Source organism: Dromaius novaehollandiae, chromosome 29, assembly GCF_036370855.1.
Source record: "Dromaius novaehollandiae isolate bDroNov1 chromosome 29, bDroNov1.hap1, whole genome shotgun sequence".
NCBI lineage: Eukaryota > Metazoa > Chordata > Aves > Casuariiformes > Dromaiidae > Dromaius > Dromaius novaehollandiae.
In genome coordinates this window covers 3299471-3575513 of record NC_088126.1, presented here as the reverse complement: position 1 = coordinate 3575513, position 276043 = coordinate 3299471, and the positions used below count along the sequence as shown (strand labels likewise).

Genomic DNA, 276043 nt, shown 5'->3' with positions numbered 1-276043 from the left:
CACGCAGCACTTGCACTTAAGAAGGACCAACAGCCAGGTAAGGCCATGGCATTCACTGTCATAAAACTCTCCCAAAGCAAAGACTGCTAGTTTGTGCAATGCACAGAAACAAAGCTTTCAGTCAGGATGAGGTGAAGTTGAATGGTAGAGAGGGAAGAGCTGGGAACTCCTCCCACTTCACAGTAGAGAACAGTAGCGTGTTCTCCACTCAAGCATCCAGTTTCTGAAGGCTGTCAGCATCATCTTTGCTGTTTCCAAGGAGAAAAGGAGCTTTCGCCGCTAGCAAAACATAGCTCGCACAAATCCAGACACTTGGGAGAGCTTTGTAGAGAGTGAGGGCTTTGGAAATGGCATTCAGTGTATGCCCCTCAGGTGAAGAAATGCAAGGCCCTGGGTTTCAGCTCTCAGTTAGAAGCTGTCTTAGTGCAAGAGAAGGTTGCAGACTCTGTGGGAAAGTTAACAAGCCTCTCTTGCCTTCTCATGGTACCACTCCTCTCTTAGAAAACGACTGCATGCACAGTGATGAGGAGTCACCTTCTGGTCCTGAAGATGAGCCGTTTCATCCCAGGCCTGGCCAGCAAAAGCAAACCTTCCTTAACTGGAACAGGTAACTGTCCGTGTCCTTTGATTGCAATTCTGATTGCTGGGGCTTTCCAAACTGTCTTGGCGGTTGCAAGTGGGAGGGGTGTTAGATGAGGGAGGAAGGAAGAGTTAGTCCAGGGTGTTTGGGCATCAAAAACTGCAAGAAGGAAGCACGGCGATATAAACAGGTGATACAGTTGTAAGAAAGCAAGTAGCTCCAGCCAATCATACTGAAGGAGCCAGCCTCCTTTTCCTCCACCTGAGACATCCACAGACAATCAGGGCACACGGATTTCATGCATGCTATTCTTTAAGGATTCCAGACCAAAGAAATGCATTGTCTCTCCTTTTAGCTAAAAAAAATGCAATGTGGGTTTGTGGAGCCATCTAGCTTCCCAGCTTGGGAAGGCAGTAGGGACTCGCATCATAGGAAGAAAACTGAGGAATGGCCTGCTAAAAGAGCTTAATAAAAACCCTGCAAAGAATGTCTTCATTTGCTATCTTTAAGCCACTGTGCTTACATTTGTATTTTGCCATTGCATTGTGAAAGTAATTCAATCCCACAGTGGAGATATTAGCTTATGAGGTCCCAGCTGGGTCAATAATTATTGTCAGTTTCTCTTACTGTGCTGCTCAGGAAAGCTTCTGACCCACAGAACTTGGTTCAGTCTCTAGGCTCCTTGACCTGAGCCAGAAAAGGTCCTGCAGTACTGGGATGGCAAAAAAAAAAAAAGGTGCTATTCACAGATGTATTCCATGATAACAGTGAAAAAATCACAAGAAAGTTGTATTTGCAATCTAGGAGACAGCACACAAGGAAAGATGAAACCTTTTGAATGAAGGAATCAAATAAATATCCTCCAGTTCCGTGGACTCACAGGAATGTTTTGCACTTCCTTAGATACAGCTAAGGCCTTTCAGAGCCCACGGCATTTGTTTTCTCAGAAGGGTTGTTCTGCTCCTTCCTGACCACCTTCTGCATTTCCAGTTGACCACCTGCACCTAAACCTGACCAATGCAGAGACCTCAAGGCTGCTCAGTCAGGACATGCTGAACATAAGTGCCTCATGTTGGGGGGCGGGGGGGGAAGAGAGCCTGACTGGTGTGTGCTGGACAAAGAAAGACACCTTTAACATCTGTGTCCTGATTGTTTTCTTTGTAAACTTCTTGTTTTGCAGTTATGCTCCTAGCAGTGCTTGTTGCCAGCCAACATGTCACAGGCCCAGGTTCTTAATCGCTGGAGAGCCTGGATACGGGCAAAGTTCTCACTTGGCACCTGCGCTAATACACGCGCTGGAGAGGTTTGCAGTTCATGTGCTGGACCTGCCGGTTCTCTTTGCTAGCAGCACCTCACCCGAAGAGAGATGTGCACAGGTACCTCTTCTCTCTGCAATCTCACAGGATGAAGAGACTCAGGGGACGTAGGCAGACTTCACGGGGTTAATGGCCATGGCCTGGCTTTCCTCTGCTTTCTGTGGTGTTTATTTCACACCAAAAGAACACTTTTCTTGTACACTGAACAATGGAGAAGAAGGATGTTGTGCACGAGCATCTTTTCCATTCCAAGTTAAACAGTAAGGATGTTGCTAGCAGCTCAGGGAGCTCCAAGATGCTCTTGATAAACCCCTCTGCATGGCAAGAGCTGCTGCTGCTGACAGTGGGCTCTCCAGAGCTGTTTCCTTTGCCTCTTCAGACTCTGTTGCTCCCAGGAGGCACCTGTGCATCAGCCTGACTGCATGTCATGCCCTTTCTCTAGCCTCCTTCTTTAGAATACTGAAATGCAACCCAGGTTTGGGGGGAAAGAAAAGCCATTCTTTTCTCTCGTCATACCACAGGGAAGAGGCAAGAATACACTTGCTGATAACTATGAGCATTCTTCGTAGCTGGGCAATTACTGACAGTACAGAGCAAGTAATCTGCTCTGAAGGATCCTCTGGAAATGAGATGGTCAGCTGTGAGCGAGAGAGCCTTTCAGACTGGCTGCAGGTTGTTCACCTCTTACGCACTGAACCTTGACATTTGGAATGATAGGAAGGCTTCTTTCTGGGGCTCTGCTCTCACCCTTTCACCTAGGCCTGTGTTTGTTCAGCCTCTGCTCCACACTCACTTGCATACAAGCCCTCCCTCAGCTGGAAACTGAGTGGTGTAGCAGTGGCCCCAGGCTCATGTGGGACCCTGCTGAAGGGCTGGGCCTGCTTTTCAAGCACACTGCTACTTGCACCCAGGGGCGAAGCTCTGGGGGAGTTAGCTGACATCTAAGCAATTTGGAAATCGGGCAGAGGTTCAGGTCTGCCTCTCGCCGTGTAGCTATGTCCAAGGAGCTGGGTCCAAGCAGAAATGTTACCTTATTCTTGGTGGCTTGTTTGGACACTTGGTCTTTGTGCCATGTGGTTTTGGAGGCAACTTTGATTGATACATTGTTGCTCATGAGCAGCTTCTGCTCCCCGGTTCAAGAGTCTTCTCCCAACTTCCTTTTTACCAGTTGATCCGAGAAGCCCAGAGGACAGCACCGAGCATCATTTATATTCCACGTATCCATGTCTGGTGGGAGGCTGCTGGAGTCACCTTGAGAGCTACGCTCACAACATTACTCGAGCGCATTCCAGCATATGCTCCAGTGCTGTTGCTCGCTACCTCGGATGTTTGCCATGCAGATCTCCCGCAAGAGGTATTTCTCTCACTGCTTTTCTGGCCTTTTCCAGTCTCCTCTTAATTCATCACTCCATTCAACACCAGTATCACTAGGGCACCCTGCTGGCATCTCTTCCCTCTGCAGTTGCCACAAGGCTTCAAACTGAAGGGCAGCAAGGCAAGTAAATCCAAAACAGGCAGCCTCGGAGATGGCCAGTGTCCTCCCTGGGAGCACTGGAACCTAGGGTCGCTTCACAGAGCTTCAATCCTAGAGGGGTTCCTTAAAGAAGATGCCCTAGATTGCTGGGCTGACCCACTATAATCTCGCCTTTAAGGCCAGGAAGCAAACTTGTTCTAGTCTCTCCCTTGTTCAAAGCATTCCTCAGCTTCATGGAAAAAGGTATTCATCTTTTTGGAGTAGAAGACCAATTTGGGGGGGGCGGGGGGGGCCTTAGGGCTGCACTGTCTTTTCTCCTCCCACCCCAGGTACAAGTGTTGTTTTCTGAGCTTTATGGAGAAGTTTTCAACGTCCAGTCACCTGGCAAGGAGGAAGGGAGAAAGTTTTTTGAGGACTTGCTTGTTCCCCAAGCTGCTAAACCTGCTGCACCACAAAAAAATGCAGGTGAGGCTATTCTACAAACACAGCTTTGCTATCTGTAGCTTAGCAGCCATTCGGCATTTGCTTTGGTAATAGATTTCCTGGCATGAATGTTTACTCTGCTGGTATCTGAGTACCATCACTTGGCTAACCTTTTCTGGTTGACTGAAGCTTGTCAGGCACTGGAGGTCCTGCCTGTGGCATCACCACCCGAGCCTCGACTGCTGACAGAGGAGGAAGAGAGGCAGCTTGAGGAGCAAGGGGATGAGACATGGCCAGCGGTGCCTGGAGCTTCCAGTACACCCCTCTCTAGTGGCAAGTTCCTTTTCTTTTCTTCTCTTTTCTTCTCTTTTCTTCTCTTTTCTTCTCTTTTCTTCTCTTTTCTTTTCTTTTCTTTTCTTTTCTTTTCTTTTCTTTTCTTTTCTTTTCTTTTCTTTTCTTTTCTTTTCTTCTTTCTCCTCAAAAACTTGAGGAGGATTCTTTTGTGCTTGATATCACCTAACCAGTTCTTGTGCTTTTCAATTCTAATAACAAACTGACCCCCTTCACTTGCTGCCCTCTCTCCCTCAACACATGTATGTAGTGAGCCAGCACAGTGGTACTCCAGTCCCTCTCACAATGCTAGATTTTGCAGACAGACCTGCTTAGGTAATGCTTTGGCTTGCTTTTTCTCCTGCCTCTGTGCAGCTGTCTGCAGACGAAAGCGAAGGAGGAACACATCGCCCTCAGAGAGCCTAGCAGAGAAGAGGAGGAAATGTTCACCCCGTGCTGAGAAGGAAGCCAGCATGTGTCTCAGGGTGGGTTGGAGCTCACTGATCTACCTTTGCTTCCTGCTCTGCTGTCGACTCTTGAGCTATCCGTTCTGCCAGCGGAGCTGCAGGCATGGGCAATGTCCAGCTAACGGGGAGACAGAAGCACCTGAGGAGGCTCCCATTACCAGCTGGCAGCCCTCTTTCTAGAGGCTGTGTGGCCTCTCTTCAAAAGGTGCATTTCACAGAGCCCTGCACTGCAGCCACAGAAACTCATCCAAGGCAAGAGGGGCTTTGCTGTGGCAGCCGCTGTCCTTTACTACAAAATGGGCCATGGCAGTTCCCGCTATCCTCAGAGAAGTTCACCTGCAGTTAGGATCATGGAGGTGATGGCCTGAGAAGCAACACAGTGCTAGCTGAAACTGGAGCCTTGCTTTTTCTTGCAAGTAGGACAAAGGAGCTCATTTCCTCCATGGAAATCTGCTGCGATATTTGGTCTGTTCTTGGACGGTTCACTCCTTTTTTATTTGGTGATAGAAGAAAGGAGGATGCGAGTTGTGTTGGACTGTTTTCTTTTGTGTCTGAACACATCGAGAGCCTATTCAAAAGATCTCATGCCATTGTAAACTTGTACTGTCTCCCTTTTTTCTTCAGCAACTGCTGAATGTCGTTGGTGAGGCAATGAAGGACTGCAACATCCACCACCTCAAAAAACTACATCTGGTGCTCAACCAGTGTGTTTACCGCCATCGGCAAGATGATGACAAAACACAGTTAATAGAGGTACTTTGTTGACACAGCACTTCCTGTCACTGCTCTGCACGTCTTCCATGTGCACTGCAGTTATTCTGCTTAGTCACTCTCCATCCCTTTCCTGCTTAGTGGTCTGTGTTACATACGAGTTGCTGACTTCCATCTGGAAGGCATTGGGCCAGACTGCAAAGCCCTCGTTCAGTTTGCAATGACTCCTGGCACTTTCAGGGGGGCAAACGGGAGCTTGACAATGACAAGACAAGACAATGGTGCCACCGACACAGCCCTTTCAAAGCTGTGAACCTTCGAGTCTGTGAATAGCTTTCCTTGGGAACCTCTTTTGCAACAGCAGGGGCATGCCAAAGAAGGGGGCTGGTTTCAGTGTTTCCCCTTTCCCTTCCCCTTCTCCCCCCACAGGCACTCCAGCATGGGAAGGCTTAGTGGTCCTGCCCTTTTGGAACACTTCTAAAGGAAGGGCACAGCCTAACAGGAGCGGAAGAGGTCTCTCTAGTGCCACCACAGTCTCTTGTAGACAAGCATGCTTGAGCAGCTTCAGTTTCACGTGGAGGGAGATTTCTGCCTCGGCAGGCTTTCCCCTGATTCTTCAGAGTCTCGGATGCCTTCTTGTCCAAGAGGATGTATGAGCTACTAGAATTCAGCAGACATCTTGCAGAGGCCACCATGGCCCAAGTCAGGCATGCCCAGCCTTGAGGCAGCTGAGATAGGCCACACATTCAGTCTTGAGATTCAAGAGCCACAAACCCATTTCTCTTTGAGATGCTTGTGCATGGGAGGAGGCAAACTTCTCTGTCCCTCTGTGGTTTGCCTTCAGAAGAGGAGGTCTCTTCTCTCGAGCCTGGCTCGTCTTGATCTCTTCTTCCACACTGCAAAAAGAACGAGAACAGGTGCTCTGTTCTGACTGTGCGTTCTGTGTCCTACTCTGTTTAGCACACCTGAGGATAACTTTAAAGCTGGAGCTGATCAAAGACCTTGCAATGGATGGAGCACATGTACTTTCTAAATAGCGCCAGCCAACACTTGTATGCACTTTTGTTTTATATAAAGCAGCTGACTACAGGATGTTTATGTTTCTATTCCAGCTTCTATCAAGTTTGCCTTTGTTTAGTTGGTGATTATTCTTTGTTATCTTTTTTAGGAAATGAAGGAAGAAATTGAAAACTTCTCCCATGCTCAGTAACAGGGAACGTGCTTCTACTCCCCCATTCTTTTTCTTTCTTTGCTGTCTTGTCATCAGTGCATAATTCAGTAAAGAGAGCTTGTAGATAGAATATAAATAGAGCTGTGCGTATATGCATACATATATATCTAGAATAGATTCATAATTCTCATATAAATCCTTTTAAGCTTTCTTACTGGCTATCTGTTGTTGTTGTTGTTCCATACATATTGTGCATACATACATGATCTGTTGAGATCAGTGTGTTCGGCCTTCCCTTCCCATGTGCATTGCCTGAAAGTCTCGTGCCTGGCATTTTTAGGAGACCAGTGGTTGTCAGTGCCTTTGGACCTACACACATCTGGACGTCTTCCAAGTAATCCCAGTGCCTCTCTCAAAAGAAAATAATGGAAAACTTGACCATCTTTGGCCAAATGGTGACAGGCGGTTTTTCTGGCGTCCCCTGTGCTACTGCCTATTCCATGGTCTATTAGGCAACAGAGGTTGTTATTCTTCGGCTCTGCTTGTGCCTCTAGGGATTCTCAGAGAATGAAAACAAACCTCCAGGAAGTGTTGGGGAGGAAAAGTGTTTCCCCAGACAGCGGCATTTTTGCTGTGCTCGGGGCGCCCTGCGCCCGGGAACATCTCAGCCCGCAGTGCTGCCCGCCGCCCGCCGCCCCCAGCAGCTCTCTTCGGCCCACTCGACGGCAGCTGGTGCTCACGCTCTCTTGGCCCCTCGCCTTGGCCCTGGCCCCCCTTCTTGGCCCAGCAGCGCCACGAGCAGCCCCTCCGCCGCTGGCCACGGCTCTCCTGGCACAGCTTTCCTCCCAGGCGGCCGAGCCAAGCCGAGCTGCGCCAGCCCTGGCTCCCCCGGCGCTCGCTCCTGCCCGCCCGCCCGCCCACAGCACCCACCCGGTCCTGACCCTCCCCAACCTGCTCCGACACAACCTGCACTGCCGCCAGCAGCCACGCTCTGCACCGGGAGCCGCCCTCGTGGTGGGAAGCGCCCCCAAGCCCCGTCGAGCCCCTGTGGTCTAGGTGCCTCTGAGTGCCTTTTGGAGCGATGTAGGGTCCTCCAAGGGCCTTTTGGAGCGATGTAGGGTCCTCCAAGGGCCTTTTGGAACTGGCCAGGGGCCTCCAAGTGCATTTTTGAATGGTGTAGGGGCCTCCGAGTGCCTTTTGGAGTGGGCTGGTGGCCTCCAAGTGCCTTTTGGAGCAGTACAGGTACCTCTGAGTGCCTTTTGGAGTGGTCTAGGTGCCTCTGAGTGCTTTTTGGTGGTCTAGGTGCCTCCGAGTGTCTTTTGGAGTGGCGTTGAGGCCTCCGAGTGCCTTTGGGAGTGGTGCAGGGGCAGCTGAGGGCCTTTTTGAGGGTTCCAGGTGCCTCCGAGTGCCTTCTGGAGTGGTGCAGGGGCCTCCAAGTGCCTTTTGGAGCAGTGTAGGGGCCCCCAAGTGCCTTTTGGAGTGGGCCGGTGGCCTCTGAGTGCCTTTTGGTGCAGTCTAAGTGCCTCCGAATGTTGTTTGGAGCAGTGTAGGAGCCTCTGAGTGCCTTTTGGTGTGGCAAAGGTGCCTCCAAGTGCCTTCTGGAGTGGTATAGGTGCCTCCGAGTGATTTTTGGTATGGTCTAGGTTAGTGTGAGGGTGAGGGTTAGGGTTTAGGGTTAGGGATTAAGGTTAGGGGTTAGGGTTAGGGTTAGGGTTAGAGTTGGGAATGGTGTTGGGGTTGGGGTTACAGTTGGGGTTAGGGTTAGGATTCGTGGGTTAGGGTTAGGGGTTAGGGTTAGGGATTAAGGTTAGGGGTTAGGGTTAGGGTTAGAGTTGGGAATGCTGTTGGGGTTGCTGTTACGGTTGGGGTTAGGGTTACGATTGAGGGTTAGGGTTAGTGGGTTAGGGTTAGGGGATAGGGTTAGGGATTAGGGGTTGGGGGTTAGGGTTCGGGTTCGGGTTCGGGTTAGGTTTAGGGTTAGGGTCAGAGTTAGGTTTAGGGTTACGGTCAGGGTCAGGGTTAGGTTTAGGGTTCAGAGAGAGACAGAGTGCATAGCTGCGGCTGGACTGCCTCTGAAAAGGGGCCTCAAGGGAAGGAAAACCCTGCCACAACAATTGTCCCAGGACAACCTTTTCCACGGCACCACTTAGGGGCATCCTCAACTTGGCTGAGTGCCAACGAGGGTTAGGGTTAGGGTTAGGTTTAGGGGTAGGGTCAAGAGAGAGACAGAGCGTAGAGCTGTGGCTGGACTGCCCCTGAAAAGGGGCCTGAAAGGGAAGGAAAACACTGCCAGAGCAATGGTCCTTGGACTGCCTTTGCCAGGGCACCACTTAGGTGCATCCTCAAATTGGCTGAGTGCCAACAAGGGTTAGGGTTAGGCTTAGGGTTAGGGTTGAGAGAGAGACAGAGCATAGAGCCGTGGTTGGACTGCCCCTGAAAAGGGGCCTGAGAGGCAAAGAAAACCCGCCCACAACCATTGTACTGGGACAGCCATTCTCAAGGGACCATGTATGCCTGTCCTCATATTGACTGAGCATGAGCTAGGGTTGGGGTTCAAAGAGAGACAGAGCGTAGAGCTGTGGCTGGAGTGCCTCCGAAAAGGAGCCTCCAATGCAAGGAAAACCCTGCCAGAACACTTGTCCTGGGACCACCTTTTCTAAGGGACCACTCATGGCTGTCCTTGACTTGCCTCCACCCATACGACAGTTAGAGTTAGGATTAGGGTTATGATTAAGGTTAGGGTTAGGGTTAGGGTTAGGTTTGAGAGAGAGACAGAGTGTAGAGCTGTGTCTGGACTGCCCCTGAAAAGGGGCCTCCAAGGGAAGGAAAACCCTGCCAGAATAATTGTCCTGAGACAACCTTTTCCAAGGGACCACGTATGACTACACTCAACTTCTCTCAGCGTACACGAGAGTTAGGGTTAGGGTTCGGCTTAGGGGTAGGGTCAAGAGAGAGACAGAGCATAGAGCTGTGGCTGGACTGCCCCTGAAAAGGGGCCTCCAAGGGAAGGAAAACCCTGCCACAACAATTGTCCTGGGACCGCCTTTTCCAAGGGACCACGTATGACCGTCCTCGACTTGGCTGAGTGCCAACAACGGTTAGGGTTAGGGTTGAGATAGAGACAGAGGGTAGAGCTGTGGCTGGAGTGCCAAAGAAAAGGAGTCTGAAAGGGAAGGAAAACCCTGCCAGAATAATTGCTCCCAGGCGATGGCCCTCATGGCTCAGCACAGCACTTCGGGCTCTGCGCAGAGCTTTCTGCTGCCACTGTGTCACGGGGCAGCGAGAGGAACGGTGTGCAGGTGCAAGTGCCGGGCAGGTCCCCTGAGATCGGGGCTGGCGCAGAGCAGAGAGGAAGAGCAACGGAGACGCTGTCCTGGGTGCTACAGAAATGCTTCTTGTCTCCTAGCACTCGTGCCCGCACAGACCCTAGTCGGTGACAGCCATTTCCTGCTTTGAATAAAACCCTGGGAAGCTTTTCCGCCTGTGTTACTTGGTGTCAGGTAAATCTGCAGAGAAAGGCTAGTGCAGGCAATGCCAGTGAAGCCAGTCAGGTCTGGAGAGAAACCTGTTCAACCAGTCCCAGAGCAGCTGGGGTGGGAAGGGGCTTCTGGAGGTCTCTGCTCCAAGCTCCTGCCGCAAGGGGTGGCAGCCAGAGGGGGTTTCGCAGGGCCTGGCAGAGCTCGGACTCTCTCTGTTGGAGCCCCCTTAGGCTTCAAAGGCTTTTGGCACTCTCACATGGGAATTTTCCCTGCTGCCCCTTGTGTCCTTGCCCCTCGTCCTGGCCCCAGGAACCTCGCGAAGGCTCTGGCTCCATCCTCTCCTCACCCTGCCCTTAGCAGCTGCAGGCAGCAGCCAGATCCCCCTGCACCTTCTCTTCTCCCAGCTCAACACACCCAGCGGCCTTGGCGTCGCCTCATAGGTCCCATGCTCCAGCTCCCCACCAGCTCAGGGTCCTCTGCTGGGCTCGCACCAGTGCGTCTACATCTGTCTGGGACTGGGGAGCCCAAACCGGACCCTGTGCCCAGACACGGTCTCGCCCATGCCGAGCCGCGGGGAAGCAATGCCTTCCCTCACCCTGCTGCCTGCACTCCGCTAACACAGCCAGGTGCAGGGCTGGCCTTGCTGCCCGGGCACACTGCTCCGCTTGTCCCCAGGACCTCCAGGACTTTTTCTGCAGAGGTGCTCTCTAGTGACTTGGCCCCCGCTCTGCCTGTCGTGGGGCTTATGCCACCCAAGACCAGGATATTTCATGGCCTTGCTTTTCCCAGCAGCATATTTCTCTGTCCTGTCAAGGTCGCTCTGAAGAACAGCCCTGGGTACCTGTGGTGTGGATGAGTGCAGTAATGCACTTCACTCGTAGCAGAGAAGCAGCACTATGTTTTATTGTAGTAAGACAGTGACTTAACAAAGTGTAATCGTAGATAAGAGAGTGATTTAATGAGGTTTGATGGCAAGTTGCACTCTGTTATTTACTGTGCGGAGGACAGAGTCAGCTGAAAGTGTCAGGGAGACCCTCCTGTTGAGTCACAAGGTTCAGAAAGGACCCCCTTGTTTTCCAAACTCCTCTTCAGAGGAGCCTGGGTGCGGCTGGATCCAATCCTAGTCCCAGACTTGGTCAACTGGTCTGCTGGAAGGGCAGCTGCTGCAGTTCTCTGTTCGCTGGTCCTGTCAGCAGTGAGGCAGGGCATGTACTTCCAAGAGGCATACACACACACACTCTGTATGGACATGGTCGACCACCAAAAAGATCAACTCAGACATAGTACCTTTACAGGCACCACAGAGATGTGTGCAATGCTCATAAACATGAACAACACAAATGGCCTGGTCCTGTTCTTGCTCACCAGTTAATCAGACTCAAAGTTTGTAGGACCTTACATGCACCCTCGCACAGGTATGTCTGGTAGCTGGTTGCCTGGACATCTGCAAGCCTTCCACACATGCACTCATGCAGAACAGAGAGCACACTCACACAGAAATAGCTAGGAATAGGATTTAATATAATGGCAGGCTACACTGCAGAGACCAGGTACATAGCTTGGCCAGACAAGTGTACTTGCCAGCAGCTTGTTTACACGTGACTGGCCCCTTTTATTCCCTCTGCCTCCATTTTCCCATGCTGCTTCTGACATGATCCAGCTTGATCCCTCCCTTTTTCCAGCTTCATTCCCTTTGAAATAAACAGCCCATCTCTAAGTATTCTTTTCTTCATTGACCCCAGTTCTACTGCCTATGAACTCAAGTTTAATATTTCTGATACTGTTAGCTAGGTAACCTCTGGCTCATATGGTGCTTCTGGTATTGTCACCTCGGTACTGCTGGTGCTGCAAGAGTCTGCTCCCCAAAGGACCCCAATACGCCAGTTATGTGGGAAGCTTGTCCTTTTCTCATATAACTCTCCCTTAACCATCACTGAAATCCAGCCATCCCTCACAGTGCTGTCTGTAACTTGGCAGGGTCTCCTTCTGTTCCCTGCAGCGTCCAATCACTTCTCATACCCACTAGTTTCTCACGCCCTGGTCAGTTAGCTCAACTCTGAGCCAGAGACTAGTTGTCTGCCTGCATACCCTAACCCCATGTTTCTGGTGGAGCTGTGGGCCCAGAGGGGAAGACCCAGGGCCACCACATCCTTCGCTGGTTCCGAAGGACCCAGCCCAGAGCAAGATGGGCACTCTTGGGCAGCTCGGTCAAGTGCGCTGCTGGGCTGAGCTTTGGTCACCCAACGTGCCATAGCTTCCCTGGGGACCCATGTGAGGAGACGGGCTGCAGAGAAGAACTGCACCTGGTTCTCCTGAAAAGAGTTCGCCCTTGTAGAATTCCCTTTGGAAAGGGGATGCTCACACACAACATTTAAAAAAGCTGTTAACAGTAATGCTGCCCTTCAGAGGCCCTAACAAAATGAAATGCTGATTCGAAACAGCTGCAAAGGAGTAAAACAATGGCAATGCTTTCCCTTCCTCTGTGCTTTTTTTCCCCACCTGTGGAATGCAAAAAAAAAAAAAAAAAAAAAAAAAAAAAGGACGAAAAGGGATCTCCATGTGTTGATTATTTCTCTAAAATGTGTTTCCCTTTATCAATACTACATGCTTCTGCCCATCACTTTGCCATGTAAAGATATGGATGGAGAAAAATAAAATTTCATTGATGGACAAGAAGAAAAAAGTGTGATAGAAGCATACATGGTTTATTTGAAATAATTCTCAATCATGAAAAACTCCTTCAGCGAAGAAAAAGAAGGTAGAAAATGCCTAATTATCCAAGAAGAGAGACGATTTTTTTTTCCTTCAGAAAAATGCATCCTAGAGTCATCAGTGGAGCTAAAGCAGAGCTTTTAGCAGTGAACATGCTGACAGTATGTTATAAAAATATGAATTTTTAAGAAATCTCCCTCCAGAGTGAATAAATAAAGCTATTGTCTTCATGCTCTCACTAGCAAATCAGTGAGGCTGTCTTCATCACACTAATGAATCTGAGACGTGTTTTATGGATTTGAATCCAATGAATTTGAACCCATTGTAATGTCTGAGCTTAATTTTCGTGCTTAACATCTTCTGTTATTCAGGGAGAGAAGGTGTTTTGAGCTTTTCTCAACAGCCCTTGGACATTGTGCCCAGAGTTTTCAGCTAAATTTCCTGAGATGACTTATGAAACTTCCTTGTGTCAGCATGCACTGGCAGTCTATGTCCCAGTCCTAAGAAGTGTGTGTGTTCAACATTTTATTAATATTCTTTAGATTTTGTTTATAACAACCCCCTCTAACCAAGACTCACAATTCACATTCCTTCCTTTCAACACTACAGTCCAACGAGAACATAAATCCCCTGAGGCACCTGGATTTAGTAGCTACATATATATGTGTGTGATATAATATACGGTACATAGTTAGAATTGCTGTCCCGAGAAGCACCATAGCTGGGGAAAAAGCCAAACCTTCGCACGGCCAAGGACTTCCTTCAGGGCCAGTTTCACAGGCTTGTTTCTGAGACTGTAGATGAAGGGGTTTAAGAATGGGTACAGGACAGTGTTCAGCAAAGCTACAACTCTGTTGGTCTCCAAGGAAACATCTTCTGAGGGCCGTGCATAGAGAACAATGCAGCTTCCATATACAATGGCTAAGCTGGTGAGATGGGAAGAACACGTAGCAAAAGCTTTCTTCCTCCCAGACACTGCTGGCATGTGCAGAATACAGCGGAAGATGCTCATGTAGGACACCGTGATTAGACATAAGGAACCCAGCACTACAAACAATATCAAAATAGAGTCTGCTTTCCAAAGCAGGCTGGTGTCAGAGCAGGACAGCTTGAATAAGGGGGAGTTGTCACAAAAAAAGTGGTGGATCTTGTTGGGACTACAGAAAGTCAGCTTTGAGAGCAGGACCAGGTGGTAACTCGCGAGTGTGAAGCCTACGACCCATGCAGCAACAACCAGGTGGGTGCAGAGCTGCTGCTTCATGATGGCAGCATAATGCAAAGGCTGGCAGATGGCAACGTAGCGGTCAAAGGACATGACAACAAGCAGAGCAAACTCTGTACAACCCAGGGCAAAATAGAAATAGGATTGGGCAAAGCAGCTGCTTAAGGAGATTGTTCTCCTACCAGAGCTCAAAATCGCCAGCAATGTGATGGTTGTGGAGGATGTAAACCAGATTTCCAGGAATGCCAGACTGCTGATGAAAAAGTACATAGGGGTTTGCAGGTGCTGATCCACATGCACGAGGAAAATGATTGTTGTGTTCCCCATCATTGTTGTCAGGTATATGAGTAGAAGGAGCAGGGAGAGAAACAGCTGTAGTCTTTGATCAAGCCCTGAGAAACCCTCTAGAATGAACTCAGCAACTGCAGTTTCATTTCCTGCTCCCTTGCCCAATTTCAGTACATCCTGCTGAGGCTGGAGCATGAAGAAGCGAGTGTGAGAATTACACAGTCTGGGCGGGAGGGTATGTCCTTCCTTCTTGGCTCCCTTCCTTGCTTCCTATGTTAACACAGACAGAAATATCCCTCTCAACCATTCAGGGCACCTTGATTTCTGTTTCGCACTTCAGCTAGAGTCCTCAGAGATTTTTCTCTCTCCTTTCTACCTTTTCCAATCACTCACAAAGGATTCTTTCTCAAGAGCACAGTATTTTAAAGTGATTGCGAACTATTTCATGCCATGCCTGGGAAATTCCCAGTTCACTTTGGCCTAATTCAAACATCCATCACATCTGTGTTTCAAAAGCCAAACTAATCTTCCAGCAAAAATACTTACTATTATCTACAGATGCCAGGTCATCCACCTAGATAAGTATTTTGAAAGTTATTCCTTCTGCTTTTCAGTACTTGCCTTTTTTGACTTGGAACATCTGTAAGGCTGTTGATTTCAAACAAGTTAATATCGAGTCTCTCTCTTGTAATCCCCTGCTTTCTTCCACATCTTCTTCCTCTCTCTTTCTCCAGAAACACTGAGGAAGCATTGTTATTAAATGTCCTGACCTAAATGCCTTGCTTTCCCTTTAGGGGAAGGGGAAAAATCTCAGCATCTTAAAGAACTTCTCTCCTTTTGATTATTTGCAATAGGAAGCATCTGGAATGACAACAACAACAAATAATACCAAGTAGGCTTATATTTTAGATGCCTTAAAGTTTGGCACTTCAGTTTGAGCAAGTTAGCTTACTTTCATCTTGTCAGGGCAGCGAGAGAGAAGAGTGTCTGGAAGAGACTGGTAACACGTCTTTCAGCTGCCGACTCTACTCCGGGAGGACCCAGCCTCTAGAGCTCTCCCTCTGTCTCTGTGGACTACATAGGGAGCCAAGGGAAAACGAGTACAGACACCAGCTGCTCACAGACATTTCTAATGACATCGATGAAACTCACTATGTCAGTCTCAAACCTCTTAATTTATTTAGGAGCTAATTTCTTTTCCAAACCAAAGAACATGTCTGTTAAAGGAGGTCTCTGACCCTAGGTTTCCCGAGGCAGAGTCTCAGACACGAAGTGTCACAAACTCATTTACTCTAAGTGGTACAGCAGCAAATGACAGCTTGAGCTGGGTGCCTCCACAGAGGGACCCTGAACAAAGAAATCCCTGGGCAGTTGTAACTTTACAGTCTAAGTTCTCCACCCCTCACATGGTACTTCAGCCCAATAGTAATAGTCAGGTCTGGGGTCTTCCCGTTCCTTAATGCATCCCGTCATTGTCTTTCAAGGTCCGGAGGAGGTAATTCCAGACCACAGCAATTAACGCTGCCCCAGCAGTGAGAGGAGGCTTTGTTTCTCAAGGTCCCAAGTGTACTTGGGAATCGAGGGGCCGGTATGAGGCAATCAAACGCTAAGAAGGAGACCAGGCAATTCCCAGTCAGTCCACAATGATGGGAGACAGGAGACTCAGAAAATACTGTGGAAATTGGGGTAAATTTATGGGATATAAATTTGGATTTGAGGGGCAGGTAATGGCAAATATAGAAGGCTTAGAAGTTCTCTTTCTAGTGGATACTGGAGCCACCAAATTTTGAGCCTAAAGGATGCAAGTCATCAGATAAAATAGTGATGCGAGGAGTAATGGGAAAAGGCGAACGAATGTTATCTAAGCCTTTATTGCTCACTATTGGGGGTAAAACAGTGTGGAGATGTTTTATAATTTCCACAGACGCGCCCATGTGCCTTTTGGGGAGAGATCTCCTGCAAGCCTTGGATACTCACATCTGCTTACAGCCGGAAGGGATAAAACTAATAATTATGGGCTCATGTGTTCTGGCTAAGACACCAGAACCAGAGTTGACTAATCTGCAAATTCCAGCAGGTTTAGAATCAGTTTCTAAAAAATTATGAAGCTCTTTAGGAATGGATGTGGGACTACCGAAATCAGCTAGTCCAGTCCCAATAAAAACAAAGGGGGGATTGCCTCCCGCAGTTAAACAATACCCTATCCCAAAGGAAGCAGAGAAGAGCATCCGAATATAAATCAATCATTATTTGAAACTGGGTATCCTTAGAGTCTGTGAATCCCTGTACAACACTCCGATTCTGCCGGTTAAAAAGAACAGGCAAGATTCTGATGGTGATCCAGAGTATCAGTTTGTACAAGACTTAAGGGCTATAAACCAACATGTAACTGCTCCACACCCAGTAGTTCCCGACCCATCAACTATATTATTACAGATACCTCATTGGGCAACTTATTTTACCATGATTGATCCAACAGCAGCTTTTTTTTAGTATACTGATAGCTGAGGACAGCCAAGATCTCTCTGCTTTCACTTGGAAGGGACAGCAATTAACTTGGACGAGGCTGCCACAGGGATTTACTGGGTCTCTGTCTCTTTTTTCATGTATACTCAAAAATGATCTCTCAGATATCAAACTTCCAGGACATTCAGTGTCAATACAATATGTGGATGATTCGTTATTAGCAGGTAAAGATTATGAGACATGTTTAAAAGACACTATTTCTCTATGTAATGCTCTTGCAGAAAAAGGGCATCGAGCATCTCTGTCTAAACTTCAGCTGTGTCAATGAGAGGTAAGTGGTCGCCAGCTCAAGCAAGCCCCAGGAGGATCTTAAAGACGAACCTTTGGGAAACCCAGACTTAGTTCTGTTTACAGATGGATCATCCTATTATTTGGACAGAAGACGTCACTCCGGCTATGCTGTCACTAACGTCTTTGAGGTACTTGAGACCAATCCTTTGTCTCTGTCTGCAAGTGCCCAAGGAGCAGAATTAATAGCATTGACCCAAGCAGCAAAAATCGGTAAGAACCTGCGGGTAAATATCTATACCGATTCTAAATATGCATTTGGAGTATGTCATGCAACAGGGATGTTATGGAAAGAACGAGGATTTTTTTTATGTCATCAGGAAAGAAAATAGCTAAGGGAGAAGAAATACGTAATTTGCTGCAAGCAGTCCAACTGCCCAAAAGAAATTCCTGTAATACACTGCCCAGCCCATACTAAACACACTACAGAAATTAGTAAAGGAAATGCTTTAGCTGACACCGCTGCGAAGGCTGCAGCTCAACAACCTCTGAGAGAATGTATGGGGGCAGTTCCAAGGAAGAACCAAAGTGAGTGACCAAATTTAATAGACCCCAAAACCATGTATGAAAAGGACTGCTCAGTGGAAAAGAAAAAACAATGGGAGCAGTGGGAAGCAAAACAAGATGAGGATGGAATATGGACAAATTGGAAGAAAACCAATGCTACCAAAGAAAAAATATTTAATTACTATAGCTAGGTGGTTTCATGATAAAGCTCATGGGGGAGCCGAGGCAATAGCTAACCAGGTACAGAAAGTATGGGCCGCTCCAGGAATTTATGGGGCTGAGAAAAGAATAACAAATAGCTGCCGACCTGCCAGAAGTTTTCAAGTAGCAAACCAAGCTCAGAGTTAGGGGGATGACCATGGGCCCACTTCCCTTTCCAAAAGCTACAAATAGATTATACCGATATGCCATCTGCCAATGGGTACAAACACTTGTTAGTGAGAGTAGATCAGTTATCAGGCTGGGTAGAAGCTTTCCCAACAAGAAAGGCCGACACGGGGCGGGTAGTAAAAGCCTTACTGAAAGAAATCATACCCAGGTATGGGGTCCCAGAAGCCATTGATTCAGACAGGGGTGCCCATTTTGCGGCAAGCATAATCACTCAATTATATAAATCATTAGAAATAAAAAGAAACCTATGTACCACTTATCACCCACAATCTTCAGGACAAGTAGGAAGAATGAATAGAACATTAAAAGAAAAAATAGCAAGAATAGGCACACCTGCTAGCCTAAAATGGCCAGAAGCATTAAACTTACCTCTATGGGATGTCTGAAATGCCCCACAGCAACCCGTAGGACTAACACCAGCAGAAATTCTCTTCGGGAGACATTTAGCTATACTAAGCACTTGTTAATCCAGCTAAGTCCAGCCTGTTAGACGGAGATGAACAACTAGCCCAGTATGTTCTAAGTATGCCAAAAAAGGTTTGAAAATCTTTGAAAAAAAAAAATATATATATATATATATGCTCAATGATATCAATCCACACTACCTGAAATACAGGTGCCTGATATGCAGCCTGGGGATGAAGTTTTAGTTAAAGTATTTTCACAAAAATCCAAGTTAAAACCTAAATGGAGCAGGCCATATACTGTCATACTATGTTCTTATTTTGCTGTTAAAGTTGAACCGTACTTGTATATGTTAAAAAAGGATGTGTATGTGTAAGAACACTTTGTAATCTTACATTCATAGATGGCATTGTTGTAGATACAAGTAATCGCTCAAATATTTGTATTTGTAACTTTACCAGAATCATGGGATGTGATTTTAATTATTCAGCTCCTATTACGTCTTATCAATTGTTACAATCTAATTACACAATTCAAAATTTACTACCTGCCCCCATTGGAATGAATCTCACACTGGTGAAGAAACTGCTACAACATGATGACCTGCGTCGACTGCTAGAACGCATCCAAAGCAGTGGACAGAAAACTCTAATCACTGTTCATCATGATGCGGAAGAGATACACCACGTCTTGGAAAGGATAAAAAGGGACGGAGAACATCACGGCTGGGAAACTCTCCTCGGATGGTCACCTGGTCACCAACTGCAACAGGGATTTATAATCACGTGTTGCACGGAGTAGTAACTGTGTTAAGTTTAACTGTGTTATGCCTATTACTTACAATCATATTATACATAAGATTATGGAAAGTGATAGTACGCCTCGAAAGGCTTTGAGAACTCCGTTTAAAGTATTAGCAGGGATGCTTAATAAAAAAAAGGGGGGACTGTTAAAGAATATTGAGCTGGAACTGTCCAGAGGTAGCTGCTTAGCACAACTTATATAAAACTTGCTTAGCATGAGTAGCTAAATTTGCTGAAGCCTTAGGCCGCACTTTTACCTAGTTCAGTAAGAAAAGGGCCTGAGAGCTGATTCAAACTGGAGTGATAAGGGAGTTACCAGCAGTTTGCATTCCTGTGCTTCGCACTCTGAAAGGCAGGATGTCAAGGCTTTGAAATAGGCCCACTTGGGCGCCAGGACCCCGGGAAACAAAGCCTCCTCTCCTTGCTGAAACAGTGTTAATTAGGGGGTCTGGACTATCTCGGGGTCTGGATTATATCCCCTTCGTCAGGACCTTGGGAGATAACACCTACTGTCACTGCTTGGGCAGTGCTAGTTGCTGGAACAACACCTCTTTGTCAGGGCCTTGAGAGACAAGGGCAGGACCCGAGGAATGAAGACACATCCACCAGCAGAAACCGCAACAGTCAAGATAAACAGCCTGCCTAGGGACAGCGATGAGACCCAATAAGGAGCAGGAGACCCCAGACCTAAATATTACTATTGGTCCAAACTACCGCGTGAGGGGTGGAGAGCTTAGATTGGAAAGTGTAATTGCCCCGGGATTTCTTTGTTTGGGGTCCCTCTTCGGAGGCACCCAGCTCGAGCTGTAATTACTGCACGCATGTCATTAAAATGTAATTATTTAATTTGCTTTGATTTGGCTCTGAACTTTTCCGCGGGAACCTAGGGTCGGGCCCTGTTATGGTGGCCAACGAGCCTAATTTCCATAACAGGATTGTTGGGTGTGTACCCACTTCCCTGAACATTCCAACAAGGGCTTCCCGCTGCCTGGAGTGCCTCTTAATTTTTCCTTTATGGAATTTATGGAACAGATAAGAAATGATAGTGCTCAAACGAAATATGATGAAACAACCGAACAGGAATGGGAAGTCCAGAGTGTGACAGGAGATTATTATCAATGTATCCAAAGATGCCATAAGAGTAATAAATGGTGGGAGAAAACTATACTTTATGGAAAACAGCCGATCAACTGTACTGGAGCCATTAAGGTAGGAAGTTATGAAGATTGCTCTCGGGTACCCGAAATAGGTTATAAGTGGCCAAGTCAGGAGCTCAATGGGTGGCGTGTTCCGAAAGGTAGTGGATGGTATTGGTTGTGTGGGAACAAGGCACGAGAAGTGCTACCTCCTAATTGGTCAGGGACAGGTACTTTAGGGGCAAGCATCCCTAATATTACTATAACAAAACAATTGAGCAATAAAGATCAAAAATCCTGGTTAAGAACATTCATGAGGAGACAAAAGAGGGTCAATGTTCCTTCAATAGATCGACCTACTTGGTTTCATTCATTCGCAAGGTGGCTGTTTCCACAAGTGGGAGTGAGTGAACTTGAAAAAGCAAAGGTAAATCTTTCAGCAGTTATTGAGCAAACAGGGAATAGAACCTCTGATGCCATTGCAGCTTTACGAGAGGAGGTTTCAGAAATTGCCAAAATAACCACCCAAGACAGAATGGCCCTTGATATGTTCTTGGCATCTCAGGGAGGAGTATGTACAGTAATAAATACTAGTTGCTGTGGTATATGTGGATCAAAGCGGGAGAATTTCTACCGATCTCAATGAAATCTGGAAGCAGACTGAAATCTTACAGGGGGTTCAGAAATATGATACCTCTTTCGGATTTGAAGAAATATGGAAATGGTTGACTTCCTGGTTCCCTGACGTAAGCTCATGGGTTAAAAAGTGTTTAACAATTTGGGGAATGGTGTTATTAGTTTTTGTATGTGTTTATGTAGTGATTCAATGCATTTCTAGATGTTGTACAAAGTCAATAAGGGAAAAAATTTAAAAGAGGGAGACTAATAGGAAAATGATCACATAAGTCTCAAAGGGGGGAACTGTTACAAGACAACGCTGAGAAGCTCAGAAAGAATGTTCATCCTGTTTAAAGTAGGCAGATTAGGATAACTTCTCTCTCTAGTTTCTGAAAAGAAGCACTCTTGAATCAAGGGCATCCTAGAACTGCTCAAGCCCTAAAAGAAACATTACATCAAAATGGTTTCTTTCGAGGGATGTATTGCCAATTTGGCAACAGAACTGGAGGTCCAGGTATCCCTAACTGAACTGTCCTCGTTATAATACAAGCAATCAATCACGCCCATAGGTCAAAAAGACCCGTGCCCAGGCGAAGACCCCTCCCCTGAGCATGCGTCGTAGTAAAATGGTGTGTCCACTTTTCGGACAACAACCCCACACATCCAGCAGCTCCCAGGGTGGGTGCTGCTGGCCCTGGGGTCACCCCTGCCTCCCTCCATGGAGCGGGGGCCTGCCCCGGCCCCCAACGGTCACTGTGCCCGTCCACAGGCTCAGCCCCCTCTGCAAGGATTAGGCCTTGCCTGCAGCGGCCCTTCTCCCCACCCCCCGTCACAGCCTGCTGCCCTGCTCCTGCCTCCGGCCCGCCGCTCTGCCGCAGCTTCCTCCTGTGCTCCAGGGCCTCGCCGTGCTGCCCCGCGGGGACACACATCCCCGGCCCGGCCCTAGCCCTGGCCCCAGGGACGGCAGCCACCCAGCGCCGCACGCGCAGGCGAGGGCAGCCCCGAAGGCCCGCGCCAGCCCCCGTCCCCTTGCTGTGCCGCTGGGCCCTGCGGCCTTGACAGGGACCCACGCGTACGGCCTCGGGTCCGGGCGGCAGGAAATGGGGAACGGAGGGGCCCTGAGGCACGCAGAAAAGCAAACCGAGGCCTTGCTTGGCCGTGAACCAGAAGGCGATCGGCGGCCTCCTGAGGCAGGCAGAGGGCCAACGGAGAGCTCTGGGGTGTCCCGGCAAGCAGGCCGAGGGAACCAGCTGGCAACGTTGGGCAGAGAGGAGGGAGGAAGAGAAGGTGCGCAGGATGCAGGTGTTGCCTTGAGGACGATGCTCGCCAGGCGTCAAACCCTCATCTGAAAGGGGTAAAATCTCTGCACAAATAATGCATCCTCACGATGAAGGGGCACCCTCAAGCATCTTCCTGCTCTTCCTTCTGGCTTTTGAAGTCACGGCGTGTGAAGAGCTCCATCTGCAGAGGGCCAGTCGCCTCTAGGGCCTGTGCAGAGCTCTGGGCTCTGAGGCACTGGTGCCAGGATGGGCAAAGCCTGCGGTGCCTGGGCACGGGGACTCACAGCCCTCAGCGTGCAGAGGGGAGCTCGCAGCACAGCAGCTGACTTTGCTGCTGAGGCCAGAGTGGGTGAGCCTGATGCCTTCCGAGCCGGAGTTTCCCACCGCTTTGTTTGCACAAAGGAAAGACACTGACACCTGCTGAAGAGACAGGGCTGCTTGTTGGGGAAAAGCTCAGCAGAGGGTGGACTGGCAGCACAAGGCTGGGCCGGGCTGGGCCTGAGGGCTGGAGCCGTCCTGGGGCCAGGCAGGCAGGCCAGGAACAGCCCCAGGTGGCCGCTGTGTGCAGAGCAGCCCGGCATCAGGACGCGGGCGAGCTCCAGCAGCAAACACAGCCAGCTCCCCGAGGACGGTGCCACCTCTCCCACGCTCTCCTCAGGCGGTAGCACAGGCCTCGGTGGGTGCCTTCAGATGAAGGCTTCCTCCCTGGGGCTCTCAGCAGCAGGATGGTCTGAGTGGCCAGGGAAGAGATCGACAGGCTGACGTCCTCCTCCAAACCTTGCAGGGCTGAGAGAGAAAGGACCAGAGCAGAGATCAAGCCTGGGGACCTGCACAGACCTCAGGCATCCCCTCCTGACAGGGACAGTCCCACCCAGCTCGTCCCATGGCCAAGAGGGAGTGGAAACAGGATGGCGGGAAGTGGGGGGGGGGGGGCAAATGCACCATCTGGCAGTTGCTGGCCAGCAACGTCCCCAAAGCCCCTGACATCTTCTCGCCACTCTACCCACACCACGCCTGCTCTGCACGGGCAGCAGAGCCCTCCTCCCCTGGGGCAGGGATCGGAGCTCGCTGCCCAGGGTCGCTCTTCCTCCCCGCCAGCGCCAGCTGGCACCCCGCTGCCCTCACTCACCCTTGCAGATGTCCTCCACTGTCTCCTTGCTCTGGTCCCTCAGGTGCTGCCCAACGAGCCCTAGGCACACACACAGCCCCTCACAAATCTGGCTCCCCAGCCCACCCCCAGCAGGAAAAACCTGCCCCGTGCCTTCCAGCCTGGCTGGGTGCCCTCCTCCCCTCGGGCAGGGCTCATCCCCCGGGGGCTCTCCCCCGTGCGACACCCCAGCAACCGGGGAAGCTGGGCGGCACTGAACAAGGCTCCCACCAGCCCCACAGGCCTGGGCAGAGATGGGAGAGGGGGACGCGGAGCCCCCAAGCCCTGCGTCAGGCACTGGGGGCTCCAGCAGCCACAGCAGCGCCGCTTCTTGCTGCCAGCGCGGCAGCCAGGCCTGGGCTCAAGCTGCCCCAGGACGCAGAGGGACCCCAGGGGTTGCCACTCACCAGTGAACCTCACAGCCGCCTCCCGCAAGGGCTCCTGTGGGCTCTGCAAGCACCCCAGGCTCTGGCACAGGTATTCTTCCACCCTTCTGCTGTCCCTCGCCAGCTGGGCAGAGCACAAGGGCACGGGCTCAGCACGCACCCTCCTCACCCAGCCAGCCGCTCCCTCCGCCCGGCACTGGCCCCCCCAGCCTTCCCCCGCCAGGACGCTCACCGCTCCCACACACAAGCTAGGCACTGCCCAGGCTCGGAGGCAGCAGGGGCCCGGCTGCTCCCCAGGGATGCTGCAGTGCTCTCCTGCTGCCAAGGCCTGGCTGGGCCAGCGGCTGCTTTAGCATCCCAGGGGCCAGGGAGGGGAGAGGAGCCTGCGGAAGAGCCCGCCGGGGCAGGGTGCTTGGAGAAGGGCAGCAGCAGTGCAGCTCCAGGCTGGCAGCCCCGCGCTGCAGCTGTGGCGAGGGGCACAGCTGCCTGCCTCACACACTGGGCAGGGAGGGGGACAGCCCTTGTCCGGGCTGCATCTGGGGGCTTTGGGCATGGCCTTACCAGGCACTCGCCGATCCTCCACGTCTGCGCTGTCTCGGTCAGCTCTCCCAGCCGCTCCCACTTGAGGAACTGGGCAGCACCAAGGAGGGCTTCCTGCGAGGCCTGCACAGCAGCAGAGACTGAGAGATGCCACCGCAGCCCAGGGGACAAGACCCTGCACCCTCCTCCTCCTGGCAAGCCTCGCGGCCTTTCCCTGCCCAGCTGGGCACCCTCCCGGTGTGCGCCAGGGGCACTGCGGGCACAGGGGGAACTTAGTGAGCAGGGGGGGCTCTTCCCGCGGTGGGCGTGCCTGAGGGAGCCGGCGCACGCCCCGGCCCAGACACCTCCAGGGCCCCTGGGCACAGCACGGCAGCAACAGGCAGCGGGGGGCAAAGCCCGGCCTCGCACACCTGCAGCCACAGCTGCGAAGCCCCCAGGGGCTACAGTGCTTAGGCCCTTGCAGCCACGGGCTGCTGTGGCACCAGGGAGAGCAAGTCTGGGAAATGCCATGCCCAGCTCCTTGGGCCCTGCTTAGAAACTTCTAAGCCCCTGCTTAGAAATCCATACCTGGGCCACGCTCGGGATCTCGTCATGCAGATGGAAGACCAGGGGCAGCAGGCTCCTGTGCACTTGCTTCTCCATCTGCTTCTCTCCCCTGCCTGCTACAGCCTCCATCACGTCTTTGAAGAGGTGGATGGAGAGCTCTCGCACGCGCCTAGGCTCCTGGTGGGAAGGAAGAAGCAAGGGGCACCTCAACACCGGCTGCTCCAAGACCACCATCAGCACAGGGATCGGCATGGCAGATGTGGGCGCAAATACTTCGGGCCCTCACTCCGCACCGAGGAGCTGTGGGCCAGGTCTGCAGCCACGCGGCATGGCCTCTCCCTCCCACCCAGGCCCGCTCCTTGGCACGGCAGGGGCCAACCACAACACGGAGCAGCCACGGGCGGAGAGGGCGCTGCCTCAACCTAGTCCCGCACACCAGGACACCATGGGCAGCACAGGGCAATGACCCCACATCCACAGGGCAAACAGTTTCCTGACAGCGCCCCGGGCCTGTGGTGGAAATCGCAAATTCACACGCCGGGGCCACGCGCACGGGGGAAAACACCACAGCCGTGACCCCACACACGGGCTCACAGACGTGCCAACGGGGCCCCCAGCTCTCCCCCCAGCCTTACGTCATCAAAGAGCGGCAGGAGCTTCTCCAACAGCTGCACAGCGATGTGAGCCACCCTCTCTCCGGCCATGACATGCACCGCATGGCTGAGCACCACCAAGGCCTTGGTGACAATGTCCCTGTCCACATCCTGCAGCTGCTCCAGGAGCAGTGGCAGCAGGAAATGCATTCTTCGTACCTGCGTGAAACACAACCGCGATTTCTGAAGAAAGACACACGGCCCTGGCAACCACGCTTGCCTTATTGGGCGCCATCTTCCCCTCCGGCTTTCCAGAAGCAGGCACAGCAATTACTGCAGCAACCTGCTGCCACGCAGGGCTCACCGGCACGGCCGCGGGGGTGTGGCGACTGGGGGCATAGGCAGGGAGGAGACACCAGCACGGGCTCCTCTCCACCTGGCCAGTAGCCCTCTTCTGCGCCACACTGGAATGGGCAGGGGCGATAGTGACCAACACTGCCTGCAAAGCTGCCCGGGCCACGAGCAGTCTCAACCCTAGCAGGTTTCTTTCCCCTTGGGGCTCAGTGCCCCATTGCCAAGGGCCTGCAGGCACCCACCACTTGTGCACAGGGGCTGCGGCACTGGCCCAAAAGACTCCGGGGAGATGCACAGGGCAGTGGCAGAGCTGCAAAGTCCAGCAAAGTCCAAGCTCCTGTGTTACCCAGACCCCCCACCCAGCCCCGCGCTGCCGGCACAGGTTCACCCCGCTGACCCCCGCTCACCGTCTCCTCCCTCTCGCACAGCAGGACGAGGCCTCTGAGCACCAGCCCGCGCATCAGCCCGCAGGGACTCTGCAGATACCTCCCAAGGAGAGCCAGCACATCCTCATCCTCTCCACAGAGGTCACCGCAGGCCAGCAGCTGAAACACACAGCACAAGGAGACTGGCACTGTCAGCAGCACTCCCTGCCACGTGCACTGCTGCATCCCACCAACAGCTCCGGGCAAGGCCACCGGGCCCACACGAAGCCCACCACAAAGGCACCCCTGAGTGCGCACAGCCCCTGGGGCCCCACTCTCTGCCCGGGGCCTCACGGCACGCCGCACAGATTGCTCGCCTGCTCCTCTGCTCCTCCACCCCATCTGCAGCCTCTTCTCCTCATGCCTTTGAGCAGACGGGCAAGAGAGAGCTGCCACAAGGCAGGCAGGAAATGCAGGTGGGCACAAGAGTTACCCCGCCACGGAGGGGCCAAGCCCCGCGTAGTAAGCACGGTGCACCCGCTCCCCAGCTCCACTCACTGCCGTCCACCCCGCAGCGGGGGCACAGCACACCGGAGGGCTCAGAGGCACCCCAGGCGCACCGCCTGCCAGCACGCTCACCTCCACCAGGAAAGCCATGGCAGGGATCTCGTGCACGGGCTCCTCCCTGCCGAGCAGCTCTGCCAGCTGCTGCAGCAGGAAAGCACACAGGTCACTTGAGGTCTTCCCCAGCTCTCTGGCAGAGGGAAAAAGGCACCATTGCTCTTGAGCAGCCAGGAAAACCTCTTCTGGCATCACCCTGCCCCATCCCTCTCCTCCGTCCCCCATGGCCTAGCACAGGCAGGGCACGACCAACTTTCTGCTCAGCTCCGGCAGCCGAGCGCATTTGCTCGTGGACACGTGCGCTTTCCCCACCACACCTCACCATGAGGAAGCCACTGCCCAGCAGCATTCGGCTCCTTTTGGTGCCAGAGACTGGAAAAACACCCTTCCAGGCCTGAAGTCAGCCCTGACAACGCCACCCATTTCCTGCCCACTTTGCATTCATGCCCCCCGGGGGCTCTTCCACTCCTCCTCTGGGCATCCCCACCCTTCCCTGCTCAGCTGCCCTTGCGGGGGCTGCCTGCACACAGTGCCTGCGGCTCGCTCCCAAGGGCACGAGCCCAGACCCCGCGCCAGGGCACTCCAGGCCTTTGGGAGGTGAGTGCTCCTGGCCCCCACACTCTCTTGCAACTGCTGACACCCGCTCTCCCTCAGCAGCTTGCAAAGGCCGGCAGCGACGGAGCGGCAGCTCCCGTGGCCGCTCTACTCGGCCGTGCCTCACTCACAAGTGCTGAAGCTGCAGCCCCCTTCCTCGAGGGCTGGGCACCCCCACGGGCTTGGTGGCCTGCCCCGTCTGCAGGGCACAAAGCCTGGGGCACAGCGGGGACGAGGGGGCTCTCACCCGGCCAGCAAACCCACTCCCCTGTGGTGGGTCTCCGTGCTGAGCAGCAGCTCCCAGCCACGCTTCCTCTCCACGAGCAGCACCTGCGCCTCATAGCCAGCACAGCACAGCAGCGCTTTCATCGTCTGCACCGCGAACCTGTGTGCAGAGCAAAGCCCAGCTCACACCCGCACCCCCGGCCCTGCCCCCAGGGCCACAGTAGACATGGCGGGGCTGCCAGGCAGCACCTCCCGGCGCTGCTGGGAGCAGGCTCTTCTCCTTGGCATTCCCTCCAGATCTCGGCCTCCTCTGGCGACAGCTTTGTGGTGAAGGAAATCTGGAAGAGCAGCGCCAGGAAGGTCTGCTGGAAAAAGGCATCCACCTGCTGCAGGTAGCTGGGCTGCTGGAGGATCTCGTGAAGCGCTCGCGTTGCCTGCCAAAAACACCCAGAGACAGCTCTCGTGGCGGAGACGTCCCTGTCGCACGACCCCGGCACCACCGGGCAGGAGGCTCAGACCCCGCCCGGGGCCACGGGACGTGCAGGAGGAGTGCGCGGTCTGGCTGTCCGGCCGGACAAAAGCCGTGGCAGCTCTGTGGGCTCAGCTCCTGTTCCTGACGTGGACACAACGACCCTTCCTGGGGCGGCGGGAGTGTTGCCCTGGGGGCCCTCGACGCACAGCCCTGCCCGGCATGTGCCTTGCTCCTGCCAGGCCCCTAACCATGCCCCGCACACTAAGCTGGACCCTAACCCAGGTTTCCAGCCCACTAAGCAAGGTGCAGGGGCAGAGGAGGGGGGAAGGCCACCCACACAGGGCTCCGGGGTTGGGCGCAGAGGGCCTCACGCAGCACGCCGCGGCCCGGGGCGCTGCCGCAGCGCAGGCCTCCCCCGTGGAGCTGGGCAGGGCCCTGCCAGCCGGAGCCCTGACGGGCTGTGCCTGTGCGCCCCGGGGAAGGGCACGGCCTGGGGGTGCATGGGCAAGGGGAAGGCTCCCCGCCTCTCGCCCGCAGAGCTGAGCCCAGCCCTGGGGGCGAGCCAGGCCTCGGCCTCGGCCGGAAACTCACGGCCAGGGAAAAGACGTCCGTGTCGTCCCCGTCCGAGGTGAAGATCTCGTGCAGCGGCCAGTCCTCCAGCACGCTGAGCAGCTCCTGCAGCACCCTCTCCGCAGTGCCGCGCTTCAACACCAGCACCCTCCACACGGCCGCGGCAGCCCTGCAGGCCCAAAGCACCCTGGCAGCAGCTGCCGCAGCCCCAGCACCGTGGCCTCGGCAGCCCCAGAGGGCCTGCGCTGGCCACCAGCCCCGCCTCGGACCGCTGCCCTCTGCCCGCTTGCCGGCCGCGCCCAGCCGGCCCTGCCCCACCACCCAGCACACAGCCAAGCTCCAGCACACAGCTCATGGGGCAAGCAGGGAGCTCTCTTGAAAAGCTCCAGCCATCTGGCAGACCACACGGGATGAGCCCAAAAGGCTGCAAGGCCCCGAGCACTAGAGGAACCAGGGCCCCTACCTGTCGCATGATGGGCAACACCGCAACAGGGTCATCACCACGTCTTCGGGGTACGTGCAGGTCAGCTTCAGAAGGGCCCTGTTCAGGCTGAGCCGGGCAGACACCTCTGTGATGGAGAGCACGCTTCTCCAGACGCACCTCACTATCTCGGGCACCTGGAGGGCACACGGCGCCGAGTGGGGCTGCTGCCGGAGCGCAGCCATTTGCCCAGCTCCCACCGAGGACGGCGTCCCTTGCCACCGCTCTGTGCTGGCCTCAGGGGGTGCCGCCTGCCTGGCAGACCTGGAGTCGGGGGGAAAACATCCCCCCAGGGCTCCAGCCCCGGCCACACCACCCAACGCCTACTCACACGCTCCATAAGGCAGGCATCCTCTGTCACAAGGACATCCAGCATGTGAGCAGCTGCCTGCGTGTCATAGGCGCTGCAGGCTCTCATGGCCCTGATGGCCATGACGATGACGTCTGTGCTCTCAGAGGGCTGCAGGTATTTCCCAACTACCTACAGGAGGAAGGGCAGCAAGCAAGGCGCACACGTCACACCCCGTGTCCCGACTGCGCTGCCTGCCTCAGCAGCGAGTGGCCCTGGAGACAGACACGGGGCAGGGCTGGCACAGCCACCCCCGGCGAGCCAGGAGCTGGGGCCCTGCTGGGCTGGGGGACGGCACTGGGCAGCAGGCGGATGGTTGGGCTCCGGGGCCCCGCGCACTGCTCCTGTGCGCGACCAGAGCTCGCCGGCGGCAAGAGGGAAGCGTTTGCCTAGTCCCGGCCCACGGACTGTGCGAGCCCTCTCCCCAGGCACCGCAAGGCCCCGGCAGCCCCGCCGCTGAGCAATCCCTCTGCTCGTCCAAGCCGCGTGCTGACCCCCGGGCTGGCAGTCCCAGCCGGGGAGGTGCTCCTTACCGTCAGGAGTTGCCTGGCATCGCTGGACTGTGAAAGACAGAAGGCGTTGATTGCTTCCCAGTCCTTCTGGAGCTGCAGGTACTCTGGGCTAGCCGGCCACTGCTCCCTGCCTGGACAGGAGGGGAAACGCAGGGCCCTCAGCGGGAAGGCTGCGCGGGTGCCCGCGGCCCACTGCGGGCGTCAGGGAGGACTCTCCCCTGGCAGCCCAAGAGGGCACGCCAGAAATGTCTGGGCAGCAGGGTCCCCTGGGAGGGTCTGGGCCTACGGCAAGGCGGGGGAAGGAGCAATTGCTTTCAGGAATACAGCGAGGCAGAACGACTTGGACCAGACTTTCTGCTCTGAAGCAAGACAGGAGGCCTCAGCGCAGCAGGTGCTGCCAAAGGGTTTCCAGGTCACTGCTAAGCAGCACAGGCACGAGGCTCTGGCGGCTGGGTGGCCGCGTCTGGAAGGACCCAGCCCAGCGCAGCTACTCACTCTCTTCCCGCAGGATGAATCTGCAGAGGTGCCGAAGAGCAACCGCAGCCCTGTTACTAGTCCCCTGCTCCTCGTAGGCACAGCAGAGCGTGAGACACCCCACCAGCTGCCCCAGGATTGGGAAATGCTTCTGTCTCCCATGGCCACAGCTGCCGCTGGTTTCTTCAAAGTGGTGCTGGGCCTGGGGGCACAGGAAGCGCTGGCAGCAGGGCTGAGGGGCACCGGTCAGGACCAAAGGCCCAAACCCACGGTCCATCGAGGGCTGGAGCCCACGTGAGCCAGAGCTTTGGGGGGCCCTGCTGGCCCTGGCTCCCAAAGCAGCCGTGCGGCAGCCGCGAGCGGGGAGGGCTGCCACACCTGCTGGGCCCACGACCTGTGCCCAGGGCAGGCCGGCCCTGCGCGGGGCTGGCGGCACAGGCGGCTCCTGAGGGAGCAGGGACCACAGCGGGAAACCCACAGAGGCAGGGCCAAGATCTTAGCCTCCAGGCAGGGTCTTGCTGAGGGCCCTAACCTCTGCCCAGGCCTCCCTCGGAGGCAGCCCGGACCTGCAGGGCACGCCGGGGCCCTGGCAAGGGGTGGTGGCATGGCTGGAGCATGCCTGCACCACAGGCTCCTCACCTGCAGCAAGGAAGAGCTCACCAGCAGATCACTCAGCCTGGCAATCCGCCCCATGGCCCTCGCACGCACAGCCGCTTGCTTGCACTCCGTGAAGGGCAGCAGGACCTGCGAGGAGAAAAGCTGCTGGTCTGCTCTGCCCTGCGCCCTGACTGCTGCTCCGAGGCAGGCAGCTCTGCTTAACGCCTGGCCAGCTTTACGCTTGGGCTCCTCGGAGCGGGAGCAAAGCCTGCAAGAGGGTTTGGGGCCAGCACCGCCCTGCTGCTGGGCACTCGGGGCGCTGGCCCAGGACGAAGCCCCAGGGCCAAAGCTTCCAGCCTGACATGGGCAGCTCCCAGGGGGCCGCTGCCCTGCTCGGCCCTGGGGAGGACAGCACAAGGCATGGGGGGCCGAGGGGCAGCAGTGGCAGCTGCCCACTGTGTGGGGCCGAGGGAGGAGGCTGCAACTCCTCGCCCTGCTTTGGGGCCGGGGAAGCTTTGGGACAGTATCGGCCTGGAGGCGCAGTGGGCAGCGCTTTCCCCGGACACTGCAGGAACGAGGGGAGGGGAAGGGGTGCTGCCTGCCGCCAGCAGACACCGGGCTCACGGAAGAGCGCCGTGGAGAGCCCCGCTCCCGCGACACCCCGCAGCGTGCTCCCTGCAGCTGGTGCTGGGCGGGGAGGGGGCGGGGGTCCACCTGAGGGCCTAAATTCCCTTTGCGGTGAGGGGACCGGCCCTGTGAACCCCGCTCTTGGCAAGTAGCAGACCTTCAGGATGTTCTGCGTCTCCAGCAGCTGGGAGGCAGGGCAGCTGAGCACCAACACCAGCAGCATGCTGTCCATGATGTCCAGGTTCTGCAAGGAGGACAGAGGGTTGAGGCGCTTCTTCCCCAGTGCCCCTCACCTGCCGCAGAGGGGCTCGAACCCCTCCCGCTTGAGGGGGACACCCATGGCCCTGCGGAGCCTGGGGAGAGGCCCCGGCGCAGGGGTGCTGCTGCACAGGGCCCAGCCTGGCAGCACTGCCTGGGGCAAGGGGAAGAAGGGAGGTGGCTGGGAAAGCCAGGCTGGGATCCTGCCCCGGCTTGGAGCTTACACTTGTCTCTCAGCACAGGCGAGCCAGGGACCACCCCGGAGAGCCTGGCGGGCTCTGTAGCCCAGCCAGCGCATACCTTGGAGTAGAGGGAAGCATTCAGGCTCTGTGTGTCCTCCCTTGGAGGCAGGGAGAAGACGCTGCAGAAGCAGGCATGCAGCAGGCTCGCTCTTTTGCTCTCCGGAACCAGATGCGCTTTGCTGCAAGCAGAGAGAGGTGCCTTTCAGTGCCTGTGGCTGGCAGCAGTCCCTTTATGCCCTGAGAAGGTTTTTGCGGACCTTGGGGCGGGAGCCCGGGGAGGATACACGCAGCTGGTGGGGGAGCCACCTCCTGCCCCCAGCATGCTGGCCAGGCACAGGCGACAGTCCTGGCAGGTGGGGCCCGATGCCCTCTCCATCTCCTGCCTCACCCTTTGGGGAAAGCCCAGGAGCCCCAGGGGAGCCCCAGGGCCCTCTCTGCCCTCCCGTCTCCACCACTCTCGGGCCCAGCCCAGCAGAGAGCAGAGGCCCAGCACACGGCACTGGCACATCGCCCCAGCACGGGGGGTGCCTCCCTGCTAGGACTGGGGCCATCGGGGCCATATGGTGGGGAGGCCCAGGCCAAGCCAGCAGCTGGGGCAGCTACCTCATGGCGCTGATGGCGAGCATGACTTGCTGCTGCACCGCACTGTCCACGCGGTCGCTGGGCTCCTCTTGCAGCAGCACCTGGAGAGCACAGCCGCGATGGGCCACGGGAGCTGCCAGTGCCCAGCGAGCAGCCGGCAGGCCCGGCAGAGCCCGGCTGCCCCCATCCCAGCACTGACCCCCGGGGCGGCCCCCTCGTTGCCCAGCGCCCAGCTCGCAGGGCTCCTCGGGGGCTCCTGCAGCCCCGCAGTGGGAAGAAGGGCTGTGCCCACGAGCCATGACCACACACCTCCCTGTGCTCGCACACCCCCGTCCTGCCCTCGTCGCTGTGCCAGTGCCCCCTCCACCAGCCCGACCGGGCGGCCCCTCACCTCCAGCGTCTCGGCCACTTCCAATCTGCACAGCCAAAGCTGCTCCCATAACCAGGCGTCGGAGCTGGCCACTATGCACAGGGTGCTGACGGAGGCCAGAAACCGCAGCTTCTCGGCCTCTTCCTGGTACCGGGAGCAGAGGGACAAACAGAGAGCGTGAGAGGCGCAGAGCCACGGCCAGCAGCACCACAGCATTGCAGCGCCTGCAGCCGAGCGTGGGGCGCCTGGAAGGGAGCAGCCCTCCCCAGCCAGCAGCCCCCAGAAGGGAGGGGGCTGGGGTGGGGGTGGGGGGCTTCTGAGCATGGCACCCCCGGAGGGAGGCACCCACCAGGAGACGCAGGCACAGCCCAGAGGGAAAGGGCGACAGGTACCTTTCCTCGGTGGCTCAGAAAGGCATGCAGATGCTCCAGGGCTTCCACCTCCTCTCTGGGCAGAGCCAGGCTGGGAGCTGATGGAGAAAGAGAGCAGGCAGAGCTGGAAGGGCTGGCAGAGAGAGGAGAGGGGAACGCCGAGCCCTCCGCGCAACCGCACACAGCGAGCCCTGGGCCAGGCACGTGCAACGGGGCACGGAGACCCCATCTCCCCCGGGCTCGTCAGGGCTGGGAGGTGCCCAGGGGACGGGATGGGACGGGACGGGATGGGACAGCACGGGGCGCAGCGCTGGAGCACAGGTCAGCGCCTCCAGGTCGGGAACTCGCTCGCAGGCGGGCAGGAAAGGTCCCGGCCCCGGCGCATGGCTGCCTGGCGCCGCCCCAGCTGCCCCTCCCTGCCCGGCCCAGGGAGCGGGAGCCGGGTCCCCTCTGCTGCCCTGCCCCCGGGGATGCTGTGCCGCGGTGGGCTGCCAAGCCCCAGCAGGCCCCGGCGTTCGGGGCCCCCGCGGCAGCCTGACGGGAGGCCGTGGCCGAGCGGGGTCCTGCGGCGGTGCCCCCTCACTCACCCCTCGGCAGCGCCTGGGGCGCACAGCCCTCGTGGGGCTGCGGCTGGCTGCTGCTCTCCGCGAGGGCCCCGGCCTCCTCCTCCTGCTCCTGCCAGGCCACCCTGGGGCGGCTGGGGGGTCTCTCCGCCATCCTGGAGGACACGGGAGAGGCTCCGCGGGGCTGCCCGGGGGCGGCAGGGAAAGACGTGGGTGCGCTCGGGGGCTCCTCCGCCAGCCCTGCGCGCTCCCGCCCTGTCCCGGCGCCGTCCTCACGGACACTGCGGAGCCGAGGCCGCTCCCGCACCCACGGGGTGTCACGGGAGCGCTGTCACAAAGGGCCCCACTGTCACCCTCGTGCGTGCGGCCTGTCACCGGCCCGGGGAGGGGCAGGGCGTGTCCCCTCAGGGGCGCAGGGCCGTCTCGCCCCCCACCCTCGGCACCTCTCCTTGCCCTCGGCGTGCCCTGGTCCCCGCAGAGCCGCTCTGATGCTCCTGCGGTGCCGCTTGAGCGGTGCACCCAGCCCCTGCCCGCAGCCCCCCGACGCGCGCCCCACGGGGACAGAGCTGGGACGAGGTGCGAAGGCGATGAGCCCCGAAGGAAACCTCTCCTCCGGCGGGGCACCCTGTGGGGGTCATCGCCACCACCAGCCACCCGCTGGGGAGCACGGCCAAAGCCAGAGGTCCGCACCGTGGGCCTGGCGTCCCCGGCACCCCACAGGGCTCCCGGAGGGATCCGGAGGGCTTGCTGGGAGATCAGCAGCCCTGGGTGTCTCTCTGAAGTGCCCGTACACTCACGCCTGCAGCAAGGGCAAGAAACGGGAGGGATTCGAGATCTGTGTGCGGCTGCAGGGCTGTGGTCTCGCTGGGATCCCGGGGACGTGGCGGGAGAGCCCGCACGCATGGAGTGGGGCAGTGGATGGATGGATGGCTACAGGCTTTTTAGGGAGGCCCGGCGGGGCAGGCGAGGAGGGGCAGCTGCCCTGCGTGAGAGGCAGCAGCAGGAACGCCTGGAGCTCTGCCTGGGGGTGGGCGGTGATCGACTGGGAGCTGATGGGTAAGGACGCAGGGGCACAGCAGCGTGGGGGACATTGTTGTGGGAGTTTGCTGTAGGCCCCGGCCAAGCAGGTGAGGTAGAAGAGGTCATCTACAGACAGCTACAAGTAGCCTCACGTTCGCAGTGCCCCTGGTCCTCTTGGGGCCCACTCCTCTTGAAGCAGCCTGGTATCTGCTGGAGGGACAACGCAGCAGGGCCCAAGCAATCCAGGAGGTTCCTGGAGAGCGTTGAGGACAAGTTCCTGCGAGTGGTGATGGAGGAGAGGGGCTCTGCTGGGCCTTCTGCTTGCAAAGAAGCAAGGGCTGGTCGGGGATGGGCAGGTCACGGGCAGCCTTGGCTGCAGTGAGCAGGAGGAGATGGTGGCGTGCAGGATCCTGAGAGGAAGGAGCAGGGCAAAAAGCAGCATCACAAGCCTGGCCTGCAGGAGAGCAGACTTTGGCCTCTTCAGGGATCTGCTTGGAAGACTCCTAAGGGGGCAGGGACTGGGGGGCAGGGGTGTCCAAGAAAGCTTGTGGACATTCGAGAGTCACCTCCTCCAAGCTCAGCAATGGTGTCTCCCGAGGAGCGAGAAGTCATGCAAATGTGGCAGGACACGTGCGTGGCTGAACAAGGAGCTCTTGGCAAAACTCACACTTTAGAAGGAAGTGTACAGAGGGTGGCAGTTAACCTGTGAGGAATATAGGGACATTGCCTGAGGGTCCCTGCACTCCTCCTGCCAGCCATCACTGCCTGCCCTGAGGCTGCAGAGGGTGGCCTCGCTCCACCACCCTCCTTGGGGCTTTGAAAGACAGGGTTTCTTCTCTGCTCTGGACATACTCCGCTTCCCAAAATGAAGGAGTAGAAAATACCCAAAGGCTGGAAGTGTCTGGAGGGGGACAGCAGCAGCATTGCCAAGGGCAGGGGAAAGCGTCCACTGAGGTAGGGAAGCAATAACTGCTCTGTTTGGCTTCATCCCTCCCAAAACTGACACCAGACCTACTCACACCTTACTACTAGGAGTGCCAGCCTGCTAAAACGCCTCTCCGACAAACCACGTCTAACAGCAAGAGCTCTGGGCAAGCCAAGCTTGCCTCCACATGATGGGCTCCGACCCCAGGGGTCCGCAGGGACCCCGCTCCCCGAGGCAGGCAGCGTGGCCGGCGCACTGCTCCCTGCTAGACTGGGCCGAACCGGGCACCTGGGCCAGACTCGAAGTGAGAAAGCGGTTGTGCCACGTTGGGAGCAACGGCTCCCCGCCCTTCTCATTCGGGTCTGCCCTTCTTTCCCCTCCCTTCTCTGTGCTTGCATGGTCAGCGAGGCGAGCCCGTCTCTCTCTCTCTCTCTGCCATCCCTTGCTCAGCGGCCGGCGTCAGCATGCGGAGGGAGGCGGAGCAGAGGGGGCCCTCAGGGGCTGCAAATGCTGCCCGGTCCCCCCCACACGTGGCGGGGACCGAAACCGAGACAGCTCTTAGCAGTGGATCATTCGGCTCGTGCATCGATGAAGAACTCAGCTAGCTGCGAGAATTCATGTGAATTGCAGGACACATTGATCAGCGATGCTTCAAATGCACTTGCGGCCCCCAGGCCGGAAGCCATGGGCCTGCCACTGGCTATGAGGCATGGAGGCAGAAGAGACCTCATAAGCACAGCCCTTTAGGCTGGCCCTTTAGGCACGGAGGCAGAAGTGACCTCACAAGACACAGCCAGCTTCTCATGGGACTTCTCCCTCAGTGCCTTATATGCCAGTGGCAGTCCCATGCCTTCTGTCTCTGCTTCCAAGGTCACTTCTACCTCAGGGCCTCACAGGCCATTGGCGGGCATATTACACTGGCTATTCCTGCGAGGTCACTTCTGCCTCAGAGTCTGATAGGCCAGTTGCAGGGCCACGGCTGCTGGCTGTGCTTGTGAGGACACTTGTGTGTCCATGCAAAAAAGGGCAGTTCCAGGCTCATGGTCAAGTATAGTGATGTCGCTTCTGCCTCCATGATCAATTGGCCAGTGCCACACCCATGGCTGCTGGTCTTCTTGTGAGGTCACTCATACTTCAGTGCCTCACAGGCAGTGTCAGGCCATGGCTGCTGCCTGGACAGGTGGGGTCACTTCTGCCTCAGTGCCTGATAGGCCAGTTGCAGGGCCATGGCTGCTGCCTGTGCTTGTGAGGACACTTCTGCTTCCATACCTCATAGGCCATTGACAGGGCCGTGGCTTCTGCCTGTGCTTGTGAGGTCACTTCTGCCTCAGTGTTCACAGGCCATCACAGGCCAGTGTTCGGCCAGTGGCTACTGGCTGTGCTAGTGAGGTCACTTCTGCTGCTGGGCCTAAAGGCCCACTGCCAGGCCATGGCTACTGCCTGGGCTCGTGGGATCAATTCTGCCTTATAGGCTGGTTTCAGACCCATGGCTGCTGCCTGTGCTTGTGAGGTCACTTCGACCTCCATGCCTAAAGGGCCAGTGCCACACCCATGGCTGCTGGCTATGCTTGTGACATCATTTCGGCCTCAGTGCCTCACAGACCTGTGGCAGGCCCATGGCTGCTGGCTGTGCTTGTGAGGTCACTTCTGCCTCAGTTCCTCACAGGCAGTGTCAGGCCATGGATGATGCCTGGGCTGGTGGGGTCACTTCTGCCTCAGTGTCTGATAGGCCAGTGGCAGGGCCATGGCTGCTGTCTATGCTTGTGAGGACGCTTGTGTCTCCATGCCAAATAGGTCAGTAGCAGGCCCATGGCTCCTGATTGTGTCTTGTGGTGACACTTCTGCCTCCATGCCTAAAGGGCCACTCACTACCAGGCCATGGATGCTGCCTGGGCTGGAGGAGCCACTTCTGCCTAACAGCCTGGTAGGGCAGTGGCAGGCCCATGGCTGCTGGCTGAGGTAGTGAGGTCACTTTTGCCTCAGTGTCTGATAGACCACTTGAAGGGCCATGGCTGCTGGTTGGGGTAGTGAGGTCACTTCTGCCTCCATGCCTAAAAGGCCTGTGCCAGGCCCATGGCTACCACTGTGCTTCTGATATTCCTCTGACCTCCATGCCTAATTGGCCAGTGCCACAGCCATGGCTGTTGGCTGAGCTTGTGAGGTCACTTCTACCTCGGTGCCTCACAGGCCAGTGTCAGGCCATGGATGCTGCCTGGGCTGGTGGGGTCACTTCTGCCTCAGTGCCTGAGAGGCCACTGCCAGGCCGCAGCTCCTGCTGTGCTTGTGAGATCACTTCTCCCTCTGGGTATTGACAGACCCACAGCTGCTGGCTGAGGTAGTGAGGTCGCGTCTCCCTCAGTGCCTCATAGGCCAGTAGCAGTCCCATGGCTGCGGAATGGGCTTGTGAGGCCACTTCTGCCACTTTGCCTAATAGGCGACTGCCAGGGCAAAGGCTACTGCCTGTGTTTGTGATCTTCCTTCAACCTCCATGCCTAATTGGCCAGCGCCACACCCGTGGCTGCTGGTCTCCTTATGAGATCGCTTCTCCCTCAGTGTCTGATAGGCCATTGACAGGGCCATGGTTGCTGACTGAGGTAGTGAGGTCACTTCTGCCTCTAACCATAACACCCTAACACTAACCCCTAATCCTAACCCCAACCCCTAGCTCTAACGCTAACCCTCTAACCCTGACCCTAATTCTAACTCTCACTGTCACCCTCATCCTAACCCTGACCCCTAACCCTAACCCTAACCCCTATGTCTAACCCTGTTCTGGCTCTACAGGCTTGTTTGGGCCTTTGTCAGGCTCAACAGGCTCTTATGGATTTGTTTGGGGCTCTTTGGGCTCCTACAGGCCTTTGCCTGGCTCTTTGGCTCATATGGGCCTCTGCCACACTCTACGAGCTGGTAAGGGCCTTTTTCAGGGCCTACAGGTTCCTAGAGGCTCATGCCAAGCTCTACGGGCTTGTACAGGCTCATGTCTGACTCTACGAGCTCTTATGGGCCTGTGCTGGTGTCATATGGGCCTGTGCTGGTCTCTGCAGGCTCGTAGAGGCTCCTCTGGGCTCTATGGGCTCATATGGGCCTCTGCCAGGCTCTGCAGCCTAGTACAGGCTCATGACAGGCACTATGGGTTCAGACGGGCTTGTGCTGGGCTCTGCCAGCTCGCACTGGGCTCTATGGGCTCATATGGGCTCTACAGCCTCCTACAGGTCTGTGGTGAGTGCTACCAGCTAATACAGGCTCCTGCAGAGCTCCACAGGTTCATACAGGCCTATGCAGGCTTGTATGGGCTTTTGCTGGGCTCTACAGGCTTGTACAGGCCTGTACCAGCCTCTAAGTGCTCCTAGAGACTCGTGCCAGGCTCTACATAGTCATACAGGCCTGTGCCAGGCTCTACAGGCTCTTGCCAGTCTCCACAGGCTTGTACGGGCTTGTGCTGGGCTGCACTGGCTTGTACAGGCATGTGCTGGGATCCTAAGGGCTTGTGCTGAGCCTGTGCCAGGCTCTACAGGCTTGTATGGGCCTATGCCAGGCTCTAGAGGCTTGTTTTGTACTCTACAGCCTTGTACAAATCTGTGCTGGGGTCTACAGGCTTGTACGGTCTCATGCCGGGCTCTAGGGGCTTGTATGGGCCTGTGCCAGGCTCTTCAGGCTCATGCTGGTCTTGTGCAGGGCTCTACGGACTTGTGCAGGCCCATGCCAAGGTCTATGAGTTCACACGTGCTCATGCCAGCTTGTACCATACCAGGCTCAAAAGTCTTGTACCAGTCTGTGCTGGGCTCTATAGGCTCATTCAGGCCTTTGCCAAGCTCAGTGGGCTCATACGGACCATACAGGACTCTACGGGCTCATACAGGTCTGTGCTGGGCTCCATGCACTCCTACGAGCTCGTGCTGGGGTCTGTGGGCTCCTACAGACTCATGCCAATCTCTACGGGCTTGTATGGGCTCGTGCTGGGCTGTACGGGCTCATGAAGTCCTGTGCCAGTATCACACAGGCTTGTGCTGGGCTCTACAGGCTTCTATGGGCTTGTACCAGGCTCTATGGGCTTCTACAGGCTTGTGCAGGGATCTGCAGGCTCATATGGGCCTGTGCTGGACTCTATAGCTTCCTACAGGCCTGTGCCAGGCTCTACAGGCTCATATGGGCTCGTACAGGCCTGTGCGCACTCATATGGGATCATGCCAGCCTCTACGGGTTCATAGGCCTGTGCTGGCATCTACAGGCTCGTACAGGCCTGTGCTGACCTCTACAGGCTTGTACAGGCTTGTGCCAGGCTCTACAGGCTCATACAGGCCTGTGCTGGCCTCTACAGGCTTGTATGGGCTCGTGCCAGGCTCTACAGGTTCATATGGCCTTCTGCAGGGCTCTACAAGCTCATATGGACCTGTGTGGGCTCTATGGGCTCATTCAGGTCTGTGCCCGTATCATACAGGCCTTTGCTGGGCTCTGCAGGCTCATAGAGGCTCGAGCTGGGCTCTGCGGGCTTATACAGGCCTGTGCTGGAGTCTGCAGGCTCATACGGGCTCGTGCCAGGCTCTATAGGCTCATATGGGCCCATGCTGGGCTCTGCAGGCTCAGGCAGAGCTCTATGGGTTCGTGCCAGTCTTGTGCTGGGTTCTGTGGGCTTGTACAGGCCTATGCGACCCTGTAAGGGCTCCTAGAGGCTCATGCCAGGCTCTATGGGCTCATACAGGCCTGTGCCAGGCTCTACGGACTCTTGCCAGGCTCTACAGGCCTGTACGGCCCCATGCCAGGCTCATGCTGGGCTTATGTCAGGCTGTACAGTCCTGTACATGCATGCGCAGGGCTCCTATGGGCTTGTGCCAGCTCATGCTCAGCTCTCCAGGTTTGTATTGGCCTGTGCCAGGCTCTACAGGCTTGTATGGGCTCCTGCCAGGCTCTACGGGCTCATACGGTCTCCCGTGGGGCCCTACAAGCTTGTATGGGCCTGTGCTGGGCTCTAGGGGCTTATATGGGCTCATGTCGGGCTCTGTAGGCTCGTACAGGCCTGTGTTGGTCTCTCCAGGATCATACAGACTATTGCTGGGCTGTATGGGCTTGTACGGGCCTGTGACAGCCTCTATGGTCTCTTTCGGGAGTGTGCATGGCTCTGCGGGCTCATACGTGCTCCTGCCAGGCTATACGGGCTCGTACAGGTTTGTGCCAGCCTCTACAGCTTTGTACAGGCCTGTGTAGGGCTTGTACAGGCTTGTCCCAGGCTCTGTAGGCTCTTACGGGCTTGTACCAGGCTCTGCAGTCTCATACGGTCTCATGCCAAGCTAATATGGGCCCGTGCTGGGCTCTGTGGGCTCGTATGGGCCCATGCTGGGCTCTACAGGCCCGTACCGGGCTCTAAAGGCTTGTACCAGCTTGTGCTGGGCTCTATAGGCTCATCTGAGCCTTTGCCGGGCTCAGTGGGCTCATATACAGGCTCATGTACAGGACTCTATGGGCTCGTACAGGCCTGTGCTGGGCTCCGTGCGCTCCTACAAGCTCATGCTGGAGTCTATGGGCTCATATGGCAGGCTCTACAGGCTCATATGGGCGCTGTGCCGGTCCCTACAGGCTTGTGCCAGGCTCTAAGGGCTTGTATGGTCTCATGCCTGGATCTACGGGTTTGTATGGTCTTGTGCCGGGCTCTACGGGCTCATACAGGCTTGTGCCGGGTTGTACAGGCTCATATAGGCCTGTGCTGGGCTCTATGGGCTCGTATGGGTCCATGCCAGGCTCATACAATCTCCTGCCAGGATCTACGGGCTCATACAGGACTGTGCCACGCTCTTCAGGCTTGCAGAGGCTGGTGTCGGACTCTACGGGATGTTATGGGCCTGTGCCAGGCTCTTCAGGCTCGTATGGGCTCACGTTGGGCTCATATGGGCTCATATGGGCTCTACGTTCTTGTACAGGCCTGTGCTGGGCTCTACGGGCTTGTATGGGCCCTGTGCTGGGCTCTATGAGCTCGTGCCGGTCTCTGCAGGTCCATGCCAGGCTCTACAGGCTCCTACTGGCTGGTACAGGCTCTACAGGCTCATACGGGCCTGTGCCAGGCTCTACGTGCTCGTGTGGGAACACACGCATGCAAACACAGACATGGGAATATATGTGTGCAAATACACACGTGCAAACACAACAGCACGTGCACACAAGCAAATTCGTATCCAAACGCAGAGATACGTGCGTGTGCAGGTGTGCACACACATGCATGCACACACATGCGAACACGCGTATGGCGTGCACATACGCCTGCACAAACACCTGCAAAAATGCACGGGTGGAAAAACACACGGGCAGATACACATGGACATGTGAACATGTGTGCAAATGCAAACACGCGTGCAAATGGAGACACACAGATCTGCAAGGACCCCACACACACACACGTATGTGCAGCACGGTGAGGCCAGGACTCACCCCAGCACTCTGCTGTTTTGGGTGCTGGGTGGGGACCCGTGGCCTTTCCTGCACTGGTGGCTGTGTGCACGTGCGTGTGCGTATATGTGTGTGTGCACGCGTGCACGTGTCTGTGCACGTGTGTGTAACCAGCTGTGTGCATGCATGTCTGTGTGTGCACGTGCATACGTGTGCATGGGTGTGCACGCATGCTTGTGCCTGCCTAGGTGTGCACATATGTGTGTGCGCGTGTGTGTGCATGTTTGCACGTGTAGCTGTGCCTGTGCACGCACGTTTGTGCCTGCACATGCGTACAGGCAACCACGGTTGTCTGCACAGGCGCGTGTGCATAGATATGGGAGTGTGTGTGCATGGTTGTGTGTGCGCATAGCTACACCCACGTGTGAGTGTGAGTGCACGTGTGTCTGTGTGTTTGTGTCCAGAGGCCATGTCTCACTGGGCACTGGGAGCTACTGGGACAACAGGGACCACTGGGGCTGGGAGACCAGTGGGAAAGGGTGGCCCTGGGGACATCCCAGGGGTCCTTGGGGAGGGACATGGTGACCCAGGGGACAACCTGAGGCCCTAGGGGACGGGGGTGACCCTGGGGGATAAGGAGGTCTAGGAGGGGGCCCTCAGGGGACCCTGGGGACATCCCGGCGGGGCTGGGGGACAGGGTGACACTGGGAGGTCCTGGGGGATAAGGGGGCTCTGGAAGGGCCCTGGGGGGGGGACCCTGGGGACATCCTGGTGGTCCTGGGGATGTTAACTCTGGGGGATCCTGGGGGACACGATGGCCCTAGGGACATGCCAGGGGCCCCGGGAGATCCTGGAGGTCCTTGGAGACAGGGGAACCCTGGGGACATCCTGGGGGCCCTGGGGGACATGGTGACCCTAGTGACATCCTCAAGGTCCTGGGGGTTGGGGTGACCCTGGGGGCTCCTTGGGGACAGGAGCTCCATGGGGGGGGTCCTTGGCAACATCCTGGGAGGCTGGGGGGGTCCAGGGGTCCCTGGGGTGCAGGCACAGGGTGACGCCTGGTGGCACAGCATGGAGTGGTGGGGGCAGGACGCCTGGGTCCCCTGGGGTGTCATTTGGGGACAACTGTGTCCCGGGGGGGGGGGCATGACAACGTCATTGGGGGTAACCAAGTCCCCAGGGGAATACCACGTCCCTGGCAGGGTGACTGTGTCCCTGGGGGGGTGACCATGTCCCCAAGCCTGCAACCATGTCAGTGGGGGTGACCATGTCCCCAGAGGGGTGATCATGTCCCCGGGGGGGTGACAGCAACCCCAAAGGAATAACCATGTCCCCAAGGGAATGACCATGTCTCTAAAGGGTGACCACATCCCCAGGGCTGTGACATCCCCAGGCCTGACATCTCCCTGGGAGAGGGCGACCTTATCCCCAGGGGTGACCACATCTCCAGTGGGGTGCTGGTGTCCCCAGGGCTGCAACCATGGCCCCAGGGGGATAACTGTGTCCCCAAGGGGATGACTGTGTCCCCAGGGGGGCCGGCAGAGCAGGCAGAGCCAGGTGACAGTGCTCCATTTTATTTACAGGCTCCTGGGCAGGGGGGGCAGGCAAAGGGGGTGACCGATCCCGTCCCCATCCCCAGAAGGCCCCAAACTCACTGGGGTCCAGGTGCTGGCACGGAGGAGGGGGGGCTCCCCCCCAAAAAACCCCCAAGAACAAAAATATACCAATAAATAGGATCAGAGGGAAAATGTCGGCTGGTAAATCTGGCCCTGCATGGCCTTGCCCCAGCACCTCCCAGTGCCCTCCAGTACCTCCCAGTGCCCCCAGCCACCCGGCTGCTAACCCAGGCATCTGGAGCTGGGTGCCAGGGGAGTGTCCCTGACCGTCAGGGCGTCCCCAGGGTGCCGTGTCACAGCGTGAAGATCTCGTCCTCGGCATCGTGCAGGGCGGCCGCCCGTGGCGTCCTGGTGAGGGGCCGGGGGCCGAGCAGGGCGCGCCGGGCACCCTGGGGTGCTGGATGGGCCCCGGTGTCAGGTGCCCGAGTGCCTTCAGCCTCGGCGACGCTGCTGCGGGGGGAGACAGCGGGGTGACAACATGGGGTGGCCATGCCCACAGGCACCCACTGCAATCACCCATCCCCGAGTTGAACGTGCCCTCCAAAACCTCCGGGTTTTGCCCCAAAATCCTGGGCAAGGGATGTGGGGACGGCGCTCACCCCGTGCTGCCCTCGCGAAGCCGGCGGGTTGCCGCAGCCTTGGAGAGGCGGATCTCGGCATCGATCTGCCGGAGGAAATCGGTGGCCGAGAGGTCATGACGGGATGTGGCGGGGCAGGCCAGGCCTGCGGCTCCCTCCTCCTCCTCCTCTTCCTCCTCCTCGGGGCCAAGTTGCCCAGGGATAAGGAGCGTCGGTTTGAGGAAGATGGTGTCAGAGGTGTAGAGGCGGTTGGCACGCTTGATCTGCTCCATCTGCGGGGACCAGGGGATGGGATGGCATGGGGATGGGATGGGGACAGGGACGGGGACAGGGATAGGACAGGGACAGAGATAGGGATGGGATGGGGACAGCGACAGGGATGGGGATGGAACAGGGATGGGGATGGGATGGGACAGGGATGGGATGGGATCAGGACAGAGACAGAGATGAGGACAGTATAGGATGGGGACGGGAATAGGATGCGATGGGATGAGGATGGGACAGCGACAGGGAGAGCAATGGGGATGAGGACAGTATTGGATGGGAATAAGGAAGGGATGGAGATGGGACAGGATGGGGACAGATACGGTGATGGGATGGGATATGGACGGGATAGAATGGGACAGGGATGAAGGATGGGACAAGATCGGATGGGACAGGATGGGGAAGGGGACAGAGATGAGATGGGATGGGACAGGTATAGGGACAGGGATAGTGATGGGGGCAGGATGGGGATGGGACAGGGATGGGGACAGGGATGGGACAGAAAGAGAGATGAGGACAGCATGGAGACAGGGTGGATAGGGATGGGGACAGGGATAGGGTGGGGAAGGGGATGGGTCCCCCACACCCCCTGGCCAGCCCCATCCTCCAACCCTAGTATCCCATCCCTGTGCCCCCACCCCCCACCCCCAGGACATCCTGCCCCCCCTGCCCCATGGCATCTCCCCTGTCCCAGGCCTCCCTGCCCCACAGCAGCCCCCAGACCTCATAGTCTGGATGTCCTGCCCCCTGACAGCCCTCTGCCCCATGGCAGCCCCCCAGCAAACCCCCAGCAGCCCCCTTGCCCCATGGCAGCCCCCAGTCCCTCAGCAGCCCCCCTGCCCCATGGCAGCCCCCAGCCCCCCAGCAAACCCCCAGCAGCCCCCTTGCCCCATGGCAGCCCCCAGTCCCTCAGCAGCCCCCCTGCCCCATGGCAGCCCCCAGCCCTGCTCACCGTGACGCCGTAGCGCAGCGCCAGGCCCGCCAGCGTGTCCCCCGGCTCCAGGCGATGCTCGTGGCCCGGCAGCCCCCCCTGCCCCGGCCCCCCGCCGCCCCCCGCCCGCCCCCGCCTGAGGGGCGCCGCCATGGCAGGGTGGCCCCGCTCAGCCCCGGCCCCCGCCGTCGCCCCGGCCCGCGCTGGGGGGTCTCATGCTAAGACCCCCCACACCCACCCCACCCCTGGGGCCATGCCGCACCCTGACACTCCCCTGCTGGGGATCGGGGGGAGGGGGGACGGGACCCCCGCTTCCCGAGGGGCCCAGGCGTCCTGGCCCGCCGCCCGCGGGGGTGACGCTAAGGGCAGGCGGGCCTTTGGCCACGTCTCCCGGCCCCCCCGGCCACCGGCCCCCCCCTCAGCACCGCCGCCCGCCCGCCAAGCTCCCCCCAACAGCACCCTCCCCGCCCCCAGTAATCCCAGTCTGGCTGCGGACTGGGCAGGGAGACGCCAGGCCCGGCCGGCTCTCGCAAAGGCCTCTGGGAGATGTAGTCCCCGGCAGCGGGGGGCACCCGGGGTGTTGGCTCCCGTCGCCTCCCGCCACGGCCCGCAGCCTGGCAGCCCCGGCCTCAGCGTGTGCCCCTGCACGGGACCCCCCCGCCATGGAGCTGCCCCCACCCAGGGGCTTCCTGGCCCCTCCCCATCCCTCCCTGCCTCTTCAAGGTCCTTGCCCCCCCCCCAGGGCTCCTTGACCCCCTCTCATGGGTCATCCCTGACCCCCGCCAAGGTCTTTACCCCCCCACCCCGGGTCCCTTCCTGTCCCCCCCCCCGGGTCCCTGTTGCCCTGCTGAGTCCTGCCCCTCCCCAGGGTGCTCCCTGCCCCCCCCCCCCAGGACTCTCCCCCAAGGGTCCTCCCTGCCCCCCAGGGTACCTGCCCCCCTCTAGGACCCTCATTCCCCCCCATCCCTCTGTGACCCCCCCAAGGTCCCTGAGCCCCCCAAGAGTCCCTGCCCCCCAACCAGGGTCCTCCCTGCCCCGCAGGGTCCTGTCCCCCCCCCCGACGGGTCCCTGCCTCCCCCCCAGGGGCACTTTCTGGGCCCTTCTTGCCCTCCTCCCGGCCCCTGATCCCCCAAAATGCCCCTGCCCCTGAGGATCCTTCCTTGTCCCCCTTTGGAGCTGCCTCTCCATGGACCCCCTGTCCCCCGTGGGGGGGTTCCCTGCCCCGTCCCGGGTCTCCCCCCTCCAACTCCCCCACCCCGGCAGCCCAGCTTGAGGGTAGCGAACTACAGCTCCCAGCATGCCGCGCGCCCCGGCTGCCGCAAGGCACGGTGGGCCTGCTGGCCCCGCCCCCTCCGCTCTCTATTGGTCGTCGCGCCGGCACGCGGCCCGCCGGGAAAGGGGGCCCGGAAGCGGGCAGGGGGCGGCGGTTCCCATGGTAACCGCGGACGGCGCCGGCGGCCGCCATGTCCTTCAAGCGGGAGGGAGACGACCCCGGCCAGCTCGGCGTGCTGCAGGTGGGACCTCCGGCACCCCGGGACCCCCAGCCGCCCGGGTCCCGCACCGCCGCAATCCCGGGCCCAGCATCCCTGAGACCACCGAGAGCCCAGGGCCCCAAATATCCCCAGCCCCACGCCTTCCCCCAAATTCCCCCCCCCCCAGACCTGCCCCCGTCCTCCCTGCCCTCAAATGTCCCCCCAGACCTGCCCGCCATCCTAAATACCTAATACCTGTTCCTAAATGTCCCTCTGTTCCCCCTAAATAACCCCAGACCTCTGTTGCCATCTCCCTACTCCCAAATTCTCCCCACCTGAACTCTCCCCGCCTTCTTCCTGCCCCCCCTTAACGCCCCCTGACCATAGACCTGCCCCCCGTCATCCTCTGTCCTGACTTAACCCCTTCGACATGCCCCTGCTTCCAGACTCCCCCCCCGATGCCCCCCTGACCTGCCCCCAACTGCCTCCCAGCCCTCAAATCCCCCTGCCCACAAATACCCCCCTGCCCCCAGACCAGCCCTCCAAATACCCCCTGCCCCGACCTCCCCTTACTCAGCCTTGCCGAATATGCGCCTGTCTGTACCCTCTGCCCCCAGGCCTGTCTCTGGAAATCCCCTCCTGTCCCCCAAATATTCCTCTCCCCTACTCTGATTCCCAAATACCCCCTTGCCCCAGACCTGACCCCCAAAATACCCCCTTCCCTCACCTCAGCCTGTGCTGTTCTCCGGTCTCCTCCTCAAGTCCCCCCCTAGCAGCCTGCTTTGTCCCCCACCTTGACCCCCCGGTTTCCCCCAGCTGCCCCCCCTTCCCAGCTGCCTCTGTCGTCGCTGCTGCCTTTGGAGGCCCCCGGGGTGCCCAGGTCTCCTGGGCGAGGGGTGGATGGGTCCATGGTGTGGCCGGGCTGAGGACGAGGGTTGGTCCCCTGGTCTGTCCCACCTGGGCTGGTGAGACCGCAGGGTGAGCTGGGGGCAGAAACCCCCTCCGGCAGCAGCTAACGTGGCCTCGTTCGTCCCCCTCAGAAACGACGCGTTGCAGATCTGCTCGCCAACTACATCCCTGAGGACGAGGCGCTGCTGCTGAGGAGCGGGAGGTGAGTGGGACCCCCGCAGGTGGGCAAACCCCAAGCTCCCATGGGTCTGGGCAGCAGGAGCAACTCAGTCAGGGGGCTGCTCTGCCGATCTCCGAGCGCGGCACTGGACAAGCCTGACGGTGCCTCCTCCCTGGCACAGGTACACCTGCACCGTGTGCGCCCACCGCCCCATCTTCGACACGCTGGACGTGCTGGCGGTCCACAGGACCGGCAAGAAACACATCGCCAGTAAGCGCACGGGCTCGGCGGGGGGAGGTTGCCGTCCCGCTGGGCCAGCCGACGACCCTCTCGCTCTCTTCCAGGCCTGCAGAGCTTCTACGGCAGGAAGCGCTCGCTTGAGAATGAGGTGCAGAAGCGACAGCACGAGGAATTCGTGCGGGCGGAGGAGGCGGGCACGCAGGTGGGTGTGGACACCCCTTCCGCTCCCCGCTGGACCCTTGGCCGGCCGGCTTGAGCTCTGCCCCTTCCCCCCAGGGCTCCCCGGCCCCTTTGCTGGTGCGAACGAAGAAGATAGCCCAGAGCGCTCTGCTGAAAGCTGCTCCCTACAGCAGCCGCCACCGGAGGATGGGGTAAGACCTTGGGGGTTCCTGCCCTCTCGGGGGTGAACGAAGGGGGTGGCAGCACCTTTCCACCTTGTGCAGCTTTGTCATGGTCCCTGTCATCAACTCGCGCTCTGTGAGACGCCCCTTCCTCGGTTGCCATCCCCCGGCTGATAACGGGCGCTCGTGGGGTGGCATTTAGGGGTGACGGCTGGAGCTGGGCCTGACGCCTGTCCCACTCTAGGGCGGACAGAAACAGCTCGAGAGTGGGTACGACCCGGATAGAGCCAAGCGCTGCCCCTGCGTGCGTCGCTGCGATGGTGCCTCTGGAGCCCGGGGTCTCCTCGCAGAGGGACAGGGAGGCTGTGGACACCACCTCGGCGGCCCTGCTGCCAGGCCACTGCAGCAGGCAAGCAGGTGACAGTGGGACAGCAGCTCTGGGGCCGCGCTGGTGCCAGTGAGACAGGCCTCCGGGTTCTCAGCGTGTAACATCCCTGGCCCTGCCTTGGTTTCTCTTTTCTGCGTCTTGCCAGCTCACACTCCTCTCCGTTCTCCCAGACACACCAAAGGCAGCTGCTGCCCAGACCCAGCGAGGTGGCAAAGGAAAAGCCTCGCCGTCGCCTGCCAGCCAGCCTGAAGCCCTCAGCCCCAAGAGGTGCCAGGCCCTGCAGCGGTACCTGCAGCTCCGGAGGTGAGTTGGGCCCCGCTGGTGCAGGGAGCCCTGTGACGAGCCACGTCTCACCACCTCTCCATCCGTCGCAGCGCCGGCTGGATCCAGGACCGCTCCGGCAAGTGGGTGAAGGACGAGAACGCCGAGTTCGACTCCGACGAGGATGAGCCGCCGGTGCTGCTGCCGGCCTGAGGCTCCTGTGTGTCCTGCCTGTCCCCACGGGGATGGCACCGCGGGGACACCCCCAAGCTCCACATTAATAGAGGCAGCTGGAGGTGAAGGACGTGTCCGAGCTGTTGGGGTCTCTTGGTGGGGAAGTCCCAGGGTGCACTGGCGTGAGCAGTGTGGGGAGGATCGGGTGGTGTTGGGGACACTCAGTGCTGTATGTTTTTTGGGGTGTCCTCAGCATGGCCAGAGCGCGGAGAGCAGCTGGGGGTGCCGTCGACCTCGGCTCTAGCTTTGGCTCATCTCCGCCTTGTTCCCTCCTGTCCCTGACCCAAGTCACACTTGCTTTTTTGCCTGCTGGCAGGTGCCCCCAGGTCGTGCCCTTTTGGGGTGACAGCACCGAGCTCCCTCCTCCTCCTCCCCGGCAGCTGTCCTAGTCCTTCAGAAAGTACCTGACCCTGTCACCCTCCACTCCCCCCCCTTCACTTCCCCCCCCACCTTCTTTGCCTGCCAGCGCTCAGGTCCTGCGGGTGCCCCCACATCGGGGTGGCACCCGTGGGGCTGTTGTTTAAGAGCCCATCCCCTCCCAGCACCCCGAGCTGGCACCCGCACCCCCGGAGAAGCACCTGCCGAAGGGTCCCGCGTGGGGCCAGACCCTGACCCCGCGGAGGGCTGCAGGCTCCCTGGCAGCACCGCCTGGGGTGACGTTACACCTGGGCGCTGGGAACTACCCTCCTCTATAAGCCGATGATGGGCCGGGTGCCAGGGTGCTGTGGGGAGCCAGGCCCAGCCCAGTGCAGGCCTGGGGGCTGTTCCCGGATCCCTGTGTCCCCCCACCCACCTCGTCGGCCCCTGCGAAGCCGGGTGAGTGGCTCCATGCCAGGGGGCACCTGGCTTCTTGCAGTGGGGGTGCCCTGCTCAGCCCAGCCTGTAACTCAATCCCCTGGGTATAAATACACCGGCCACGGGGCCTGCCAGCTCCCGAACCGCGGCACCCTGCGTCACAGGGACCCATGTGTCCAGCTCGGCCCCTTTCCCCACCCTAATTAGCACTGGATTAACAGCTTGAGGCTAGTGGGGACCCCAAAAACCAGGGTGCCCCAGACCCCGCATCTCTCTAGCACTCTCACCCTCACTCAGCTAATCTGTGGGGTTCCCTGCACCCCCAAATCACACCCCAGTGTCCGACCCCATCCCCGTGGCCGCAAGCAGAGCCCCGAGCCCCTATTTCTCCGTGCTGTTTATTTACAGAGGATCCAACCCCCGAGGGGCAGAAACCTGAGCTTGTTTCCGCGTTGGGGTCGGCAGCTGAGCGCGCGCCCGTGGCTCCGGGCGGCTGCCTCGAGGCATGGTGCCCGGGGCACCGCGGCAGCCACGGGGACGTGGAGCCGCGGCGGATTATATTTTCTTCTGCTTGCGACCTGCGGGGCAGAGGGAGAAACGGGTCAACGATGGGACCCCCCTTCCCTAATTTCTACCCCCGAGCTGTGGGCGATCGACTTTAGGCCGCTCCACGCCGGAGTGGGCGCAGCTGGGGCACTCACGGAGCTCGTTGTTCTTGGTGATGGCGCTGGCGGCGCGGGCCCGCGGGCCCTGCTGTGTGAAGTGGTAGCCAAAGCGCATGACGGAGGGACGCTGCTCCAGCATCGTGGCCATCTCCATCTCCACCGTGTCGCCCAGCCGCTGGCACTGCGGAGCATGGGCCCAACTGGGTAAACTGAGACAAGTACACACCCCTCCGCCCCGCACCAGTGGGGTATCAGATCCTCGTGATCACCCTGGGCCACCCACGGGTGCCCGTCCCTACCTGGTTGTCCACCTTGAGCTCGCTCAGGGTGCTGTTCTGATACATGGCCTTGATGATGCTCATCATGCCGGCGCTGGTGATGAAGTTGGACTCAATGTTGAGGCTCTGCAGTGTCTTGTTCTCCGTCAGCATCTCAGCCACAGCCTGTAAGAGCTGCGTGTCACCTCAGGGTGTCACCAGGAGCCAGCATTTCTCCCACTGGCATGTCCTGGGCAGCCAACACCCCCGTGGTGCTGGGGAGCTGTGGAAAAGCCACTGCTGGGTGGTCTTTGCAGCTCCATGCCTCCAGTATGGAGCTAGGGGAAGGGGACCACATCCCCTCTGTGTCTGGGGACACAGTGGAGGGACCCAGGACTCACGGTGGCCACGGGATCGTTGCTGCGGGTTGCTACCAGGCTGAGCTTCTTGACGTGGGTGTTGGTTTTCATGGCCTCGCAGATGGCCTTCAGCGTGGAGATGGGAATGTCCTGTGACAAGGGGACAGGGGTGTCACCAAGGGGGTGGGGGCATTCCCAAGGGGATGCAGGATGTCCCAAGGGGATGTAAGTGTCACTGAGGGCATGTGGGATGTCACCAAGGGGACAGAGGCATCACTGAGGGAATATGAGTGTCACCAAGGGCTGGGGGGTATCACCAAGGACTGGGGACGTGGGGGGGGGGAGGTGACATGGATGTGTGGATGGAGGGACAGACAAGCAGGTGGCAGAAACCAGTTGCCCCCAGGAAAGCACTGCCCTGCCCCTGGCTGGCTGCTCCTCCCGGACACCTTGTGGCCCCTGGGACAGGGACCAGCACCTTGAGGACCCTCTAGGGACACCCTAAGATGGGAACCAGCATCCTGGGCACATGCCATAGACACCCCTGGATGGGGACCAGCACCCCAGGGACACCCAGAAGGGGGAAATGTGCCTCAGGGATGCTCCAGGACAGGGACCAGCATCTTTTGATGCCATTCAGACAGTGGGACAGGGACCTGCTCCATGGGGATGCACCAGGATGGAGACCAGCTCTGGGAATGCGCTGGGGATGCGCCAAGATGGGGACCAGCACACCAGGGACACTCCAGGGCAGTACTGGCACCCTGGGGACACCCCAGGCACACTGCAAGACAGGGATCAGCCCCCTGGAGATGCCCCCAGACAGGATCAGCACCCCGGGGATGCCCCAGGGACACCCCTGGATCGCAACCAGCACCCTGGGGACACCCCGGGGACACACACCAGGCCCCTCACCTTGATGTTGTTGAGGTTGACGTCCTCCAGGGTCCCATCGTTGGCCTGGATCTGCCGCAGTGTCTCCTCCACGTTGGTGGGATTTGGGGGCTCGTCTGGCACCGGCTTGTATTTGTCTGGCTTCACCACGCCTGGGCGGGATGTGTGTGTGCACGGGCCCGGGCGCACCAGGGTCCCCCGTGTCCAGACACGGACATGTGCCCGTGAGGCCACAGAGCCAAGCACAGACGTGTGTGTGGGACCATGCATGGTCAGAGGTGGACCCAGAGGCATGGCCACATGTGCATTCCCGTGTGGACACATGTACACAAGCGTGTGCGTGCACACGCACGCAGGACACACAGACACGTGTGCGCACACATGCACACGGCTACCCCACCGCATCTCAGGAGGCATCCCTGGTCCTGACCCCCAGTTCCCAGATCTGATTCCCTTCCCCGGCCCGGCCCCGTGTCCGTGCCCATGTGTCCCATGTTCCTGCGTGCGGACACTCACTGTTGATGCCCTCCGTGTTGGAGATGGTCCCGCTGCAGAGCGCGTCGTAGTACTGCTTGTTGCTCATCAGCGTGTACATGCCCAGGATGGCTGCGGGGCCACGGTCAGCCGGGACCCCAGGTTGTCCCAGATTAGCCCCAATTGCCCCCAGGACCACCCAGCGCCACCCCAATTGCCCCTAGGACCACCCAGAGTGGCCTCAATTGCCCCCAGGACCCCCCAGAACTGCCCCAATTGCCCCCAGGGCCCCCCCCCCAGCCACCCAAATTGCTCCCAGGACTCCCCAGAGCTGCTGCAATTGCTCCCAGGGTGGCCCCAATTGCCCCCAGGACCTCCTGCCCATGGGGACGCCGGGGCCTGGAGCAGCACAGGGTGGCAGGGGGCCAGCGCTGAAAGCCAAGCGAGGGGTCAGGTGCTGCTTTTAGCCAGGCCCTGGCTTGGGCCCAGCGTGGAGGCGGGGGGGGGCTGCAGCGCACATCTGGAGGCTTGCACACACGTGTGCAACGCCAGGGATTGCCCCCACAGAGCCGGGGACATATGCGTCACCCTTGTGTGACATGGCAGTGCATGCACACACACCCCCCCCCCGTGTCCCATGTCACCCCACATGCCACCCCAGGGCAGCGCCAAGCCCACCTGCGATGTCGCACATCTCCGCATCGGTGGCGTTGGCCAGTGCCTCCTCCAGCTCCGGCTCCAGCGTGATCTGCTCCTCGCGCGGGATCTCCCTCGTGGGGTTCTTGGGCACGAAGGGCTTCCCTGGGCATGGGGGACACAGGGTCACTGCCTCGCGCGGTGTTGCACCACTTCGTATTGCGCTGCACTGCTCTGGACCAGCTCCTACCGCCTCCTCCTGCATTGCACCCCTTCATACCACGTCGCACTGCCGGGTACCACGTTGCACCACTTCATGCTGGCTCATACAGCGTTGCACCGCCTCGTCCTGCCTCGTGCCACATCGCACAGCCTTGCACCACCGCACATGGCATTGCACCGCCTCGTCCCGCATTGCACCTCCTCGCACCGCTTTGCACCGCCTCGTCCCGCATTGCACCTCCTCGCACCACCTCGTCCCGCATTGCACCTCCTCGCACCGCCTCGTCCTGCATTGCACCATCGCGTGCCACCTTGTGCCACCTCACCCTGCCCTGTGCTCCGTCGCAGCGCCTTGTGTCCCCTCGCGCCACGTTGCCCTGCCTCGTGCCACGTTGCGCCGTCTCACGTGGCCTCGCACCACCTCGTGCTGCCTCGCAAGGGCCCAGCGACGCCGGTGACACCAGCTCTGGGCCCAGGAACCTCGTGCCCCTGTGCTGGGGGGGCCAGGGCAGTGCCTGGATGGGTGACATCGCTATGGGGTGGCAGTGCTGGGGGTGAGATTGCCGGGAAGAGGGAGGGTGTGACACTGCGGGGGGGGGCATGCATGTGTGTGACATTGTCGGGGGAGGTAGCCATGCCCGGGGCTGGCGGGGACCCAGCTCACCCAGGACATCTGAGCCGAGCTAAATAAGCTAAATATACTCGGCGCCGTGGGGCCCCGGCCCCCCGTGTCCCCCGTGTCACCGCACCTCGCTTTTCGCCGGTGAAGGGCACCAGGTCGTCGCGCTCGCCGGCCTCCAGCGCCTGCTTCTCCAGGTGCTGCAGCAGGGCCGCCCGGTCCAGCGGCCCCGTGGGGCTCTTCTGCGTCTGGTCCCGCTGCCGCAGCCCCGCCGGCAGCAGCATGTTCTGCGGAGGGTCCCGTGACACCCATGGGTGCTGACGTCCGGCTGCCCCAGGCTGTCACCCTCTCTAAGGGACACCCCCCTCCCCGCACCTGGGCTGAACCTGGGCCTCCCGGGATGCTCCTGCTCTACGACTCGGGTCTCCCTCCCCACCCAGCCCCGGGGACAGGACTCGGGCATCCGGGTGCCCCCCACCTTGGGGTGCCCACCTCGGGGTCCATCTCCAGCAGCTCCAGGTCGAGCTGCGCCAGCTCCTCGGCCGAGAGCTCCCGCAGGATCTTGTCCTCATCGATATCCCGGTACTTCTCCAGCTCCTGTCGGTAGGACGTCATGGTGGGGGGCCGGGGGGGCGGCCTGCGGGGGGGACAGGGCAGGGCTGAGTGGCCAGTGGGACGGTCCCCATGGCAGGGGGACACCCCCATGCCAGGGTGAAGCCTCCCCAGGCTGAGGGCACCATGGGGCACCCCAAGGTGGGGGCTCCAGGTGGTTGTGTGGGTGCAGGGAGAATCCCCCCCCCCCAAGCAGCCACCTGTGGTCGCTCCTGGGGAAACCCGGGCTCCAGGGTGCCCTGCAGGGCTGGGACTTAGGCATCCTGCCCCCCACCCCAGCAGCGTTCCCCACTGGTCCCAGTTTGGCAGCCCCAGTAGCAGGGGGAAGCACCCAGAGCCGCTTGTGCCCCCTCCCATCTGTGCCCAACACCCCTCTGTCCCCGCACACCTGCCCCCCCCTTCCTTGGGGGGAAACATTGACACTCGGGACGTGACGCCCCGGACACTCAGGCCTGGTCCTCCTCGAGAAAAGGAGCATGAGTAAGGATTTGCCCCCGGACGCCTGGGTCCCAAGAGCTGGGGCACCCCGGGAGGGACAGACACTCACGGGGGAGGGCTGGGGGATCACCCAGGCCCCCTCCCCTGGCAGCGGACACTGAGCCGGTGTCCCCAGGGGAGGCCCTGCCCCCCCGCCCCAGGTCCCCCCCGGCCCAGGGCCCTACCTCGCCGCTGGCTTGGGGCCGCTGAGCCTGCCTGGGTGCAAGCCCCGGTGCTAAGCCAAGGGCTCCAGCCGCGCAGGGCATGAGATCAGCATTTTATTCTGCGAGCCGGCGGCGGGGAGGGGCGAGATCACATATCCCCGAGCGTTATCGAGCCCTGCCAGCGCCCCGCGTCAGCTCCACCCCAGCGCCCGGGGCCTTTGGGGGCCCCTCGCGCCCGCACCGGTGGCTCCGAGCACTCCCCGGGGCGCTGGGGGATCAGCAAGGGGCTCACTGCTATTTGTGTCCGCCCCGGCCAGGGGAGAAAAGGGAAGTTTGGGGCTGGTGGAGGCTTTCCCGGGGCTGGGGTCTCTGGGGATGAGGCTCAGGCCTGTTCCTGGCACTGCAGGGACATGGCGAGGCTGAGCTGCATCTCCTGGGGCCCCACAGATCCCCCCAACATCCCCCTTCTCCCCCGCAGGGACGTCATCCCCCTCTTTGCTCCAAGATTGCCCGAGGTGACTCCGCTTCCCCCTCCCCCAATCCGCCAGGATCAAAGCCAGGAGACGGAGACCAGAACGGTCAGGGAACAGGCACTCCTGGGGCAATGCCACGCTGGGGAGACTGGGAACAGCTACTGCTTGTTTATTGTAGGGTCTCCTGGAAAACAAGAGGCTGTACGCACCGTTTGTTTACTGTAGGCCCTCGTGGAATTGCAGGCGCTACTTGTTTACTGGTGGAAACGACAGTCGGCAGATATCAGCTTTATTACACAGCTGCTACTAGGATTTATTTCTTTTATATAAAAACAGTATAAAGTAGATAAATAGAACAACAAACCATCGTCCAGAGGGGCTGGAACACAGAGAGGACGAGAAACCTCAACTCGAAGCCACCCAAACACGGCCACGAGCCCCCCCAGACCCCCAGCGGCGCTCAGGTTGCTGGGACGCTCTGCTTGATGATGATCTTCTGGCGGGTGGCGCGGATGTTGGGGTCAGGGCCGGGGGGGCCGGCCCCCAGGGTGGCAGAGGCGGCCGCACTGGGCAGCCCGTGCGCGGTGATGTATTTCTTGTAGGCCTCGCGAATGATTTTGAAGGCGCGGATGTTGGAGTAGGGGATGTCGGTGATGGGGTCGCGGTAGACGGCCGGCTTGTGGGTGACAGGGCAGATCTCCCGCACGGGCAGCCGGGGCTGCTTCACCTTGGGGAAGAAGCGCTCAAACGTCTCGTCATCGCTGAAGGTGATGAAGGTACGGGAACACTTCCCGATGGAGGTCGGAGCCACGGCCGGCGCTGCTTCTGCCTGTTGCGGGTCTTGATCCAACCTGGAAAGGCTGCAATTAGCTCTGATGGGACACACAGGGCTTGGGAAAACCCCGAGGCAACTCCCAAATGAGCCAAAGCCACCAAATCCTCTGCTTCATCCCCCCCGCGGGTCTAGAGCGCAGGGTTAGGGGGCTGAACGCACCGCTTGCAACCCGCTTCCCCCTCAGCACGACGGGATGGAGAGCAGGGAGGGATTTTGGGGTAGGCAGGCACCGGAGGGGCCTGGCTGCATGCTGCAAGACCACCTACCCCTCCACGTCCACGTTCTCCTCCTTGCTCAGCTCCGTGATGAGGGGCATGGTGACGGAGCAGTAGCGGATGATAGGCCCCACGCACTTCCGTTTCTTCTGAACCTGCTTCTTCTTGTCGGCCTCCAGGCGCTCGTAATTCTCTGCAGAGGTGGGGACAAACGGGGTCTCAGCACCCCACCGACGCCCTCATTCGCCTGCCCATGCCGCCTCGGGGCGGCCCCGCTTACCCAGGGAGCGGAGGTTGATCTCCTCCGTGATCTTGGCCTCTTCCAGCAGCTCCTCCTGCGTCAGCGGGCGGTCGTAGTTGGGGCCGCCCTTCTTGCGCTTGGACTGCACCTGCCGCTCCTGGATGCGGAGGAAGGTCTGGCGCGTGTGCTCCGTCGTCGACTGCCGCATGTGCTTCCGGCCTGCCGCCAGCGGGCGGGAGTCAACCGGGGGCACCCGCAGGGCCTGGGCCACCCCGCGCAGCCTGAGCCGGACCCCAGCGCCCGGCCCAGCTTTGAAAGCGGCCTCAGAGGGACCCGCTCCCAGCCCGCCCAGGTGGATGCATCCCAGCCCACGTACATTCGCTGTCTCCCACTTCATCCTGGAGCTCCAAGGGGGTGGATTTCACCTCTCGGGCCTTCTGGGAGCTGCTGCTGGGAGTGTCCAGCTTCTTGGGTCGCAGGCTCTTGATGGGCTCCTACAGGAATCGGATGCGAGGCAACATGAGAAAGGAGAAAAATTCCCTCACCACTTTCAGCCTCGTTTAAACGAGAACCTGTTCGGGGACCAGACAGAGGTCCTCGCTGAAGCACCAACAGCCCCAGAGAGGAACATCTCCCCCTCAGTGACAAACGACATTGTTAATCACAGCAGCACTGTTAGCTTGTCTTAATTATACCACTTTTCCGGGGATGCCTGTATCTTTTCCCAGGATTTTGGAGGTAGCAGAGGTCCTCACAACACTTCTGTCCTTCTCCAAGGACAGAGCAGGGAAGTCCTGGGATGTGTTTGTGCCTCCCAGGACTGGGATGGGGGCCCAGGAGTCCTGAGCCCGATCCTGTCCCGCCGCTCCTCACCCTGTAGGCCTTGGTGACCACACGGCGCCGCTGCTTGGGCTCGCTCTCATCCTGGTCGCTGGTTGGCTCCTCGCCCTCATCGATGTCAAAGTCCGAGTCCACCTCGTCATCGCTGTCTGACTGGTCGCCCTTGTACTCATCGTCACCCGACTCCTGTGGGGACAGAAGGGCTGCGTCACCCCCACAGAGTTTTGCTCCCCGGCCCACGTGGCCAGGGGTCTCAAGCCCCAGTGGCCTCCTGCCCCATGGGGCAGGGAACCTCGTCTCTGTGGGGGCAGCTTCTCTCAGTGTCCCCCAGGCAAGAGACCCTACTGCTTCCCCCGCCTCCCTGCTGACCCCCATCCCCTTCCCCAGACACCCCCAGGCTTCCTACTATCCCCAGGGTCCCCCTGCAACCCCCAGCAGCCCCCCATGGTCCCAGTACCCCTCGTAGCACTGCGACCCCCAAACCTCCCCATGTGCCCCCAACCGCCATGTGCCCTCCCCCAAGGACGCTCAATACCCAGTCAGAGCCCCCCCAATGTCCAGCACCCCCCCAGCCCCCTCCCCACAACTCGAGGGCTCCCCAACCCTCCCAGGGTCCCCTAAAAGTCTCTAATACCCACCCAGGACCCCTTCAGACTCTCCCAAATATGCTCCCAGAATCTCCCACACCACCCAGTGCCCCCATAAAGGCCCCCCAACAATTTCAGGGACCTACCAGGCCCCCCCCAAATACCCTCTCTTGGCCCTCCGGCCTTACCAGGTCCCCACAAAGACTCCCAGTACTCTCCTAGGGCCCCCCAGTGCCCTCGGGACCTCCTCAGACGCCCTCCAAACACCCTCCCAAGGTCCTCTGTTCCCTCAGTGCCCCTCTAAAGGTCCCCAACACCCTCTCAAGGCCCCCCCAAACCCTCCAACACCCTCAGGGCCCCCTTAGACACCCCCAAATACCCTCCTAGAGTCCCTACAGCCCCCCAGAACGCTCGGGACCCCCTCGAGCCCCCCATATATCCTGCCAGGACCCCCAAGAACGCCCCAAACACCCTCACAAGGACCCCTCAGAGCCCCCCAAATACCCTCAGAGCCCTCTCGGACCCCCCCAGTCCCCTCCCCGCGGCCCCGCGCCTCCCAAGGCCCCCTCCCCCAGGCCTCAGGGCCCCCTCGCCCCTCCTCAGGCCTCCCCGCCGGCCCCGCACCTCTGTGAAGCCGCCGTACGTGGTCTGGTAGAACTCATCCTCCTCCTCGGCCTCCAGCAGCCCCGAGAGGCGGTTGCCGGCCGTGCGCCGCGGGGCCCTGCCCTCCGCCAGGCTCATCCCGCCGCCGCCGCCGCCGCGCTCGGCGCGCCGCTGCCCGCCCTGCCCCGCCCGCGCGCCGCAGGCAGGCCGGGCCGAGCGAGCGCCGAGCGGTCGATGGCGGCGGCGCGCCCTCTAGGGGCTGGTGGAGGGCACTGCAGGGTGCGGGGCCGGGGGGGCTCCGCTGTGGGCTGTAAGGCCTGCGGTGACTCCTCCGTAGTGCATGGCCCCCGGGGGGATCCCCTATAGGCTATAGGGCCCAGGGAGGCTCCTCTATAGAGTATGGGGCCTGGGGTAGGCTCCCCTATGGGGCCTAGGGTAGCACCGCTATAGGGTACAGCCCTAGGGAGGCTGCCCTGTGGGCTATAGGCTGCTGTATAGGTAGGTATAGGCCCTGGGGGGGGCTCCCCTATGGCGTCTGAGGTGTGACGTCACCGCCGCGCCCTGGCGTGACGTCACCCGCGGCATGTGCCCCTCTCCTCCCCCCTCCCCGCGGCATTGTTTTGGCTCGCCCCGTCACGTGACCCATGGCTGCCTCCACGCTTGCTTCACCCGCTCCCTTTGCGCGCATGCGCCCCACGCAGTCCCCGCCAGCTCCACCGGGCATTAAAACAGGCGGGGCCGCCGCCGCCGCCGCCGCTGTGGGGTTGTTTTTCGCTTCCCGCTCTGTGCTGAGTGGTTGCGTCCGGGGGCGGGGGCGCGTCCAAGCTGGGGGGGAGAGGGAGGGGCGCAGCCGCGCGGGTTCTGCGTGCGGGCGCCGCGCTCCCCCCCCGCCCGCGGCTGGGTGGTGCGGTCCTGAGCGGCAGGGCGGGGCGGCGCGGGCGGTACCAAGTCGGGAGGGGCGGCGCGGGCCGGACCCAGCCTGGGGGGCGGGAGCGGGGGGGAGCGCACGAGCCGGCGGCCGCCACAGGAGGAGGGAGCGCACCAAGATGGCGTCTGCCGGGCCCGAGTCGGGGGGCAGCAGCGGGAGCAGCGGCGGCCTGGCGGGTACGGGGCTTGGGCCGGCGCGGGCGAGAGGGCCGTGGGGGATGTGGGGCCGAGCTGGGCTCCGAGGGGGCTGTGGGTGTGTGGGGCTGGGCTCAGTTCGGCTCGGCCTTCGGGGCGTGTGTGCGGCGTGGGGTGTGTGGGGCTGGAGTGGGCTCGGGGGGGGAGAGGCCAGTGGGGTGTGTGGGGCTGGAGTGGGCTCTGGGGGGGGAGAGGCCAGTGGGGTGTGTGGGGCTGGAGTGGGCTCTGGGGGGGGAGAGGCCAGTGGGGTGTGTGGGGCTGGAGTGGGCTCTGGGGGGGGAGAGGCCAGTGGGGTGTGTGGGGCTGGAGTGGGCTCTGGGGGGGAGAGGCCAGTGGGGTGTGGGGGGCTGGAGTGGGCTCTGGGGGGGGAGAGGCCAGTGGGGTGTGTGGGGCTGGAGTGGGCTCTGGGGGGGAGAGGCCAGTGGGGTGTGGGGGGCTGGAGTGGGCTCTGGGGGGGGAGAGGCCAGTGGGGTGTGGGGGGCTGGAGTGGGCTCGGGGGGCGGGGAGAGGCCAGTGGGGTGTGTGGGGCTGGAGTGGGCTCGGGGGGGGAGAGGCCAGTGGGGTGTGTGGGGCTGGAGTGGGCTCTGGGGGGGGGGGGGGTGATACCTGTGGGGTTTGCGTGGCTGAGGTGAGCTTTGGGGGAGAGGGTTGTGGGGTGTGTGGGGCCGAGGTAGGCTGGGGGGGGGGGTGAGGGCCGTGGGAGGTGTGGGGAGAGGTCCATAGAGTGTGTGGGGCTGGAGTGGGCTCTGAGAGGGAAGGAGGGTCATGGAAGGTGTGGGGCTGAGGTGAGCTTGGGGGGGGAGAGTGAGGGATGTGTGGGGCTGAGAGAACATGAGGGGGATAGGCCTGCGTGGGCCTGTGGGGACTCCTAGGGGAGTGAGGGCCGTGGGGTGTGTGGGCTTGGGAGGAGCTCGGGGAGGGGGGACACCGTGGGGGCTGTGGGGCTGGGTGTGCGCAGGAAGGTGCTTGGGCCCTGGGCTCAGCCTGGTGTGAGGTGGGAGAGCGAAGCCCTTGGGCCGGGGCACGGCTCTGGGGGTGCTGCCTGGGGCTGAGGGTGGGAGGCAGCACTCCGGGGCAGCGGGGTCCCCAGTGCTGTGGGGCGAAGCGGGAGGGCGCTGAGGAGAAGCTCTGCAGGGCGTGGGGCAGTGAGAGCGGGAGGGTTATGGGGCAATTCTGAGTGGGCTGAGCTCTGCAGAGCCCAGCCAGCTCTGTGGGGTGAGCTGGGGTGGGAGGTACCATGGGTGCCAGCAGCAAGATCTCTCTATAAGACTGACCCTTTACCGGCAAGGCGCTCCTGGGTGCGTGGTGAGGGCCCTCTGGGCACGAACGGTGGCGGGTCGGGGGGCTCGAAGTCCTCCCACAAATAGACAGTGGGGTGTTCACAGAGGATCTTGGGGAGGTGGGATTGAGTTACCTTTAAGGGGTGCCCTGATGGCTTGGGGGGGTGGCTGAGCCTGCTACAGCAGGGACCCAAGAGGTCATTGCGAGGGGAAACTTGACCCTTTTCCCTTGTATTGCTAGAGCCCGACCCCCGAGTCAGGTTGCTTTCCCTTGGGGGAGCAGTGGGTGCTGGCTTCACTTATTCCGCTGCTGGAGGGCGGTGGGGGTAGCTGAAATAACTTCCTTCAGGCAGGGCTGTGTTTTGCGGTGCTGGGGAAGGGGGAGGATGGCATCTCCCTGGTGGAGGCACCCTCTTCCCTGCTGCGTCTGATGTTGGGTAATGTGAAGGTAGCTCATCAAAGCTGTTCGGTGCCTGTGGGAGGCAAGAAGATCTGGGAATGTAAACATCTTCTGGTTAGACTGATTTTAATGACTAAAACCAGATCTGATAGAAGTCAAGGGAAAGGTCCTGAAGACTTCCAAAGCCTGAAGGTTTCTCTTGCTCCGCTGATTTAAATTGCATTGAATCGGCAGTCGGAGGGTACCTGCTAATCCTAGCTGAACGAGAAATATGCTGAATTCAAACTGGGCGCAGTTCTCATCCTTGAAGAATCCCGTAATGATAAAGTGGGGGTGTGTGGCCCTGGGATAAAATAAGGTACTTCTTGGTTCTTAAACCAACTCCGCCTCCTCCAGTGTTTTGCAGGTAGTGTTCTTGCAGCTTTCTTGGGGAAGCTGAGAGCCTTATTCCCCCTTTAATACGGTCCCCAAACCAGCTTTCTCATGCTAGTTTGTGGCTCGAAACAGAAATGGCTTTCTAAAAGCCTTTTAATTTGCATTTGGTAAGATGCATCCATCCTTCCTGAGTTGCTCTGGTGGAGAGTGAGGAGGATGTTTGTTTATTATAATGCAATATGCTGGAACTTCCCGGTCAGCAAGAAATCTCTTGTCACTTGAATTGCAGCAAGAAAACAAAACGTAAGGGAAGACTTCCAGCTGAACCTGAGCCTCGTGTGGTGCCCTCAGTGTGTCGGTGCTTTGTACCTTAAGCCGCACTGTCTGCTACCCTGAGTCTCTCGTAGAAGCATTTAGGGACAGATCCCAATGAGGACCATGCCTAGGCCTCCCCTTTGTAGTTAGCGGGCTAGGTGTGTAAATCCCTGGATCCTGAACACCACTGTGAAAGGAATTATTTTCATAACTGCAGCGAAGTCAATGGGGCGGCGTTGTCTGGGTGTCACCTGGGAGGGCTGCGTGTTGGTGTTAGGCTTCCTGGGTTCTTGGATGTGACCACTGGGTGGTTTTGCAAGTGGATCTCTAACGTGTTCGCTTCGTATTTGTTCACCTTGTGACTCGGCATGGGCGAAGTAGTACCTGTTGGTCCGATAGAGCCAGTTTTGTGAGGAAGAGATTGCTTCGGTCTTTTTTGGCTACGGCAGGCATACTGTCTCAGCACAAAGGGCTGAGCGTTTGGGGGCTGGACCCTTGGGATCTTTTCCTTGCCCTGCTTTGGGGCTTCCTTTGAGATCTTGATCTTTTCCCATGCTTCCCTGTTTCCTAATATGGAAAGGAGGAGCCTGCTTCAGAAGGCTCTTAGGGCTTGAAGGGTTTCAAAAGCTTTGCTTAAGAGGAAAACATGCAAGCACACAAGTAAATCTCTTCTGTCTTCCTGTTGAAATAATTGCCATTGTTTGCTTCTCAGGGTAGCTAGGTGTTGGCCAACACACATTTCCCACAGAATTTGAATCCCAATTATTGCAGAACCTCAACCATGTGACATATGTGATATGTGATGTATGATCACCTTGACTGATCGCTGCCGGCACAGGCTTTATATCTCTGCCTTCTGTTGTCGGTCCAATCTCCGGGAGACTCAGGCCCTCTCTCCACATGGCAGCACAGAGGAATATCTTGTGCACGCTGATCATCGCCTCCCTGTCCAGGGCTGGGACTGCTCTAGGCAGGATTTGGGCTTTGGGTAGGATGTGGTCTGCAGCTTCCCGAGAGAACAGGTAGAACTGGAGACGGTGAGAGCTGTGAGCCGCTGTCCTTGCGTGGCTAAGAGAGGGATCCTGAAATGGGCATCTGGCTGCCAGTGTTGGTAACGTGGCTGTAAAAGAGCTGTCTCTACAGGGATCCCGCTGTGCCTGTCCCCCTCCTAAAATGTCTCGTGCAGAGAGACCTGGCCTGCAGTGCCTGTGTTTATCACTACCTTGCAGTCCTGCCAAGCAGAGACATTTGACTGTCTTGCCAAGCGCATTTTCCCGTTCTTGCATTGGAATACCAAGGCCATGAGCAAACAGCAGGTTAGAACAGTAACTAGTGCTTTTGTTTTCACCCTGGGCAGAAGCTGGTAGGGCACCAAAATCGGTCTTGGGCCAGAACATGGCCTTAAAATGCCAGCGGAGCAGCTCCACAGAAGACGCAGGACAGCCAGCAGGTAGGAGGAGGCCAGTAGTTGGTGGTGGAAGCCTGTTATTTTGGACACGAGGTTTTACATTTTCTCCGTGGTAAACCTTAAACCATCTCCAGCCCTGCCATGGCCTGTTGGGGCAGTGCCCACCCTCAGTGCACGCGTTGCGGTTCACCCTGGGGCTGATTACTCAGTTAACTGATGTCTTTCAGCTCAAATAAAGGGGATGTGAATGATGCTGAAACTCCCACCCTTTCCTCCTCCCAAGCCAAGTAGGCAGCCTTTCCCTCTCTCCTCGACTGCGCTAGAGCCCTGCCTCGGCGTGTGTTTAACTTGCCGGGGAAGCACCCGGGAGGTTTTCTCATTTTGTTGCTTTCGCTTTGAAGCAGCATGTGCCAAAAATGCTAATGTGGGATTTCAGTTGTTTGGTTCTTTGTGCCTCTGGCGCAGTGACCGCTTTATAATTAGGGATCTGAGCGAGCTGAGAGTTCATTGTCACCCTGGCTTCGGGCCCCTCCCCGAAGTCCACAGACAAAAGAATTGCTCTCAAAATGGCTCAGTCACTTCTGGGAGCAGGAGAATTACTCTGAGGCATCTGAAGTGAGCTGAGAGCAGGCCCCTGAACTGCTCAGTCCTAAATAGAGGTATAAAACCTCTAGAAAGTCTCATCTACCCCACCATCAAATTCTGCAGGAGGGGCACTGCTTTCTTGATCCAGCCTAGTGCAGGAGGAAAGATCAGGTTATTATGCAAACATCTGAATGGCTCATCATCTTTAAGCTTAAAATCAGACATCAAATGACTTCCCAAGACCTGTCGCTGAGTTATAAAAGTCTCTCTTGCAGGCTTCCCAAATATCAATTGTGAAATCTAAAACTGTCTCTTTGGGTGTTGTGGACTGGTTTCGCAAGCCAGGTCCTGGTGTCTAAACTGTCACCATCTCTTTTGGCAGTATGATGATGCTGTGGGAATTCTGCTTATTTGTGATAATCATCCTGGCACTGGGCAGAGCTCCCTTTTCTTTAAGATGGTGATGAAGACTGTAGTTGAAAGAACAAAGATATGAGCTAGCTTGTCTAAATAAATGACAAATACATCTGTCAGAGGGAAGCTTGTCTAGAAAAGTAGTAGCTAGAAAGCAAGTGAAAATCATGTGGTTTTGGGGGAGCACTGATGACCCATAGTAGTTTCCTGAATTATAACTGAATTTCCCTTTGGAAAGTAAAAGCTGCTCCTCCCTCTCTCCGGCTTCGCCATGTACTGCTACAAGGCTCGCTCACTGCTTTTCCCCTCCCTGCCACCCCAGTTAGTCCCATGGGAAATGCAGGCTTGAAAAGCCTTTTTCGGCAACTGCCTCGACTCCATCCTACAGGGTAGGAGCTGTTGTCTCTGCGTGGTCTGTGTGCTGCTCTCCTCCCAGACCCTTTTTTGGGATGGTTATCTTAGGAAACTGCTGCCTCTGAGGACTGTTTGAGCTGGGGGCTCAGGGCTGAATTCTTTCCCTGCTCTGGGCCGTGGGTCTCCAACTGGAGGCAGAGGCATGTTAACGCTGCTGCGTGTGCTGCTTCTCTTAGCTCGTACAAAGCTTCATTCTCCAGGACTGGCGCTTCGTTTTTCCCCCAACTAGAAAGTATGATGACAGGCGTAAGTTGTTCTTGTTCTTTCTTGATTACTATGTAATAGTGGTGATTAAATATATGATCTTGCCACATCCCTATGGACTCTGCCTTGTTTAAAAAGCAGAGCGCTCCCAGGGCAGAAAGATACCTTACATCTGACCTAAATATTATTCTTCTGGAAAATGATTGTTTATCTTCCCCAAAATTAAGAACGCGGTGCAGCAGACTGAATCCTGATTCTGCAGACTGAATGCTAAATTCTGGTTTCTCTGTCACCAGCTCCCTCTGGGGTTGATTTTAGCAAGTCCCTTAACCTCTCAGCTTCGGCTCTTCTGTGGAATACAGGCTGTTTACATATTCTCTTCCTAGGGCTGCCACGAGGGCTCCTTAATATTTGTAGAGCAAGCTGAAAAAGGAATCCTTTAAGTGTTTATTGTAACGATTTGTATCCCTTAAGTAGCTCTGGTAGCCATAAACCTGCCTTTCAAATTCGTCAGCACCATGGAAAAAGTAGCAATTTTGTATTTCTTGAATAGCTATTGCTGTTGGGGGGCAGGGATCAGTTTAAATTTTGAATAGGTGAGATGTTTTTGTGGAAAGCTATAGTAATGCAGAGCTATAAAATCTATGGTCTTAGGCCAACTGCAGGATTAATTTTCAAATGGCAAAATCTTGTGTAAAGCAATTGTGCCAGAAGAGCCTGCTGTAAGCGAATAAGGGTCTCTCCAGCTTTTCTGCAGGTTACAGAGGAAGAATTTTCTATAAAATGTTCTAGAGAGTGTTCTCATCTGAGGACTCATTGATTCAGAGGTGCTAAATGCTTTCAACAAATATTGCAGTCTGCCACTGTCTTCTACTGGGAAACTTGAGATAACCTCCCCCCCCGGAGATGTTTTTGCTCTGAAGCATAAGGAAAAGCAATAAAATGAATACAGTGCAGGTCGGCATTTCGCTCGATTTTGTTAGCAGTGCTTAGCCATCGTTCTTCCACCCTTTTTTTCCCAGACTTTGCACTGAAGTATAAAGTAATTTTGCTTTATTTGTTCGTTGATGTTTTTATTATTATTATTTTGAATTGTGATTTTTGCAGTTCCAGGGTGTTCTTTGACTCCCAAGCAGTTCGATCATGAGGATCAAAGAGTTTGCACGCCCAGTCTGTCTCGAAGCCGGTATTTTGAACTGGGGGAGGAGAAAGGCATGGCTCAGGCCAAAGCGTTGGTATTATGAGAGGGATGGTGGGGGAAGAAATATGGAAGAGAGTCAGGAACAGATGCTAGATATTTCTAGCTCACTGTCCTTTTCTCAGGCCTCGTGCCCACTTCTGTCGTCTTCAGTTTCCACTGTTCAGCCCTACAGTCTGCCTACTCCACGTCTGTGGGCTGTTTCCATCCTTCTCTGCTGCTGAAACCATCACAGATACAAGTCTCATTTATTTGGCTAGCTGTGCGATAGGGGGATCTTGGAATTATATTGCTCTCCTTTCTTTCAAAGCTGTCTCGAGAACAGATGGAGATGTCGAGTTTGAGTTGCCACCTTCCTTGGGGTACCTACAAGAGGTTAATTGTCAAATCTAATTATTCACAAAGCTTTGATTACTGAGGTCATCTTTCAACTGAGTAACTGGTTTTGGTCAAGGACTTTGCTGTGCTGATCAGAAATGAAGTAAAATGGGTTTCTTCCCAGCCCTAGTCACTTATGTTGGTTTGTTTTGGATAAGAGCTCCCAAATAACTAGTTGCCATGAAGCATGGCTCTTCCTGGAATTGCTGAGATAACTGTTCCAGCCCCAAAACAAGGAGTCCAGGACTCCAGTGAGTTTACAGTGCTCATCTGCTAACATTAGCATTTAATCACGTTCCCAGACCTCTAGGTGATGAAGATGAAAACTCAAACCCATCTTTTTTGTACACTTTCTTCTCTTCTGCTCACCTTTGGTTGTATAGAGGCAGAGGGGCTGCCCATGCTTTCATCAGTCTCTAGATGTTGTCACACCTGGCCTCAGCTCTGTTTTGGGTACTCACAAAGTGCTGGTAACCTGGTGTAGTAGGGCAGTGTGATGAAGGGGGAGTGTGCTAGACTGAATGTTTTGGAAACGAGCTGGCCTGTTGGATAAAAAAGTTGCTTTATTTCTCTGTGGCTAGGTATGCTGACATCCTCAAAAAGCCTTTGGCAATTTGCTGGTGAAGAGAGCTTGAGGGAGGATTTACTATTTCTGCAAAGCAGCAAGAGGTGTCTAAATAAAATTACAAAGATTGTGCCTTACACATCTTTCTCTGGGCCTCTTCCCAATAAGTCACCGGCTTGCTGTTGTGGACACATTAGCAATACCCAGTAACTTTCGGAAATGTCTTGCCACATGCCTTCATCAACAAGCTCATAAAACAAGCGTATGAGAGAGGGAGAAGGATGCGCTAATCCAAAGCAGTAAAATCAGTCGTGCATACATCAACTGTGGCTGCTGACAGTTATCAAATGGTGGCAGGAAAAATAACTCTGGAAAGGAATCCGCAAAACGTAAGAATTCTTTATCTAGAAACTGAATCCACAACTCTCTCAGAGCAACTTTGATGCATTTGGTTTAACGTTCTTAACATAATTTATTGGGACAAATCCATTGATGCAGAGAGCTTCAGAATATTACTCACTACTTGGCCTTCTGGCCAAGATTAAGTGTCTGTAAGTGTTTTATCTTCCTCTGGAGGTCTGTGTTCTGCGTTGGCAGGGGCGGACTGAATGATCTAATGGGTTTTCTTCCATCTCCAGCTGCTATGATTAAGAGTGTTGGCTTAGACTTTTAGTTTAGGCTAGACTTGCACAGTTTTCCATAAGAGCTTCCTTGGAGAAGCAAATGAAACCCTTAGGCTCTTATCTCCTAGAGCTGTGGAAGAGGTTTTCATTGTGCGTGACCTCTGTTGCGCAAAGGTGGTGTGTTCAGAAGCGAAGCATTGTGGAAATAGGATTTCTTTTTATGTTTGTGTAACTTTCTGGACAAAAATATCTCCTGTTTCTTAGAGTAGCTGAAGTACCGATTCACTTGCAACAACTGCATAACCTTTTTGTTTTTTCCTTGTATAGATTTCAGCTTTTTGTGCTGCTCAGTGGTATCATTTCGAAGAGGTAGATGTATTGCATATATATGCTTGAAAAGCATGGTTTCTTCCTCTCCAGTAACCAGCAGTAAAATGCCACATAATATAACTGTCTTGGCTTTTGAGGACTGACAAAACTTGGTGTCCTTTTCTAAATAAGCTTAGTGTAAGGCTGCTGCTGCTCTCAACGAAAGCTGCTGTTTTATTGAAGTGTGTTGTGTAAGCGCTCTCCTGACATCTAAACAGCTTTGTGTATCTCTGTGTGCACCAGCAGGATTGTTCCAGCGGGGCTTTTTGCTTTCATTTCTGCCTGATTTGCACTTTGACAAAAAGAAGCATCTCTGCTATTTCCATTTGCAGCGACGGCCTTGGATTTGGGGGACTGATCCCAACAGGCTGTTTGGGGGATTCGCAGGCAGAAAAACGTGTGGGAGTATTTGTGTGCGGACAGCAAGTTGGACGTTTCTGGGAAGCCTCCAGCTTACTACGGTCTGCCAGTTAGTGTTCAGCAGACCTAATGTTTTGGACTCGCAGCAGACTTCTGTACATGTGCAGAAGCGTTCTTCAATGGCGCTGTGAAATGCAGGGAGAGTCCAAGAGAGAGAATCTTCCAAGTTTTGAGCATTAAGAGAGGACCTGTATGGGGAAAACCCAGCTGCCTCGTATCCGCAGAGGGTGCAGCCTCTCTTGTGCTGGCCATTTGTTTGGGCAAGATGAAATCCCAAAGTCAGGAGGAAGATTGAGGGAGAAGGGGAGGTGCATGGCAGTGTGATACGTTCTGGCGCTCGGCTTGTCGTGCTCGGCCCCTGGAGAGTTGAGCTGATGATGTGTTTGGGTGTGCTAACGTTTTCACTTTTTATTTTTGTCTAAAACATGAGGCGCAGCTAAAATCTGTCAGAGCAGCTCTGTTTAAAAATAGAGTGAAGCGGGTATTTGTCCTGGCTAAATCAAATTAGTGTGTGTGTTTGATAGAAAAAACGAGTTAAGTGAGGATCTGACCTGAATGTCTCGTTACATGCTCTTTTCAACAAAATGTTTGCCCAAACCATTTGACTAGGTGCCATCACCACAGCTTCTGTTTAGCTTTTATTGTAGTATTTATTTCATGGATGGTAAGAATATACTATCTGTGCTGGCTGAAAATAATCCAGGACAGCTAAGGCCAAAGGAAGGCAGACGGCTATTTACTTAGCTGTTTACTGGAAGCTGAATCAAGCTCGGAGGAATGCTCTGAAATTGTCCTTAGGGATTGGTCCCAGAATCATGAAAGAAAGAAAAAGGAAACTTTTGGGGACATAATGAATTCATTTTTGGACGTAATGAGTTTCTAACCCCGGTCTGTTCCCTTTGTCCTAAAGAGACCTGCCAGAATTAACTGTTTGGATCTCTTAACAGTGGCCAGTCTGGGTCAGAATGTTTTAATTTTATCTTAAAGATACATATAAACAGATCTAGAAGTATCAGGTTAAGCTTTTTTGAAATGATTTTGTTTTGTTGCTTTTATGCCATGGAATTTAACACCTTCACTTCTCCAAGCAGTGTGGAAAAAAATGTGTATTATTGGCCTTCAGTATTATTTCAGACTTATTATTTGCCTTCAATAATACAAAGAGGAAAAAGGGTGGAGATGCTAACTGACAGCTTTTCATATGGAAACCTCTGAGTTTTGTTCTGACCTCAGCTAGTGACACTTTCAATAACCAAGAAAGCTTGTGTTTGCAGGCAGTTCCAGCGCTTGCAGAGAGACGGGTAATACACCGGTCTGTAGCCGCAGTCGGGTCTTGGAGCTGCCCATCAGCTGCATATTCGTTCCTGCACTTGGAGTGTGAATAAGCGCTTTTGTCGTGGGCAAACAGGAATTGCCTCTTTCCCAATCAGCAGCAAACTCATCTGGAAAGCGGTGGGAGGGAGGGGTGCTTCCTGCCTCGGAAACGGGGTGTGTTGGGACCGGGACCGAGGCTTGTGACCGCATGCAGCGACTTTCCTTTGTTGACTAACTTTTTCTCATCGTCGGCCTCTGATTTAGAGGCGCTTTGGAGTTGCTTCCCAAATAATTATGTGAAAGAAGAGCTTTCTGCAGAATGAAAGTGATCTTTCTAGCAGGGAGGGAAGGAAAAAGAGGGGTAGGTGAAGTGGAGGCTCTCAGCGCTGCACTGATATGCTGTATGCTTTTGTTCAAATACTGCTCGAATCCTCTGTGCCCCTGGGATGCTAATTCTTTCAGCTGAGGCTTGTTTTATATTCTTTTAATATTTGTTGCGTGTGATTAAGGCAGTATGGCAGACTTGCTGCTGGGTCCGCTGATGAGAGCGCTGTAGTCAAATCCTCATGGAATACAAGTTTGTATGGAAGATGAAATATTAACACAGCTAATCTCCAAGGTGACGAGGCTGGTGGTGCTGCTTCAGGATTGCTTGAATCTTGGGGCTTTTGGAGGTCCTGATTTATGCAATCGCTTACTTGAAAAGGAAATGGGGTTTAATTGCTATTGAGCAGGTGTTGTGCTGTAATGCCTGGGACGTGTCCTCCCTCCCTGTGTCCCGATGGATCATGGCAAGTTCAAAAGCCTTGTGGCAAAGCAGTGTCCTGTGCTGGAAGGCGATGGAATCAGGCTTTATTGGTGTCTTATTAACACACTAAAACAGGGTGCTGACTTCTCCGAGCGGTAATAAACTGTGCAGAAGCTTCCTTCTGCTGGGAGATGCTCGCTGCTCCCAAATCTGTTCTGGTCTGTAACGAGGGGAAGGAAAGTAAGTGATTTATTGGGGCTCTTGTCTGGTGGGTAGCCTTGTTTGGGGCTTCCTGGCATGAGGATGGTAGGTCCGATGCTAGTGATACTCATGGCTTTGAGCTACTGTCTGCAGCGGACTTCGAGCAGGCCTGAGGTCTTGTCAAGATCCCCATCCAGACCAGAGTTCACCACTGAAGTAACAATGAAATCCCCCCAAATTTGAGCCCATAGAAATTCTGGGAGCATCAGATGTCCAACTGAGCAGTGGCAAAAGGTTGCAAGAGCTTGTGAGAGCCTGGCAAGGCCTTGGCAGCGCAGGCAGCTCCAACCAAGCGTGGAATTGCCCATCTGTTGCCCCGCCGGCCTGCGTAGCCACGAGCCGTTGCAAGCACGTGGAGCTGTGGCATCGGCGCCCGCTCTTTCTGCGGAGCACAGACTGTGTTTGCAAGGATGGGGACGGAGAGCCCGACGTGAGAAACTTCAAACCTAGAAATCAGAGCTTGTCAGGACAAACTTGCTTGTCTTTAAAGGGAGATCGGGAGGTGGTGAAAGATGGTTAAAGCCACACTTGCTTTGTTTAGCAAAAAAGCGTTTGTCACAGATTTTTCTTTCTTGTTTGCTTGTTTAATATGTATTGAAATGAGAACTTTGATCATTTGATAAGGGGATCAGAGGACTGCTGGATTTTGCTGTTAAGTACCTCTGTTCCTTTTGCTGAAATGCGATTTTTGTAGAGCTGTGGTGCTTGATGAAATCACAGTGTGAGTCTTTACACTGCCCGTAATACTCAAATCAAAGGGGCTTACTTCTCTGCTAAAGGAGTAGTGGATGGGTTCAGAGCTGCTGTAATGAAGTAATGGAGCAACGCTAAAAATCTGGTAAAACAATTACTGCATCTGTGGGAAAGAAACTCTCTGCTTACCCCTTGGTACGATGCGGGTGTCACCATTGGAGGGGAGGGAGCGGTTTTATAAGACTGTGGTCGTGGCTGCCGCATAAAGAATCTGCTGTTGTGTCTGAGACGGAAAAAATAAAGAGCCTGTCTGCCTTTTTTTGGACTGAGGGCAAAAAGCAAATGACTGTTTTATGCATCCTCCTGGTGAGGGCAGTGTCTCTGTCCTGCAAGTTCTTGGCCTTGCCAGTGCTGGTCTCCATCTGTCTGGTGGTTTTGCGGTATAGACAAACTTCGCAAAGGGTCAGCATCATGTAATTGCTTTTTTTTCCCTCCCATATCCAAAAGAAACCAAGACTGGAATCCAAGCTTAAAAGATACAAGCTAGTACATCATCTCAGTGTCATTTAACACCACTGTTGTCTGAAAGTTTCTGGGCTTGGTTTCAAGTGGAAGGCTTGATCTGGGCCTTTTACTAAAAGGTCCTGGAGATGAGTTCAGTATAAAGTGTGGTCACCTCTCCTGTAACACTGCAGAGCTTGACTGAAGAGTATTTGGCCCTCGCTGGATGCAGCAGTTCTAATTAATAGATGGCAGTAATTCTGCAAAGCTGTGTAACTCCATGGAAGTTGGGAAAGTTACTTCAGCTGATACCACCTCTGAATTTGGTCCTGCGTGTTCGTGCACAGCCCAAGAATTCCTGGAATCCAGCTGACCTGGGGAAAGCAGACGATAGCCAAAGGTTGTACTGTGGTATCGACACAAAACTGAGTTTGGATGGGCGAGTGGTAAGCGGAATAGCATTTCCTTGTGGCTTGACAAAAATTCTTGCTGCTGTAAGAGGAGAAGCTAGGGAGAAATCAAACGTGAGTCAGTGCTTTTTAGATGGTTTAAAACATTCAAACCAAAGCAGAATGTCAAGCTTTTTGGTGATGCGTAATAATGCATAATTTTTTTTCTAAGTGTGGCTTTATTGTTTTGACAGGATCATCTACTTTCAAGAAGTCACTCACCTCAGAGGTAAGTTCCTGATTGACAAGCTGGTGTATGTTCCCTAGCTAAGAGAATGCCCTCTAAGGTATGGCTCAAAATGCCTCCTTTCAGGCTTAAATATGAACGGAGCACAAGTAGCAGACCAGGCATTGGTAAGGTTGCAGTAAGGTGGAGAAGTTCGTTTGGGAAATGAGAGGATCTCTCCTTACAAGGAGAACCACCACTTAAAAATCCAGCTTATCCTGAAACTGAACACTACTTGTACCACCAAAACACTGAATAGGTACTCTGCCAAAAGCAAGAATTTCAGTTCATTTGGACCAAGAAACACCAGTGTGTTAAGCAGAAGGCAATGAGTCAGGCATGAATTGTCACGGGGCGCAAACTGAGGTGAAGGAAAGTATGGCAAGCAGTTGTGGTTGGTCTGAACTCAGAGACAGTCCATTTATGATGCTGGTGATGAGGAAAAAATAAAACAAAACCCCAGACTCCTTCCTTGTATAAGAGCAAACCCAGATGGTCTTACATGAAGATATTTCTCCACTTAGTTTCCAGGCCTGAATCATATAGGAGAAGCCAGTCAGTTCTTTGAAAGCCTTTTAATGCCATTGTATTTCTGAAGATGAGCCTATATGGTATCCTCCTCCTTTCACATGCATGTAGGGACCTGGGGCTTCAGTAGCATGCACTTCACAGTTTCCATCTTTGAGAATAGCAAAGTTATGCCATGTGGTTCTGGGCAGACATAGGCCTCTAAGACACTGTTTTTCTTTAAATTCTTAGTTCTTACTATCTTTCTCTGCCATCCTAGATGCCAGGTTCTTCTGGACAGCCGGGCTCACAGACAATAAAGAAGGGGCATAGAGGAGTGGATTCCACAGGGGAGACTACCTATAAAAAGGTGGGTTGCCTCTTGCACAACTCATCTAAACGTCCTTCTCCTGTTTGCAACACAAATGCTGCCCAGAACACCAGCGTGTCTGGCGAGGTTCAGCATTAGGTGGTGGGTAACGCCTGTGAGTTGCTGAAGATGATCTCAAAGGGAGCACAGCCTTCCAAGCGTGAAAAATCAAAGGACTGAGTGTGTACTTCGCAGACAGCTTCTCTGCTGTAGCCTTCTAAAGAGGGAATTATTTTTAAACTTTGCCCATTAGCAACACTTCTTAGGCCTCTTCTGATTTACTGGGTGCTTTCTGGGCACAATAGCTTCTACAGATCTTGTGGCATTACTGGAATTTGCTTGACAAAGGGGAGTTTGTCTGTGTGGGTTTTTTTTTTTTTTTAACAAGCCTGTAAATGTGGGTATTTTGTGGATGCTCCTTCCAGGTTGTTGGACTTCATCGGGATGTGCCAACTTTCTCTGAAATGAGATTAGTTTTAGGGTACGTTTTAAATGGATAGTGATTTGGCACAGGCATTTCATTGCTTTACGTAAGTGCAGCTTCTGGTCTGAAATCTCTAATCCAGATGTACTTACGTACCTATCTGTTAAGGGATTGGAGTGAATGGGAGGAATTCAACTGGTGTTTCTACAGAAGCTGGCTTTTGTTATAGCGCCTTTTGAAATTGCTCGTGTCTTTAAGTTTGGAATCTGGCTTCCAGTTTCCCAGCAAGTTCAGAGGTAGAAAGTTGACAGCAGCATTAGTAGAGAGAAGATAAAAGCCAATATAAATGCCTGAAATGCTTGCTTGCAAGGATCTCAGAAACCTGGTGGGACACTACATGGGGTTTATCTGGCAACGAAACTAATGGACAGTCTGTCCTTTTTCACCCTCTGCTTTTCCAGAGGTCGTAAGTTGTTTTTATAATTCTTTGCTGTGTAAAAGCAATTGTAAACAGGCAGCCAGCTGCTCTGCTGATCTTGCTGGCTAATAGAAGAGAAAAATACTTGTTCCTTGGCAACCTGACCCTGTGGGCCTGTGTTCACAAAAAAGGGAGCAATGCTGTGCTGTGTTCATAACTTAGGTTTCTCAACAGTAGGACTGTCCTTGGGGCTTAAGTACGACTAGGTGGGCTGAGCATGCTGAACTCAGATCTCAGTTTGCAAGTGACTTCAGCCTGAAGAGAGTTAAGGAAGGAAAGCGTAATCAAACTCTGCTTCCTTCCCCAGCAAATACTGAAGTAAAACAGATAGCTGAAGTAAAAAAGGATGTTGTCTGATGACAAGGTGGGGTTGCAGCAAGTTTTCATTGCTCTCTTCAGGTAACCATAAGCAGATCTTATAGCTATGATAGGAAAGAAACAGTTAAGTGTCCATTTCACAAGGTTTCATGGAGAATGCGTGTCTGGGAAAAAGCGTGAAATATTTATCCCTCAAATCTGGTCTCAGATGCTGAGATATCCCTCTGTTGCCAAATGCTTTGATCTACAGTGATTTCTTGCATGTGGTAGGGGGCTGAGCTTTGTTTAGCTTGAGGAAAGACACAAGCTATTTGGATCATGAGCCCTGGATCTTGTTCTGGACTCAGTTGCTTTATGTATAAGCCAAGTGAAATATCCACAAGCTGCAGCGCACAAATCCAACTTGCACCTGCTCTGCAGCCTCAACATTTCCAGCAGGCTTTGCAGCAGAGTTCATGTCTCCATGCTCAGGGAATTAATATTAGAGGTGTTGAGCAGGTCTTAGCTGGCTGTGCAGGGAAGGACAGCCCATAGCATGAGCTGGATCAAGGCATGTCTCTGGTCTGAGAAGAGATCCTGTGCTTTATAGACAGAAGAGGACTTCTTGATGTAAGTAGCTGTTACAAGAACCCAGCCCTATGTTGTTCTTGGACAGTCCATGCAGAGGATGCAGGAGCGGGATTCGTGTCTTTGCTTCTCCTTATTTTAAAATGACAGTGAGCCGTTTAGTGTTAAAGAACCACAGTCTAGCAAAAGAGTCAAACAGAGGGATGACATAATGCTGGAGCAGAAGTGTGTTGTGTGCTGGCCATGTGGCCCTGTTGAAGACCTGAGTCTGTGCCCAAGCTGAAGAATGTCAAACTTTGAACCATGTCATCCCAAGACCTGGCAGACCAAGGTGACAGGAAGCCTGTTTTATTTTCAGAGGAGGCACAAGATAACCTGTCCCTGGATATCTTCTCCCTCTGACTGTAGGATGTTGAGATGAGCACGGTGGGAGGAGGAAATCCAGTCTTTGGAGGACCAGCTGCATGGTGATTCCAGTCAACTCTGCCACCCAGAGCAGAAGAATCAAGTAGGATGTGGTCAGGGATGTAGACAGGTTCCTGGGTGAATAGGATATTCCCTAGTTTGGCAGCACCTTCAACATCTTGTCGTCACAGCTTACTTATGTCTAGTCATTTGTGCACGCTTTTCAAACTGCTATGGGACAAGGCAGCCAAAGTGATGTTAGTCAATGAGAAAAAATAAAAGAAGCCGGTGCCAGTAGGTGTAAAATACCCTAGCTGACTTAAACTTGTGGCTCTTTTTCCTTCTCTCGAAACTCTGCTCATACCTGTTGGCAATATGCTGCTCCACGTCATGTCTAACTCATTTGTTTCCTGCCCCACCAGACAACCTCATCTGCCTTGAAAGGTGCCATTCAGCTGGGCATTACACACACAGTTGGAAGCTTGAGCACCAAACCTGAAAGAGATGTTCTCATGCAAGATTTCTACGTAGTAGAAAGTATTTTCTTCCCAAGGTCAGTGCTTGTGTTCTCCTCTCTGCTGTACTTGGTGGTGAGCAGCAGCACTAGTTCCTAACCCTACTTGCGTGTTAGGAAGCAGCACCAAACTCGAACAGTTGACCCAGGTGTGAGCACAGCTTTCCTGAGCAGAGCTGCTGAACGTACTGCTTACAGATCAGCTCTGGTTCCTGTCTGCTGTCTTCTGTTTCTGAAGAACCCCAGCTCTTCCCTGTACATGACAGACCATTGGTTGTGTGAACAAATGCCAGTTTGCTTTTGTGTGTGCCTAGATGTGTCCCTTTTGGGTGGGTGCTTTCTAGCCTTTGGGTATGTTAAAGCCAGCCAGTGGGTGATCACTTCTGGGGCAGTCTCTTAAGAAGCCTTTCAGATACCAATACTTGTGTGTGTGCTTCTCCCTTTGATCAGTGAAGGGAGTAACCTGACCCCAGCTCATCACTACAATGACTTCCGGTTCAAAACCTATGCTCCAGTGGCATTTCGCTATTTCCGGGAGCTGTTTGGGATCCGACCGGATGACTATCTGGTATGTTGTTGGTTGGGCTAGGTTCCATTTCGTTGCATGTTCTGTGACTGGTGGCTTGTCCTCTTCTGCCCTGTCAGTGCCATGGAGTGCTGTGTGGCCCCATGGCAAGCATGGCGGTGGATGCTGCCTATGTCCCTAGGGTTTGCCTCTGTTAATGTTTAAAAGGAAGAGCCTGTGCACTCAGGTTTCCTGTTGATCTTTCACCTCTGCTTTTCTCATCCTGTCTTCCTCAGTACTCGCTGTGCAATGATCCACTCATTGAACTTTCAAACTCTGGGGCCAGTGGATCCCTCTTCTACGTATCCAGCGATGATGAGTTTATCATCAAAACCGTTCAGCACAAAGAGGCAGAGTTCTTGCAGAAGCTGCTACCTGGCTACTACATGGTAAGTCACTTGGGTGAGGCTTCCTCCGCAAGCTAGGAGAGGGGTCCCCGAAGGCACGAACAGGACAGATGTTGCTGCGTATTGCCTGGTAGATGCGTGTGGAGGTTTGATCTGTGCCTCAGCTGATCGAGAGTAGCTGTGCAAAGCTGGGTGCCAGTCCTTCTTCCGTCTCAACTGCCCAGTGACAACGGTGACAAAGACGGTTGCTGAGTAACACAGGCTACCTGGGTATCACAAGTCTTGCGCGCTGCGCAGAAGTCTTGCACTACACCTTGCAACTTGGACTCTTTTGGAGGCTTGCGGGCTGCTTTGTGACCAACCGTGAACTGCTTATTGCTGCCTCGAGGTAGTTGCCGCACAGAGTCACGCCCGTGGTACTTTGTCTTGCAAAGCTGCACTTCTGTTTCCCTTCCCCTTCTCGGGCCTATACTTGGGTCTGTCTGCAAAGATGAAGTATCCTGTTGATGAACTCTGATTTTAAGTTTCTATATATAGAGGCAGCAGCTTTGGGAATAAAGGCATGTTAATTTTATAAATGTGGTTACAGCAAAAAAAGGCCTTCTCAGTCCTGGAGCAAAATCAGATCCCACCCTGAAATGTAATATGTGTGTGATTTGACTGTTCTGTTTTCGTGTCCAGCCAGGCCCTTATAAGCCACCTCTGTGAATGGGAATCTAGCCAGGAGATATCCTTAATTTACAGAAGTGCCTTGGAATTTTTAATGCTGTCGGGGTTGCTAGCTGAATTCCCTAAACTGCTTCTGGACCCACAAGTATTTTTGCTTTGATTGTATCCCAGAACCACATTGTTTTTCTTCAAAATTCTGTCTAGTGTCTTCTGCACCCATCAGTTTTAGATCAATCCCTATCCTAATATACTTAGCTTGACCTAAGTGCCAAATTTAAAAAAGCTAAGCACAAAACCATCCTCTACCCTGAAGATTCCCTGGCTTAGCCTCTGGCAGGTGATTGTGTGAGTGAGCAACAAATTCCTTTTGCATTTATGAGCTTTATCTGAACCATTCAGCTTTGCAAAGAAGTTGTTAATAACTGTAGGCATCACCCATCTGTTCCCTGTGTTCACCTTGCCTCTTGGCTTCTTTGGCAATTGCTTGAACTCCTTGCCAGCTGTGTTTCAATGTAGAGGCACAAGAAGGAGCAAATAACTCCTCAAACTGGCACGTGAATCACCAGAATGGCTTTGAAAACGTTTCTGTCTCTTTGGCATTTCAGAACTTGAACCAGAACCCAAGGACGCTGCTGCCAAAGTTCTACGGCTTGTACTGTGTCCAGGCTGGGGGCAAGAACATCCGCATTGTCGTGATGAACAACCTGCTGCCACGCTCTGTGAAAATGCACCTCAAGTATGACCTGAAGGGCTCCACTTACAAACGCCGAGCATCCCAGAAGGAGCGGGAGAAGGTCTTCCCAACCTACAAGGACCTGGATTTTATGCAGGATATCCCTGATGGCCTGTTTTTAGACTCTGACATGTATAATGCTTTGTGCAAAACATTACAGAGAGACTGTTTGGTAAGTGAGGGGCAGTGTGGAGAGTTCTTTCCCTTTCCTGAGCCTTTCCCAAGAAAAGTGGGCAGCAGCCACCATCCTTGCAGCCTCTGCCTGGGGTGTTAACTAGAGAACTCTCTCTTTTATTTTTATTTATTTATTTATTTTGTGTGGGTGGTGGTGGCAGTGGCATGGACAAAAAACAGGACCTGGAGCACAGTTTGCTTCCATGTTTCCAATCTGAATTAAGCTCAGCGCAGCCTCTAGAGGGAGAGGAAGCAGTCTCTTCCCTCCCTCTGCCAAGATTGTGCTCTGGAGTAGGGCAAGATTCTGGGAGAGGGGCAGGATTGCTGGACTGAGTCCAGTTTCAAGTTCTGAACTGCCTTTGGGTAGCTGTGCAGAAGTCAGTGTCTTCTAGCTTGGATCCCCGTCTGCACAAGAAGAGTAACAGTGGCTTTCCTGTAACCCTTTTTGGCACCTATAGATGAGCTGGGTGTGCACAAGCTGCGGATTAAAAGCCATCCCCTCAGTATACTCTGGGCTCTCAGCAAAAATGCTGACTACGCTTGTGAAACCATCTGCTCCGACAGTTTCCCTGGGTTTGCAATACTGAATAAGCCTTTGTTGACTTCCTGCCCAGGTCCTGCAGAGTTTTAAAATCATGGATTACAGTTTGCTTGTGGCAATACATAACATTGATCAGGCACAGAGAGAGCACGCGATGGCAGATGGGACATCCCAGACTGATACACGACGACCAGCTGCCCAGAAGGCCCTCTATTCCACAGCCATGGAGTCTATCCAAGGAGAGGCCCGGCGAGGTGGCACCATAGAAACTGATGACCAGTAAGTCTGTGTTGGTGTTGCTGCTCCATTATTGTGAGGAGTGAGGGGTAAAATCTAAGCTTGGCTAATGAAGACCAAATTTAGATGCAGAGTGGGCTGTATATGATTGCTGTCGCACTGGGCAGAGGTCTTGATGTCATTACTTTTCATACGAAGCATTTGGCTTCAATTCCTCTTCCGTAATATACAGAATGCTTTCTGGATTTCCAGGTGGCTTTTGAGTTGTCTCTGCCCAATGGTTATTTGCAGCTTTGAACAATTATTTCCATCCCTCTCTGAGGCATAGTAATTGCCTTGCTGGACTAACGGCCCATAAAGTCCAGCTGCCATCTTCAGTGTGGACAGTAGTAGATGCACTTACTGCTTCTTCATCTCTTCTCATGGGCGAGTTGGGATTAATCAATCCTCATCTACAATAAAATCGGCATACAGAGGGAAAAGGGGATCAGTTCTTAAGAGGTTTAGCTAACTTACCAAAATAGCATTTTGCTTTGACTTGTCTTCCCCAATTTGTTAGCTCAACAGTAGGTGCCTCCTGCACGTTGACACCTGTTAAATAGCTAAATAACACAGTACTCGGCCCATGCCAGGCCGCATGAGAGAGGCAGCGGGGTGTGAAAATACTGTTTCATGTTTTTTGCCCTGCCCTTTTCTAGGATGGGAGGCATTCCAGCCCGCAACGCAAAGGGGGAGAGACTGCTTCTGTACATTGGCATCATTGATGTGTTGCAGTCCTACAGGTAAGAAACCTTTAATGACAGCTGTGTATTACCAAAGGGTGAAGTTCCACTTTACAGCATCGTTTGCCCTTGCTTTGGGCATCAAGATTGGCTTTCAAGAAATAGTTCAGACACAAATAAACTTTTTTTTTATTGACCACCTTAATTTCTTTTTTTGTTTGATGTTGGCATTTTGGGATCACTTTGTGGGTCTTATTTACTGTGTTTACTTCAGGTTCCCAGAATAGATTTATTCTCATTAAGTTTTTTTCTGTGCTGTGGTTATTGTATACAGGGAGTGTGCAGGAAGTGGCAAGGAAAAAAATAGGTGGTGGCCTAAAACGGCTATAACCACTCCTCTGTGTGAAACAAAAAATAGCTGCAAGACTTTATTTCTATTAAAATGCAAAATGTGCAAGGTTACATACGTAAAGTCCCTGTCAAAGTCACTGCAAGTTAACTGCCCATGTTAACTCTGCCTGTGAAACTCTCCCCTTGGGTATCTTGCCCTGAAACACTGAAGCTGTGGTTTCATGAGATGTGAAGGGCTGATCTTATGGCCATAAGGGGCAGGACTTGTTCTGCTCCAACTCTCCTTCTCTCTCAGCTTGTGCTGACTCCGTTGCTTTTTGGACCTGCCTTCAGTGTCACTTGATTCACTCACCCAGCGAAGATGGGACAGTTTTCTACTGAATTAATGAGCTCTCAGAAGGGTGCGGTGAGGAAAGCTGGTATAAGGGAAGTGTGGGACTGAATGGCAGGGTAAGGAGAGCAAAACCACCCACCTTGTGAGAGTGTGCAGGTATGGCCAGAGATCAGTCCAGGTGTCTGTGGAACAGTCTTGGAGAAATGGGGTAATTAAGAGAATCTAAAGCCAAAATAATTAGTAGTTTGGGATGTGTCTGCGACTGTGGTCAGAAGCCAGGCTTGGCACTGAGTGAGCATGATACAATGCAGATTATGGAGACCTGGGGTTAAAATTGTTCTTAATCCTCTCCTTTGTCAGATTTATCAAGAAGTTGGAGCACTCTTGGAAAGCCCTTGTACATGACGGAGTAAGTAACAAAAATACGCCTTCTAACTTTCAGCAGTAATACCAATGTCTCTTTAAACTGTCTCCTGTTCTTGGTCCTTCTGGGCGTAGGATCCTGCGTTTTAAAGGCATGTCTGTGGTTGCCCCTTTACATAAAAGGAATACTTTCTAGGTACCCTCAAAAACGTGGGTGTTAGTAGTATTGTTCATCTACATCAACAAGTTGAACACCTGTTAATTCAGATTTGCACATTAATGTTTGTCCCTTGGACTTTCTTAGGACACTGTATCTGTGCACAGACCCAGCTTCTATGCGGAAAGGTTCCAAAGGTTCATGTGCAACACAGCGTTCAAGAAAATACCATGTAAGTACCTCTGTGCAGAGGCACCCCCACAATTGCTTCTGGTTCAATTCTGCTTCTCCCTGCTCGGCAGCTGTGGTTTGGGAAGATGAATGACAACATGTAAGAGCTTTTGGAAGTCCTTGTGCTGCGTCACCTCTTGCTTCCTCCTAGTTTGTTCTTGCCACACAGATGTGACCTTACAGGAGCTGTTTCATCATTTAGCATGTTCCTTCAGAGCACAGCACTTATGTCAGACTCTGTCACTGAAAAGTTGCTGTGTTGGGTCTTTTACTCCTTCCTGAGAAGAATGCATTAGTAAAGTGCTGTCTTGGCTTTTGTCTTTAAGTAAAGCCTTCTCCTTCTAAGAAGAGCCGGTCTGGCACAACAGTTCCTCGGAGGAGCTGTCAAGGAGGAGCGCCTTCCCTGTCACACATGTCATACGAGACAAAAGCACAAGTAACAACAGAGGTGGATGTGGAACAAGGTTGGTGCCTGGACTTAAACAAACAAAAACAACAAAAAGCTCTTTTTAAGCTTGTATTTGTCATCAAAGCTTGCTGCCTCCTGCACTGGGCAAGACACCTCCCTGTTGTTTTGTAGACTTGCTAGGCGACCTGTTTTCTGGGATTGTGGGTGTGTGAAACCAGATGGGGGCCATACCTGTAATACACCAAGGTGCATTTTGAGGGCACTAAGGAGGTCCAGAGGGGCAGTGAGCCCTTCATTTGTGCCCCTCACAGTCCATTGATGCATTTTTGGGAGGATCCTTCTAACCTGATTTCCTTGATGTGAGGAGAACAAACTGTAGGGAGATGGTTTTTTCATTTGGCATAATTATCTTGTCGAACTAATTGCCTCAGGAAGCTGCTGAGGCAAAGAAACTGGCAAGATTAAAAAAGGAGGAGGAGCAGCTTGGCTGTTTCCAAGTGTTCTGTTGCATCAAATGCGGGACAGGATGAGGAACCTCATGTTTCAGTAAAAGCCAGTCTTTGCTCACAACCAGGATGAGACCAGGTACTACTTCATCTGTCTTCGTAGGATCTTTCAGCTTCCTCCAAGCATCCAGTGGCCCCCACTCACATGGGAAACTGGTTGAGGCTGTGTGGCAGTCCCTGTGTGTATGGTCTGTTCCCAACAGCTCAGGCCCTTGGGGGTTTGAGTCAGTGGAGAAGCTGAACTAGATAGTGCTGTGGAGACTTAGATTCAGAGCAGAGAACTGAATGCAGGGCTGGTTCTTCTGTCCTCGAGTGTTTTAGATGTCTCTGATGGGATCCAGCGCAGATCTCGACCCGTGGCTAGTGTGGGAACTCATGCCCCATGGTCCTACTTGTTGCACCGATGATGGAACAGTCTGTGCTTTAACCCAGGTTCCCACCTTGGTCGTCCAGATCTCCTGCCCAGGACGCTGCCGGTAGACGAAGCTAACAGCGACTCTGTCGCAACGACCCTGTCCACCTCTTCCTTGGGCAGCGGAGGCCTCAACTCGCCTGCAAATAGGTAAGACTGCTGCTGTTCCAGCACATGGTAGGCCAATGGCTCCTGCAGGTTGGGTTCATGAGCTGTGGGAGGGCTCTGTGTTGCTTTACGGGATGTTTGGGTTTTTGGCATGCTTGCAGAAATATCTGTTTGAGTGGTCCTTTTGTGTTGAGCAAGTTCGGTTCTGTCAGTTCGAGCATGTGCAAGGGGGAGCATTGTGTCACGATTCCTGTGTGCAGTCCTTTACAGATGACGTGATCTTGCATCTTCTGCTTGGGCTGTGTGGGGGTTGCAGTGGCTTTTGGTTCCTTGTTCTGTATTTAATGGCTTTGTTCTGGACTTGAAGGATTTGTGTTAATTAAAACGAGTTAGTGAAAGTGTCCCTGTGAAAATGTATGTGAAGAGCATTGATGTGCTGTTGGATGATCCTGAAAGTGACCTGCTTGCTGCTCCTCCCAGAGCTGGGCTCTCTTGCATCTTATTGATTTGATAAGTGTCGAGCTCCTACAACTCCTTGGGAAAGGAGGCTGCGGGGATGTGTGCAGGTGCAGTTCAAAATATCTCAGAAACAAGAGCATGGAGAGCTGTGAGGGAGCTTATGGCTGCCTTTGAATGTTTGATTTGTTGTCAGAGGGGTAAGACTAGCAGATATGAGGAGGAGCTGTGGTCAGAGGACAATCCCTTTCACAGAAGTTGTTCTGCAGTGTTAACTTTTCTTCCTGGAAGTGACTGGAAACAACTTTCCTCGCTCCTGACCCATTGCCTGCAGAACGGCACTGACTGAAGTGTCTGCTCTGCCTGAGCTAGAGGAAAACAAGATACAATTATAATTAACACCTCTTTTTCCGCCTCTAAAACCTGGAAACGTCTTGGTAGGGATCCTAAACCAGAGCTGCTCCTTTCCAGTATGTTGGCATGCCTGAGGCTTGCTTTCTTTCTATTTACTTAACTGCAGGTCTCTCTCCTTCAATCTCTACGTAGGTCAGTGGGCGTACAAGTACATAAAGCTGACAGCTCAGCAAAGGATTTGCCTAGAACAGCTCCTGGCCTCTTCTTGTCTAGGTGAGGGGAGGAACCAGACTTTGCCTGAAAACTTCTCCTGTCTAGAGGGTGTTATTCAGTGAGACTTGTCCTGCGACTTGGCCTCGTGCTTGTTGCTGGCTGGTGGTTGCAGAGTTCTTGAACAGTCAGTTCGCCCCTAAAAGGCAGCACTTGAACACAGTGGGCCCTGTGCCAAGACTCAGCAATCCTTAGCATGTTTGCTTGTTGTATGGTAAAATGGCTGAATGATAAAACCTTTCAAGATGAGGTGTCCCCCTTATAGGACATGGTGCTGAGCATCCTTTTCTGCTCAGGTATGTAAGACTAAACCTGCCTGCTCCACTGAGTTGACTCTTGAGGGTGGTTGCCCAGATGCAAAGCCTGCTGCGTTTGCCTCCAGAGGGGAGGACAACGCTTACCGTGCCCTGCAGGCACACGAGTGTGCGGTTACTCTTTGCCGACATCCCATAAAAACAAGTGCCGGCAGGCTGTGGCACTGAAATCGAGGACACTGAACAGGCCAGTGCTTTCTCACATGGGGTCTTTAGGGCCTTTGAACTCTGAGCTGCTAAAAGCAAGCCTGTTGTCAGCAGCTTAAATCCACTTTTGCGGCCCTGGAAGATATGTAGAGCTCTGCAAACCCAGCAAAGAATGAAAGCAGTTTGTAGAGTGCTGGTTTCTAACATCATAACTTGTTGAATGGCTTTAAACGGGGATTTTTTTCTTCTCTACAGAATTAGCCTGTCTAGTGGGGTGTTTACCACCCTTTGGGAAGGAAAACCTCTTAAATCTCTGCAGCCCTGTACAAAGAAGAGTGATCTCACTTGAAATCTCTCCAGTTAGAGCAGCTTTCAACTTCTGCTTTTGCAGGGGTGGGTGTGGGGGCTGGACAGGATCTGGCCTGCTGCAGGCCTGCCTTTGAAACATGAGCTCAGCCTTTTCTTTTTTGTGCTACGACAACCTCAGCCTGTGCTTTGCAGCCCGTGTCCTCAGAAACGTTGCTGCATGCCTGTTTGCTGCGTGCTGAGAATGTACTCTTAATGGTGGCGTAAGCAATGCCATGCAGGCGTGGGTGCCCTCGCAAAGTGGACAGCCAAGCCCTGCTGCTTAGCGCTGACAGCTGGTTCCCCCTGTCCTGCCACCTGGGTAGGGAATTACTCAGCCCAATTTAGTGACTGATCCAGCATGGCAAATCTCAGAGGTCTGATTACTTCTTGTTGGCAGTAGAGCCCAAGGCTGTAGAGGTGAGTGTGATGCTGAACAAGTGAGGAAGATTTCCCTCCATATGCAAGGCTCCGATAATAGCCTGTTCGCATCGTGGGAAGGGCAGAACAGCTGGGACTCTGCTGGTTTGCAGCCCAGCTCTGTCATTAACCTCACTGGCAGAAGTGTGCTGGTGTTTGAGACACTTAGACATCACCGTGTGTCACTGAGAAGGTAAGTTTCTAGCCCCATGTGCTGTCCAGCATCCTGTGGCAAGGAGTTCCAGAGGCTGATCTGTTTTAGAGGGGCATTTCTTTTTCTCTTAAGCCCTATACTTGATTGCCTGACCCTGCATTAGGACACTGCTGCTTACACAAGCTTTGAGAGGAATTCTTGCACTGTAACTAGCACTGAGCATCCTTGCCTTTAATTTCTGCATAGGTCAGAATCGGGGAGTTACCAGTCAGAAAGCTCAACAGAAGATGTAGCCAGAGCAGCTGAGAGTAACCATGCAAGTAGGTGAAGCTTAATCTAGGCAGAGAGATGGAGTTTTGTGCTCCTTGAGGACACTCATGTCTCCATTTGGGTTAAAGAGATGCTGTTGATCCGAGGTTGATCTGTGCTGTTGATGTGTGTGGGGTGCTGTGTAACCTGATGACTGAACAGCTTGATGCCTTCTGCACGCTGGCAGCAGGAGATGGAGCACTACCAACTAATCCACTTCCAGCAGGCTGTGACAAGCCCTGGGTGTTAGCTGCGGGCAGGCTGAGCACTCTCAGCGAAGAGGGGCATGCCATTTGTAGGCAGTCATAAAACCACCTCCACTTAGTCATCAGTGTAACAGAGAGATGTTGGATACTTTGTGCCTGCACTGTTTTCACCCGGGACCATTTTCATGTTGATGTGCTTGAAGACTTCTGTAAAGAGGTGTTGCTGCTTAGCTGGACCAAAGGTGCTTATTCCTAATGTTTGAAGTAACGTTTGCTGGGGGAATGGTTTTCTAGGTATTGTTTTAGATGCCTGGGCCAGAAGGGATAACGCTGCCTGTGACCCTGTAATAAATCTGCCTAACAAAAGCCTTTGTGCAGTGTTTGGATGTTCCAGTTTGCTGGGTACAGCAGGGTAGCCAAGAAATGTGACTTATTGATGGCTCATTTTAAAAACTGCTTTACAGGTCTCTCCCTTCTGTTTTCCCAGCGGTTCCCCAGGGCCTTCCATACCAGAGCGCTCCTCAGAACTGAGAGAACAGTTTGAAGACCTGCAAGAGACAGAGATAAGCTTTGTGAGTACTTCCCTTTTAGGGAGGAAAAGAGTGGCTCTGTAGGTGGACAGACAATTACAGGGGTTACTTTGTCTTCTTTGCTTGTTCTTGTGCTGGAAGCACCAGCATTGCCAGTTGTGTGTGAATCAACCAGAGCAGGAAGCAGATGTTACTCATTCCCCTCTGGTACATGTAGGCTCAGGCTGCCTTGTGCTAGACATTGTTCATGCTCTTGGTGAGATCTGCTGCCCCCAAAAGCCTTAAATTAGATAAGTAGAGAGGCAAAGCAGAGGCAGCTCACTTTCCTGAGGTCCCAGAGTGGGTCTGATGGCAGAGATGAAACCAGTTGAATCTGACCAGACTTATCTTCCTGTTCCAGTGGAGAATGATGAAATATTCACAGACCCGCCTGTTTCAATGTAAAGGGATGGTTCAGATAGGAGTACAAAAGCCTGAACACAACTAAATTCAACAGCTCCCATCACTTTGCCTCTCCCAGGGTGGGGAAGGCAAAGGAGACCTTGTGCTGCCCTTCCTCAGAGGAAGGCAGGCTCCTCTCCAGCATCTCCCCTCTTTTCTCTTCACAGTGAAGCAACACCAAGACAGTTGCGATGGAAGAAGATTGTTCTGTGCTCTGCGTGGTCTGTGGAGTCTGACAAACATTCAGCCCCTGTTGCTGATTTATTTTATTTTATTAGAAATCTTACCTGGACAGAAACCTAGAAGCTGGAAGGCTGGGCTACACTTAGCGGGATAGTATTAACAAAGACCGAGTCAGCCCAGCTGAGCCTCAGATGCCTGGAAGTCTCCTTACAGCGGAGCCCTCAAGGTGTGACTGTGTATCTGTGCTGTCCTCCTTTCTCCGAAGCCTGTTGGGAGCAAAGCAGGCTGTTGAGAGGAGGAGGAAATCCTCTGCATGGGCTCAAGTTCCCTGGAAAAGGGATTGATCTGACTTTCAGGGAGTTAGCAGCTTATGATGCCAGCATCACAAATCTGGCCAGAATGGGCAACTCTTCAGAGTCCTGGGGGGAAATGGGCATTAAAGCCTTGTCGGGGCGGTTTGCGACAGAGCAATGTGGTTTTATTTTGTATTTTAAAATGAGTTTTTAATTTAAGTGTTCCTTTGAATTCAGTCATATCAACTTCTTTTTAGTCCTGCAATATAGTCACTTTTTTTTAATAAATAGGCTTCTCAGTGTTCCACCAAAAAGTATCTCATTTGAGAGAGGCAGAAGGGGGGAGTGGAAGCTATATTGACCACAGATGAGCTTTTTCTTCCCTCCGCCAGCCATTCTTGGTTTCAGGATTCTCAACCTTGCATTGTCCTGAGACAGCGACGTGGAGAGCTAGGTGCTTCATCGTGGCGTGTTCCTCAGAGGACTTTGAATGTGCGAAGCTTTTAATATGTCAGGGAGGTTTTGGATTGCTTTGTCCCCTGTTTTTTAGACTAATCTTTTGTCCCTTCCCCACAAAGGAGAGATCTTTGTAAGGGGCACACTTCTTTTAAGCCTTCAGTATTTCTTAAGCAAATGGACCAAACCTAGCCTGCTCGGTTCCCTTCCCCCTGCCCTCCACTCTGCTGTTACATCCTTTTGTGGACACTACTTGCAAAAAACCTCGCAGTTTTTATAGCTCGGCTCCCTTTTGATAACTCCACTTGTATCTTAGCCAGCATTGTGGAGCCGTGTTTGACACCAGTGCTCTCGATGGCTTGAAATTGAGATTCCTACATAACTGGCTGCCTGTTCCATGCGTTGCGGCAGATTTTTGCCTCTGCAAAAGCATGGTGCACCTCGAGCTCGAGGACGCTGAGGGCTCGTGTCTGATTTAAAAAAAACAAAAACCTGAAAGGAGGCATCGTTCTATTGTTGCCATTTCCGTTGTGTGTGCACAAGGCTGGGGTGATGCCTCGCAGACACTGGCTGCAGACACTTATCTAGAGATCTCAGAGCAAATGTTGGCCTGATCTTTATTTTCACTAAATGCTTTTTTAAGAAATGAAGTGACTTCCCCATATTCCCAGTGGGTTAGAATCCTCCATCCTCTTTTTTTGTATATAAAAAAAAAAATAATTAAAAAATGTTTGCCCTTGCAATAGTGCAAGGGATTTCTATACTAATTAGCAATGATTGCTAAGGAAACAAAGAATGTAGTGGTGTAGAAGGGGATTTTTTTAGTTGATGTTTCAGAGCCAAGTCTCTTCCCACCTTCCACTTCAAGCTTTTAAAGTGGATGTGACAAGCTGATATTTTTTAAGAAAAAAATTTTTTTTGAAGACCAAGTGGAACGGCCTTACTCCGGTTGTCCGGATCCAAAGGGGTTTGGTGGAGTGTGAGAACAGTCTCTGTTCAGTGACTGGCTGTCTGGTTCTCAAGGGCTCTCAAACCTTTAAACACCAATTAATGTCACCACAAGACCTGTGATTGGAAGGAAGATCAGCTTGGGGACAACTGGAAACATCTCTGGTGGATCTTCCCTTCTCCCTCCCCTTTACCTCTGACTCTATCCAGCAGGTTACACTTTATAGCTGAAGTAACTGTCTATATTAGACACTTTCTTATCTTCCCTCCTAACTCATATTTTGTTTTTTGTTTTTTTTTACCAGGAGGAAAGAAAACCAAGTCTCAATTTTTTTCATGATTTACTATTTATGAAGTTGTATTTAAGTGTTTTATTCTGGGGATAGTTATTCAGTGAGTAGGGAAACGGGGGTGGGGGGTGGCATTTATATATCAGAGCTATTGACCTCTGCTTTGTAATGGTTTTTCAGAACAACTGCTTTATTTTTTATTTTTTGGCGCGTTTAAAAGTGGCAGGCAACTAGTTTTAATGTCTTTTTAAAAAACTCAAGTGGCTTTTCTCCATCGCGGGGGCTTCAGTTCTCTTGCCGACGGCTTGCTGAGTCGGGTAGGAATAAGGAGCAGCTGAAACGTCGCGCCCGGCTCCTGGGTGCAATGATCTCCCGCTACGGTCCCCAGCACCCCCGGACAGAAACGCTGGGTGAAGGGATGGAGAGCTGAGGGAGGCCAGACCTTTTTGTTGTTTTTGTTTCCTGCTCCGTGTTGACGACACTTTGATTCCACGCAGCAGGATCTGTTGCTTCTTTCTCAGTTCAGCAGGGAGGGATCTGCCCTGTCCAGCGCATCCACGTGGAACAACTCGTGTCGTGAATATTGTCATTTTAACTGTGTAATGTTTTTTGCCACCATCCGCTGTTAAAATGGATATTGAAAAACAAAGCTGTCTCTTCTCAGCCCGTCTTGCACAGAGATGCAATATACAGTATGCTACTAAACCCACAAAAGTGTCCGGGCTTGTTTTTTCTGGGGAGGGCGAAGTGGGGAGAAGGGGGACTTATCCGCTTTGCCTCCCGTGTAGCTCAGTAGTTGACAGAGTATGATGGATGGGGGGTGAAGGCTGAAGTAGAGAAGGATGTGGATGTCTCAGCTCCTCTGTGCCATGGGGGGTTAATTCCCCACTGTAATTAGAGGTGGTAGAAATGTCCCATTTTCCAAACTGCTGGTGGGGTGGAAGGCTGGGTCGGGGCCGGGAGGGTCTCTATGTCCTGGATGGGGCTTCCAGCCCCGGGTAAGTAGCGGGATGGTCCCAGAGGGTCTCCGAGCCCCTGAGGGTCTTGGTGCCTGGGGCAGGGCTCCGAGTCCTGGCTGGGCAGAAGGATGGTCCTGGGGGTCTCCGAGCCCCTGAGGATCTCCATGCCTGGGATGGGGGTCCAGGCCCTGGACAAGCTGCCAAATGGTCTCAGAGGGTCTCCAAGGCCTGTGTTCAGTGTCCCTTGGGGCCGTTCTCATCCCCGGGGACGTTCCCCCTCCCCAGCTGCCCTGGGTTGGGGTTAGGGGGGTAGGTTGGGGGTGCGGGTAGGACCCCCGCAGCTCCTCCCTGCCCCCGTGGCCTTCGCTAAACCGGCCGGGACTACAACTCCCGGCGCGCCCCGCGGCCGCTCCTCGCCTCTGAAGATGGGTGGCGGGGATTGGCCGGAAGCCTGGAGCCAATCAGTAAACGCCTTGTTGGGCGGGCCCGGGCCCGTCTGAGAGAAGGAGGCAAGATGGTTCTGGAGAGCACCATGGTGTGGTGAGCGGGCCGGGCCGGGCCGGGATGGCCTCCCCTTCCTCCCCTGCCCTCGCCTGCCGTCCGCCCCTGCCCCGCGCCGCGGCGGCGCTCCCTGCCCGTGTGTGAGGCCGGGGCCGCGGCCGGGTTTCCCTGAGTCATGCCGGGCGGGGGCAGGGCCGGGCCCGGGGGAAGGTCTGGGGCAGGGGCAGGTGGGGGGCGGGGGGTGAGAGAGCCAAGGTCTGGGGTAGGGGGAGGTGTGTGTGGGGGAGAGGTCTGGGCACCAGGGAGGGGTTTGGGGGAGGTGACATACAGGGGAAGGTCTGTGGGGTTTGGGGTGAGGGGGACATAGAGGGACGTGTGTGGGTGGAGAAGTCAGTGCCTGGAGGGGAGAGTTTTGGGGTGGGGGGAGGTTTGGAGTAGGGGATATGTAGGGGAAAGTGGTGGGGGGGTGAGAAAGGTAAGACCTGTGTAGAGGCAGAAAGGTTTGGGGCAGAGGATATGTAGGGGAAGATGTGTAGGGTGAGCAAGGCAGGGCCTGGGCAGGGGATACACAGGAGGAGGTGTGTGGAGTGAGAAAGGCAAGGCCTGTGAGGAGGAGGAGGAGAGGTGTGAAGTAACAGGGGAAGGTGTGCGAGGTGGAGAAGGCAGTGCCTGGATGGGGAGAGATTTGGGGCAGTGGGAGTTTGGCCTGGGGGATATCCAGGGGGAGGTGTGTGGAGTGGGCAAGGCAGGGCCCAAGCAGAAGTTTGAGGCAGAGGATATACCAGAGGAGGAGTGTGGGGAGGGGAGAGGAGAGAAGGTCAGGGAGCTGGGAGGGGGGATTGGGGTAGTGGGAGGTGTTTGGGTTGGGGAGAGGATGGCTGCTGGGTTGGGGGTAGGGTTGAGGTGGTGGGGCAGATTTTGGGTGGTGGCTGCTTGTAAGAGGCTGGGTGAGATGGGGAGTAGATTAGGTTGGAGGCTGTCTGGGAAAGTAAGGTGGGGAGGGAGGATTATTGCTGGGGAATGAAGGGCTTAGTGCTTGGGTGATGCTGCATCTAACACAGCCGTAATCTGGCTTTTGCTGTTTTACTGTTGCCCAGCATCAGTTTCAAGGTAAAAGGGCCCTGTGTGCTGAACACAACCTGGGAGCAGCGCTGGAAGCAGGAAACTGATTTCAGATTATGTGCTAAACCTGCTGTTCTGATGTGTCGGTGCTGTCACAACAGCTACAGACTCTCAGACATAATACCTCTTGTTTTTCATGGTTAAGGAGGCCACAGTAGAGCAAATCCTTGAAATGTACCCAGGCTCTGTTGTTTCTTTAGCTCTCTGCGTATTCCTGTAATTGTTTGGATAAAAATATTACCATAGTCTGATTTGGTGACTGTATAATAAGTCCTTGATGTTTTCTGTAAGTCACTCTCCGCTTACTCGTGTTTAAGGGTGTTAAAACGTGTCACTGCTCCTTGTGTTGTCCTGGAGAGTGGGAGGTTGTGCTCAGCCTCGTGAACAGTAAACTGAAGTTCAGGCAGCTTTGGGCATACGTCGCTTTGTTTCTTTGTGCATTTGTCCGTGTTATAAGATGAAGTTTGTGCTGCTGCCTTCTTGCTGCTCTCCAGCCACGAAGGCCAGCGCACAGGTTGTGCTGGGATATTCGGGACGGGACAGGAGGAGAAACAGCCCAGCGCCAGCAGCACTTGCCGGTCCTGACAGGGAACCCAGGGGCTGCAGCGTCAGGAAACCAGTCATAACAAGGAAGCGGCTGTTTCAAAAAGAACCGTTCTCACTGGTGTCAAAACTACAAGTGTGGAAATACTGCTTAGGGAAGTCTTAATTTGGGGCAGAGATTTAATTACGGCATTGTTTTGTTGTGGCTACTGTAGTTAGACGCAGGGGGGCAGCGTTGGCTGTGTGCTGCGCGGGAATAAACCTGGGCAGTCGTGCGTGCGTGGGGCCTTCTGGTGTCCAGGCCCTGCCACCCATCGTGCGCTGTAAGTTAGCGCGAGGAAGCTGGACTGTGTGCCTGGGCAGGCGTTGACTCATTGCAGCATTGCCCTTTCACCTTGAGGCGCTCCACCGCTGTCCCGTGGAGCGGAGAAGCCGATTTTCTTGGAAGCAGGGTTTGCAGAGAGCTCCGCAGTGCGTTCCCCGTGCCCCGCGAGCCCTGCGGTCTCCCATGCGTGTATTTGCACGCGAGTGCAAAGCTGATTTTTGTCACGAGGAAAGCTTCTCCGTTCTGTACGTTAAGGTGGAGTGGTGGTTCCTGGAAGGGTTTTCTTGTGGCTCTGTGGAGATGGCACAAGGCACGTGAACATTTTGGGGAGTGTGGCCTTGAGTTTGTGTGACTGCAGCGTACCACGCAACCTCTCCTGCTCTTCAGCAAGAGCGGGAGCTTCCAGCTTGGCTCAGGCTCCTCGGCCGCTGTGGGGCTGCACGTGTTTGTCCTGCAACCCAAAGGCCCCTGTGCCGTGTCCCTCCTCCCCGAAGGACGGGTCTGATCTGAATGCTTGGGGAAACGTAGAGGTGACTCACTGTGTCCTTGGTAGCCTGTACTCAGGTCCCTTTGCCCCTGGGAAGTGTTCGTGTCCTGCTGTGCGTCCCCAGCTGCGTGACCTCAGGCGTGCCATCCCGAAAAGCACATTTTGGGGATGAGCCTCACCTGCTTTGCTTCCGAGCTGATACCTTCTTTGTGTTTCAGTGTGGACAACAGCGAGTACATGAGAAATGGGGATTTCTTACCCACTCGCCTGCAAGCCCAGCAAGATGCTGTCAACATCGTGTGCCACTCGAAAACCCGCAGCAACCCTGAAAACAACGTGGGGCTCATTACCTTAGCCAAGTACGACTGCCGGGGGGGCTCCAGCCTCAGGGGGCCGGTGCAGGATCTTGTAACAAGCGGGTGCCAATGCTGAGGGGGGCTGGGGGATGTGTGGGAGAACGTGGGGGCGAGGACTACAGGGATTATTGCAAAATGGGGCAGGAGTAGTCCAGTCTAAAACCAAACTAGTTCTTCCGAGGGGACTGGTACAAGAAAGCCTGGTTTCTGGCAGGTGTCTGGTTTGTTGGGCTCCTGCATCACGATGCTGAAGTATTTCAGAGGCTTTTCTCTCTAGTCTGGAACTCTCTTCCAGACCTGTCTCTTGAGGCCTCGTGTCCTAAAAGGTGGCTAATAAGGACTGAGCTGTCACTGCAGCTTGTGGATAGCCTTGAGAGAGCATTTATTCTGTTTTCCTGAAGCTTGTAGGAACTGGGTGCCTTTGAGAGCTCTCTCTTAGCCAGAATCGGTTAAAATTGGCCAGTGGGCTCAAGGATGCCGGGGCAGACGCTTGCAAGCCTTCACACAGACAGATTACGTGCTTTGTTTTTTTAGGAAGCCAGACTAAAAGTCTTGCTCCCTGTACGCACTGACCCATCCGGGTGAACGCTGGCAGACTCGGAGTACACACGAGCTACAGGCTTGCTGCAGGGAGGATTCTCTTACTCCCACGGGAAATGAAGGGTTTTGCAAAGAAGATCTCAAATAAAAGGTCACCGATTTAAATGTATTTTTGTTGTAGTAACTGTGAAGTGCTGACCACGCTCACCCCAGACACAGGCCGGATCCTTTCAAAGCTACACACGGTGCAACCCAAAGGGAAAATTACCTTTTGTACAGGGATCAGAGTTGCTCACGTAAGTGGTCGTGTTGGTTTCTCACAAGTGAGTCTCTGCATTTTTCTGTAACTCCTTTTCCCTTACTGAGTCCTGCTAAACTATTTGTCCTTCTGACGGCTGGGATATCGTTCTGTTTCTGCCTCTATGGCTAAGCAGTGCGGAGCAAATCATTTTGTTTTTGCCAAATGCAAAATGCAGGTGAAGCTTTTAGAAAATCCTGCATAACAGCTTGGTAGTTTAATAGTCTGGTCCTAGAGTTTGCTTCAGAGGTGGATCAATCTTGGCAGCTGCTTTGTAGAAATCCAGCCATGCTGCACAGCAGCTTAAGACATTGAATCAGTATCTGGACGTGTAAAGTGAATTTAGGCAGGTGGCTTGAAACTACCCGTGTTGGACTTTGGCCAGGATGCTGCATTTAATGTAATCCCACTCAGCTGCCACCTGGTACTCTGGGAAATAACTGTACTGGAGCTCAGGTTGGGGAAAACCCATGACTATCTCATGAGAGGGAAAAAGAGGGAAAATGCATTAGAGGGCAAACTTTTGATTTGTAGCTAGACTCTGACTATGGCACGTCTTGAGCTGAGTGAGCCGATGTGCCGAGTCCAGCCCTTCCCACCGAGGAGAGCAGGCTCCTTAACTGAGGACTCTCCCCCAGGGCACAGTCACCCTTTTGTCCTATTTTTTTGCTCTGTCCTGGAATATGTTTCTCGTTGTGGCTCCTCTGCCCTTGCAGTGAGGGAGAAGACGTGATATCAGGCCTCTTGAGCTTGTTCCAAGCTTTGATCTGGAGCTCCTCTGATCTCAAGACACTGAAAGCTTTGTTATGAATCAGTCTAGTTAGTGCACTTTAAGGCAGTAGCATTCCTCAGTGGGAAAAGAAGTTTTAAGTGAGCTTACTTGACTGAGTAGCAACAAACTGTGTGCTCCCAGCTGAGCCATAGCTTCCAGCAAAGGGGAGGTCCTTAAAGCATGCTTGCTTGTGGACTTATAGTCACATAAACATACCTTTCACTTCTGCCGCAGGCCTAAGATGAGTGCAAAACTGAGTCTGCCACGGTCCCTACTGGGAACAGCCGACAGTGTCATCCTTAGTGGCTCTTCTACCTGAAACGCTCTGTCTGAGCAGCGGCTGCGCTGAAAAACAGCGTAACGCTGTGACCTGAATGACTAATACAGAACTGACTTGACTGCAGGTTTGGGGAGGAAGAGGAGAAATTGGGAGTTGCCCTCAGCCCAGTTGGTTCTTTGCTGCTCTGTTGGTGTGGATTTAACTTCCTTCAGGGCTTCCGCTGTTCAGCTGTCTCTCAGTTTGATGAAAATTGCTATTGAAAAGTCTCCCTGGGTGTTTAGCCTAAATTTTCCGGTGTGTATGCACCTGAAAGCAAGAGAAGTGACTAATGGCCATCTCTTCTTTCCTGAGAATTGCTCACTAAATACCGTGTGACTCTTGTTTTGTAGCTGGCTTTGAAACATCGTCAAGGCAAGAATCACAAGATGCGAATCATTGCCTTCGTCGGGAGCCCTGTAGAAGATAATGAGAAAGATGTGAGTAATGACAAGTCAAGTGAAAATATGTTGGCTCTGTTTCTCGCCCTGCCTTGAATGCCTTGAACTGTAAATCGGCTTCTTTAGTTCCCTGCTCTGTATTGAAAATAAGGCTTTATCCGCCAGCAAGGAGGCTGCCTGACAGACGCACTTGCCAGCAGAGCGGTGCTGAGTGGGGAGGAAGAGAGAGGGTGAGGAAGGGCTGTTGTAGGCACTGCCGGGGTTCCTGTCTCCTGGGGGAATGGATACAGAGAGAGGCTGGGGCCTGAAGTGTGAGAGCTTGAGCCAGGCAGGTGTGAAGGGTATTTCTGGGGGGGGAACCTAATGCAGACAGGAGCAGCCCAACCCATGCAGTTCTCCAGGCATTTCTGCAAAGGATGGAAGAAGGCTGATGCAATGGAACAGCTGGCTTTTTCCGAAGAACTTGGTGCATTAGTGCTGGCTCCTTTCCCAGCGAAACGTGATACACTTGCACTCAAAAGAGAAGCTTGTTTATCGTTTGACGTAGGGCTCGGGGTCGGCTGAGCGTTTAGCCTCTGAGGCAGGCCCCGAGCTGTCAGGCAAAATGGGCACAGCCAGGCCTGAGCCAAGGACAGAGATCCAGATCTCTCGCTGTTTTGTGTAGGATCGCTTCCTTCCCCCAGTTCAGGCTGCTCTGTCTATTGAGGGAGCCTCGTTGTGTCCTGCGCCTCCTGACTTCTCGTTGTCACCTAGGCCGCTGTGGGCTTTTAGTCTGAGGAGCTAAGGGAAGATATCTGGATCCCTTAGCAGAAATAAAGCTTTGAACTTTAGGAAGGTGCTGTTCTCCTTGTGCTTGAAATAAGGCAAACAAAGTTAATCCAGACATTCTGGGTCTCTCTGAAAAAACAAGTCCAAAACATGTCTGTTTTCAGGGGGGAGATGATGTTCCCTGCTCCAAGCTCTCGCTTGCATCTTTGCAGAAGTGATGGGGACAGTTAATTCCTCTGGCAGCAAGAGCTTCCTCAGTTGTGCCACCCTGAAGTGACTTGGGCACTGTTTGGCGGTGCCTGTCCCACATACGGACTGTCTCAAATGCTTTACTCCTGGGAGATAGCTCTGGAGCTTGTGAGGGCTAGAGTCTGGGAGGCTCAGATTTTGGGCTCTGCATCTCTAGGAGGGAATCCCGAGTGCTCTTGTCTGGTTTCTGATGAGCTGAATATATCTAAGAACTCAAATCAAAGCCATGGAAAGCTAATGCTGCAGTTTCTCCTTGTTGCAGCTGGTGAAACTGGCAAAGCGTCTCAAGAAAGAGAAAGTCAACGTTGACATCATCAATTTTGGAGAAGAGGTGAGACTTCTCCACTGTTCCTTGTAATTCAGATCCAAGCCATGGTTTTGTATCCTTTCCAGCCTGAAGATTTTACTCAGACACGTGAGTGAAGAGAACAAACAGTTCTCTGAGCCTCAGTCTCTTTAGCAGCTGTCTCAATAAAAACGCTGATGTCAGGAGTAAGAGACCTCTCCCGTTTCCCTGAAAGCATCGTTGAATGCTTCTCTTAAAGGAAATGCCAGAGCCGCTCATGTGCCTCTGCGTGGCGTTTCTGACCCCTCGCTCCTTGTCTTGGATCCGCATCACGTGTTGCTCTGCTCTGATCTGGGCGCTGTTGGGGGTTTTTGTTCGCGGGGAGAAAAGTAGCTTGTGAGAGGATAATACAGCCGAGGCATGGCCTTCCCGCCGGGAGGGCTGTACAGCCGCCCGCTGCTGGGCCTCTGCAACAGATGGCAACCCGCAGGAGCGGTGTGGCGTAACCCCGAGCCGCTTGTACAGCTCCCGGTTTCCCTGTACCGTGAGAGCTGTGGAGAGTGAGCCGAGGCCTGGGAGGATGTTGGGGTGCGCAGAGCAACCTGCTGCCTGTCCCTCACAGAGCCGAGGAGGGCGTCAAATCGGTCTCTAATCCCAGCTTTTCTCTTTGACCGTAGGAAGCCAACACAGACAAGCTCACTGCCTTCATTAACACCTTAAACGGCAAGGATGGGACCGGCTCCCACCTGGTGACGGTGCCTCCGGGGCCGAGCCTGGCCGATGCTCTCATCAGCTCCCCGATTCTGGCTGGGGAGGGCGGTGCCATGCTGGGCCTCGGGGCCAGTGACTTCGAGTTCGGTGTGGATCCAAGCGCGGACCCAGAACTGGCTCTGGTAAGCGATGAAGAGACAGAGGGTGACGGCAAGTGCCGAGCTGGGTCTGTCGGAGCTCTGCCCAGCTCATCTCTGTGCTGTCGCTGTCTCCGCAGGCCCTGCGGGTCTCCATGGAGGAGCAGAGGCAGCGGCAAGAGGAGGAGGCCCGGAGAGCTGCGGCTGCCTCTGCGGCTGAGGCTGGCATCGCAGCCACTGGAGGCGACGGTAATGAACTAGGCAGGGAATGAGCCTGCCCTTAGCAGGTAGGATGAGGCAGCAAGTTCCCCAGGCAGCGCATCTGTATCCAGCCCGTGGGAGGGGTGTCTGGGCTCCTGTGGCTGCGCTCAGAGGTGTGAGGCTGCCCCAACACCGTGGCATATGGGCTCAGTTCGTGGCAGGGCTCTTCTGCACAACTTTGCAGTTCCCAGATCCACCGTGATGAAATGCGAGGGGCTTTCTGGCCTGAATCATTGGACTTGTCTCCAATCAGGCCGTTTAGCCCCAGCGTTTGGGGCAGATGCAGGCTCGGGAACTACATCCTACTTCTTTTGAAACTCCCCTCGGTTGCCAGAGGAGACAGATCCTGCAGCATTTACAAGACATGGGGGAGTTGCTCTGCTCTAGCCCCCTTCCCCAGCATGGCTGCATTTACAACAGCAGAAGGGGGTCTTGTGCTGCAGGTCGTGCCACGGCAGTGGTCTTGTCACCTGGCAATGCAGAGCAGCTCTCCTGGCCGCTTCCCGAGTGCAGGGTTTTGTCCGTGCAGATTCAGATGATGCTTTGCTGAAGATGACGATAACTCAGCAGGAGTTTGGCCGAGCTGGGCTGCCCGACCTCAGCAGCATGACGGAGGAGGAACAAATCGCCTACGCCATGCAGATGTCGCTGCAGGGAGCGGGTGAGTGTCTGGGTGCCGGCGCTCAGCTCGTTCTCAGCTGACTTTTCCCAGAACGAGGGTGAAGGGGCAGGTCCTCCATATCCATCTAGAACTGCTGTCCCCTACACACCCGCATGCCCTGAACTGGGGAATTGTCACCTGGGCAGGGCCTGAATCTCCCTGAATGCCTGCGGGGTATGTACCTGGCGCTCTCGGCTATGACCTGTGTCCTCCACCATGTCCGGACTGGGGCTGCGGGTGTGTGAATCCTCCATCCTGAGCTGTTTCTCTCTTCTTGACAGAGTTTGCCCAGGCGGAGGCAGCGGAAGTGGACAGCAGCACAGCCATGGACACGTCCGAACCCACTAAGGTGACGCTTTACCATCCTGCTCTGTCTGGAGAGGCCTGTCCCAGCCTCCCTGACACCTTCCCAGTGTCCGAGAGTCCCTCTGTTTGTGCTCAGCCCCAGGGTCAGACTCCTTGCTCTGGGCTGCCCCCGTCCCTTCATGCTACAGACCTGCCATGAGCTTCAGCTTCCCAGGTCACTAGGACCCACCCTTTCCCTGGCAGAGCCTGTCCCGCAGAGAGGTGAGGCACCTCCAGAACCACTTCCCAGCCCGTTCCCGACTCCTCTCCGTCTCCCTGCAGGAGGAAGATGACTACGACGTGATGCAGGACCCCGAGTTCCTGCAGAGCGTGCTGGAGAACCTGCCCGGCGTGGACCCCAACAACGAGGCCATCCGCAACGCCATGGGCTCCCTGGCCTCGCAGGCCTCCAAGGAGAGCAAGGACAAAAAGGAGGAGGAGAAAAAATGACAGCGCTGGGGCTGGGGCTTGCTGACGGGCGGGTGGTGAGTTGGTCACGCGTGTTCTGGCCAGGTAACCTCGTAGCTTCAGCATAGCCGTCGCCCTTGGGGCGAGCGCGGAGGAGCCCGCTGCAGGGGGATGGGGTAGGGCTGGGTTTTCTGGATGTAACAGGTTAATAAAAGCATTTAAAGTTGTTCTTGCTCCCTTTTGGGCCGCCTGGGCAGGGGTTTCCCCCCTGCAGGCTCCAAGGAGGGAGCTGAGGGCTCCCCCATGTCCCCTAGTGCTGGGGGGGACTGGGGGGGGGGGGCAGTGCCTCCCCTCCCCTGTAAAGCAGGTGCACATGGGCCTGGGGGCGGGGCCTGGGGTCCCAAGGCCCACCCACTGCACCACCTCCCAGCATGCCATGCTCCCGGCCCTGCCGGTGCTGGGGCACTGTTTACACTGAGCCCTAGGGGTGGCCTGAGCCGTTGATGGGCAGGGGAGTCAGCCAATCAGCAGCGTGGGCAGGTGGCCATGGGACTCTGGGTGTGGCCAGTGGAGGGGAGCGGGGGAGGGTGGGATGAGGTGGACTTTTTCATTGAGTGGCAGCCATGCAGCTTCATGGGAGGCATGGCTCTGTCGTGAACGACAGGCGGAACAGCCAATTGGAAAGCTGAGAGGGAGGGGTGTGTGTGCGTGACAGGGCTCTCTGCCAATGGGGCTAGGCCCTGTGGTTCCCGCGCCAGCGGGTGGGTGGGGTGGGCCGGTCAGCCCCCTTCCCTGAGTGACAGCATCCCTGGCAAATAGGAGGTGGGGGTCAGCCCTCCTCAGAGAGCTTTCAACCAATTGGACAGGGAGAAGGGCGGGCCTTCATGTTGATCGATGAGACTCTTGGTCAATAGGGATGCAACAGCAGGGAGGCGCCTAGATGGACACTGCTCGTGACCAATAGCTGCGAGAATCGCTGCTTGAAGGACAGCTTTCTTTAGCCAATGGGGAGCAGCAGCGGGCGGGCTGGTGTGAAGAGCCCTGCAGCCAGCCAATAAACAGCGAGGCTGCCCCGTGGGTGTGGCAGCGCCAGCGACCAATGGGGAACGCGACAGCGGGGCAGGCGGAGACCAGCCTTTGAATGGCACCCCCGCCCCCCAATGAGCACACCCCGCGGGAGGCGGGCCCTGGCCGCGGAGTGGTCGCCAGGTCTCCCAATGGCGAGTGCGAGAAGCCGCGGCCGCCTCAGAGCGACGGTCACAACGGCCAATGGGAAGGCGCGCGGCGGCGAGTGACAGGCGGCCCCGCCAACGGCGCGGCGCCTGGGGGGAGGGCGCGTGGGGCGCGAGCGGCCGCCGGCGGAGGGAGGGGGGCGCGAGCGAAGCAGGAAGTGGCTGAGGCGAAGCAGCCGCCGCGGAGGGGCCTGGGGCGGCAGCGGGCGGCCCCTCCCCGCCTGGAGCAGTAGGTACCGCCGCCGCCGGGCCCGGTCTGGGAGGCCCCCCCGGCCCCGGGGGGGCGGGGGGTGGCGAGGAGGGGCCGAGGGGGGAGGGGCGCGGGACGGGCCGCTCCGGTTCGAGCGGGGCTGGGCGGGGGCCCCCCCTCAGCCCGGGGTGTGGGGGGCCGTTACCTCCTCCGGCATCTTGGGGGGGGGCGGTGGGCATCTACCCCTCCCCCGGGTTGGAGGGTTCACCCCCTCCCGGGGGGGGGTTGGATTTAGCCATCCCCGCCCCCCGGGATTGGCTGTAATGCCCTCCCCCTCCCCCCCTCCCACCCCCCTCATTTGGGGGTAACGGCCCTCCCCTCCCCACTCGGGGTTTGGGGGGGGTAACGGTCGCCCCCCCCCCCAAGATTTGGGGGTAACGGCCACCCCCCCCCCGGGGTTTAGGGGCTAATGATCCTCATTCCTCCCAGGATTTGGGGGTAATGCGCCCCCCCCCCCGGCCAGGATTATGGGAGGGTGGTGCTCATTCCCCACCCCCTCTTTTTTTTGGGGGTGGGGGGCATAAATGATCATAGCCCCGTGCATGTTCTGGAGGGGGGGGCTGGTCATAGCCCTTCCCCCAGCCCTGGGGCTTTCGGGGGGGGGGGGGCTGGTTTTGGCTCCCTTCTCTCTGTCTCTTGAGAGCCTGACCATGCCCCCCCAGCCCTCGCGATGGGGGTGCTCGACCATGCCCCCTTGCAGCTCTCAGGGAGGCCTTGGGAATGGGCAGGGCTGGCCAGGCTCCCACAGCTCCCGGGGGGACACGGTCCTGCCTCCCCCTCCCAGCGCTGGGACCTGGGACCCTGCCAGAGCTCTGGGGACCTGCTGGTCTTGGCCTTCTTGCCTCCTGCCATGGGGGCTGAGTGGGGGCAGCCTTCGCCTGCCAGCATACGGCTCAGTGAGGGGCTGGCTGTGGGCCCTCTGGTTCCTTGAGTGTAATACTGGCCCCACATCTCTTTTGGGAGGAGCACGTGCCCAAAAGAGGGGTGGCATTTTGCTCTCCTGCTCCTGGCTGCTTATGGATGGGATCCTTCCTCTCCAGCCCTTGGAAGAGCTTTCACCTCCCCACCTTGCGTGTGCCGGACAGTTAAAGCAAGCACCCCCTCCATGGGCAGGGAAGCATCTCTTTGTGCCCTCCCAGAAGGACGTGGTGGATAAGGGGATGGGTCCTGGCCTTGGCCAGTCCATGTGGCAGAAAGGACCTTCCAAATAAGGTGGCGTCTTGGTTTGGAGCCCCAATTCCTGGAGGGGGTTTCTTGCTCTTCCAGTTTTTGAGGAGCAGCCATGTGAATAAGAGGCTGGTTTGGCTTTGAACCATGCAGAGCCGCTCTGGTTTCTCTAGCTACCCATGTCCAAAGGTGGCAGTTGAGAATTAGGTGCGTGGGTCCCTTATCACACTCCCAGTGTCCTGGAAGGATGGTGCTGTGGCTCCCTTTTATTGCTTAGGTTTTGGGGAGGAAGGATCTCCCTCTTGTCCTGGTTTTAGTTTTGGAGAGAATAAAGATTTGGGGAGGATCTTGATTCAGCCTTCAGGATGGCAACACTTGTGTCTTAGGAAGAAGGAGGGTGGCCTGTGCTAGCTGTTTCCCTGCCTTGGGATGGTCGGGAGGATTTGGGCTCATGGGCTTGGTGTGGATACAGACGCAAGAAAATGAAGGGAGGGCAGCGGGCTGGGAGAAGACTTGCGTAGAGGTGGGCGATGTCCTGATTCAGTGTCTCGGTCCACCCTGACTTCCAGCAAAGGACAACTGGGAGCAGTGAAAACCCACAGGAGGTTCTCTCTGCCGCTTCCCACGGACTTTTGAGGTGCTCCGTGAAGTTTTGGGGAGGCTAGGCAGGTTTGGGGGCTGCTTTGAGGCTGCTGGCAGCGAGGTGACCCTGCGCCGGGAGCTTCTTTCTGAAGGCCTGGAAGGAGGAGGAGAAGGCAGAGGAGCCCTGGGCCAGGTGGATGGACCTCGGGCAGGGAAGTCAAGCATTTCGGCGTGGCGGTTTCTTGTGGGTCTTGGCCACTTCCTTAAGGGCCTCTTGTTTTTTGTTTGTGAGCGCGAGGCTGGTTAGGTAAAGTGTGTTGTTTTCTTTCAAGCCCAGTTTCTCTCTTTTCCTCCCTCCTCCCCTCTCTTGATCTCTGCCCCAAAAAGTCCCTTAATTCCTTGCTGCGGGTCTGTCCGCATGTAATCGTGTAACAGGCAGTCCTTGGGTGCTGTGGTTATCTTCCCACAGTGAGTTTTATTCAAAGTAAGAGACTTTCTCTAAAAGGTGAGCAGAGAAAAAGTCCAGTAGCCTAGACATTGAGGTTTGTTTGATTTTAAGTGGTGCATTTAGGAATTGAGACTTCTCGGGGCCCTGATTTCCCTGCAGAGACCAATTTAAATCCATGGGACCTTACAGAAACATGAGGGTCAGGTTGTTGGAGAGGTGGTGTGAGCGTGGAGGTATCTCAGAAACTCCTCTGATGACCGGGAAGATCTTTCTAGTGTTGAGAGCGGTAGCACTAACAGCGCCTGAGGTGCTCAGCGTCTTGCAGGAATCGAGTCTGTCTATAATTTTCTGGGTTTATTCTCCTCTGATTAAGTTCTTCTAGGTCATCTATTCTAATCCATGCTTCTGTTAATGTGGGATTGTCCCCTACAACACGTTTTGTAGAGCTTTAATTTATTTGTGCCATAAAGCACCTAAGCACACATCTGGGTGCTATAAAAATAATAATGTACTAATAGCGAGCAAACACAGCGATGGCGTGGGGCCGTTGTAGTGTGTGGCGAGAGCGAGGGAACTGTGCTCCCTTCCCTTTGGCATCCTGCGTGGCCGATTTCCTATTTATACTGCTAGAATAAATGCGGTGTCCTGGCTGAGTTTGGAAACTTCATCTTGTAAAGCTCGGCGTGATGAAATAGCGTGAATCACCTCAGGATGGAGATAACTCTGTTTTGGTTTTCTGAAAATCTCGGAGCACTCATGACATGCGGATGGCTTAGCTGGAAATTAATAACAGTGTGCACTGCCTGTGAGATTTCTGAGTACTTCCACCAAGCAGGTGGCTCTTTTCCACGGCTTAGCATCGGAGGAAGGATGAGCCCAGCAGGCCATGTCAGAAGCAAGACGAGGATGCTCCTGCTGCTGGCCGATGCTGCCGGAGATCATCATAGCGGTCCTTACCTCCTCTAGGTCCTGTATCCTTACGGCCTTGGGAAAAGCATCAGGTTAGGCTGGTTTGGGGACAACACGGATATCTTGGATGAATTGCTGTTCCCTTTCGTGTCTCCGTTCCCACCTGTGACCCTTTGGGGGCTGTCTCTTCCCTTCCCTATGTTTTAGAAAATGGCAGTGTTCATTTGAGGAAGCTTGTGGTGCTCGCGTTGTTCGTCGCTGCTCTCGGTGTTGTCAGGGCAGGGTATTTGTGCCACAAGCGCGAGGAGGCTGAGCTGCGCTTCCTTTTCCCATCAGGAGTTTGCCCCTTCTCCACCCTGAGTGTTTACACCGTCGCTCTCAGCCTTCTCCGACTGTGCTGGGCTAAATTGCAACAGGTTTTTGTGTGATTTGCCACTGGGGTAAACTGTCCGAGTGCGTTATAACCGAGCAGCCTGTCTGGAGGGGGAGTCTGGCGCTTTGCAGCCGCATAGATGTCTGCTCTAGGAACATCTGCGCTCACCTTCGGACGGGACCTTGCCCTGCCTCAGCTTGGGGAAAGTTGTTCCTACCCTCCAGCCTGGAGCTTCGAACTGTGACGTGGAAATGAGCCTAGGCGAGGTGGACGTCGTTCGGCCGGACGCTTGGGGAGAGCTTGGCGATTCTCCCGTGAAACGCCCGTGCTGAACCAAAGGAGCCCTTGTCTACTGCGGATCCCGTTTGTAGTGCTTAATTTGGGAACAAAAAATGCGTTACGCAGTAATGTACAGTAACGTACAGCCCTGGAGGGGTTTCTGGCACCTCACGCTAGATGTTAGCGCAGAGCCTGGGGCTCGTCCCCCCTGTGCCACCTCCCCATGTTGCCATCGAGGCTACTTTCTGCTGATCGCTGCTCCAGAAATGCCTGCCAGTGTTTAAAAACTTAATTTTTCAGGCTGGCCAAATTGTTGGGCTTGCTGGATCTCATCCACTGCTTGTTTGTTTTGATATCTCCAGAAGTTAGCAGATGGTAGAGACTTAATTCTGTTAAACGTATGGGAATTTAATCCCCAAGCAGCCTCCCGTCAGGATGTGTGTCATCGCTGTACATGGCAGCTGGGATCTGTTTGGGGACCGCGCCGTGTCCCTGGCGCTGGCCTGCTGGGCTCCTGTTCGTGGTGGTTTGGGTGGATTTGCACCGAATTGCAGGGGGAAGAATCGGATTTCCTGCTCGCTTCCCCAAATAAGCATGTTTTGAACTCGGTGAAAGTTGTGAGCTAGCTATTAATATCCACGCGGGGGGGGATCGGCGTTTGCTGTGTGTTGGTGAGAGACTGCGTCCTTCCCCCCCACACTTCACCATGCAGTTTCGTTTTGCCTCTTGCTTTTAAAACTTACACAGTCACTTTAAAGAGTCACTTGCTGTCACCAAACCCACTAAAAGTTTAAAAATGAGCTCAGCTTGCTCCAGCGTCGATACGTGCCCCGGTGTCTCCCTGCCGGCGCTGGGTCTGACACCAGCGCTTCCTTTTTATTTCTACCTAAACGCTGCTCTCTCCTTTTTTATTCCCTCCCCACCCCCCTGGTACCTAAGGGGAGATCTGAGGTGGGTTTGCTCTTGCCCTGTGTGATTCAAACAAGGGGCAAATAACCCTCAGAAGCAAGGTTAAATGTGTAGAAAAAGGGGAACAAACTATGCTTCAGTTAGAGCAATCATAAAATCTGTCCTATAGCAGAAGGTTCAGATTTTTCGGTCTTTTAGGTATAAACATCCCCTGCCCTCTCCTGGGTCGGAGTCGCTAAGCCGGCTTACGTATTACTATCATTTGAGGAGGACCGGGGCTGCTCTCGGCTTTCGGAAACCCTGCGGTCACGCTGCGGAGCTTTTCGGCGAGCAGCTTTTTGGTCGTGAAAGGAGCGGCGGGGGCCGGCGGCGGTTCCCCGGCGAGGCCGTGGGGCTCGCTGAGGTCGGGGAGGTGTAACCACAGCCCCGCAAGCCTGGGCCGGGGGGCAAACGGGACCTGTCTTTCCTGCCTCCAGCAAGGCTCCTCCCTCCAGGTCATCCTTGGAGGGCAGCTTATTTTTGGGGGGGTATCAGGCGCGGCTGACTTAACCTCCTTGCAGGTCAAAGCGAGTGGTTGGCAGGGTTGCTTTAGGGAGGTCCTGTCCATTTGAGAGGGTTCACAGCAGGAGGATTATCCTATTTTCTTCCCCGTGTGTCAACCAGGGCTGTCTCGCTTCCCTCTGCAGGGCATGGCGAGACCTAACTTCTACCCGAAGCGTTTTGAGACGCCTGAAATGATGGGATAGTCTGAACTTGACAGATACCCCTTCCCTGTCTGGGAGGGTTGATGCACTGCTGTGAATAATGTGCAGGAACCAGGAGCCCGTGCCTGAAAATGGTAACAGAGCAGGACTAAAAATAAGAGCAGCTTCAGCCCGTCCTCCCTCAAATCGCTCGGTTTCCGTAGCCAGAGCCTCCTTGAAATCTGAGGCAGCGGGGAGACCTTGCAGCCGAGGATGCTACACAGTTGCAAATCTTTTCTTTTAGCTGTTTTTTGGCATTTCCAAGGAGTTTTCCTGGCTAATAGGCTTTAGCCTATATGATTATATGATTTAGCCAAATATGATGTGGACTGGCCACTCCGAGTGCCCTGTTGCCTCTTGTAGTGAATCTCCCAGTAGGGACGGGGCTCACCGGGCTTTGAAATGGCTGATTGTTTGATGGGAAGAAAAGATAGTTTCTTCCTTATTAAATTTTAAAGCCCTTAAAGCAGGGAGAACAGGGGGATGCGTGAGACGGGAGGCAAGTGTTTGAAAAGGAGGGGAAAATACCTCTGCTCTGCGCAGGTGGTTTGTCCTCTGAAGTGTTGGTGCTCTGTGAGCGCAGGCACCTTGTTCATGGGGACAGAGCTCTAGGTGGCAAGCCCTTTTGCACAGATGCAGCTTATATATCTATATAAATAAATGATATATATTTGGCCTGACTGGAGTAAGACATGCTAATGCAAAAACCCATTTTTTCCCAGCTGCCGGAGGTTTTTGCTGGCCTCGTCGGTCGATCCGAGTACAATTTTCCTGCTCCTTGCTCCCTTTCCCATGGTTTTCGTCCCCACACAGAGCCAGTTCTGCCAGCAGGACTCCTCGGTGTGTCCAGGCTGGGTCTGGTCACCAGGACGGCCTCCGCGCCAGGTCCAGAGGCTGGGATTTGCCACGGCGTTTGCATCATCGGAGCTGTTTCTGTTAGGGGGATGATTTCTCCTTGTTGATACAGGTGGAGGCAGGCAGCAGAGCAGGGCATACACATACTGCCGTGATGGCGTTTAGGCTGTAGCGCTTTATCGCACCTGCTTACAGACTCGGTGCGGCTGCTGGGCTAAGGCCAGGCCTTGCGCCAGGCCTAGCTCTCCAACGGCTTGCTCTCCTGACGGAAATGGAGCCAGGAAGGGGTTTGCAAACAACGCTCCTCCTCCTCGAGCTGAACGTAAACAGTGCTAGCTGGCTTGTGCAGACATGCTGTTCGCCACCTGGATCCGCAGCGGCATTCGCAGTCCTCGGTTTGGGGCTTTTCCACCGGGGGAAATCGGGAATGGCTGCAGAGGGATAAGCCGCAGAGGCAGCGAGCCCCGCGCGGACGTGCTTATTCCAAATTAGCACCCGTGTATGAAGGATGCCTGCTTGCCTTCTCCCTGCGGGAAGCGATCCTGCTGTCCCCACGCTCCCGGCCAGCGACGATGCCTTTGTCACGCCGGCCTGGCCACCGCACACAACAGCTTTAGCAGCTCCTACCAGCCGATCGGATTGGCATGGCCATTAAAAAAAAAAAAATCATCCCTGCCAGCTCCCATCTTTCTGCTCCGCTCCTGGCTGGCAGATGGAAACGTCCTGCTCGCTCTGCTCGGCTGCTTCGCTGTAAAATTTGGTTTATGCCGCCGAGGGAAGCGGGTCGGGGGAGGAAGGGGCACAGGCAGCTCTGGTGGGAACTGCACGGTGGGGAGAGGTGCCGGGGCTTTTCTCCGCGCCCCCAGACCTCATGCGCCCGGTTGAATAGCGGGGACCTGTTTAGATGTTAATGCGGAGGGATGGCTGAGCGGAGCACAATGGGAGCACAAAACATGCACATAATGGCCGAAGTTTTAATCCCCTACTGCTGCCTGGAGCAGGGAAAACAATGTCGAGGGTTTCAAATGGCCCATCGAGTGCCGGGGCAGAGTATTATTTTCTACCTGGTCCCCCCAGAGAGCCTTTTCATGTGCTACGAGCGGAAAAAGGGGGAAGGAAGGAGCCTTTTCCAAGGCGGGCGAGCAGCGGGGGCCAGGTTGCACTTTGGGCAAGGCAGCGTGCCTCCCCGAGAGGCAGTGGATTTCATTGGGATAAATTAATAATTAAACTCTCGGAGCGCCTTAAAGTGACCGTTCTTTTCCTGTCTGTGATAATAGTGAGCTAATAGCCCGGCTTGGCAAGAGCTGCCAAGCATCCTACCATGCCGCAGTGAAACACCTTCTCCTTCCGCGTTAGCCGGGCTTTGCTGGAAAATGTGGAATGAACCAGATCTGTTTGGGCTTCTGGCTGCGCCTTTCGCGGCGAGCGTGCTGGTTATCCGCCAGCTGTTGCGGAAGAGCCGGTTTGGCAGCTGAAATCTTGATGAAAGAGAGAGGGGACCTGCTACAGCCGAGGAGGGAGTGACCCCATGGAAACCAGCTAAGCCGAACAGCCCGGACCTCGAAAGGCCACGATCGCGGAGGGACAAAGCAGCTAAGCCTTGAGAGGTACCGCACAGGTTTTTTCATTCATTTTTGTTTTTTTAAAAAAGCCCCAAGCGCGGTGAAAATGGAGAAGCAGGCTATGAGGGAGAAGAGCATTTTATTCCAGCAGGAGCTGAATTGTGTGGCTGGATGTGTTGGAGAGAGCAGAAAGGGCAGGAAGGTGGAAATGAAATCGGTAAGTGTCACACCAGACCTGATTTCTAGCTAGCTCTGGTAGCCAGGAGGTCAGCGGTGGGCTTTGGTTGCCCAAGATGAACGTGCACCCAGTGTCTTGGCAAGCTCCCGCTGCCCGTACTCGTGTTTGGAGGCCTCGATACCTGCGTGGCTTCTTCCATCAAAACTAACATTGCAACGTTTTCTACCTTGATTTGATAAAACCTATCGGGGATGTATCCGGCCGAGGTGAGCCGCAGCGGGTGCCGGGATCGATTGAAATCAAACCTGTCTCGCAAAGGCTGCGAGCGTGGTGGTGTTTCTGCCCCGTTGACGGGGCGGCACACCGCACGGCAAGGTGCAGCCGCAGGTTGTTCTGCACAGACCGGCCATTGTGCGACGGGTTATCAGCTCGCCGCCCCGTCAGGAGCTGTTTCGGCGGCAGCGCTTGTCGTTATTGAAGGTACCCACGTGCATTCGCCTTCAACAGATGACAAAAAAGCCACAAGCGTTGGAGCAACCTCTGCCAGGATTGTCTCGGTGCCGTGGCTCTTTTTTCCCCTTTAAATCCTGCAGCCGTGGTTGCTTTTGAGTCCAGCCCTTTGCAGTGCTGCTTGGGAAATGCTGAGACGAGGTGAGCCACCAAAGCCCACACGTCTCAGGGACACGTACGCTTCTCGAGCACTTGGAAGCAAATTAACTTTGACCATCTGACATGGCCAAGTGTTATTTGCTGCTTAACGTCAGGCTAAACCCTGGGAAGGGGACGGCTGTCGTGCACCGAGCGCGAGAGCGTTTCTTGGGGGAGACTTTGTCCGTGGAGGTGCTGAGCTCCTGGTTTCTGCAGGCCGGATTTTGCGCTTTGCCCTGCTGAGGCCTTGCTTGCTTGCCAGCTCCTCCGGCCCTGTTTCCCCTTCGCCCCCGCGCTGAGCCAGTTCTGAAAGCATTGCTTTTGGGGGTGATCCTTTTTCCTTGGGCTGACCGAGGGAGGTGCAAGCTCTTTTTTGGAAAGCCCAAAGCAAATGTCACTCCCCCGCGCCTTCGGTAAATCAAGCAGAGCCGGGCATTTGCTCTGGGGAGAAAAATGATACCATTGGCGAGTGATAACCCTGCAAAACAGCTGAACAAAGAAGTGGACATGGCAGGTGGAGGCCCTGCCGGGCAGGAGAGTGGCCCAGATTGCTGGGTGAAAAGCGAGATGGAAGTTTGCTCCTGAGCAGCCGATGGGCGTCCCACCTCTGGAGCTGCCGGTGCCTCTGTGCCGCGGGTGGTTGCGTGAAGAAAATGATGGAAATGACGCCTGGGTTTCACTCCTGCTTTGCTGCTTGCGGTGTTGGGTGCTTTTGGTTAAGTCTAGGCTCTGCCTTGTGAGCTGGAGACAACTTTAGACCTTATGTTGTTGCTCTCTTCGAGTGCTGTGAGTTTTCATCCAGAAGGGGACTAAGGGTTGGAGGGTTTCTCCGTAGTTCTGGATGGACTTGGGCTGCCAACAGCAGCTTCCTGCCAAAAAAAGGGAAACTGTAGGTTAACTCCCAAAGTCAGGACCTCCAATCTTTTGTGTGGTTTTTCCCCCTGAGCGGGAAGAGCTTGGGGGATTTGGCGTAGAGATAATGGCTTATGAAAGTGCTCAGACGCTCGCTGAATTGCTTTGTCATAAGCTTACCTTCACAATGCCGGCTTTTAACGGAGCCGTTGAAGCTTCAACACTCCCATTAAGGTGAAGGAAGGGGGGGGGACTGATGAAGTCGGGCCTTTGGGTGCATCTGGGGTTTGGTTTGGAGTTTTTCCTCCTTTCTGGGATCTCTAAAAATCCTAAAACTAGACATCTCCTTTTCCCCTACATGGTGAATCTGAGCCTGGCTCAGATTAGGAGACTGCAGATGCTGCTGCTTCAGCAGATGCAAACCCATCTCATCCCAAAAGCTCCCCAGAAATGGCCGCGACACTCGCCCAGCTGGCTTGGCATGTGAAATAGAGACGATTCTCCTCAGAAATCCTTGAGGATTTGGGTTTTAAGTGGAGGAGAGGAGGCAAATGCTGTCAAGGGAGGTGGAAAAACCCGGTCTGATGTAAGCAGAGCCCTGACATCCCGGTAGTTACCGTGCGTTATCGCTGCCCCCGTTTTTTCCCTGCCTGCAGTGCCCCATGCGTGTGGATCCCGGCCACGGGCTGCCGGCTTGGGCACAGCGCGTTGCTGGATCCCGGCACTGGCAGATGGAGGAGTTGGGTGCTGGGTTATTTTATTTATTTCTCTCTCTCTCTCTTTTTTTTTTTTTTTTCTTTCCCGAGCCTCCCCTCCCACTGCAGCCGTCCCTGCTGAGCCCTGACCTCATGATGTCATGCTGGGAGTAGGACGTGTTGCTGGTTCTTGTTTAACCAGCCTGCCTTTCTATCATTCCCCCCCGCTTCCCTGTGCACCCTCTCCTACATGTGAAACCTGAGACCACTCTCCGTCCCTTCCTCCCCCCACCGCCCTTTTTCGCTTTTCCTCCCTCTCCGCTCCATCGCAAAGCTCCTTTCCGTAAGGTTAGTAACGGGCTGGGTCCCTGGCACGGAGCGGTTGCCTCTCCGGAAACGCGATGGGACCTGCGTTTGCAAACTGGGCTGCTAAAAGCTTGCTAGATAAGCAGATTTGCAGGGCATCAGGGAGGCAGGAGAGAGAAACCTCTCGCGTGGGAAAAGAGGCTGGGCGATGCGATTCGGCAATAGGCTGTGTGGGTTTGGACCGCGTTTACGGAGCAAGTGGATGCTGGTGGGAGCAGGGGTGTGTCGCCCGGGGAATGGCCAAGGGACTCGGCGGCTCGCCGGAGGTGTAAATGCCGCATGGGGAGCGGTGGGAAAGCATTTGGGGTTTGCTGAGGAACATGGGACAAGCAGGAGGGGACATCTGGGGCAGGGTGTGGGGCAGGGGCTACCAGTTTCAGAGATCCTCTGAGCTCCTCGTGGGCCGGGGACGCGGGGATGCCGTGCTCTCTGCAGTCTGTGCCCCAAATCGCTTTGCTACCCTTGATACTTTTCCTCTTTGCTTGCTTCCTCCATCATTAAGAGGGGGAAGTTACATTTCCTTCCCTCTGGGGAAGAGAAAAGGTGGTGTGGGAGGTTTAATTCCACGGCCACGGATCTGCAAATCAAAGGCTCTTTTCATGCGTGAGAGGCATTTTTTAACGTTAACCTCTGTTTCTTTTCTGACCTGTGTTATCTCTTCCAAAGCTTGCCTGAATCCCTCCTGGCTTTTCTATTAGCAAAACTAATTATAGTTCTGGAAAGTAGTGAGGGCAGCTAACGAACGTTGAAGTTGGAGGATCTGCCCGGCGCTGCGCTAGATGCTCGAGCGTGGTCGCCGGGGCCTGCACAGAAGCCGAGAAAGCTACTGTTGGCCGAGAGGGGAAGCATGTAACTCCCGCAGGTACGAGGTTTTGGTGGGGTGGCTCCCTCGGTGCTCAAAGGAGCCCGAAATGATCAGAGATGCTGCCGCTGGTCCAGCTCTGTCGTTGTGGTGGTCAGATGGGCTAATTGCTCCGCGAGAGGCTGGACGGGTGCAGCGGGAACTTGTCACTAGTCGGATAACCTGGGTTTGAAAGCGTAACCCCGGGAAAAGTGCGTTGGTGGCTCCTAAAAATCCAGCACGGAGCTTTGCACGTGGGTCAGCTGTCCCTGTACTTCTGGGACTTGCTCCCTGTTGCCGGTGCTTTACTGCTCGATCGCTCTGTGCCTCAGTTTCCCCATGTGCGATAGGGTGAAGGGGCTAAAATCCCAACTTCATGGAGAGCGTGAGCTCCTAAGGATGTCTTCTGTATGCCAGGTCTTCTCTGAGAGGGAGATGCTGTTTGGAGATAGATAAACAAAGTCCTGGGAGTAGCTCCAGGAGGTTAAGCGTACAGTTTTCTGCTTGGTTGACAGCAGCGCAACCTATGTTTTTCCGAGCAAGCGATCCTTCTGAGTGATTTTTATTTATTTATTTATTTTTTAAAATAGCTTGCTGTCAGACTAATAATATCGCTTAAAATCCTCCCCTCTCATAAATCTCGTTTACTTTTTGGCCTTTGCTCAACTTGGGCAGTAAAATTGTGCTCTTCTGCATCACTTGAGAAAAAAAACATTAAGTTGGTTTCAGCTTCTGGGGTTTTGTGTGCTAATTAAAGGCAAAGTGTTGGGGGAAAGATCTCTATCTGGGTATCTTCTGGGAATTTTTCTGTTTGGGAGATTCCCCTGCTGAGGAGCATCTCAGTCTCGCTTGGGAGAGGGAGAGGTTGAATGGTTAGAGCAGGGAGCTGTGCACGTTGCAGGTTGCAGCTTAAATTAAAACACCTGAATAAAACCTTGAAAATAAACATTGTAAAGTGGCTTTACGCTGCAAAGCCACAGGACTTGGGCGCTGCTTGCGAAAACTAAGGTTTTCGCTCCGAAATAAATCTGCAGCTTTCCTTTATCTTGCACGATTTCTCTCGCCCGCGAAACCCCGGGGTTAGCGGCTCTGCAGAGCCCTCGACGCCGTCCTTGGCCCTGCCGGGTGCGGGGAAGCGATGCCGCTGCGCCGTGGCGTTATTCCCCGCGCCTTGGCAGGGCCGAGCCGGGCCTGTGCCGCGGATGCCGCCTTCCCCTCCGCGGTGCTTCCCGGCACCGGCTGGGAATCGCGTCGCCCATCACTGCGGCCGTTTCGCAGGAGCGCGGCGGCGGGAGGAGCTGCTCCAGGAGAGAAGGGAACGAGAGCAGACGAGCGCTGGCTGCCGCGGGGTTTGCTTTCCTCCGCTCCACCAGTTGCCGGGAACGCGGGGCTCGAGCAGGATTTAGGGAGGGAATGAAATGTGGAAAAGCTGCGCCAGGTGCTTCAAGTCGATTGCTGGGGGAATTTGCCCCCCCTGGTCCTGCCGAAGCCTGGCGAAAGCACCGAGCTCTCCGCTGGGGAGGGAGGTTATATAACCCCCAGCGCTCGTTTGGCTCATTAAAACCAGTTGTTCTCGCTGGCGGCGGCTCCTCTGCACAAAGGCTGGCGATTCGTAGCAGGGGAGCGGTTTCAGACTCGCTCCTTGGGAAACACGGAGGGAGCAATTTGCTCCTGTCCCCCAGCCTGCTGGCCAGGTGAAACCATCTTTTTTCCCCCATTTTTTCCCCAAACCGCAAATAACCACCGCAGCGAATTGTTGTCGGTTTTTTTTTTCCTCCTTCTTCTCCAGGCCTCTCTCCACCCGGAGGGCGGCTGCCGGCTCCAGGCCCCCGGGAGCAGCGGCGCGGGGACGGGCTTTGTCAGAGGTTTCCTCCGCGCCTCGGAAGCTAATCCGCCGTCACGTGACGCCGGGAACGCCGCCGCTCCAGCTGGCCTCGGCGGCCGGCAGGGCCACCCCGCGAGCGGGTACGCGAGCCAGGCACCGCGACCGGCTGCGGCCGAAAACCGCTCCTCGGAGGGCGAGCGGCGGGGTTGCTCTTGCCGTTCGTGCGCAAACTTGGCTCTCGGGGAAACAAGTCCCCCTGCCAGGGTCAGGAAGGGAAACAGGAAAAGCGGCTTTTAAAAATAGCAAGCCCTTGAAATAGTCCCCGCGTCGGGTCTCTTTTGGCTGAAGCGTGCGCGCCGTTGTGGCCGCCCCGGGGTGGCATCTCCCTGCCGGCCCCGCCGGCCGGAGGGGACGGCAGCACCCGGCGTTTCCCCTGGTACAAAATGCCCCAAAGAGGTTTCTGCCCGTCCTGGAGGGACAGCCTGGATCTAAAACCCCTTTGGGTGATGGGAGCGGGAGGGCTGACGTGGTAAGGGCAGGTCCCTTTGCATGCGTTTGAACAGGACCCGGTCCGGGACCGACGCGGGAGTGCAGCGGAGGATGTGGGGTGGCCGTAGGTGAGTGGCGAAATGAGCTGCTGTCACCGCGTGAGCCGGGGCTTGCGCTGCTTTTTGGAGGTCGAAGCAGCGGGAGTCTGGGGGAGAGCGGTGTCATCTCCGTGCCGTGGCCATCTTTGGGGTCAGCGTCCTTCTGAAAAGCAGCGAGCAGCACAGCTGGCCTCCTGATGAGTAAATCCACTCACTCTTTTAAGGCAGGCTTGATTCAGGCCTGAAGAGGAGAATGTTTTTTATATTATTTTATCTTTTTGTGCTAGCCTAAATAAGCAGATGAGAGCCATAAACATGACAGTTGACTTTCAGCAATTACAGGGCTGATGTAAGTTATGGGCCAGCTTTTCCGAATCAGTAAATATGAGCTCGGGGTTGGTTTGTTGGGGCCTCATCAATGACGGCCTTTCTGTGCTGGGAGTAATGTGGTGATGGCAGACTGATCCATATTTACCTGCTTTCGTTCTTTGACTCTGAGTTGCAGTGGGAGCTGCAGGTAGGTTGGCAACGTGGCTCTTACCCACGAGTCTCAAAGGGCAGATTTGCTCTCCGAAACTCGCTCCAGGCGCTGCCCCGTGAGGACAGGCGTTTGCAGCTGCGTCTGGTGGGGATTTGAGGCCCTGAATGCGTGCACGCGAGGCCCCAAGGCCCTGCAGAGCCCAGAAGCAGGCCTGAAGCATCTCCTTCCCCACCACCGCGCATCTCTGTGCTCTCTAGCTGATGTTTTTAAGCTTCATTCAGGCTGCGAGAGGCTGGCAGGACCAAATGAGGGAAGGCAGATCCTTCTACCCGCCTGGACATGCTGTTTCTGGCCCCTTTGGAGAGGGTGCAAATGGCTTTTGGGCTGTCCAAGACTAGCTGATCTGTCCTTGACTCCTGTGTTATTTGGATATGGCGGATAAATGCTGGGGTTGCTCCACACTTGGAGCTGAAGATCAGTGGACTTGGATCTGGAGAGAGGAATCATCCTTCTTTACGGGTGCTCTTTCGAAGCTCATGGATTTCTACCGTCTTTTCTCTGTGCTTGTGGGGGGCAGCGCCCAAAACCCTGCTTCTCGCCCAGCCGTTTCTGCCATGGGTATGCAGGGGGCTGTTCCAGACATGTTTCCTAAAAGGCAGAAACTTGACTCTTGCAGCAGAACATTATCAAAATTGCTTGCTTTTCCTGAAAGAGACCAGCTCAGATGTGTCCCCGCTGCACGCCAGCTGCACGCTGTTATATTCCAGGTATCTGTGCTGCCGTGAGCCTGCGCTGCCTTTAATGAGCATGTTGGGCTGTTTATTGCAGTTAGAGCAACCTCGGTGTCCAGTCGATGTCCCCCGGAGGACTGAACAGCGGTTACACAACCGATCCAAAGCAAGAACAACCTCGTGTGAGCCGTGTCTCTGCTGGGCATCCAGACCCCAGGCTGGCGGGGGGTGGTTTTGTGAATAGCAGGTTAACCAGAAACCATATCCTTCTGCCCGAAACTGAAAGCCTGATGATTATTGGTGTGACTTGCTTCTGCTCGGGTTTTTGTGTGCACACATTCATGCAAATAGCTGGCTGCAGCTGCCCTGCTTTTCAGCTTGAGGCCGGTCTTTCCAGCCTCACGCCTTTGCTGGCAAAAGGGCTCGTTTCGGCACGGCATTGATGATTTCGGCTTGAAACCCTGCATAACCTTGGGGGGGCTTGGGGAGAAGCGATGTGGGGCCTTCCTGACCTTGGGAGGCACGAGATGGCTGGGGAGGCAGAGAGTATTTGGGGGGAAAGGGGATACAGGGGGCTCAGTGGTGGCAGGCTCAGAAGCCCGTTGGGACTTTGTTCCTCAGCTGGGATTTGGGTTATCCAGCGGCTCCAATGCCAACCCTCGCTGGCCGTGTGACGTGGGGTGACCCATAGAGGCCACTCATAAATGACGTGTAGCTCAGCAGTGTGTGATTTCTACCTGTGGGGTAGCTGGCAGCCCCTGGGAAGAGGTGCAGAAGTGGATGGCGCTCGGTTGTGTTTTGCATCGGGGAAACCATCTCCGTGGGATGATTTTTTTAGGGAATGCCAGGATCGGTAGTCTCTGGTGATCCTGTGACCTACATCCTTTGATGTGTTTTTGGTAGCAGACAGGGTAATAGAGCGGGGGGACTTTAGATGTGGAGTCTGCTGTCTAATTTAAAACTGGGGCTGTGATGTTCGGGGCGGGCTGGCAAACAAGTTTGGCAGCCTTCAGTCTGCAGCTTGTCCTCTTTGAATCCGGAGAGGGTTTCTGGATTTTTTCCAAGAAAGGGTTTGGATCTTTGACTCTTTCTCTCCGCTGTGCCTCAGTTTCCCACGCTATACGGCAAGGGGGGACCGGTGACCACCGTGGGGCCACCAGAGCGGCTCTGTGAGCCACAGGACCACGAGCAGGTCCTGCCCATCCCGGCTGCGTTTGGAGGGGCCGTACGGGGTGGGATGCCCTGGGTGTCTCTGTGTAAAGCAGATTCACATTGTAAACTCTCCTTTTTCTGTAATGCACCGCAGTTAACGCCACTTAAGCTGGTAAGGTTAAAAATATGCTTCCCTTCCCCCCCCCCCCCCGTCCTGCTCCCATTGGCTTTGTTTCACCTAAGAAAAATAATTCTTTTGCCTAAGAAAATCATTGTGTTTTGAGCTACCAAAATAACATCAGCCTGGTGGAGACTGAGGCGACGCTGGGCTCTTCCCGTCTTCGTTTTTTCCTCTTTCCTGGGAGTTACTGAGTCAAGAGCACGACTCTCCTCTGTCCTCGGAGAGGGCTGAACAGGGGATCTTAGGCTCAGGTTTTCTAGGAACAGCAACAAAACAAGCCCTCTGAGCTGGAGACCTTCCCTTTAACACCAGATGGGGAGGAAATACCCTTGTAATTTGTCCTGTGCAGAGACTCCTGCAAAGGGGAGCCTCCCTTTTCGATGGGAAGCGATGAGTTAAAGAGCATCTCTGAAGGCCTGGAAGCTATGAATGGCTCGTAAATGAGTTTATTCCTGTCTTGAAGCTGTGAGCTTTTAAAAAGAAAAGGAAAAAGAAAGAGAGAGGTGTTGCTTGTAAAAGCAGAGATGTTTAAAGGTTGACCAAGATAGAGGCAGGGTGCAAGAAACTTCTTAGTGAGGGACGGGGAAGGAAACACAAAACAAATGTGACCAGCGCAATGTATTTAAAGCCAGTGTGTGAGCATGGATTTGTCTCCTCCACTGGAGACCCTGATAAAACTGCTTGAGGGTCTGCAGCAGAGCAGGCGCTGAGCGACTTGTCTGCACAAAATAAGTGGCAAACCCGGCCAAGCGCTGGGCAGGCCCTTTGTGGCATTAGCACGCGAGAGCGCTCTGTTTCCCTTAATCAGAGGCGAAAGGAGCCAGAGCTGACGCAAACCAGCGCTGCGGAGACCGGAGCGACCTCTTCATGCCCAGACCGGGCGGCCCTGCCGGCACGGCTGGGCTCTGCTCAACCCACGCGTCCCAGCTGCCGTTAACTCCACGCGTGCGGGTACATGAGGTTCATCCAGTTGTGTATCCTCCTGTGCAAGGTGAGCAGCTCTTCACAGCTGGGTGCTTTTGGTCTCTTTTTGCTGGAGAAGGCATGGAGGAGAGTATCGCCTGGCGAGAGGTGCAGGGATGGCCTTCCTCCTCCAGAGCTCTAGCCAGCCATCCCCTGATCCTGGAAGAAGCAACATTGAGGCTGAAGATGGATTTGTTGTCATCGCAGACCCGAGGTCACTTTGAGGATGGAGCTCCACACAGTGTTCTCCCGTTGACGATCCAGGTGGCTTCTCAGACATGGATTTTCCTTGCTTTGCCGGCCTCTCTCTCTTCTTCTGGGGAACCTTCTCCGGCACAACAACCTGCTCCTCTCCGCTTTACTGTAAATATTTGTGTCCTGCTAAACAGTGATTAGAAAAGTCATTTGAAAAACAAATGTCCTCATGGTTGTTGTGCCATTCTCAGCAGAGATCCTGTGCTGAGGAACCAGATGGCAGCACTGGAACAGGATTGCAGTGTTTGGTATCTGCCTCCCCCGCCTAGTATTTTAAAGCCTGGTGCTTTTCCTTCTGGCCCTTTACACTGGTGGCATCTCTCTTCTGAGATTGCTGCTGAAGTCCTGCATCAGCTGGAGGAGAAAGCTGGTTTCCTCACTCTGGAGCTGCATGGAATTTTTTTATAAGGTGGTGCAAATTTCTCGAAGTCTTGCAGAAATGAGTCGGCTTCACCGAATCCGTTGCTGGAGCAAGATGTTAAGAGGAGCTGGCTGGAGGAGTGATGCCAGTAGAAATGCCACTTAGCATTTTAAATATGAGTGTCTCTGTGGAGTGGCAGATTGCTTGGTGGCCCACAGACCCCATGCTGCAGCCAGCGGAGATCCCCTTGGAGTGACCTACAGTGAGAGTTAAAAATAAAGCTAGACTAAGCCTCCTTACTAAGCTGTCTGTCGGGGAAACCACCATAGTCCTTACAGCCTTGCTTAAGCCCAAGAATAGCTGACTTGGAGGTATGAGGGAGCTTGGCAGATGCAAAAAAAGACCAACCAAACTGTGTGTGTGAATAGTCCCAAGACTGTTTCTTAATCCAGTTTGGCCTCCAAACTGCTTTGTTGCCAGCTACTGTTGTTAGAGTGTGGATGAAAGCTGATTTGGAGACTTACAATTAATTGCACGGGTTTTAATACGGAAAGAGATGTTATGTGAAGGTGATCTGAACCAGTGGACACCCTCAACGTCTAAAATCTTTTAACATCCAGCGTTTGAAGATATGCTGATACAGCTATGGCTGAAGTTGCCTGTGTGGCCTGGTAGGACGCTGTGTTTTGGTGTGTTTTGAGAGGCTGGTGTCCCCCTGGTTTTGTTGTGCTACAAGGTAGTTCCTGCTTCAGATGCGAGTGAAGGTGAGGTGCGAACCCACCTGAAACCCAGGCTCAGCGGGAGCTGTTGTTCCTCGGAGGCCAGATGCTGCCGGGAAGAGGATTTGCACTGTCTGGCTCCCCTGCAAGCTGGGGTGGCATCTCCCAGCTCCGCTCGCTTCCTCTGCTGCCTGCTGAGATCCACCTCCAGTTTGGGGAGGGAAAATGCTGGCGGATGAAGCTCTTGGAAATGAGAGAGCATCCAGCCCACAACATACGTTACGGGGGTCTCCACGATGGAGATGGCCTTGGAGGCTAAGAGGAGCTCTCGCAAGAACGGGACCCTCTTCCTTCTCCCGAGCTGCACAGGCATGGGAATGTGAGGAATACTTTCCTGGACCTCACTACCATGCTTTCTCCTGGGGATGTTGTGCACATGGACTGCAGCCGTCAGCACAAGCCGTTCTGTAGCCAGCAGGACGTTGGAGCATCACCTTCTGTTCAGCCTTGCAGTCGAGCCAAGATAAAGGGGCGAGATGGTGAATGAACTGCACTGGTTTGCGTAGGGGCAAAGGCGAACGTGTTGCGGCCTCAAAGATACAAGGCTCTTGCGGGTAACGTGGACGTGGGTGTTTGGAGAGAGATGCTGTTGCTGCAAGGGGAAAGCTGCAGTCAACATTCATCCCTCATTAGACACGAGAGATCATCAGGAAACAAGCTTCGTTAGTGCTGCTGCCCATTTGGCAGACATCACGATGCTGTGCGTGCATCCATCCGTCCATCCCACCTCTCACAAATGGTGGGAGGGATTAGCCGATTATTAAATCTGTATCGAATGAATATATAACATAGCAGCAGCTTCCTGGGTGGCAGCAGTGTGTTTCTGGTGCAGTAGCCAGCCGCAGGGTCTGGCAGCGGGGACTCACAACTCCTCCTTCCACAGCCACCACTAGTACGAGGTGACAGATGATACGATCCAAAGATCTGACAGCTGAAGGTGCCTCTCATGTGCCATCAGCCCATTAGGACACTTTGGTTGATCTACCAAGACAAAAGCTGCAGGTTTTTTGCCTGTCGGTGGTTTGGCAGGTTTCAGTGACTTGTTTTTGGCATCAATCGTGGCAAAGTCGAGGGTTTCCAGAACTGTGCAGGGCTGTAAGTCCCAGGTGCTGGACACACAGGCTGAACTTCTCCATCAAAGTTGGTGGATTTGGATTTGACTGAATTGGACTCCCCAGGAAAGAATCCCTCCCTTTTGCAAAAAAGCTGATTTATCCGTATAAGGCACTATGCGTCTTCCTCATCCATCCCACGTGGTCTGTTCTGCTGTATCCCCTAGGGCCGTGACTGCCATGTGAACGGCTGAAAACTTTCCTGCCTGCCCTGAGGGCAACATACCCCCAACACCATCCCCAAGAGGCTGTTGGGGTCTGCTCCCCCCTTGACCGATAAGCATCCAACTGGTCTCCAGCATGCAGGACATCCCCTGTCCTCCTGGCCAGCTGGATCCATTGCCTGGTTATCCTTAGAAATTAAGAGTCTTTCCTGCTGTCTAACCCACATTCCCTGGCTGCAGTATAATCAGGGGATTTCTTATCCAGCCTGCAGTGACAGGAGGAACATTACTCCCTTCCTCTCTGCCACATCCATTGACTTATTTTGAAGCTTGTTGCCACGTCTCCCCTCAACCTTGCCTGGCATATCAGACCCTGTTTCTTCATCCTTTCCTCTCAGGCCACGTTATTTGAGTCTCCATGTTACCGTCTGGACTCTTCCCTTGTGAGTGGTGTCCTCCTTCCAGGGCCAGCCCAGCACTGGACAGACCGGTTGGCCTTGGGAAGGCCTCGCTGGTGCGGAGGGGAAGGGCAATGCCTGCGTGGTGGATGTCCCCGACCACGCGTTCCCCTGATGAGACGTCTGCTCTTTCTGCAGCTGTCTGAGAGTCAGTGATTCACTGCAACCCACTGATCCTTTGCTGCGGAGCTGTTTCCCGGTCGGCCCTTTCCCACCTTGTATTTACGTAGCCAGTTGCTCTGGCCTCAGGGTAGTGCCGTCCTTGCCGAGCTGCATCCCTTGGTTCCAGACTGCTCTCCCAGGGTGCTGGGATCCTTTTGAACTTTCTGCTGCCCTGGCTGGGGATCAAATGATGATATGCAAACAAATAAAGTGAAAAAGGCAGAGGAGGACTGCGATTTGCCCCAGGGGATCAGGGCTGGAGTTCAAAGGAAGGAGGCATGGGGATTTTGAGGCTAGCATGGAGCTTGGAAGGACCAGGTTCCCATCCTTGCCTCTGCCACGAGTTTGTGAGTTCAGCTGTGTCCTAGCTGAGTCAGTTCCCCCTGGACAGGGGCAGAGGGCTGTAGTAAGGTTGTGGCACTTGAGAGAGTGGGTAAGTGGGTTTACGACACGTGGGTGCTGTGACAGCTTCATCTGATCCCCAAGGTCTCGGTGCTAATGTTTCTCTCTGCTGTGTTGCAGACTCTTCCGTGTTCCCCACCATGGGTGACATGAAAACTCCAGATTTTGATGACCTCCTGGCAGCTTTCGATATTCCTGACATCGACACGAACGAGGCCATTCATTCCAGCCACGAGGAAGCTGACGCTCACATCAAGCAGGTCCCCGGGGAGCCAGGAGCTCCTGACCACGTCCTCCCCCACACGGACATCACTGCTGTCAGCGTGATCGTGAAGAACACCGTCTGCCCCGAGCAGCTCGATGCCTTGGATGGACGCAGTAAAGATGGGCACGTTATTGGGCCCCGCTTGCTGCAGAATGGCTTTGGGGCCACCGAGATGCCCAGGTCCCCCACCTCCAGGTCCGTAGAAGCTGTGGCATCCTCCAATGGGGAGTGTTGGGTGAAAGAAAAAGGCCCCAAGCCCCTGGATATCTTCTCCCATTTTAGCCCCGATCCCAATGAAGACAACACTGCCAACCTGATTGACAGACCCCGGGAGTGTAAGCCAAAAGACAAATCCCTCTCGGTGCCCTCCCTCTCCCCATCTCCCACCCCGTCGCTGGACTGCAAAGAGCCCATGGGAGACAGCGCAGAGAGCCTGCCCCCGGCTTTCCCGCAGCCCTTTGAAACCAGCCAGCCAGGGGGTGCAAACAACTCCCCTACTACCATTCCCTGCATCAAAAAAGAGGAGTCCGACTCGGAAGAGGTGGGCCGTGAAGCCAGCCCAAAGGGTCTGGCTGCAGCCTTGGGCGGCAGTCCCTTGGACCACCTGAAATCGGTCACCGTACGTTACTCTGCGGACGATTCTCCCATCGCGTCCTGGCCTGACCCAAGCCTTGACAGCAGCACCAGCAACCTTCCTGAAGTGAAACACTCGCCCACCAGCCCCCGGGAGCCGTTCTTCAAGCCGTCCTCGCCAGGCGTGCAAAGCCCCAGGCTCCCTACTTCTCCAAAGCAGCTGGACAACATCGCCCTCAAAGAAGAGCAAGAAGCTCTGGAGAAGTCGATGGGAAGTCCACAGAGTATGTCCAGTGCTGAGGAAGAGGAGGAGGAGGAGGAGGATGACAATAATGATTCCCCTTCTTCCAATTCCTCGCGGCCCCTGAAAGTGCGGATTAAAACCATCAAGACGTCTTGCGGCAGCATCACCAGGACGGTGACCAGGGTCTCCTCAGATTCAGAGCCGGGCTCCACCAAGGGGCTGACTGAGCAGAGCTCTCAAGAGACCTCCCTTGAGGGTGCTGGCTATCCGGCTGCAGCAGAGAAAGAAGATGGAATTGGGCTGGATATGCCCAAGGAGAAATTGGAGCTCTCCAGCCCCTTGAAAACCATTGAGGGGCCAAAAATCGTCAGTGTTCAGCTTGGCAATGGCACGAAGATCAAAGGCACCGTCCTGCCGGTCTCCACCATCCAGAACGCTAGCAGTGCCATGCTGATCGCTGCCAGCGTGGCTCAGCAAAAATCTGTGGTGCTGCCGGCCAAGACGGGCAAAGCTGTGGCCAAGAACATCATCAACCTGGTGCCGCAGACCCTGCCCAAAGCCGACACCAGGACCAACATCAGCACGGTGACGCAGACCACCACCATCACCACCACGGCGAACCAAAAAGTCAACGGCACCACAGTGGTGATGGTGCAGCCGCAGAAGCCTTCCCCAACCATTGCGGGCACGGTCATTTCCAGGAGCCAGTCCAGCCTCGTGGAAGCGTTCAACAAGATTCTCAACAGTAAAAACCTCTTGCCGACGTACAAACCCAACCTGAATCCTCCGGCCGACGCGAGCCTCACCCTGCCTCCGTTCGGTTACCGCTGCCTGGAGTGTGGAGATTCCTTTGCCCTGGAGAAGAGCTTGGCTCGCCACTACGACCGGCGAAGCATGCGCATCGAGGTGACCTGCAACCACTGCACCAAACGCCTCGTCTTCTTCAACAAATGCAGTTTGCTGCTGCACGCCCGGGAGCACAAGGACAAAGGCCTGGTGATGCAGTGCTCCCATCTGGTCATGAGGCCTATTGCTCTGGATCAAATGATTGGACAGCCAGACATCACCCCCCTGGTCTCGGTGACCTCCTTCCCCGCTAGCAAGGTGGCCGGCGTGGCTCAGGATGCCTTGGCTGCGGCCAACGGGGCTCAGGACCTCCCCATCCTGCCTCTGAGCAGCAGCTCGGAGCAAACCAACTACAGCTGCTTCCGGTGCCTGGAGTGCAAAGAGCAATGCAAAGACAAAGCCGGCCTGGCCGCGCACTTCCAGCAGGCAGTGACCACGGGAACAACCAGCAGCACGGTACGTAGGTGGCCTGGGCCGGGCTCCTCTCTCAGCGTGTTGACGTGTAGCTCTGCGGTAGGTAGCGTGACCCGGTGGTGAGGGAGATGGGGTTGGTACCGGGAGAATATGCTCCTGGCTGTCATGGGGCTTCGCTGGGCAACCCTCGGGGTGAATCCCTTCCCCTTTTGGGTGTTTTTTGGCCTGTGTTGTAGGAAACCTGCTTGGCAAAGCTGGCTTTGGCCTGGAAACGGCAGTGAAGAGTGGCAGCCCATGGCCTGTTTGCAGCAGAGGCTACCTGCGCTTTGTGGGAGGGCAGTGGGAAGTTACAGCATTAAATCCGGGACACACAGTCCCTGGGGACTGTGGGACAGCAGTGGAGGACTCTCCAAACGTGAGCTAGGCAAGGCCTCACTCCCCTCAACGTAAAATCATGCAAGAAGGAAAACACGAGAGTCTGTTTGGTTCAGGCCTAGGAGGCATCGGGATGGAGGCACTTGTCAGTGATGCAAAAGACGCCTTGCAGGCAGAGCGGGGGCAAGGAGGGAGGCAGGAGGCCTGGCAGAGACCTGGCAGAGCCGTGGGCGCTGCTTCCTCTTCTGTGGGCTTGCAGCACGAATGGAGCCCGGAGAAACCCGGCTGTGTTTTTCTCCCTCTTCGAGAGCCAACCTTGAAACCCCGCGTGCTCCCTGCTACTGCCAACACATCCTGGTTTGTTTGGGCAGGCGGCATCCAGCAAATTTACAGGATTAATGCTGGAGAGCGACGACCTTTAAAAGGCAAGGAGAGAAAATCGGGATCCGCAGAGGAGCCCTGTTGTCCCATGTAGGCATGACAGCACCCCATTTGTCTTTCCCAGCAGACAAAAGGAAAGGTAACATTCAGCCCCTGGCTTCCTTTGCATAGCAGGAATTTGCTGTTTCCTGGTAACTCTGTTTACTTTGAAGCGCTGCTATAGCCAGGACGCTGTTCAGATGCAGATATTACGGGCCTGCTGCTACAGAGCAGGGCTGCTTTCTGTTTGAAGGTCACCGAGAGCGCCGAGATTCACATGCTCATATGGATCGTACCCAGCTTTCTGTGCCCCAGGAGATGTGGGACAGCGTTAGCAGATGAAATAGGCAAAAGACATTTCTGTGACACAGCTGAACCCCCACCCCCAAATCCAAATCCCCTGAAAGGAATGCTGTTAAACTAGGATAGTCTCTATGAGACCCAAACCATGGCCAAATCTACTGTCTGGCATGACCTGCAGCCCCCTCAGAGGAACCAGCCTGGAAAAAGTTACGCTGCCAGAACCTTATGTCCTGTCTGCAGGTGGCTGAGATGGTTTAAGGTGTTACCAGCTCACGGGAAGCATCCTTTTAATGCAAGAGTCTCTCTTATGCGCATCCCCTGCCCCAACGCTGGTGTTGGCGGAGGGTTTGAGCTGCAAAGCTGAGGGCTGGCGGGTTCACGGGACGTAGCGAGGTGATCTGCGATGGGGCAGTCGCTCTGATCAGCCTGCCTGGAGCACTGGGCCCGTCCAGGCCTGTGGCAGCAGCACTGAGAGGGACGAAGAGGAGATTGGTGCTGGGGGAAAGACACCCATATTTCCCCTTGTGCACCTGCTGCCTGTGAATACAGGCAGAATAACGCTTCTAGCACCCAGGCAGCCTGGGTGCGGGGAGCGCTTGAGCTTGGAAATTCGACAGCAAAGTTGCTGGCAGGGCAAAATCTATTAACAGCTTTCGCCAGTCACAGTAACATTGTCCCTGTACCCGCGAGACAGACTCCTCCCTAGACCAACACCGCCTACAAACAGCTTTTCTTCCTCCTGTTCTTTAAAAAAAGACCCAGAGACTTTCTTCGGTACAGCGAGGGATGGGGATAGCTGAAGCCGTGAGCTGTAAATACCACTTCCCCTGCGTAAAAAGCCTCGCGCCGAATACCCTGGAGCGGCCGATTGCGGCCACCTTCCTCTGGCATCGGGCTCCGCTCCCTGGCAGTGCCGGGGCTGGGGGGTGTCTAGGCCCATGGCAGAGGTTGCCTGATGCTGTAACACTGCCTTTATCCTCCCTCTCCTTCTCTTCTGCTCCCTCTTCGCCTCTACTGAGATCCGAAAAGCCTCTGTATCCCTGCAGCCGGACCCTTTCTTGACTTGAGCTGCCTTTTGGATGGTCTTCCTTCCCTAAATGTCTCCCTGTCCCTGCTCTGCCTCCTGGGCTGTCTATAACTGGCTTTAGCTGCTGCGTCTTGTCCGATCCCTCACTCCCCGCTGTTCTCCGCTGCCAGAATTGCCCTCGGGCCTCTCTTAGCAGCACTTTGAACCCAAGTTTTGCTAAGACTTGGGGAGGGGGGAGAGATGGCAGGGGCTTGCGTTGGACAGCTTGCCACGTGCAGCAGCTGGCTCTGGGCTGTGTTTATGCCGCCCCTGCTTTGGTTTTGGGTGGTTTCCAAGCACAGGGCAGGGTTTCAGGCAGCTGCGGGCACCGTGAACGATGAACGCAAGTCTCCGAAAGTGGCTCAGCACCTCACAGGCGACTTTTCCCTTCCGGCTCTGGCTCCTCAATAGCTCCCGGGCCATTTTCGCACCTCCCTGTGCTGCAGGATCTGTGCTCAGCCTCCGAAGGCGGCTGCGGGATCTAAGCCCAGCCTTTTCCACGTCCCTCCTCTGGGCCGAGCGCTTGCAGCGCCTGCGTGGGCACCGGCTGGCTGCTCCAGCTGCCTCAGCCTTTGTCCCCCGCTGGAAAAGTCTCACCGTATTTATAGACCTGCTCCCTTCCTTGCTCGCCCCACCTTTGCTCTGGTTATTGCTCAAGTCTGTCAGTGCCGCTCCTGTTCGAGTCCTTATCTTCAACTTCTCCCCTCAACATCTTCATGCCTGTATCCTATCTAATGTGGAGGTGGAAGTAGTTTTGAAAGGTTTTGGGGAGGTTGGTTTGAATAAGCCCCTACTCCCTCCGATAAAACTCCCTTGCAAAGCAGCCAGTCCCTGGATAACCTTAGCAATGCAGCATCTGGGATCCAGCTGTGCTGAAAAGCCTGGAAAAGGCACCTTATCTGTGTGCAAAATGCCCCAACAATCACCCAGCAAGCTGATGCAAGTAGGTATCTCTTAAAACGTGCCCTGCAGTTGAACGGCCCGTGCCCAGTGCTCCCCTGAGCATGGCCTGAGCCTTCCCCATCGCCTCGGAGGCAGTGGATTTGGGCTCTTTGGAGCGTTGTGAGTTAGCCTGCCTGTTCGGTGGCCCAGTCTGCCTTGGAAGAGGCTTAAAAGCCCTCTGTGAGCGTGGGGGCATGCCAGACTAACTCTCGATGCCCTTCTCCCCCCAGGTTTGTACAACGTGTCCCATGATCATGTCCAACCGCTGCAGCTTCAACGCCCATCAGCGGATGCACAAGAACCGGCCTCCCCACGTCTGCCCCGAGTGCGGCGGGAACTTTCTGCTGGCCAACTTCGAGACCCACCTGAAGGAGGCTTGTCTGCACTTCTCCCGGCGAGTGGGCTACAGGTAGGACACCGCAGCCTGGATTTGGGTCCTGCCTGGGGCAGGAGGAACCAGCAGAGATACCCAAGAGAAAAGGGTGGGGGGTCCAAGTCCGATGCGGGTTCCCCGTTGGAGATTGTTGGAAATTGTTGGAGATTTGGCAGACGGGGCAGAAATCCACGCTCCTTCTCCCCGGTGGTGTTGAGTGCAGAGCTGAGGATGAATTTTCCACTTTGCCCTTCTTCTCTGGCTCTCTCCTCTTTAATCCCTGAGGAATTTTCCTACTGCTGGGGCCTCTTGGCCACTGGTTTGAACTCGGCTATAGGTGGCAGCATCAGACCCCCTACAATCTCCTCCTGATGTGCTGCTTCAGCCCCGGCTCCACCAGTGATGGGCAGGACTGGTTGCTCTGGAGTCCCCCAAAGCCCAAAAGTGGTTTGGATCATGTGTCTGTGGGGGCAGAGACTCTTCACAAGTCCTGTGCCCCCTGTCCTGCCCCCCAAGTGTCCCCCAAGAGCTGCCTCCTGCAGACATGGCCCTCATGCTCTGCTGCTCTTTGCTGTTCACACTTGGGCAGTGGCTTGCGCTGCTTGCAGTGACATGAACACTAAAGGCCAGAGCTACGGCTGGGAGAGGGGCAGCAAAAAGCAGCAGACTGGAAGAAGCAGCGCCCGACTTTGTACTTTTGTTTCGTTAGCAAATGTGGGGAATTCCAGCCGGGCATTTACCGGTGACTCAGTAGCTGCTCTGAACTCTGCCAGGGCTGCGCCAGCACATAGCCCAGCAGGGAGGTAATCGCTCACTGAGCCGCTGCTGGAGGGTGAGTTTCCCAGCACTGTTCTGCCCTCCTGGTCTTGCCCCTCTTGCCTCATGCTCTCCTTCCTCTCCAGGTGTCCCAGCTGCGCCGTGGTGTTCGGCGGGGTGAACTCCATCAAGTCCCACATCCAGACCTCCCACTGCGAGGTGTTTCACAAGTGCCCCATCTGCCCCATGGCGTTCAAGTCGGCCCCCAGCGCCCACGCGCACGTCTACACGCAGCACCCCGGCTTCAGCAACCAGCAATCCAAGTAAGTGGTCCGTGTCCCCCGTGAGCTGAGGGTCCCAACGGGGCTCGCAGGTCTAGTTGGAGGCCTGCAGCTAGCGGTGTCCCCCACGGGTCAGTACTGGGTCCAGTCTTGTTCAACTTATTCCTCCGTGACCTGGATGAAGGGACAGAGAGCCCCCTCAGCAAGGTTGCTGATGAGGCAAAACCAGGAGGAGTGGCTGATACCCCAGAGGGCTGTGCTGCCCTTCAGAGGGACCTCGACAGGCCGGAGAGGTGGGCAGAGAGGAACCTCATCAGGTTCAACGAAGGCGAGTGCAGAGTCCTGCACCTAGGGAGGAATAACCCCCTGCACCAGGACAGGCTGGCAGCTGACCTGCTGGAAAGCAGCTCTGCGGAGAAGGACCTGGGGGTCCTGGTGGACAACAAGTTGACCATGAGCCAGCAGTGTGCCCTTGTGGCCAAGAAGGCCAATGGTATCCTGGGGTGCATTAGGCAGAGCATTGCCAGCTGGTAGAGGGAGGTGATCCTCCCCCTCTACTCAGCCCTGGCGAGGCCGCATCTGGAGTAGTGTGTCCAGCTCTGGGCTCCCAAAATACGAGAGAGAGATGGAGCTACTGGAGCGAGTGCAGCAGAGGGCTACTAAGATGATTAAGGGACTGGAGCATCTCTCATGTGAAGAAAGGCTGGGAGAGCTTGGCCTGTTTAGCCTGGAGAAGAGAAGACTGAGGGGGGATCTTATCAATGTGTGCGAGTATCTGAAAGGAGGGTGTAGAGAGGATGGGGCCAGACTCTCTTCAGCGGTGCCCAGCGATAGGACGAGAGGCAACGGGCACAAACTGAAACACGGGAAGTTCCGTCTGAACACGAGGAAAAACTTCTTTACTGTGAGGGTAACAGAGCGCTGGAGCAGGTTGCGCAGAGAGATTGTGGAGTCTCCTTCCTTGGAGATATTCAAAAGCCGCCTGGACACAATCCTGGGCAATGTGCTGTAGGTGACCCTGCTTGAGCAGGGGGGTTGGACTAGATGATCTCCAGAGGTGCCTTCCAACCTCAACCATCTGTGAACGGGGAGCAAACTGGGTGAGTGGGAAGTTGAGGGGAGTGCTCAGCACCAGTGCAAGAGCTGCATCCGTCCCCTTTGTACCTTCCCATTGCTTGGCAGGGGTCAGACTGTGCCTAGGGCTGCTCTTAACCCCCTTGCCAAAGGGGTCCCTCCAAGGGTTTCTTGTTCCAAACCTGAGTTGTGCTGACCGTTGTGGGGTTTTTTAATTCCCTTCTGCAGGATGATTTACAAGTGTGCCATGTGCGACACGGTGTTCACCCACAAGCCCCTTCTCTCCTCCCACTTTGACCAGCATCTGCTCAACCAGCGGGTCAGTGTCTTCAAGTGTCCAGACTGCCCGCTGCTCTTCGCCCAGAAACGCACCATGTTGGAGCACCTCAAGGTAATGCTGCGGCCAGGCTCAGTGCTTTTTTTACACAACCCCCGGATCCTCTGAGTGCCCTGTTTCACCCCTGATGAACATAGTGCTTCGGGCTTTTGGGGAGTCCCTCAACCCCTGGCTGTCAGGGCTGAACGGGCGGGATTGCGCTGTGTTGGCTCTGCCCTGACTGCTGCTGGAGACGGGATCCTGTGGTGCTGGGGGATCCACACTCCCACCTCTGTGACTGAGTGGGGCTTGAGGGACCAAGCTGGAGTCTGTAACATGTCCTGTGGGAGCATCCCTTTACCAGGGATATTTCTGAGTCTGGATTGTGGCTCATCACTGGCACAACAGGGCCCTGAGCTCTACTCAAGGCACTTGGATGCTAAGATCTGATCCCCTTGTCACCTCCACACGTCTATCTCAAAAGCCGAGGGAATGGGAGTCTCTCCGCGTGACTGAGGCCTGGGGATGGGCAGGCCCCGAGCTGGAAAGTCCCAACCCCAATCAACCACCAACGCTCTTGTCTTCGCTTTCCAGAACACTCATCAGCCCCAGAAGCCCAAGGAAGACCTGGCAAAGAAAGCGGCCGTCCTGCTCACTCCGAAGCAGGAGCCTGTCGAAACCCCCGTGTCCAAGATTTCGGAGGAGTCATCGTCCTCCACGGAGGAGGATGAGCCCCCCAGCTCCCCGGAGCTGCGCAAGACGAAGCGAAGCCGCTTCCAGCGCAAGACGGACACCGTCAGCAAGTCGAAGGGCAGCGGGTGGACGTGCGGCGTTTGCCACTCCTGGTTCCCGGAGCGTGATGAATACGTCTCTCACATGAAGAAGGATCATGGCAAGGTGAAGAGAAGGTCGGGGTGATGACTCCAGCTCTGCCAAACTCTCAGGAATGTGGGAAGGGAATATTTATGGCACAGAGCAGCAGGGCAGGACGCCTGTGTGCTGGGGTGGGAGCCTCGGTCTGGACATGACTTCTCCCCAGCTATGAACTTAGGGGCCTGCCAGCGTATTGAGGTTTTGAGCTACAGGGGAACAGGGATGTTACCTGTTTTGGTGAACAGCAAAGGCAGATGCTTGTCAAGGAAAGGAAACCTGAGGCTGTGCTGAATTTCCATATCCTTTTCGGAGCAGCCAGCTTCTCCACTCTAGTGGAAAGCCCTGTTCCCTGGCCTCGTGGCTGCTTGCACAGTACCCACCTGACTCTTTGTTTCTTGCAGTCGGTGAAGAAGTTCCCGTGCCGCCTGTGCGAGCGTTCGTTCTGCTCCGCTCCCAGCCTCCGAAGACACGTGCGAGTGAATCATGAAGGGATCAAGCGTGTCTATCCCTGCCGGTACCCACAGCACCTTCTGGGTTTGGCTGGGAAAAGGGGGTCTTGTTTATGAGGGGTGACTTTGCTTTCCCTCAAGGAGGCTGTTGGGGGGAGGATAAAGCTGTAGATGGTGGAAGCATGCTGGGGAGGGCAGAACACCTGGGTCCTCTCTGGGAAGGGGGATTTAACCAGTGTCTTGGAAGAAGGAGGGCAGGGAGGTATCAGGAGGAAGGGGTTTATATCCTGTGGGGGAGGATGGATGAGCAAACTTTTGGTCAGAACAGGGAATTAGGGGTTAGTTGGCCAGAGCCAACTTTCCTAGGGGAGCCAGGGCTCGATGGCCGTGCCGGCTGGAGCAGGCCTGGGCTTCGTTTTCCGCCTCGCAGACCATCACTTCACCGCCTTGCTGCTCTGGCACTGCAGGTACTGCACAGAAGGCAAACGGACCTTCAGCAGCCGGCTTATCCTGGAGAAACACATCCAGGTGCGACACGGGATCAAGGTGACCGACCAGACAAAGAGCCAGGAAGTCGTTATCGCCCGGATAGGGACCGGCACCACACAGGTACGAGCCTCTCTGGTCCCTCGGGGTGCTCGCAAAGGAGATCTGTGCGGGCTGGAGCCTTGTGGAGGTTTCGGGCAGAGTTGAAGACATCCCTGCGAGCCCTGATCCGGGTTTGCTGCTGCCTCCATGCATCATGCAGTGTCTGGGACTGGCAGCTCCCTCCCGCCGTGAGGCCCGGCACCCAGCATGTTGGGAAACTCCGGAGCAGCTTGGGGTTGTGCCACCGGGGATGCCAGGAGCTGCTCGAATCAAGCACTGCTTAAAGCTTTTCCAAACCTTTTCTGTAGGTGTCCAGCCGGAAGCGGAAGTTGTCCTCCGACGACGGTGACTCGTGCAGCGAAGAGCCCGACAGCACCACCCCTCCCTCCAAAAACCCCAAGGGCGACCGCAAGGCCCCGTTTCGATGCCGCAAGTGCGGCTACCTCGCCAGCAGCTCGGCCGACTTCCAGGAACACATCCCCCAGCACCGGACTGACGAGAGCTCCCACCAGTGCCGGGAGTGCGGGCTCTGCTTCACCTCCCAGGTCTCCCTCAACCGCCACCGCTTCATCACCCACAAGAAGAAGAAGGGAGCAGGCGAGACGGAGGAGCCGGGGCCCCAGAGCCCCCTCGAGGGAGGCGCCCAGCACACGGCTGACGGCAAGCTTTCCTGCAAGGTGTGCGGCCGCTGCTTTGACAGCCAGCTCAACCTCAAAACGCACTTCCGCACCCATGGCATGGCCTTCATCCGCGCCAGGCAGAACGCGAGCCCCGAGAACTAGGGCCCCAGCGGAGGGGGAACAAGACGTGTATATAATCAGCACAGAGCTCTTTGCGACGGAGGCTGCCAGCGCCCACCTGGGCTCCCCCTTCCTCCCTCCCTCATCCTGGGCCATGTTTTGAGATGGGGTCAGATAAAGTAGCCGTGAAGAGAGAGCCTGGCTTATGCCATCTGGTCTGACTCCATGTGCCTGGCTCACTGGATCCGCTTGGCTGGCATCCCTGCTAAACCGGGTGCTCAGCCCACCCTGTTTTGTGAGCGAGAACAGGGCAAACGTGAGATTTTGGCAGACAAAGGGCAGAGTCCAGACTTGCTGCTCTGCCCTCAGGGAGATCGAACGTGGAGGCAAACGGTTTGTCCACTGCTCTTCTGTCACGCGGGGACTCGGCCTGCCCTGCAGTTGCCCACGTCTGCCAGGAGGGAAGGTGACCTCTCACCCAGGGATGAGGACGGGAGAAGGAAACCTCCCAGCCCTGGGCCGGTGTTTGTAACCGCAAGTCACAGGCTCTTCCAATCTCGACTTTTACATCGCCTGGACCTCGGCCTGCTGCTTGGCAGGTCGCTTCCCAAGTCTGCTCTTTCTCTGGGAGCGTCTCCTGTGTCCTGAATCGGCCCCGGCTGCGTTTCGCTATACTGGGAATCCTGCTGAGGCGGCGGCAGCCGCTGGGGTTTGCAGCTCCTTTCCGGGAGCTCTCGAGCTGGGCAGGGCCTGGGGGCCCAGGGAAGAGACCTCTCCATCCCAGGACAGAGACTTCTGTGCTGACAATAGCATCACAGCAAGATCCACCACTTTTTTTTTTCCCCCTTTCTTCTTTCTTTATCTTTTTACTGTCGCTTATTTTGTATTTTGCTGGAGCTGCGGGGAGAAAACTCAACAGTTAGTCCCTGGCTTCGCAGGGAGACGCGCTGCCCTCTCGGCCCCTCCTCGGTTTGGTCCCGGCTCCCGTCGACAGCTGGATGCGCGAGGCTGCTCTCATTGCCACTTGCACTAACCCGAAACAGCACTGGCGTTGGTGGGGGCACCGCTTCGCCCCGGGGGGGCCACGCGCCAGGCCCCGGCCTCCCTGCGGGGAGGAGTAAGAGGCCGATTTTGGTCGGCAGTGGGAAACAGAAGCAATAAGCGGACGGCGGGATCGTTGCGAGCCCTGGCGGCGTGGTCACCCCCAGCGACGCTGCAGCGAGTCCTCGCCGGTGGGTCGGAGCTGCGGAGAGGCGGCCGGTCCCGGGGCCGGTGTCCCTGCGTGGAGGCGAGGAGGGAAGGGCTCTGCCAAATCCTGTTACAGACTGAAACGCTGATACTGACGGCGAGATTTCGGGTGGTTTTTCCAAAGGGGAAACGTCGTCACCTAACGCTGCTTCCCCCCTTCCCTCCCTGATCCTGAGGGTTTAAGGGCTTTGCTCCCCCCGGCCTGCAGAAGGACTCGGCCTTATTTGCTGCTCCTCTTCCTCCGAAATCCCCTCGGTCCGGCAGCGAGCGGCTCCGGGGCAGGAGCCGGGATGGCCAGGACGCCACGGCCTCTCCGTGCGGACGCTCAGCACCTCGTTCCCGCTCGGCCCCCGTCGAAACACGTCCTCCGCGGGCGCGAGAGCACGCGCAGCCCGCGCCGGGCCCCAGCGAGAGCTGGCAGCGGGGCTGTCGCTGTGTCCCCCGCCATCGTGGTGGGGAAGGAGGAAAAAAAAACAGCCAGAAAAGAAACTTTCTACTCATTTTGTTTGTTTAGCGCCTGTGCTTGGGGTAGGGTGTTTGTGTGAGTAATTATTATTTCAGTAACTTAACTTTGGCCTCCTCCTCATTTCCTTGTGAATAACCTCTAACACGCTGTGTAAAGTTGTAACATACACTAAAGGTGACCAAAAAAAAGAAAAAAAAAAAACGAAAAAAAAAACCCTACTGTTGTGATTTGGGTTTTGTTTTGTTTCCCCCCCCCCCCCCCCTTACGGGTGGGGAGATGGTTTGCTGGGTCTTGGGTTTTTTTAAGTGCAAGGGGGGGTAATTTCCCCCTCCCTCGCTGCAAATGGGTTCAGCTGCAAGGCACAAAAGGAGGTGGGGGGGGGCTGTTTTTAAAATAAACGGAGGAAAAAAAAATCAAAGAAATAGCAGGTCCCACAGCTCCTCGCTCAGCTTCACCCCCGCTGGGGGGGGGGGGTCTGTGGGATCCCCCCCTCCTTGGCAGAGCTCTACCCGGGGGGGGGGGGGGGGGCTGAGAACGTGTAAATGATGTTTCATACCAGAGAAGCACCTAAAGTTTCTACGAGTTTTAGAGGAAGGAAACAAAACAAATGGCTTTGTAATCTCTCGGTTTTCAAGCACTTCAGTGCCTTTAGATTGACTTCTGTTAAAGTGGGGGGGGGGTCTGTACATCTGTCGGGGGGGGGGATAAACTGATTATGCTACATTAAAAATACGGGCACTGCAAGAGGCTCTCAGGTATCCTTTATTCTTGTAGTAATAATGCAATTAAACTTTTAGTGGTTTAATCCCTGCTGTGCCCTGTGTTACTTGCCTGGCCCTACGCGTGTCCGGGGGGGGCCCCACTTCCAGCCATGGGGCAGAGGTGCCTATTAACCCCCCCCCCACAAGCCCCTCGGGGTGTAGGGCCTCCCTGGATGGGGCTAAGCCCAGGTTTGGGGGGGAGGTAACTAAATCCCCCCCCCAAATGCCTGTGCCCACCAGGGCAGTGGTTTGGAGTGCTTCTGCCCCCCCCCAAAGAAAAAGCCTTGGGAAGGGGGGGTGGGGGGGGGGCAGCAAGCCCTACCCTGCCTCCAAAGCGCAGCCCAGCTCACGGATACCAGCGGTTTAAAATAATTTTGTTTTTCCTTTAATGCTAAATAATCAACAGGACAAATAATTAGTGCTAAACGAACAGACCGAGGACAGGGGAGGTTACATTGGGGGGGGGGGGGCACAGACACAGCGGGACCCACTCACGCTGGCTCATTGGGGGCGGGGGGGGGGGGGCACCATCTGACCAGCAGGACAGGCTGAGATTTTGTCCATGGTTTTTTTTTTGGGGGGGGGGGAAACAAGGGCCCTTCCTAGAGCCCCGAGGCTGGGCAGCATAACCTGGGGGGGGGATGTTTTTTGGGGGGGGGGGCGGGTAAACGCTTGGGGATGCCGCAGCGCAGCACTGGACTTGCCCCACGGCACTAACTTGCCTTTGCTGCGTGCCAGGAGGCTGCTGAAAAGTGGAAGGTGCCACGCGCTGCCCTGCTCCGCTGCCCCCCCCCCTTTCTGCCCCCCCCCCAAAAAAACCAGGGCCGCGGCGGGGGGGGCAAAGCGAGGCAAGAAATTATTGCAAAAGGAGAAACAAAAAAAACACAAAAAAAACCCCAAAAAAACAACAAAAAAACCCCCAATGCTTCACAGTCCCAGAGTCCTGAACCAGGGTGGAAAGGTGCTCGCCAGGAGAGCAGGGGGCCACCCAAGGGTGCCGCAGCACCCAGCAAGGCCCGGCACCACCGGTTTTGGGGGGGGGGGGGGGCCGGCACCCCGGGGCTGGGTGCAGCAGCTGCTCTCTTGTGCAACAGCAAAGTCAATGTACATTAAAAGGTGATTTCTTTTTTTTTTTGGGGGGGGGGGGGAATAGTGGGCAAGAAGGTGTGAGAAAGGAAAGGGCTGATGGTGGGAGATGAGTAATGCTGAGGCCGCAGTGGTGGAACATGCAGGGAAGGGGCTGATTTTTGGGGGGGGAGGTGTTTTTTTTGGGGGGGGGGCACAGCCATCGCAGGGCAGCAGCCAGACCCCCATTCCCCCCCCCCCCCCCAAAATGGTCTGAAATGGTCGAGAGCCGATGGGAGAGTCCATGGACCAGCATAATACTGACGCGAGGCCGAGGCGGGGGCTGTACCGCTGTCGGAGGCCCTTCGCTGGCTTTCTCCTGGCCTCCACGGTACCGGGGGGGGGGGGGGTACCCAATCACCAGTTACTGCATGATCCTTTTTTTTTTTTGTTTTTTTGCTTCCATTTTTTTTTCACAAGTTTGTTTTTTCTTCCTTGCTTGTATCGCATGTTCCTTTTTTTTGTTGTTTTTTTAGCTTTTTTTTTTTTGGGGGGGGGGGTGGTGTGAGGCCAAGTCTGGCCAAAGCAGCCCTGGCAGATGCTGAACCTCAGCATCCTTGAACCATTGAGCAGCCCCAGCTGGGCCCCAGGGACAAGGCTCAGGCCCCGGGGGGGGGGGGGGCACCACGGAGGGGGGGGCACGGAGCCATTTTCGGAGCAGGAGGGCCGGGGCCATCACATGATGCCGTTGGTGAGGTACTGGAAGCCGTCGTAGAGCTTGGTGGTGATGGAGCGCATGCTGCCGTCCACCATCTGCTCGATGAGCAGCTGCAGCTGCTCCTCCGTCATGTTCATGTGGAAACGCTCCTTCAGGTTGCGGATGGTGCTGGAGCCGTGGAAACACGGCAGCTGGGAACCTGCCGAGGGAGGAAGGGACATGGTGGCAGGGACAAGGTGGCAGGGACAAGGTGGCAGGGCTCCTCGGGGCTCCCAGCCCCACCGGCGGCAAGGTGGGGCCAGCAGAGACGCGCGCGGCCCCGAAGGGCTCCATGGCCTCAAGCAGGGCCATTTCCGTCACCGCCGTCTCTGACTCTGGTTTGTGACACTGGACTTTCCCAGCCGGGATTAGCCACGTTTTTGGTCACAGTCCTGGCCTCGACTTTCTCAAGCCAGCTTGGGCAGACCCGGGCTCAGCGCTGGTGCCCTCTCGGCTGCCAGGAACATGGTGGCCAACAGGTCTCCCCTGGCTTGGGCGCATGGCAAGCGTGTGTGCAACAAGCTCCTGGCGTCCAACACCCCTCGCGCCGGAAAAGGATGTGGGTCCTACTACCAGGGAAGTGGCTGCACGTTCTCCGCACACCTCTCCCTGCTCCAGACCTGGCAAAGGCTCCTACGACTCCTCTTCCCGGAAAAGCAGCAACTCCGTCTCTCTCTTGAGGGCAGGAAAATAAGGCAGGAAGGAAGAGCGGAGCTGCCCCTCTGCTCTCAGCAGCTGCACGCCACACCGTCGTGTCCCTCAGCTCCGCGATGGCCTCCCCCCCCCGCATCTCGAGGACATGCCGGACGCAGGCGGACCGGCTCTCCCCGCTGCCGTGACGCTCACCACACTCCCACCCCAGCGGGGCCAAACCCAGCCAAGGACGACCTGACGCAGCCAGGCAGGACACACGTTCTCCTTCATCTCACGGGACCTGATGGCAGCTTGTGCTCCCCAGCCACCTTCCCTGGCCAGGAGCTCCTTGTGCGGCTCCCAGACCCTAACATGGGCTGCCCGGTGCCTCTCGTGATCCGAGACTTAGCTGCATGCTCTCTAGGCTCTGCTGACCTCCTCCACCTCATCTCTGCCAGCTTGGAGGACAAACTGACCCGCACGCAGCTGCTCGCCAACTCCTGTCCTCTGCACGGGAAGAGCATCAGGGTCAGCAGAGGTTTCCTTAACGGCTTGAAGTGTCAAAAAACTGCTTTTGGGTGATGCTTTCTGCAGACAACGTCTGAGCCCTGCCTGAAGCCAGAGCAACGCCACTCACGCAGCGTCTCCGGGAGAGAGAAAAGCCGGGCGCTGGGCCCGCAGGATCCCCTTACCTTGCTGCATTATCTCCACGATCTGCACGACTTTATCCATGTGCTTCCGGGCAGCGATGAGCCCCTGCAGCATCAGCATCTTGTAGTAGTTGAACATGTCCCCATCCAGCCCGCCCATGACCTGGAAGGTGACGGAGAGGCAGAAGGAAGGTGAAGGACAGCCGACAGAAAAGCCAGAACGACGGCATGCCTCGAGCTGAAGGCTTGTCATCCACAAGGTCACGAGGGGATTATTTAGGGAATTTCACTTCTCTGAGTGCAGCTACACAGCAAACAGAGCCCCACTAGCTTTAATCTCATTAGCTGGGTCCTGAGAACAGCTCAGCAGTGGGGGGGGGGGCCGAAGCCGCAGAGCTGGCCAAGAACTGTCACTGGTGTCACCCCAGCCTTTCTGTCACTACTGCCAAGGTCTGACTGTGCCGGCCAAAACTGTAAGATCACCCTCTACCCCTCGCTGGTGTGTCCCTGGCTCACTTACATCCACAAATTCAGTGGTGAGTTTGAAGGCAGATGTCTCAAAGCCCAGGTTCCTCGGGGAACTGGAGAGGATGAACCCAAAATCAATGTGGATGATGTGTCCGTCTGCATCCAGCAAGATGTTGCCGTTGTGCCTGAGAGAAGGGAAACTCTCTTGAGCATCGCAGACACCTGCCTGACCCCAGAAGCTGAAGCAGGGAGCTCCGAGCTGGCATCTATCTGCTCCCAGGATTTCCGTGTCGTACGCAGGATCCCAGAGGGGACAAAGCGAAGCATCCTGGTAGCAGGCAGGCAGCAATAGTGACCGCTCCCGTGCCGGCGCGCGGGGACTCACCTGTCCTTGACCTGCAGCAGGTAGCACACCAGGCAGTAGCCGGCACAGCTCTGCACAAAGTTCCTCTGTGCAGTCAGGAAAGCTTCGGTAGTGTAATTGCCGTGTTCCTGCAGGAAATAATCCAGCAGCGAAAGCAGGGATTGCTTCTTGACTTGGTGGATGGACACAGCATTCACGACTGGCTCAATCATGCCGCTGTCAGCGGAGATGACGAGGATTTTGTATGGCTTGATCCACAGGGGCACCCGCTCCTGCTCCCAGATGGACTGCGGAGGAGAGAGAGAGAAATCCTTCAGGGTCCAGGGCACGAGGGAGGCTCTCCGGGGCCACAGCCGCCGCGGCCAGCGCCTCTCCCTGCCTCACCTGCAGCTGCTTGAGGACCTGGAAGGCCAGCAGCTCCTGCCGCAGGTCGTCCCCACACTTCACGATGACGGAGAGGAGGCGCCAAGAGGGCAGGTGGCCGTAGGGTGACCCTTCCCTGATCCTCCTGCAGGCAACGGTAAGATTGAGAGCACAAGGGACGGCAGCAGCAAGTCAGCCCGGCTTCCAGTCAGCAATTTGGGGGCTAAGAAAGCCCAGGACTGCAACAACTACACACCCAGCCCCTGACCAAACTATGGATCAGATCTCATCTAAGCCACGAGACGTCTCAGAAGAGCAGAAGGAAATTAATCCCATCCTCTCCTTGAATCCCTCCATGAAAACCCAGACAAGACAACCCCCAAACTGACAGAGCCCGGAAAAGCCTAGGACGCTCTCCGTCTCGCTCAAGGAGAAATTCGGGAGTTGGTCGTACAACTCCAAGGCCAGGAACACAAACGAGTTTACCTTGGGACAGGCCAAACTGCGCTGACGTGAAACAAGGCAGTAAATACACAGCAACTCTAGCCGTAGATTTTCCCACCCGCCCGCTCGCTGCACTCCACTTCCCCGTTCACTGTGTCCTACATCAATATTTCCTCCCTTGGGGGTGATCGGGGCCTAAAGCGAAGGCCACGTTTATTTACTAAGCAAATCTCAGAGGCCCATTCCCGGCATTTCCAGGGTGTGCAAAGTCCTCACAGCGTTGAGACCAACCCAGCGCTCATGTGCCCCGTCCAGCCGTACCTGACTTTCTCCTGCCAAGGCTCCTTCAGGGCGACAGCGGACGGGTCCTCGGGGTCCCTCTTGAAGGACGTGGGGGTGTGCGCGAGCTGCTCCGAGAGCCGCCGTCTGCAAGACAGAGCCGTTAAGCAGCAACCTCAGCCTGCCCGGGGAGAACGTTTCAGCGGGAAAGCACCATCACCACGCACACGCAAGCCTGATTCAAAGCATTTTACAACGTTCGTGGATTCAGTCCTGCCCAGAGCAAAACACAAACCAGGGTCATTTAACAGGGCCACATCCACCGCTTTGCCAGCAGAAAAGACACCAGCGTCTGAGCGAAAACGCAGGGGCTGGATGAGGGCAGCAAAGACCGTGAGCCCGGGAACAGCTATAGCTACGTGTCTCGTTTAGGTGAGATGGCTCCCAGCAGCTCAAGTAACCAGAGGAGGTTGTACCAGCCCGAAGCAGCTCACCTGATATCGCCAGCAGCTATGAACACGGGCTCCCTGCTCTCTTGGCTAGTGATGCTGTCCACAGAGAACTGGGAGATGTTGTCACAGCTATTGGTGTGCATCTCCGGCAGCTGGAAGGGGAGAGGTGTGTGAGAGGAGACACAGCGGCACGTTCACGTAATGAAATGGAGCTCCTACTTGTCCACCATCCCAAAGGGATGCTCCTTCCCAGGGAGGACTGTGCTGCCACCTCCAAGTACCTGTCCATCCTGCGCTGCTGCCGTGCCAGATCCCGGGAGCACCTCCCAGCCCTCCCAAGGGACTGACCCCACAGAGGGGGCTGTGGACCACCGCGTGGTGCAGAGCCAAACCCTATCCGGCATGTCCCCCCACCCCGGCCTCACCTCCACCTGCAGCTCCACGATGTCATCCACGGACCAGGCCTCGTCGTCATTGTCGTAGTTGGGGACGGTGGTGAAGCTGCTGGTCCTCTGCTCGTGCGTGATCCCGCACTCCGGGAGGTTTTCGGCTGACCGCGTGCTCCGGATGCGGTTCTCGGGGATGCGAGCTGGCACATTCGCTGTGTCGAAATTGTCACATTCAAGTACTTCAACGTAGATTAAATAGGGAGCCTGGGGGGAGGAAAACCAAGCATTACTGCGGCACGGGCTCTGCAAAGACTAAGCAGCTACAGGAGGCAGCGTGATGCTCCCAGGCCTTGCGGGGCATCCGTCAGCCGCTTGGCCCCGTGCTCCACCACCTTCTGCTCTGCATGGAACAGGTTGCCCAGGCAGATTGTGGAGTCTCCATCCTTTGAGCTATTCAAAAGCCATCTGGGCAGGGTCCTGGGTAACCTGCTGTGGGTGACCCTGCTTGAGCTGGCGGTTGGACCAGATGATCTCCAGAGGTCCCTTCCAACCTCGACCATTCCGTGATACGCTATCGGGGGCAAGGCTGTGCTTGTCAGCAGATCTGGAAGAGCTGCCAGGCCAGGGCTGAACCTCCCAGACACTTAAACAAGTTTCAGGGGATCTTTACTCTCAAGGCATTTCTCTCCTCCTTTTAGCTACTGTGGATCCCATCGCTCCCAGCTGGAAAGAGCAGGCAACGCCGCCCTGCTCTGCTCTCCGCGCACATGGAAGCAGCCAGGCCGCGACGACGGACCCGGTTCGGATGCAGGGAGCACGTGTGCAACGCGTTTATTTATCCAGGCATCTAGGGAGGCCAAAATCCACCTCTCAATACTCCCGGCCCTTGGCTCTTACCTTGTCCTTGGAGTTGAGCACGACGGCCTGCGTGTGGGGCACTCGCACCACGTGATGGTCGAAGCCGGCCGTCGGCAGCCAGACGCGCGCCGGGAGCTTGTGATTGAGCAGCGACAGCTCTGAGATGAGCCGCTGGGTCTTCTGTTCTTTGGTGGGCAAAGTGGCCAGGCGCTTCCCGATGGCCATCAGCGATTTGATGAACTCTCTCTCCGGAGCAAGTCTGACCGGCTAAAAAGTGTGAAGGAAGGAGGGTGGGGTGGGAAGAGCGTTAAACAGGCAGCAGCTCGGTAAGATACCGCTAGTTTTGTCATCGGGCTCCTCAGTCTAAAACCACCAGGACAAATTCCACTTGGAAAAAGGAGCTGTTTCCCATCCCAAGCCCCTCCTGCACGCAGATGATGCTCCCGTGACCAGAGCCGCAGGCTCATCATCCGGAAGCAGAAGGCTGAGCCCAAGGGCTTTCTCCTTCCCGCTCAGATCCTCCTCCCCATCCCCTCCTCTCCCCATCCCGCCGCTACACCCGAATCCCTTTTCGGCTGCTTTTCGAGCCCTGCTAGAGCCCAGCGCTCCTGCGAGCCCGCAGCCAGCAGAGGGAGCACGGATTGGCCTCTTCCCCAGCCCTGCACCCTTTTTTTTCATTTTTTTATTTTTTTTTACTTAAATGTACTCTCCCCGCTTTCCCCAGGCAAAGCCTGGCTCATTCCTCAAGCCGAGGGTTTTGCAGGGATCAGACTGCAACTGTTGAAGCCCCTCTTAACCCAGAGCCTGCGAGCGCGAGCTCCGTACGCTGTGGGTTAAGCTGGGCTCTCCGCTCTGCTTTTCAGTCGATCTTTTAAATGGGAACAACGAACGATTGCAGGTTGATTTTGCCATTGAAGATGCGGAATTAAACTTGCAAAGTGCTCACTGTACAATCATGCTCGAAACGCGCATGCAAAAAGCAACGGAACGTGCAAAAAAGGAAGCAAAGAAACACGTCGGGGAGCCACGAAAGGCCACGCAGCAAAATAAAAGAATGGTAAAAGAGGAGAAGGATCAGTCTAGCCGTTCCCTTTTGGGATAGGGCAGGTGGGAATTCATTTGGATCTGTAGTCCACATCAAAAATCCTTCCAAACTCAGGGGCGAGCACTGTCCTCTCCCTCCCACGCTAGCGAGTGTGGCAGAGGTGTCCTCAGGACCCGAGAAGGATTTGCACAGCATCTAAGCCAGCGATATCTGTTGCACCTTCCAGGCAGCGGATGAGTATTTAAAACCCTGCACCAGCTGATGCTGCCTCCTCCAACGGCTTGGAGAGCGTCTGGTCCCAGCAGGACCCTGGCTGCAGCCAAGAGCAGACCAGAGATGCCAGGTCCTGCCCTTCAAAGCGGTCTCCCTCCGCTGTCACCCCGTCCACCCCTGCGCCCCGACAACCCACGGCCTCCGCGTCCTCCGGGATCGCTTTGCACCATTGCATTTACCGCAATCTCTGCAAAAAGCAGAAAGATACTCCAAAGGCTGCTCTGCTCTTTCCAACACCTCTTCCTCTCCCACCGCTTTCGGTGGAAACGCCGAAGGGGGCATTGCAGCCGCTCCTCTAAGGGCCTTTTTTCTCCCTGGTAAAAGCCGGTTTGGGATGTATGTCATGAAAATAGCCCCGTGCCACCTCCCTGCACACTGAGTTTTCCATGCGCTCCTTGCCGCAGCGGAATAACTTAATACAAGATAGGGTGTGAATTTGGGATTGGGCCCAATGGGAGAGGCAATAAATGCAAGGGGTCCGTATGCAATCGAAGGCCAAGAGCAAAAAAATCCTCCTTTTGGGGTCAGACCTGTATTGATTTGTATATCACAAGCAGAAATCAATCCTCCTGCCACAGCATGCTTGGCATTTTGATCTCTTCTCCTCCAAAGCTTTATCCGAAGCATCAGCTTCCCTGTTTTACAGCAGAGGAGGGAAGCTGTCCGGGCATCGGCAGCTCCCTGCTCCATCTGCATCCCATTTTGTAACTCTGCAGTCCGTGTCCCGGATGAAAGCTGTCAAATTTCAGCTCCTCCAGCCAGAAACGCGCTGCTGGGAACCAGCCTTCCCATCCCGCGAGGCTCCAAACGCATCCCGCCAAACGCGGCACGGCGACTTTGGAAAACGGCCTCGGCTCAACGCAGGTCACCCCAGAGCAGAGCGACTGCGGGAAGCCTGGTCTCTGGGAGCCGCGGAAAGCCCATCACGGCAAACCCGCGTTTGCACCGGATCATTAATGTTGGAGGGCTGAAGCAGAGAGAGAAACGGAGGATGGAACGTGTTCTTCCCTCATCCGACCACCTGAAGGACCATTTTATTGCTTGGCACCAGTATGAACATTTATTTTCTACCATTTACTTTCTACTACAGCAAAACATTTAACCAGCAGGGCTTGAAAAAAATATATCCCCACTCTTAAAAGCCTCTTAGGTAAGGCTTTTTATTTAAGCTTGGTTAAGACACTCCGAGAAAGCCAGGAATAACCATGAAGGGCTTTCTCCCAGCGCCGATTCCAGAGGTGGGGATCAAACCGCTTCCCAGGACCAGGCAGCACCGCCAAGGTGAAAACTCAGAGCCAGTCCTGGGTTGTGTGCGAGGGGCTGGAGGAGGGAGGTGACCCCGGTTCTGGTCCAGAGCTTCGAGCCACCTGCTCTGCTTTGGTTGACGGCTTCAGAGCCTTTTGCCTGAGCTGGATTTAAGCATTTTGAGAAACAAGGCTCTCAGTTGGGATGCGGTTTTGGGTTTTCTATGCCACCTACTTTTCGTAACGTCCTCCTCTTGTGCCTGGCTGTACCTCATTTTCCCTGCTGCTAAGCAATCCGCCGTGCTTGTTGCCTGTCCTTCAAACGTCATGAGATGGTTGCGAGCCCACCGGAGCTGTGGCTGACCCTGGCACACAGTTTCCCTGCTCAGACTGCGTTGGGTAGGGGAAACAACCACATTTGTCATTTCAGAGCTTCGCTCAGCAAAATTTCGGCCGTACCCACCTTCCGCTGCCTGCGTTCGCTTGCTCCTACCCTGCCAGGGGAGCAGGACCTTCCCGAAGTGCTCGGAGCTGGGAACTCCCCGGGGATCGGAGCAGAGCGGGTGTCCTAGCCCCTTCAGCAGGGTTTTGGCATCAATGTCGATAAGAATTACCAGGCACTTTTATCGACACTGGGCAATTCAGCTCGGTGCAGGTGCCTGCCGCAGATTTATAAATTTGGCATAAATGCTTGCAAAGAGCCCGAGTTGCTGTAATAACGGTCTGCCACACTCAAGCACGAGATAAATAACCAGGGTGAGCAAAGCCTAGGAGAAAAGCTCTCCTGCTACCACCCAGACCTCGGGGTATGGAGACGGGCTGAGGCTGAGCGGGCAGCAAGGTCGAGGTGACACCGGCCCAAACTCATAAAAGTGGAGCAAACGCTGCAACGGCAACAACAACCGCTGCGGGCAGAGCTGCAAGAAGCCTCCTGAGATCGCCTTGGACCAAAGAGCCTGCCCACATTTTGCAGACGCTAAGCCCCAGAAAACCACTGGAGGGAGGGAATCTCGCTGTTTGCCTTTTGATGAGGCTATGCGGAGCAGGGAAAAAATAAAAAATAATAAAAAAACAAGCGACTTACCTAAAGTCAAGGGGCAAATCGGGAATCCAACCCAGGCGTCTAACCTCCCACCCCCTGCTCCAACGGCTAGCGCGCACCGGCTCTTGAGAAGAGCACCTTACCGTCCTTGGCAGCGCTTAAAACCAGTGGAATTGGAGATTAAAAAAAAGTCTACATCAGAGGGGATTTAGGGGAAAAAGCCTCATGTTCTGTGTATATAAATATATATAGGTACACACACATACACATACACACACACATATATATATACACACACACACACATATATATATATGACTACAGAGTCAAAGTTTCTGTCTGCATCTTGCTCTCGCCAAGCCATGTGCAAAAGGTGTTAAAATTTTGGTGTTAAACTGAGGACACGAAAGGACTGCAGAGGGATGAGAGCGTTGGGTATCTATATTAACTACTTCTTTAAAAATGCTGGGGTTCACCGTCAGACAAACCCTTTCGGGGAGGACACGTAAGGGACTGCGTTAAATTCCCAGTGAATGGTTTTGATCATGGACTACATATGCAATATGTGGAAGCCCATAGGAAGTCCAAAACCGAGAACACACATGTGCACACAGAGGTAGGAAAAAACGACACAAATGAGAAAGACGCTATTGATTAAAAGCAGAAAAAAAAGTGCATTTCGAAAGAAAAATTCTCTAATAGGCAAACAGTGGCTTTTTGATTGAAAGCTCGACAGACAGAGAGGGGAAAAAAAAGATTGGTGGAAAAAGCAAATTAAATCCCACCTGGCAGAGAACTCGTAAGTCAAAATTCAAGGAAACAGCATTTCCTCTTTCATCCGCTACCGACACGACCCAAAGTCGGGGAATTCTCAAACAAAATCCAGCAGCAGCAGCCGAGGGACCCCCCGCCTCTGCATTTGGCTTTTCAATACGAGGGTCTCTCTCTCCCTAGCTGCCTTTTATGGACGAGGTCAAACCCTCAGGTCATTTTTGGGGGCTTCGTGGTTTATTTTAGCCACGTCGGCCCAAGGAAAATCCAGTTTCGGGTCAAACCCGGCAGCTCTTTGCAGAGCCGCTGCCTCTGCGCGGGGCAGAGCAAACCAGAGCTCGGAGGATGCAACCGGGGCGCATGCAACGGGTGCAAAACGCTGGCAGGGAGGCTCGCTTTTAGGAAAGCAGGTTCAAGCAATGCAAAAAAACCAAAAAAAAACCCCAAAAACCAAAAAAGAAAAATCCTACATTATGGGGGACGGCTTCATGTCAGAGCTGCTCGTGGGGCATTGCCAGGTGCCGGGAGTTTAGTAGTTGAGGGCACAGAGGAAATGCTGCTGTAACAGGGAAGGCAGGCAGCCCAGGCGCTAGCACGAAAACGGGCCACTTACGGAACAGAACGATTTCTCGAGACTTTCCGTACTCGAGGAGAGCTCCTGGGAAAGGGATGAAAGGGTTTTTGTTGGTGGTTGACTTTTTTTCTTTTTTTTTTTTTTTTTAAAGGAGAGGAAGGGAGCGGGAGGAGGAGGCAGGGATAGTTTAAGGCTCCAGGTTCACGACGACTGCTCGGGATTTTTTCCACAGCGATTTTGCTACTTTCTCCTCTTCGACGGGAAGTAGCACGTCCTGCAATCTCAGCTTACCGCACGGGCGCGGGATGCTGCCGCAAAGCACCCGGCATTTCCCGGATCCGATGGATCTCTCCATCCTGAGACAGCTCCTCGGAGCCACCAACCACCCAGCAGGTTCCCAGGCCCAGAGGGCTCACGGCACATCAGTGTTTGCTATTATTAAATATCCAGAGCACAACGTTTTTTCCTCATTTCCAGCCCTTCAAGCATTTTTCTAGCCCCAGAAGCATAACTAAAGTCACAGTTCATCTCAGCTGACGTTTTAGCCCAAACAAGCTGTTGCTATTTAGCTGCAGAAGTGACGGGAGCTGCTGATGGGGACAAGGATGCTCAGGCTGGGCTCCGCTGTGGCTACAGCACTCTCTCCCTGCCCCAAAACCATGCTCCGAAACACTTATTTTCCTCCTATGGACTCCGATTTAGCCAGTCTTTTCCCTTTATAAAATCCCCCCCCGAAAACAACTTTCCCAAAGACTGAAAAAAACCTGATGATCCAACTATTTCCATAATCAAGGTGATGAGACGGAGTTCGAACCAGCAGATATATATTTTGCAGAAGTGGTTTCGCTCTATGATCCAGCAAACCCTCTTTTTTTCACCAATACGGCACAAGCAGAGACCGTTCGCTGTCGTGATTTCCCGCACGATGCTCAGTGACGGCCGAAGAGCAAACCCAGTCTTTTTGGAATATCGCGCTTAAAACCCCTAAATCCATTGCTTTCATGCAAAAAGAGATAATAATGGACCTTCACACCCTGGAGACCGGTGTGTAATTGGTTTTATAATTCATTTCCCCAAAAAGAAACAAAACAGGGCTGTTTTTAGCATGTTAATTACAGGAATATGCTAATTCCGCCAGGCTTAAGCTTACTATAGGAAATAACAGCATTTAAATTAATAGCTTCTATGTGACCACATAAAAACCCGAACAGTACTGAGACCTAGCCCGGCTCATTGAGAAAGAAATATCTGCTTGCAAACGGAGTGCAAAATAAGCAAACTACATAGGTATGAATATTAATAAGGGATTTTTCTCATATACGCATCGAGGAGCAGCAACCAACCAACCAGCCACGCTGCCAAAGCCAGATTTTCCGTTCCTGACTCAAATGAAGAACTTGCCCCGTTTTATCGGGTGTTTTTCCCAGCCTTGGATCCCCCGGGAGAATTGGAGCTCTGCATTGAGGCTTAAGAGCTATTCTGGCGCCTTAAATTGGAGACGATGGTTTTGCCACGGGATGAATAAGCAGTTGCTCTGGGAAGGAGAAAAACTCATTTTTGGAGAGCCTGATGGGGACACAAGTGGCGTCTGCTTCCATCAACTTGCTCCGCTCGGATCAATCTTATTCTTAGATCAAGAGATTTCACTGAGGTAGTTGCTCCTGTTTTGTTTTAAATGGATTTTTCCTAGACTCAAGCAGCAGATAAAACCTGCAGACTTCGGTCAAACTGGAACTGCTGGTATAATAATTTAACAGATATTCACGTTTAAAGAGAGAGTCCCACCGCAAAGCAAGGAGTATTTCATATAGAAGCTCTTTATATTGAATTTGTCTGGCAACGCATAGCAAAACTACCCTGCCATCCACTGAAAAATGCTTTAATTAACCACCTATAATCAGAAGATGAAGAACTGAATTAGGCTGCAAGACGGCAGAATTCAAGAATTCAAAAATGAAGCAGCAAAGCTTTTAAAAATACCATTTTGCCACATTCACTCTTCAGCAGAAAAGATTCTCCACCTCTGAAAACCACCCACTAGATGTTTCAGCCAAACTGCTGAGTCCTTTCTCAATTCCCACAAAAATAAGCAAGATTTTAGAAGTTCATCGTCTCACAGCATTCTTATTTCCTTTGCTGAAAAGCCAATCTAGCATTATTATCCCGCACTATTATTAAATTATCCATTTGAAAGTCAGCAGCGACCGAACTAAGCAATGCCTGGAATTATACGTTAATGAGATTTTCCTCCGCACTAAGCGGCGAGAACAGGCTGGAGAATAAATCACTGCCTGTTCGGGGACCGGGATGATGAAACACGTTCCTTCCACGTCCCAGGGGTAACTTTTTTTGCGGAGGGTAACACTAGACTCGTCCTAGTTGGGCAATAAGTCGGCTCCAGCGGTGGTGACTCAGGACAGACCTGGAGCCCAGATGAGTCGACAAGAGGCTGGAAATTACCCCTGAGCCGAGTCGCCGTCAACGGGACGCGGTGAATTTTTGGGGAGATGAAAAGCAACGTTTGGCTAGATCCTGATATTAAACAGCAAGGATGGTTTTAATTTTTTTAAACAGATACAAACCAAAGCAAATGCACTAATTACAGGCCCAGGCAGCTGGTTAATTACTGTGGAGTTTTAGGAAGCGCTGGTTAAAAGCCCGAGGCACGACTTGAAAGATCCAGGCTTAAATGCCATGTCCCTTTCCCAACGCCGGCAGCAGCTGGGAGCGTATCCGAACACGTCAAAGTGCCCCGTCCAGAGGCAGGTACGCTCGAAAACAGAGCATACTGCACTAAAGCTATGTTAGTTTGCAATGATTAAGGGCAGAGTTTCCAAATTCCGCCCAGATTTAGAAACCAAGCTCCCAATTTTAATTATGCATTTGAAAGTCGTAAATCCCCCCAACTTTCAAGGTCATGTACGAGCAGGTTCCCATGCTGGCTCAGCACGGGAGCGCGGATGAGAACCAGCCTCCTTCCCTGCATACAATCTTGCTCTTAAGGACTTAGATCCCACCAGAAACCCCTAAAAAAGTGTTTTACAGACCTTTTCTAAGAACACCAGCTCTGCAAATCTCAGCCTTTGAGTACGAGCTGAACGCACCTCTCCACGCAGGAACCGTGCGGCTCAGCAAAATACACCGTTTAACTAAAGCCCTTTGGTAAATTTAAGAGGTGTCACTGTATTAACGCTTTCAAGTTAGGAGGTGAATGAGGTGGTAATGATCCAATCATCAGATTTCCACCAGCTCGTGGACTCCCGTGAGCCGGACCGTGCCTCCAAATTCAGCCTCCCGAGACACAGAAGAGCCCAGCTGGCTGCAACGGTGCCTCCAGGAGTCTGTAGGAAATCTGGCATCGAGGACTTTGAGAAATATAAACCCCACTTTACTTTGTCCAATGTTCAAATCCATCCCAACGAACCAGAGGAGGGCTTCTTTGATGTTGAGCTATATCAGCTTAACATCCTCAATAATCAACTGCTTCTGCTCCCCATGCAGCGTGTCCCATGAAAGAAAGGGTTTATCTCCATTTGTGTGTGGCTGTTGGGTCCCAAACATAGTCCCAAATCGCAAAATACACTGAAAAAACACCTGTTAGGCTAGAACAGAAATGGCTGCACATGGTGCAGCACATGCAACAACCTCCCCAAGGAGAGAAAGTCTGGATCAGACAAGGGAACTCTGGCAATCTCACCAAGAAAAAGGCTTGCCAAGAGCGGTAGGAGAAAGGAAGATTGACCATCTCTAAACCCCGTCTGGTTAGAAATCTGGACCACAGCAGTCATTGAACACACGCTCACAGAGGATCCAACTCACTGGATTTCTTTATGGCCAGCAAGGAAGGTGAATAAGCAGCACGGGTATGGAGGACAACTCCATGCACTGTTCATCTAGGAAAGCAGGTAAGATGACACTCATTTGGAGGAAAGAGCAAAGTCGTGTCCTACACATCAGACAGCCTAATTAGGCCAGCCTGAACTATCATCTTACATGGGCAGGATTCAAGAAAGCAGGGGTTTCTTGCTGTCGTATTTCAACTTTCCAGGCACATCCACATCATGACCATGACCTTTGATTTTTATGAAGACACGTTACAACGTTGGCAGTTTTGAAATCGTATCAGGCAGCTTCCAGCTTACATTAAGTATATGAGCACATAAAACACTAAAAGCTACTTGTACCAATGTTAGGACATAAAACACTAAAAGTACTAGTACCAATATAGACTCTGATCTTCAGAAAGGGAAGTGCCAGCTCTATAAAAGTCTTTGGCCATGCAGATGACAGATCTTACCGGCAGACACTTAAAAGCGTTCCTGAACCCTCTGCATCAAAGACAACGGGAATTCCCACCTCGAGGAGTGTGGAGAGCGTGCGGACAAGATATAGAGGGTATAAACACACACACAAGCAGACTAGCTGCTCAGTTTGACCTGTGTCATGCCAACACCATGGATTTTATGAAAATAACTATCATGGACAGTGGACAGACAACTGGGATAGCAGTAAACCTAATGGGAGAGAGAATTCAGGAGAGGCTTGGAGAAGACGAGGGTCTCCTCGGAGGGCCGAGAGGAGCTCTCCTTCCAGCCCAAGGATCACGGTGACACAGAGACAGAGTCACACACAGGAGAGGCTACGGTGGCACGTTGCCAGCACACAGCAAATGAGTGTGTAGGCGGCAGTCATAAAAGGTGACGCCAGCTGCACCCGGTTTCTCCAGGCAATCACATACCGCTCATCGCACTCCAAAGGTTACCAGCCACCGGCTTTTGCTGGCTTCCTCAGCTGCCATCACAGGCAGACGTTATGCAGAGTTTAACGTTCAAGACCAGGGACGCGACTGCCCGGAGCAGGAAGGCAGCGCGCACTCGCGCTTGCGTTGATGCAACCCACGTTTGCACCATCGTGCAGAAAATGAGTCAGTGCTGACTAAGCGGAGGGATATCTACCCAACAGGGCAAGCCAAGTTCCTCAAAGGCTCAGCTCTTAGGCTGGTATTAACTAAGACACCGACTGAACGCACAAGTAGGGCAAGCAGGTTATTTGAGCTGTAAGAGATACTGGCAACTCTGCTGCCTTTCCAGAACAAGAGGTTAAAAGGCCGAGGTTTCAGCCCAAGCTGACGTGATGGCTGCAAGCCCTGCAGCCTGGAGAAGTTTTGGACACAAGAACGAGGACATGGGGAGGTGGTTATCTCTAGAGATTGGTGGCAGTGGCAGCTGGTGCCATGTGACACGTCTAGTGCAGCAAACGTTATCTAACATGACATGCCACCATCGCGTTTAGCAAGGTGGAAGCAACTGCAGATCGGTGGCCAAAAGGCAAGAGGGGAAAGGCAGCTTGGCCAACGATCTTGGATCGCGTTTGTGGTGTGAGCAACACAAAACCTGCTCAGCCTGAGTCGGGATCTAGTGAACAGGAATAACAAACTGAGAGGGGGAATTAAGTGCATCTTTTTTTGCGAAGTGTTTAACCCTCTGGTACAACCTCAGCAATTCTGGAGATGTTTGGACTGCGTTCCTCCTCACCTGCCCTCACTTTCAGCAGTGTCATTTCATGGACATGGCCAGCTTCGTTCCTTCCACTTCCAAAGGACTGAAAGCTATAGGAGCATGTAAATTTGGGGCAGTTTGGCCTAAACCCTTTGGCCAGCAAAAAATGAGGCCAAACCCAAGTCGGCTGCACCGTCCTCCAAGCGCATTCGATATTCCCCCAGGGTCATCACAACCTGGACACAACAGGGCAGCGCACAGGGACCGACGCTGACCCCAGCCGCCAATCAGGGAGGGATGAACTCAGCCATCCAGCTACATCCCAGCTTGGCAACCCAAAGAAGGACGTGTTTTGGGCTCTTTATTCAATATTTGATGATCTTCCCCAGACTAGAGTGAGGCCAGGCAAAGAGGAGCCAGAAAATTGTAATAGCAAACATGTAATAGCTGTTCTGTGAGAAGCAGCAGCAAGGTTTGGTCTCCTCCAGATGTGTCCTACATCCCCACAACGTTCCTCCTGGAAGAGGAGGAAGGAGGACCTCCATGTCCTCTGTCCACCCCGTGCAGCCCCTTGCAGGCTGCGACAGCGGGTTCTAGGCTGCTTTGGTGCCAGGCACCGCGCCGGCCGGTCAGCCAGCATGGACCAAACAAACCTCCTCTTTCCAAACAGCCGCCAATTTTCCCAAAGCCGGCAGAAACGCGGTGCGTTTCAGGCTCCTTCCTCTCTGCAGCGTTTGGTCGGCACTTCAAAAAGTTCCTGGGGTGGAGGAGACGCGGCTCACACGAGACTCGTGTCCATAGAAAAGCAAGCTAGAAGGAGTGGGAAAGCGAACGCATTCAAAGCGTGCCAAAAATGCAACTCCTCTCCCTCAAACCCGACATACGGAGGAGCCGTTAGCCAGCTGCTGACGAGTTTCCAGATTTGTCACCCAGGCAACGAGAAGCTCTGAACATCTAATACTCTCTCGGCCAAATCTGAAGTGCAAAGTGTGTTTATGGTCACTTGTGGCCTTCGATGGCTCGCTCCTGTTTACCGAACCCTCTGCTCCGTGCTTGGGACAAACCTCCTAAGCAGCTACGCTCTCCGCTTATCTCCTTGAGGATCTGCTTTGGGTCTTTATGGCTAAAATTCTTGGTCATTCTTAAGATTTAAGGCCATTCAGCGCAAGTTTCCACCCGATAAACACATACCATCATATTGATAAAAATAACTTTGTAAAGAGTCTGAAAGCGAGCTCGGCGTGTCTTGCCTCATATCAATACTTCTGCTGCTACAAACGCTTCACAGGACTTTCGCGCCTATTATAAAACCAGCGCAGTATCCAAAAGAGGAGCATTTTTGTATACTATGGATTGCCATATGGATACTATGGATTGCACTTGATATCTCGAAAGCAAAAAACCGAAAACCCACCGCAAAATGAAGGGAGCTCTTCAGATAAGCAACCGCTCTGCGACAGTGTTTGCATTATGGGGGGATTTAAAGGCTTTGGCTAAAAGACATGAGTCCAGGATGCCCAAAAGACTCAGACCGCCAGACTTTGCAGCTCGGGCTGCCAAACTCATGCCTGCTGTCACCGTGCCCACGTGGACCCTGAGGCAGTCGACTGAACGTCCCACCCGAAGCCGAGCAGGCGATGCAGAAAAGACGCTCCAAGCTCTGCCCCATCCGTCGGACCGCGGCACATCCGGCAGCGCTGCCGCGGGACCGACTGCTCTCCGGAAGGCAAATTGCTGGGAAATGCACTGCTCTTATCATTGCTGTAGGGGAAAAAGCACGGAAGCGAGCCTGACCAGAAAAAGCACTTTTGCCAGCAAAAAGTGCAGTTACAGAGGTAAAAGGCTGCACATCCCGACTGGGAAAGGCAGGGCCAGAAAGAGGTTTTAATATGCAAAAGTCCAGGCAGCTCATGCTGGCAGGAGCCAGGGAAAGGCTTTCAACCTCTAAAAAAAGCAGCTTTCACATTCAGAAATCATGTGCAATTACATGCTGATGTACGAATTTGGGCAGAAATGCGGATGTAAACAGATTTGCATACGAACCCTTGCTGCCATTTCTCAAAATATTGCTGACGCGGCTGTAAAAAAAGAAAAAAAAGCAGCGTTCTCACCCCCACACCGTGGGCAGCACTCAAATCGCTTGAGAGCTTTGCTCTTCCTCCGCCAAACGGCTCCAAGCAGTTAACAGCGAGAAGCTGGTGCTTAAGGAGCTGCTGTTTCCAGCGCTCCCTCCCAGCAGCCAGCCTAGATTCCCAGCCCATTATTCAATTAGCAGCTTTCTAATTAAACTTTTTCCCTGGACTAGTTGAACCAGTTTGGCCGAACGTTGCTGTTCGCATGCACATGGCCATGCAAGTCCGGCTCAGGGTGCCGTCCGCCCGGTTCAGACCAGGCCCTTGCAGGCTCAGGGTCCAGGCGAGCGCCTAAAGAAAAACCATTTCCATTTAGCTGAGCTGGTCTGAATGCACTTGTTTTAAACCGTGCGTTGTTTTAAACCCTAAAAAATTAATAAAAACAGATTCATCCGGGCGCAGGATTTTCACAATGAATTTTGGCACACCTCCCCTAATGCTAAAATTATTTAAAGAGGAGGATTTGCAAGGCGAAGGCCCTGCGACGGGCACTACGAGCACCACACCCTGCCATGCTGGCAGGAAGGCTGGGGTCAAACCGTGGGGCCCTGGCACAGCTCACGCGGGCCATAAAGGCTGGAGTATCAGCAAACAGGGCAAACTTCGGGATTGCAAAGCTTGCCAGACAGGAAAAATCAGGATTGGCAGGGCTGGAAGAGCTCGCAACCAGCTTCAGCTTTAACTCCGAGGGGAGTAATCTTTGCAAAGTGTTTCCAAAAAGCATCTCAGCTTTTCTTACAGCAGAATTCATCCCCAAAAATGCAAATTCAGCCAGCCCTCGCCTGGCTCGAGGAGGGCAGATTGCCGGCGCGGGGGGATCCCTCTCTTGCTGCAGCCCTGACATGTCACAAGAGCAGGCTGAGAACAGGGAAGGGGTGAGCGGTTGAGCTGCCGCCGCTGCTCAGAGCCGACCCGGAGGAGGAACCGCTGCCAACGCGTTTGCACGCTGCGGAGGAAGCACGTAGCGTTTGTGCAACAAATGCCCCGGCCGGGCGCCGCGAAGAGCCCTCTGCAACTTCACGGTGAATCCTGCTCGGCACACGGAGATTTGCTGAAACAAAAAGCGACACAGGAAGACTTGGCTTTTGCAAACCCAGTCCGCAGCGAAGGTGATCGGATAACGAGCCGGCTTCCTCTGCTCCAAGCGCAACTCTCCCTCGCTCGCTGCCTGCCGCGCTGCGAGAAAAGAAGGGTTTTACCCAAATTTCAGCAGCTGCCCTGAGGCAGAGGGGTTTCTGCTTCCAGGAGGCGAGGGCTGCCTGCGGCTGGGCCACAGACTGCCCGGAGCAGGACACCGCGGGCCACGCACGGCCGAAGGCTGCCCAGCCAGCCGCTCCTCACCAAAACCTCGCGGTGAAGGCGGCAGGGAAACGGCCTCTAAAAACCTGGAACTTGGCTGCTGCCCGTGGCTTTACACGGCTGAGGACAAGAAAAGGGGTTTGTCAGCCACCAGCAAGCGAAGCAACGCTAAAGAAACCGGCACCTTGCACTACCAGCGATGCCTTTAGCGTCTCAAAAGCATTTGCTCATCCCTGGCACATCCCGCTTTGTGCACGTGCATAAACCGCTAACATGCCCCAAAAGCCAGGACGTAACGACGTTGTTATCGGCAGGACAGAAACCACAAATGGGACCGACTGGCGCCGGGCTGCAGGAGCGGAGCCCGTCCTGGAGGCTCCCGATGCAAACAGCCCGGGCGCGGAAGAGAAGCGACGGGGGACGAAGCAGCTCTTCTCCGCTGGTCTCTACCAGCTCAGCCTCGAGCGTCAGGTTACGGCAAATTATCTCGTATCCAAGTCTCAGGTTTTCAGGTGGAAAATTCAACAGGCAGCAGCCTCAGCCCATTTAAAGACAAAAGGTAGGTTAAATGCAGCAGGGAGGTGGACGCACCTGGACTCCGCAGCAGGGACGGCAATAAAACACTGCCCTAGGAACAACCAACCAAGAGGGGCAGAAATGCTAAACCCATTTCTCAAGGTAGAGGGATGCAAGACAGCACCGGTCAAAAAGCTCCTCTCTTGCTTTGTGTGCCTTTCCGCTAATTGAAAGGTAACGAAAGCAAAATAAATTCACATTAGAACTGCATCATGAAATCATGTTACAGGCACATAACCTGGCGAGGATGCAAAGCCCACGCTGCCACCCGCACTCAAAATAAACCCCCTCCTGCCTGTGATTACTGTGGTTAGGCATCACGAAGTGACAACCGGAACATAAAGAACTCGACAGAAAGAATTATACGTTCGAAACAAAACGCCACGTCCACAGGTAACTGCGGAGAAAAGGACAAATTCGATCCCGGAGCAACTCCTGGCTTTGCAGGACCTGCCGGTGCTCAGGCCGAATGCTGCGGGCCAGAGTCTCTGCTGCACCACCTTGAGTTGGTCCATCAGAAAGTAACACTCTGACTGTATATTTATAGTATATTATATATAGTATATATAGTATACTTTTATATATATACTATATATATAGTATAATACATTACTATATTGCTCGAACACTCTTAACCGCCCACGTTAGCACCGGGGTGTCTCGCAATGGTCCATCCGACCCAGCAACGCCAGCTACAAGGCGGATGGGATGTAAAGGCAGCGAGCGCTATCGAAAAAGCTGGAAAAAGCCTCTGTTTTCCTGGACGATGAGATAACACGGGACAGGAGGGTGCCAGAGAGAGACGTGCGCCCCAGGGAGGAAGGAGAAAACACAGAGCTGGCCACGAGCTCATCGGAGGAGTAGGATGATATGAATGATGAACATACAGATACCGCAGTATTAATTTGGGAGTGGGCAGACAAACAGGAAAAGCTTTAGAGACAGACAGAAACTGAGGTATTATTGCTGCAACAGAAAAACACTCAAAACGCTGAGTTTCCCCACCGTAAAAAGAGGTGGTTGCACTCTTATCCATGATCTCTGCCCGGAGCAGAGCGCGTCCAGGGACGCCCTCCCTCCTCACCCAGCACCTTCGCAGCAAGTGCTGGCCGGCACCGCAAATCCCCCGGCAGCCGCTTGCCCGGCGACTGATCGGACTGTGCTAATATACCGCGCTCTAAAAGGAATGCAGATTTATTTATTTTTTTTGTTAAGTAGCATTAATACCTGCTTTGAGTATGATTCACCTAATCCAGGCACTGAAGGTATCGGAGACCCTTCTGTCTGCATCTTCTCAACAGAGTTTCCTTAGTTTCTATTGCTTTCCAACAGCCTCCAGTCATAGGTCAGAAATATTTGTCTTCTCTGCAAGACCTGGTATTCTTTTCCATCCTAAGATACTTTCCTCTTTCTGGATCGTCACCCCGGTCCTGGCTTATTTGAATTCTGAACTGATCTGCAGCAGAATATGAATTATCTACGTTCATAAAACAGGCCCAGGTTTGCAGTGCCACCAAAATGTTGCATTAGCAATACAGGACAGCTGAAGAAATTTAATGTTTTACCCTTGATCGGGTTGCACGTGGCATTTTTGTACAGATGGGAAAGAAAGAGAGAAGTATAGCCGAATACTCAATGAATTAGGTTGAGGCCAACGCAGTGCAAGGCCAGATATTTCAGACAGCGCTTGACCAGGAGATTCAGGCACTGCAGCCTTAACCCAGACAAATGATCTATCGGTTTTACATTCAAGCTTTGCAGTTTTTACCAAGGCAGAAACGGACGTTTCTCTGGAGATGCAACAAAAACCAAAGTCGGAGGCCGAATGCGAGTAGCGAAGGGGACAGGCTGGGATCCGCCAGCCCTGCTGTCACCTGCATGACCGCTGCTTGGCCGGGTGCTTCTTCTCGGCCAGGATAAAACCTCCTTGAGAAAAGCAGCAAATTATTACCGAAGCCTCGGAGGCCGATTTGTTTCTCTGAACGATCCCTTACGCTGCTTTTCGCTTTGAGAAGCCTCCAAGGCGCATCCTCAGCCTTTCTCATTGGCTCTCGGTATCAAGAAGTTGGTTATTTCGATCGGAGCGTACAGGGCCTTGTCTCGACCCCCAGCCAGATAACTCACGCGCCGGCGACAGAAATACAGCAGCAGAAAGGGAATGAAAACTCCCAGATGAGCAGTGGGGACTTCAGTTATTGCTCCAAACTCTTTAGGCTTAGTGGGGAGTAAGCTAAGGATGGGTCCTAGTACAACGCACGTTGGCTATTGCTTGCTTTCCTGGAAGGAAAAGCAAAATCAGAGCCAAAAACAGCCCTGAGTTTGCTGGAATTGATGCTGAGGGCTGGACAAGTTCTGCGTGGTCCCAAAATAAGCTTTTGGGATGGAAAGGGAGCTCTCATGTAGCTCCAGCGCTACCCAAACACAGATTTACTTGTCCAGCTCCTTTTTCTGCGCATTGAGAGCCAACACGGTGAACAGCTGGCCAGCTCCAGGGAAGGTGTTTTCGCAGAGGGGATTGCTGCTTTCAAATCCTAGGCAATAACATTAAGCACTTAAAATAATAAAAGTCCAGGGAGTTGGTTAAGGGAGATTCAGAGGCCACGAAAGTTCTTGCAGTGCCTCAAGTATCTCCACTGCTGTGCAACATTTAAACAGCTTGCGTGACCACTGGATCAAAATACATCTAAAACCTTGCCAAGAAAAACTACCCTCAGCGCCGCTTTCATCTATAATTTATGTCAAGCTTCATTTTCCATGATTCCAGCAGCTGCAGCCAGCGTGAGCACGGGAGACCTCCGCGCGTCCTGCTTTCTATCCGACGGCTGTTTTCGACCAAAGAGTCGAGGGGCAGCAACGGGAAAGAGAGCAGGGAAAGAGCAGAGCCCAGGGAAAGAGGGAATCTTAGGCAAGGCAGGAAAGCCAAGAAATACTCCACCACTACGAAGACCATCAGGAGATCTTTGATGCCTAGATGGAAGTAGGGAAGCTGGTTTGGGAGGTCTTGTCGACACAGGGCACGGGGACAACCCGGCGAAGGAGTTTCGTGGAACTGGCTTTTGTGGCTGTTGTGCCAGCTGAAATGCTGGCTAAGACCCGCCGGGATGGACCTTTAGGATCACGGTCTAACGAGCCCATTTCCAAGCCTGTGAAACCATCGCTTCCACGAAGGTGAACCACCTCCCTCGGAGAGGATTTCAAGGTTTTCGAGTAAAGGCAGGGAAAGCAGAGCTGATTTTCTCCGGTTTTTGTGCACTTAGCCCCAGCTCACCTCCCCCGTCCTCCTCTCCCACTTGACCCATGCTAAAGACATCAATTCTTCAAAACCAAAGTGGCAAAATACAAAAACCTTCAGCTCCCAGCTCTTTCCCCCCGTGGCCTACATCTCCACCATCAAGGATGCTACTTAACCTTTTATTCCCAAAGTCTACCGGCAAACATGAAATCAATGTATCTGTATTTTCTTTGTAAGAAACCCCCCTCGAGCAAAATGATTCACTATCCAGCAAGTGCATGCATGGTCTCACAGCATGCACTGATATCACAGCTCAGTGGCAAAGCTTCAGCTTTTGAATATTTAAAAATAAATGCTACAAGGCCTACAGGAGCTATTCACGTTTGAGAAACATGTAATGTAGGTACTCCCAAGCTCACCTATTTAATCTCTGTTTATTTTGGTGTTAAACTGCATTAGCACCCAACACTGTAAACTGCAAGTCCCCGCTCCGTGCAGCCAAGCCCCTCCAGCAGGGAAAGTTTGTCTTTGCACCATTTTGGAGCTCCGCAAAAAGTCAAAATTGAAAAGCGGAGGCCGTCACAGTAGACAAGGGCGACAGCCTTGGACAACACTACAGCCGTGGCTCTGGTCTCGATAGCTGGAAGGGCGTTTGCAGCAGAGACTTGTTTGGGACAGGGCAGAGCTGGATGGTTTTACCGGCCCGGAGGGACCTCTCCTCCTTGCTGGTAGCCACGACGGTCGCTTTACCCCTCACCTCTGCATTCGTGCCTCCAGCTATCTTACGTATCAGCCTCGCCAGGCTCTGAACTGCTCTTCAGTTCCTCCTTTGAGACAAACAAGGGGAAAAATGCTGCAGAAACACGATCTTCTCTACATGCTGCACCTCCGTACCCCCTCTGATGACCTTCCTGTGCGGCAAGGAGAGCGTCCAGTGAGGGCGAGACTCCCTGCCCATCTTACCAGAATCATATTTTTATTGCCCAGAATTGCCCATATTGCCCAGAATCATATTTTTATCACATCAGCGTTAGCAATGGCTGCAACATCTCTGCAGTCGTCAGCAGGTACTGGCATCTCCGTGTGTCTGCCCTGGTTTGCAGCGCCTGACCCCGGCAGAGCAAGCCCTGGGCATCAGAAGAGGAACCTGCAACCTGCTCTTGACACTTCACCGCCAAGGGCCTTTTTCGCCTCCTAATCAACCTCCCTGTTGCTAAATTTGAATAAGTTAGGACAAGGAGGAAATGAGATTTTCAACACTGATCAGATGGCTGCAGATTGCAACACCGAGACACCAACTTAGTTGCCCAAATCCTGTGGGAATTCAGCAGCTTCGGAATCGGCTCGTTTCTCCTAATCCAGCTTTCTGCCTTATCTGCGAAGCCATCCAGCACCCTCCCTTCTCCTCGACACCAAGAAAATTCCCCCTCTGGAGCCTCAACTTCCTCAAGTAAAACCAGAGGAATGGCACACCCACGCTCATAAAGCACCTTCAGATAAAAGCCTCAGGCAAGAGCAACGTGTCCTTGAACCCTGCTTTCCGTGGAAATGAGATTTAAGAGCAGCTCAGCTGGCGTGCACCCATCTGTGCATCCCTCCCTGATAAACCCCTCAGAGATATCTCAGAGGGGCAGAGTCGAGGTTTGCAAGCTTCATGGAAGAAGCGGCTGGGGAGGTGAAATGCCCTGGATGTGGGGGCGAAGGGGCTGCAGGGAGCGTCACACAACCGCACAAAACAACGTACAGGTACAAAGCACAGGTAAAACTTCAGCCTGTACCTGGACATCACTAGAGCTGGACCACCAGCTCTCCTTAGCGTGATTATCCTGTGTGGGAATTTTAACACCAGTTTGCTTGGAGACAGAGGAAGCAAAACTTCTACCCTTTGCAGTAACTAGCATAAAAATTCTGCAGCAAAGGAAACGTGAGATGAGAACAAACCACACAAGCATGTCCCTGGGGGCATCCCTTCCCAGGCGGGCTGGTTTTGGAGACCCCCAACATTACCTCTTCCTCGCTCTCGACTTTGGGATTGCTGGCTGTGCGCTTCAGATTGCTGCTCAGGCTGATGGTAACGGTGGCGTCCGACTTGGACCTCTGGTGAGTCCTTTTGGAAGGGGACAGCCCCATGTCAGGTGCTGAGCTCAGAGATGGCAGCTCCCTCTTCTTGTGGGCTGGCTTCAACTCGTCCGAGAGGATGAGTTTCCGCAGCTTGGTCCCGCGGGAGTGTCGCTGAGTGGAAATGTGCATGTCCGAGGAGTAGGCGCCCAGCAGCAGGGCACACTGCAGGGAGAAGTTGATGCTCTGCCGGCAGCGGTGCACAATGTAGGGCTTGATGGCGTCACCCACGTCCTCGTCCATGTGGATGTACATGTTCAGCAGCTGCGGCAGATAGAAGTCCACGTCCTCGTTCCTAAAGCAGAACAACCTATTCCCAATGTAAGCCTGCACCCCAGGCTCCTTTGAATTGTACAAGTATGAAATGGCCATAGAGATATCAAAGAGTTTGGATTCAAAGAGGCGGAGGAGCCAGGACTGCTTAGCAGAGTTGTTCTTCTGCCGCCTCCGGGCAACCTTCACCGTGTTGGCCATGGTCTCGTCCTCCTCCTGGATCCTCGAGGCCGTGTCGGGTGGATCGTCCAAGCACTTGATTTCACAGCCCTCTCCAATGTCCCCGTTGGCCAGATCTGCAGCGGTCTGCAGGGCGCGCTCCGCCTCGGGGCCATCGGCCGATTTTGCTAAGCTGTCCGAGGAAATGCCGTGCATCAACTTGACCTTCTCCAGGACTTCTTCGCAGGCTTTCTTTGCCACCTCGGGGTCGATAACTGCCAGCTCCCCGACCCCTTCCGTGATGACGCTGAGAGATGTCCCGCCATTCCCCTGCGACACTGAGCCGGGTGCCTGATCCAAGCCTGTCCCTAGGGCCAGGTCTGCAGCAGAGTCTCCCATAGCAGTGGCGGGTCTGCACGCTTCAGAGCTGCAAAGCAACACAGAAAGGAGTTAGAGGCACGGTCTGAGAAGGAGAGCGCTTCTAGCCGGCCACCGGAAAAGCAGGAATTCACTGGAATATACCTCAAGAGATACATAGAGCTGAAATGATGTTTGGTGCAAACCTTTTCCAAAGGTCTGGAACCTCTGGACACCTCCCCAAGCTCTAGACAGGGAACGGACCCGTGCAGCCGCATCAACGCGCGCAACGCAAGCTCTGCCAGCCCAACACCGAGGTGACCACGCTGGGCTCTAAAGGTCTTCTCAGCACCTCTTCCACTCAGACCCGAAAGTGAGCTGCAAGCATCTCTCAGCCATTACACAAATTTTCCACTCACCCCCTGTTACCATGACAATAGTTAAAAAAAAAAAAAAAAAAAAGAGCAAGCCAAAAAGAGAATGAGAGGGAGCAAAATAACCAGGTTGTTTTCCCCACGCTACCCCGAAGGATCACCACCAGCTTACGTGGTGGCTAACGGGATTAAAGGTTTGCGGGCCCAGCTGGGGGATCGGGGGGCTCTGCTTCTTGCTCGAGCATACCCCGCGCTCAGCTTTTATGCATTTAACTTCCCTTTGGGACCGACGCCGATATCGATATTTAGCTCTTTGAGGGTGAAATCTCCCGACGGTCCCAGGATGCAGACAAGCGCTGGCCCACGCTCCGGCTGCAGAGCCACGGCACGCTGCTCCAGAGCAAACCCCAAATTTGCTGTGACGATGACCCTTTTTTTGCAAAGTATAGACGCTAACGCCCAGATTATGTAGCCCTCTCTGACAATCAGCGCTTAACGACTTTTTTAAAATAAGTCAGATAAATCGGGGATTGAAAACGCTTCCTGGTTTCCCAGCTCGATAAAAAGCACAGCAGTGCATCTCTACGGATAACCAGCGTGAATAAAGAGGGCCGGCGCCAAGTGAAATTGTCCTCTAAAAATAAAATAAGGCCCTCTATTCAATCCAAGATCATTACTGCAGTCCTGACTGCTTTCCTTTATTGCTCATACGATACAGCGAGGCAGCTCGTGATCAGCAGAAGGGCACAATGCCTTTTGCAAATGTTAAGCACTGCAAGCAGATTGCCAATTCCCTCCTGCTTCTCACGTCCAGCGCGGTGGAAAAAACTATCGTCTCCGGAGAAGAAGTTCACCGAGCAATTTTGTGCCCCTCTGATCCCCGTGCGACCCCGAGTCCACGTTTCAGCCGCAGAACCTGCGCCGGCACGTTGTAAGGCTTGCAGAAAGACACGACTGGGTTAATTTAATTACCTTGTTTTATCTGTTTATGCTTCTGAGTGAATGCTAGGTTCAGCTGCTAGCCTGTAACACAAACCTTTCGAGGCCAAGCATGCGCATGGCTACAGTCACAGCTTTGCAGGCGACGCGTGCTCCCCACCCTGCACCTGCACACACACACGCTTAAGAAAATAGCGCTGGCTGCAAAGTCCGGAGATAATCCCAGAACAAACTCATGAGGGGCACTTTGGAAACAGTTTTCGAATAGCAGATTTACTGTACAATTCCGTCTTACAGGCTAAAAGCTTCTGCACTGTGGGAAAAAAAAACTTTCGATTCTATTTTCTCTGCCTTAATAGCTGGTTATTTACCCAAAGTCGTCGGGGCGATTTTCTCCCTCTGCAGCAGACAAATGCCAGGTTCCCTCCTGCCGACATCACGGGATTGAAGTATTTTGTTATTTTACCTGCAATTACCTCGACGGCCAGAGGCGAGAGCCGCAAACGGGGAGCGGAGGCGTCCGTGCCGCATCCTGCCGCTCCGCGGGACTAACTGGGCCAGGCGGAGTCCCGGGATAACCGGACCGCGCCGCTCCCGCTATCTGGGTCAGCTCAGGTATCAATCACTGCACAGCACTGCCCTGGGCACCGGGGACGTTCCCAAGGTCACGTCGGAGCCAGGAGGGATTTGTCTCTCAGGCACCAGGTTATTATCATTATTCTGGGTTTTTGTCAGCGATAACAGTTCAGTTTGCGCTGTGCTGGCCTAGCTCTGCCTGCCAAAAAGGGAGGACAATTACCGAAGCTTGAGACAGGAGAAAGACAATCCGTGACGTTTCTTTTTAAATACTACAGCTGAGTAAAAACACAGGTAGGTCCAGAAGTGACTGCCAGTTTCTGGAGATTGATTTCCTCCTCTTGTTTTAAAAGCACTTAAGCTCTAACTACTAGGTAAAAAAGCCTGACCAAAGTTCAGCAGTTGGAATTAATATGAATAGCATCGTTCACTCTGTCTGCACAGCAGTAATACACATTTTCCTCTGTGCTTGCCATTCCCTTTGGTACAAATCCCGCATGCTTCAAATATTTGTGGTCATTAGATCCTAAAGATCGTGCAAACGCAAGGAAACTGTTTATCCTCCTTAGTGAGTCCCGCCTTGCCCCACAAAATCCCAAACGCTCCAATTTTTAAATTAATCCCACACCGGCAAAAAAAGGACGTTCTCTGGCATAATTTGGCAAAGAAGGATTTGAAGAGAAACCCACTGTGAAACCAGGTACAAGGAAGGGAGGAGCTGCAAGAGGTCTTTGCTCATCGGAGCAGTTGTGGAAGCCTTAAAGTGTTCACAGGAAGGCAACTGGGATGACAAATGCTGACTAATAAAAAAAAAATCAGCTGTGACAACTGTCAGAGTCACCAGCAGCCACATGCCGGGTGCAAAAGTCCCTTTTATACCCGGCTGCTCAGTCATCCCTTCCTAATATCGCAGCCTAACAGTGCAATCGCGGAGGGCTTTCGATGCCCCAGCCTGTTTTGTCTGATGCACGGAAACGCTTTCGACACCCTTCTCATTACGCTGTAGAGGGAGGGGAGGAAAACGAAAAAAAGAAGCACGGAGGTTCCCATTAAAGTCTCTCTCCCCATAAACACCCATTTGAAATAGCTACCCAACGCGAGGAAGGAAACCCAGTCTCCTAGTTTAGGAAAGCTCACGCTAGTTCCCAGCGCCCACAGCCTTGCTGCAAGGCCTGGAGCAAAATGCTTCAGCTCTTTGAGCTTCTTTCTTCAGCAAGGAATAGAAAGAGGCTAATTGTGCCTCTGTTTCACCAGTTTTGCCCTTTTATTCTTCTTTCTTGTCCAGCACGCCAGTGAGGATGTAAATCTTTTTTTTCTTTTCTTTTCTTCAGTGAAGATCTCTATTCAGCCCAGCCCAGTAACTGGTGTTTTTTCTAGACTAGCTCTGAAACATGTTTATCAGATGCAAAACAGGGAAGGAGCAATAAAACATGTAGCGAAAGGCCCATGAAGGAAGATGACTTCCCAGGCTGTTTCCCCTCCGCTCCCAATAGCACCCACCTCCTTAGGTGGTGCTTGGGCCAAAGAAGTGATGAGAGAGGTGCACAGGTGGCCAAATCCCAAATCCCAGGAGAAAAAAGTATTTAGAGTCTTATTATTTATGCAAACCGTCTCAAACACCCAGGGGAAGCCCCGGTTCTTGTTCACGTCACGAGAAAGCACATGCTCCAGGTCCTGGACAGCTAAACCTCCTTAATATCCATGGGAAAGCCTGGATCCAACCTGTCACCTAAATCAGATTTGCACAAATTATCTAGATTATTTCTAGGCACCCATGCTTCAAAACGTGGTCATGCAACCAGCGATTCCTCACGGACAACCCGAACTCCCGAATGCCTTGGCCACGTTCCTCCGAAAATCAAGGCTTGCTTGGGAGCAACGTGTTGGGAGGCTCCATGCGTGACGCTGCTACCCCTGCACCGAAGGAAGAGGCAGCCAGACCTGCGACCGCTGAGTGGGTTAAACCGGGATTAAGGAACTGCGCAAGATAAATCCACCCACGGGCCTGCAGGGTTACCTCTCCACTGCAGACACGGCTTCAAAATCAGTGTGCTGCATCGCTTGCGCTCTCCAGCCCCCTCAAACGCTCGCAACATCCCAGCAACAGGGCCAGCTCGGAGCCTGCTGGGGAAACATCCCCGCTCCTAGCGCTCCCTAAATTCCCAGCGAGGGAATTTGCTCCCCACCTCCTGCACCTCTCTGCATTTTTCTGTGATTTGCATCATCATTTGTTAAGCGTATTGCAATGTACTATTTACCTCTCTTTGCAGCTTCAAGGCTCCGCATAACTCCCCTGCTCCAAATCGCTGGTCTCACCAGGGATAAAAAACCGATCAGCTACACACAGTGAAGCAATACAGTCTGGAAACCAGGCTGAGCTGAATTCATGTGGTTCATCCTCCACCCACAGCCGTAACGGGCCAAGTTTCTCTCTCTGGTGGAACTGCGCTGCAATTGGTGATTAAATACAAAATCGAGGGAAGCCCCTATTAGCACAGAAACTACCGATGAAGCAGCGATGTGTCAGCAAAGCAACTCAAGTGCACGGCTCTTTCAAGAAGTCACAAAAGCAAAGGGAAATCTACTGGAACAGCTCCGTGGCTTTACAGAAAAAAAAAAGTCTCCCTCCTGCCTGACTGGAATAAGAAATATTAGCCCTGGCAAACCACCAAGAATACAGGATGAAGATCACCAAGACATCTGGTCTCTATTACACTGCATTACTTTTTGTTTTGCTCAGTGCTGATGGCCCACTACATCTTGCTCTGCCTTCGAGAAAGCCACATAAGTTAGGACAAGGCAGGAGAAAATAGATCATAGCAGTGTGGAAGAGCAAAGGAAGACTTATTTGCAGCTCTCCTTCACCGCATTAACGGGAGAGCCACTGCATCGGCGAATGTCCCTCTGCAAACGGAGCGACTTAATGCCCCCAACGGAGTGATACTCATCTTAAAGGGGGGGAAACTGAGGCACAAAGGGACTGGGATTGACCCAGATCACACAGGGCACCTAGCTGGATGCTACGAGCTCCACTGAAACAAGGAAAAGTGAAAGAGGAAGAAGCATCTCCCAGTGAGAATCAAGTCTGAAATCCACTTCCAAGGGAAACTCAACACTGATGCACCCGGACCACCACACGTCTTTCACTCCTGGCTGAACTAGATTCCGCCTATCCATGGCATAGGCATCGTGCTCCGCTTAAAAAACAGGCTCCAGACATGCCCTGGAGACAGACTCTGCCCAGAAACCTGCCCCTGTCGCACAACAAAACTGGTTCTGAACTTTTCTCCCAAAGAAAAGCGCAGCTTCCTTCTCCTCCCGAAGGGCAGATGAGCAGAACAGGGAAAGCAAAAACACGAAGCTGCAAGGAAAAGGGCTAAGGGAAGCCCTACACCAGAGACGGGCAGCGATCACCAGCAAATACAGGCAGCTCACAACATCCATCCCAATCTCCAGCTCTGCCACCCGTTTCGGCAGCTCCGCGACGGGAAGGTGCCGCTCCAGGACGGGAGCGCAGGCGCTTCGGGAAGCAGGCGCAAGTGCCTCGCTCCAGGGCTTGACCTCGCAAACACAGTCTCGCTGGAAGGACTGCACATCCCTCCGTGCTTCCACGAGGCATTGTTTTATTTGATTGGATTCAGCCGACTCTGCACGACCGAAACAGCAACGGCTCTGGGGCTCATGCAAACAGGACAATTTCTTACTCCTAAATTTGGAATAAAATAAAAATGATGCTGCAGAAATGTGGCAAGAACCATGACAAATTACATGACACGCTAAAGGCTGAGTCCTAATAACTCCTCGGCCCATTAGCTCCTTCAGAGAGAGCTTGCCACCAACTCCCTACTCCAAATGTCCATGACAAACTTAAACTTCTGTCTTTGTGGCACCTTTCCTAAAAATTTTTGTTCGGCCTTCCCAACTGCAAAGCAACAGTCTCCACATTGCAGAGGAGACCAAAGCACAGGAGGAAAAGGGAAAGCCACAACCTGCAAGCCCCAAAACGATATCGTGCGCCCTTCCCTCATTCCTTTCTCCTCCGCAAATTGCACAACCCCACGGGGAAAAGTTAAATCCAGTGATTTACTTAGAAATCAGCTCTTCCATTAACACAGGCAACCTTTTGTGCTCGTCCATCACTGTCTCACCTCTCAGCCCCTGAGGAACATTAATCATGATCCACCCAAAAGCACGGAGAACCTGTTCCTGACAGCGAGCAGCACCGAACCCTCCCGCGGCAGAAGCCCTCAAGCGAGCGGTCCTGGCCCAACCACCATGAGAAGTTTCCTCCTCCTCCCAATGATCACAAGGTACTTTGCGCCTGAACGTTCCCACACTCGTTTATGTATGTAAATCCACAATTTTAAGTCAAAGATGCTGTCGCTATCCACAGTAACGCCTGGGCCTTTATCTAAAGGAAAAGCTGAGATGGGCTCCCTAGAGTTAATGGGGAAGCGGAGGAGGAAAGCCGGAGCCCACCTCCCCGGTCCCTGCTCTATCTTCAGCCAGCAGCTCGTCTGATGCCGTTCCAAACGCGGAGACCCCAACTGCATGATTTCAAACCGGCTGGGATTTAAGGAGCCCGGGACGGGAACCATGTTCAGATTTCCAGGCAAGCAGTCGGAGACTATCTCCACCAAGCAGAGCCGGCAGACGAGGTCCCGGTCCCGCGGCTGACTCTGCAGGAGCAGATCCCTTGGTGCACGCGTGCCGAAGACAGCCGGCACCGTGGGACACGGCCTCCGGTTTGCCCAGAGAGCAACAAAGTCACCAAGGAGAGCTCAAAACATCGGAGGCAGTGAAAACCCCTGCTATTCCAGGCACTACTGAGAGAAGGAAGGCAAGAGAGCTGTGCGAAAGAGCTGGAAATCGGCATTTCCACCCACATTTTTACCGAGTTACTTCACCGCGCTGTTTCTCCAAGTTTCACTGCGGGTTAAAAGAAGCAGGGGCGAGTGAATGGACTATAAATATAAGTTACCAATCACCTGGCTGAATTCACGATTAACCTGAAGCAGAAGTTTTAGGAAAAAAAATCACCGACAGATTACTAATCCACCGTAACACCTCCCTATCCCGAAGAATTACCGCTCCATAGCCCACTGACTGAGTATATCGCGCAATATTGCCAGTCTTTAAGTAGGTTTTTAGGCAATTGCAAAGCACCAGGGGCATCAGCTGGCTCAGCGGGGTGGTAAAGCCTGGTCAGAAATGACAATTTAATGGTGTAGAGAAAATGAACTTAAAAAAACTTAAAAAAACTTATGCAAACGGCCTACACCCCAGAACTGCGTGGTTTCACGGCAAAGCTGCACCTTTCCCTACGAGGGGACGCGCTTTTAGGTCAGCACTGAAGCCAGAAAGGGTTGTATCACGCCAAGAGCTGTAGGGAGGACACTGATCTCCGCGGTCCGTCACCGAGAGGTCCGGACGCCCGGGCTGCGGCCCGGCAGAGCCCCGGCTGCCCCGTACCTGGCGTAATGCTACCCGCGGCATCTCGCCGCCCGGATGCGCCCGCAGGAGGCCGAGGGGGCTCTTCATCTTCAGCGACGCGGGCTCGCTCGGGCGCTCGGAGACGATCCGTGTCGGCTGCTCGAAGGGAGAGAGGAGGGGAAAAAATTAAAAAGGTGCTTTCTGTACATAAAAAAGGTGTAAGCTAGATTAAAAAGCCCCTCTGCTTGGCCGCCGCTGACCCGGAGCTGTTCGCAAGATTAACAGCGACGTTTGCAAGTTCGCGTCCCCCCCGAAACCGGAACAGCGAGGAAACCCTCGGCGCGGCGCCGCGGGGAAAGTCAGCGCCGCCCGGCAGCGGCGCGGGGCTCCGGCGGCCCCGGGGCTGCTGCGAGCCGGAGCCCGGGCGCGGGGAGGGCGCGGGGAGGGCGCGAGGGACCCCCGGGCCGGGGGAGCCGCCGCGGCGGGGCCGGGCCGAGGGCGCTGGGGGCGGCCGGGGGGGGTGAGGGGGGGCGGGCCGCGGCGCTGCGCTCACCTGCGCGGTGCCGGTGCCGGTGCCGGTGCCGGTGCCGGTGCCGGTGCCGGTGCCGGGGGGAGCGGGGCCCCCGCGCAGAGCAGCGGCGCGGCAGGCGCAGGCCGCGGCCGCCCGGGCTGCCCGCGGCGCCGCCTGACGGGGCCTGGCGGGGCCGGACCGCCGCCCGCGGGCGCCCTCGCCCGGCCCGGAGGGACACGGCAGCCCCCGGCTCGGCCCGGCCCGGCTAGGCCCGGCTCGGCTCGGCGGCACCGGGGCCGCCGCGAACAGGCTACAACGCGGTTCACGCAGCGCCCAGGGCCCGGGGCTGCGGCAGAGGGGCTCTCGCCGCCTCCGGGCACCCGCCAGCCCCAGCAGGGCCGCTCCTTTCCTCCACCCTTTGGCAGTAACCAGCGTTTTCACTCTAAAATTGCCCTTTTTCGTCAACCCCCCGGGACGTTGGATGCAGGAGGCTCCTTGTCCTGCCCACGAGGAAGTTTAACCTGTGCCCGCCGTGGGGTCGGGCATGCAGAACCCCTCCCGCCCGCTCCCAGCGCTGGGCTCAGGTCCTCACGGCTGGGAAACAAAGCGGGATTTGGCCTCAGGAGCAGGGACAGGGCAGCCCAGGGCCAGGCCGCAGTGGGGAGGGGACAGCGAGGACAAGGGGGACGCGGCCCTGCAATCGCGGGCGTCAAGAAGGGCACGAGGGCTGCGCGGATGGTTTGGCTGCACAGTCGCACTTGGGGCACGTGTGTGCGCAACAGCGGTGACACATGTGGCAACAGGTCCCAACCGAAAAACCCCAGTCTGGGCTGGAAAACTGTCCGAGCAGGCAGCTGTGCCGGGAGCTGCCAGGACAGTGCAACATCTGGGAGCGTAGCACGAGCCTGGACGCACGCAGGGACACGTTCACACGTCCCTGCAGCTCCCCAGTGCCACCACGCTCCCTGCAAACGCTGCGGGAGCAGCCCCGGCCCACGCGTCCCCCGCGGGGCTGCAGCGGGGCCGGGCTGACGCTGCGTGGTTCCCGGGGTCGCCTCGCACGCGGTTCCCAATGCCGCGCTCCCCAGAGCAGCGAGGGAGGCTGCCAGACCTGCCGGGGTCACAGACGGACACACATATGGCGCAGTCAGTTCGGTTTTTAATTCCAGGGCGCGGGAGAGGCAGGTGCAGTGCTTGCAAGCTGGGAAGCGGCAGAGGCGGTTTTACACCACAATTTGTTCCCCTCACCCCGCGAGGCACCGCGTTGGGCTTGCGACTGATTGCAGCGGGAACCGAGGCGTGCACGGACTCCAAGCAGGGGCAGCGGACGGAGGGGCCAGGCTCGCTACGCGCGGGCTCCCCCGGGTTTGGCGGCGGGCTCCGGGCATCCCGGACTGCAGCGGGGCAGCGCTGCCGGGCTCCTAACTGGCGTCACGCGTGCGGAGCTCGGGCAGCCCCCGCGAGCCCACCCCGGGCGCCGGGGCACCCGGGGACGTGTCCGAGCGCTGCGAGCCGGCTGCAGCGTTGCTCCCGGGCAGCGGCGCAGGAAGGGGCAGCGAGAGGGGACTTCTCCTGGCCTCCGTCTGTCTGTCGCTGTGCGAGGGGGTGGGAGAGAGGTCCCTCCCCTCCCGGGCTACGCAGGACCCCACCGCAGACACGGCGTCGTCCAGGGGGGGCCCGGCCTTGCCTGGGCTCGTCTGCGAGTCTTCCTCCAGCTCCTGGGTGCCGGCTCCAGCGTGGGCCTTCAGGCTGGACCTGCCATCCTGGATGACGCTCACCTGGGAAGGCAGGGAGGCTTTCGCCGGGCTGTTCCCGACGTGGCTGGCGGCAGGGCCGTCACCAGGCGCGCTGCTCCTGAACTCGGCGCCTGGAGACGCTCTGTGGCAACGGTCTCCCCTCTCTCCGGACGCGGGGCCGGGCACCCCTCGGCCGCCCGCCGAAACGTCCGAGCCCTGCGTCGCGGTCTGCTCCTGCTCCGCCCTGTCCGCGGAGCCGAGCCGGAGCGCTTCGCTGCCTCCCGCCGCCTCGTCGGCGCCCGGCGGAGGCTCCTCCGGGGACCGGGCGCCTCCCTCGTCCAGCTTCTTCCGCGGGCGCCCGCGCCTCCGCTTCTGCAGCGCGGCGTCACCGGGCGACTCCGGGGGACGCTTGGTGGCCTTGGGGCGCGGCGAGTCCTGCGGGCCGGGGCCCTGGCCCTCTCCCCCCGCGCTCCGGGGGTTGGCAGGGCTCTCGGCCTTGGGGAGGCCCGCGCCAGGCGGCACGTTGGGCAGCAGCATGTTGAGGACGGGCACGGCAGCTTGCTGGCTCACCAGCCCCGCCGCCCCGTTCACCCCCGGAGCCAGGCCCAGGGGCAGCGACGGCGACGTCGTGCCCATCGGCAGCGGCAGGGCGGCCACCTTGACGGTGCCCCCGAGGGGGGTGGCTGTGATTTTGGGGGCCAGGACAGCAGGGGACGAGCGCACAGCCGGAGCCCCAGGTGCCATGAGTCTGTCGCCCGGCTGGATGCGAGGCAGGAGCAGGGGCAGGCGGGCGACCAGGGCGTTCACTTGGGGGCTGCTCGTGGGCTTGGGGGCCTCAGGGGGCTTCTTCTTCTCCGGCCGGGGCAGGACAGAGGGCTTGGAGCCACTCTCCTTCTTGCTCTGTGGGCAAAGAGAGGTGATGGCAGGAGGGATGTCACCTGGGCTCCATCCAGCCCAGCAGAGCCTCACGCTGGGCCAGGCTTCCCCCAAAGCCTTCCCTACTTGTGTTTAAAAATTAAGTGCCCCCATCCTGAGATAGGAACCCAGGAGTCCTAGAGCTCCCAAGCAGAGGAACAACCACCAATGCACCTGGCCAGGGCAACCGAGGGCTCTCTGGGTGGTAGAGCCGTGTCTCACCTGCCCCTGGCTCCTGTCACTGCTCTCCGAGCTTTCCAGGCCATTCTTCTTGGCTGTCAGCGGAGACCGACTGTCGCGGTGGATCTTCTCCGTGCTCTCTGTGAAAGCACAGGAGGTGGCCAAGTGGAGACAACCGCTCCTGAGCCCCTCTGTGCTCAGCCAAAGGGGGGTCAGAGAAACTCAGCCATTCTGTGGGCAGCTGATGGGGGAAATCCCGTCCCCCATGTGTGAACACACTGGAAGGAGCTCTCTGAGCTGCTCCTCACCACGTCCTGTGGGGCCTGCGGCTCCATCCCACCCCGGTGACCCACCTGAGACCACCATGGCCATGACCAGGTCGGCCCGGGCCGAGCGGGAGCTGATGATGTGCTGCTGGATAAGGAACTGGGCCACTTCCACAATGTTGTTGAACGAGCGTTTGAGGATCTTCTCGGCCCAGTCGCAGGTCAGGGCGCAGGCCGCCTCCATCACCTCGCTGTTGTAGGACTGCACCAGATCCGTCAGCTCCGACTGCTGCTGGCAGGACAAGCTGTGAGCCCTCACGGCACCCACCAGGACCCCCTGGATGCAAACAGGGCCTGATCCTGCTGTCCCCAGAAAGTCTCAAGCCTCAGTGATACAAGGCCTGATGGGCAGGCACATCCCCTTTCCACCGTTTTGGAAAGCTAGTGGGACAGAGAACAACCTGCTCCCAGCCTCAGTAGGCCCCAGGAGCACAAATGAAGAGGGTCCCCACCACCACCAACGGCCTCCGTTCGATATAACAAGTAAGACCTCTCCCACAGCAGCAAGGAGGTTTGTTCTCCTGCCTAAACAACAGCACAAGGAGCTGGTGAAACTCAAGCAGCCGAGGCACCAGAGGACTTACGGTCTCCGTCACTTTGAGATCCAGGCTAGGCAGGGGTGGCAAGCTGACCACCGTCTTCCTCCGGATCCCGCTGTAGCAGTATGTTTGGCAGGGTTAAGGTGTTTCAGTGCCACACAAACATGGCCAACGCTTTCCAGCCACAAGAGGCAACAGGTTAAAACTGGAAAGGATGCGGCTGCCGGGCTCGTGCCACCACCCCCTGCTACAGCCAAAGGGTCTGGACTCGTCTTTGAGATGGTGACAGCAGCCAGCCCCAAGCCAACCTGGGCTGTTCCCTGCTCGTTGCACTTCCTGGCATCTATGAGCTAAGCCCAGGCTGCTGCTAAGTCCAGCCACATCCTTTCCATGCACCCCGAAACTCGAAACCTTGCTCAGACAACCGAGCCGAAATTCAGGAGCTGAAAAAAAACAGGAATTGGACCCCCTCCAGAAGCTACAAAACACCATCTCATACACAGACTTATAAATGGGTCACACTGGAGAACAAGCAGCTCTCGCCTGCCCATCCAACTGCCACGGGGAGCGGCTCCCACGGCTTCCCAGGCCAGCAGTGCCTGTGGAAGGATATTTCGATTGTCCTCGGCCTCCCAATCTTCTGGCTTTGATGTTTGGGAAGATCTCACGGATGATCTTCCCAAAATTGGCAGCACTGAGGGGGCGACAGCAGAGGTTATCGCAGTATCGCCTGCCAGAGAGAGAGTTGCAGGTTAAAACCATCAAGCCCTTCTCACTGCCCTCCAGATGCACCCAGTTTTCTGTACTGACATGGCTCATTTTGGGTATCCAACAGTGGGCAAAGCCTTCCCCAAAAAACCCAGACACTCACTGCCCTCTGAACCCACCTCCCCGCAGGGCTCTGCTGCACAAGCGCAGCCCTGGGGGAGAGACACGCCCGCCCCTGCGCTCACTTGTAGGCATCGTAGACGTCCTGCTTGGGCAGGCAGGTGTCGGTGTGCTCTTCCAGGTGGTTCCGGATCCAGTTGCACGCGTGCATGTACTCGGCTGTGCTCAGCGAACTCAGATCCAGGCTACCGCTGCTCCAGAGGGAACCCAGGCAACCCAAGAAAAGACAAACATTTAATTAGCAGAGAGGCAGCATAAGCAGGACAGGAGAAGACAGGGCTGTGGCGGTCTTCACTCCTGGCCTTTTGCAATCCATGTCTCCCACCCATCTTCCTGAGAGCCTCCGCTCTCCTGGCCAAGCTCACAAACACGGCCCTGTTTCACCCCAGCACTCACCTTTTCTCCCCCAGGCTCGGCCCCGATGGCAGCTGGAGGTAGAGGTAGAGCTTGTCGTTGTCGGAGAACTTCTGCACATCTTGCTACGGTCAAAGGGTCCACGGGGAGAGGGAGAACGGACCAGAGACAAAGAAAGGTTAAGGATCCAAAAGAAGAAACAGCTGATGTAAGCAGTGGTCTCATTACCTTCTTAATGGCAGTAAATGATGGAGTATTTAAACCAAAGCAGCTTTCTAAGCACTAACACAGCCTGCACGCAAGGCAACAGCAAAGCAAAATCACACGGAGCAGGGTAGGAACTGCCCCTCAAGGGGACGGGAGGGGCTCATCACTCCTCTGGCCCACACACAGGGCTGGGGAAAAGCAGGTACTGCTGCCTGGGCAGGACAATTAGTGCTTTCTCAGTGCTAATTCTCGCAGCCAGATCCCCACCCGATGGGAAATGGGATCGGGTAAAAACCAGCACCCAGTTTTACTGGAAGAGGGGTGGGAGCACGTCAGGGAAGCGGAGACACATCATTCCCTCACCCTCAGCACGAGACGCTGCAGAGGCACTCACCAGAATAGAGTCGACTTTGTTCTGCACGGATTTGCTGTGTGGGACAGAGACAAAAGCCATTAACACAGAGAAGGACGATGCCACAGCGCCCAGGACGGAGTCACGGGCAATTTCTCAACCCACCTGCTCTAGCCCAGCTCCTCTGCCACGGAACTGCCACTGTGCCAGGTTCCTGAGCAGGACAGGGAACGTGCTCACACACGGCAGCTCTACCCGAGGCCTTTTTGGACACCCATACACACTCCCACGGTCAGCAGCACCCAGGAGGCTACTACCTGTCTGTTGAGCCTCCGAAGCAAGTGCTGAGAGGAGGATAACAGAGTACCAAGAGCTGGAGTCTGCCTGTGCATACGTGTAAGTGCGGCCTGCTGGGTGCTCACACTATTCTCCTGACGCTCTGGGTTTCACCGTGCACCCACAACCACTCTCCAACAGCCTGGCTGTCCGTCTGCAAGGACGGCTGCGAGCTCTACCCCAATCCAGTGAAAGCACAGTGGGCTTAAAACCACATCCTGCCGGGTTGTGGCAGACCTCTCTGTGCTACAGCAAAGCCCGGAGCTGATTCTGCTCCCAAAATGGGCAGTGCAGCATGGGGCTCTGTTCTGCGTTGTACAGCACCTAGCACAGGACGTAACGAGGCATGCCTGAGGTCACGCCGCTCTGCAGTGCCAATGCTAACGCAGGAAGCTGCAGGCACAGGGCCACATGTATCCTGCCGGTCCCCGAGGCTGCAGATTAATCGACCTTCTTACATTAGCCTGCATTTGTTAGTGCTCGGATTAACAAGAAAAGCCGCCCCAAGAAAGGCGAGCGTTGCCCTTACGAGATGGTGCTCTTCAGCTTCTGCAGCAGCATGCTGGACTCGGTTGTGCTGCTCTGGGAGTCGTTGGGCGACGAACTTCCCTTTCTGGTGGCTTGGGCACTCGATTCTTCCTCAGCCATGACATTTGGTTGCTGTTGGGGAATGAAAACCAAAACTCAACAAAAAGGGAAGAGAAACCCTTCGGAATCATAAATGCACCAACAGGCACCCACAGCATCAACCTCGGGCCACCTGCCTTCCCTGCAGAGCCCAGGCCGGGGCTCCGGGAGGAACAAATGCAGCACTCGGGAGCGTGGGTAGAGCAGGGCTGCTGCAGAGCCCAGCTGAGCCCGGAGGTTTGGGTGTCCTCAGCCCCGTCTCTTCTGGTCTGAACACCCACCCGTGTCTGAGTGGGTTGAAATCCCAGAAAGAGCCTGGAGTGTCAGCCAGACAGACGGACGAGGCTGCGGAAAAGGCCCCGGCGGTCCTGGGAAGGGTGTTTCCAGCAGTGAAGACTGAGATCTGCTTTGGGGACTGTGTTCCCAGCCAGAACCCAGAGGGCAGAGGGATGCTGAGGGGCTTGGAGAGCAGGCCCTGGTCCAGTGGGTCCAGGACAGGGGGATGGGGATGCTGGAAGAGGCCAGAAGAAGAGGTTCCCGTGGGTCCTGGGGGGCAGATGTGTCCAGACCTGGAGTACAAGGATGCTGGGAGGGACCAGAGCAGGTCCCAGGGGCCATGGTCATGCAAGGGATGCTGAGGAGGGGACCAGAAGGGCAGGTCCCCACGGACACGGGGACAGCGATGCTGGGGGGCACCAGGACGGCAGGTCCCCACAGAAATGGGGACAGGGATGCTGGGGGGCACTGGGACGGCAGGTCCCCACAGAAATGGGGACAGGGATGCTGGGGGGCACTGGGACGGCAGGTCCCCACGGACACGGGGACAGTGATGCTGGGGGGCACCGGGACGGCAGGTCCCCACAGACACGGGGACAAGGATACTGAGGGGCACCAGGAGAGCAGGTCCCCACAGACACGGGGACAAGGATACTGAGGGGCACCAGGAGAGCAGGTCCCCACAGACATGGGGACAGCGATGCTGGGGGGCACCAGGACGGCAGGTCTCCACGGACACGGGGACAGGGATACTGAGGGGCACCGGGACGGCAGGTCCCCACGGACACGGGGACAGGGATGCTGGGGGGCACCGGGACGGCAGGTCCCCACAGACATGGGGACAGGGATACTGAGGGGCACCAGGAGAGCAGGTCTCCACAGACATGGGGACAGGGATACTGAGGGGCACCGGGAGAGCAGGTCCCCACAGACATGGGGACAGCGATGCTGGGGGGCACCACGACAGCAGGTCCCCACAGACACAGGGACAGCGATGCTGGGGGGCACTGGGACGGCAGGTCCCCACGGACACGGGGACAGCGATGCTGGGGGGCACCGGGACGGCAGGTCCCCACAGACATGGGGACAGCAATGCTGGGGGGCACCACGACAGCAGGTCCCCACAGACACGGGGACAGCGATGCTGGGGGGCACTGGGACGGCGGGTCGCCGCGGGTCCCGGGGCAGAGGCTGGGATGCTGGGGGCCGGGACGGGGGACCCTGACAGGCGGCTCCAGGGCAGGGGACCGGGCGCGGGGGGCACCGAGACAGCCTGGCCCGAGCGGGGCGCAGTCCCCGGCGGGGCTGGGGACGCGCCGGATCCCCCCTCCCCGCCCGGGCCGCCTGCACCAGCCCCGCCCCGCCCGGCCCGGCCCCTCCCGCCCGGCCGGGGGGAACCGAGGCGACCCGCCCCGCACCCACCTGCGGGCGGCTACAGCCGGGGCCCGGCCCGCCGTGCCCTCATGCCAGACTGGGCCGGTTCGGTCCGGTTCGGTCCGGTTCGGTCCGGTCCCCGCCACGTGCCGCTGCCCCACGCGCAACAGGAACCGAAAGTGTTGTGCCCCGCCGGGACGCGCCCGCGGGCCCCGCTCGTCGCTTTTTTCTGATTGGCTGCGGCACCGCCGATCCGCCCGGATACTCCGCTCTTCTTTAATGCGATTGGCGGCTGCTGGCTTTCCTACCCGGATACAAGCGGCACTGGGCTCCTGACTGGCCGGGCGCGGTCTGAACTCTGCCTAGTAACAGGCTCCTGATTGGTGGGGCTGGAAGAAGAAGCGCGACTGTAAACGGGTGTGTGCGCGTGCAGTGTGCGTGGGTGCGCGCGCGCAGCGTGTGGGCATGGAGTGTGTGCAACGCGTGTGCATTGCGTGCGTGTGCGTGGAGTTAGTGTCTGTGCATCTGTGCGCACGGTATCTGCACGCAAGGTATGTGCGTATGCATGCAATGAGTGCACACGGTCTCTGTGCACGTGCATGCAGTGTGTACATCTGCACGTAGGGCATGTGTGCACGGAGTGTGTGCACGAGCTGTGTGCATGCAGTGTGCACACTGTGGGTGTGTGTGTGTGTGCATGTGTGCATGCAGTGTTGTGTGTGTGCAGTGTATGTGTTTGCACATTTGCCGCAGCCTCTCCCTCGCTGGTGCCTCAAAAGCCGGCGACTGCGGTCGGTGGAGCTTCCAATTCCCCATCCCCTCGCTGCCTGCTCTGTGGTCACGGGCCTCTTGCAATGGCCCAAGGGAAGCTGGTGGCCGGAGGAAAGCGTCTCCGCGCCCACCAGCCCTCCTCCTGCCCCTTCCCTCCTGCTCTTCCCCATCCGCCCTGGATTTTTCCTTTAAGGACATTTTAGTGGCCCTGATTTTCCCACGCATTTGCTTCATGGCTCCTGAAAACACAGGACAGCGTGAAATTAGAAATGAGGCCAGCTACGGGTGCAGGGGACAGCTTGGCTGTTTTATTTGAAACCTGAGTTTGCTGCGTGACGCGTACGAAATTTCTCGGGTTCTTGAGACGCGGGACGCTGCCGCTCGGAGGGCGCCGGTGCCCCCCGCCCGCACGGTCCTCAGGGAACTCAAACCCAGATGTCGGAGGTGCAGTCCCCGCCGGGGTAGCGGATTTCGTGAGCGAGGCAGGGCCCCTCCGGCTCCTTCCCAAAATCCACCAGGAAGTTCTCGTTGACGGCCAGGCCACCCCGCTCCGTATCCACGTCGAGCTGCAGCATGACGGAGCCCTCCCTGCGCGGGACGAGAGAGCGGATGCGGCGGGGGGGGGAGGACGGGGGCCGTCGGGGCTGCGCGGCTCCTCTCGGCACGTCTCGGCCCAGATTCGGGATGAGCCGTGCGGAGGGGGTGGCCCAAATGCTGGTGTCTGAACCTAGTTGTCCGCCAGCCCCGGGCAGTCAACGCTTGGGCGTGTTTCTCATGAGCACCCAAATATCGGCTCCCCGCGCCGTCTCCTACCTGATAAGGTCGGGGTAGAACTGCTTGTCCCAGGCGCTGTAGAGGGATGTGGTGACGTACAGCCTCTTCCCGTCCAAGCTGAGCTGGATCATCTGAGGTCCCCCAGGCACCTTCTTGCCCTGGAAGTACACGGAGAACAAGACGTGCTGCTGGCACCTGATTACCCGCCCGCGGGGTCTTCTTGGGGACCTGGCACAGCAGAGGCCCCAGCTGCGTGTCCCGCCCGTGCACTGCCACCACCCGCTGCGCTGGCTCGGAGTCGGCACTCACGGATCTATGGAGTCGGCGTCCTCCGGGTGCCCAGCCGATGTCGGTCCAGGCGGAGCCGGGCCTGAGTGGGGGACATGGATGGCAACGTGCTGTTGGGGGACAACTCAACTCACCTTGATGACGAACGGCTCCGGCTGGCTCTGCAGCTCCTCGTCTCCGTGCACGGTCACCGGCCCGCCTTTGCTGATGCTGCCTCCCACGAAGACCTGGAAGCAGAGCCAAGGTCTGGGCAGCCCGGGGGGCAGCCAGGAGGTCGGAGCGGGGTGATCGCACCCTCCTGCCAGAGCAAAAGCAGCAGGAGACAGCCCGACGCTGGCCTACCTGTCCCACCAGCTTGGGCTCGCGGGTGTTGGAGATGTCATACTGGCGGATGTCCCCGTGCAGCCAGTTGCTGAAATAGAGGAACCTGTCGTCCAGCGAGATGAGGATGTCAGTGATGAAGCCTGTGGGAGGGCACGGCGGAGTCATGAAACGAGCGGCGGCAAATGAAGCCCGCGCCGGTGGGGACCACGGGAGCACAGTGACCTGGCATTTCCGGGAGAAGCCACCCCTCCACCTTCTTGCTGGGGACCTGGATCACCTTCTCCGCCGCCCAGTCTCCTTGCTGCAGAAGGCACGGGACAGAGCTCAGCGCGAGGATGGAGGCCGGGTGAGGGGCAGTGCTCCTCGCCCTGTGGTCAGCACTGCTTGTCACCGGGGCTGCAGCTCAGCTGCTTCGCTGCCTGCAGAAACCCCAATCTCTGCAGAGCCGTCAGGAGCAGAAGCTCCGGGATCCGGCAAAGGGCTTTGGGGGTTGACAACTTAATTTTTCAGCTGGCCTAGATGGTTCGCTGAAAGGTATTCTCTGCTTACACAGTTTGTCATTACACACAACAGACTCTGCCAAGAATATTGGCTCGACACTGCTTAAGCTGTTATAAACCCACTACGAAGGTATAAATAAATCTCCTTTTAAGGAAATCCTTGCAGCATGAATCACTGCCAGCCAGAACAAGTTCCCTGGTGAGATTATCCCAAGCCAGCTAAAGTTTTGGAGGTTGTGTGCATTTACAGCAACCTGCCAACAGGTTGTTGCAAAGGACGGGGAGGCTGCACGCGCGGGAGCCGGGCTGTGGAGGACGTTAACATGGGACACGTGGTGCTCAGCTCACGTCACTGGCAGCCACCACCACACGGACCCGGCTTTTCATCTTTTCAACTTTTTCGACCAACTCGGTTGTCTCCTACGTCCCCCGCCGTGCGGGAGCGCGCACCTCGGTCTTGTAGAAGCGGTGGATGGCGCTGCTGATGGTGCAGCCCACGTAGCCCTCAGCGGCGGCCGGGTTGTGGAGGAAGCGGATCTCCAGGGGCGCTGCGTCCTCCCCGACGTCGATGGCCTGGATGTAGGCGTGGGTGGTCCAGTCCCACACGTTGAGGCGGCGGCCATAGCGCCCTGCGAGGGGGCGGACAGAGCGGGGTCAGAGGGGACCTGCGAGGCGGAGGGTCTCGAGCCCGGGACAGGGACAGGCCATCTGCAGAGCTGTCATCTTGGCACGCGCAGTTAATTTTGGGCTTTGGCAAAAGCCACGTGAAGGTGCCCAGCATCCGGCTGGGCAACCATCTCACCAGGAGGCAGCTGGGAAGGGCAGTGTAACTTTGGGGGTGAGCTGGGCTTTGGTGGGCTCCATCCTTCATCACTGTGGCCAAAATCCAACACTAAGTGCAGCTCGATGGCAGCGTTTATGGACCATCTTGGGTTGAACTTCTACAATTTGCAACGGAAGTATTCACAATAACTGGGCTGGGCTTCTCTTTTTTGAAACTATGTGATCTCTGGGAACTGGTGTGAAATTCGCTTTGCAGACAAACTGTCTTGGACAATTTTATCTACACCCTTTAGTTTTTCAGCTTTCACGAGCAGCAGAAAAGGCAGCAGACTGAAGTCTGGCCTTACTGAAGTCCTGTTCAGCATCTCTCTCGGAGTATTTAAACAAATGTTTTCTCACCTTTCTTCAGATCATTTGGGTCAAATCCATATCCTAGGCATTTTGGGACTCCCCATTCAGTGCTTATCAGGACATTATGGCGTGGCTGGTACCAGAAGTCATAACCCATTGGAGGCGTCTTGTCTCCTTTCTCCCAGTTCCCCTTGATCTCAAAAGTCTCTGCATCCAGCAGAATAAAACCGCCTGATGCAAAAACAAAAGCATGTTTGGTAGTGAGGAAATCAGCCAGATTAGCAGCTTAAGTGCTGTAAAACAAACAGACTGACTCATTTCAGAGCAGTCTGAAAAATGGGCAGAGAGTCCTGGACAAGGTCTCCAGGACAGCTGTTGGGTGTGGGTGTTATTCCCGCCACGGCATCCTCTCCTGGGGGATTATAGGAGGAAGAGCACCTTTTCCGTAGCCTGCTGGGTCCCCCAGTGTGCTGATCATGATCTCCCCGCTGCCCAGGCAGTGGGAGGTGTGCGGGTAACCCAGGTCACACTTCCAGAACACATCCTCGGAGTTGACAACCTGCAGGGAAGTTCACATGCACCATCACAGCTTGGGCTGTCCCCAGGAGTTCGATGAAGAACTCAACCATTAGCACATCAGCGGGAGAGCAACCACCTTCCCCAGCCTTCAGGCACTGCCATTTAGACGTCAGCATTCTGCCAAGCTCTTAGATGTACCCCAAAGCCTCTTCACCAAGCCATCACCCCAGCAGGAAGCCATGATCCCCGTCCTCTAGCCATTAACATGCACTGGTGCCGCCTTTAAGGTACCTTATAAAGCCTGGGAGCTCGCGGGTTGGTTCCTGTGTCCACCACATAAATGCGGGAGGAGATGAGGCTAGGAAGGATCAGGCGGTTGCGCATCTTGGTGGTGTCACCAAAGCAGCTGCTGCAGACGTTCCAGCCCGAGTGGTGCAGCTCGTCGCCCACGTTGGGCATGGGCAGGCGGTGGATCACCTGTGAGGTCCAAGTCCTGGCTGCATGAGGAATGCATGAGGCTTCCCTCTGCAGAGTGCCGGCTCGCAGCTCGGCCAGGGAGCTCAGGGCATCTGCCAAAGCGTCAGGATGCCTCGGGCAAGCCTGACCCTACGGAGGTGAGCGGTGATGTGCAAGGGATCTTTGTGCTGTAAAGGGGATTTTATATAGTTTTCCTAAGCACAGGAAGGCTCAGAGTCTTGGGAAGAGCAAGGCAGGCATCAGCCTTCAGGACTGAGCCAGCAACTTTGGGCAATGTGAGGGACAAGCACTGAAATATTTCTCTTTGTTGGTGTGCTGCCACCTGGCCAGGCCAGTTTAAGAGCGAGAGAAGGGGTTCGGTACCTGGCAATAGTGCGGGGATTTAGGGTTGACATCCACAGTGGCCAGAAAGTCTGGTCTCTTCCTCCCGGTGTTCCTGTAGATGCAGGGCACATACACAATCTCCTCCCGGGGACCTGTCAGCATAGAAACTTTGGCTAAGCATCAGCAGAAAGTACGTCCAGCAGGAAAAAAGCCTCACAGGAGTCACTGGCCAGACCAGATCTCCCTGCGGGCAGCTGGCGTGCTCCCTCGGGCACACGCAGGCAGTTGGATGTGCAGGTCTCCACCATGCCAGAGGTGCTGGGCTGTGCTCCCTTTGGAGGGGGCTGCCCCGTGGGGATTTGGGCTTGGTCGGTTTAGGATGTTCTTGCTCTCGGAAAGGATCTCTGGATCCTGGATCTTCAGATAGCCTCCAAGTCTCTGAGAAGGCCATGGCTTTGGGATTGCCCCATGACCATGAGGACATGCCAGCCCTTCTCCAGTCCTATTGGTCCCGCAAATGAAACCATGTCATGTCTTATTTCCATCACATCTACACAGGTCCAGGAGAAGCTTTACAAATACATGAGAAGGGCTAAGATAAACGCTTGCCAGCACTGAAATCAAAGGCAAAAAATCCCAGTAACTCCAGTGGAGTTGCACTGAGTGGTGCAAATCTACCACGATGCAGCGGTGCAGGAGAGCCCTGCTCGCGAGCCTGCTCGACCACAACCCCTCATCTCCGAACAGCCGCCGCTGCGGTGTTGCACGCACTCCTCCTGTTTGGGTGACGGTATAAGGGGTGATCAGCAGTTTGTATTACGAAATAGCTTTGCTCCGAGTGCTGCCTAGCTGACAAGAAAGGGCATTCGGGCCCCCACGGTTGCCTTGCCATTGGGGAGGTGTTATTCACGCGTGGTTGTACACGGGATGAAGTACCACCAAAGCAAGAACTAGAGACTGGTCTAAGAAATGCTGAGGAGGAGAGAGGTGAACTGGCCCCTTCAGATTTGATCTGAGGCAGATCAAAGCTATTAGCTGGCTTTTCGACATGATGCCTTTACAAGAGCTCACATCCCAGGCCCCTTCCCAAGGCATCCGACAGACACTGAGGAGCTCATCGCCACCGGCTCGGGAAGCCGATCCCACCGCTGGCTGCGTGGGAGAGCTTTGCAGATGCCAGAATTACTCAGAGCCACAACACAACCAGGTAGAGCCTGAACCTCAAAAGTCCTGAGGGAATTTGTCAGAGTAGCAGAGTCAGTGGGATTTGTGCTATTTGCTATTAATTTAAATTGCGGTCCAGCCCTGCCAGCACCCAGGGATGTTTTAAAGACTCAGCTCTTCACTTTCATTTGCCTGCTCCATGGACGTTTCAGGCATGGGAACCATGGACCAGGATGTCTCAGGATGAGCTCAGTAGGCAAGTGCAAAGAGGTGTTGAGGGACCACAACAGTCTTCGCTTGGCAGAGGGCAGCTCAGCCCCAAGGATGTAGTCACAGCTGGGTCCTACCATCTGAACAGAGCAAGGACCTTCCAGAAGGACTGCACTGAGAAGTGAAATATGTAAAAGGGAGCCAGCTGGGAACACAGAGATTGCCAGTAAAGAGCCCTGGGACAGTCTGTCTACCGAGATAGCATCGGTGTAAGGTGTGTCCGTGATTAGCAGGCGGTATTGCTCCCACTGTGGGACCAAACGGAGGTGTCAGGCAGGTTCAGCCCCAGGCAGAAGCTGCCTGACAGGTAGAAAGTCTCTGAGAGCAAGAGTCACCTAATTGGGTCATAAGGTCCCTGGAGAAGAAGGAACCAATCTGGAAGAACATCCTGAAAGAGCTTGGGAAAATGTGGCCACAAAAAGAGTGAGATGCCCATTCTGCAGTGCAGCAGGCAGGCCTTTCCCCAGTGCCCTCGCCCCCGGGGGGACTCTTTAAAGATGCTTCATCGTGCAAGTTTGGGGGTAATTGGAAAGAAGCTCCAGAGCTTTCTAAGGCCAGAGGCAAGTGTTTCATGGGCACGTTTGCTAAACCCCAGAGAAGAGGATTAAGGGATGGGTAGTGGGAGGCAACGCAGTTATGGTAGAGGAGGTATTTTCAGGCAAAATGCACAAATGGTTGAGGGAGCAGCCTGTGAGGCTGGTTTTCATAAAAGGAGGCTCTGTCGTGTTGTGATCCCAGCCATCAGGAGCAGAGTGTACTGCCATGTTCCTGAGGGACTCTGGAGAAATTCGGATGGTCTCCCCTTCCTCCCCAGCCCTGCCTGTTCCCTGGACATCCACATGGGTTTCGCTCCCAGCAGTGGTGTCAAAGGGCTGTTATGGTACCACTGCCTGTGAGAAACTTAAAAATGTGGTTTTGCACAGCAAAGCCACAAGTGTTTGCTGCAAGTTGAGCCATCCCAAGCCATCATGAAACCTAAGAGGCTTTGCTCTGAAACCAAGCTGTCATTACGCAATTGACGTTCAGCCCCAGGACAGGCCAGAAGCAAAACCATTGCTTTCCTAACACTTCCTGGGAGCCCTGGAGAAGGGATTTAATTGATAATGCCCCCTTGAAAGCATTATTTTAATGTTTGCCTAAATTGCAGCTAGCTCAGGGCTCTTCCTTGGGTGCCCTGGATTTCAGACTTACCTTTCATAGCATCCAGAGGGGAGGCGAAGCCTGGCCCACACGCTCCACATTTTTCTGCATGGAGAAAAACAAAACCGAGCAAAAATTAGATGACACCGAGTTATTTTAATGCCCATTTTGCAACGGAAACACCGGCTCTGGGTGCCTTGCTGGAGAAACCGCAGGTCCAGGTGGTAGCCCCGCATCCCGATAGCTGCGGCAAGAGCTACACACACTCCTGCTCTGTGGAAAGGAGCCCCCCCACACCCCCAAAAGGGGAGCACCCCCAAATGGAGAGAGTTCTGGATTAGCTCGGCGAGTGCTCAACCCCCCACTGTCCACCACCACATCCATAACATGACCAGCCCTCTAGAGACCATGGCAAAGCAAGCGATGGTCAGAGAAGGTAGGTCCTTCTTGGACTTCACCAGGACTGATGAACTGAGCTCAGATGTAGATGTCTGACTGCATGCTTTGAGGGCTATGTTGTGAGAGTGTGTGCTAATTTTGATTTGCACACGTTGTGGCAGGGAAACAGCATCCCCTCACTGAGGGGCTTGGAAGGAGAGGACTGGTCCCTGGGCTCTGCTCCACGGCTCCTCCTGACCGTCTTTGGGACAGCCACACTTTGCTGTGCTTCAGTTTAGGGCTATTAATGCAAAGCTTTTGCATGTAAGAGGGGCCCTGACTCCACCCAAGTGATTCAGCGCTCACGGTCTCAGCCTCCTCAGCAGCCCCTAACGCTGTCCTGGGGGTCCCTGAAGCCCTTGAGCCCCCATCACACTGCTGTGGGTGTCTCTGGGGTGCTTTGAACCCTGCCTGACATATTCTCCAAAGGGCTTTACAGCTGCTGAGAAAACTGTCCTTAATAAAAAAGAAAGGGAGAGTTTCTTACAAAACAACCCCACCACCAAAAGGATAACTTTTCCCCATTTGTCATGGCAGGCTTGAGGAAAGGGAGTAAAACCCCCAATTAAACTGTATGACTCAGCTTTGCTGAGTGAGTTTCTTTTTTCTTTTTTTTAAGGTTTTTCTCCCACAGTTGCCAAAGTCAGTGCGTTCTGTGAAAAGCATAAGACGCCACTATTGGTCCTCATTCCTCCAAGGAAATGTTACCACCTGAAGCTCTAAGAAACCATCCCTCCAGCTTTCTCCACCTTTTCCCTTAAATGACTCCTGCAGAAAACCCAAACCCTGCACCAAAGACTCCCTGCCGTGGTACCTCTGAGTGTACAGCTTGTACAACGAGTAAAAGTTGCAGATGAATAAATGAGAGAATAGCTCAGAAGGCTTTTAATCATCAAGCTACCTAAACGCTTCCTGGCACTTTTAGTAGCTTGAGAAAAGAAACCCTTTCCTGGCTAGAGAAAACAGCACATTCAGCCCCATGTTTTCCTTAACCTTATGCTGTCTGGGTGTCACAGTAACACACCTGCAACACCCAGCTCAAGAAGAGTTTATCAGGGCTCCAGAACACAGCCCACAGCCAGCAGACAGCAAGTCACTGGTCAGGCCCAAGCTTTCTCCTCTTGAGAGCAGGTTGCTGTCAAGGAGGAGATTTCTTACCTGTGCTGGAGCTCGGTGTCAGCTGCTGATGAGGAGTGGAAAGAGGTGGTCCTGCCTGCATCGTGCCTGATAGGGACAAGTTGAGCAAGAAGATGCAGCTCTGCAGAGGTTCAAATATATAGGGAGCTGGATGGGGAGAAGGAGGAAAAAGGACATCGAGGGGAGGATCCACCTGCTTAGGGGTGTGGAAGGTACCAGGGCAGCCTTGTAGCTTCTTACAGCACTGAAAACATCGAGGGAAGCTATTGCAGTGCTGTCAGAGCCTCCTCCCTCCCAGGGAGGCTCCCAGGCTGTGGCTGCCCTGCATAATGCAAATGTTCTTGCACACCCTTTTAGCCATAAAGAGAAAGCAGGCTCTTCTGCTTCTCTTAATCCCTTACTAGAAGCACTATCTTGATTTTCCCATGGACCTGATGGGTTGCCCCTGTTGAGAGATGGGCAAGCGCTTACATTCCCAAACACAGAGGTAATTTTATGAGATTTATGTTAATCACAAACTAAAATGAAAAGTGAGGACTGGGTTTCTTTTAACTGCATGATGAATGTTTACTGTGGGATGTTAATCTGCTGGCGGGGAGGAGGGCAGAAGCAATGCAACAGTTTTCCCCGTGACACATCTAACTTAGAGTATCGGCTACTGCTTTAGACTGTGAAGTTGGGCGTCAGCTGGTTTGACAGGTAAGGGCTGTGCAGTGGATGCTCGGCCTTTGCAGGCACGTCTTTGCAGGCAAGTTGCTGCCTTGACCAATCTAGTGCTCAGCCCAGCTGTAGACTCAGAAACCAGCCAGCTCAAAGAGTGTGCCCAGAGGACCTGGAGATGGCCAGCAAACAAAGCGATGTCATTTGTTCAATGCCTCCCTGCCCCGCACTCGCCTGCTTGGGCTCTTGGGTTTGTGTTCAAAGCCCAACACCATGCCAAGCTCTGTGGAGTTCAGTTCACCACAGATGCACATTGCACGGGGTCATTACATCCCTCTGTATCACACCATACCTCTGACCAGGGCAGGCTTCTTCTCCTGGGGACCCCAGGACACAAATACAAAGGTCAAGGTGTGGCTAAACAACAGCCTAGCTGGACCTAGACCCCGTATGCAGCTTCCAGTCCACCTCCATAGAAATGTCTCTGCTGCAGTTCAGGCAAGATAGCTTTAATGGGGCTATTCCCTCCGGGAAGAGGGATGAGGCCAGTGGTGTCTGTTCCCATGGTTTAGGGGAGCTGTTGAAAGCCAAAAAGGAACTGAAGGATGCAGGGAGACACGTATCTTCCAAATAACCGCTAGAGGGACCAGGCGAAGCATCCCACTTCAGCCACCCGAAGTCCCTGCCTGGCAAGGCGAGGCACATTCACACTGCTACAGCTGCACCCGCGTTTCACATTCCTCAGGACAACTCACGCACAAGGGGAAGGAGAGGCCCACACTCCCTGATATACTGAAACCAGGACCCAAATGCCTGCGAACAGGCCATCGAGAGGATGGAAGAGTTTGTTCTTACCAGAAGAAATGTGCCCTCCTCCATCTCGGCCTGGGCAGAGCACAACTGGACTGCGTGTTGCTGAAGGAGGGGCTGAGTCACCTTTGCAGCATTGCTGAAGAAGCACCTGAAGATCTTCTAGGCCCAGCTGAGGCTCAAGGCTGGCCTGTGTCCTTGCCTCGCTATGTGACCACCTGCAAGTCAGAGATGGTGGTCAGTCAATAGCATGAGGCACAGCAGACCTTCTGCATCAACCCCCAAAACACGGCCATTGGGCAAGTGAGTACTTCCCTGCGTGGACTTGTGCAGGGCCCGGCCTGACCACAGGGTGAGATTTCCAGAGTGGATTCACCCCATCTAACTCCTGCCATCTGGACCGCAGGCCGACGTAACGCTGTCTGCTGTTCAGACTCTCCCTCCAGCCAACAAAGAGAAGGCAACAACTCTAGTGAGACATGTGCTTTGTAGACATTCAAAGGAAGGGGAGATGAAGCTCATTCCAAAGCCACCCCACCACCAGCACCCCGACACCAGGGACATCAGCTGAGAAGCCCCTCAAACGAGGAAGTCACCGAGAGCCCTACAGCATCAGAATGGGGTGTCACACTCATGTGAGTGGGACCAGGCAGAGCAGTGGCCCTGGGATCCCTCTCAACCGAAGTGCATCACCTGCAACTCTCATCTAACTTTGTCCTCTCTAGTCAATGGGGAGAAAAGGACACCCCAGAGGGCAATTTCTCCCAGCCCTCTTTGACACCTTGTTTAGGAAGCTATGAAACTGTTCTCCAGAAGGGCCTGTTTTTCTCCTGGGAGCAATAAGCGTGCACAGGAGAGCTGTAGCAGAACGTTTGTCCATGTGAAGTGTGAAGGAAGTAAATGAGGGTGTTTCCTTTGAAGGCAAATACATAAAAGACTAACTGCTCTTTATATCCTAATTTTTGCAACCTTTCAATTTCAGAAAGAATAACACACTCTTGCACAATCAGTATTCCTGTCTCAGGGATTTCCAAAACCCTGACCTCATCATTAACCACTGCTGAAAACAATATAGCAAGATTCAGTGAAACAAGACATGGGAATATGTAGCTGATGCCAAGAACAATTTTATTAGTGTTTAAAGCAGGAGAATACAAAAGCCATTGTACAAAGCAGTGTCAGAAAACAGGCACCTCTTTTCAGAGTTCATACGCATCCTCCTCCAGCTCTAACGCATTTGGCCCAACCTCAGCCCAACCACTTGGCGCACGAGTCAAAACTGTTCTCGTGCCAGGGGAAGACTATTCAGGAATGACCTGGCTGAAGAACAGTAACTCCAATGGAGTGGAAGCTTGACTTTCTTCTGCCTTCATTTTCAACTGTGAGAATCACAACAGAGGATTCATCGGTTTCCCATCAGGCTCCGATACAGCAATAGCTAACAGACTGGAAACATCAGGGCAGCCTTCTGACAGGCCTGTAGCCAGGAAGCAAGGAATGGTGGGTATGCAGGCATCTGCCGAAAGGCAGCGTGTGCTGCAGAGCTCTGTATCCGAGCAAGCACCCTGGGCTCTGAGTCATGCCCAGGGATTTCCTTGCACTGAACACAAAGGGCGCCTGGACTCACTGCTCAGATACACAGTCCAGCAAGATTAATCCTGGGCCACGTGACTTTGCTCACTGGTCTGCCCGAACCAAACCTTCCCAACAAGGCAGAGCTTCTGTAGCTTATGTTAACAGGAATTTAGATTCCAGCAGTGAATGGGGACCCCCTACCCAGTTACCCGACACTCTTTTTAACACCTGCACTAAAGGAGAGAGAGAAGGGATTCTTCCACGTGGGGCCTAGGCTGAGATATTGGAGGTGGAATCTCCGCCAGGGAAGTGGATATCATGAGCAAGGCAGGGCCCACAGGGTTCCTTCCCAAAATCCACCAGGAAGTTCTCGTTCAAGTTCAGGCCACCATTCTCAGTGTCCACATCAATCTGCAGCATGACAGCGCCTTCCCTGCAAAGGAAAAAGAGAACAGATATTATGGACAAGGAAACCATGCTTCTGTTCAGGACATCCCTGCACTTCACTCTTCTCTTCCCTGTCTAGGCAAAAGCCTTCTCTTTAACACCTTGTCTTCTGCAGAGAACACAGCTGAGGCTCAGCTGCAGTAGCTGCATGCACCAGTGTTTAGGGGTTTTACTGAATCCGCAATGGATGTGCGTAAACTACTAGGCATGATGTGAAAACAGGCTGGAGCTTGCCTTTGTGTTGGAGATCACCATCAGCTTTGCTAAGAAAAACATCTCTGGTGGATACACTGGGAGATACTGCAGCACAGCCCTAGCCTGGCTCTAGGAGATCCACGGATGGATTCGTGCTGCAGAGGACACTGATAAACATACACTCTCCCAAGCAAAACCGTGGCACCGCAACTCCACGCAGGCAGCAGTTCACCTTGTCCAGCCAGAGAGGTGTGCAAGTCAGCTGCCTTTGTAGTTCAACACAAATAAGCTGTGGGCATAAGGAAAGGAAGATCTGTCTCCCTGCAACCACAAATGGGTCCTTGTAGCCCCCTGGATGAGGCACCTCTCCCTTTGCTAACAGGGAAGCCCTGCAAATGGGCCTTGACTGCACATGCAGGGGGACAACACTGCAACTTCCCTCCTCCCAAAGATTTCTTACTTGACCACATCCGGGTAAAACTGCTTGTCCCATGTGCTGTAGAAGGAGGTGGTGACATACAGCCTCTTGCCATCCACGCTCAGCTGCATTTTATAAGGACCGCCGCGCACTCTCTTGCACTGAAGGTACAACAGAGAGCAGTGACTCTACTGGCTTCGTTCTTTGAGCAGAGAAGCAAAAGCAGGAGCAGAGAAGCAGAGCAGAAGAGCTGGCTTTCCTCCTAGCAGGGACACTGGAGCAGGGCTCTCCTTGACGCAAGCAGAGCTGAACTTCTCCCCTGGTCAAGGAGCGTGTTCACCTGACAGACAGAACCTGCAGCCTCTAAGTTAACTGGGATCTCTTTCAGCTGCAGAGAACATTTCCACTATGCTCCAGCATAATCCCTGTTGTGCTAGGATGGGACACGAGGGAATTCTTCGCTGTGGCCAGGCAGTGCGATCACAGCATTGGCAGGCATGGCTCAGCTAGCTCCAACCCATTCGGCCCAAGCGAGGAACCCTACAAGGCACAAGCCTACAGAGAATTCACCATGGACTGTGCCACATGCCAGGGCACCGGCAAATTTACTCAGAAAGCACCGGCCTGAATCTTGTGCGACTGCACTGCACTCCTATGCTTTCCATGCTTGCTAGGTTAAAACCATCCAGGCCAGGCTTTTAAACGCTGCAGTGTCACTGGCACACACACTGGCAGCTGCAATGGAGACCTGCCCCCAGGAACCCTGGGAAGAGAACTAGCAGAGCAGAGGCAATTTGCAAAGGACACAGCAGGGGAAAGAGGCCGCATAACTCACCTTGATCACCAAGGGCTCCGGCTGACACTTCAGCTCTTCATCTCTACACACAGTTACAGGCCCACCTCTGAAGATACTGCCTCCCACAAACACCTGTAAGCAAGGGACAGGGAGACATGTTGCCTTGTCTTCTAACCACCACTGGATACTGCTAAGGAACCCAACAGTGGAAGTCTCTCTGGTGCTGGCTTACCTGTCCCACCAGCTTGGGCTTGCGGGAATCGGAGATGTCATACTGGCGGATGTCTCCGTGCAGCCAGTTGCTGACATACAGAAACCTGTCATCCAGCGAGATGAGGAGGTTGGCTAGGAAAGCTGGGACAGAGAAGCAAAGAGCTATAGCGATAAGGCAGCACCAGCAGAAAGTGTGTTGCATGGAGCCACAGCTCACACCTCTCCCTGCTATTCCGTATGCAGAGAGTCCACTACAGGAAACCTGCCCCAGCGGAACAGACTCCAGCTGGGGAAGCAACATATTTCTGGAGGTGTGTACAGCCACTCAGCTGCTCAGACAACCCTTCCAAGACGTTTATGCAGTAAGGCATTGAGGGTCAGTGAGCAGGCTTTGCCAGGCTGCACAACCTAAGGCTCTTGCAGGAAAAAAACCCAAACAAACAGAAGAAAAAAAACCCACATACTCATCTTGAATCAGGGCACACTAACCTGGCATCTCAGGGAGAATCCATCCCCTCACCTTCTTTGCTGGTATCTTAATCACCTCCTCTACTGCCCAGCAGCCTCTCTGTACAAGAAACAGGAACACTACAGTGTGGGCATTTCTGAGCATTTCTGTGCAAAAACACTTCACTGCACACACACACGCACACACACACACACACACAGGTAGGCAAATCTGCATTAGGAAGGCTGCCGCCAGACAAGGCCCACCCGCTAAAAGGAGACAGTTAGGGACAGCACCCTCTGACACCAACAGCAAGGCTGGGATTCACCACTCTAAATAATCTCCAAGATGTTCAAACAAAAACCCCATCCAGTGCCTTTCAGAGATGATGGGAGAAGTGCAGCTGCCACATGAGGAGTCTCCATTCATTCTGATCATACACACAGCAGGAGGATGCAACCCTGAATTTCTCTTCAGAGTTTCTACATCACCCTGTAGGTTGTGATGGTTGGATCTCGCATTACTTCCTGTGACTGCTGGGACAATACTTGCCTCATCCTTGTAGAAGCGATAGACAACACCACTCAGGGCACAGCTGACGTATCCCTCGGCAGCATCGGGGTTGTGGAGGAACTGAACACTCATGGGCAGAGAATCCTCCCCCAGGTCAAAGTACTGGATGAGGGTACGGCAGGACAAGTTCCACACATTCAGGCGGCGCCCAAAGACCCCTGAGTTCAGGTCAAAGGCAAAAAACAAGTCAGAAGAGGTGGTGCTAGCCCTGTAGACTAATCTTTCCCAAGAACACTAACAGACAGGGAGAGCCACAGCAGCCGCAGCCAGGAGTAGCAGAAGAATTTGAGTAGTTCAGGGAACAGTGGGGGAGGACTGGGATCGGCCGCTCTTAAGGACAGACATTGCACTACCTGTAAAATGGGCCTTTCTGGGAGAATTTGGCCTGCCCCCTTTCTGCAGCACTAATCCTTTCCCTGATCACAAAGGCATCCTCCCCAAATCATTTGCACCTATATTCCCTCACCTTTCCCCAGGTAATCTGGATTAAACCCAGGTCCATCACATTTGGGGACGACTCCAGAAGAGCTTATCAGAACATTGTGGCGTGGCCGGAGTGAGAAGTCATGCCCGGTGGGGGGGGCTCCACACTCATTCTCCCAGTTCCCCTTCAGCTCAAACGTCTCTCCATCCAGGACAATGAAACCACCTGTGGCACAGAAAGAAAAGCACAACAGATCACATACTCCACTTCCAAACTGATATCATACTTTGTGCATTAGTCTCACTGAAAGGGTCAAGCATGATCTTTGAAAGATTTTCTTCCTTGAGGTACTCATCTGCAAAGGCTCTACCAAGCGGATTTTGTTGGGCAAAATGATGTGTATTACAGCTTTCCATATGGGCTAAGGACAAGGGTTTGGAACCAAAAATGATCCCAACTTAATATTCACCTAAGTGTGCATTCAGTGGCCCAAGATACTTGTGTTGGCAGGGCTCAACCACTGCCCCATTCTCAAGTGGTTGTGGATGAACCCTTAACTAAGATTAAATGGCTGAATGGTAGATTAAATGGCTGAATGTGTGGAGGATACCAGATTTTTCTCCATCACTAGTTTTCACGTCCTCACTCTGGACCTCAGGCTTGTGGATGGGTTTTGCTCTTATATCAGCACAGAAGGACTGGGAGTTCTTCTGTGTTTGCTATTTGAAATTTTGAAAGTCTGAAGTTTTTAGGGTTGTTATTTTTCTAATAAGAATCACATTCTTGGAATGATTACAGAGAAAATACCTTTTCCATTGCCAGCTGGATCTCCCATGTTGGAAATAAGGATATCGCCATTAGGCAGGCTATGAACTATTGAGAGGTAGCCCTTGTTACACTTCCAGAAGACATCCACCGGCTCAATCATCTGAAAAAAGTTTACAAACACACTTAAGCCCCTGATTGCTCAGCTCATTTCACTTATCCTGGCAGAGCCTTTGGCCACCTGAGATTTGTGAAACTCTCTGACACCTGCAGGAAGTGCTTTCTGCCCAGGAACTCACACCTGACAGACCCTGCTCCTCTTCAGAGAGGAGCAGAGACGCCTCTGAGCTCTCCTTTACACAAGCATGAATGCAGCAACACCTGACTTGTGACAGCTTGTTTGTCTACCTCGCTATTCGGGTGGGGGTCATGCACAGGTATGACATGACTTTCAGCTAGAAGATATTCCTTACTCGCAACAGACATGGAGAAAGCAACAAAATGATCATCAGAAACATGGACCAGATCCTGTGTAAGGCTTTCTTGGTCTAGAAAGAAAACAGCTGAAAGGGAAACATGACCCAGGTCTTAAAATCAGAATGGAAGAGAAGGTGAAGAGAACCTTTCTTCCCTGTCTCTTACTCCAGAAGCACCAGCTCCCAACCCCTTCCCAGAAACTTGTCTTGGAGTCACCTCAGGCATACCTTACACAGCTGGGGAGCCCGGCACTGTGTACCCACATCCACCACATAAATGCGGGAAGAAATCAAACAGGGAAGAATCAGCTTGTTCCTTCTTGTTGCACTCCACCCCGCGCAATTCAGCTCGTCTTTGAGGTTGGGCATGGGCAGGCGGTGGATCACCTAGGCAGTCAAAAGCAGAATTAGAGTTCACTCAGGGAGGCAGGGAGAAAAGGGGACCTAAATGCAAGCAATTATTTAGTGAGGATAACACTGCTCCCTGCACTGGTGCAGATTTGTGGAGAAGTCAAAGTCTATATGTGACTAATCAGTTCAGAGATATACGGTTGATGTGGATAACCTGGACTTGCAGCCTTGGGAGGCAGGCAGGTGCTGGTTCCCCATTTAGGATGAGAGCAGAGAGGTTGGTAGAGTGCATAACAGAACACCTCTGAATTTGAAGTGTTATAGAAACACGCTCAACTCTGCAAAAGCGCTGGTTGCTCTGAACCCATCTGTCACTAGAGACCATCTTGCATGCTGAACAGCCTTTGACAGGGTGGTTCAGTGCATGGGCTCTAATGCTCACTAGTAGCAAGATCCTCTGGAAATGAGTTGGGAAGTGGGTCACAGCTGACATGTCCACAGGGACACAGAGATGGAGATGATTCAACTGGAGCCAAGCATACAGGGAACAGCAGAAAGCGTAAATGTGCCGGATCTAGAGACGTTATGGTGCATGGAGCCAACAGCTAGTGCTCAGTCCAGGAAGAACAGAGTCTAGTCACAGGTACCTGGCCATAGTGTGGAGATGTGGGCTTGAGATCAATGGTGGCCAGGAAGTCAGGTTGGTCGATGCCTGTTTCCCTGTAGGTACAGGTCACGTATGCAAGCTCCTCTCTGGGATCTTTTTATCAAAAAAGAAATGTGTTAAGACATGCAGTGAATCTGTCAGAATGGAAAAGAAGAGCTCTTTCCCAAATGCCCTGCATTCCGAACATGCTTGAGAAGACTTGCCTTTCACAACTTCCGGGCAGGCTACGTACGTCTGGTACTGAACTCTGCGTTGGTCTGATTTGAGAAGAAGAGAAGAAAATGAGATTTCCACCTCCTTTAAGGATGTCTTTTCAAAAGGCTCTATCCCACCAGATGGACCTTCTCCCACCCTGGCTCTCAAGGGGGTCCTCTGTGACCAGCATCTACCTTTGTTGCAGTAGTGACAAAAGACAGGAATCCTCCTTCAAGAGCCACCAGGGGCTGGCTCACAGATAAAACCACTGCTCAGCTCTATTCTGTATCTTCTGAGCTCCTCAGCGATCCCCTCCCCATTGACTGGGAGGGACAGAGAGTTTACACTAATAACCAGGTCTAAAGGTCTGGCCTGGAAAGGAAGTTTTGGAAAGTAAGGCTGAGAAAGTAAGTTTTGGATCTTGTCTCCCTGACAATTCCCCAGAAGAAAGGGAGGCTCTCCTCAGCACAGATGCTACAGGCAAATGGAAGGTGCTTTTCAAGGCACAAATAAGCCCCTGGAACCAGGGTAGTGACTAGAGGAAACGAACCTTCTGTATCAGTCAGACACAACACCAGACTTCAGCCCCACCTTCCTCCTTTCTGCAGTGCTGGAGAGGGACAAACCTACCAGTCTGCACGTGGAACTGAGTTTCGAGATGCAATGTCTGCAGCCCCAAGACAGTGGCTGGAGCAAGATGCAAAGATGCAAACCAACGCTACACAGCTTTGAGCTGCTGGAGGCTGAGCGGAGACTGCAGATTTCTTACCCATGCTGAAGGTCTTCGGGTTCACTCTCGCCAAGAGCAGAAGTGCTGGAACTGGAGGTGCAGCTTGCTGTCTGTCTCGCTGGAGTGGGATGCGTTGTGCAGAGGCTGCTCTGAGGGGGCCTTATATACCAGTGTTAGGGGTGGGGAGGAGAAAGAAAGCTGCCAAGGGAGGAGCAAACACTCCCAAGCGTTTGGGAGGTGCCAGACCAGCACTGTGGCTTGTTTCCGTCTTGCTAACTACCAATCTAGAAGAAAAATCTGCTGGTCCATGCAGGTCCTTTCCTTAAACACAGGCCACCCATATCTGATTCTGCTGCTCTGATGATTTCCAAGGAGACCTCTTCACACTCTAGAGGCCTCCATGTCCCAGCTGAGACTCAAGCTAATTAAAATCATCCCCCAAACCTAGGCTCTCCCAATACAAATGTGCAGTGGCTGCAGATTCCACAATAGGGATGAGAAGAGCAGCTAGATAATGGGCCCCACCAGCAGCCTCCCGGAAATTATGGGGCTTGAACACACAGAGGCCACCAAAGGTGCCTCTGACGTCTGGACCCTGAAGGAAGCCACGTCTCTGCCTGAGAGCTGAGCTGCAGCTACGGACCCCCCTGCCATCAACTCACAAAGCTGAGCTCAGTTTCCTCTACGCATACAGAAAATATTCTGAGCTTCAAAGGACCAGGGACTTGGATGCAGGGCTCAGGGGGGCAAGGGACTCCTACAGTACTAAAGTCAGAAGTCAGGAGCTTCTGAGGAGCTGCCGACATCTCCCAAACAACTCCTAGGAAATACGTTAGGCTAGAAACAGGTGCCTCAGGAAATACAATCTCTGCCATATTGATGCAGCGCTTACAAGGTCAAGATACGGCTGCTGCCTCTCAAGTTTGCGCCGGCATATGGGAAAGTCAGTCCATCTGTGAAAAATAGGGACCTGCAGGATTGGGGGCAGTTCAGCACTGCTGAACTTTGCCTAAGCATAAGCCACTTACTCTCTCTACCTCGCTGAAGTAGAATGATGCCATGGAAAACTAATGACAGAGATGTCTCCATGCCCAGCTGCTTGGATGAACTGCAGCTCTGAGCAACAGGAACGTGGCCAGTCTGCTTCGGGGCCGCTGGCCACAGCAATCTCCCCTCTTTGCCCACTACCCCAAAGCACAGCTTCAGTGGGTACTTGCAATATGGACCCGACTGGGTGCTGGAACACCCTACAATGAACGGCTGGATCCAGAGAGTGGGCCTCACATCAGGCCACTGGGAAAGTGCACCCAGGGTTTTCCTCGGAGGGCAGATTGCTGAGCTGGAAGAGAGGGAAGGCATCAAAACCTCCATTTGGGAAAGAGAAAGCAAATCCACTCCAAGATGTTCAGTGATTCCCTCAGTACCTAGACAATGAGAGCTAGCAGACAAATTATTAACGGTGCACAGCTATCCACTCTGGTCAATAAAAATGCAAAGCCCCACGGCAGACACTAACACTGCCTGGCACTAGTGCAGATGGATGACATGCAAACTGGACCAACCACCACAAAATACCTGTGGGACTAGCAAAGACTTCAGTTAAAGGGATTCAAAGGTTGGAGAGAAGTGCTTTGGAAAGAAGGGTCCTTTCTTGAGACCTCCACAAGCCTTGCTGCTGCCAGATGCCAAGCTAGAGCAGGAAGAAAACGCCAGGCATCATGGAACATCAACTGGCTTACGTCCTTCCACCGTATCTTGCGTATCTTGTGGAAGAACTCACTAAATTAGTGGGCAAATTACATGGGATGAGTAATTAACTGCTCCACGTAAGAATGCAGAAACATCTGACAGAGCCATTAAAGAAGCCCTTCAGAAGATCTCTGTCAGAAGAGAGGAGAGCTTAACCCATCTCACTAGGTCTGTAATTAATGGCTCTCTGGTTTCCAAAGATCTCTCTGAACATGGGACGAGCAGGCACAGGAAGCAGCCAAATGCTTGGTCTTTTATGGTGCCAACAGGTTCTTGGAAGAACTCATAATTTCTTTAGCAGAAAACCATCTAGCGACTTGCAGGGCAAGGGGCAAAGCCAGCCAGAAAAGGCATGGTTACCTACCACAGCCAGACGCTTCCACGCAGGTGGTGTATGGTTTATAGGCTGGTAGGAAGAACTGTAGATTATTACTGACAAGCTACATGGTAGGTCAAGTTTCTTTGCAAAACAAGGAGAAAGTGTTAAAATATCACAGGGGAGAGGAAAAAGAATGCAAAGGAATGGTTCAGAACCTTATTTTCTTGGCTTGTTTTCAGGAGTTGAGAGCCTGGACAATGGGGACTACGGTGAAAGAAATGACGTCCTCTGCAAATACCAAGAGTGGTCAAGAAAAGCCGTAGCGCCCAAAGTCAAGGACAGCCTATTATCCTGCAGCACTGGGGAAGCAAATATGACAGCATGTGAGCTAAAATCACAGCACTAACCTGAGCTGCAATGTCCTTTTGGACCAGAGGACAGTGCCCACTAGAAGACACTCAGGCCCTCATGGGACAGTGCAGCTACAGCTCTGGGCCAGCGATGAGAATTACAAGCCCAGCAGCAGCAGTCACAGCCAGAGAACCAACCATGGTTCTTCCTCTGCTTTGGCACACGCAGGGGACACAGAAGCTGAAGAAATGGAAAAGTTATCATTCAGATGGGTCTGAGGAAGCTTTCTAGACACCTCTCAGCTGCTAGTTGAGACCTGTGACAGCCTGGGCAACCTCACAGCTCCCCTTCTCACCAGAGAAACATCTCAGGCAAAAGGCAGAGCAGAACTCAGCACATTCTGTCTTTCCCCACTCAGGGCAGCGTCAAACCCTTCAATTCAACTGCATGGAGCCAACCATGCTCCAAGGGTGATGAACACAGCGAGACCTCCCTAGGGCTGTGCACCACTTTGTAAGCCTAGCAGGATATTGCGGGATTTCTCCCTCTGGATTACGAACAGTGACAGCCCTTCTGGAGTATTCACAAAGGAATTTATTTCATAGATGTGCTTCCAAAGGGGACTTGGGGAAACTGTTTTTGAACCAGTTTGCACATCCCATCCTTCAACAGGAAACTCCTGCTGCAGAGAGATGTGGCAAGAGCTGGTTCCACCTTTTCTGTAAAATGCAGCACAGAGACCTTCAGTATCGTCTACCCAGGGCTCCCGTCAGCCTGGGGCTTGTCTCTTGCAGGGCCTGTAGATCCCCCAGAGTGACTACAGCTGTCCTTTCTCCGTCTCTGCTTCACTCAAAAGAGCTCAACACTGCTCACTCATAGTGGTCTGAGATGAGCAGAACAGCCCATATTTCCCCAATTGAAAATAAAAACGAGTTTCAGATGTTGTACCTGATTTCATGTGGACCTTTTTCGCCTGGCTGGCACGAAACACAACAAGGCCCAAGGAAGCACGAGAAGGGCGTGCTCCATTAGGGACAAGTTCAGGTGCTCAGCTGCTGCCTCTGTGCATGCTTTTGCTGTCACAATGTGCATGTCTCACTGCACCTTCTTGCACCTGCACACTTGCTAATTAAAAAGATCATTAGTCTTCTACTCATTAACTAAGTTTGCTGGTCATCCTATTTGGTTTGCCTTGGTGACGTCCCTGGCATCCATCACAAAACCAAGCTGTGGGGTGTAATGTTTTCTAATTAAAACTGATAGTAGGAAGGATAAGAACAGGCTTGGCAGCACCAGCGAGAAAGAAAACGATGGTTAGCGGAGATCAGTATCGTGACTGAGCCCAATAAAAGCTTCCTACTGCAGGCAGAGAGGGGAAGCCGTGGCATGGAAAAGCAATCAAGAGGCTTGATGTTACAGTCCGCACCAAGGTGGCATCTACTCCCCTGGCCCTGCTTATCACTTCTAACCCTGATGGGGAAGAACATGCTATAATTTTGATAATGGGCATGACCACGTTATACAACCCGGTGCAGACTGGCATAACACAGTAAATGCATCAGAAGACTTTGCTTCAGCAAGGACACTAGGTCTCCTCTAAACACCCAAACTACAACTCCCTTGACTGCAGGAGCAGTTTCTAACCTTCCCTCATTTCTCCAGGATGGAGGTCCCATCTCTTCCCACCTGACCCTCTCATGTAACACTGGAGGTACCCCAGGACATCTAAGCATTGCTCACAAGCTTGGATTCTCAAAACCCCTTTTTCTATACTTTTGACCCGGCCTCCATACTCTCTCTGCAGCCTTTTATCAGAGTCAAACAGTTCAGCTAGGCACTAGGCACCACAAGAACCAAGGTTTGCAAGAATAGTCAGCACCAGTGCCCCAGGAAAAAATGCCAGCAGAAGCACATTGTCCAGGTCCTTCCCCTGCTCCAGCTCTCTCCTGGGCTTGGCTCCACACTTGTCCATTCCCCTCCTCAGGAGCAGGACAAAAAACACACCATCCAACCCTTCTGTCAAAATGCACAGTTTTCCACCTCAAATGGCAAGGGCAAGACAAGAGTTGGTGCAAGTTGGTGACGTGGCACAGGAACATTAACAAAATTCACTGTTAGCTTCTCCAAGATGTGTCTGAGAGGGTGCCAGCTTGAAGCTCTGAACGTTAATAAGAGCCTGACCTGCAAGGAGTCTGCCTATAGGCAGCTTCCAGTCTATTTTGGAGATGTTGTGAAGTACACATTTGCTAACAAATCTGAAATTCATGGAGTCAACTCCAATTTGCACCTTTTATTCCTACCTGAACTTCTGTGGGGATCTAAGCAAAGATCTCCTTTTAAATGACTTGCATTATAAGTGATTTTGGATTAGTCCTAGTTTAATATTTGCATACACAAGTGTTTAGGGTTAATCAAAAACCTATCTATCTTCCTTGTATCATTTTACAAAAGCTCTTGTGTTCTTCACAGAAACACGCTGTGGAGTCACTCCATGCATACCTTACATAGTTTGGGATCCTGGAAGCTTATTCTCATACCTACGACACAAATTCAGGAAGAAATTAAACACAGAAGAATCAGCTTGTTCCTTTTCCTTGTTGGCACATCTTCAAAACATGTGATGCCACCATTAACACCCTGAGTGATGACACTCATCTTTCATGATGGGTGGTGGATCACCTAGGCAGTCAAAGGCACAATTATTTCCCTCAGGGAGGCAGAGAGAAAAGGGGATCTTAATGCAAGGAGCCACTTCTGCCTTTGCAGCATCTATCAGGCTGCAGGTGGGACTGCCTCTAGAGACTCTTTGAGGACAACACTGCCACTTGCACTTCCTGCTTCTCATGGTAGCATATGTCCAGCTAAAACACTGGAGATGTCAAAGCTGAAGTCTGACATTCTTTCAGGAACGGGATTCCTCAGCCCGTGCCACTGAAAACCTTAACAATAGCTATCTAAATATGCTCTGGAAATGTGTCTTTTAAGGCCAGAGACAGGATTCCTCCAGTGCCCTCAACGCTTGACCCAAAAGCTCACAATGCTTTGAAGCATTTCAGGCACACAGCTCTCGGGACAGCCACACCATAGATGTCTACATCCAAACTGCTGCTCTAGACCACCCCCCTTTGCACAACAGAGAGAAGACGGGTCTTCTGAGTATAATTCATCTGACCTATTTTTAAAGGCCAGCTTTGAGTGACTTGAAGCATACTCCCAAAATGCCTTTTTCTCTCTATGGGCAGAAAGGCAATGCAGACGACTATGCACGCACCCAGCTCCAGATTGTCCTGGTCTCAGGATGGGCGACACGAAGCCTGCCACAGACATGTTGGCTTACAGCAGATCCTTTGCAAGAGCAGGCTCATCAGTTCAGAAACACACAGTTTGACTAGAGAAACTGGATTTGCAGCATCATTAAGGAGATCAAAACTGATTTCCCATTTATGATGAGATTGGATGGGTTGGTAGAGTGCGTAACACAACAGCTTGGATGTTACAGGACATGCTGCCCTCTGCAAAAGCTGTGGATGCCATACCCGCCTGAGCCCTTAGACATTGTGAACCATGCACCATGGACACTGTCCCCAGCCTCAGTCACAGAGAAGCGGTATGTTCAGGTGAAGACAGAGCAAAGCCAGCTGAGCTCACCAAGTGTCAGCGCAGAAGGGACAGCAGCAAGGGAGCAGGAAGCTGAGATTCCTGGCAGAGAGCCTCCCAGCCTGCTGCGGATCCCCAGGGGAGCAGCCAGAAGGAGATCTGAGGCAGCACAGTGCACAGCTCATAGGCTGTGGCAAGACATGAATGCCTCAGGAGGCAGCTGAGGAGAAGAATCCACTTAGGATGCTCAGGACATGGAAAGAGAGAGCACCCAAAACTTTGGTATGAGTGGTACACAACATCCAGCAGGGCAGAGGCAAATATTATTAAAAGCAGGTAAACTATGCAAAGCTACGATCCACACTGGCGGTCTCAGTCACCTCATCTAACGGACACAAACCAAATGTCAGAGTGCTAGTAGACTCATACTTGTAGATGCTGTGTCCTTCAGCACATGACTTCAAGCAACTGCACACTGCACAGACTACTAGGTTTGCCGGAGGGAACATCAGCAGAAAACAAACACATTTCTTCTCCTCAGTGGCATTCATCTGCCTTTTTTCCCCACAGGTATTTCAGCCACCCTCTCCCCTCCAAGTGAGCTGTCTTCTGTTGGAGCAGTAGTCACAGAGCAAGGGGCGGAACTGTGTGACCAGAAGCATGGGAACTATGGGATTATCACCCTGCCCACTACAGCCCACAGCTACAACTGGACAAACCCACTCTAAACCCACATCCTTAGGTTGTGATTTCATACACCGTGTAACGAGAAGTAACTTCAGGCTGCCACCAAATGGCCCTGCCATGTGCTGCCACAGGGAAATTGGCCATGCCAACTTTTTTGGCAGAGTAGTTTTCTGTTGGATTAGCTCATTTATCTAACTCCTCCTGCAACTGTACGATCACTAGATCTGACACAAGCGGAGTGGCAGGAATGTGCAGCTGGGGAGGAACAACAAGTGGGACCTGCTTTCTCTGCTGGCAGCCAACTCACACTGCAGCAGATGCACTCTGAAAATGATCTCTTCTGTGCCTCTGCCTAAAGATAAGCACTGGCAACTCTCCTTCAAGAGTTCCTGCGTGTACTATGAATCAGACTCCTAGCTTATAACAAACCAAAACAAAAATGTTTCACTCTTCTCCACACTGATGGCGATGGAAATGCAGACAATGATTACCTATGCTGAGCAGTCTACCTAAACATTTCAGGTTCCACTCCAAGGAGTCATCGTTCACTTCTCTGTACACAAGGCACTTCCCTACGCTCTTAGCCCCAGAAGCAGGAGTTCGGTCTTCCCCTGAAAAGCAGGGAGCTCGAGGTGGCAGAGCAAAAACTTTTCTTGGACAGTGGCTCTCATCATGACTCATTTGGCTTCACATAAGCAGGAACTGTTTTCCATTTATAGCTTTCCCAACTAACAATCGGGATATGAGATCTCCTGTTGTCCTTGCTCACATGTCAGAGTTACTACGAATAGACTCTTTTAGTGAGATAAACACAGTTAGCTGCCTTGGATATGTCTTGACAGCAGGAAAATAAATGAAATCTGCAATTTCCAGTTACCAATGAATGGGTGAAAACCAGTGTTGTTACTTATGAAGTAATAGGCAAGCTGCACTATGCCCCCCTGTGCCCATCTGGAAGATCATCTTCTGCTTTAATTCCAAAAAAAAAGGAAATTCATGCTGATAAACTCAAAGCCAGTTTGGAATTACTATGGGCTCCAGGAGGCTAGGTCATGTTCAGTGGTTTCTTCTCATTCCTACCTACTTCCAAACAGACCATGGTTTCAACCAGCAACATCAAATAACGTGTGCACACCCAGAGGTTTTGGTGCCCGTTGAGTAAGGATTGATTTTGGCCAGTAGGTAAAGCCTCTTTAACGCTACTGAATGAACACCTAACATCTTTTCTCATCCACCACAGACCTGGACCTAGTCTGCATCCTCCAACTTATTTTGTTTCACTGTATGCTTTTCCATGCTTCACTTCCACTTTGACAGGCATGAGAGAGAGGATGGTCAGTTAATAGGGAAAGGTATCACAGTGCTTTTCGGAGATGCTCTGAAAAGTAGGCGTTTGGCTAGTGTCTGAAATTCAGAGGTCCATTTCCAACGGCACACTGCTCCTCGCTGAAGTCTGTGGGTTATCTGGAGCCGGATTCCTCTGACTGATTGTGGTATTTGCCATGAGGGTATCATCTCAGAGACCTCCGAAGGTGGTGTCAGTACAGTCCACAGTGAAGTTCATCTTGCAGTAAGGCAGATCCAAACAGGCACACATACTAAAAGCAGAATCTCTGCTATGGACACAGATCCCACAGCCATGCCAAGGCCCACTGGATTTCTTCCCAGAACCACTAGAATACTTCTACTCAGATCTCACCTTTTCCAGTGTCTGGATTAGCAGATGTTAGGAAAACAGGATAATATTCTAATTCAAGCGATTCCCACACTTTGCTCTTCTCTTCCTTATCTAGGCAACTTTTTGCATTTAACATTAGCCTTTTACAAAGAATAGAAGCAAGCCCTGCCTTCGGTAGTTGTACACACCTGCATTCAGGGGCATTTCAGACTTGGATTTCAGTCTGGGGCCCTGACTGGAGCGCCACTGTAGTTGATGCTGACCTCAGTCATCCTGCAGTATACACTGTCAGACCCAGAAGAGGGCAAGGGCCACCCTCAGAAGCGTTCTACGCCAAGTTTTTGTATTGCGTTGTACTTCTGTATTGCATGAAGACAGGTTGCACTCTGCCCTCACGTGGCCATGTGGAAAATCATGCACTTTCTGTCATTTTAAAAACTCATAGTGGTATAGCTGGAAATATTTGAGGAAAAAATATGCCGTATATTGTATTAGTATATAGTTATAGTATTATTGGCTGGCAGCAAACGTATTCTTCCATCCTCTTCCTAACAAATCAAACAAATGATTTTGCTGGACAACGCGAGATTGATTAGAAACTGAGCACCCACTGTACCCATTCAGTATGGAATATTTATTAGTAGCATTTACATGGGTTAGCACTGTATAGTCCATTATTGAAATCAGTCCTTCCACAAAGAAAACCACAGGTCCTTGCAGAAAGATGATTTAAACATCACCCATTTCTAAAAAGCTGCTGAAAATGCTTTTACTGCAAACGCAGGTAGCTACAACCCCTTGCCATTCAGGAAAGCTTTCTGGCTTTACAAGGTCCTAACAGAACTGCTTGTCCCAGGTTTCAAAGAGGCTGGGGTGACTGCAATCCAGTTGCCCTACATTAGAAGCGCACAAAATGGAACTCTCAAAGCCTAGTTCCAAATATATCAGGCAAGACTGTGAGCAGCTGTGTACAGAATGAAGGCTGGATTATAAAGTAAGATCTGTCAGATAGATGGGCTTTCATTCTAGCAGCACAGGGAAAGGCAGAAGAAACAGCCAAAAGGCTCCATCGGGAAGTCCCATTAACACACCGCTTCTCAGCCACTGCTGATGTGAGTCTAACGTTACAGCTGGCAACGCTAAAGCTCAGCAGGAAATGGTAGAGACTGGCAATGGACACAGAGGGGAAAGGAACAGATCTAGACAGGAAAGAGGACCAGACCCAAGAAAAAGCTCAGGAAGATGCATCAGGAACTGGCAATAGAAGAAAGAGTAGGTTTGTGAGTTCTTGTCCCTTCAATAATTTGCAATCATAAAGCAAGAGACCTAAAAGACACCTGTTGTTAACATCACCTGGCTTAGACACACTGTGCAGAAGAGTTTTTTGCAGTTTTCTCCAGTCTTAAAAAACAGGATAGAAGGAAGCTCTGCTTGCAATAATGGCAACAAAGGTAGCTTCAGTGAAAATAAATTCCTCACCTAGGAATTTTTAGACAAATTACATTATTTCAAAGAGCACAAAATGTAAAATCCTTTCAGAAAGTAACAAAAACAGCAGAAATGTTAATAAGAATAAAAATGTGAGGCTCCACCTGAATTGCAGAACAATTTTACTGTTAATTTTTTACAGCATCACTGCACAAGAGTTAAAATGTAACCCAGCTATGGAAACATGTGGCTTCAGATTAGATATGCACCATTTTTATACTGTGTGTGTTGTAAAGCACTGATTACTTTATCAGCAATTAAATTTTGCAGCAAAAAGACACTCTTGCTCCAGGACAAGCCCATGGAATATACCCTTACGGTGTTATTTAGGAACAGCTTCTCCACCATCATTGGGCAAACAATTCTTAAAAGACTGGTGACCTCTGCCTAGAAACCTACAGTCAATAGTGATTATACAAGACTTCATGAAAGGGGAAATAGTGGAGGAATAAATGAGATCTATATCATGGTTCAGAAAGACCCACTTGGCTTCCTCAGAGAATCACAAGAAAGTGGAGCTTCTGTGGCTCACCCTAATGGAAGTCTAAATTGAGATAGTGGACAAGGTTCCAGCTGAACTGATTTGCCTATACAGAAGAGAAGTGAAGGGTAGGGAGAAGGAGGGGGGGAAGGGGGGAAAAAAAAGAAACAAAGAATACAGTTCCATAAAACAATTACATCCAGATATCAGAGGTACTGTCTCCACCAGGGTAACGAATCTCATGAGCTAGGGCAGGCCCATCAGGTTCCTTCCCAAAATCCACCAGGAAGTTTTTATTCACTTTCAATCCACCTCTTTCAGTATCCACATCAATCTGCAGCATAACAGAGCCTTCCCTGAAAAAAGGGACAAGAAAACAGACATTGGGAAAAGAATTCATACTTGCTGTTCTTCTCTTCCGTATATGGGCAGGGTTGCTCTTCTTTTAATATAGAAGGAAAATGAATGCCAGATTCAAAATAGGCCTTAGCAGCTCTCCAAAGTGAGTTACACCACCTCAGTGAAATCTGCAACCTCAAATTAGCAATGAATGAGTGAAAATTAACAGATGTTGTTACTTATCAAGTAATGGGCAAGCTGCACTATTCCCTCCTGCGGACATCTGGAAGATCATCTTCTGCTTTCTTTAATTCCAAAAAATAAACTGTCATGCTGACACACTCAAGGGCAATTTGGAAGCACTGTGTACTCCAGGAAGCTAGATCATGCTCAGTGCTTTCTTCCTCTTCTTACCTACCTCCCAACAGATGATGATTTCAACCAACAATACCAAATAGTGTGTGCAGCCCCGGAGTTTTTGGGGCCTATTAAGTAAGGACGGATTCTGGTCAGTAGGTGATACCTCTGGGTTGGTGAGCTGTGTATAATAAGTTATTGGAATCAGTGTGCCTGGCTGGGAACTGTGCTGTATCCAGCAGGTGGTACACACACACCACTGTTTCTAACAAGGACATCTTGAATACGGGCTTGTACAGCAGAAGTTTTCTTACTTGATGAGATCTGGGTAGAACTGCTTGTCCCAGCTGCTGTAGAGAGAGGAGGTGACATACAATCTCTTCCCATCCAAACTAAGCTGAATCATCTGAGGTCCACCAGCCACCTTCTTCCCCTAAAATTATAACAGGGAACAAGGTGTACAAGACAAGCTGCCGCAGAGGTCAAACAAAGGAAATGCAACGGCAAAGAAAAACAAAACAGCATGGCACTCCTGCTACTTAGAGGAACATCTAGCTCTCTGAAATCCTTGATACAGGAGTGCCAAATACCCCATCCTGGAGAGGGAACAGGTTTTATTAGGAACCTTATCCCGTATTAACGGGGAGTCTCAAAGCCAATTCAGACGAATTCTGCTTAATTCACAGAACTGGTAATGTCAGAAAATAAGGACCGAGGGGATCAGGTTGTTGTACTTGGATGGAAGAGTCAAAATCAAGCATGAGGTGCATGGCAAAACATTGCTGCAAGCAAGGATATGTCTATACTGCAACTAGGTAACAACATGCACTATGTAAAAAAGGAGTATATGGAACTTCCTGAAGCTGTCTTGGGTGGCCAATGAATCTTACTCACGACTACATTCAGTTCTTGTGCGTTCCATAAGACTTTTCACAGGTAGCTGCCTGGAAAGTGATAATGTTAATGCACACTGATAATGACCAGAGACAATTAATGCTCTTCCATTTTTTTATCAGAGTGCCAGGTGCTATTGAACTCTTTACCTGAAAGTTTGCACACAGACACAAAGAAGCACTGCAAAATATATTGTACATGAGCTAATTTAGTGCTTCAACTATCAATCATTGAAATATATCAGAAGAAGTGATGCCACTGTGATGAATGCACACTGCATCAGCTTTAAATTTTCTAGCTAACAACAGCAGGGAAGATATAATTACACAGGTTTCACTACAGTTGAACAGCTTGTACAATTCCATCAGGGACCAGCACATTTACGAGGGTATGCTAGCTCAGCTCTGCACTGAAATGTGACTGCTGCAGGCCAAGTTATAAGCCAAGACATAAGCTAGCTCAGATATGGCTATGCATGCTGTACTGTCACCTTTGGCTGAGGTGTAGGCATATTTCAAAACAGACTGGAATTAGCAGAGAACTGACAACTTATAACATGCACGTTAGGAAACATACTTTGATCACAAATGGCTCTGGCTGACACTGCAACTCCTGGTCTTCCACCACTGTTACGGGTCCACCTTTTGTGATACTGCCTCCCAGAAACACCTGTAACAAAGGAAACGTATGAGAAAGAACTCAGGATCTCTGGATGTCAAAGCAACATTAAAGCTATATAGTGACAATTCTCACTCAACAGTAACTGTTAGACATTTCCTCCTTTAAGAAAAGAAGGAAGTAAAGAGAAGACTGTACTGCCCTTGTGCATAACAGCTTTTCTGATGCTGGCTTACCTGTCCTACCAGCTTGGGTTTGCGGGTGTTGGTGATATCATACTGACGGATATCTCCATGCAGCCAATTGCTGAAATACAGGAATCTGTCATCCAGCGAGATGAGGATATCAGTAATAAGACCTTCAAGAAAACATTCAGTAGAAGAGTCAGGAAATGGACAGGAGCAGCAGCAAACAAGCTGCTGTATCTTTCAAAACTCTAGTCATAGTAGTCTCAGAAAAGTATGTTAAGATATGGGTTGGACAATCGCAATCACCCTTGGAAACCCAGCACCTGCTCAAAGGAGGTTCAGGCTCTATCAGCATTCCCAGGACCAATCCTAAATCACAGAACCACAGAATGGTTGAGGTTGGAAGGGACCTCTGGAAATCATCTAGTCCAACCCCCCTGCTCAAGCAGGGTCACCTACAGCACATTGCCCAGGATTGTGTCCAGGCGGCTTTTGAATATCTCCAAGGAAGGAGACTCCACAATCTCTCTGCGCAACCTGCTCCAGCGCTCTGTTACCCTCACAGTAAGGAAGTTTTTCCTCGTGTTCAGACGGAACTTCCCGTGTTTCAGTTTGTGCCCGTTGCCTCTCGTCCTATCGCTGGGCACCGCTGAAAAGAGTCTGGCCCCATCCTCTCTACACCCTCCTTTCAGATACTCGCACACATTGATAAGATCCCCCCTCAGTCTTCTCTTCTCCAGGCTAAACAGGCCAAGCTCTCCCAGCCTTTCTTCACATGAGAGATGCTCCAGTCCCTTAATCATCTTAGTAGCCCTCTGCTGCACTCGCTCCAGTAGCTCCATCTCTCTCTCGTATTTTGGGAGCCCAGAACTGGACACACTACTCCAGATGCGGCCTCACCAGGGCTGAGTAGAGGGGGAGGATCACCTCCCTCTACCAGCTGGCAATGCTCTGCCTAATGCACCCCAGGATACCATTGGCCTTCTTGGCCACAAGGGCACACTGCTGGCTCATGGTCAACTTGTTGTCCACCAGGACCCCCAGGTCCTTCTCCGCAGAGCTGCTTTCCAGCAGGTCAGCTGCCAGCCTGTCCTGGTGCAGGGGGTTATTCCTCCCTAGGTGCAGGACTCTGCACTCGCCTTCGTTGAACCTGATGAGGTTCCTCTCTGCCCACCTCTCCGGCCTGTTGAGGTCCCTCTGAATGGCAGCGTTGAAAGCCTTACTGAAGTCAAGGTAGACAATATCCACTGCTCTCCCCTCATTTACCCAGCTAGTCATCCCATCATAGAAGGCTACCAGATTGGTTAAGCCTGATTTCCCCTTTGTGAATTCAAGCTGACTACTCCTAATCACCTTCTTGTCCTTCAGGTGCCTGGAAATGGCATCCAGGATGAGCTGCTCCATCACCTTTCCAGGGATCGAGGTGAGGCTGACCTGCCTGTAGTTCCCTGGGTCCTCCTTCTTGCCCGTTTTGAAGACTGGAGTGGCATTAGCCTTCTTCCAGTCCTCAGGCACCTCTCCTGTTCTCCACGTCCTTTCAGAGATGATTGAGAGTGGCCCAGCAATGACATCCACCAGCTCCCTCAGCATTCGTGGGTGTATCCCATCAGGGCCCATGGACTTGTGGATGTCAAGTTTTCCTAAATCATCTCTAACCCAAAATCATCTCTAACCCAACCATCCTCAACCAAGGGAAAGTCTTCCTTTCTCCAGACTTTCTCTGTGGTCTCTAGTATCTGGGATTCCTGAGGGCTGGTCTTAGCAGTAAAGACTGAAGCAAAGACGGCACTCAGCATCTCTGCCTTCTCTGTATCATTCGTGACCTGGGCCCCTGCCCCATTCAGTAGTGGGCCCACATTCTCCCTAGTCTTCCTTTTGTTACTGATGTACTTAAAGATGACCTTCTTGCTGTCCTTGACATCCCTTGCCAGATTCAATTCTAAATGGGCCTTGGCCTTCCTAGTCACATCCCTGCATACTCTGACAACGTTCCTATAATGCTCCCAAGTGGCCTGTCCCTGCTTCCATCTTCTGTGCACTTCCTTCTTCTGTTTGAGTGCTGCCAGGAGCTCCTTGTTCATCCATGCAGGTCTCCTGCCCCTCTGCAATGGGGCTCATGCTGAGAGACCAAAACTCAAAGTATTTTTCTAGAGACTGACTTCAGGCATCGAGCAGCCAGTGTGGGAGCAGAGGCCTGACAAGATGTCCTACTCGGTGGCTGGTTTGGTTACATCAGAAGTGGTGCACACAGAACCCAAACAAAAACTTACTCTTTTACACAGGAAGCGTTTGATACTTAAGGATTAGATTTTCCAAAAAGCTACAGCGCACCAGGGAACTGAAGAGGAAAACATGCCATTTCTTCCCCAAACATGCTCACACTAACCCGGCATGTCAGGGAGAAGCCATCCCTTCACCTTCTTGCTGGGTACTTCAATCACCTTCTCTGCTGCCCAGTCTCCTTTCTGCAGGAGGCACAGGAGAGAACACAGCACTATTATTGCCTTGATGTTAGCCAAGAGGGCTCAGTTTTGCATGACAGAAGCAGGAAAAGCAAATACTACTATATATTTAACTGGCCCTGTACAAAGGTGATATATACACTGCAATTAAGTGTTAACGAGGAGTGAGGATGGTAAGTATATGGCCAATGAGAATGAGCTGTGTTAATGATTACACTATGAAACAACATCTCAAACAGATTGCTCTATCAGCAGCAGAACTAAAGATTGCTAGTCTCCTGTAAATTTGTGTCCTATTTTTCTTCCACACTCCCTCTAAAACTGCAATAACTCTGCTCCCCTGTCCATGATCCCGTCACTTTCTCTTCCCTTTTCTACCTTAAGGTCCTCCCTATGCTCTCAAATACTAGCTGAGCAAGAGACAGTACTCATCGTCACTGGTAACAAGGTATACATTATGTTCTGATTAGCTGTTTAATCCACATTTTTTTGGCCAGTTTGCAGGCCAGAAAGAAAGATCTTGAGCTAATGCTGCAGCCATTTCCTCCATGCGAGTACTTATTAGGGAGTCTCATGTTTACCTGATCACCAACGTTCCTATCCTTGGCAAGAACACCCACTCTTTGAGACTTTCATGATTCACCAATTTTGATTAAATTGTTCAACATGTTCCCAAGTTACTGTAGAGGGCAGGAGAGTTGGGAGTAGGACTGACAGATCAGCCCCATGATTTTTGAGCTTTGCTTCCTTTCAGAAACAGGCTACTGATGGATTTGCATGCTGGATATCAGCAACACTGCTGCAGAAATACTCAAAACACTGACCAACTGCAATTGTTCAAAGATGAGGGATTACATAGCAGCTTCAGAATGAGATTGCATCGGCTTGTACGCACACTGTCATTAAAAGGTTTGCTCTGACACAATGCTATAGCTTGATTAGCATTAGACTAGAGTTAGGAGCCTTTTTTTGATTGGAATCCTAAGTGATCAGTGGATTTCTGAAGCAATTAGGTTTGAGCTTTCATTTCTGTCAGGGCTTTCATTATTTACCTCAGTCTTGTAGAAACGATGCACTGCACTACTCAGAGCACATCCAACAAATCCTTCTGAAGCATCCGGATTGTGGAGGAATCGAATTTCCAGAGGAACAGAGTTCTCTCCTAAGTCAATTGATTGAATGTAGGTATGAGAGTTCCAGTCCCACACATTAATGTGGCGGCCGTAATGACCTAATGGATCAGATCAAACAAAAATAAGCAAAGAAGCGATTATTTTAACTTTAAAGAACAATAACTTTTACTTTTGAAGTTTAAACAAACACTTCCTCACCTTTCTCTAAATCAGCTGGGTCAAAACCTCCTGCAAGGACTTTTGGGGTTCCCCATTCAGTGCTCATGAGGACATTATGCCGTGGCTGATACCAGAAGTCGTAACCCATTGAGGGTACTTTCTCTCCCTTCTCCCAATTTCCCTTCACCTCAAAGGTCTCTCCATCCAACAAAATAAAGCCACCTGATATTAAAACAGAGATTTGCACACAGAGTTTCAGCTTTAAATAAGACAAGTAATATATTAATATTAAAACATCTACTTCCTAAACATTCTGTAAATTAGTATCCCATGCCTCAAGGAAATTTTGTGATTCCTTGGGTATTGCTTTGGTGGACTAAATGAAATAAAAGCTGGATTTATAAAGGCAGTTCCATGAACATTACCACCTTTTTATGAATTTTCTATGCTCCAGTTTTGCTCTATTTCTGCTTGACTGATTTCAGTAGATCAGCTGACTCTCCTAGAGTACATTTCAACTAAGGGATGTCTTAGAGAAGATCCTGGAGGATTCACCTCAATTTTTCTCTGTTTGCATCTGGTATCCTTGATTAGGCACATAATACACATCTTATTCAGGGACATATTTGCCCATGATGCAGAAGAGAAAACCCTCTGAAAAGGAGCAGATTTCACTACTTAATCATCCAAAGTATCTTCCCCCTAATAGCTAGTATTTCTCTTTATTAGATGTCAGGTGTTTTACATCTGAATAGGTAACAAACTTTATATGCAAGTTTTAAATAGGAATTACCATCTTCATCAGACAAAAGAGGACTTAGGTTGGTAACAGAATCTTTCTTGCCCAAATCACAAGTATTGAGCCAATACAGACTATGTTCAAAAGCAATTCTTCCCAGCTCTGTCTTGAAGGGGCTCAAGCGAAGTGGTAATGGGTTTCTTGCTCATGCTATGAACACTAGAGTTGGTCTTCTTTAGTAATGCATTTGAAAGGCCAAGACACAGAAGCTGAACAGTTCAAACGTGTTCCTCCACATCAAGTTTGAATTGCTATGGTGGAGCAATGTCTATACAGCTTACCTGTTAACTGAAGTATTTACTCTACAGTTAAATAAACAATTTAGGTTCCCAGCTGCTACAGTGGTTATGTGCTCAAAAGAACTGTGAGTTCTTAACAATGTTTCTAGCTTTGCAGCCTATATTTTGGGAACCTGATACTTCTTACCGTGGATACTTTTCTTGAATCATGAAGGGGATTCATACCTTTTCCATTGCCAGAAGGGTCTCCCAAACAGCTGATTACAATCTCACCACTGCCCAGACAGTGAGAGGTGTGAGGATTAGCCACATTACCCTTCCAGAATAACTCCACTGGCTCAACAATCTAAAATGAGTATACGCATAGTCAGACCTTTGTTCAGATTAGTACAGAATGTCAATTCCACCCCTGTCTAAGAGTTCAAGCTTCTAAGAGTGGTGAAGGAGTAGTAAGGGTGGGTGGGTGAGGGGAGTTGTTTCTTTTGTCACTTTGATTTTTGAGTATTTGCCACCTCCCTCCTTCTGATCTGTCCAATAAGACGGTACCGTCCATGACATTATAGATTTGTTCTTCTCAATAAAATAAATAGCAAGAATTAAATGGCTAATTCATGGATCAGCGAGACAGTGAAATCTTTATTTGCTTTAATTAGTACCACTGGAGAAATACCACTGTACAATTTTCAGATGTCAGCTCTCATTTGGAGCAGTAACAGCTCAGAGGAGGGGAAAAAAATCTTCGAGTGGACTTCTTTGCCAGAGACCCTCTTTGAAACAAAATTCACTGTACAAGAAGAGACCCCGGGGATGCGTGCGTGTGGGCTTATTTCATTGCATTAATAGCCTAGCGAGGTTCTAAAGAACTGCTTAGTTACCAATGTTACTCAAAACTGTAAGATTATCAATGACAGCATTTACAGATAGGTGGAGCAAGACAAAAGACCACTTAAAATTGCCTTACGTTCCACATTATGACCTGTCTTCAAAAGACTTTTTTAATCAGTAGACTAATTTTGTCTCTGCCAAGCTTGTAACTTTGTAGTGAAGTTTTACACATTGGGGTGGGATTCATCTGACCAAGTAAAGACACTGTATATATGCTTACATCTAAGCTAATCCTCTAGCTTACTTTATAGCCAATGAAAAGAAATAAACACTTTTAGGACACAATTCCTTCATCCTAAAACAGTCTTCTAAAATAGGTTAGACAAATCTCACTCCAGCAATGTCTCTCCTTTTTCCACTGACTGTAAAGGGAACATAAACAATTAGACATGTACAAAGTACAAGTCTATACCAGAGCTAAATTTATGCCAAATGAATTACTGCAGTGGCAGTTTTATTTTGAGAAAATTTCCACTGTTTCCAAGAACAAGATATAACAAAAAATGTTAATTTCCCCACATTAAAATATTTTATTACATTTTTCTTTAAAAAAGATCTAGATATACCATGTTTAGGGACTAGGGATTACAAATCAAGGAGGTATTGTCCTTTATGGAAAAGATCTGGTTTTGCTCACTGAAAATCCAATCAAATTTGAACTCGCTAAGATCTGTGGAAAAAAAATACAATTCATAAATGCTCAATTGAATGTGCTGACTGTGTGAGGTAGGAGTTTGCTTTGTGATCTCAGTCAAAAACAATATTATAGTGCACAAACACTTGGACTGAAATTCATATCGCACAGGCAGGCCGAGTTCTGGAACCTCCTAAATTTTCAGTGTTCGCAACTACTCATATTTCTTGCATGCAAGGTTTTTGTGTGTAATTTATCAATAAATTGTAAGAGTCTCAAAACTCCCACAAGTGCCTAACATTTGACAAAAGCTTCCAAAACTGTTCTGATTCTCCTATTCTAATTTGATGTTACAATCCATAAAATCTCTATCTCTTGGTCAAAATAAAAACATAAAAAGACATCTTAAAGTCATTTAAACATACCTTATGGATTCTAGGAGCTCGCAAGTCTGTTCCCACATCCACCACATAAATGCGAGAAGAGATCAGACTTGGTAGAATCAGACGATTTCTTCTCTTTGTGGCATCCCCAAAGCAGCTGCTACAGGCATTCCATCCTGAGTGATGGAGCTCATCCTTAAGGTTGGGCATGGGCAGACGATGGATCACCTACAGAGTCAAAGACAAGACTTAAGAATCAAGTCTGAGATAGCTTTTCTCCTATGCAAAGAAAAGAGTCTTTATGTCCAAGCATAAACTAGTAAAGAGCAGAAGGAAACTGCTATTTGTTATTCAGCAAGCTGATTCAGCCCAAGACATGAAGAATGGAAACAGTGAAGCGGGAAAAGAAATTTGGACATCATGATTGCATAGGATTTGTAAAATGAGGTATGCTATTAAATTCATCCAAATCTTTAAAAGACTAATTCAGGAGATATAGAACAATGATATAGAAAAAAAAAAACAACAGAAAAAATACATTAATTGTCCATGTGCTACAAGTCTCTGGTTTTACAAGATTTACCTGATTACAAACCGGACTGACTGTAGCAAACTGACATGTTAATCTGTACCCTTGCTTCATATCTCTACTTCTCTGTATAACTAAGAAAAGTGGAAAGATCACAGCTAAGTTTTATCAAAGTTTTAAGAAATTTGTTTCCTCAACTCTCCCACAATACAAACCTAAACAGTAGCTAGAAGAAATTATGAAAGTCTTTGTTGTCAAACCCAATTTGCTGCTCCTTAAAGACACTGCAGGGCTGGAGACCAACATCCAAAATATCTTCAGTTATTTGAGTTGTATAAGCACTTAATGTTTAAAGGCAGTTTAAAGAAAGGGTCTTACCAATAACTGGGATCTGGTACTATTGGTAGCTAGCTAGAGCTTTCCATTTATGATGTAAATGGATTAGTTTCATAGTGCCTAATACAGAATTTCCTGGGGTATCAGAGCTCCTTCGTTATAAACTCTGTCTAAACTACTGACACATCCCGAGGAAATATAACCTTCTAGAGCCTAATACTCATGCTCAATACAAATCAACAATAGTGTTACAAAGAGAACTATTAAAACACTATGCATAAAAAGGCTCTGAAAGTGTCTTGAGACTAACAAGAAAAATATTAGCTTTTAGTAACCAACTAAGAAAAACAGCACAGGGTTTGACTGATACTCAACACTGAAATTTCTATTTGAAAGTGATTATGGAAGAAAAAAAGAAGAAAACATGAAGTCAAATACAGAGCAGAGAAGAAAACATTGGCTGGGATCCAAAGTTCATGACTGAAAGGGTCACAAATCAGGTGAGAAGAAGTAAAAGTAGAAACTGAGAATGCAAACCCAAATATTCACTACCCCAGGATAGGGAGCATTAGAGCCATTCAACACACAGGTACCTGACAGTAGTGTGGAGATTTGGGGTCAACATCCACCGTGGCCAAATAGTCAGGCTTCTCTATCCCAGTGTTTCTGTAGATACAAGGCAAGTACAAAATCTCCTCCCGGGGACCTTTCAAGGCAGAAATATTTAATGAGTCAAAAGAAATTATTTTCACAGCAAGCTATTCTAAACCTGACAAGAATCTGTCCTGGGATTTACTTTCTCTGTCTGTAAATTGGGATTCTTTCTCATTAGTAACTGGGAAGCCAGACCTCAGTATTTCTATTCTATGGAGAAATGCTAAGTAGTATTATAGTTTGAGCAGTGAAGAGTCCAGAAATTGCCAGGAAAAAGTTCTTATTCAGCGATGGGGCTTCTCCCCTCCCCTTGCCCTACTGATGTGAGGGGTCCTGAGAATGCAACTGTTTTGCTGAAGAAGGACAGTGCTGGGGACCACCTTCCCACCTATAAGGCTATGTCAAACCTCTCCTTTCTCCAGTTACACCAGCGACTCCCTACTGTCACGGCCCAGATTTGGGCCTGTCTATGCCAACATTCTACTCATTACAGTTTCTAAAATTGAGGCTTTTAAAATATATTAAGACTCACAGTGACATTCTGACACTACTAAAAACTACAGTAAAATGCCTCAATGGCTTTGGTGAGGTTCAGCATTTAGCCCAGCAATACTACCCATCCAGGAAGAACAGACTGCAACTTTTTTATAGCTACCAGTGGATAAGCTTGCCATGTCATACAAAATATCCTACAGTCCCTTTCCTCTTTTTTCCCTTCTTCTATCCTAGAAAAATACTTGCTTTCATGGGAGATTAAGAGGGAAGTCTATAGAAGTCTCCATCCAAAAACACCAATGGAAGGTTTTTTTCAGGTTAAATTACAGTAAGTTGCCCCCAATACTCTTAAAGCAAAGCTCTATTTTGCAAAATAGAGAAATAGAACAGTTTGTTGCATGTTAGCATCCCATATCACTGCATTTATCTAAAACCAGCTCTACTTTTAGTACTGCAATTCAGTTAACTCATGATAACATAGCTTGTATATTTTGCCCAGAGTCAGGTCCAAAATGAAATAAAATCTCTTTTAATATTTAAAGCTTTTTCAGCCTTGCTAGTCAATAAGCCTCTCTAGAAGACATGTACTTAATCTTCATTTAATTTGAAAACAACTCTTTTACTGATGTCCTGGACTTCAGAAAATATGTTACAGTACTTGCCTTTCATGGCTTGCAAAGGAGTTGCATATCCTGGACCACATGCTTCACATTTGGCTGATTTGAGAAGAAAAAAAAAAAGAAAGTTTCAATCTCGGAGTTACTTGAAAACATTTGTCTTAACAGGACATTGGCTTTGCATTCATAGATTGAGAAATCTCAGATCCAATTTCACTTTGCCAAGCCCCTACAAGTCTCACTGACCTCCAGCCAGCGCTGAGGTTCGGTTTCCGGAAATCCAGAATGTGACACTCCACACTCAAAAATTATGAAAAATTTGGGCCTTGGTTTCAAAAATTTCGGCCTCACAATTTAACACCATGTTCATATATGACAAGGGGCTGGGATTTAAAGAAAACTGTGTTTAATGTTTAGAGATAGCTGCTGAAGCACTGTCAGATGCGTAAGTAGATAGATTGCCCAGTTTAAATACCACTTTTTATTGTTACTGGAAAGCCTCCAGTCTTCTCCTGAATATAAATTCTTGAAGTGGTTATTCCTAAGGGTTTTCAGCCTGGGTGAGAGGTAATACTGCAGACAACCAGAAAGGATGGGAGGAAGGGGGATTATGAACCATTCCACCTCCTCTCTATTAGAAACTCAGCTCCCCATCTCTGCCTTCCCATCAGCATTCCAGCTGTTAGAAACCCTCCTCGAACTCCAGCTTGCATTCCTTGTTTACCATTTCCAACACAGCATCTACACCATGAATCAGCAGAAGGAAGACAGCTTGGTGGGGAACCCATAATTTCAGGAAGCTTGAAACAGAATCTAGATTTCGTCAGAGAAGGAAACCCCTCAAAGCAGAAGAAAGGACAATATCTGGTTGAAGGCTGGGGTCTCTGTTAGGTTGGAAGAACAAGTCATTTTATAGTGACAAGACCAAGAAGCAATGCTTTTCTGTGCTGTAAGAGTCAAAACCAACCAATAAATCTGGGTGTCTCTGTGCAAAACCTCAAAATTTGCATGGGGAATAGGAACTGCAGCAGCTGTTATCTAAACCTTCTCTGTCTGGAAAGCAATCTGTTCACTTCCAAAAAGTAGGATCGCTAATTAATTCATCCAGAACTACTACCTGGCAATTTTTTATAACTGTTCCAGCTTACTTCTAAAGAGTTTTAGTTCCCTTTGTACCAGTTTGGATCCTAATCAATGGCTAAGTAAAAATACTAAAACAGCCTCATATACAGCAATTTCTGCTCTAACAGGGTAAATATAACATATATGCTCAGGTCTGTATCAATAAACTACTGGCTAGAATTAAAAAAAAAAAAGAAATATTTCTTTAAAAGGCATATACAACATTTTGCAAGTTTATAGGCTTAAGTGAAGCACATAAATCTCTACTTTTCTATAACCACAAAGCTTCAGGCCTGCAGAATCCATTCCAGCATGTAGGAGGATTCTAGCTTCTACTCCATTCCTAAATGGTATTAGTATATAATCAGCTGTTTAAAACATAACAATTTAGCAGCACTGTGCATCAGGATGCTAGCATATTTTTTCAATATGACATGAAGTGAAATACATTCTGACAGGAGCAAAAACATAGTAGAGTTGCTTTCCTCAGTGCCTCAAGTGTCTGTAACAAAAATGAGGAAACCAGCTAATTATTTGCCATTCTCTTATACCACTGGATTTAAAAATAGAAGGTTATAGCAGCTAGAGGTATAGAGGTAGTGATAGTTCCATTGCCCATTTAATTACAGAGCCTTTCTTTGGAGGCAAAGACGATTTGGCCATTTCTTCATGCAATCAACTCACTGCATTCTGAGGATCATAACATTAAAAACAGGATCTTCTCTAAAAGGATAATTTCATACTTTAGGTTTAGTTCCACATTCTTTATTAAATATTTTATCTGAAAATAGAGAAAAGGAAGTTTGCTTTGTTCCATTTGTGTCCAAGTTCCACAAAAAGCCATAATTTCAACTTTATTCTAATTTTCTCAATCACCTAAATTAGCAGGAGCTCGCTATGCATTAGACCACAACTTAATTAGCATTGCAAATACAGTGTTCTGCAGATTATTTTGAGAAAAAGATTATTTGTGCCAAATTCTTTTCTAGCAAAAACATACAGCAAGATGAACATTTCCTCTTCCTTCTCCTCAAAAACATTTTTTTCTCCTTTTCATCTGATCTTGTTCAAATACTCTTTTATTCCAAACCGTTGTATCTAATTGCCTCAAGACATCTGAAGATGATGCAAATCTTTCCCTGTTACACAATGCCAAGCTCATTTGTGAATACAAAATAAGGGTTTTGTCGTGAAATTAATTTATACTATCTTGTAGCAACATGTTAACAATAATATTTCCAATGCTATGTTAATAATCCATGCTTAAACATGTTAATATTATCATTATGTTCCAGATCCCCCATTAATCTGGCAGCTGACCAAATGTTTTGAATACCAGGAAGTGGAACACTGTATCACACAGAGGGGGTTTGCAAACTCCAACTAGGTGAAAAGCACTTCTAAAGAGAAATTGTCATGCGGATAGCCTCCTTCCACCAAGTCCACCTTCCCTCTCTTTCTTTGCCACAGAACATTGCTCCACCACAACTGCTGTCATGTAAATTTATCAATTAAGAACACATGCACTTAGCTTTAACTGCTTCAACGTACAATTTTCCTTCGTTCACAAAGTCACATTAACCCTCATTCCTCTTTGATCTTAGGCAGTTGTTTTTCACGCATACAAACCCCAAAAGCTGATAAAATATCACTATTCTTTCAATTACCATTGTCTATAGCAAGTCTCATGTGTGGAGAGCAAAGCAAACTGAGAAATCCAGTCTAGTTTCCTTTTGCTCTGTATTTTTCCAACTGGAGAACAAGACAGACACTAAATTAGACGTAACTGGCCAATATTTCATGAACCACCACCAATGATCCATAGACCACTCTGGAAAACTCTGTGCTAATTAACAAGTTTGGGAGATAATTTGCTACATTTACAACGACTTACTACATGCAAGCTGTAATTTCCCACATAACACCTATGGGACTCCCTGCAGCTTTCCATCCATTCACCAAATTTTAGGCAAGGGGCCAATATTCTCAATGTCATAAAAGTCAAAAGAACTTTGATGGTGGCAAGGGCACCATGCTTTTTCAGGTGACAGTCAAGGAAAAAAAAAGCTTTGTTTCCCTCAGTTTCGCTAGGCACCAAGTTGTACCAATGTGCCAAGTAATACTGCACACTGTGCAAGTCAAAGAATGACGACTGAATCTGTCGGTCCAGCAGTCGCAGCACAGAGCAGCACTCCAGACACCTCGGTTTCAACGGGAGCCAAGGCAACGTGTTGCTCTGCATCTCCAAACACCAACGCTCCCTTTTGTCAGACAGAGCACAGAGATGCCTCCCCACCTTTTCAAGGGTTGTAAAGTCTTCAGAAGTGCTGATTATCTGTTATGAGCTCCTCAGGGCAAAGAAGAATGGAAAATACAGATCATCCCAAAGGCCAATAAATACCAGAAAAAAATTGTAAAAGCAGGATTTAGGAGACTCTTTTATAAAAAAAAACTTTTGAAAGTGCATATCTTTTTTAAATAAAAGTCCAATCTGTTTATACTTACATAATCGATGTGCTGAAGTTTTTAATTGACATGCAAAGCCACTAGGGAAGCGACAGGAAGGCCAACTATACTCAGGTTAACTTGGAGTTATTAGTAGTCTACATAACGAGGCTTATAGACTTACAACAACAGGTAATAGCACTGTAAAGAAATTATCCTACCTGATAAGGTGCAGTTTCACAGTAAATTCAGTAAATTAAAACTGTTAACACAGGCAAGATACTTTCTTTCATGGTTTGTATTAAACAGTTTGTTATAAATCTAGGTGGAATAAATTTAGGCCAACCTGGGCTTTTTGCAGAGCCTCAGTAAATAGCAAGTTGTATCAGGTTAAGGTGTACGCTTGGGTTGAACAGAGACGTATTAAAAAAATGAAGGGAGGTAAACCTGGTTTATGGTATCATTGTGCCCAGGTTGAACTGTTGAAATAAACATGCAAATGGAAAAAAATGGAAATGAGAATATCAGTTATACTATATACAAGACAAGATATAGGCCTTACAGAACAACAGAGACAAAAAAACATTCTTGTTAGAAAGCAAATCTTTCGCCAAGTAACAAATAACTCAAGCAGACTTTAATGATTCTGTTAAATTTTTGAAGAATAAGACAAGACTCCATCTTCTACAGGGCCAAGAACAAGGCATACTTTTCCAAGCCCTGCGACCAAGTAACCAACCTCACTCTGCTTTAAGGTACAGTATTTAACTTATTCTTTATGCACTCCCTAGTTATTCCTTACAGACTGTTGTGACCATTGAGGCAAAACTGTCCCTTTCACAGGTTATAAACTGAAACTTAAAGGCTGTTAAGAAGCTAAAGCAAAATAGTTTATTTTGTGCTATTAGTACTTACAAAAGTACAAAAAGGTAATCATTCATCCTGGGCAGATAAACCAGACTAGTCACTTTTGCTGAGTCAGTGCCATTGTTTTTGTCTTTGTAACTAGGGTCTCTATACTAAGGTATTTTTCAAGGATTTTTACCCTGTATTGTGAAAACAAAATGTAACAGTGTCTGCCCTGCAAATTATATAAGAATATACTGACATTCAAAAAAGTTCTGTTTTAGCCCCCCCCCATTTCCCGTCCATCCATCCAAAAATAAAGTTTATAAAAATTATACTGCTTATCATAAAAACATAAGCAAAAAGTTAAATTATGGTCCTCAGTTCCCTGCCAGTCTTCTTGAAAGTGCCTTTCACATTCACAGTCAACGAGAGCAGCAAGTCCAAGTGTTTATTTCAGTTTCTAAATGCGGAGGTACAAAAGAGACAACTCATGACAGCATTAAAACTATTTTTTGAAAGCATTAAAGCTATTTATTGAAAAGCACACTGTTTTTAAACTGTTTAAAGAAAAAAAACCTCTTAATAGTCCGAGGAAATGCTGAACTTCAGCCCCACGTTTCTCCTGACTAGTCTGCCACAGAAACGAGCCCACTAAACTCTGCTTACAAGTCGTTTGGAGGTTTCAAAGTGCAGAACGCTAGCAAACAAGAGCAGGACCCCAGCAGATCCAGGCTGGATCCACCGGCAGGATCTCTTACCCATGCTGGATCCGAAGTTCAGGGTTGCTAGGTGTCTGCAACAGGAAGTGCAGCTGCCTGGACTGGATTTAGGAAAGCAAAAGCTGTTCCGAGGGGGTCCTATATGCAGGAGGGAGAGGGCGGGCAAGACGAGGGAGAGAAACTGCCAAGGGGAGGATCCAGCCCAGCCAGGAGCGTGGGAGGACGTGGACAGAAATTCAGCGTTTACTTCCTGGGAAATAGTGGAGGAAGCGCTGAAGTTCTGCCCGAGCCCCTTCCTCAGCCCCCCGGAGCTGCACCGGGTTCTGACTCTAGTGGACTTTCCACATCCTCCTGCTTACATGCTGGATGCATTTATCTGCCTATTCTGTGCCCAAGTAACTGCCCTTATACAGAGAAAACCCACATGCTTTCTAGCAGTAAAAGGGGAAACGGTTCTGCTTAAAAGCTCTTGATTTGGGGCAGTATTTCAAGTTCTCCAGGAGGCAATGCATGCCAGGCCAGATCAGAGCTCTCAGTTGTGTCTAGTTTGGCAGGCGGTTATGTTTTAACATTTTTATGGCCCTTCGATCCTCTACGCAAGGCAGCTACAGAAAGATAATTTGCCCGACAAAACCTTCACAGAATGACTTTTTGTGGAAGATTCTTGCAAGACTGACTGCTGCCTTGGAGCAGCTGAAAATCTAGATTTCACTCTTTATTCCATTTGGGATTCTGCTAAACAGTCCCTAATAGGAATGAATCTATTGTTTTCCATGGATTTGCTAAAGAACAGTATTTTTTTTCCAGAAAGCAGGCAACTTAATCTGCCATTCCCCAAAAACACTCTCAAGAGCAGATTCTACATTTTACTCCCTTGTTGCATTTCCTCTCTCTCTTTTATATAAGCTGCCAATAACAGCTGAAAGACTAAATGCTTCTGAAGCACTACAACTATTTTAGCAATTCCTTCTCTTAAGCCAAGGGAGTGTCAGAGGGAGTTGACAAACAACTTATAACTAACCATTTATTTAGTGAATTTAACATTTCTTCCTGGACACAAGCTAGATAAATGCAGTTTGTTAACCTGTTTGCCAATTCAGACTGCTTGCTAAATATTTTGTGCAAACAAATTCTAATCTAACCTAACATTGCTCAAAAATGCTTTTCTCTAAGTATTCTTTTAAGCACTCCGCAGTTGTATTTAGGTATTTCAGGTGCATGATTGGGCCATCTAAGTCATGTTTTGCTCTCCTCATTTGATGGGCTGACCTCTGCTAACTGCTTCGGAACAAAAATATATTTTTTCTAACTCATGTTTAAATTATTTGACTCAACAAGGAACACATTATTGTCCAGTATCAAAATAACATTGTATTAAATCATTAGTACTCTAAGCTCACATCTCATGCTGCTGTGGAAGGACTGCGATCTACTGCACACCTTGGGATGCATCTATCATAAACACAGAACTAGAGTAAGGCCATGATTACTTTGTCCACATGGAGGCTTTGGAACAACACTCAGACACAGCCTTGAGCAGAGAAGTTGTTAAAAAAGCAGCTAAAGATAAAAAAAACTACATGCAAAAGGGGACACCCAGGAACAGCATGGTGAAAATTGTAGAAACAGCTCTTGAAATCAAACCTACGAAGCAAAATAGCACTGTATTAAAAAAATACAACAGCAGCAATGACTACTTTCATTTAGTCCTTCGCAGTCTAACGTCTAACACACTACCTGTCTGCAGCTTCTATACAGCTCCTACTACTACGACACCCTGTGCTGCAGCTCAGACTCCTGTTAACACTTTTGGCAAGTGCAGGCCTGATTTTTGTATCTTGTATCAATCTAGAAATTAATCTCATTAAAGTATCACAACTAAGACTTGTAAACATACCTTAACAATGTAGAATACTTTTTTATCAACACATCTGTATCTCTTGTGAGATGGCTGTAATATTATATTTCTAGCAGCACAAAAAATGTGTGTGGCCCAACAGATTTGTTTCTGCCTCATACCTTTTAATGACATCTGAACTCCAGATTGTGCCTGAGATAAACTCTGATTTGGTTCCAAAAAACTGGATCAGATGGTTTGTTTAGTCTGTTGTTTTACTTACTAAAGAATCCTCAAAAGCCTAGCTCCTCTTCTCCATGTACCAGTAAGTGCTGCATGTGACAGAACTGTTTTCTTCATAAACAAAACAAACATGGAACCATTAGACTACACGATACCTGTCCCACTATAACTTTTCACTAAAACCAGATTACCTGATTTCATGTACTATACTGCATGAGGGCATGTATTAAGCACAGTATTTCAAATGCTCTTTTTATTTAGAGTCTTGGTGAGACTTTGTATAGTTCATTCTCAGCTGACATAACGAATGTCCTCATATTCTGATCTACCATTTTTCAAATGTTTGCTCTATAATTCTTCCAAGGTGGATATAATGTGTGAATTCTTTATATTCAACCTTTAGACTCTACACTGGTTCTACCAACAATTATGCAAATTATGTCAATATAAGTGCAATGGAAATGATAAACTGCAAGCTCTCTAATGTATCTCATGTCCTATATACTATGTATGCATAGTATACAGGATTTGGGGGCCCTCGTCTTGAATTGAGGGTCTTGATATATTACCACAGTAAAAAGAACGAATTATAGTTACTAGCCATTACAAACTGTATTGGGCATGTATCAAAAATTTCATATAATGAGATGAAATTGTGGCAGTCTCAGAAAGGATTTTTGTTACTCACTGCCCCAGACAAGATGCAAACTGGCCATCTGTGAACTGTTCTGTCTATCTTATTACTGATGACTTTTTGAACTCAATAATATGTTTACAGAATTAAGCAACCAAAAGTTATGCGTTTTGTTTGCATAATTGACCCACAATCGTATGAAGTATGAAACTTCTTCAGGAGCAGTGTCATGACCTTTAAATTGCATTCATATTTTCATTATAGTTATATAACTTTAATACAAACAACATAATTTGACCCTCCCTCCAAAATGAGAATGTGTGAACAACAATAAAAAAGCTATTGTCAAAGAATACAACAAATAAGAATTCTCTGTTGTGTGTTTGGCTAAGTAGGCAGTTTAATACCAGGGTTTTGCCCTTTTAATGTTTATAAAACACTGCATGGATTTAAATGAATATTTACAAAACAGGCAAAATCTTGCAAACCTCAGGCGAACATGTCATTGAGAATGTTGCTTTGGTAGAGGCTTTTGGATTTAGATCAGGAATGTTATTTCTTTCTTCTCTTGATTGTGCAAACAGTATTAAAGCAAAGGACAAAAGAAAAGAAATCCAAACAAATGCAACACAAAACAAAAATTCTAAAACAAAAAGCCCAGCAAAGCAGAGCAGTGCACAGGGGACAGATTTAATCACCTCTGAAAAGGATGAGAGAGAAAAAGAACAGAGACGACAAGCAACAGCCAGGTCCTTCAATGGACAGCTGGAAAAACCCTTTGAACACTACAGAGATGAGGGCAGAATAAGGCCCAGTACAGAATTATGATTAGGAAGCTGCATTACAAAGCAATTGTGTTTGCAAAGTTGAACACTGCTTAGTTAGTAAATGCTAGAATTAAGGATGTCAATATAAATTAAATTCAATCCCCTTTTGCACATGCACTACAAATCTTAATTTATGAAATAACAAGCAATAATTCTTTCATAAGATACTCACCTAATTCAATTCATGAGTAGTTAATACATTTTTAACCATTAATATTTAATGCATTACCCCAAGCTTAGCAAAACAAAAACCCATTCCAACAAAGCGCAAAATGCAAAATTTTTAATTACTGTAGATGCACCTTCCTATACAAGTATTCTATAAACACTACTAAATTTACCTGTGCAACACCTATCCGTTAGCTTATTTGAAAGCTGTTGAATTGAGAGATGGGAAAATTAGAACTACCTTGGTCAAAAACAGTTACTAAATTTGAATGCTCATTTTTAAAAAAGTAAACGCATTTAGCCTATTTGTAGCAACATACGCCACTTTTGCAAGTTTGGCTGCAAATGTTTCCTTCTGAGAATCCCAAAATGAAGACAACCTAATTACTGGCCAAATGGAAAACATGTAGTTTAAGCAACTCAACCCCCAAAATTTCAGAGTCATTGGAGACACTAGAAATTATCTTCGAGAATTTGTAGAGGAAAAATTAGTTTCCATAAGACACACAAGAGTCAATCACAACCTACCTTCAAAAGGGGAAACTGGGAAACATATAACATTCAGCTCCACTTCAATTCTTGGAAAGTTGTTCAACAAAACACCTGAAAAAATACCTTAGAGAGAAATGGCATGATATTATCAGGAACAAATCACAACATGCTAATTTCTTTCTGTGATAAGAGAACACTTTGATGAAAAGGGGAAGAGCAATGGAGAACATGTATCTTGATATAGTGACAAGTCTGATGTGCCACATAACTTCCTGCTAATTAATCTATGACCATATAGCTTTTATAAAACAATAGTAAGTTTGACATTAAAGTACTTAGAAAACTATACAATCAAAAATAGCTATGAAATGACTGTCAAATTGGAAGGATGTTTGCACTGTAGTTCTGTAGTAGGCTACTACAGACCTCTAGTTAGTGAGTACTTTCAGTACTGTGTCAGATGATGAAATAGAGAATATGTGCTTTGAATTTACAGACAAAGGAGGAGCATCCATTAATACCACAAGATTATGAAAAAAAAGAGAAATTTGGAAGGGAAAGGGTATTTTTTTCTGAAAAAAAACCCACTGTTATCAGAATTAGCCGAGAAGCTAGAATTATCCAATGCATTTTAAGCAAAGTTTTCAGAACATCTTTCTCAGTTTATTTATATGGATACATGATCCCAATCTTATGTGAATTCAGAGGCAGACTGAAAAGTGTGAGTGTGAATTTGTCTTAAAACAGCATGGAGGTGGGCCTCTATGCATCAGTTGATGCCAAGTTAGCAATGTGATCATCTGCAACACAAATGTTGACGGCCTTCTTCAAACTTCACTGATATTCACATATCATATTTTTGTTCTTCAGTTGTTACATAAAATACTATCTATATGGGAATTCCATTAGCAGAGTTAAAATAAGTATCTACACATGTAACAGTAAATGATGCTTTTGATACCTTTCAAATTTTATCACAAATCTTACAACAGAGATTTCTATTAAATCCCTAAATGCCACAATCATACTATCTGAAGGAATCTCCATTTTTCCTTTTAAGAAGTAATATTCTAAGCTTTATGCTTATGGAGAGCTCATAGCTTGAGTATGACCTGAATGTAAGCATAGAAATGAAAAACTGAAATATCCCATATATTTATTATTTTTAAATAACTTCATAATATTGAAAGAAATTGCGTAATCTTTGAAAGCCTGATCTTTTTTTACTTCAAGGCTGCTAGTAATGAAATGACAACAACCAGATGTTTAGTGAAACTGTAAAGGGAAATCTCAGCTGGGACTTGACAAGACAAACAAAACCAATGATTAAAAAGACAGACATTTTTATAGCCACAACAGCTTCCTGCAGAGAAATATCTTGATCCTGGGCCAAATCCCAGAGTCCTGCAGGCCACAGGCCTTTAACTCTGTTTTTATTAAGCCCTCCCTTGAGTGCGTTACTTCTGCAGTGGTAGGTTACTTGCCTGAGTAATTAGCTCGTACTTTGTGCATAATATTATCATTCTTTCAGGACTAATATTATTAGCTGTCAGTAAATATTGCCATGTCATAGCAGCTTTTTAAAGAAAGGAATTATGGTCCTTATTAATACCTTTGTTGCTCAGTTAGGCTCTCTCAGGAATAAGGAAGAGAGATCTGTGTGAGCTGAAGAACTGGACCCTAATGCTCGTTAGTGCCCATATTTCTTAGATCAAATGTTTGGTGCCTTTTAAAAAGAACTCCTAAGGTTTGATCTAAAACCTCAGTATTTATCCTTATTGCACAAATATGCATTCAAATAATAGCTTCTAATTGTGATATATCTTCTTGGTAAATGGGATCCAAAACTTCAGTAAGAACTCTAAAGATATCCTTTATTCATGGGCTCATTGTTTTCAAAAGTGCATACCTTTATAAATGCAACTCCAAATGCATACCTCCAATTTTAATCAATTCCCCTAGGACCTCATACCGTAACAGCTCATTTAACTAAAGACAAAACAAGACAAAAAAAAGCTTTAAAGAATCCTCAAAGAAGAAACAATACAAATTTTGCTCACTGCTTCTCTGCAACATTAAAACAGCCTGACAGATTTTTACCCTAGAGATAGAAATTTAAGGGTTTTTAAAATAATTTTTAGCAACCTTTTCAAAGACACAGAAATGGTAACTGGAACTTGCACATTTGGGAGCTATGTGGTTTAAGATGGCTTAAGTAAACCCTATTTACTCATTCCTATCCTTACTCTATCCACTAGGTTGTACAGAAACAACAGTGACCAGGGAAAAAAATGTTCTACAAATTTAGTTATCATAAAGAATTTCTGGGGAGAAGGGAGAAATGTATAGCTATAAACTAAAAAACTCTAGCTGAAAAATTTGTACTCTGTATTACACCTTGCAAATGTACATGAGTAATAACGTATTTGAGAATTAAATTGAACATGGAACTAATTAATAGGTATCCTCAGGCATCACAGTGACCCATTTGTGCAAAATATTAAGGAAAAACATTTAATGGAGGATTTCCCGCATCCAGTCTTTTGAAGTAAAACAACACCCTTGATTTGTGCTTCATGGATGCTTCCAGGAGAGGTTGGGAAAAGCATTTCAGGAAGAGCTGGAGACATTTATTTCAATGTTTGTTTGGAAGGAGAAAAAAAAAAAAAAAGCAAAGGTCAAAACTTTAAATGTAAGTTAAAACATAGAACATGTGGATGTTTTAAACTTTCAGATCTAAGGAATAATAATTAAACATTAAATTTAAGTTTGAATTCAGTGGCATAAGTGAAAGGCAGTTCTGTAATCAAAAGGAAACAATGAAATGTCCTACACTGGAAATACTGACAAATGAATTGAAAAAATTAGAGAAAATCTGACTTAACTGTAGTAAGCTTGAGTGTTTTGGGCCACCGGCATGCCTCACTGCACAAGCATCTGTCTACCTTCACATACCTGGCTCAGCTCATCTGCCATAAGAAAAAAAGAAGTCATACATATAATTTTGTTTTCCTATTGTAAGTTCCATTCTCAACATTTGTTTCATTCAAACATATTCTAGTGGAAATTTCTGCTCCCTGGATATCTTTGTTCTTTTGGCCAGCCCCACACTCAGTTTTTTTGAATATACTTAAAAATTGGAAAAAGTCTACATCTTATTCCGCTTTCAGAGCTAAAGTACATCCTTGCAAAGAGTTTCTCAGTTATTCTAGTATCATATGTTGAAACCTTTTCACTTTTAGCTTTGACACCAAGTAGGCTGCAGGTGGTTCTAATCTTAGACCCTTGGCACAAGCCTTACACGGCAAATGTCCAAAACCTTGGCAACCTGCAGAAGTAAAACACAAAATATTCCAATTTATTATCTTTGGAATATGTAATATATCAATTGGACTTTTCTGGGTCAATCAAACTTTTTACTAAACCCTAAATTACATTAGGAAAATGTGTAAGGATGATGTTGGGATGCACGCCTGGACCTGCTTGACCGTCATACTTAGATTGGTCCATGCATGCTGATCTAAACACAGCTGATTTTTCTTGGGTGAATGCGCGGTAAGGAAAATAGTTCTTTTTTTTCCGCCATAGATACTTACTTTCTTTACACTTCAAGACTTGTTTCCTTTTTCTTCTTAGTTGTAGATTCATCAATGTAAACACCTGTAGTGCAGCAAATCTAGTAAAATGTCCAGGGTGCATGTACAGTTGCTATTTATTAGATGAAACACAAATGTTTACCTGTTTATACTGTAAAAAAAAAAAAAGTAACTAGTAATTTTTTCCTAAATAAAAAGGAACCTTCTTTTTGGAGCAAGAAAATCAGACTCCTGTCTTGCTACCCTAGTGAATTTACGCGTTTCAATAGCAACTGAAAAAATCTCATTTTATTGTACTCCACCAAATAGAGAACTTTCCCTCTGTTCCGCTTGTAAAAGAAAAAAATGAAAAATAACTCACCAGTTCTGATGTGATTTAAAACAGCTACATTCTGTCATTAATTTTATTTGAATTTGGCATCTGCAGTACACACACTGGATAAAGACAAAACCACCTTGGTCAATTTTTTTTTCACTTTAGGTATAAGAAATATTGCCTTTGCATGGAAGAAATCAAATTTGGGAAATTTAGGATGTGTGAGTGAAAATATTTTCACTGGTGAACACAAACACTATTCATCAGTCAGTACTGTAAAACTTCAGCAGTAAATCCTTGTTGTTATTGAAATTTGAACTATGGTTACAAACTTTAACTTTCTCCATCACTAGCAATGCCAGTATAAGCGGCTGCTTTCCTTTTCATTCAATTAAAAAATCACTTTTCATGCACAGTTTCTGTCTCCAGATGATATTTTTGGAAAAAAGACAGTGAAAGTTGCTAGTGTTATATTAAATAATTAAATAATGCTTCATCCAAGGCAGAGGCTCCAAAGTGCAATCAGGAACACAAACGCATAACTACTGATAATAATATTTGTTATTATTAGGAGTGGCATAACCACAGAAGAGAATGTGGCCCTTCATATTGCATATATATATTATTTATAGATGACACACAGACAGTTAAATGAAAACACTTCCCTCCAGCATGAGGTGAAGTAGCTTAGGGTACCATGTAAACGGAAGGAAGAATGACTGGTAACTCATGAAGACCATCAGAAGAAAATTAATGTGCTTGTTTAATGAACCGCAGAGTAATAAATCACATTCTAGCAACACAAGGATATCACAGCAAGGGGGGCTCATTTGGGAAATATACTACTTACCAAATTCCTAAATTGTTTCTTTTAATAATGAATAAGGTAACATTTCAAGGATGTTGAAAACAGCTTAACCGAATTCTACAATCTGTACATGTATTTATGTTAAATACATTAACTATTAATAATAACCATGCATTATTGGTTTTAACCGTATTCTCTTCAATATTCAGTCTGTACTGTATGCAGTTAAAAAGCTGTATGTCCTAAGATTACTAAATTATTCAAAATAATATGTATATTATTAAGGATATAAACCATTTAAATTTATGTTAGGCAGAAATGTAGTATCCAATTACATGTGTTGGCTTGACAGCCCGGGACACTTACATGGCACTGATCCAGGACTGTACTTAAGCAAATGCATAATTTTAAGCATTTAGTTACTTTCATTATATTTGTTTACATACTTAAAGCTAGGTATGGATTTAAGCATCCACTTAAGCAAAGCCCTTACATTTATGCGGACAGCTCCGAAGCCTGGGCTGTATTGCCACGTCTACGTGCCTCAGTTCTGACTTCCACGCAACCTCTACAGAAGCTGTAGAGAAGTTCATCCAATTTAAACCTTTGTCCCTGCCTTGAAGCTATCACTGAAGGATGAAACCAATGCCAACTTTTGATGTAATTACGAGTTTTACAGAAGGGCTATGACACTATTGATCTCTACTTTCTATCAAAAAGGCCTCAAAATTTTTGGACCCTGGACTGCTAACCACTGAAAGTATCTTCTGCAGATGGTTGTTTTGAGACGCAGCCACTGAGAAGTGTTACTGGTGACGCTGCAGAGTCAAATCCCAGCGATGTCACTGGCCGCTGAACACATTACCGCTCATGGCCAGCGGGTTTCAGCCCTGTAACCACATCAACAGCTCTCCCCGTCTTCCCCAAGGCAGCTACTGAGCTGCCTTGACTCTTGGCCACACTGGTAACCACCAAAATAACACCGTCCACTCATGGTTAAGACTTTCAGTCCTAATTATGGCATCAACCACCTGGTTATCGCTGCCTCTACGGTGAGTCCTCGCCGTACGGCCAACCAAAGGCCACTAACGACGGCATCGAGCGGGTCTGGCGCCTCGATGGATGGTTCTCCAAAGGCAGCGGCCAGACCACGCGCCGAGGCCACCACCCGCTCCAGCGGGACCCGCCGGCACCGCGGCCGAGCCCCCCGCACCCGGCGGTGGCGGCCCCGCGGGACCCCGAGGTGCTGGACGCGCAGGCCAGGCCTCGAGGCCGCCCCGCCGGGAGCAGAGGGCGGCGGCGGCGGCGGCCAGCGGCGGTCACCGAGGCGAGGCGTCGCCGGCGGGGCAGGACGCGCCACGCTGGCCTCGGGGCAGCGCCTCGGCGCGGGGGAGGCCGAGCCTCGAGGCGCCCGGCGCGGCGGCGGCGGCGGCGGCTCCCCCGGGGCCGGGGCGGAGCGGGGGGGGGGCTGCGGCGGCGGCGCCGCCCCCTCAGCGCCCGTCGCCAAGGCGGCGCGGGGGGGGGGGGGGGGGGGCGCGAGCCCGCCCCGCCGCCTTTGCGCCTCACACAAACTTCGCCGGGGCCAGGCTAGGGTGCGCCGGCCGCCCGGTGACGTCACTCCGCCGCGCGCCAATCCGCCGGGCGTCTCTCAGCCCAGGAGGAAATGACGTCACCGTATCCCTCCGCCGGCCAGGTCCCCTTTTTTTGTGTGTGTGTGTATGTGTGTGTATGTGTGTGTGTGCGTGCGCCTGCGGGTGCCTTCGTGTGTGTATCAGGCCGCAAGGCTCTTTTTTTTTCCTTCTGACGGAGCGGGGGGGGGGGAGAAAAGCGGGGAGCCGCCCCCTTCGGAAAAAAGAATATATATATACAAGAGAAAAATTAATACTCCTCCTCAGCATCATCACCCTACTAGAGGTTCCCGTGGGGAGGGGGGGTCGGGACGCTCATGCCACCTGCCCTCCCCTGCCGGTCGCTTCGCCCTGAAAGCGCTGCCGTGCGGGGGGGCGTGTGTGTGTCCCTTTAAGAGCGTGTGCGAGCAGCCTCGGCTGAGGAGGCGGCGGCGGCGGGAGGAAGAGGGAGCGAGCGAGGAAGGTGAGTTGGCGCCAGTCCGTTATATGGGGGCGGGGGTGGCGGGCTCCGCCATGCTGCGGGGGAGCGGCGGGGCGCGGGGGGGGGGCGGCGGCGGGAGGAGGGGAGGGGGCCGCGCGCGCGGGTGGCGGTTGGTGACCGTTGGAACCGGTTCGAACCGCCCGGGTCTGGGGGAGGGGGGGGGGCGCGCTGCTGCGGGGGGGGGGCGGCGGCGGCCGCCGGGGCCAGCGCGCGCCGTACACAAAGCGGCCGCGAGACGCTGGCGGCGGGGAGGAGGGAGCGCCGCGGCGGCGGCGGGAGGGAGGGCTCGGGGCTCCCGAGGCGGGGGAGGGGGAGGAGCCGCCGCGGCTCCCGCTGGGCGGCGGAATGCCGCCGCTCGCCCGCACGGGCTGCGGGGAGGCGGAGTGATCCGAGCCTCCCCCCTCCCCTCCGCACGCTCCTTGGAGGGGGGGGAGGGAGGCGGTGAAGCGGCCTGGCAGCTCCCTCCGCTCCCCCCCCCCCGCAAACAAAACACCTCGGCGCCGAGCGGTGCCCTCCCCAGGCTCCCGCGGGGTTGCCATCGTCTCCCCCGGGGGAGGGGACGGCTGCATCTTCCCCGACTTACCTTCCCCCCCTCCCCCCTTTTCCCATGGCTGGTGCTGGGTGGGCGGCCATGTTGGGCACAGGGATTATTTTTCTCTCTCTTTCTTAGCAACCACAATAAAACTGAGGATGGGTTTTGCTTTCCTCCTCTGGAGAAATGTCCTTTCTGCCCTTCTTAAGGGAAGTTAACAGCAAGGATAGTCTCTGTTCACTCCTTTGGAGAGTGAAAGAAGCCCCTTTTGGACTGCCTGTTCTCCACCTTTGGCGAGTGATTCTTCCTCTCCCCATTATCCTCCTGACTGAGGCTGAGGGGATCTGGGTTTGCCTGCCTCATAACCCTCTCTGCAGCAAGTGACTGCTCAGGAATGGGGGATGCTTGACTTGCCACCCACCTGTCTCTTCAGTGTCCTCTTTGCTCTCCCCAGGACAAGACAGGTGCCACCACATTAGCGTTGGACTCCTTTCCCGCAGGCATGTCTTCTTTAGACTGTTAAGTTACTTCTTCCCCTTGTGCCCGGTGGAAAAGGCTCTTTCTTCCAAAGCACGTCAGCTTCTAAGCATGCAGAGAGGGGAAGGTTGGTTTGGTTTTGTTTTGTTTTTTGGCATTAGACTGCAGGCCCTCCTACTATGCTTGCTTGCTGTCCCCATGCCGTTACACTGAAAAGAAACCTTGGATTCCTTGCTGCACTTGGCCAGCGCTTTTTCCCTGGTCAGCAGCATGGCCCGGTCTACCTGCTCGCCTGGCCCGTTGCTAGGCTGTAGCGACACAGTTTGGTGTGCTGGGTTGGGAAGTCAGTGCAGCGGGCTCCTCTTCTCCCTCTTGAGAAAGATTTCACTGAAAGACTGTATGGAGGACACCTCACAGCTGCTTCCTCGGGCTACAGATATTAAAAGTTAAATGTTTGGTATCATCAGTGCATTTCCTTCCTTTTGCCTAGCCCTTACGACGGTCCTGCTGTTCCTAGTGTCTGAGAAACCTAGACTGCTGTCGTTAGAGCATCTTTGCTTCTTCCCCTTGTCTGTGCTGTGACAAAGCATGTGGAGATGTGGGAGAGGCATGAGTTCTGCTGCCCAAAACCCTTGTGGAAAACATGCAACACATGACAACACACACAGCTTTATTTTTATTAACTTGGCAGTAGTTGCAGCTGTCACCAAGACATGCCAAATGGGGCACAAGCGAGTGATCGGAAGTGAGGGTAGAGGAAGGGGGAATCTGTTGCTGCTTTTAGGAAATACTTTGCAAGGATATACGAGTTATGCATCATCCCTTCCCTAGACATCTGTGTATACTGTCTAGTAGATTGGGGTTGTTACAGATGTTAAATTTTATCTTTGAATAAAAGGTCTAGTTTACTGTATACACATCCTTTTTTATACTGTAGAGTTATTAACATACAGAAGATTGTCCAGTGGATGTACCCACCCAAAGAACTTCCTCTCCCTTGCTACTTTAAGCTCTAGCTGTGGGTAGGGTTCTGCAATTTTATGGTTGGTCTTGTTTATGGATATATATGGTTACATTGTTAGTATGTGTGATACCCACAGCTGCTTAGATACTGTCACAGAAGCTCCAACTGTCTTCATGCGAGTAGAGCCTGTGTCCAGGTTGAAACGAGTAGAGTGCTATATATTGTCTGCTCACAAAAGAGCCAGTTGCACAAGCATCGCTACGCGCACACCCGTGGACTCTGGAAGCACAGACTTGCAGCTTATGGGTAGTCCCGGGTTCACAAAAGGTGCCAAAGTGTTAACCCACTCTGTAGAGACAAATACCAGAAAGTGGAATGTTTTTTATTGTTCTGCAGTTCAAACTTTACAGTAGATAATAATCATGATAATTGGGCGTGTAATAATAATACATTTTAATTAGTAGGCATTGCACACTTCAAAGCCTTTAGTAAGACACATAAGACTTCAGATGATAGTATCCATAGACAGTTTAATATGCCTTTTAAAATAATTTCAGTAGCAAAGTCAAGTCAACCACATCAGTCAACAAAAATAAATTTACCTTGGCCTGAAGGATGTAACTGTTCATCTTTGGCATTCAGCTTGCACTGTTCTTTTCACCTGCCCTCTTCTATCAGAGGTGTTGCTAATATGAATAGCCATATAAACAATAATGAAATCACAGCCCAAGATATATTTTCATCAAATTATATCAGTTTTGGACTGTGCCACTCAGTCATTAAAGCCACTGAAGAGCATTATCCTTTTTTTCAAAGAAGAGATTGCAGCATGTCTTGACAGCAGAAACCTTCACCATAGGATTAATTTGCATTCACATGTAATGTAATCTCACCAGGCTTCTTAGTTCTTAAAAAGTTAAGGTACCTTCCTTGCCTTTGAGTGCATATAATCAAAACAAAGTGAGAAAATAAGGAACAAGACAGCAGTTCTGTTAAGCTTGCACATTCATAAAAGGAAGACATAATAGAGAGAAGTTGGCATGCTGAAGGAGACTTTGGACAAGAGAAGATGATTTATGTATTAATTTCTGTCTTAGCGCGGGGAAACATCTCCTTAAGCTTGCTTGTGCCTTTTAAAAAGAAATTTTCAATTTTATTTTTTTAATTTTCTTTTCTGGACTATCCTTGGGGGAGGGAGTGGGGGATGATTTCTAGCAAGTGGGCAAGAAAATTTAAGGGTCAGTTAATTCTTAAAACAGATTTTTCACACTGATGTTTTTCCTTAGCTCATTTTGGGAAAAGGGTTGATATCTTGATAGCTTTATGACCATGCTACAATGAAATCTTCAATAGCTAATCTAGACTGGATCAGGAAAATAGGTTGTCTACAACTTATTTCTACCTTCTTATTGCAGCATAGGGCAGCTACATCCTCTGTGTTTGGATGGAGTCAGTAGAATGTAGTTTGTGTTGGGTATATTTCCCCCTTCCCCTATAATTCCCAACCCACAATATTTTCTGTCTAGGAGCTGTTGCAAAGATTCCTCATGCGTCCATGTTGCAAAGGACTTGTATTTTGTTCTCTGGCTTCTTTGTGCCAGCTCTGTCCAAAATTGGTATAAAGCATTGGTGAAAAAGGTCCGTTGACTTTAGTGGAAGCTTTAGCACCAGGGTGACTGCTCGTGCAAGACTGAAATTAGTCAGCTACAGACTTTTGGAAATGTAAGTCTCATCTTTAAAGTTAGAGTTCATAAACTGTGTTCCTGGCCTGCCTTTATTTCTTCAACTTTCATTTAGTCCTTCATGACTAATAGTCAACTGTGAGTGGGTTCCCCATGGAGTCAGTTGGGACTTTTGTCTTTTAAAAAAAATACTATCACATTAATGTGATGTGCTAATAGTTAGATTGATTCTAACTGCATGTTGGCTTGTTTATACATTGCAAGTTCCCGTAAAGATGCATATTCTTTCTTTGAAGCTGTACTTGTGAATAAAGCTTTAATTTAAATTGGGATTTGTGAAGGATTGGTGGTATCTGTTGATTAGAATGACTTAATTTGCAACCTGGTCAGTGTGTGATAGAGTATAAATATTTTCGCATCTTGAGTTCGTACCTATCTATAAAAAGGCAATGTAGCTAACTAAAGTCTAGACTTGGGAGCTAGAGGCAGGAGTCGAGGTTCCTGGGTCCTCCTTCACTGCTCTGATAAAGCTTTCTGTATTTGATCTGAGCAAGACACTTAGATTATTCCTTCTCTTTTTCCATTAGTGGCTATATTCATATCCCTGCAGGTAACGTGGTATGGTAGGAAGAAAGCTGTGAAATTCTGGTATAACAGTCTCTATCCCTCCTGTTTAATCTGTCTTTAAACAAAATTCATCTTTTTGTTTATCGAGTCACCTGTATAATGGAATACATGCTTATTTCTGACCTGCTATTACATCCTTAAGGCTGATTGTGCTGCAGATGATTTCACCCAGTAGGCAGAAATTGGGCCACCAGCAGTGCCCTGACAAGTACTGATTTATTTATATTTTTTTAATTAAAAGCCTTAGAAAGTGAAGCTTAAACAGGAAGAATAGCACATCCCATCATGTGAATTTTGAAGAACACTGTGAACAACTCATTAATCTGAAGTCCCTTTTAAAAAGAAGTGTGTGTGTGTGTATAAGCACACACAACATATGTATGTCATAACTTGTTTGCTTTGTGTCAAATAATATCAAGCTGTGAATGAAACCGTAAATATATAACCACACATCTTTCAGAGATCACTTCAATGAGGCACAGCTGCCTTACTCTGCAGCTGTCATGTAAGAGCTGCAGTCCACAGGTGCTTTAGATAATAGAAAACATTTGGGACCTGATTCTCTGCACTTATATTACTGTGAGTCAGTGAATTTACTGAGTTAAAATTTGCATTATGAAAACTGAGTCCTCTGCTTGCCACCTCATTTAGGTGGAGAACTTGGATTAAATATGTATTTTGTTTATTGACATGTTTTTGAAGATTGGAAGTACCAGTGATGTTTTAACCAGAGTAAAATGTTTTGTCCTTTTTAGCTGTTTAGTCATTTTCTCTTGAGACAATAATGGCAGTCTGTAGGGATTATATCTGTCTAACTACATGAAAGTTGTTCATCAGTAAATAAATACATTGGGATCTTAGATCAGATTTCAGCTGAAATTATAAGGGAGTCAGGTAGGTTTTTTTGTGGTGATGCATAGGAGGAAAGAAAAGGATTTCTCCATTTCTCATGATAAGTTGATCTGTCTAGTTGTATGCAAAAAAACAAAAAAAACCCCTTTACTCTTGAATTTCCCCCCCAGTAATGGTAATCACTTTGATCAGAACATGTTATCAAATGGCCCAAATGGCCAACCTTTTAATACAAGAGTTTAATGACTGTTGACTTTTTTTCACCCGTGCATAACAAAGAACATGAAGCACATCGGCTGTCAGGAAAAAAAGAAAAAAAAGGTCTCTATCTTACAGTTGTGCCAGTTATCTGTATATAGCTAAAATATGTTGGCTCACTCCCTGAAGGTCTTCCCCTCTTTTTCAGCTAGAGGAGGAAGAAAACACCTTTCAATCTGAAAGGCTTTACTTCTTGCAGTATATCTAGAACAGTTTGTAGTTTGGGGGGAATTTTTGGCATCCATAATTTCAACCAAGCATCTGGCAACTATGTGCTGAAAAGCTAAATGTAGAGTATTTATCATTGGGATTAATCATTTTATTGAGCAAAGGCTTCTTACATACAAAAATATTCAAGATCAAAGCTTTGAAAAACAAAGCTGTTGCATTATAGAAGAGAGAAGACATTTTCTTAGTTCAGTTGATATGAACAGATGAAATGCTATGCGCATAATGTAAGTTAGTGTCAAAAGAAGCTTGTAACTACAATCTCTTTAGCATTTTGTCTTTGCGTCTCTTGAATAATTATGAGGTGTTGAATAATATATTTTTACAATGTGTGCAAAGACTTCCTCTGTAGTTTTAACCTTCCTACGTAGACATATGTGTATGTTTTAACTAATAGATCAGGTTATTTATCCTAACTATTTATAGACTGTCCATCACTATAGTATTAAGGCACTGTTACTTGTTTGGCATGAAGTAATATGATTCCAGACAAATAGTTACTGTTGTAAGCGTCACCATTCTTTTGCCAGCTAAGAGAAGCTTTGTCCTAGAAGCTTTACATAAATTTTTTTTCTGGATGTTTCTGTGAGGGCTGACTATTGAAAAACAGGAATATGTAATTATCCGATGGTCATCCTTTCAAGATCTTCATCTGAGCTCTTGATTGTTTTTGATAAGGTCATGTAATTATTAAAAAAAAAAAGTTTGTACTAACAGGCAGCGAAAATAATATTTAAGGCTCTTTGATTCTTTCTTTTCCCTGCTAAGTAGATCTCTACCATGAACCTATATTTCAGAGCCTTATTTCTTGGAATCTGTTGTCATATCATCTGTCATCCAGAATTTTTTCTTTTTTTTTTTTTAAACAGGAGGATGTTTGAGTTTGTGTTAATTAAGTGAACAAGGGCTGGGCATCTTGAGTTTTATTTCTAAGCCACCCACTTCTACTGGGATCCTGAGCAAGTCGTTTAATTTCGCTGAACTCAATTTCCTGCCTTTTAGGTGAGGTTAATAACATTTTTAACATACTGCAGGTTTTATGTAAATAAATAAGCTAGTAATGTCTTTGAAGCATGCAGGTAATACAGAATGAGTGCTATGAAAAATGCGAGTTGTTTGGTTTTTTTAAGAAACAGAATTAGCAACATACCATACATATAATTCATAAATGTGCTCTTTTTCCGTGTAAGTGATGATGGTGGAGGTTTCTTATTCATAGCTTCTTGCTTAGTTTTATGAAAGCAGTGGTCTAATTCATTTTAATGGAGTGTCGAAGCCTGATGCAATATGCTTGGTTAATTGTATATTAGAATTATTACAACAATTTGTGGGGGGTTTGTATACTATTATAATTTTATTTGACAAGTAAGAGACTTAACTTTTTTATCAGTCGGCTATTTTTTCCCTCTTATTGGTGACAAGGAATTTTCTTTACTAGACAGAGCAGTTTTAGGCAGATGTTTGTGTGAAAAGTTCAATGGACACATTTAAGCAATTATTGCTTTATACAGTATTCATGAGCGGGAGTTTAGATATGTTTGGTTGGGATAATTTGGCCTAGGTGTTGTATTCATTAGTAATGTTTTGTAGATTCAGCAAGATGAAAAGAGTTAACTGTTAGGAGTATTTAACTGTTTTTCACTAGTGTAAACCTCAGTGGCAGCAACTTAAGTATATCCTGCTGTTTTGTAGTAATACTGTTTTGTAGTAATACCTAGTATTACTAATTCAGTTCATGAATGTACACAATACTGTAGAAAAACGGAGTCGTAAGGCTCCTCCAAAAAGTCATTTAATCCATGTTGCCTCCCCAATATTACATGTACCATTTTTTACAGTTCTGTCTGTTTTCAGAGGCATCCAGAGAGAGAAATTTGTGAGTTTCCTGGGAAATCTGTTGCAGTTCTTTATTCCTAGAAGCTTTTTTTTTTTTTATGTCTACCTTGGAATCTTCTGTTCTTCAATTTGAGCCCTTTATTTCTTGTTTCCATTACAGATGTGGAGAACAGATCATTTCCTTCCACTTTGCAGCAGTCTTTTATGTATCTGAAGATGATTATTATGCTTCAGTAATCTTTTCTGTAGATTAAACAACTCCAGGTCATTCCATCTTTTCTTGAAGATCACATTTTCTAGACCTGATTATTTTTGTAGCTCTCTTCTGGACTCTCTGCTTGGTTTGTGTCTGTCTTAGTGTTATGCTCGAGGCAATGTTACGGCATAGAAAGCATATTCTCATCATTTAAAATGAGGAACCATTAAATGTCCCTTTGTTTGCTGACAGCTCAGGAGTGGATACCACAGGCCAACACGACAAGCTGGAGCTGTTACTGGCCTGCATTTCACTTGAAGGTTTTTTTTTTTTCAACTCATAATGAATGCTGTGAAAGGGTGATAAGAGCAAAGCAAAGACAGCCGTGGAGATATGCTTGTACCCCTCAACAGAACAGCAGAGCAGAGGGGTAGGGAGACAGCTGGGAGAAGGAAGGTCATCTAAAAACCCTGAGAAAGAATGCTTTGGGGGTTAAAAGCTGGCTGAAAAGGACTTGGAGCACTGAGTAAAGAAATCATCTTTGCACCCATGTTCAGAGAAACAGGATTCCTTATACTTTCCTTGTAAATTAACAGGATTGCACAAGAGAGATTTCTCTACCAAGGGTTTCTCCTGCCCTCCCCTCCCCCCCAAAGAAAAAAAAAAGTAGAAGAGCTGGTTTTGATAGGAGTAAGTTATTTGGGAGCTGGGTTGGGACTTTTTTTTTTCAGGCCTACATAAGGGAAGGGCAAGTCCAGTTCCACAGAGATCACAGGTGAAATTGTACATAAATGTTTTCAAGGCAGAATCTTAAATGATACAGTAATGTAAAAACAAAAAACCGTGAGGCATGGGGACAGCTATATTAAATACGTATTTCAAATTGGTAGTGTGTGAATAGATGCAAACCAGCTTAGTAAAAAGAGCTACTGCTTTATATCTTAATAGAAGTTCACAGAAGTAATTGCAGTACTAGTCATTCAGAGTTGCATGCAGAGCGTGATGAATGACCTTTGCTATTTTATTGATAGGAATGCTGAGGGAAGTGGGGAACAGAAGGTCAGCTATTGAACATAAGTGGTGTGATGGGCTTCCTTTAAATACCATTCTCTGTATTAAATATTTGTGTGTTTCAAAGTTATAATTGGAAAGTGAGAATGATGTGTATTTATATAATGAAGCATAAATCTGAAATGATTTTGATGACTATTTGTTAGTAAAATATAATGCTACTACAGCATAGCAGTGTAACTTCTGCAAATCCTTTCTAGCCAAACAAAGCACAGAAAAATGGCAGGGTAAGAGACTTTGTTTCTGAAGGGAGCACAAAGAACTGCATATGTTGCTTAAAAAATTACTAGCAATTTTGGATTTAGCAAATAATAACAAGTATTTAGGATTCTTACTGTTTTTAAACTTTCCTGGCTAGGGCAATTACTTTAGGTCAGCATTTGTCGGAATTTTGCTTTGGCCTACGTTGGATTGCAGGAAATTCATGAGTGTGGTTTTGTGTTTTACAGGTATTGTGGCACAACAGGCAAATGAATATTGAAGATTGCATTTGCACAAAGTGGTAGCAGGCAGTCTTAGCAGCCACTCTTGTAAATCCAGCTTTAGACTAATTTACAAACTGAAGTTTATAGCAGGCTCAGCTTTTGTTTGGCCAGATTTATGATTGTGTTAGGATAAGAAGGGTAGACACAGCTTAATGATATAAGACCTATAGTTTAATTGCTCTGTGATTACTTAATCCAGTTTACATTTTAAAACTCTGTGTATTTTAAGTTTTTCAACAGTTTTATGTTATTCTGTGTTTAAGCCTTCTGGTGGGCACTGTTTTCTGTGGCTATTGAAAACACGGATTGTCTGAAAAGGAGTTAGATTATTTTCTTGCTTGTCCTTTATTATAAGTTGTTTATTTTGGCCAGTTTGTCTCAGAACATTTCTCATCGGATTTTATGGCTGTCAAATGGTAGTAGAGATGGCAAAATGCAATCATAACAGTCTCTTCTGTCACCAAAATGTAATGAAGAGCAAAATCCCTCTTAGACATGTTAATTCCTATTCACTTAGAATACAGAACTTATTCAGCTATCAGTCTTTTCTAGTGATTCTGTAGTAGCTGGAAAGAATAATTCTTTTTTGCTATAACCCATGTGGGAAGTGAGGAAATTCAGGTTTTGTGGTGTCTTATTGTAATCCCTAGTTTCTTTTTTAAAAAAAAAAAGCAGTTGAGCTTTTGGAACTACTGGTGTTAGTTAAAGACTCTTAAGTGTATTATTTAGCAGAATTAAAATTTTGCATAAGCATCATTTAGAATTGAAGTTTAGAAACAGGCAAATCCTGTTTAAATGAAACAGTATGAAACTAGTTCTGTAAGAAAGCTTATTTCAGTTTACTTGGCTTGATGGCTTGAAAGTTGTCCAAGTGTGGTTGGAAATGTGTGTTTATTGATTAGATATCAGTAATATTGATGAAAGCAGCTTTTTGGAGACCTTTGATATTTTTCCTACCCTCTGGGAAGAGGTGTCCTGTAGGACAGTTGACACTAGAAAAATTGTTCATTGTGACAGGGCTATAGAAACGTACAAGAGATAAAATATATGAGAGTTTGGTTGGAGGAGGAGTCTGAGCTTAGCCAAGGACTGCCTGCACATTTGTGTGCACATTTTTTACTCATCTAAGCTTGAATTTTCAATCTCTGTCATATGCATGTTGGCAGTAGTCCTAGAATATTGCAAACCAAAGATCAAGTAAAAACATAATTCTTCCTTCTTTCAGCCTGATTTTATTTATTTAAAGGTAATGGGTTATGGAGCAGTGACTTCTGATTTCAGGCTGTTAGTTTTGGCTTTGTCAGGAGAGGCATAAAGACTGAAATTTTAAGGCAAAAACAAGAGTGTGCAGGAGGGAACTTCACAGATTTCTTTCTGAAAAGGAAACACAACTGATTAAATTAGAATGTAGATTCAGCTCTATAACCTGAGGAATAAATAGGAACTGGAAAATACACAGCTCAAATTTTTTCTTTGGAATATTGGGAAATATAAACATTGTAAGTAGTGCTGGAATTAGAATTATTTCTATAATGAGAGTTTTGTTGCCTGAAAAAGCATGTTTTTTTCCAGTAAATGGTTTTTCTTTTCCCTTTACAGAATGGCGGATACAGACCTTTTTATGGAATGTGAGGAGGAGGAGCTGGAACCATGGCAGAAAATCAGTGATGTGATTGAAGATTCTGTTGTTGAGGATTATAATTCGGTTGATAAAACTGCTACAGGTAATTAAGTATTTTAGCCTAGAATTATTCAAGTTATGGGTGTTATATTTAAGGGAAACTGCAGTGATTGCTTATATCCTATCCAGTAAGTAATCTTATTTGAAACAACAACAACAAAACCCTGTTAATGAATAATTTAACAAATTTCGATCTCTGTATTTGCGAACAGAGCTTTTCTGTGTGCTGGGTAGAGCTGACGTTGTGGTGATGCTGCTGTAGGCTAGCTGTCCTGCTGACAGGTAGTCTGGGAGGTGGGAAATGGAGCTCTTTCTCCGTACCTGAGAAGTAAGATTTTCTTAGGTGTTAGAAAGGATGCCCTATTAAAAAATGAGGGGGGAACTTTAGTTAACAGGCACTTGTGTTGTACAGCCAAAGTAGTAGCTCTTTAAAAATACAGAATTTATAATGCACATAAAAGAAAAATAGCGTAATACTTCTTGTTTTAAGAAGTACTTTAATGCTTGTCAATGTTCAGGGTGACGAACAGTTTGATTCTTTCATTGGTTTTGAAATGAAGGAGGAAGTCAGGTATTTGATGAATTGTATTTCCCCTAACTTAGCTTACATAGTCAAACCAGTGAGATTACAACTAGTTTATTGTTACTACTTTAACCTATGATTTGGTGTAATGAGTTTTAGCTGATATTTTTGGCCATTTTCTGCAAATGGAAAGATGCGCAACTTCGATGTTCAGAGTTTGTATTTAATGTGCAGATCAGTGTATCTTATCCGCTGGCTTTTTAATAAGAAATTTGGACTCATAAAAGGAAATAATTTGCAGATTAGAGGCTTTTTGCTTTTCAGATAATATTTAATCATTCCATGTGTAATGGAACCCCTAACTAAGTAAGGATGTAAAAATATTATTTTTTGACTATTGGTTACATTTGGTATCAACACAATGAGTTTGGCCATTGGACATGTACCTGTGTTATACAAATCAAAACTTCAGCATGAGCATTTAAAATTCAGGAGTAAATGAAACATGATCGTAATCAGAAATTATTTTATTCACTATCCCTTTGATTCTTCCCAAGTACTTGAGTCTGGTGTGTGGAAAAAAGAATTCTTATACTAGTTACATGTGTGGGTGAAGTAGACTGGTATGTTTAATAAATTAGGCTTTTGTTTAGCTATTTTAATTGCTTTTTCTTGGCTATTTGGTCTAGATCAAGCAAAGCATCAGCTTCATATCTGGAATAGAGAAGGGGCTATGTCTTGTAGGCCAGTAGTCAGTGTTTTTAACTTCCTACCAGTAGCTGTTTTGCACATGTTGTGGTGAACAAAGGATGTTTGTGAAAGTATTCAACATTTGGGGCTTTAGAAAGCTAGTTGATAGTTGGAGGTGAGTAGGATTTGGCTGTTTCTGCTTAGGGAAGGATACACTTCTGCTGTTGCCACGTGCTTCCTCTTGCTCTTCCTAGCAGAAAAAGATTAGGAGGAGTTTGCTTTGATAAATTAGAAGAGATGCCAAGGTAGAAGGATACTAGTAAGGAGAAAGAGATTCATTCATAGATGAGTTGGAATGGGCATAAAACTGACAGTGGTCTTGAGTTAGTTGAATAGCTTGTCTTGCTTGGGCTGTTTGGTATAAAATACAGGCCTAGGGAAGCTGGATGTGGCTGCGGACTATTGTCTGAAGTTTAAAAACTTTACTTGGTGTGATCATATGGCCTGTAGCCAAGCAGCATGCTGTTAGGGTGTCTCTACAAACAAATTGCGCTCGCTCGTTCTATCTTTCTCTAAATACGATTATGCAATTCCTTTCTGGCAGTTTCAGTGAGTCCGCAGCCCGTTTCTGCCCCTCTGTCAGTTGTTGCCCATGCGTCCACGGGTGGTAACCTCTCTACAGCCACATCAGTCAGTAGCAGTGGGGCCCAAAATAGTGACAGTGCTAAGAAGACGCTAGGGACACTATCTGCAGGCAGCAGTGGTAAGCAGAAACGCCTTCGGTGCTTAGAATGCTTTGGGGCGCAGAGGGGAAATGCGAGGCTCGCTTGTAGTCACGCTGTCTTGTGCTGCGAGCATGTGAATTTTCACGAGCTGAACAGGAAGGTGTCAGATGGGATGGGAGCCCTGCGAAAACTTGCAGAGACTACAGGGAGTAGCAGTTGGTTTCTTTCTGTTCAAAATTAATTTCCGGTAATATGTAAGGACAGTGGATTTATCACTGGCAGTATCACCCTTTAGGTAAGATGTAAAATCAAGGTCCTGACTGCTCGTGGTCACGGTGGGGCACTGTGATGTGTTTTGCAAGAGTAGATGTGTTCAACTGGTGTGTTGGCCAAATTCTAAGGTGAATAATTCTGTTTCTTAAGTTTTTGAGGTTTTCTTTTGCTATTAGAATTGTCTTGCTTCGTATCAGAGATAGCATAAGCAATCTCTCTGCACAACTTATTAATTTAATACACTGAAATATAAAATGTTTTAGGATCCTTTAGGATTAAGGAGCTGTACAAGTACGTTTGTCAAACTAACTAAAAAGTTGCCACATATAATTTTTGATATAACTTGCTCAGAAACACAAGTAATGAGAGGTTCTTTTTACATTATTTGAAATGATGATACATTTGTGGGAAGTCTTAAAAATATCTTCAACTCCAAGTGTATTGCAGATATCACTACATAATACACGTGTGACAGATATTTCGTAGCTTTACTAATAAAAGTAAACTGAGAGATGTTCTAAATCAGTTACAAGAAATTAATAAAGGCTTTGTGATATCAATGTGCTAATTAAATTAACAGTTAAAAAAGCAAAATGAGCGTGGCTGTTTTTTTAAAAAAATCTGCTAATAGCAATATATTTATCAGTAAAATATTTTGCTACTCTTCTGGCAAGTTCAAATATGTCTCTTTAGGAGCCGCTATCCAAATGTTTCCCAAATCCGCTCAGAACCAGTGGGAATCATACAAGAATCTAATTTCTAGGCATTTGTCACATCTTAAATTTGAAAGGATTGCACAGAATCACAACAGTCTAACAAATTTTCTAATTTGTTCCTTTCTATTTATTTATTTTTGGCTGTCTTAAAAATAAGAGCCATGGTAAACTCTTGTCTTGGGAATCGGAGCTCCAGCATCTGATTTGAAAAAGGAAGTGAGGAAGGTTAGAAAAAGAAGGCAAAACCTAACGTTTTTGTCTTCCTTCTCAGTCCCGTGCTGCATAGTCTGACTAGGACCAGCATTCTCTTTGGACTTCAAGAAAGTTAGAGGTTTAGAAGGATTGCTGGTATGCTGCTGCTGTAGGCTAGCTAGAAATTGTTTCTTTGTATGTGTTACAGTTCACAGAAGTACATAGAATTGTTTTCTTAGTGGCTCAGTTTCTTGCTGTACTTAGCAGCCTGCTTGCCCTGAAAAGCGGGTAGCATGTTTCTAGACACTTGTCACTGTAGCCTGTACGAGAGGAATGGAGTAATAGGCATAGCTACCTACAATTCTCTTTTTTTCTAATTCTGATTTGCAAACAGAATTAGTGATAGTTGTTGGGGAAATCGTACCTCCAGGTTTTACTCTGTAGATTAAAAACATCAGTCAGGTAGGGATTGTTACTTGGTGTGACTCAATCTGTCACTTTCGACAGTCCTTTTTCTTCTGTGTGTGCCTTGTAGAATGTCGTTCAATCGTAAGTGACCAGTGTGGAAGTGAATTGAGCAGTGAATGCAGTTCTGCTGGTCTTTCTTGCTTATGCAGGATTTGCCCTGTTGGGTAGGCCATTGACATCTTCCAGGACTGTACGAACTGTGTTTAATTTGCCCTCTTCTCAGATCATGATGCAGTATTGCATGGTGGAGTCTGCTTGCACCACAGCGCAATTCTGTGTTTTGGAGCATCTTAGAGTTTGTAGAATTTCTTAGGCAATGTTTGGTCAGAAAACTATACTTGGATTACTGAAAAATTCTGAAAATCTCGGAGGTGTGTATTGATATCCTTTGAAAGACAGGTGGGAGTGAAATGACATTTACAGCCTCAAAGCAAAATTACTTTCCAAATGCACGGAATTTATGACTACACAGCTTGGTCAGTTCTGTTAGTATTGTTGAAACAAAGCATTCAACATCAGTTAAGGTTGTATATTGCAGTATAAGCTTGATGTTATGGGTTGTATTTGTGCTTTTTGTGTCCACTGGAGTGGAGATGAAATCTCTCTAGGCATTAGGAGCATACTGTTGATAGTGTTAGGTATTCCTGGTTGTTTCCACACGGCTTTTCTCTTTAATTTAGTGATAGACTTTAAGTGGTTTGGGATGGATTTTTTTAAGTGTGTGTGTGTGGGGGAACAGCAGAAACATGCCTGTTTTTGCGTATCTCTGGAGGACTTTAATTTTTATGGTGGAGTAAATTCTCCTTGTGATTACATTGATGCACTAGAGGATAGCTTGGCCCATTAACTTTAGGACCAATATGAATAAAACTCTTCAGCCTACAGCATGGCCTTTTCATTTTGGAGTAGTTGTATTTGTTAAGCCACTGCCACCTCGTACGACATGACTTTGACTTGCAGGGGAATCCTTTTTGGCTTGTTGCCGGTGAGGATTTCGAGTGGCAAAGTGCCACGGGGACATCTGTTACCTCTTCAGTCCCTGCAGTCTTTGCTGGCCCAGTAACTGAGGGTCAGATCCCAGTTTAAGTTGTGACTATGTAGAACGCTCATGAAATGAGCCACGTCTGGAGTCATCCCAGCTTCCAGCAATCTGTTTTTTACGCTCAATGGCTGTCATCTTGCATTTTGTTTTACATTAATTAAAAAGACTTCCAAGTTAGGGCTGAAAAAGACCCATTAAATCTATCCGTCTCTTGGTGTAAGGTTTTGTTGTTTTTTGTTTTGTTTTTTCCCTCTAGGATATAAATCACCATGTGCAAGCCTGCAGGCCTAAAATTTATCCTTTCCTTAAACAACAGCATCCATGTTGGTAAACATCTAACCTTAAAGCTAATTGACTGTACATTAGCAAACCGTGTGCCAGAATTTCTCGTGTAGGGTGTTGTACTACTTAACATTGAAATACACAAAACACCAGCTCTCCTTTGAAGGAGCAGAGCAGAAGAGTGTTGTGGACTGGATTTAAATGAACTTGCATCCAAAAAATCAAGAAACAGAATTTCAAAGCTAAAAATGGAAGTATCTTCTAGCTTATTTTTTTCCATTTTTCTGCTGGAGCTGAATTGTTCCCTGCAGTTTGGTTTTAAAATGTCTCAAATTACTGGGATGTAAAAGGAAAAATTACTGAAACCTAAATATATGTGGAGTGATGTTTGGCCTAATTTTTTTTCTTAATTTCCTTTGATTACTTTTAGCTATACCTGTGTCATACTCAAAGTGGTTCTTTCTTATGGGTTATGTATACCTGCATAGCTAGCTGGTTATAATATGTCTGTTGGCTTCAACAGTGTCCTCTTAGCCGACAAAGACTGTTGTTGTTGACAAGAAAATGAGATAGGTGCCACATTGTACATCTGCCTGACAGCTTGGCTCATTTTTAATAATTCCACCATCAGATAACAATATAACTTACATTCCTGCAATTCTTTTTGCCACAAGAATCACAAAGCACTTTTTGTGCTGAAAATATAGAAATTATACAAGGAAATACTGTGCTTCCATTTCATATGCAGCAAATGCCTAACAGTGTAGAGTTAAGTCAGTCTAGGATGGGAAATGAGAAGACTTTGTCTAGTTTAAATTACTGCCTGTGTCAGTGTGACAGGATGCTTGCAATGTACGCCTGTTCTGCATACTGCCCTGTGACCCTTCTTTCCCCTAAACTCCATATACCAGTTAGTATTATTTTTCTCTCCTACACTTGTTGGGAAAATTATATGTGTTTGTTTGCACTGAGTTCAGCTAGCCTTTCATCTAGGCAGTAGTGTTACAGCAGAAGCTTCTCTTAGTTTTGCTCCCTGTGTCTTGGAGGATATGTCCCAGAGCAGTATCCGTCATACTTCCTGAAATGGATTCAGAGTGCGTGGAAGCCACCTAAAGTTGCTTCTCATAAGACTGATGAAAGGCTTCTCAGATACTTAGAAGTGTCCGTCACTGGGCCCTGGTAATGCATTTACTTCTCTGAGAGTGCCTTGGTGAGCTGACTCCACTTGATACCCAAATCACCTGCCGTTAAAGCATTAATGATGTGTCCCTACATTGCTCCTTTTTGTCTGTCAGCTGTCAGTACTGGCTGCTGATGAGTGCCATTCGTCTGAGACCAAAGTCATTGAACAAATGAGTCATCCCAGGCTTACTGTCTACTCTCTGTAAGCCTGAGAAGGCCTCTGTTGATGCTCAGTTATTGAATTCAAAGTCCAAATGTATGGTAACTTTAAATCATGGCATGCCGACATCAGTCCTAACTGTTTCTCACCGATTGTGGTGTTGACTGTCTCGGTGATGGGAGCCTTGGCACTGGTGGCCTCGGTAGCCGTAGCCTGGTACGTTCTACTTTGAGGTTCCTATCTCAGCACCTCTGTCGTTTACACTGAAAGTAACTTATTGATGGGCCTAGCACTAGCGTTCTTCTCTTGGAAGGTTCAGCAGCGAAGTTCAGATCATCCACGTGGGGGTTTCTGGAGTGTCAGGCTAAAGAAGTTTTGCCAGTTGCAACCTTTCCTGTGAACAGACAGGCCACATCTGATGAGAGTGGCATCTGCTCTAGAGGAGAGAGTCTTTGCTATGCTTAGTTGGGAGAGAGGATAAGGAAACTCCTCTTCTACATGTCTACGTTCTCCCTTCCTGGTAGCATACTGGAAGTCAAGGAGGAGTTCAAGAAGTGTAGGAAGAGGCCTAGGATTCACAAGGATCACTTTGTCCAGGACTAAATGTTCAGGCATACTTCGGGAAGCTTGCTTCATCAACTGGCATTTAGGTCTAAATCGCGCTCCTCAAAGAAGCAAATTAAGCAGTTTCCAGCGAGCGAGCTACTTGGAAAAGTCAGACACTTGAGAGGCAGGAGGAGAAGAGAGAAGAACGTAATTTGTTCTTTCCCAGCAGCTGATTTGTGCCCTGGTCTCCTCATTCTCCCTAGATGAAATAGTGAATCTATGCACATCTGTCTTGGCTGGTGAGTTTAAAGTGTTCCAGGACCTGTGGAAACCTTACAAATCTCCTTGGAAACAATCTAAGAGAAGTACTGCACGCTCTTGGACATGCTACGCCAGAAGGCTTATCAGTCTCACTAATGAAAGTCTACCAAAGCCTGAAAAAAAATTTTGGCATACAACTGTGCCCATCCTGGCCACACTGAAAAGAACCTGCGGTTTCTGGTAAGGAATTAGAGTATTTATATATGCTTCTGCTATTGTGTTGTCTAGTAATGATAGCATTTCAGGAGAGATCAACACGGCAGGGACCTACCAAGCCCACATTGAGAGAAAAGAATCAAAAATCATTGGACAGACTTGACCAGAAGATCTTTGTCGGCTGGTCTCTACTTTAAAGTGGACTTAAACCCAATGTCATCTTTTGTTTGTTAAGCTGGTGCACGTCCTCCCAGTTGATTTGTAAACTCCCAAGGAGTGCCAGAAGGAGTTGGAAACCTGACTGTCGTGCTCCACTTGAGGCTACACAGTGGCCTCTGTACTAACCACGAGGTCATCGTAGCTTCAGCCTTCAGGATTTCTCATGGAAGTTCAAGGGACAATGAAAGACCTCTCATTTGCAGTCACAGACTTTCAGCGTTTGGCAAGGTCTCCATTCCTTGAAAGATTTGGGGATGACTGTGTGCTCCTTGTCAGCCAAATAACACCCTGGTGCCACTGAGGAGGAGAAAATGATCTGCTGATGCCCTGGATTTGGGCCTTCATCAGATGCTGGGTGGGATGTAAATATTCAGAACCTGATACAACCATCCAAAGTTCTCTTCCCCCCCCCCTCCCTCGCCCCCCAAACCGCTCTGTCTCTTCTCTTTGATAATCATCTTTTTATTTTCAGGAATATTGTGAAGGGATTACGTCCATGAATTTTAAAGATTGCAAATTCCGCCAATTTGTCTCTAGTTTCTACTCGCCCCTTCTATCCTTTTCCTGTCCCTCTTCAGAGACCTTTATAAGACTGCAAAGGCAAGAAGCATGTCGTCTTTGTCATCTGGGAAACTGGAGGAGGCATGCTCAGAGTTCAGGCGTAGTGGGGTTTGTGTTCATTATTTTTGATCCTAAAGAAGAAAATGGTCCAAGATAGGCTGCCAGCCTTTATGACATCTCAGCACTTCCATCCTCTGTCTCAATTTGAGGTTATGCTTGCTGACGGATGTTTTTTTCATGCTCTGAAAGTGGGAACCGATGTATCCTTTTTCCAGCAGTTCCCTTGCTAAGGAACTTGAAAATCTAGGCAAGATGCAGTGTGGGCCAAGCAGTTGTGTTGCTTGGATCTGAATCTTTTGATGTATTCTTCCAGCACCCTACTGTTTCTGCCTAATATAATCTTCATGAGAATATTTGGATCGTATACCCTGAGGACTGCCACTCAGGCAGCATCCAGACTGCTAGTGTAAAGAATCTTTCGTTAAAAGAAGCTGTTTGCCTCTGGGTCAGAACATTTTGTCATGCAGCACAAGTTCTTTTCCTGGATTTACACAGTTGCATAGCAAACACTTGCCATTCGGGTATAGCATGCTTTTCCCTTATAACATCAGTAATTTCAGTAATGTTGGACCATTTCATAGCCCTGAAATAATCTGGATGTTCCGTCAGTTTTGTGTCATACTGTACTACAAGTGTGCAGTAGGAATACTCCTGTGGAGCTTCTTTTGTCTTTTCTCCCTCTGTTAATTTGAAAGTCCTTTGCCCTCAAGGCATTGATTAGATTAGTAGCAGGATTAAGGAATTTATTTTTTTCTTTACACTTCCCTGAGCCACATGCAATTTCATCCTTCTGGTCTTGTGCATAAGACATCATACATGCTCTGAAAAAAAAAATATATATATGTGGAACAGAACACCACAGAGACCTAGGGTTCTTGTAGGATGAGTAGCTGTGGTAGCCTAGCTGGTTTTGGTCATCACACCGAAGTTAGTTCTTCTTGCATGAACAGTACAATTGGGTCCCTAGTGTCTGTGTGCAGTCAGGATTCTGTTTTTCTCAGCACAGACCTCTCCATACTGCTTAAGTAATGATTTGAAGAAGACCCTTTAGGGACTTGTCAACATGACTGCATGAAATACTGCTTTATTTGGGTGCTGATGATGGCGGCATTTTGTTGGAGATTTGTGTCGATATGCTTACCAGACGGCTGTAGTTTGGCCCCGTTTGTGTACATATAAGTCTTTACATGATCATATACCGTTTCTTCCACAGGACCTCTGCCTCATTCAGTGCATAGGATCAGTGTGGCTGACCAAATGGGTAGCTATTCAAAACTTTTTATCATCTTCATTCACTGTGTGGCCCTGGGCCTTTTTTATTGCATACTATTCATACCTGGATGTGGTATTATAATTCCTTAGGAGATTTTCTGTGACATTGCTCACTACAGTTCAAGTGGTGCATAAACATAAATACATGAATGAGCTTAACTTTGTGAGGAAGAATGGTACGGAGGAAGAAGAAATTGAAGCCAGATGAAGTATCCTGCTCATTTTTGGAGTTCAGCTGGAAATGCTCATAGTCTGGTTTGTTTGTTTGTTTTGTTTTGTTTTTCTCCATGGTGAACACATTTCATATGTGTTGATCGCTTGCTGTTGTCAGCTCTGGCTTTTTTTAGACCAGGCCCATGTCATCTGTATTAGGCATTTGGGAAATGAAGATATAGTAACTATTAGTGGAAAAAATAAAATTTTTGGTAAATTGCTTAGTAGGAAGCACAAGGGATAAGATACTTTTTTTTTCCTTTTTTTTTTTTTTCCTGGGTGATAGTCAACAGCCTTAAGTACCAAATCACCCCTGTTTTCCATGGTCCCTTGCTTCCTTGGCTACATGCTTCCCATTGTTGGCAATGCAAGAGTCAGGTATGTGCAGACATCTCCTCATTTTCCACATAGCTTTGATTTGCTCCCTGACCATCCTCCATTCTGTGCACTGAGGTGGAGATTCAGTGGAAAATATGGTGCATGATGGAGGAATTAATTGTTGTCAGAGTGTGTATGACAACTGCAATAGGCAACCTTAATAGTTAGTTCTTACCTTGATCCACAGCACAGACTTGAGTTAACTTGGTGACCACCAGCAGAGATCTGTGGCCATCCTTCAGTGGCCTGGCCGCTGAAGAGGAATGAGGTGGAGGGTGTTCTGCTGAGCGTCACTAGTATTTGTTAGTAGTAGTGTTTTGGTGGTGGTAGACCACTTTGCCCCATCTTTCGCTAGCATGTTTCTTCAGTCTCCTCCCGTCATTTTCTCTCTTCTCTTTTCCTTTTAATTCCTTCCCTATCTCTTGGGTATCAGCAAATGTTGGCAGTAGATTGGAAATTCTTCTGATCTTTGTTTTAATGCTACATTAGCCCCTAGGTTGCCAGAAGCAATTGGGCAATATTCCTGGGTTTATTTCCTCATTCTGTGCAAATATTGCAAGTTTGCTTTGGTTGGCAAGTAAGAACCCGTGGAACTGAGAGCACATGTGGGACAAATGGGATATTGACTGAAGGACACGGCCATCCGTTAGTAAGTGTCTGCTGAGTTGATGCGCACTAAGATAACCAGAGGCCGATTAAAGTGATCAGATTGTTTGGATTTTTCTGGGGGCAGCCACAGGTACTCTGCTGGTAGTCATGAAAGCCCCTTGGGCAACTGCCCGCTCTCTGATCCAGCGCAGAAGTTCTAGAGGTTTTAGAACTTACAAAGAAAATGTTATAAGAAAAAAAATGTCCTAGAAGAACTTTGCTTTTTTTAAATGACTGAACAAATCTGAAGCCTACCACAAAAAATCATTCTGGCAGATCTCCATCATAGAAAGCAGTTGGCAACTTATAAAATTATAGGATAACTTTTCGACTACCTGAAGTGGAAAGCTTTAGGTAACTTTAACAGTGAGTTAATATGTCACAAAACAATGTGCAACTGAGGACAGCATCTCCTAACAGAAGTGTTAGGCAATTGTATCTATAAACAGTGGGTCCGTAATAGAAGTATACAATGAAAATCCATCTGGATGTGACAGTTGGTGACACCAGTGTTAGGACTCTATAGGTATGTAAGCACAAGTGATGCAAGAAGTGATGTTACTGCTGCTTAGTGTAAGGCGAGTTATTGTCAAATGAGCAAATACTGGATAAAACTCCTTAGTATAAAATACTATTAAGGTGTTTTAAACTAAGAGGTTTTACTTCTGAGTGAAGCCGGGCAGGAGCACCTGCACAGTTAGTTAGCAGGTCTCAGCCGATGTGCAGTAACTTGCTAAGCTTCAGTAACCTAATTGTTTGCAATTACATGAACAACTCTCGGACCAAAAGAATTATGTTGAAATAATTCATATATTGTGCAATAGCAAGGATGTTGACTTTAGCAGTTACAAGGTACTGTCTCCTCCCCACCTAAACTTTTGGGTTTTAAGCAGGACATTTCACTCTTGAATCAAGAGAGCAAGCACTTTGAACCATTATAAGATATTCTTGTGACACAGACTGCACATCACGACTTCAAAATGATTCAGGTGTTTGTTTTGTTTTGGGGTTTTTTTCCCTTCATGTGTTAAAGTTGAAGTTTGCCTGGCATTTCATGAAGGTTCAGTCACATAGTCCTCTTTGTGTCAGAGAATGCTGAAGATAAGAATTCTGAGGTAACTTAAAAGTTGTTACTTCCTGGTTTCTGGTTAACTGAGGCCATCAGCAGACTGGTGTCCCCAACTGCCTGTGACTGGCAATGCTGGTCAGAAACTTTCAGTGTTGCTCTACCTGTGGTACACATCCTGTGCTGGGGCTTGTGGTGGTTCAGCATAAGTTTTCCCAGTGTCTGCCAGCAGGTGAATTTTCACTTTATAGTTAATGGGACTGGGAAAAAATATATATAATGCTTTCAGCAGCTACAGATGTGTTCAAAGGATATGCAGGAGCAGGAATAGTCAGGCTCTGAGGTTGCTCAAAGCTAAGGATTTTGAACACCTAGTTCCTAGGCACCTTTAAAAATCCTAATTTAAATATGAATATTAAAACAATGTATAGAAAGGTTGGATATTATCCAAAATTTATTTCTAAAGCATGCTTTGGATAAGTTGATGAAATTCTGAAGACTAAAGTTGCCAGCTGAGTGTGTGAGGAAAGCGGAGATATTTACTTGACAAATATGACCCTTTGTTATATTTCTTTGTTATTTTTTTCTTCCAGCTGGCAATCCGCTTGTTCAGCAAGGAGGACAGCCGCTAATCCTTACCCAGAACCCAACCTCAGGTCTGGGAACAATGGTAACCCAGCCAGTATTACGGCCTGTACAGGTCATGCAGAATGCCAATCACGTTACGAATTCTCCCGTGACCAGCCAGCCGATCTTCATAACAACCCAGGTGAGCGCCCTTGCGGTCCCCCCTTGTGTGCATGGGAATCCCTGGGAATGGAGATCTGGTGCAAGAAGACAATTCTCTCTTTAGAAATAGTCAGATGCCTGTTTCAGTTTGTCTTGTGCACCTTGGTGGATGTAACACTTGAGCTGAAATCTGCTTGTTTTTTTTGAACTTGCATAGATTTACTGGCCACATTCCACACCCCAGCAGGTCCTGTGAAGCCAGCACAGGTCTGATAGGACTTCATGCTCTCTGTCACTTGTAGCACACGCGTGTCTTACTAGTAGGGCCTGACTCCCTACGGGTGAGATGGGTCTGTCCACTCTGTGTGGCCTTGCTAGATACTTACTATCTATAGATGTCTCTGTTTTATTTCCTTGGCAAGCATACAAATAAATTTTAAAATGCCCACTGACTTCTTTGAGCATTTGCATGGGGAAACACTCCCACAAAAGGAGTGTGCACATTTACCAGAGTTTCTGCTTTGGAAAAAAAAGGGGGAGAGAAGAAAGTTGAAATTCTATCTTAGCATGTTGCAACTGTTGAAATAATAGTATTAACACAATAGGTAAATTATCTATTTTGTTGTGAAATCTCTCTTCTATGCCAGAAAACCACTTCTGCTTCAAATATGGCTTTGTAAGTTGTTTAAGACCTGGAAGATGGTTTCTGTAGGTCCTTAGGGAAGGAAAGGTTGAGAGTGGAGGCTGTATATCAGAATGCTGTAGAGTATGGTAGGGAAGGTAGCCCTACTGTTTGAGGTGCTGGTCTGCTGAGTGGCAGAGAACAATATGGCCTCATAGCTCAATTGATCTGGTGGATGATAGTGCTGTGTGGGTTTTTTGTCTGTTTGGGGGGAGGAGGGTGTTCAAGGTGTAGAAAGCTCAGGCTGGAAGTGCTTGAAATATGTTTAATGTGTTAATGATAACTGTACTGGTTAAATGCAGGGCTTTCCCGTGAGGAACGTGCGACCTGTACAAAACACAATGAATCAAGTTGGAATTGTTCTGAATGTACAGCAAGGTCAAACAGTTAGACCCATTACCCTAGTCCCAGGTAAGGGCTGAAACAAACTAAAGCTGCATTTCTGTCATATTTCTTTTTAGACTAGCAAAAATAAAAAAATCTGTATTCGAAGTCTGTATTTTACCTGCATGTCTGGTAGCCCTGAAGAAGAGCTGTAGTAGTTGGGATTTTCTTTATCTGTGTTACCAATTCTGCAGGTCATTTTACAGCTGGGAGTAGGCCCTTCGATTGTAGTATTGAAGTGCTTTGCAGAGTAGGGGACTTCCAACTGGAAGGAATATGTGCCTCAGAGTTCCATATAATCTAACCTCTTCAAAAAGCCATTTAACCTGCTTCTAAAATCCCAGACTATGACAAGCTCCTAACCACCCTTATTTCTTCTTCTTCAAATCTCCCCAAGCCATGTCCCCTTACTGCCTGTAAACCAAGCCTCACCCTGAGGAGGATTTTTCTGATGCTGACTTCTGCTACCAGATCCTGTCATGCAGCATCAGCAAGGTCAAGAATCCATATGTCACTGGATACCTGCCTCATAACAAAGCAACCATGCATAGTGATCAAGTCGCCTTTCACTCTCCCCAAAATGAATCTCCAAAGCCTCACATCACAAGCTTTGATATCTATCTATAGCATCATTCTTTTGCTGTCATAAAAGGCCATGAGCTTCCATTAGGCCTAGTGACTAGGACTGTGAGCCCTATGAAAATTATCAGGATTTAAGCTCACAAATTACTTGTGCCTGAAAATTCCACCTAACAAATCACTGTAAATGCAGTTTTCACTGTATCTGCACCCATGTTCAGTTTTATTCCACTTGGGAAGGGAAATTAAGGTGCTGAACTTCTACTAATTCCACTGAAAATACTGGGAATTTTAAGAGCTCAGCAGTGACAGAAAATAGGCTGCCTTCAGAAATTTCTGAGCAAGGAATGGAGTTTAATTACTTAATCGACTTTGTTTGTTTTTGAAGCCCCAGGTACCCAGTTTGTTAAACCAACAGTTGGCGTTCCTCAAGTGTTCTCGCAAATGGCCCAGGTGAGACCAGGTACAACCATGCCGGTCCGACCCACCACCAACACTTTCACTACGGTCATTCCGGCCACGCTTACCATCAGGAGCACTGTACCACAGTCCCAGGCACAACAGCAAAGTAAGTCCACTCCCAGCACCTCCACAACTCCTACTTCAACGCAGCCAACAACACTTGGACAGTTAACTGTGCAGCAGCCAGGGCAGTCCAGTCAAGCTACTAACCCCAAATTAGGTAAGATTTATAATGGAAAAGCGAGGAGACTCAAGTGTATAGCACTGTCTATAATTTGATCTTCAAACATATGGCTTAGCAGCTAGAATACAGAAGTTGAGTCAGAACTCCTGGGTTCTATTTTTACCTCTGTGACTGACTCACCCTTCATCTCTCTTACCAATATGGAAAATGAAAAGAATTCTGCTATAGTGTCCAGTTTGGTTTGAAAACCAGTTAAATTCTGCTTTGCAGAATGCTCTGAGATCATAAATTAAAAGTCCCCAAAGTGCAAAATACTGTTTGTTAATCACCTGTATTTTTTGAAAGATGAAGTTAAACAAATGATGAACACAAGCAGAAACTAACCATTTTGCTTTTTTTTTTTAATGTTGGCTGAATTCATGAGTAAAATGGTTGCTCAGGAATAGTGACAAACAATTTAGAAAGAAAAATACTTCACACAACAAGTAGGCTATTTTTAGCTTTAAGTGGTCATAATCATATACAACTGCATTTAGAAAAGAAAATAAAATTTTTGTGACCATCAATATCCTATGTCACGGGACATGGTTCATATCTTAGAGTGTAACCAGGTTAGGGAAATGTTCTTTACCACTCTCACCAGCCTTCAGGTCCCTGGATATCAGAATTGGTGGCTTAGTCATCATCTTTGAAGACTCAAGGTAGAACAGGAGACGAGGTGTGCTAGGTGGGGGCAGGTCTCACATAGTGCATAAGACCTTACTTATTCCTAATTCATTTCTCTCTTGTCCATTCTCTTGGCAGTGAGTATTGCAAGCTTTGTGACTGTAAAGAGACCTGGAGTGACTGGTGAGAACAGCAATGAGGTTGCTAAGCTAGTGAATACCCTGAATACCGTTCCTTCATTAGGCCAGAGCCCTGGCCCGCTTGTGGTTTCTAACAGCAGCCCTGTGCATGGGTCCCAGAGGTCTAGTGTTTCAGAGTCGTCGTCGTCATCATCATTAAAAGGTATGGTCTGCAGCAGCTATTTTATAACTTGATTGATTCTGCTGAGAATCCGGAAATGTACAGGTGTCCAAACATTTATTTTACGGAGTAAAAAATACTAACTTACAACTACTGAGATTTCATAATAGGGATAAACATTTAGAGAGCTATGCTGTTAGTTTCTGCATACTTGCTATCTGTACATTTTATCCAGTGACTGTATTTTGTTTGTGAATCTTTGCTTGCTTGCATTATTTTGCATTCAAAATTATCGCTGCGCATCCTGTTATCGTGGAAATTATCTACACACACCAGAGATGCTCTACGCAAGGAGGCAAAAGGATAAAATCTTTCCTTCTCTTCTTCCAAAGGAAGAACCTCCTTAAGGTGCTCGGGAGTCCAAAAGTTGTTTTAAGGTGCCTTTTGTATCATCCAGATTCTGATTTTCTACTCGCTGCTGGAGATGAAGATGAGGCATTTAAACTGGTGAATGGGGACAGGAAACCAAAGAATTGATTGAAGAAGGGGAGATGAATTGAGCCGATTTTCCTTTTTTAAATTAGTGTTGAGACACTCCTGTTGTTCTAGCTAGTGGGGGTGTATTTCATCATACGGATTATCAGGAGTTTGCATACTTTTGCTTTTTTCATGCCTCTTCTTCCAGACTAGTTAGCACTTAAAGCACAGCTCTAGAAACTAAAGTATTTCAGTACGCCAAAAAGATCACCTAGCATTAAGATGAAGTGTAAGGATTCTATTTTTTTTGTTTTGGTTTTTTTTTTTCCTGTTACAGTCAGCTCATCTCCTATTCCCACATTTGATTTGCAAGATGGTGGCAGGAAGGTCTGCCCAAGATGCAATGCCCAGTTTCGAGTCACTGAAGCTTTAAGAGGACATATGTGTGTAAGTAACCATTCTAAGATGAGCAGTTAATTCATAATTGCTCGTGATTGTGGAGTGCAAAGACTAGTTCTTCTCCCTAGATCAGGGACTTCTGTTAAAAGGAAGAATATGGTTAGGGGAAAGCGAGAGGCAAAGGAGAGGCCTATGGAAGATCTTCCACAGCATCCCTCACTGCAAGTAGGCAGGACCTCAGTTTTATGTCCTTTTAGTGCCAGAAGGCGCATTTATTTTCTAATTTTACTAGTAAAGAATCAACACAGAAAACTGAATATTGAGTCTGCATTACTTTTTTCCTTAAGAGTTTCATAGAGTTGCTCTGTCTCTTAGTTCTGGTTAGTTCTTGCCTGTTTACCCTTAATAGTATATGTAGTTCTTCCTAGATTCAGTCTGATGTTTCATGTGGCTTTTCTTTCTTTCAGTACTGCTGCCCTGAAATGGTTGAATTCCTCAAGAAAGGAAAATCTCTAGAGCCTGAACCAAATATTCAATCTGCAAAGCCTCCTTCTCCAGAAAAAACTACAGCTGTTGCTTCACCACCCTCTTCTACTCCTATCCCTGCACTGTCGCCACCTGCTAAAGCTCCAGAGCCAAATGAAAATGTAGTTGACTCATCCCAAAGTAAGCTCATTATGTTAGTGGATGATTTCTACTATGGCAGAGATGGTGGCAAAGTGAGCCAGCTACTGAACTTCCCCAAGGTTCCGACTTCCTTCAGGTGTCCGCACTGCACCAAGAGGCTAAAGAACAACATACGGTAAGAGGAACGTGATGTGCCACAAAAACAGTCTACAGTGCTCTGAATGCCTCTAATCTGCAGGCGTTAAAATGGGTTGTGAGCGTCAGTCTGTCAAGTCCTGCAGCTCCCCCATGCAGTAGGTTAAGCCCAGAACTGAAGCAGAAAAAGGTGAGATGAGTTGTCTGTTATCTCACAGTTGAGTCAGGGAAAAATTTGTTGAAAGGTTGCATGGTTAGAATAATAGCATTCATATTCTTCAGCAGAAAAGTTTCATTTACTTGTCACTAGCCTTACTCGATGATAAGGAATTTTATTTCCTGTGAAGAACTGCTCTCCTCATCTTTATTCAATACAGTTTCAATAGAGGGAGCTGATGAGAAAATGTTTCTGTAAAAAGAGTGTATTCTTCCCAGCCAGCCACTATGTTCTCTTACTGAAATAACTGGAATAGTGATTTTTCTTTTAAGTTGAAATGCTTTATCATGGCAAATAGCATTCCCTGTTAGGGCCAGAAATGCTCAAAAGCAACTATTACAGCCCTTGTACTGCCAGGTCTCTTCTCTAGCTCTTTCTGAGGAGCAGGAGGTCTCTGGATAGAAGGAGTTTTTGCTTGGTTTTAGTAGGAAGAGTGAGAAGGAAACCAATCCTAACACTGTTTTGGAACCACGGTTACTTTAGTTTTATTGTTAAATACTTCATGCAGATAGAAGTAATGCTAATATGGGTTAAAAAGTTTCTGGTGTAGTGTTCATGAGGCTTTCAGCGTTACAGAAGCACAATGTTTAGATGTATGCTCACACACATTCTGTTCACCTCCATAAGGTTTATGAATCATATGAAGCACCATGTTGAACTGGATCAGCAGAATGGAGAAGTAGATGTCCATACCATCTGTCAGCATTGTTACAGGCAGTTTTCCACTCCATTCCAGCTACAGTGTCATTTAGAGAATGTTCACAGTCCCTATGAATCGACAAGTAAGTTGATTTTGCTGTTGCGTGCTTAGGTTTAAGGGGGTTCTGTCTTGTTTCAGTTCTTTAGAGAAATGACACATCTGTTCTGTCTTGCTGCTGTAGTGTATTTGTTTTGTAAGCCAGTAGAAAAATCCATCTGTACTGTAATGTTGTTTAATCAGATTAATTTTAATTGTCAAGAATATTTTAAAGAACAAACTCAGTGATAACTTTTTGGTGAACGTGCCGATAAAAACAGAATTCTACACTTTAGAATCACTTGCAGTTGCCTCATCAGGACATCTTGCTACTTACTCTCTTAAATAAAATGGTGGGTGGAACTTTTGCTGCCTGTTGGAAACGTCTTGGAATATGTTTTTTTCTGTGTAACCAATTCAAAGCCTTGAGAGCTAGTAATGCTTTACTTTTTCTATAAAGGGATTGTGTTATTAAAGCAACTTGTTGCAATTTGTAGTATACATTTTAACTCCTCCCCCCTCCCACCCCTCCCAAGTTGTTACTTGCTTTTCCTTTCTCTTGCAGCAAAGTGCAAGATTTGTGAATGGGCGTTTGAGAGTGAACCAATGTTCCTACAGCACATGAAGGACACTCACAAGCCTGGGGAGATGCCCTATGTTTGTCAGGTACTGAAAGTGTTTTAGGAGCTGGACCTCATGAATGCGTCCTAGAGTGTAAGAGGAGATCTGGCACTTTTCAGCAAAGTGTGTGGCTCATAGTGGTCCAAATAATAGACTTGCTCCATGGGAAAGTTCTGTGGAGCCTGCCACACTCCCCACCCAGTACGGTCTTGGAGTCCAGCAGCTATTAGGACAGCAAATACTCCACTGCTCACGCTGCCCATTCCCAGTGCTGTGAGGCTGGATCACCTCAATAGACATTTGTGTAGTCCCAGTGACATTCAGGCTTTGGAAGCAGAGCCTAATACTTTTTTTTTTCTTTTTTTTCCTTCTTTCTTTCTTTCTTCTCCTCCTCCTGGGACCTGCAAGCAAATTGCTGTGCCATAAAGAGAAGTTCTCACTCTGGAGATGAGATTATGCTGCTTGTGTGTTACTGTCTCTTGTCACTGTTTTCATGAGAGTTATGCTTGCATTGGTTCTAAGCATGTCCTTTCTGCCTAGAGGTGCTAGTGCTATCCTACTGAAAGAAAAAAAACACAGAAGAGAGTAAACTTCTAAAATACGTTATGTTGATACAGATTGTTTCAAATTCTGCATTTTACATTGGACTTGAAAAAAAATGCTCTTTAATATATTCTAACTGCTTTGTATTGACTGTCTATTTCCCCCCTCCTTTTCTTTTTTTCTTCCTTTTTTCCTAGGATCCAGAGTTTGAATTGTCACTTCTTTCTTTTTTGGATGAGTGGTGTCAGTGTTGTGGTTTTTATCCAGACAGCTTTGAGTATGTGCTACTTGGTTTGGTATCTTACAGTTGTAATAAGCTAGCAGGTTCTTTGGGACCTCGTTCCTAAACTCCATTGATAAATATCTTTGGGCATCTGGACATTACAGTAAAGATCTCCATATTGCAATGGCAGATGTGAGATAGATTCCTATGTTACTTCACTGTTAGTTGTTTCTGTCCACTCCTATAGGTCTGTCAGTATCGTTCATCACTCTACTCTGAAGTGGACAGCCATTTCCGAATGATCCACGAAGACACGCGGCACCTGCTCTGTCCTTACTGTCTCAAAGTCTTTAAAAATGGCAATGCTTTCCAACAGCATTTCATGAGGCATCAGGTACTATGTTAAGGTTGCAGCCTTTTTGTGTGTGTATGTTTTTTGTTGCTGCTGCTGTTATTGTTTAAGGTGGTTCACTTTCCACAGAGATTTGGTGGATGTTAAGCACATGATCACAGATGAGCATGTGCTGGGGGGCTGGGGGGACTTGGCTGAAAGAGAGATTTAAATAGATGCTGTATTTGCTCCATAACAAATGCAATTTACATGCTCTCATTCCAGACTTTTCATAGGGATTGGGCTAAAGAAAAGACACGCTGCCCCTTCCCCCACCTCCATTTGGGAGTAGCACTGATTATTGTTACTTAGCACAAAAAAGCATGTTTTGCTGGACTGTGCTTGCTTCATGTGATGATTAACCGTGGGTCCTGTGGGGTCCTCTGTTCATTTGAGATTTAAAATTTTTGTCTCCAGAAAATAAATTATACTGTGTGCACACAAATGAATGCATTTTCATAGCTCAGTGTTCTGTTTCCATATATATTGGTTATATTGACAACATATTTTGTGTGGGTGTAGCTGAAGCATGCTTTCAGAATATAGAAATGTAGCGCTCTTAACAAGTGCCGGATTGATTGCCCTTGAAGTCCTCCATTGATTTCCAGAAGAGGTAGAGGCAAGGCAACTTGAAGGAATGCTGCCCCCACACACTGCTCCGCTAGTATGCCTTACTTTGGCTTAAACAAGCTGGGTAAGACTTGTTCCATGGCACTTTCAGTCTTGGTATCTCTGCAGAGCCTGCTGATCTGAAAAATGGAGATGCGGGGGGATGTTGTGATGGGAGCACTTTCCACACTGGCAGTATCACTGGCTACTAGTGTAACTTGTAGTTGTTTTAAGATGATATTTTTCTGATACTTAAGAAACTGGGATGGATTTAGTTTCAAGAGGGGAAGTGGCTTTGTTTTGTTTTTTTAATACCCCCACCCAAACCTGCTGTGTTGTGACTTCTGTTTCTCTAAAATGAACTCTATTTCATTTGCATTTGCTTTAGAAGAAGAGTGTTTATCATTGCAACAAGTGTAGACTGCAGTTCCTATTTGCCAAGGATAAAATTGAACACAAGCTGCAGCACCACAAAACTTTCCGAAAGCCCAAACAACTAGAAGGATTGAAACCTGGAACCAAGGTAAGAAATCCAAGGTCCTCGGTCGTCCTCTGTTTCCTTGGGAAACATCTATGGCTTCCATATCAGTGTGTATTCACTGAAACCTCCAGCAGCTTTTACTGCTGCAAAACTGATTGCAGCATCTGCATCACTTGAAAACCACAGTCAGTGGGACAAAGTAACCCTTTGCGTTCTGTCCACACGGTATATGTTTAGTTGACCGGTCTCTTCATAGAAATGGTAAGCCAGAGAGCCTGGAGCTGAAAGTGGCACACGAGAGAGATTAAACTCCCTGAACTAATATATCTATAGGTGAAGACATTTTCATCTGAACTAGTTGTTTGGACTTTCTCTGTAGTCATTAGGGGGCAAACAGACACTTCTGGGGCTCAGGTTATGTCCTATACTTGTATTGCCCTTGGAAGTGATGAATTGTGTTCTAGGAGTGCCTGTTTATTCTCTACTAAGAGCTGAGACTCTTAATGACTGTGTTCTAGGAGTGCCTGTTTATTCTCTACTAAGAGCTGAGACTCTTAATGACTACTTCAAAGGGAGGAGTCTGAATCTGAAGTCCGCTCTGTCCTTGTGTTAAGAGGTATGGCTGTATCTGTTCTTTGCAGGTTACGATCAGGGCCTCTAGAGGACAGCCACGGACAGTGCCAATATCTTCAAACGACATGCCCCAGGGCACTGGGCAGGAAGCCACTCCACTGACATCATCTACAGATCCCCAGCCCATCTTCTTGTACCCGCCTGTCCAGAGGAACGTCCAGAAGAGAGCAGTCAAGAAAATGTCAGAACTTTTTGCTGTTTTAAAACTTAAAAATTGTTAAAGGAAATGCAGTTTGTTCGTTCTCTCTCTCTCTTTTTATTTTTTATTTTTTAATGCCACAGCAATGGGGAATTTGCTCCTTGGTACTGGACAAGTTCACCAGTTGCCAAGAAGTCTTTTTGCCAGGAGAATTTAGCTTGCCACAAAAACAGGATTAAGTCATGTTATGAAAGCCTTTAAGATGAAATTCTGAAAGACAGAGTTAGCTAAGCATTTTTATAGAGAGAATGGAATCTCCTTAAGGGCTTTTTGCCCACCCTGTGTTCCGCCACCTTGTCTTAATTTTTTTTCTTTAAATACAATCCAGAGGCCCTCTGCAGTTTTGACCCGCTCCTAAATCAAGTACTCCTGGCTACAACAAGTGGGGAATGTTAAGTCTGGCACTGAGGCGTCCTAGGTAGCTAGGGTTGAAGATAAGATCAGTTTGACTGCAGACTGTTCTGGAAGTTTATATGTGTTGTTAAATTCTTTTCTGTGTGCTAATGATTGTTTGAATTCAGAAGATCCCTGTCCAGCCACTGATGGAAATATCCCCTCTTATCTTCAGGAGTGTCTTGGGGAGGCAGACTTGTCTGGAGTGCAGCTTCGAAATACCCGACTTCCCAAACCACTTTCCCACCTACGTTCACTGTTCGCTATGTCGTTATAGCACTTGCTGCTCCAGAGCTTATGCCAACCACATGATCAAGTATGTCTTAAAAATATTTCTTTGAACACTGTAGTAGAAATTCCTCCTCCTTGAATGCAGTAGCACCCCTGTGTCCTTGTCCCCTACACTACAAGAAAGGGGTATCATGAAATTCCAATTCACTACAAGTGGCTTGTAAGACTCTCTGTAGACATGTCGTGCTTTGCCAACAGCAGACACAGGTGATAGCTTTCAAAGGAGGTGGGGAAAACAGAGTGGGAGCTGAAAGACTCATTCTAAAGTACTGGTATCGTAGCTAATAATGTGTGTATTTCATGCTGCTGCAAAGAACTGACATTTTCAGTGCTTCTAGGATGTCTTGCAGAATTTTCATCTGAGACTAAAAATGATCGTGCCATCCTTCTTACAAGCCTGTGGCCTGTACAGGACCATGCATAGACCATAGAACAGAATGGCAGAACAGTTGCTCCAAAATCTGTGCATTTTGAAATGATACCAAGCTGTTCCATTTAGACACAGGTTTTTCATTTCCTTGAAAGCAAAATTTGCAGACAAAATATTATTAAAACCAGGATTGAGTTTATCTGAGTAGATGTGCTGTATTTTGCATGTGTTTATATCTCTTTAAATATGCAGACCAACTCTGACATTTAATAAACTCTTTTGTCTTGCAGCAATCATGTTCCTCGGAAGAGTCCAAAATACCTGGCTTTGTTTAAAAACTATACTGCCTGGTAATGGAAAACTTGTCATCTTATTTTAATTACCTGGGAATCCAATGTGCTTTTTTCTTTTTTCCCCCCTCCCAATTCTATTCTTTTCTTTCATGATCTGCTTCTTCAGAAGCTGCACTTTGGTTTTTTCAACACAGGAAAATATATAGAATTAAGAGCAATGTATTGCCTGAGACTCCCATTGCTTTCCAGTGGGAGTTTGTTGCTTCAGGGAGGGAACACTGCTTGTATATATTGGAGGGTGACTTTTTTTTTCTTTTCTTCTCCTAATCGTTGGCGGGGGGATATACATATTTTCATATATGATACTTATACTAAGCTCACTTCTTTCTTTTTCTTTTTCCAGTGGTGTAAAGTTGTCCTGTTCCTCCTGCCTCTTTGTAACATCTGAAGGTGATGCAATGGCAAAACATCTGGTCTTCAATCCATCGCATGAGTTTAGTAACATTATTTTCCGAGGTAGGAGTTTGAAAAAGAGCAGAAAAGTTGCAGTAATTTGAAATATAAGATTAGGGTAGGACATAATACATCCGTTCATAGACTCAAGATCAAATACTTCAAAGCGTAGCATTTGGCTGAGCGATTACTGAATCCTAAATGTTTATAAAATGTAGTGCTGTGGAGATTCTCTAACTGCCTGAATGTGTCTTAATTGTTATGGAGATTTGAGAGTTTAGCTTTAAATGATGCGAACTCTGGAGTTCAGCTGTGTCACTAGTAACTACACTCTCATGAGATCTTCCCAGGGAGAGACAATGTAGAGGCTTCAGCGAGTTCCTCTGTTCCTCTGAGACATCATTGTACCTCCATGACATGACACCAAGAGGCCTTAAGCAGCTGTTGACATTGGGATTTGAATAGGGCCCAAAACTGGCATTCCAGCCATTCTTGCGAGTTACGGCAGTTTGCAAAACTTTGGGGCACTGCCTGCAGTGATCTGGCCAAACTTGAGCTTTCCTACCTAAACCCTTTGTGTGATTTCAAAGGCACGTGGAGTTTTGCTGTTTGTCTCTAATGATTGCTGTTTAGTGACGCTCTGCGCTGAAAGGAAGTTTTCATGTACTAGTTCCAATTTGGCTTTACTTAAGCACAAGTCCTCTCTGGGAGGAGGTGGGAGTTTGGATGGATGGATGAATTTTAGTTGTTTTTGCAGCGTATTGGGATGCTTTGAATAACAGACAACATAGGGATACTGATACTCATCTCTCTAAGATGACTTTTTTTTCTTTGTTTGTGCTTTTTGTTTGTTTGCTAAAGCTCCAAATCTCTTTCTCTCTCTCTTTTTTTTTTCTTTTTTTTTTTTCTTTAACAGGGCCTACTTGGATTTCACATTCCAGGTAAACTATTTGTAAACACTTGTCTGCCATCGTCTATTTCTTTCTTTTTTTTTTTTTTTTCCTCAACAGTTTTATTTTCGTGGTTTATAAGAAGGTTCTGTGTTCTCTCTCTTTAAGGCACATCCAGCCCCAGGACAAAAGCATGAAGAACACGTGCCCCATCTATTCCCCAAGTAAAGCTGCTACTGTGAAAACAAAGTCCATGTTACCTGCAAAAGATGACCTGGAGCCTGAACTGGCACCAGCAGCCTACAACAGACCTCTGGCCTGCCAGGAAGAGGAGTGCTTAAATATTGATGCTCAAGAGGATGACCAGCCAACAAAAGAGCCTGAACCTGCAAGCAAAAAGGAGCAGCTGTCAGTGAAAAAGCTGCGAGTTGTACTGTTTGCTTTGTGCTGCAACACTGAGCAGGCAGCAGAGCACTTCCGAAATCCCCAGAGGCGGATCAAGCGTTGGCTACGAAGGTTTCAAGCTTTCCAGGAAGAGAACCTAGCATCTCTGTCAGAGGGCAAGTACCTCAGTTTAGAGGCCGAAGAGAAACTAGCAGAATGGGTCCTCACACAAAGGGAGCAGCAGCTGCCCGTAAATGAGGAAACTCTCTTCCAGAAAGCGACCAAGATTGGCCGATCCCTTGAAGGTGGCTTCAAGATCTCTTACGAGTGGGCCGTGAGGTTCATGTTACGGCACAACCTCAGCACGCATACTCGAAGGGCAGTAGCTCACCCTCTCCCCAAAGATGTAGAGGAAAATGCCAATTGCTTCATTGAGTTTGTGCAGCGGCAAATCCACACTCAAGACCTGCCTCTCTCCATGATCGCAGCCATTGATGAAATCTCTCTCTTCCTCGATGTGGAGGTGCTGAGCAGCGACGACAGAAAGGAGAATGCTTTGCAGACAGTGGGAACGGGGGAACCCTGGTGTGATGTTGTTCTCACTATCCTTGCTGACGGTAGCGTTCTCCCAACGCTGGTCTTTTACAGGGGTCATGTACAGCAGCCTGCCAACGTGCCCGAATCTATCATGCTGGAAGCAAAGGAAAACGGATACAGTGATGATGAAATCATGGAGTTGTGGTCATCCAGAGTGTGGCAGAAGCACACAGAGTGTCAGAACAGCAAGGGCATGCTCGTGCTGGATTGTCACCGAACGCACCTATCGGAAGAAGTACTTTCTTTGCTGAGTGCATCCAGCACTCTGCCAGCTGTTGTCCCTGCTGGCTGCAGCTCCAAAATTCAACCTCTAGATGTTTGTATAAAAAGGACTGTGAAAAATTTCTTGCATAAAAAGTGGAAAGAGCAAGCCAAGGAGATGGCGGACTCTACATGCGATTCGGACATACTTCTCCAGCTGGTTTTATGCTGGCTGGCAGAGGTCCTGGAAGTCATTAGTGACTCCCCTGAACTCGTGCAGCAGTCCTTCCTGGTGGCCAGTGTGCTGCCTGGTCCGGATGGCACAGCCAACTCGCCCACGCGCAACGCTGACATGCAGGAGGAGCTGATTGCCTCCCTGGAGGAGCAGCTGAAGCTGAGTGACGAGCAGCAGGATGAGGAGGCTGAGGTCCAGGACAGGACCCAGGCCGAGGAATCTGCAGACCCAGAAATCCTCCATCAGCTCTTTGAAGGGGAAAGTGAGACTGAATCCTTTTATGGCTTTGAAGATGCTGATTTGGATCTGATGGAAATCTGAGCACTGATTTGCAAATCATGATCCAGAAAGGGTTATTTTTTAAATAAATGTTGGATGAGACCATTACACTTCCCTGTGGATTTGTGGGTTTAGGAAATTCGTAGGCGATCACTCAGATAAATAGCCATTTATGCTGTTCATTTATAAGTTTTGTGCTTTTTTAAAAGAAAAATCACTGTGTTGGTATTTTCTGAAAATATATTGTGGGTGAATATTTTTGCGTTTTCTTTACCTCACTGTATCATAGTTTTCTGTTTTTATTGTGCAGAAATGTTTTGAATTATACATTGTCAATGTGACCATTTCTAAAGAAAGGAAAAAAATATGTAGCTAATGAACCAGTATATAAATCTTTTTGGTTGTCTTAACACAGGTAATTTTTTTTTTTTTAAAAAAAAAAAAACACTTGACCCAGAGATTTGGTTTCTGTGGTAAATTTAGATACGAATTACTGCTTAACGTGTGAACCTTCTATAATTGGCCATTAAGTTTTTTTTTTTGTGGGTTTTTTTCTTTTTTGTTTTGTTTTTTTATGAGTAATTACTTTGCTTGTGAATTTTGACACGGGGTAAAAACACAAGTGAAAGTATTTTGCCTGTTCAATGCCAGCAACGGTTCTTGGGAGCCATTAGAATTTGAACTGGGGTTGAACTGAGATCCACAGCTAGGGAGTCGGGTGCAGTGCTAAAGCAAACCTCTTGATTGTGAGTTGACTTTCTGACACTGTGTGTGATGGTTCCATTCCTCCAACCTGGAAACCATCTGACACCCACCTTGCTCCAAAGAGTTACTGACAGAGGGTACATGATGGAAGAGGAAAGTCAAGTCTGTCTTGATCTTCCTGTACAGTAGATGGGAGTTAAAACTGTATGGACCATTAAACGTTGACCTTTTAACTACTAGTAGTTGATAAACCTGCTTTAACCAGTGGCATCAGACACTACGTTCCTTAGAATTAGAAATCTGATTTAATGAAACAAACTGTGATGTGCACAAAAAGAAGACGTTTGTTTTTATTTTTCACTGCCAGCTTAAATTTTTCTACAATTTGCATGTTTGAGGGTTTTTTAATTGTATGTATTATGGTATAGACGGAAAGCATTTTGACATACAGAAATCAGAAGCACCTGCACCTTTCTGTTTCCATAGAGGTTTTGCAAACCTTCCCTATTACCTAAGGAAAGCAGGAGGCAGCATGTGCAGACCTGTAAATGGTTCATCTTTAAAATGTACATAAGTGGAACATTTAATAAAACCAGGGAAATGGATTTATAAACATGTGTTTTTATTATGAAGAACTACTTAACTCTTGTGATAGCTTAATGCTTAATATAAAATGCAGAACGAATTCCTCTGAACCGTGCAAGAAACTGAACTGGACACACGAGCTGTATTTCAGAGATGTGGCCAGGTTGCAGACTGGATTCTGTTTTTTGTTGGTGAGGGGACAGAGTTGTTTAGCGTGTCCTGA

General features: G+C 51.2%; 14 protein-coding genes and 1 long non-coding RNA gene across 30 annotated transcripts; 5 read left to right on the top strand and 10 right to left on the bottom strand.

Moving 5' to 3' along the window:
- Positions 1-13354: 13354 nt before the first annotated feature.
- On the bottom strand, positions 13355-14317 carry LOC135323904 (olfactory receptor 6E1-like). Its single transcript, XM_064499014.1, has one exon. It carries the CDS (start codon positions 14213-14215, stop codon positions 13355-13357), a length of 861 nt encoding a protein of 286 aa, XP_064355084.1. The 5' UTR covers positions 14216-14317.
- A 29526-nt stretch (positions 14318-43843) lies between these two features.
- LOC112992079 (lysM and putative peptidoglycan-binding domain-containing protein 1) lies at positions 43844-46291 on the bottom strand. The gene is made up of 3 exons (XM_064498961.1): positions 45696-46291; positions 44501-44751; positions 43844-44351 (listed from the first exon to the last, which is right to left on the bottom strand). The coding sequence occupies exons 1-3, from the start codon at positions 45825-45827 to the stop codon at positions 44195-44197; spliced, it is 540 nt and encodes a 179-aa protein (XP_064355031.1). The 5' UTR covers positions 45828-46291; the 3' UTR covers positions 43844-44194.
- A 700-nt stretch (positions 46292-46991) lies between these two features.
- LOC112992068 (sodium channel modifier 1) lies at positions 46992-49746 on the top strand. Its single transcript, XM_026114931.2, has 8 exons — positions 46992-47188; positions 48187-48257; positions 48397-48485; positions 48560-48657; positions 48732-48826; positions 49041-49213; positions 49355-49487; positions 49559-49746. The coding sequence occupies exons 1-8, from the start codon at positions 47138-47140 to the stop codon at positions 49656-49658; spliced, it is 810 nt and encodes a 269-aa protein (XP_025970716.2). The 5' UTR covers positions 46992-47137; the 3' UTR covers positions 49659-49746.
- Positions 49747-50853: 1107 nt separating this feature from the next.
- LOC112992067 (tropomodulin-4) lies at positions 50854-55989 on the bottom strand. Its single transcript, XM_026114930.2, has 10 exons — positions 55875-55989; positions 55093-55237; positions 54731-54887; positions 53802-53924; positions 53166-53255; positions 52671-52801; positions 51798-51905; positions 51439-51582; positions 51176-51320; positions 50854-51052 (listed from the first exon to the last, which is right to left on the bottom strand). The coding sequence occupies exons 2-10, from the start codon at positions 55213-55215 to the stop codon at positions 51030-51032; spliced, it is 1044 nt and encodes a 347-aa protein (XP_025970715.2). The 5' UTR covers positions 55216-55237; positions 55875-55989; the 3' UTR covers positions 50854-51029.
- A 610-nt stretch (positions 55990-56599) lies between these two features.
- Positions 56600-59852, bottom strand: LOC112992080 (vacuolar protein sorting-associated protein 72 homolog). The gene is made up of 6 exons (XM_064498884.1): positions 59669-59852; positions 58491-58643; positions 57994-58111; positions 57657-57836; positions 57428-57569; positions 56600-57177 (listed from the first exon to the last, which is right to left on the bottom strand). The coding sequence occupies exons 1-6, from the start codon at positions 59783-59785 to the stop codon at positions 56787-56789; spliced, it is 1101 nt and encodes a 366-aa protein (XP_064354954.1). The 5' UTR covers positions 59786-59852; the 3' UTR covers positions 56600-56786.
- Positions 59853-60585: 733 nt separating this feature from the next.
- On the top strand, positions 60586-91181 carry LOC112992073 (phosphatidylinositol 4-phosphate 5-kinase type-1 alpha). Of its 3 annotated transcripts, none has more exons than XM_064499087.1 (15): positions 60586-60751; positions 73878-73912; positions 74697-74786; positions 77401-77531; positions 77943-78060; positions 78294-78446; positions 79679-79978; positions 80595-80800; positions 81457-81540; positions 82526-82574; positions 82833-82917; positions 83243-83380; positions 84264-84393; positions 87791-87898; positions 88465-91181. In XM_064499087.1, exons 1-14 carry the CDS (start codon positions 60694-60696, stop codon positions 87855-87857), a joined length of 1644 nt encoding a protein of 547 aa, XP_064355157.1. In that variant the 5' UTR covers positions 60586-60693; the 3' UTR covers positions 87858-87898; positions 88465-91181. The 3 variants fall into 3 exon arrangements, with proteins under 3 accessions (XP_064355157.1, XP_064355156.1, XP_064355158.1); XM_064499086.1 differs by having other exon boundaries at positions 60587-60751; positions 87814-87898; XM_064499088.1 differs by lacking the exon at positions 60586-60751 and adding an exon at positions 72062-73680 and having other exon boundaries at positions 87814-87898.
- A 671-nt stretch (positions 91182-91852) lies between these two features.
- LOC112992085 (proteasome 26S subunit ubiquitin receptor, non-ATPase 4) lies at positions 91853-101140 on the top strand. Its single transcript, XM_026114963.2, has 10 exons — positions 91853-91966; positions 94623-94763; positions 95482-95596; positions 97040-97126; positions 98367-98435; positions 99068-99283; positions 99379-99487; positions 100029-100160; positions 100442-100509; positions 100788-101140. Exons 1-10 carry the CDS (start codon positions 91941-91943, stop codon positions 100953-100955), a joined length of 1131 nt encoding a protein of 376 aa, XP_025970748.1. The 5' UTR covers positions 91853-91940; the 3' UTR covers positions 100956-101140.
- Positions 101141-102247: 1107 nt separating this feature from the next.
- LOC112992081 (zinc finger protein 687) lies at positions 102248-134651 on the top strand. 4 transcript variants are annotated; one of them, XM_026114956.2, is made up of 10 exons: positions 102248-102374; positions 109938-110267; positions 123536-125799; positions 129094-129272; positions 130139-130315; positions 131576-131738; positions 132258-132560; positions 132938-133050; positions 133453-133594; positions 133882-134651. In XM_026114956.2, the coding sequence occupies exons 3-10, from the start codon at positions 123556-123558 to the stop codon at positions 134353-134355; spliced, it is 3795 nt and encodes a 1264-aa protein (XP_025970741.2). In that variant the 5' UTR covers positions 102248-102374; positions 109938-110267; positions 123536-123555; the 3' UTR covers positions 134356-134651. The 4 variants fall into 4 exon arrangements, with proteins under 4 accessions (XP_025970741.2, XP_025970740.2, XP_025970739.2 ...); XM_026114955.2 differs by lacking the exon at positions 109938-110267; XM_026114954.2 differs by lacking the exon at positions 109938-110267 and having other exon boundaries at positions 102248-102378.
- Positions 134652-136773: 2122 nt separating this feature from the next.
- On the bottom strand, positions 136774-172148 carry LOC112992074 (phosphatidylinositol 4-kinase beta). Of its 6 annotated transcripts, XM_064498930.1 has the most exons (13): positions 171979-172148; positions 171465-171581; positions 163204-164173; positions 148499-148543; positions 143550-143777; positions 142689-142916; positions 142306-142415; positions 141854-141958; positions 141110-141233; positions 140747-141012; positions 140414-140546; positions 139936-140056; positions 136774-138770 (listed from the first exon to the last, which is right to left on the bottom strand). In XM_064498930.1, the coding sequence occupies exons 3-13, from the start codon at positions 164143-164145 to the stop codon at positions 138589-138591; spliced, it is 2484 nt and encodes an 827-aa protein (XP_064355000.1). In that variant the 5' UTR covers positions 164146-164173; positions 171465-171581; positions 171979-172148; the 3' UTR covers positions 136774-138588. The 6 variants fall into 6 exon arrangements, with proteins under 6 accessions (XP_064355000.1, XP_025970730.1, XP_025970727.1 ...); XM_026114945.2 differs by lacking the exons at positions 171465-171581; positions 171979-172148 and adding an exon at positions 168251-168367; XM_026114942.2 differs by lacking the exons at positions 171465-171581; positions 171979-172148 and adding an exon at positions 165883-165962.
- Positions 172149-173080: 932 nt separating this feature from the next.
- LOC135323863 (DNA-binding protein RFX5-like) lies at positions 173081-180343 on the bottom strand. 2 transcript variants are annotated; one of them, XM_064498867.1, is made up of 10 exons: positions 180095-180343; positions 178299-178429; positions 177476-177509; positions 176917-176999; positions 176586-176711; positions 176246-176362; positions 175678-175759; positions 175121-175322; positions 174810-174907; positions 173081-174572 (listed from the first exon to the last, which is right to left on the bottom strand). In XM_064498867.1, the coding sequence occupies exons 2-10, from the start codon at positions 178415-178417 to the stop codon at positions 173358-173360; spliced, it is 2076 nt and encodes a 691-aa protein (XP_064354937.1). In that variant the 5' UTR covers positions 178418-178429; positions 180095-180343; the 3' UTR covers positions 173081-173357. The 2 variants fall into 2 exon arrangements, with proteins under 2 accessions (XP_064354937.1, XP_064354939.1); XM_064498869.1 differs by lacking the exons at positions 178299-178429; positions 180095-180343 and adding an exon at positions 177599-177823.
- A 754-nt stretch (positions 180344-181097) lies between these two features.
- Positions 181098-189448, bottom strand: LOC135323529 (methanethiol oxidase-like). The gene is made up of 12 exons (XM_026114950.2): positions 189328-189448; positions 187783-187836; positions 185197-185309; positions 184648-184833; positions 184276-184396; positions 183886-184068; positions 183154-183332; positions 182426-182504; positions 182222-182343; positions 182014-182106; positions 181631-181749; positions 181098-181405 (listed from the first exon to the last, which is right to left on the bottom strand). Exons 1-12 carry the CDS (start codon positions 189386-189388, stop codon positions 181243-181245), a joined length of 1473 nt encoding a protein of 490 aa, XP_025970735.2. The 5' UTR covers positions 189389-189448; the 3' UTR covers positions 181098-181242.
- Positions 189449-191887: 2439 nt separating this feature from the next.
- Positions 191888-207922, bottom strand: LOC135323922 (methanethiol oxidase-like). Its single transcript, XM_064499100.1, has 12 exons — positions 199089-207922; positions 198328-198381; positions 198105-198217; positions 197335-197493; positions 196673-196793; positions 195908-196090; positions 195421-195599; positions 194910-194988; positions 194440-194561; positions 194247-194339; positions 193454-193572; positions 191888-192784 (listed from the first exon to the last, which is right to left on the bottom strand). Exons 1-12 carry the CDS (start codon positions 199090-199092, stop codon positions 192622-192624), a joined length of 1389 nt encoding a protein of 462 aa, XP_064355170.1. The 5' UTR covers positions 199093-207922; the 3' UTR covers positions 191888-192621.
- Positions 207923-208043: 121 nt separating this feature from the next.
- On the bottom strand, positions 208044-226453 carry LOC112992078 (methanethiol oxidase-like). The gene is made up of 12 exons (XM_026114951.2): positions 226295-226453; positions 221166-221219; positions 219948-220060; positions 218532-218717; positions 216813-216933; positions 215589-215771; positions 215310-215488; positions 214182-214260; positions 211844-211965; positions 211566-211658; positions 210410-210528; positions 208044-209755 (listed from the first exon to the last, which is right to left on the bottom strand). The coding sequence occupies exons 1-12, from the start codon at positions 226296-226298 to the stop codon at positions 209593-209595; spliced, it is 1416 nt and encodes a 471-aa protein (XP_025970736.2). The 5' UTR covers positions 226299-226453; the 3' UTR covers positions 208044-209592.
- Positions 226454-230498: 4045 nt separating this feature from the next.
- Positions 230499-238307, bottom strand: LOC135323921 (uncharacterized). The gene is made up of 4 exons (XR_010385410.1): positions 238239-238307; positions 234053-234203; positions 233342-233425; positions 230499-230579 (listed from the first exon to the last, which is right to left on the bottom strand). It is a non-coding gene; the product is annotated as an uncharacterized LOC135323921 (long non-coding RNA).
- On the top strand, positions 236825-275840 carry POGZ (pogo transposable element derived with ZNF domain). Of its 5 annotated transcripts, XM_064499082.1 has the most exons (19): positions 236825-237267; positions 243775-243907; positions 248093-248217; positions 260461-260636; positions 261581-261689; positions 262630-262923; positions 263692-263895; positions 264668-264777; positions 265197-265531; positions 266336-266490; positions 267010-267110; positions 268079-268225; positions 269220-269354; positions 269954-270126; positions 270713-270853; positions 271489-271548; positions 271895-272007; positions 272861-272885; positions 273003-275840. In XM_064499082.1, exons 3-19 carry the CDS (start codon positions 248094-248096, stop codon positions 274570-274572), a joined length of 3972 nt encoding a protein of 1323 aa, XP_064355152.1. In that variant the 5' UTR covers positions 236825-237267; positions 243775-243907; position 248093; the 3' UTR covers positions 274573-275840. The 5 variants fall into 5 exon arrangements, with proteins under 5 accessions (XP_064355152.1, XP_064355153.1, XP_064355154.1 ...); XM_064499083.1 differs by lacking the exon at positions 243775-243907 and having other exon boundaries at positions 269223-269354; XM_064499084.1 differs by lacking the exon at positions 243775-243907 and having other exon boundaries at positions 236826-237267; positions 262630-262809.
- The last annotated feature ends 203 nt before the right edge of the window (positions 275841-276043 follow it).

Coding starts and splice junctions, on each gene's coding strand:
- LOC135323904 (XM_064499014.1), bottom strand. CDS start 14,215: ATGATGGGGAACACAACAATCATTTTCCTCGTGCATGTGGATCAGCAC.
- LOC112992079 (XM_064498961.1), bottom strand. CDS start 45,827: ATGGCGGCGCCCCTCAGGCGGGGGCGGGCGGGGGGCGGCGGGGGGCCG. Junction 44,752..45,695: donor CGCTGCGCTACGGCGTCACG/GTGAGCAGGGCT, acceptor TGGTCCCCGCAG/ATGGAGCAGATCAAGCGTGC. Junction 44,352..44,500: donor CTTCGCGAGGGCAGCACGGG/GTGAGCGCCGTC, acceptor CTCCCCCCGCAG/CAGCGTCGCCGAGGCTGAAG.
- LOC112992068 (XM_026114931.2), top strand. CDS start 47,138: ATGTCCTTCAAGCGGGAGGGAGACGACCCCGGCCAGCTCGGCGTGCTG. Junction 48,658..48,731: donor CGGAGGAGGCGGGCACGCAG/GTGGGTGTGGAC, acceptor CCTTCCCCCCAG/GGCTCCCCGGCCCCTTTGCT. Junction 48,827..49,040: donor AGCCGCCACCGGAGGATGGG/GTAAGACCTTGG, acceptor GTCCCACTCTAG/GGCGGACAGAAACAGCTCGA.
- LOC112992067 (XM_026114930.2), bottom strand. CDS start 55,215: ATGACGTCCTACCGACAGGAGCTGGAGAAGTACCGGGATATCGATGAG. Junction 51,906..52,670: donor TCAACCTCAACAACATCAAG/GTGAGGGGCCTG, acceptor CCCTTGTCACAG/GACATTCCCATCTCCACGCT. Junction 51,321..51,438: donor AGCTCAAGGTGGACAACCAG/GTAGGGACGGGC, acceptor CATGCTCCGCAG/TGCCAGCGGCTGGGCGACAC.
- LOC112992080 (XM_064498884.1), bottom strand. CDS start 59,785: ATGAGCCTGGCGGAGGGCAGGGCCCCGCGGCGCACGGCCGGCAACCGC. Junction 58,112..58,490: donor TGGTCACCAAGGCCTACAGG/GTGAGGAGCGGC, acceptor CGATTCCTGTAG/GAGCCCATCAAGAGCCTGCG. Junction 57,570..57,656: donor GATCAACCTCCGCTCCCTGG/GTAAGCGGGGCC, acceptor CCACCTCTGCAG/AGAATTACGAGCGCCTGGAG.
- LOC112992073 (XM_064499086.1), top strand. CDS start 60,694: ATGGCGTCTGCCGGGCCCGAGTCGGGGGGCAGCAGCGGGAGCAGCGGC. Junction 78,447..79,678: donor TGCTACCTGGCTACTACATG/GTAAGTCACTTG, acceptor TTGGCATTTCAG/AACTTGAACCAGAACCCAAG. Junction 79,979..80,594: donor CATTACAGAGAGACTGTTTG/GTAAGTGAGGGG, acceptor CTTCCTGCCCAG/GTCCTGCAGAGTTTTAAAAT.
- LOC112992085 (XM_026114963.2), top strand. CDS start 91,941: ATGGTTCTGGAGAGCACCATGGTGTG. Junction 91,967..94,622: donor CTGGAGAGCACCATGGTGTG/GTGAGCGGGCCG, acceptor TTTGTGTTTCAG/TGTGGACAACAGCGAGTACA. Junction 99,488..100,028: donor CGCAGCCACTGGAGGCGACG/GTAATGAACTAG, acceptor TTGTCCGTGCAG/ATTCAGATGATGCTTTGCTG.
- LOC112992081 (XM_026114955.2), top strand. CDS start 123,556: ATGGGTGACATGAAAACTCCAGATTTTGATGACCTCCTGGCAGCTTTC. Junction 125,800..129,093: donor CGGGAACAACCAGCAGCACG/GTACGTAGGTGG, acceptor TTCTCCCCCCAG/GTTTGTACAACGTGTCCCAT. Junction 129,273..130,138: donor TCCCGGCGAGTGGGCTACAG/GTAGGACACCGC, acceptor CTTCCTCTCCAG/GTGTCCCAGCTGCGCCGTGG.
- LOC112992074 (XM_026114942.2), bottom strand. CDS start 165,947: ATGCGGCACGGACGCCTCCGCTCCCCGTTTGCGGCTCTCGCCTCTGGC. Junction 164,174..165,882: donor GGCCGTCGAGGTAATTGCAG/GTAAAATAACAA, acceptor GTTGCTTTGCAG/CTCTGAAGCGTGCAGACCCG. Junction 142,416..142,688: donor TCGTGGAGCTGCAGGTGGAG/GTGAGGCCGGGG, acceptor CTCCCCTTCCAG/CTGCCGGAGATGCACACCAA.
- LOC135323863 (XM_064498867.1), bottom strand. CDS start 178,417: ATGGCTGAGGAAGAATCGAGTGCCCAAGCCACCAGAAAGGGAAGTTCG. Junction 176,363..176,585: donor GACGTCTACGATGCCTACAA/GTGAGCGCAGGG, acceptor TCTCTCTGGCAG/GCGATACTGCGATAACCTCT. Junction 174,573..174,809: donor GTGACAGGAGCCAGGGGCAG/GTGAGACACGGC, acceptor CTTTGCCCACAG/AGCAAGAAGGAGAGTGGCTC.
- LOC135323529 (XM_026114950.2), bottom strand. CDS start 189,388: ATGCAGGCAGGACCACCTCTTTCCACTCCTCATCAGCAGCTGACACCG. Junction 184,397..184,647: donor GAGCTCCCAGGCTTTATAAG/GTACCTTAAAGG, acceptor ACTTCCCTGCAG/GTTGTCAACTCCGAGGATGT. Junction 183,333..183,885: donor CCCAAATGATCTGAAGAAAG/GTGAGAAAACAT, acceptor GCCCCCTCGCAG/GGCGCTATGGCCGCCGCCTC.
- LOC135323922 (XM_064499100.1), bottom strand. Junction 194,562..194,909: donor GATTCTCCCTGAGATGCCAG/GTTAGTGTGCCC, acceptor TCTCTGTCCCAG/CTTTCCTAGCCAACCTCCTC. Junction 194,340..194,439: donor AGCCCAAGCTGGTGGGACAG/GTAAGCCAGCAC, acceptor CCTTGCTTACAG/GTGTTTGTGGGAGGCAGTAT.
- LOC112992078 (XM_026114951.2), bottom strand. Junction 218,718..219,947: donor AATCTCCACACTACTGTCAG/GTACCTGTGTGT, acceptor TTGACTCTGTAG/GTGATCCATCGTCTGCCCAT. Junction 210,529..211,565: donor CAGAGCCATTTGTGATCAAA/GTATGTTTCCTA, acceptor TTATAATTTTAG/GGGAAGAAGGTGGCTGGTGG.
- POGZ (XM_064499082.1), top strand. CDS start 248,094: ATGGCGGATACAGACCTTTTTATGGAATGTGAGGAGGAGGAGCTGGAA. Junction 248,218..260,460: donor GGTTGATAAAACTGCTACAG/GTAATTAAGTAT, acceptor TTTTTCTTCCAG/CTGGCAATCCGCTTGTTCAG. Junction 263,896..264,667: donor GTCGTCATCATCATTAAAAG/GTATGGTCTGCA, acceptor TTCCTGTTACAG/TCAGCTCATCTCCTATTCCC.